Source organism: Trichosurus vulpecula, chromosome 7, assembly GCF_011100635.1.
Source record: "Trichosurus vulpecula isolate mTriVul1 chromosome 7, mTriVul1.pri, whole genome shotgun sequence".
NCBI lineage: Eukaryota > Metazoa > Chordata > Mammalia > Diprotodontia > Phalangeridae > Trichosurus > Trichosurus vulpecula.
In genome coordinates this window covers 275,193,504-275,470,625 of record NC_050579.1, presented here as the reverse complement: position 1 = coordinate 275,470,625, position 277,122 = coordinate 275,193,504, and the positions used below count along the sequence as shown (strand labels likewise).

The 277,122-nt window shown below is 44.4% G+C and overlaps 2 protein-coding genes across 3 annotated transcripts; one reads left to right on the top strand and one right to left on the bottom strand.

The window, feature by feature from the left end:
- Positions 1 to 34,380: 34,380 nt before the first annotated feature.
- CPNE5 (copine 5) lies at positions 34,381 to 245,619 on the top strand. Of its 2 annotated transcripts, XM_036769195.1 has the most exons (21): positions 34,381 to 35,329; positions 60,136 to 60,176; positions 64,102 to 64,148; positions 120,826 to 120,929; positions 124,860 to 124,899; positions 127,038 to 127,114; positions 133,713 to 133,772; positions 135,797 to 135,860; positions 156,385 to 156,488; positions 164,451 to 164,555; positions 185,989 to 186,030; positions 213,043 to 213,118; positions 219,371 to 219,424; positions 223,783 to 223,844; positions 230,566 to 230,612; positions 235,470 to 235,651; positions 237,878 to 238,005; positions 238,323 to 238,425; positions 239,226 to 239,283; positions 242,386 to 242,459; positions 243,456 to 245,619. In XM_036769195.1, exons 1-21 carry the CDS (start codon positions 35,235 to 35,237, stop codon positions 243,672 to 243,674), a joined length of 1,782 nt encoding a protein of 593 aa, XP_036625090.1. In that variant the 5' UTR covers positions 34,381 to 35,234; the 3' UTR covers positions 243,675 to 245,619. The 2 variants fall into 2 exon arrangements, with proteins under 2 accessions (XP_036625090.1, XP_036625091.1); XM_036769196.1 differs by lacking the exon at positions 239,226 to 239,283 and having other exon boundaries at positions 35,019 to 35,329; positions 243,456 to 243,533.
- An 8,092-nt stretch (positions 245,620 to 253,711) lies between these two features.
- Positions 253,712 to 254,755, bottom strand: LOC118858030 (allatostatin-A receptor-like). Its single transcript, XM_036768455.1, has one exon. It carries the CDS (start codon positions 254,753 to 254,755, stop codon positions 253,712 to 253,714), a length of 1,044 nt encoding a protein of 347 aa, XP_036624350.1.
- Positions 254,756 to 277,122: the final 22,367 nt, after the last annotated feature.

Below are 277,122 nucleotides of genomic sequence, written 5' to 3'. Positions count from 1 at the left end.
TGGAGTCAAGGGGACTCATCCTGGGGTCCGATCTGGCCTCAGACCCTTACTAGCTCGGTGACCCACGTCCAGTTTCTTAACTTTGTTGGCCTGAGTTTCGCTAGCCGCCGAATGGGCAGGAGAAAAAAGATACAACACACCAGTCCAGAATCTTGACCTAGAAAACCCCAAATAGGGTCATGGGAGAGGCGACTGAACATCACCCAGCAGCAACAAGGAAAAAGGCTTTGCCTGTTTCCCTCAGATTTTGGTCACTATCCAGGTCCAGATGGGGGGGGGGGGTGGCGGCGCCCGGGTTGGGGCGGGGAGGGGTGGAAGAGAGGCAGGGAACAACCCAACTCTTCCCCCTTGTTCCCTTCTTTCTGCTGAAAATCATTGCCCCCGCCCCCAGTCCTGGGGCAGTCAGTTCACCCTCAACAACCCCTGCTCTATCCCCGGGACCTCTCCTTTTCAAACGGGGTCATTGAACTTCAGCAATGTCCATGAGCACACACAATATCTTCCTTTACCAAATATCGAAAGCAGGAAATCCTTTCTTTGAGCCACAGCCACCACTTACAACAAAACAGAGAAGGTGGATGACGAACCTCAATATATCCCTTTTGTAAATATTCCTTCTGGTGGCTCCAGTTTGAGTGGCCAGGATAGAAATTTTGAAAGGAAGTTTCCCCCACCCCCACACCCCATTCGTTCAAATATCACATTAGGGTTCCTAATTCCTGGTCTATTTTCTGTCTCCAAGCTGGTTTGGGACAGGTAGGATCACTTCTTTATTTCTGCCAATATCCGTTTTCAGTCCTCCTTCAGGACTGAGGGAAACATTTCACCAGCCATTGAGGAACACCTGTTTGCCTAAGTGCCAAAGGTAAGAAAGTCAGGATGTATACAGGAGAAACCCTGTCAAAGAACACCACAGTCCAGGTTTGCATTCTCTCTGGTCTATCGGTCAGTGATTTGGGACCTAGAAATGTCTTGTCTTGAGTTGGCCCAAGTCACAAAGGAATCCATTTTCTCCCTCCCAACTGAGGGAGGTTCTTTAGCCTAAATGGTCTTACAAAACCATATGTTCTCAGACTGTCTTGCAGTTTCAGGAGGAGGGGCCTGTGCTTTGAGCCATCGGTTTGGCTGTCCTGCCACTGGATTGGGATGACTGTGGAAGAGAGAATGAGGCCAATGACTTCCTTCGACTCTGCCTCACTTAAATCCCTGCTCTCCTTCCTCCGGAACCTATTCCACAGCCCGCCAGCCCGCCCCCCCCCACCCACCCACCCACTTAAAACCAGACTCCTGGAATTGAGAGATAGAGAAATGTGGTTCAAACACCATGCTTTCAGGATCTTTAGGGTCCCTTCCCCAGGACTTCTCCTTTTCAAGTGGAGGGTAGGTGGGGGAAACAAAAAAGGCTCATTCCTGCCACAAGAAGGAGACCAGCTACTCGAAAACTGACCATGTACTAGGGCATTAAAAACCTCACAACCCAGTGCAGAAAGGCAGAAATGGTCAATGCATGCTTCTCAGATCATGACACAATAAAAATGATTTGTAATAAAGGACCATGGAAAGATAAACTAAAAATTAACTGGAAACTAAATAATCTAATCCTAAAGAAGGAGCGGGCCAAAGAACAAAGCATAGAAACGATTCATTCAAGAGAACGACAATAATGAAACAACATACTGTAATACAAGGAAAATTAGGAACCCCTGAGAAACCCCTAGCTACTGACAAGCACCCCCAGAAAGAATGGACTCAGATATCTTTGGCATTTAGCAAACCCCCTGGACTCCATGACTCCACCAAGGAATGTCAGTAGATATGACCATCCTACTGAAGGATAACCTGGCAGACCCTGTCTAGCAGATATCCCTGGGGCTCCGTGACTCCACCAGGGAATGTAAATGAGATTATCCCACTAGTACGATAACCTGACTGAATCTTCTGATCAGCCAGGACCTTTGTTCCTGTTTTCCCCCCCCACTCTGTACCCCCATATCCTATATAAGCCAAGCCATTACCCCAACACATTTGCCATTGATTTGTGGTGCCGTACCCCGATGGCCGCCGGCTAATAAATGCTCCACTTAAAACTTATACTCTGTGGTGTGTCTCGCTTGCTTCTGGTACAACAATACCAAAACTTATGGGATACAGCAAAAGCAGTTCTTAGGGGAAGTTTTATGTCTCTAAATGCTTACATGAATAAAATAGAGAAAAAGGAGATTGATGAAATGGGCAAGCAACTGAAAAAGCTAGAAAAAGAACAAACTGAAAATCCCCAATTAGATACCAAATTAGAAATACTGAAAATCAAAGGAGAGATTAAGAAAATTGAAATCAAGAAAACTATTGAACTAATAAATAAATAAAACTAAGAGTTGGTTTTGTGGGGGGAAAAAAAAACCAATAAAATTGATAAACCCCTGGTTTATAAAAAGAAAGAAAGAAGAAAACCAAATTACCAGTATCAAAAATGAAAAGGGGGAATTCACCTCCAATGAAGGGGAAATTAAAACAATGATTAGGAATTATTTTGCCCAATTGTATGCCTATCAATTTGATAACCTTAGGGAAATGGATGCATATTTACAAAAATACAAATTGCCCAGTCTAACAGAAGAAGAAGCAAATTTCTTAAATAGCCCCATCTCAGAAAAAGAAGTTCCATGCCCATCTGGGAGCTCAAGCCCCAAGTTCACTCCTCCAAGGGTGCAGGAGTAGCTAAAAAATAAATAAATAGCAAAGGAGACTGGCCCGGCACAAAAGGCTACCAGCTGGTGGGCCTGAAACCCTTCAGGATGCATACAATTGAGGTGGACCCAGGTGGAAAATGAATGACAACAACGCCCCATCCCAGAAACATAATCATAATCATTCCCTGGGGCTTCAATTTGCTCCCCAGCGGAGCCTTTTTTTTTTTCTTTTTAGATTGTCATTGAACCACTCTGGGAAAATGGAGTTTCCTCCGTGCCATAGGACACAGGGACTTGTCTCAGAGTGGTCCAATGCCGCAGTCACAAACTCTCTCATTCATCCCCGCAGTACACCGGTGTGTGTGGTCCTTCTGTCACCCGAGGAGCCTGGGAGTTCTGGTCATCAGTCTCAGTGTCCTTGACAGTGAGACCAGTAACAGGACGTTGGCCTGAAAGCCCAGCGTGCTTAGGCTCAGGGAGATCCAGTTCCAGAGGAAACACGGCCAGCAGAGCCCAAAGGGCAACCAAGCTGGTGGGACGGCAACAGGAGCAGAGGGGACACAGGGTTCCCCACCAGGGCCCTGCAAGCCCGATATCCCACCAGCCACCTCGGGAGATGTATGGAAGGGGGGCGCAGTGCTGGAGAGGGATGGGGGAAGGTGGGGAAGGGTGAGGAGACAAGTGGTCTACCTGATGAGGTGCTTGAGTGCTTGTGCTTGGACCCCACTTCCAAGATCGCATTTCTCCCTAGCCTTAAAACACTACGCCAGACAGTTCTCTCACCAGGCCAAGGAAGCTATGCCTAGCAATTACTCATGAGTGGGCCCCAGTAAGACAAACTACCTTTCCCTGTTACAAGAAGAAACTGATCTCTAAAGACATTCTCTTGTAAACAGGACTAAACTTGTAACCACAGAATTGTCGTGTGTGCATTCCCAGTTATCATATACAATCCAGATGTCAAGCTATAGATGTCAACTCTCAAAGCTATCTTGCTACAGACATATCAGACCCAAAATGCACCCCTGAGAAACCCCTTCCCCTGGTTTCCAGTAGTGAATGACACCTGTGACTAAGGCTGCAGGCTATCACCCAATTAGTATATTTGCCAGAAAATCCACTCCTTTTCCTAGAGAATTTTTACCATCCTTTCGGTTAACTTGCAAGTTCCTTAAGGAGCTCTGCCCACTATATTGGCCTTACAATAACCCTTTGCCAACTTGACTTAAAGAATGCTTGAGTCTGTGAATTCATTCCACACGACCCTCTGCTGCACTTCAGTCTTTGAGGGGTCCCTGAACCCCTGCAACCACATCATAGCCACAGTTGAGGTCTTGTTTTCCTTGACAACAAGCAGCTGTCAGCCCTTAAGCAACTTTCAGAAACCCTCCCCCTCCTTGGCCTTTTAGATCTAGAAGAAAAAGTCAGTGCCTCTTTCTATTTCAATTTGCAGTTCTAATTCCTGTCCTTACCTGTATTTCACACAGCCCCCCCACCCCCACACACACACCTATTGAGAAGGCAAGAAAGAAACAAGATACCCATTACACAGAGGAAGCCCTGCAAAAACATATTTCTACCTTATCCATGTTGTAATGGGCGGGGGGCGGGGCGCAGGGGCCGAGCCAGAATCAAGAAGACACAAGATTTCTTGCTTCTGCTTCTGTTCTCTTTTTGGCTACCTTACCTGCTCTGGCATGGAAAAACAAACAACCAAACAACCAACGAAAACAACAGAGAAACAACCACCACCACCCTCCCAAAAAACGAAATAAACAAACAAAAAAACTTTTGTTCAGAGATCTGACAGGTACGGTTTTTTCAAAATTCCCTTCATTGGCTTTATGGTATGACCCTTTAGGCCTAAAGCATGTACCCCTTTTGGACCTTGTCTTGATATGCACACAGGGAGAGATGTTGTTCTGGGCCTAGTTTCTGCCAGACTGCTCTCTGGTTTTCCCAGCAGTTTTTGTCCGGTAGTGAGTTCTTGCCCCCAAATCTTTATCAGACATTTACTCCTTCGGATTACCTACCAAATCCATTCCACTGATCAACCACTGTACTTCTTTCTTTTTTTTTTTAATTCTTTTTAAACCTCCCTCCTCTACTTTATTGACAAGTCAATTGTTCTAAAATGTTCTCACAGTTCAGTAATTACAAAGACTCAGACTTATATTAAAAAAGTAAAAACCAGATCCTCCCCACCCCCCCTCACCCCCACCCACGCCCCAAAGCAGTAGTGTCCAGCTCCAAAGGAGCCCCCTAATGGAGAACCAGAGGAGAGAGGCAGTACTATCTGTCACACACTTAATGTTACAGGACTAAATGTGGAGTACAGCACTCAGTTGCAACTAAAAAGCAAGTGCACATCATACCAGTGTGTGTGGGAGGCGGGGGTGAACGTCTGGTGTCACATTATTAGCCCATGAAAACCAAATCTTCAATAAGTGACATCCAACTGTCCTATTGGGGCAAAAGGCACACTAATGGGTCAGTGAAAACCTGGACAAGCCAGCCGTGGGATTAATTAGAAGCTTTTCATGAGATGAGATCACAAATATGGTCACTAAATGGAGAATATAAGGAAGTGTGAGATTAAATAGCCACACAAATCACCACCACTGCATGTGGGCCATAGGAAGTCTTTGGGAAGGTGCTATGTGTTTTTCTACAGGATCAATACTTCTTTGGTCTCCATGCAGGTGAAAGATGATGAATGAGAAGAGCTGCTCTCTCATTTGAAACTTCTAAGGAACCAAGAACACAGATGTTTCATCTGTGGGTGTTCATACACAACACATTCACAAACACACACACACACACACATATGGGAGAGAGTGCTACTCTGCCCCCCCCCCAAAAAACCAGGGAAATAAGAAATAAAGGATAAAATATGTCACCACAGTATTTCTGATGTCTTCAAAAGTCCTGATGGGTGCCATAATTGAGGATGAAATCTAAAGCAGTTAGTGGGGTAAAAAGGGGAAGGGGGAGATGTTACCGGTAACAGTCCTATATACATGACTAAAAAGTTGGTAGAACAATGTTTCTGCAGCTGAATACATAATGGCTAAGTGAGTCAAAAGGCCACCAATGAACCTCAACTTTCTCTTGACTTTAGGAGTCTAGTGATGCTGGGAACAATGTACAGTTTCCTATTATTTTCCTAAAAGTTTTGGGAAAGAGTTTCAGGGAAAAGGGAAAAATATATTGATCTGAGGATGTAACCGGTCCATGGTTTGTCTAAAACAATTTCTGGCTAATGAGGCATGACATCAATCGGCAGAAAAATCGTATTATCAGTCACACTACCAGTATGTTCCCCCCTGTTCCTTTCTTGGCAGACAAGCTTATAGGTAACAGATTTCTATCACAGCTGCGCAGAAATGAATACATCTTCACTCTCAAAACTGCCCAGCATTGCCCCCAAAAAGTGATTGTTATTGCCATAAGAGTTTGTTTTCATTTCCATTTTCTTATCTACAATCCGGATACGTATTTCCTTGTGCAACACTGACTACAAGTCTTGCCACTGATGTGACAAGGTTGCTCCATTCATTTCTGAATATGAGGTGCAGTGCTGGGAATGTGAAGGTGAAGCACCGGAGGCTGGAGTGTTATGCATCGCAGGTGGATTGATCTAGTCCACCTAGTGTAAGTTGATTTATCTGTGTGGATGATCAGGGTTGGGGGAGGGGGGGCCGGGGAACCACTTGGATTGGAGCTGTTCCATGGAGTACAGCATTTGGTGGAATCACAATCCAGTTCTTTGTCCCAATCCTGGTCAGGATCAGACATAGACATACTTTCTTAGGGGTATGGTCGCTCCCATTTTTTTTTGTTTTTGGTTTTGGGTTTTTTTTGTTGTTGTTGTTGTTGGTTGGTTGTTCAGTTTTTCAAATTCTGAAAACATGAATGTTTAATTAATTTTAATTAATCCACCCTCCCCCACATTAAATTGTCACTGTTTTATAATGAATCCCTAGTGAAGTCCAAACATCAAAAACAATAAACATCCAATCCAAAAGTAATGGCTGACACCTAACAAAATGCAATCACCAGTAAAGTAACAAACAAAAAGCTCTGAGTTCACAAATGTCATAACAGCAGGATAAGTGATTCAAGTAGAGTGCTATTTTTAAAGTTGTTTCAACAATAAGTATGGGTGCATGTTGTACTTTATAGTTGTTGGCTTTCAATCTTTACTTTGTAAAATCACTAACATTTGATCAGTAGATCAGACATTATGGGGTTGCTGATTAAATGGCACTTGAAATATTAAAACAGGAAAAATAAAAGCAATCATCCCGTGAACTACTTTGTTTTGTCAAAACAAGTCCTTTACCAAGTGATCTAAAACACTGAATTTAAGTGAGTCATGTACTCATCCTCCATTAGTTTTTGCATCTTTTAAAAAACAGTAGTTTTCCTCGAGGGATGCCACGGTTTATCCCCTGAACTTTTGTTTTTCTTGTAACATTCTTAGAATGTCTCCTCCTCAACATTTTGATCTTTAAGGCACTCAACAATGAAGTTCCCTTTAAAATAAAGTCACAGAAGTGATTTAGGGATGGCTAAGATCTCTTGTAAATTCTCTCTTTTCTATTTTGGTTTATAGAGTAGAGGCAAGCTGTTATTTAAGGGCCTAAAGCAAATTACTGGCAAGTACATGTGCCTCAAAATCCAATGTGTGTAGTAGCCTTTCCTAAAAGAAAGAAAAAAGAAAAACAAACAAACAACAAACAAACAAACAAAAAGTCAACAATCCAGAGGAAAAGTACATGAGATTAAAAGGGGAACATTTAAAGAATTTTTTTAATTAAGATTTTTTTATTTTTAGTTTACAACACTCAGTTCACATGATTTTGAGCTCCAGATTTTTTCCCCTCACTCCCTCCCTCCCCTGCCCCTTCCCCCAAGACAGCATGGAATCCGATATGTCTTCTACGTAGAACTTCGAATTATACTTATTTACACAATAGTCAAGCTGTAAAGAATTATGACCAATGGAATGAATCGTGAGAAAGAAGAAACAAAACCAAAATTAAAAAAAAAAACCCGAGGAGGAAAGAAAAAAGGAGAGCACATAGTTTGCCTCAATCTGCATTCAGACTCCACAGTTCTTTCTCTGGATGTAGCTAGCTCTTTCCAACATGAGTCTTTGGAGTTGCCTTTGAACCTCATATTGCCGAGAAGAACCTAGTCTATCAAAGTCAGTCATCACAGAATCAATGTGTCTGTGGTTGTGCACAATGTTCTCCTGGTTCCACTCCTCTCACTCAGCATCATATCACGTAGGTCTTTCCAGGTTATCATGAAGTCCGTATCTTCCCCATTTCTTATAGCACAATAGTATTCCATTACATTCATATGCCACAACTTGTTCAGCCACTGCCCAACTAAAGGGCATCCCCTTGATTTCCACTTCTTTGCCACCAGAAAAAGAGCCGCTATAAATATTTTCACACATACGGGTCCCTTTCCCACTTGTGTGATCCCTGTGGGATACAGCCCTAGGAGTGGTATTGCTGGGTCAGAGGGTATGCTCATTTTATCAGAGACACTGCTTGTAAAGATTTTCTCCCAATTTTCTGCTTCCCTCCTAATCTTTGGGGCATTGGCTTTGTTCATACAAAAACTTTTCAGTTTCACCTAACCAAAATTGTCCGTTTTGCATTTGGTAATGTTCTTTATCTCTTGCTGGGTCATGAGTTCTTCCCTTTCCCATAGGTCTGATGGGTAAACTATTCCCTGCTCTCCCCAACTGCTTTTAGTGTCAGCCTTGATTTCTAAATCATGAACCCGTTTTGACTTACTTTTGGTATATGGTGGAAGATAACGGTCTATGTCCAGTTTCTGCTCTAACGGTTTCCAATTTTTCCCAGCAGTTTTTGTGGAATAGTGAATTCTTAGCCCAGAAGCTGGATTCTTTGGGTTTGTTAAAGACAGGATCGCTGTAGTGGTGGGCTTCTGCGTCTTGCATCCCTAACCTGTTCCTCGGATCCACCACTCTGTTTCTTTGGCCAGTACCAGGGAGCTCGGATGACTGCTGCTTTAGAGAACAGTTTGATATCTGGTATGGCTAGGCCACCTTCCCTAGCATTTCTTTTCATTAATTCCCTTGATATTCTGGACCTTTTGTTCTTCCAGATGAATTTTGCTATTATTTTATCTAGCTCTGTAATGTAATTTTTTTGGTAGCTCAATTGGCATGATGCTGAATAAGTAAATCAATTTAGGTCCAGGTGTCATTTTTGTTAGATTAGCTCGGCCCCACCACGAGCAAATTATGTTTTTTTTCCATTTATTTAGATCTGACTTTATTTGTGTGAGAAGTGTTTTGTAATTGTGTTCATGCAGGCCCTGGGTTTGTCTTGCCTTGGCAGCTAGACTCCCAAATATTTTATGATGTCTACAGTCACTTTAAATGGAATTTCTCTTTCTATCTCTTGCCGTTAGGCTTTGTTAGTAATGGATAGGAATGCCAGAGATTTATGCAGGTTCCTTTTATATCCTGCCACTTTGCTTAAATTGTTTATTATTTCAAGTAGTTTTTTACTTGAATCTCTAGGATTCTGTAAGTAAATCATCATATCACCTGCAAAAAGTGACCATTTAATTTCTTCTTTGCCTATTCTATTTCCTTCAATTTCTTTTTCTTGTCTTATTGCTATAGGTAACATTTCTAGTGCCCAATTGAATAATAGGGGTGATAATGGACATCCTTGTTTCACCCCTGATCTTATTGGGAATGCATCTAGCTTATCCCAATAACAAATCATGCTTGTTGATGGTTTTAGGTAGATGCTACTTATAAGCTGAAGGAAGGCTCTGTTCATTCCTGTGCTTTCTCATGTTTTTAATAGGAATGGGTATTGTATTTTGTCAAAGGATTTTTCTGCATCTATGGAGATGGTCATATGATTTCCGCTAGTTTTGTTGTTGATGTGATCAATTAATTATGCTGATAGTTTTCCTAATATTGAACCAGCCTTGCATTCCTGGAATAAATCCTACATGGTAACAGTATTATTATTCTCATGATAAGTTACTGCAGTCTTTTGCTAATATTTTATTTAAAAATTTTGCATCAATATTCATTAGGGAAATTGATCTATAATTTTCTTTCTCTGTTTTGACTCTTCCCTGTTTGGGCATTAGTACCATATTTGTGTCCTGAAAGGAATTTGGTAGGACTCCTTCTCTGCCTATTTTCCCAAATAGTCTACAAAGTATAGGAATTAATTGTTCTTTAAATGTTTGATAGAGTTCACCTGTAAAACCATCTGGCCCTGGAGATTTTTTTCCCAGGGAGTGCATTGTAAAGAAAAATTTAACCTAGAAACCTTCTAAAACGTTTTTCAAGTTACAAGTATTAGTAAGGCTGGCATTAACATTGTAATCACACAATTACAAGCAGGGCTTCCACATGCTCAACATACGTCACTTACATTGTGGAAAATATTATACTATTTTATATCATTTTTAATTTCAGCTAGACCCAGAGCCTGAATTAATGAGTAACTGGATGAAGATCCAGGACCTGGGCTTCTTTGTTCTCTCTAAAAGTTTGCTCAGGCAATACCCTTACCTCTGTCAACAAGGCCAGATTAGACTGACCTAAGGACATTCTTACCCCTGTTAGCCATTAAAGGATGAGACCCTAACCCCAAGAGAGACTACCTCGCTTAATATTAACTGACCTTTGTCAACATTCTTTACAATCCTATTCCATTAAGGGAAATCCTCTTCTCATATCATGTTTAAAAATACATGGGGGCCATAAAAAAATGAGGTAACACAGGCTTACTGGGTCTGCTCAAATAACGTATATAAGTTTTCTCATTCCTTTGTTCAGACAGCCAGACCTTTTGCTCTGGCTCCTTGTACATACAAGTAAGCTAGCTTAGCTATGCTTTAAGGGAAAATAATAAACAATATGGATTTTTCTATCACCTAGCTCTGTTGTTTCCTTCAACCAAACTTTCAGGTTTAACAACATATAAAATAAGTTAAATAACTATTAAAAATATATCCTCCAATTTAATCGGCCCTTGAATGTTTTCCCTGTGGGAAACATTAGCTGAACTTTGGGCCTTTATCTATCCAACTGGCTAATTATGACTATCCCTCTTCCTCTCTGTTCTCCACTCCCCCCACCCCCCACCCCCCACTCCCCACCCCCCACCACCCCTTACTTTAATGAGTTACTTCAAAAACTGCGGTCATTACAATATTTAAAGTTTTGTTTTTCTGAAGTGGAATCCAATAACTTTGCATTGTTCAGAGTGAATGGTAGTGTAGGGAAAGGCTTAGATAAAAAGCTATGCAAGAGGTCATAAGTGGGAGAGATCAGGAACAGAAAGAAACCACAGTTTAAGGTTTTCCTTCCTGCTGGATTGTGGTTGCCCAGAGAGGTTGGTGGGGAAGGGCCAGCCTTTTCCTCTTGTGAGAAAGGCAATACTCTCAGAGAGAGATCCTTGAGCACTTTCATTCCATCTCCTGGCCCCACATGAGCCATGTGGTTGAAATTGGTTGGGTTTGATATCATCTTTGATGGAAGGTCTGGGTGTAATCTCTCTTCCTGAAGAACCTTAAAGACAAATCACTTTTGACTTCTGGTCCAAAGCATTTGTTTTTGGCTGTTTCTGGAACACTGAGTACAGCTCTTGAAAACTTGTCCTTGAAGTCTATTACCCATGGAAGTTCTCAGTTAAGGAGATTAAGTGTTCTTTGCATGTTAAGTGGTCTGATCTCCCTGAGGCCAAAGGTCTGAACCCATTCCACAGTATCAAGCTCAAAAACATCAACTCCACATTCACTGTGTACTGTGAGGTAAGAGGAGCTACAACTCCAGGCCACGGGTGTGGCACGCCACCTTAGCTCCTGCCTGCGTGACCTCTGACCTTGTGACTAGTCCTCGTTTCATGGTTGCCAGTTATGTACCTGTCATCTTTAGTAAAACCAGATTCATTTTTTCAATGCCTCTAGAGCCAACTTTGATCATTCCATTGCAACAATTTAACTAGTGTTCTTGCCTCTGATGTGACTCCTCCCTACCCCCTGATTTATCTTACATACCATTGTGAGATTAATCTTATTAAAGTAAGACTAATCTTACTTTCCTGCTCACACTTTCAGTGGTCTTCTGTTGTCTGCAGGAATAAGGTATAGGTTCTTTACATGGTATTTCAGCCTCTATAATCTGACTCCAATATACCTTTCCCACTCTCTCATTCCCCTTGATCTATGTATATTCCGACTAGTCTATACTACTGTCTTTCTTGAATGTGTTCTAGATTTTTCTGACTCTGCCTTTATTTTAAGCAAACTATTCTTTGTGTCATCTTATACTTGCCTCCCCTGCCCCCTTCCCATGTTCCTACTACTTCTTAGTCCTAGAATGCCCTCCTTATATAAAGAGAAATGAGATCTTTTCAGGAAGGGCAGTTAGTGAGTGAAAGGACTTAGCTCTGGACCAGGCCTGTGGACTAGCTGATAGAGAATTCCTATCATAACACACTGCTTACTTCATTTAATTAATACTTTTATGGGGTGGGTGGGAAGAATGAAGCCTTTTAGAAGATACTTCAGGAAAAAATCAAAGTTGGAGAAGAGACATGTGGGTAAAATCTGTAAAAGAAATGATAAAGCTGTAAGGAAGAGAATGGATTAAATGAATTTCCCATAGCAAGTTCCTACAAATGAATGTTTGAGTTAGAGCAGTTGGGTTGGGCAGGGAGGATTCCAAAATCTTACCTGGTGTTTGAACAATTCGGCTAGCAGCTGCTGTGGGGGTGTAAAACCAATAACAACCAGCTCACAGAATGCTGTAAGCCCAGGTTCTTTTGATCTGCTTTACTAAGGAAAGCAACATTAAGGGGTTAACAATCTTACTTTAATCCAGCATACAAATATCATTCACTTAGTTCAGGGGAAAAAGCCAGCACCCTGAACTTCAGAGCAAATACAAACAAATTACAAACAGACCAAACAATTCGTAGTTACCAAAAAGCATCAACATCTGAGTTCAGCTGAAGGGCTCTTAACTACAGCTGCCCAGAGTGAGAGCCCTAGGCAAATAGCTCTGTCTTCCCTTTTTATGCACTCTTTAGCCTTCATCCGAGTGACCAGAACTTAAGCTCTTCCTATTGGCTCTGGAGTTAGCACCTCCCTTCATTGGCCCCACCTTAGTTACCAATTCACACCCACATAGGCTTAGCACGAAATGGATAGGGGTTTGGGCCTGAGGCTTAGCACCTAATAAGACTCAATCAAAGACACTGTGTTAACCAAGGGAAACAAAGGCCAAACTCTTCAAGGGCACTTGGTTGAATTAAATGCTAAGAGCCCATTTTGATTGCCAACACACCTGGAAGAAGGGAATGTTTTTATTTTAAGTAATAAAAATAAAATTTAAAAATAAGGGACTGGGGAAGGGGTGGGGTCAAGGTTGCAAGAGATAGAGATCAGATGAGGGTAGGCAAAACAAAACAGGAAGAGCAGTGGGCTGGTTTCAAAGAAGAAAGAGAAGATGAATTTAATGGAAAGCAAAATTATAATCCTGAATGTGCCTGGATGAAGTCCTGTAGTGAAAAAGAATAGGAGAACTGATGAGCAGTTTGCTGCATCCAAGGAACACTAGAACATAGAGTAAAAAATAAGGAATTAGAACAAAATTGTTGAAAGTGTAATGTCTGACAAGGAGACAAAAGTTGGCTGATGGTGTCGTTGGATAAATGGTGAAACTGCATATTGCTGGGCTCCACAAATGACACAAACTGCAGTAACTGAGAAAAGTCAATATTCACAACTTGTAACCCCTCTTTCTGCTGAGAGAACAATGTTTTGCCTTCTGTTTTCTGGAACCAATGTTGATCATTGAAATTAAACTGAGTCCGTTTGACTTCTGGTGTTTTCATTTGTTACTATAATCATCATGGTTCTGCTTTGGGGGGGGGAGGGGAGCAGCTGGGTGGCAGAGTGGGTACAGTACCAGGCCTGGAGTCCAGAGTTCAAATCTGGCTTCAGACACTTAATAGCTGTAGGACCCTGAGCAAGTCACTTAACCCTATTTACCTCAGTTTCCTCATTTGTAAAATGAGCGGGAGAAGGAAATGGCAAACCACTGTAGAATCTTTGCCAAGAAAACCCCAAATGGGGTCACAAAGAGTTGAACATGACTGAAACAACAAAATCAATATCCCACTAGGATCCTTATGTATGGTTTAGGGGCTCCCATTTTTGTTTGAATTTGGCATCCTGGATTGAGGCAACCTGGAGGTCCACAGATTCCCAAGGGTTAGACTTGGATAGACTTGAAGGAATCTATGAATTTTGGGAGGGGGTAGGGGCACAGGCATATTTTCAGTCCCCTCTAATTGATATTTAGCATTTCCTTCAGTTATGAATGTGGGTAACGAGCCCAGGTAACCTTAGGCTTCACCAGCCTACCAAAGAAGTTCATGACGCAGAAGCCCCAATCCAGTCAAACCTAGTCTCTTCATAGACAGTGACACCGAGACTCAGAGAGGTTGACTTGCCAAAATAACTTGGGAAATACATTAGCAAATGTGTGTCTCAAACCTGCGTTCACTGACTTCAAATTCAGCGTTTGGATGTTTACTGATAGTGGACAGATAAAAACAACCCACTTCCTGCCTGATGCTAGATACACACTCACTTATAGATAGTACAGATTTTAGAAGGATAGACAGGTCAGTGGTTTGATCTGTGTGAGAAAGGATTTTAAAGAATTCCCAGAGCTCAAGTGTAGGAAACAAGGCCAGCTTGAATGCAAGACCGTCAAGGCCAAGGGACTCTTGTTTCTGTCTTTGTATCCTGGAACCTAGCCCACAGTGTGTTGTATATAGTAGGTGCTAAATAAATGCCTAATTAGCAGATTTCTGAAGTGTGCACAGTTCTGTGACAGCTGACATCTGAGTTCCTAAAGAGACCTAGGACATCCAGGTCTGCTACAGTTGTGAGTTGCCCTGGGCACACAGATTTCCTTGTGTCTCACTATTAGGTTTGTGCCTGCTCTTTCTGATGGGCACTATCTGCCATGGCGGGAGAGTGTGACAGAGGTTTATAGGCAGACTGCTATGTTATGGTTATTATAGTTTTTGCCTTTTTGTTTAGTAAATGTTTCATGATTAAGAGTTAGTGGTATATAGGAGTTGCTGGCCACCTGGCAACTGGCCATCAGCTGGTGCTAATGAGTAGTATATCTCTGGCTAATGTTTAAATGGGAATCACCCTAGTGGGGGCTTAGATGCTATAGTTGTAATAAACAGTTTCCCCGGCCTGCTGCACTCCCTTTCCCCTCCCCTTAAACCTAGGATCCAGAGAGAAGTGTAGCAGCCCAGCTGCCCTTCTGAGGCATGTGTTAGCTGAGGGGCAGATATGGTGAACAAGCCAGCCCCAGCCTATGAAAGGGCAGTCTGGAGAGAGCTGGGAGTCAATATCATGTCCAAGGTACTCCCCGAATGGGTGTCAGTTACAACCCATCCATGGCTCTGTATGATTCCTGTACATGTTTGATTCTTCTCTAGAAGGTCTTGCCAACACAATAGGGTTTGTTCTCTAGCACTTTTCAAATATTTTTGTGGGTTCCAAGATAGAAATTGGACTGTTCCCTTGGTCTTAGCATATGACCAGCCCACCTCATTTTTCCAAATTCCCAGGGACATCCCTTAAGCTGCTTCCTATACGCAGGTGATCACTGTACATAAGCAATGCAGAAAATAAGTTTGGACCAGCATCTTGCATCATGTATCATAAAAAGATATGCTGTTTGCTCTTTACTTGCTTGGTTTACTTGGATGGACTGCATTGCTCTATGGAGAGTATCAGGACCCTTCTGCATTGGGTGTGGATGTCCAAGTTTTCTCTTTTAGAGAATTTGCAAAGTTGATTTGTCTCTTGTCTCATTGCCTTGAATGGGAGAAAAGGTATATCTGAAAACAGATCCAAGAGAAAGCTCAGAAACACAAGCTAATGCATTTGCTGTAGAGATAGTGGGTAGATAATGCTCTATCCATGCAGCTTAAGGCTAGTCATGCTTACTGTGGAGTTTCACTGAATTAAACATTCCATGTTATCCTATGGTAAAAGGCATTCTGTTAGATATGGTGTTTGGTCTTTACTTGTTGGTTTACTTTGATGGACTTCATTGGTATGTGGAGATTATCGTGATCTTCCTGCATTTGTCGGAGAAGTTAAGAGTTTTCTCTTTCAGGGAATTTTCGAAGTTGGTTTGTTTCTTGCCCCACTGACTTGAATGGAAGACAAGGTATATCTGAAAATAAATCTGAGAGAAAACTCGGGGAACACAAGCTAATGTATAAGCTGCAGAGATATCAGGTAGATAAAGCTTTATGGATTCAGCTTTCAGCTAGTCATGATTACTGTGGAGTTTCACTGAATTAAACCTTCCATGTTATCCTATGGAAAAAGGCAGGCTTTTAGAAATGGTGTTTGCTCTTTACTTGCTTTGTTTTACTTGGATGGACTGCATTGCTAGGTGGAGAGTATTAGGAGCTATATGAAATTGGTGGGGAAGTTAAGAGTTTTCTCTTTCATTCAGAGAATTTGCATAATTGATTTGTTTCTTGTCCCATTGACTTGAATGGGAGAAAAGGTATATCTGAAAATAAATCGCAGAGAAAATTCAGGAAACACAAGATAATGCAGTAGCTGCACAGAGTGTTCATAGATAAAGCTGTCTGCAGAGCAGCTTCCAGCTAGTCATGGTTACTGTGGAGTTTCACTGAATTAAACCTTCCATGATGTCCTAAGGTAAAAGGCACTCTGTTAGATATGGTGTTTGCTCTTTGGTTGCTTGGTTTCCTTGGATGGACTGCACTGGTATGTGGAGAGTATCAGGACCTTTCTGCATTTGGTGGGGAAGTCAAGAGTTTTCTCTTTCAGGGAATTTGCAAAATTGATTTGTTACTTGCCCCATTGACTTGAATGGGAGAAAAGGTACATCTGAAAATAAATCCAAGGGACAACTCAGGAAACACAAGCTAATGCATTCGCTGCAGAGATAGTAGGGAGACAAAGCTGTATGCATGCAGCTTCCAGCTAGTCATGATTACTGTGGAGTTTCACTGAATTAAACCTTCCATGATGTCCTATGGGAAAATGCAGCTCCCAAAGGAGAGAAAGCACAGGGTTTTACTTTTGATTCTTTGCCAATGTTTATAAAAGAAAAGTCTGCCTTTTGGATTTTACCTTTGGAAAAATTTGTGCTGCTGTTTAAAAGGAAACAAAAAAAAAAATACTCTGATCCCAAAACTGACTGAGGAAGGATTTGAGTAAATTGCTGCTTTTCTTCCTTCCTCCCCTCCTTCTTTCCCTCCCTCCCTCCTTCCCTTTTTCCTCCCTGCTTTCTTTCCCTCCCTTCCTTCCTTGCTCCTTCCTTCCTTCCTCTCTTCTTCTCTCCCTCCCTTCCTTTCTCCTTCCCTTCCTTCTTTTCTTCTCTTCTTTCTTCCCTTCCCCTCCCCTCCCCTCTCCTCTCCTCTCTTCACCTCTGCTCACCTTTCCCTTCCCCTTGCCTAGAAAATGCTGCCCTGGGCATCAGTCGGATGTCTTCTAAGCCCTCATCTTTCCCTACTGGATGCCTGTTTTCCTTGAGCAGGTAATTTCACCTTTCTGTCCTTCAGTTTCCTCTATAGCAGAATGAGAGAATGGACTTGAAGATGTTTAAAGTGTCTGCTAGTTCTACTGTGTGAAATTTTCTCAACAATCTATCTCTGTGAGCAGGGACATATAGAGACCGCTAATTATCCCTGCATTAAATATGGGGAAAACAAGAGGGGAAAAATGGGATCATTTGCCCCACGGTATCACAGTGGGAAGAGCCCTAAAGCTGAAGTTCAGTGTTTTAGCTTGGGTTCAAGAACACTTGGCTTTGATTAATTGTGTGGCCTCTTTAGTTATCAGTTTCCCCATCTGTAAAGTGAAGGGATTAGAGGATCATAGTTCTAAATAGAAAGGCATATCCCAGGCCGTCCAATTCCACCTCCTCATTTTATAGATGTGGAGACTGAGGCCCAGAGAGGTTAAATAAATTTCCCTGGGTCACACAGGGAGTAAGTGAGAGAGTCAGGATTTGCACTCAGGCCTCTGGACACTTTCCACTATATGGCACTGCTGCTTCTCAGAGACCATCTCTAAGGTCCCTGCCTTCCAACCTCTGACATCCTGTGATTCAGAGCTAGAGATGAGCTGAAGCAACTCTTCCTCCTGCTTCCCAGGCCCGGAGGCTCAGGGAGATTTGGTGGTTACTGCTTCGAGAGCCCTACCTCTGCCCCTCCCTTCTTTCCCCAACTCTAAATCTGTCCCCCTCCCCACCAAGCAGCCCAGAGAGCATCCCTTAATGGAAAGAATTAGCAGATTACCAGGGAATAAATATGTTCTGTTAAGCCATGACCAACTTTCCCAAGGCAGAGTGTAGAAGACAGCATGGGAAGTGTATCTAATGAGCTTTTCACTGCATAGCAGTCGCAGAGTTAATGAAAACCCTGGGTAATCATGGCAGCAGGGAGAAATATAGATGTAAGGAGAAAAAAATACCACCAGGGGCAATGCGCTGGGGAGTTCAGTTTTCATTTAGAAACTGAGTCTCTTGGCATTTCACTCACATTTGAGTTTCAGGGTTGGAATGGGGGCGAGGTTTGGGAAGGGGAGGCTTGGGGGGAGGCACAGAGGGGAGCTGGCAAATGCAGCTTGGCATGAAAATGAATTTTGGTTTTTAAAAAAACCACTTCTTGGTGGAGTTGCAGGCCTCCCACAACGTTGACTGCAGGGAATGGGAGACATTGAGTAGCAGGAATGACAGAGAATCTGGGGGCTGCTGTGGGGAAGGTGTAAGAGGGAGTGACAAGACAGTTCAGAGAGATCCATGAGCCTCTAAGGGAGCACAAGCCACTGCCTGAGGGAAGGAACGGAGGGAGGAAGAAAAAGAGAGATCTAGGTACCAGGCAGCCCATCTAAGGAATGAAGCAGCAGATGAGAGGTGGAAGGGAAGGAGAGGGGATGGAAGCAGATGGTGAAATAGCCTCACATAGGAAAGACTCTCCCTCTTGCCCATTCCCCAGGCTTCTCACCTGCCAGCCTCCTTCTTGTCTGCCAAAGGTGGCACCAATGGCATCAAAGCTTATGGAACTTAAGACCGATCTGAGGGTTTGTTGGGGGAGGGAAGGAGGGTGTGATGGAGAGACTGAGATCGCCCACAAACCCATGGGAATCAGGACAGTACCATGGAGTCAGAGGACCTGGGATCAAATTTCCACCTTGGACACATTCTTTTTCCTTTTATGAATCTGTTTCCTCATCTACAGAATGAGGAGGCTGGAGCAGATGGCCTTTGAGGCTTATTCAAGATCTGATTCTATGATTTACCCTGGTCAAATTTCAAAATACACTACAAAATAAATGGTAAATATAAAAATGTCCAGCACTGTGTGTGTGTGTGTGTGTGTGTGTGTGTGTGTGTGTGTGTGTGCACGTGAGCACTCTTGGGATGATAGGGGGATGACATTGGCAATAAGGTATGGTGGAAAAAAGATTGGGTTTGGAGCTACAAATGTTCTGCCTTCAAAAGGGTTGCTTTTGTAGGATGGGGCCATAAAGTTGGAAAGGACCATGTAAACCAGGAGTGGGGATTCTGTGGCCTCGAGGCTACATGGGGCCACATGGATCGAATCAAAGGGCTGTCACACTTGAGGACCTAGAGGGGCACATGTGGCTTGTCCAAGGTCACACAGAGTGTTAAGTGACAGAGCTAAATTTTTGAACCAAATTCCTCTGACTCCAAACCCAGAGCTTCTGCCATTGTACCAGCAGCCAAAACAAGAAAGAATGGCCTTAAGTTGAAATAGATGGTTCCCTTGTAACTGAGCACAAGAACTACTGACAGAGGCAGCATCTTAATCAATCCATTGTCGCACATTTCCTTCATGTCAGAGCGGAGCCGAGCACATTGGATGGGCCTCCAAAGAAAGATTTATGACAGGACCTGGACAAGAGTCCCACCAGATAAAAATTCTAATGATGACCACCATTTACATAGCACTTCATGGGCGTGCCAAGGATAGAGAGAGCACTGGATGTGAGTTAGGAAGACCTGAGTTCACATGTGACCTCAAACACTTAATAGCTGTATGACCTTGGGAAAATAATTTAAAATGTCTGCCTCAGTTTCCTCAACTGTAAAATGGGGATAATACCACCTCTCTCCCAGAGTTTTGGTGATAATCAAATGAGATAACATACACAAAGTGCTTAGCACATAGGAGATGCTATATAAGTGCCAGCTGTTGTTATGATTGTATTATTACTTTAAGGTTTGCAAAATGCTTGACATATCACCTCATTTCATCTTCTCAGCAACCCATTGAGGTAGGGGCTGTTTTTAATTTTCATTTTATAAATGAAAAAACTGAGGCCCAGAGAGATTAAGTGATTTGCCCGGGATCACATGACTAGTAATCACCTGATGAGAGTTTCCAACCCAGGTCTTCCTGGTTCCAATTCCACAACCCTATTGGTCATGCCACAAGACCTCTCAGTGTGATGAGGACCTGTGTGTGGGTAGGTTGTGATCTGCAGCAGTGAAGGGACTATCCACATCAATGAAATCTATAGATCCATGGAAATATGGAAGTATCCCTACTATATGCTCAGCACTGTGGGGAGAAAGAGGAAGGCCCCTGGCCCTTAAGAAGTTCATTTGCAAGGCAGTGTGGTATAGCAAAAGGAGCATTGTACCTGCAGCCAAGAGACCTGCATTTTAATCCTGGATTGAGTCTAACTAGCAAGACCTTGTGACTTTAAGCAAATCTCTGGACCTTGGTTTCCTCACCTGCAAAATGTGAACATTGGACTAAATGATCTATCTCCCTCTTTCCCTCCAGCTCTGGCGCTCTGTGATTCTAATCTCGTCGGGGAGATAAGACTAACACAAGTGAAAACAACAGCAGACAATACAAGACAGGATATAATTAAGTGCTAAATTTTGTGGTACAGACTGTAATTTGCATCCCTGAGGATTTTTGAAAATAGATGGACAACCATCTGTCTTGAGTGGCAGAGGGCAGGCGCCTGACCTGACTAGAGCTGAATACTTCCTCCCAGATCCAGAATTCTGTGGTTCCGAGGTGGGCTCTTCCAGATGATGCAGCATGAACATTGTGTTCAGGGACCATGTCTTGGAGGGGGACGAGACCCTGCAGAGGGTGAGTGGGGATGGGATCAGGAGAGAGAAGGTTTCATGGGTTTGTAGAATAAACTAAACTCATCAGACACTTATTACCCAGTCATTATATGCAAAGTACGATGGATAGGGAGCTGACCCCTAGGTCAGGAAGATCTGAGTTCTACTCTAGACTCTGATGTGTACTGACCCTGTGATCCTAGTCACCTACCCTCTCAGGTATCTCTCTAAGACTATATATGTAACAGAATAGGTGTTGCTCTGCTGAGATAGAGGGGATTCTTCACTGGAGCTCCCTATGCTGATGAAATCATAGAGCTGGGGATACAGATGGGAAAAGGTGACACAGACCTTGGCCTCAAAAAGCTTGCAGTGGACTGGGAGTGGGATAATGAAAGGTAACACAGATAAGTAGAATACACATTAATCAATCAATAAAACACCTACTATGTGCTCTTCTTGTTGTTCAGTTGTTTCAGTCATGTCACACTCTTCATGACTCCATTTTTGAGGGGGTTTCATGGCAAAGATATTGGAGAGGTTTGCCATTTCCTTCTCCAGCTCATTTTACAGATGAGGAAACTGAGGCAAAGAGTGGAGTGGAGTGACTTGTCCAGGGTCACATAGCTAGTAGGTGTCTGAGGCCAGATTTGAACTCAGGAAGAGGAGTCTTCTTGACTTCAGGCCCAGAACTCTATCCGCTGTGCCTCCAGCTGCCCCTACATACCTAGAACTGTGCTAAGTGCTGGGGTTAGGAAAAGAGGCAAAAGACAGTCCCCGCCCTCAAGGAGATTGCAGTCTAATGGAGGAGACAACAAGTAAACAAATATGTACAAAGCAAGCTATTTACAGGACAGATAAGAAATAATTAAAAGAGAGAAGCCACTAGAATTAAGAGGGTTTGGGAAAGGGGTTGTAGAAGGTGGGGTTTTTATATGGGACTTAAAGGAAGCCAGAGAAGTTAGTAGGGACAGAAGAGGTGGGAGAACATTCCAGGCATGGGAGTGTAAGGGCAACCACTCTGGCATACCCAGGATGGCTGTTAGTGCAGATTCTTAGATCTGCTTTACTAAGGAAAGCAACTTAAAATGGGTCAAGGGTCTTCTTTAATTATATAAAAAATACAAAGAGAAATAAAGACCAACAGACAGGGCTCTACTGCCTGAATCAAAGCTTTACATCCACCACTGAATTGAGAGAGCCTTTACCTCCAAGGAGTCGGGGGGTTCTGAACACACAGCCACTCAGAGTCTCGACCAGGGAATCACAACATCTTTCTCATAAGCAAGCCCCCAAGCAAAAGTTCACATCTCAGAATATATACTCTTTAGGTTCAGTACCTAATTAGAAATTAACAAAAGGTGTGTAAGCTTTCCCACAAGCAAGCAAGCTTCCCTTAGTGGGCTCCACATGAGGCCTATTGGTGGGCAAGGAAGATCTTATTTCCCATTAACCACAGGGAGACAGCCAGAGAAAATGCCCCGGGGCTGAGAGATGGAGCATCTTGTTTGTGGAACAGTCAGAAGATCAGTGAATATAATCAAAGCCTGAAAGCAGTAATAGAAGAGGTCACCACTTTAGGTCCCATTTCCTTGGCATGGAAGAAATCAAGCAGAGGGGTGAGAGATTCAAGGAAGAAGGTGAGGCTTCATGGAGGAGAATCCTAGGAACATAAGTCTGTAAAGACCTAGAGGGGAGCTGAGAGACCACCTAGTCCTACTTCTTCATTTTATGGATGAGGAAATAGTGGTTAAACCACCTGCCTAGAGGCACATATGGAATAAGTGAAAGAACCCAGGTACTCTAGACTTAAAAATCCAGCATACTTTCCAGACACCCCATCAGAGGTGGCCCCTAAAGTGGTCCCTGAAGGAAAGGAATGATTTCAGCAGTCAGCAATCAGGAAGGTCCACTCTAGGCATGGGAGACACACCAGGTACAGACACACAGGGGAGGGAGAGGGTAAGCAGGTGCGGTAACAGTCTTCCATTCAAGATGACAGAGTGAGACATCTGAACAAAGTTGGTTTCTAAAAACCAAACAGAAACACTAAAGAAATAAATAATAAACTACATAAGAAAAGTAAAATCAACCAAAATAAAAATGAGTAAAGAGAAGAAAAGTGCCAATACAATAAAAGTGGTAAAAACAACCAAATAGCCTACTACAGATTTGGGGAAATAGCTATGGTTCCACTCTGACCGAAACATAGAGTGAGGATGAAGAGAAGGAAAATGAAATAAAACTGGAAAGGAAAGTTGGGGTTGCATTTTAGAAGGCTTCAAATATCCATCTGAAGGGTTAGTATTCTATTCAGTAGGGAAAGGGTAGCTTCTGAAGGTTTTAAAGTGACATGATCATAACCAAGGGCAGATGTAGGATGGATGTGAGATACTGGAGATGGGCTGACTAGGTCGAAAGTCATTGCAGTAAGATAGGTGATGAGGATCTGAACCATTGTTGTTTGTCCTTCATTTTCAAAAAGGATTGAGGACATCATGATGTGATGAACAATGTCTTAACCTGCATGTGAATTGGATTTCAGTGAGGCAGAGTTACACAGAGTCATCAGTTTCTCTCTTCCAGAATCATCAAAGTCCAGAGGCAGGGGCAGATAACTGCTGATGGCCTGGGATGCAGTGGGTGATCTTGGCATCTTTGATGTCCGACCAAGCTCTAAGTACTCCACAGCACCTCTTCTGTCACTGGAACAAATTGCTCTCATCTGACCATTCCACTGGGGGGAGTCTTCACATGCTTAGGGTACACACCTCCTTGAGGTGTCAAACCCTGACAGATTTTAGGCCCATCAGCTACCCTCAACCTGGTTTAGCCCATCTGCCGAGACTGTTTTACCAGGGTGTGGCTGCTGCTCATGCTTCAGCTTCTTGGAGCCACAGGTGAGAGTTGGGTGAGAGGCAGATCCCAAAGATAGATGAGCAGCCCTGGAAAGGGCTTGGCAAGCCCTCACACCAGAGGGCTAGTCTTCCCTCTAATAATATCAATGGTGATGAATGTAAAATTCTACACTCGGATTAAAAATCCAACTTCACAAATATAGGATAGGGAGGTATAGCTAGATAGCAGTTAAGGTAAAAGAGATTTGGGGTTTTAACATCAATGGAGTTCATAGGAGTCTGCAGTGTGATATGACAACTAAACCAATAGGATCTTGGGCTGCATTAGAAAGGCGTGGATGGCATCCAGAAAATGGCAGTCCCTTGTACCAGCGTACAGTAATGGATCTGGAGTCAGGAAGACTTGCATTCAAATCCTACCTCAGATAGTTAACTACCTTTGGGACCCTAAGCATCATCTCTCAGTCATAGCTCCCTTAGTGTATACATACACTAGGGCAGTGGCCGAAGGAGTAGTGAGGAAGGAGAGGGGTGGGATACAAGAAACCTTGTAGATAGAAGGGATAGGACCTGACGGGTGACCTACTTTTATCAACCATGCTGCTGGGGCTGGCTGAGGGGATACACAGCTTATCTAGAGAGGCAGCACAGGAATCGGAATCAAGATATCAGGGTCATAGAGTCATAGCTGAAAGGGATCTTAAAGGGTACATAGTCCAGTTCTCTCATTTTACAGATGAGAAAACAGACTCAGTAAAGCTGAAGTTTCTTGCTCACAGTCACAGAGCTGAGAAGCATCAGAGTCTGGGTTTGAACACAGGTCTGACTGACTTCAATACAACTCTCTATCCACTGTACCACAACGCTTCTCTGAAAACTAGAACCCAGTCCTCACTCAGTCTTTAACAAGCTGAAGGAACTTGGGTGAGCCCCTTTTCTTCCTCATCAACAAAGTAAGGGAATGAATTACATACTTTCTTTGGACATTTTCCATCCTTGTATCCCTAATGCCCAATATATGCTATGCCTCAATGGTGCCCTCCAACCAAACCCAATTAGGTCCTACCAGGCTCTGTCTTTTCCATTGAGTAAATTAATGCTCAATTTTTCCCTGCTTTTCATCCCAGAGCACTTAGCACAGTGCCTGGCACATAGTAGGTGCTTATTAAAGGTTTATTGGTTGATTGGTAGAAAAGAGAAGGAATAGACCCCTCCTAGAGCTACCACTAACATACAATATGGGACATAGAGCTTTATATAGAGTTCATTTATATAGAGTTCATTACAACATGAGTTCCTTGAGAAAGAGGGATGATTCATCTATTTATTAGTCTTCCTCACCTTCTCCACTCCTCAACCCAGTGCCTCAGACTTTTTGATAGATCAAGGATTTCACTGGTATCTGGAAATCCCCAATGAGGAAACTCTCTCTGGCACCTGCTCCACTCTTCAAAATCTTAGAAAATGGTCTACGTGTCTGAGAGGTGAAATGACTTGGAATGGACAGGAATTAGGTCTTCCTAACTTCCAGACTAAACTCTCTATCTATTATTCCACATTGACTCTCAACTGAGACATACATAGTAAGTCCCTAATAAGTTAATGGATTGACATCAGTTGAATTCATATCATCAGCTGCTGAGCCAGCTGTGGGGCTCCTCCTCTGCTCCAAATGCACTCTCCTGCCCCACCTACCATTCCTGGCCTCGCCCAGTCGAATCTTAATTGAATGCTTATCAGGGACCTTTAATGAATATCTCCAGAGGAAGGATATCAGACTTGTCTTCCACAACACCCAAGGAGGCTGCATTCTGGTGCCCCTTATTCTTTTTTCTCTTCTTGTCCGCAGGGCTGGAGGTCACCTTCTAAAATTGCAAGTCAGTCATTAGTATGGAGGATGAGGTCAGACGGGAGCATGCTTGAAGTCTTTGATAACACAAGAGAAGTGCCAATGCCAATTATTCAAGAACTTTTTGTGCATCAATGATTGCATGCTCATGGCTTTTAATCAGAACAGTGACTGCTAGCTGGGGCCTGGCCAGAGCCGCACGTCAGTGGGGTCTGACTGTCACCATCAGGGAGAGGGAGAGCTAACCGGATAGACAGCCTGCCTGGCAAGCACCGGCTATCCAACTTCAGTGGTTCACCCCTGAAAGCCGCTGATAACCCTGGCTATTTTGGGGACCACCACCTCTTGAGATGCTATCCTCCATGAAGCAACAACCTTTCGGTGGAAAAAAACCTAATGGCACTTCATAAAACTGTTGACGCACTCACGGTAGGAACATGGCATTAAGATCAGGACGAAAATAATCGAGTTCCAGTGCTCATTGTCTTCCTAAACCCAGGCATGGTCTGTGTCCCACGTTTTCCTGGGAAGCTTGCTCCTTCTCTGCACAGATAACATACATGAAGCAGCACGATAAGGTTTGAAATGTCACCTCAGTGGACTGTTGTCAGCCCAGCTCCATGGGGCACAAGGCTGGAGACATTTTTCCCAAATGGAGGTTAGACTCCTCCCACATAATTTTCTGTGACCGGTTCCCTTGATTATGTCATGATACCAGGTTTCCTAAAAGGCCAGTATGAGAGTGCATAACATCTACTACCTGCCCCATTTTTTAATTGTTTCATATATGTAGAGCCTGGCTTTCCAATTAGACTGCTCTTTGAAGACAGGCATTAAGCCATATGCTTCTTGTATAATTACCACATCATGCCTAGCACAATGTGAGGCACATGGAGAACATGGTATAGTAAAAAGGAGCCCTGGGCCTTGGATTCATAGAACCCAAGTGCAAATCCTGACTCTTCCACTTCCCACCTGTATGACTATTAGACAAGCCACTTCTCTGGGACTCAGTTTCCTCATCTGTAAAGTGGAGATGTCAGATTACATTGCCTCAAAACTTTCAATATATAATCCTATCATCCGGCATCATCTAGATTTTGTGAACACTTTTGGACGAATGTATGGAAGACTCAGTCCATGTTCTTGGGCAGAGTCTTGTCCTTCTAGCAGAGGAGAGTCACAGAACCATAACATTAGATGCATTCTAAGGCCTCTAACTACACAGCTATATATGTGTAATGCCATTTGAACCAACATGTGAAATAGCCAAAGGGAGCTTTAGACATCTGGTCTAATGCTTACCGTAGGTCCCCCATCCCATTGCAGCACTTAGGCTAATTAGAGAGATATGAAATAACCAAACAGTTGTTCTGTGTCATTCCCCTGCTCAACGCCCTTCAGTAGCTCCCTACTGCCTCCCAAATAATGGACAGACTCTTTAGTCTGGCATCAAAGGTCTTCTGAAGTCAGGTTCCAGCTTACTTTACCAGGATTTCCTCACACGACTCTCCCCTCACATACTTTGTGAACCTTCCAAGCCAGACTACTTTCAGTTAACCTGACAACCTCCCCTTGCCCACCTCTGTGGATTTGCTCATGCTGTTCTTTATTCTTAGAATACCTCCTCAGCCGCCCACCCACCCAGGCTCTGATTGGTAAAATCCTGGCTATCCTCCAATGTCCAAGGTCAATGTTACCTTCATAAAAGCTCACTGTGATCTTTACATCTTCAGCTCACCTCTGTCTTTTATTTGTGTTTCTCCTGTTTGTATCTTGGTTATTTCTGTATGCGTATTGTCACTTCTGGGGCAGCTAGGTGGCTGGGCTTGAAGTTGGGAAGACTCATCTTCCTGAGTTCAAAATCGGCTTCAGACCCTTACTAGCTGTGTGACCCTAGGCAAGTCACTTCACCCTGTTTGCCTCAGTTTCCTCTGCTGTCAAATGAGCTTGAGAAGGAAATGGCAAACCACTTTAGTATCTTTGCTAAGAAGACTCCAAAGGGGGTCACAAAGAGTCAGACTCAACCAAAAGGACTGAAAAACCACAAAATGGCCACTTCTACAGCAGCAGCTAAGTGCTGCAAGTGGATAGAGAGGTAGACTTGGAGTCATCAAGACCTGAGTTCAAATTCAGCTTCAGACACTGATTGGCTATGTGACCCTGGCCAAGTCACTCAACCTCTGCTTGCCTCAGTTTCCTCATCTGTAAAACTGAGATAATAATAGCACCTACCTCCAAGGGTTATTGTGTGAATCAAATGAGATAACATTTTAAAAGTACTTTGCAAACCTTTAGCACCATATAGCTTAGCTATTATTCTGATTACAGGTTACTGATCCCCCTATAGCAAGCTCTTCAACTGCAATGGACTGCAATCTTACCCATCTCTGTATCCTCCCCCTCTCCCCAGTGCCCTATACCTTGTTATGCTGTAAAGGTTTGTTAAATTGAATGGAATTGTTATAGAGGAATAAATTCAAACTATTGCATGTCAACTCCCAATTTTCTGCACTAATGAAGAGAAGCTGAGTTGTGGATAATCTCAAACAATGAAAAAATATTTCTATTTGGTTTGGAAATAACTTGTGCATTTACCTCTTGCTACGGGTATATCTATGTGAGGATGTTCTGGGAGGTGAGCTCTGAAGCTCCAACAGAAGAGTCAGTCAGAGGCAAAGCCATTCGGCCTTCTCTACTAGCCCCAGGCTTAACTGCCCCTGCCTGACTCCTCTCCAGAAGTCTTCTGGGAAAGGATGGGCTCCTTTTAAAGAATGGTACAAGGAGGGAGAGGTGGGCCACAAAGGGCCTCTCTGAGGAGCTGCAGGTTGCCTCACACAGTAAGAGCAGAGAGATCAGATATCGCCAAAGCAAATAATTAGGTGGGGTAGGAGCTTTCAAGTCAATTGAAAGGGAAGCAAGATTTTTCTGGAGATAGGCCAAAAGATACTGGAAGGGACTTCCTGAGAGGGGGGAGCTAGAAGGTGAGGTAGGGCAGTATTCTAGGCAGAGGAAAAGACAAGTGTCACATGCTTGGGGGAGGCGGGGTGGAGGGACCCTCCCTGCCCAGCTTCTTGCTCTCTTGGCTTGCTTAGACATGCCTTGCTTCCACCCTGTGTCACCTAGTTGTCTTTGTTGTCGCTGTTCAGTCATTTTCGGGCATGTCAGACTCTTCATGACCCCATTTGGGGTTTTCTTGGCAAAGATACCAGAGTGGTTTGCCATTCCTTCTCCAGTGCATTTTATACAGGGTGTTCCTAAAGTCTGGACACAGAAGCAAAAATGAGTATTTTCAAGAAATGAAATGAATGAAATTTTCGACAACATTTTATCTAATTGGAATATTAACAAATAACATCTTCGATATGATTTCCATCATTTCTGATGCAAAGGTTGATGTGATTTGCAAGATGCATGTGAACTCGATGCAATAACTCCACATTTCCTATGTTTCCAGACTTTAGGAACACCCTGTATATGAGGAAACTGAGGCAAACAAGGTGAAGTGACTTGCCCAGGGTCACACAGGTAGTTAATGTGAGGCCAGATTTGAACTCATGAAGATAAATCTTTCTCAGTCCAGGCCTGGCACTCTATCTACTGTGTGACCTAGCTGTCTAAGTGGCATCTATTGGATGTTTTTTTTTTTTTTTTATCCACTGAGCTAGGTAACACAGTGGATTCAGGAAAACCTAAGTTCAAATGCAGCTTCAGAAACTCATTAGCTGTTTGCTAATCAGTTGTTACTTGCATGATTGTTGGGTAAGTCACCTTCTTTCAACATATAATCCTATGATCCAGCATCATCAAGATTCTGTGAACAACTTTTGGATGAATGTATGGAAGACTCAGTCCATGTTCCTGGGCAGAGTCCTGTCCTTCTAGCAGAGGAGAGTCATGGAACTATAAGATTAGATGCACTCTAAGGACTCTTTCTCCTCCAGAGCCCACTGGGTCCAGGGGCAAGATATAGATCAGGACAACTGGAGATGGTCATACAGTCCATGGGGTCACGAAGAGTCAGATGTGACTGACCAACATGTTCCAGGCACCGTGTTAGGCCCTAGGCAAGTCACTTAAACCTCTGATTATCTCAGTTTCTTTGTCTATAAGATAGGAATAATCATAACAGCACCTCTCTCCCGAGGTTCAAATGATATAATATTTGTAAATCACTCAGCACAGTGCCTGGCACATAGTAGGCTCTATATAAAGGCTTATTCCTTTCCCCTAGATGAAGGAACAGAAACCAGAGATGCAGGTAGAGAAGGAAGATGGAACAGACAGGGCTAGAACAGGGAAAGGAGGCCACTGGGGGAGGGGGTCAGTCCATGTGTCTAGATGTGTGGCTGGTGCTCCCAGATCCTTAGACCATCCTCATAGATGACAAACAGCGGGGCTAGAGCTCGGAAAGGAGGGTGGGGTGAGAGTCAGTTTGCTCAGAGGTCATGACCATTGCTCAGCAACTCACTTGTAATTTATTGACTTTGAGAGATACTTAGATCATTGAGAGGCTAAGTGAGTTTCCTGTGGTCAAAGAGTATGTGTCAGGTAAAGGACTTGAATCTAGGTCTTCCTGACGCCAAGGGAGCTCTCTGTTTTCTAAGACAGGAGTCTTCAACCTGGAACAAGAGACCCTCAGGGGTACTTGTCAAGGGAGTATGGGGAATATTTTGCAAATAATGACTAAATTATCTTATTGAAATATTACAAAAGTAGCAGTCCTATCAGCGGAAATGATATTATATACCAAATAAAATTTTCCATATGAAAAATTAATCTCTTAATTTTGTTTCTGATGTGCCATTATGCATGGTAAACTCTAGAATTGATTCTTTTCCTATTGAATAGGTGGAGGAAGCTTTATGGCAAGCCAAGGTGCACAAGGTTGGGAACCCTAGCTCTAGGCCGAGTTGCCTCTCAAGGAGTCTAAATGACTTGTCAGAGTCAACCAATCAATCATCGAGCATTTATTAAGTCCCTATTATGTTCTAGGCCATTCTTGGATCACTGCCTTGTTGTGGTGGAGGGGCCTGTGTAGCTCAGTGAAACGATGAGCTATGCTGTGCAGGTTTACCCAAGACAGGTCATAGTGGAGAGTTCTAACAAAAGGTGATCCACTGGAGAAGGAAGTGGCAAACCACTTGTTTTAACAACCCAGCTAGCAGCTTCGGTGGGGGCATAAGATCCCTCCCCCACAGCCGGCACCCAGGGGGCTGCCGGGACCCAGGAGGCTGCCAGGACCCAGGAGGCTGCCAGGAAAGCACAGGTTCTTTTTATCTGCTTAAACAAGAAAAGCACGGTGAAGGGGTTGACCAGCTTACTTTAATCCAGCATTCAGTTAGCATACAGACAACATTCATTTAGTTCAGGGGAAAACACCAGCATTCAGTTAGCATTCATTTAGTTCAGGGGAGCATACAGACAAGCATCAAGAGACAGACCAAATACAGATTCATTGACTTACTTCAGGGGAAAAAACCAGCACCCTGAGGTTCAAAACATTCATTTAGTTTGGGGGAAAAAACAAACCAGCACCCTGAACCTCAAAACCAAAATACAAACAAATTACAAATATCAACAAACAGACCCAACACAATTCATAGTTACCAACATCTGGGCTCGGCCCGAGAGCAAGGGCTGGCCCAGAGTCACGCTTGCTTGCCGCTGCTCCCACACCAACCGGAAGAGGAAAGAGAGAGCTTCAAGCTGTCCTCTCCCCTCTTATAGAGTTTTTGATATCATCAAGCGCCGCCTGAATGACCAGGGCCGATTGGTTCTTGACTTGGCCCCTCCCCCTAGGGTAGACCAGGTTCTGGAGCTAACACCTCCCCTCAGCCAGCCCCATGACTCGTCACACAGGAAGTTCTGATTCCTGGTATGGTGGCTGGACTTCCTGCCCCAGAAGAGGAAACCATAGCGTCCAGAGGCTCAATGAGGTAAGCTGAGTCACTCAAAGGAAACAAAGGCCATTCTGGTTACACTCCACCCCTTGTGTTCTAGGATACACCACTCCAGTATCTTTGCCAAGAAAACCCCATGGACGGGGCCTGCTGTGCTATGGTCCATAGTTATTGTTGTTTGTCCTTCCTTCTCAAAGAGGACCATGACATCAGGAAGATGATGCCATGACATTCAAGTGAATTGGATTTAAGTGAGGGAGGGCTGTGCAAGGTCACCAGCCTCACCTTCTCCTCCAGAGCCATCTGGGTCCAGGGGCCAGATATAGATCAGGACGACTGGAGATGGCCATATGGTCCAAGGGGTGACAAAGAATCAGATGTGACTGACCAACATGTTCCAGGTACCATGTTAGGCCCTAGGCGTACAAAACAAAAAATGAGATAATCCCTACTCTCAGGGAGTTTACATTCTAATGGGCAAAACAACTTGTATACATCTAAGGATATACAGAATAAATGCAAAATGGATACACGGTAGTTAAAACAAGGTAGTTATGGAGGGAGGGCACCAGCCAGGTGGGAGTGGGGTGGGGGAAAGGATCGGGAAAATCTCTTCAGTGTTTGAGCAGTTTTTAAAGGAAGAGAAAGGTTAAATGAGGTAATGATGCTGAAGAACTGCACTGGGGGACATGGGGACAGTAGGAGATAGGAGTGCTCTGTGGGAGGGACAGAGAGAAGGCCAGATTGGTTGAACCATAGAGTGAAGAAGGGGAGCAATGTATAATGAGGCTGGAAAAATATTTTGTTTAGTTATTTTCAGTGGTATCCAACTCTTTGTGACCCCCTTTGGTGTTTTCTTGGCAAAAATACTAGAGTGGTTTGACATTTCCTTCTCCAGATCATTTTACAGATGAGGAAACTGAGGCAAACAAGTTTAAGTGACTTGCCCAGGGTCACACAGCTAAAAAAATATATTAGGTCAGATTTAAACTCAGGTCTTGACTCCAGGACCAGTACTCTATCCATTGGGCCACCTGGATGCCACCTAGCTGTCCCACTATGCCCCTACTATGCTAGATGGCATAGTAGACAGAACTCATCAGGAAGACCCAAATTCAAATCCTATACCAGACCCTTATTGTGTGACCCTGGACAAGTCACCTAACTTCTATCTACCTCAGTTTCCTTATCTATAAAATGGAGATTATAATAGTCCCTACCTCCCAAGGTTGTTGCCAGGATGAAATCAAATATTTCTTAAATGTTTTGAAAACCTTAAAGTGCCATATGATAACTAATAGCTAATAATAATAGTTGACATTTATATAGTGCCTACTATGTGCCAGCTTGTGCTGAACACACAATTATCATCTCATTTGATTATCTCAAAACAACCCTGGGAGGTAGGTGTTATCTCCATTTTGCAGACGAGAAAACTGAGGCAAACAGGATGAAGTGACTTGCCCAGGGTCACACAACTACTATCTGAAGCCAGATTTGAACTCAGGAAGATGAATCTTCCTGACTTCAGGCCCATTCAGTGTTCTATTCACGGTGCCACTTAGTGGCCATAAATATAAATATTAATATCTATGTATCTATCTATCCTAGTTGCTATTATTTTAGGGCAAAAGGGAGCCTCAAGAATTTATTGAGGTGTTGAGTGACACGGTCCAATCTGTGCTTAAGAAAAATTACTCTGGCAACTGTGTAGAGAGGATGGGCTGGAAAGGGGAAGGAAGGGTAGTAGAGAGAACAATTAATTAGGAGACCATAGCAATAGTCTATGTATCACCCAGCTTGTAAATGGCAGGCATGAGGGTTCTTGCTCACCTGAGTTTGATGCGTGGTTTCTGGGCTGCCTTACGGCTCTGATATTCTATGACTCTAAGCCAGGTCGTCTGACCCCGGATCAGTGATCTTTGCAGCATATCACCCCAAGACTGATGCCAGAGATTAGACAGGCAAAGGGAGCTAGCTAGCTGCCTCCAGGATGCTGGGATGCGCTGCCCTCCCCACCTCCCAACATACAGAGACACACACACACACACACACACACACACACACACACACACCCTACCTTAGAAGCCTCCCCCCTTCAGAGATAAATCCGTGTAAACCTTCCGTCATTGGGAATCCCCGTTCTACCTGACCGGCTCACCCACCACACACACACACACACACACACACACACACACACACACACACACACACACTCACAAATTGGCCGCCGTCTCCACTCGGCTTGCGATGCCCCTGGCTGCAAGCCAAAAGAATACCTCCATAGCACACACCCTGAACCCTCCCCCTAACTCCCCACTCCCTTCACACACAGATCTCGATCCCTGTCTAAAACACACGGAGACCTGGGACTCCCCCTCCCTTCCCACTAGTGACAAATACCTCCCCAGACCTCAGCCTCCTTCTCCAGCCACCTCATACCTCTTTCGGCGCCTCTTTTTCCCACGCATCATCCCTAGCCCTCAGTCCACCTCCTGCCCATCCGTCCCTTTTCACCTTAGTCCTGTTTCTCTTCTATTCTCCCCCAGACCTCGGCCCTACCAAACCCCTTCCCGGCCTCTTGATACCCCAGAAGCCGAGACCTTTGCCTGCCTCCTCCCAGTATAAGCAAACCTGCTGCCCCTTCCCACTTACCTCCCCTTCCACCGCGCCCCCCCACCCCGCCCGCAGCACAGGCTGGGACCCACCCCCAACGCGAGCCCCACGGTTATCCCCCGCCCCGCCAGGACCCCGCCCTTATGCTGCCACTTCTAGGAAGCGTCTCCGCCCCGCGTCTCCGCCCCGCGTCTCCGCCCCTCCTCTCCGGAGTCCCCCAGTCCATCCGCTTACACCCGGCTGGTTCGGTCTGCAAAGGGAAGGTGGCTGGAGCTGGGGAAATTTGATTTTCCCGCAGCCCGGCTGCCTTGGAGCAGAGGAGGCGGCGCTCTCAGCCAGTTTCCCAGCCCAGCTCGCCCGCTTGGAGACTAGAGGGAGGCGAGCCTTGGAGCCCGACCACGCAGCCACCTAGATCCCTGCGTCCCCCACTTATTCAGCTCGGTTCTCCCTTTCTTCCTCCTCCGTCCCGCCCTCTCCGCTCTCCTACTCTCCCTTTTAACCCCCCTCTTCCTGTCTTCCTCTCCAACACCCCTCTTCCCATCTCTCTCTCCAGCAGCCCTCTCCTCATCTCCTTTGCGCCCCTCTTTCCATCTCCCCTTTACCTCTTCTGCCTCCCCTTCTTGCTCCCCCTCCCCGTTCCCCTTTCGCATCCTATACTATCTCTTATCTCTCTCTGTCTCCTTCTCCCGGTCTCTCTCTTTCCACTCCCTATCCCTGCCTCCCTCTCCCCATCCCTACCTCCCTCTCCCCATCTCCTCCCCACCCATTTCCCCACATCTCTCTTTTTCTTCCTCTCCCTGCTGCTGCCCTCTCCTCCTTTCCATCTCCATATCCTCTGTTCTTCTCCCTTCTCTTCATTTCTCCACTTCCCCGCTTTCTCTCACTTCCCACGCCCCTTCTCTCCCTCCTTTTCTCTTCTCTCTCCTGCCCATCGTCCCCGAGTTGGGGGTGAACTCAGCTGCCCACCGCGTGCCGGTTCCGCCCTACTGGGATCCCCAGAAGAAGCCCCTAAAGGCTTCATTTTGCCCGCCCCCCGGAGGAAGGGGGCAGTAGGAGTGGGTGGGTGGGCAATCGTGCTGGGGGCTTAGCCGGGCAATGGAGCAGCCGGAGGATATGGCGTCAGTGAGTGAGTTCGACTCCCTGGCAGGCAGCATACCAGCCACCAAGGTGGAGATCACCGTGTCCTGCAGGTGAGTGGCCAGGGCTCCCCGAAATGAGTAATAACGGGGCTTCTCCGCTCAGGGTACTGAGAGACTCTTTCAGCTCTCTTGGGTCCTATCTCTCAGTCCTAGGCAGGACCTTTTCCCTCTGTCCCTCCACGGTTGTGTGAGTATCCCCACCACACCTACTCCCTAAAGCTGAGTCCCCTAGGAACTCATATGTCTTTCCTCTTGGATGTGCTAAACCTCTGCTTTTCCCAGTCCTAATCCCACCCCCACCCAGTTTTTCCATATCCCCTTCCCAGCCCTTAGTTGTGAGACCTGCTACGTGGGATGTGTTGTGGGATGAGGGGAACCCAGGTACAAAATAATGCTTTAGGAGTGAGGGTAGCCCAGATCAGATCAGGAAAGTTTGTACTCTGTTATGACTGTATAGGAAGCTAGAAAAAAAATGAGGAGGAGAGAGGGCAGGTACCTGAGGAAGGGAAATGTACCGTGAAGCCTGGGGAGATGAAACTCTTGATGCTCAGCCTGGTCTTCTCTTCATAAATCTAGGGTCTACTCAAGGTTTGTCTTTGAACTGTCCCCTCCCCCACCCCAATGTGAAGTTGATGGTTTCTTCCTAGCATCCTGAGCTTCTCCATTTTATGGCCCTTAGTGACTCTCCAGTCTCCCATGTCCCATTCATATTTGTTTTGGCATCCCTTCCTACATCAACAGCTGTTCTCTGAAAAAGAAGACTGATAAACTCCTTCCCACTGAGGTGCAAATGGCTGACAAAAGAAGACTGGCCATTAACTGGGATCACAGTCTTTAACTAGAAGGATGGAATTTCTGGTAGAAGCCAGAGGATGAAAAACATTTTTTTTGTCCTTCTTCCTAAATCACACTGTGACATTATGGAAGCATCACTTAAGATCAAGGCCAGCCTTGTTCTTGTGCCTACAAGGTTCTTGAGTCTATCAGAGAAGTGGCCTCACCTTAGGACAGCTTACGGTGAAGAAAGCTGCCTGGCAGAACAATGGCTTCCAATCCAGCTACTCCACCAGCATTTGGAAAATATGGTGGGAATTGTAGGGGTCCTGGTGTGTGTGTGTGTGTGTGTGTGTGTGTGTGTGTGTGTGTCCTGCATTCTGCCATGTATCCAGTAGAGTTATCCCTATGGCTTTGGTCCCCACTTCATATCAGTCATATTCTAATCTAACACCCTTATCCCTAGAATTCCCTCAGAACCCTCTCCCTAGTCATCTTCATGTCACTTCCTCCTGTCTCCTTCTACCTTCCAGAAGTATAGGCATTATGTAGATAGTAGGAAGAATGTTGTTTGAAGGAAGGGGCTAACCCTGTGAATGGGAGAACCTGGCTTATCCTAACCCTTTGGAGTCCTATAGCCTAGGAAGGGAGAAAGGGAAGGGCTAGTGGGAAGTCAGTCTGGTGTGAGGATTGTGGGTGCCATCAACCTTATCTAGGCCTTCATCACGTCCCAGATCCTGTAAAACAACCTTCACATACTCCTCTCCCCTTCCATTGCATCCTACACACGGCTGCTAGAATGGTCTTCCAACACCATTTCCTTCATATCATGATCCTGCTCCATGACTCTCTATTGCTAATTATGTGAAATCTCACCTGCTCAGCTGGATTCAAGGCCCTTCTCAAAATCTCCATATTGCATTATTCTTCTTTATCATTGTGCCCTCCACCATTCATTCACTCAATATGAACTGGAGTGCCTGTTCTGTGAAAATGGATGTGATAATACCTGCCTCCTTGTCTTGGTAGAGTATGTGCCATCTCTATAACCTCTCCCTAAAATGAACCCCTGATTCCTCCCTGCTCATTCTTGCCTTCTCCCCTTCTTAAAAACCAAGCCCAATAGTTCCTTCTATGAAGCTTTCCTTCATAAGTAGCACCCAAATTTATCCAATCTTCGTTCTGTACTCCCTTGGCCCTTAGAATCTTGGAATTCTAGATGGCTAGAGCTGGAGAAATAGGAGGGACTTTAGAAACTATAGAACCCAGAGTTCTTAATCTCTTTTGGATTATGGGCCACTTTGGCCAGCTAGGGAAACCTATGATTCCCAGAATAATGTTTTTAAAGGCATAAAAAATACATAAGATTTCCCAGAAAACAAATTATATTGAAATGCAATTATCAAAATATATTAAAAATATAAAAATTTCACAGACCCTAGATTAAGAACCTCTGATCTAACATAATCCCTATCATTTTATAGAAGAAACTGAGACCTAGGGAATGACAAATGGCTAGCTCATAGCTGGTCAGTTTGTAGGAGAGTATGCTTCAGGCAGCTAGGTGGTACAGAAGATAGAGCACTAGACCTGGAGTCCAGGAAGACCTGAGTTCAAATTTGACCTCAGACATTTACTAGCTGTGTGACCCTGGGTACCCTGTTTACCTCGGTTTCCTCTTCTGTAAAATAAATTGGAGAAAGAAATGGCCAACCACTCTAGTGTTTTTGTCAAGAAAACCCCAAATGGGGTCACCAAGAGTTAAATGACTGAACCGAAAAATCCTTTATGCACTTGGTAATGAATATTGCTTGTTAATTCCCTTCAGATATTCTTTCTGCGTATGTTTAATTTCCTCCAAATCGATTGTGGGTCTCTTGAGGACAGGGGCCACCTCCCCATTATGCTTATTCATTCTTATGAACTCACTCAGTTCATGCTGTTTGTTGTCAGTAGAATTAGGTCACATGATCACAGGTAACCTATTCAAACCCTCTAACGTCCCCTCTCCCTCCAGCCTTCCCCCAATCCTGCCATTTTACTAATGCAGACTCTTCAGCCCAGGGAGGCAAGATGACTTGCCCAAGATTATACAGGTAGTACATAGCAGAGCCATGATTCAAAATCATGTCCTCTAACCCCCAATCCAGTACTGTTTGCATTAAACACTACAGCTTCTACCCTGTCTCCAGAAATGCCTTCACCCTAGGAACTCGAGAGGCAGTGGAAAGACCACTAGTTCTTGAGATAGAGGGCTTGGATTCAAATCCTACTTCTGTCACCTACTGCTTGAGTGACCTTAGGCAAGTCACTTAACTACCTGAAGGCTTGGTTTCCTAATTTGCAAAATGGGGGCAGGGGTTTGGATTAGATAATCTCTAAGGTCCCTTCCAGTTTTAAATATGTGATCCTATGGTCAGTCTTTTTGAGCTAGAATGCCTTGGGGAGAGAACTTTCTCCCAGGTGCCAAGGTCCCCGGGGATGTGGTCAGAGGAGCACTAATAAAGGAGCAGCTAGGTGGTACAGTGGTTAGAACATCATTTTCCTGAGTTCAGATCTGGCCTCCAACACTTCCTAGCTGTGTGACCCTGGGCAAGTCACTTCACCCTGTTTGCCTCCATTTCCTCATCTGCAAAATGAGCTGGAGAAGGATGGCAAACCACTCCAGTATCTTTGCCAAGAAAACCCCAAACGAGGTCACAAGAGTCGGATGTGACTGACTGAACAACAACTAATAAAAGAACTGAGCAGAGACAGAGTGGGGATGGGACATGGGACCTTCTTATTTCTGCTTTTAAGAAATTGAGCCATAGCTTGGAGAAGGTGTTTAGGGGTGAGGATAGGAGCACAGAAGAGAGGAGAGAGTAGCACGATGCTAGGGGTGGGCTTGGAATTTAGAACCACATCTTCCTGCCTCATTCAGGTGTCTGGGTCTCTTTGTTGGTGGTTTTATGTGAGATAGGGAAGAAAGAGTGGGGAGTGGGATAGGAAATGCTGGGCAGCACTCAAAGGCGTCTCTTCCGCTTGGCCCACATGCCATCAGATGGTACTCCTGGAGGAGCAGTGCTTCCATGGTACTTGTAGAGAAGAAAACAATGTGTGTGTATGTGTATGTATGTGTGTATGGGTGTGTGATGTATATGTAGTGTGTATATGTCATGTGTATGTATGTGATGTGTATGTATGTGTATGAGATGTGTGTATGTGTGTGATATGCATGTATATGTGTGTGAGATGTATGTATGTGTGTGAAATGTGTGTGTGTGAGTGAGATGTGTGTGTGAGATATGTGTGTGTGTGTGATGTGGGCATGTTTTCTTCCCTAGAGCATCATCTATGACACCAGGCTGATAGGTTGGGAATGGGAGGAGAGGTAACGGTCTTGTTGGGGCGAAGTGAGGAGAGGAGAGAAGATCGGAAGGCTAGAGATTGGAGGTAGGGAGCATCTTGCCCTTGGTGCTGAGGTTTAGAGGTAGGGAGGGCTTTTCCAGAGTGGGAAGCTGGTCACATTTGGAACCAAATGTTCTAAAGAAAACAATTGTAGTCATGGATAACCTGGGCATGAGATTTAGCGCTGGAAGGAACCTTTGAGACCATCCAATCCAACCTGAGAGATGAGGAAACCAATGCCTAGGGAAGAGAAATGACTTATTCAAAGTCAGTTTCAGAGCCAGAATTTGAACCCTGGTCCTCTGACTTCAGATTCCTTGTCCTTTCTACCCATGATTTCCTATTCAATAGCTAACTCCACTTCACAGGTTCATGGCATCATAGATTGATAGGGGAAGGGACTTTAGAGGTTATTGAGTCTAACCCCTTCATTCTACTCTGAGACCCAGAGAGTGAAGTCACTTGCCTTAGGTGACAACAGGCAATGAGTTGCAGAGTCAGGATTTGAATCCAGGTCCTCTGACCCTTAATCCTCAACCCCTTCCCCTACACCGCACACTGTCTCTTACCATGTTTCACAGGCTCCGCCTGGATCTGCTTTTTACTAGTCATAACCAGCCATCATCTAAAGGCACATGAGGTTGTTTGCTCGCGTTGTTTGTTTTTCACATTTTTACTATTTAAAACTTTAAAAATTTTTATATCACATTTATTTCCAAATATATCCTTCTCCCTCGCCTACCTGGTGTAGCAACCTGTTTTTAACAAAGATTGAACTAGAAAGGGAGAAAAAAAGGTAGCTTAGTAAACTAGCCAACACATTGATTTTCTGACAGTGTATACGACGTTCCACACCCGTTGTCCTCCAACTGTGAAATGAAAAGTCTCTTTCTGGTGGGGGGCGGGGGGAAAGAATGATCCTTGACCCTGCCTAATTCTAGAGGTCTGTATGCTGGATGGGGAGAACCTGGTAGTGGAGGGAGAAGGTAGGGCCACTTCCGAGACCCAATTCAATTAACATACATGATCAGTGATGGGGCAGCTCGGTGGATAGAGTGCTGAGCCTGGAGTCAGGAAGACCTGAGTTCAAATGTAACCTTACTAACTGTGTGATCCTGGGCAAGTCATTTAACCTCTGTTTGCCTTGATCTACTGGAGAAGGAAATGGCAAAACACTTTAAAGAACACCCCACAGACAGTAGGGCCCACAGGGTCACGAACAAATGTGGATGGAATCCTTTCAGGCGCTGGGAAGGACACAAAGCCCCTCTTTTCCTAGAGCCTATGGATGGGCAGGAGAACAAGACACAAACCAAAGTAACCATAGTACCTGAAGCAATGAGGGCAAGGTCTCATGGAAGATCACTCGGCGTGGAATCCGGAGATGCAAAGCTGAATCTCAGTGTGGCCGCTTAGCCTAAATCTCAGGGCTGATAGTGCCTGCCCTGCCTAGCTCACAGGCTTGTGATGGGTCAACCTCAGAGCCCTACAGAAATGTGAATTGTTCTGATAAGAGGCAGTGTCGTAGAGAAGGGAGAACATCGGAATGATTTCAGATTTGGAAGGAACCACAGGTGCCATTTGGGTAGCCAGGTGGTGCAGTGGATGGAGCCTGGGGTCAGGAAGACTCATCTTCCTGAGTTCAAATCCAGCCTCAGACACTCTCAAGCTGTGTGACCCTGGACAAGTCACTTAACCTTGCCTGCCTCGGTTTCTTCATCTTCTCAAATGAGTGGAGAAGGAAATGGCAAACCATTCCCTCCTTCCCAGTAAAGCCAAGAAAACCCCAAATGAGGTCATGGAGAGTCAGACATGACTGAACAACAACAAACAAATACCAATTAACCCAAGAGGAACCCCCTCCACAATATCCCCATCAAATGGGCATATCCAGCCTCTACTTTTAGACCTCTAGGGACGGGGAATTGACTGTTTCTAAAGATGGCCTATTCCATTTCTGAGTTATTATTTGTAAAGCACTTATTTAGCACAGTGCCTGGCACTCAGTAGGTGCTTAGTACATGCTTGTTCCCTCCTCTCCCTCCTCCCTTTTATACATCTCTAATCTTAGAACTTTTTGTTGGTCTCCCATTTCTTCTAGCCTAAGTTCCCCTCTATGGAATTTCCACCTATTTTTCGTAGCTCTGCTCTGTAGGACTAAGCAAAACAAATCTTATCCTTCCTTCATTTGTTGTTGTTCAGTTGTTTTCAGTCATGTGACTCCATTTGGGGTTTTCTTGGCAAGGATACTGGAGTGATTTGCCATTTCCTTCTCTAACTCATTTTACAGATGAGGAAACTGAGGCAAGTAGGGTGAAGTGACTTTCCCAGGGTCACACAGCTAGTGAGTATCTGAGGCTGGACTTGAACTCAGGAAGAAGAGACTTCCTGATTCCAAGCCCAGTGTTCTATCCACTGTGCCACCTAACTGCTCCCCTTCACTCACTAGCCCTTTATAAACTTGAAGGCAAGTATACGATGTCTATTCCCCCCCACCCCTTTCTAACTTCAGGCTTAACATAATAATAACTGACATCCATAGAGAGAACTTTAAGGCTTACAAGATGCTTTACATACATTGACTCTTAAGATCCTTATAAAAAGCCTGGGGAGGAAGGCATATTGATATTATTGCCGTTTTATGAAGAAACCAGGACTTAGACGTAGAGGGACTCACCCAGGATGGTGTGTTCAGCAGATGTCAGCGGCATAGATGTGCCTCTCATCAAGACTTGCACCCAGTGAATTTTATTTATTTTTTATAAGATGAACATTCATCAAATACACAGTCATAAAAACATAGTTTTTATTAATCAAAACAATTTTGAAAAATTGGTAATAGTAAGATTCAAACCCAGATAGTTCCTCACTTGAGGTCCAGTGCCCTGTTGTCCCATGCTGCTTTCCTTGCTTTAGGCGATTCTTTTTTTTTAATTAAAAAATTTTTTAGGCAGTTCTTTAGACAAACAGTTCTTAAAAGCATGGTTCAAGGATTCCTGGGAATCCCTAAGATCCTTTCAGGGGGTCCAGGAGATCAAAACTATTTTCATACTAACACTAAGATGTATGTGCCTATTAAAATAATCCTCACTTTTCCAACCACATATCTGTGTGAGACCAGATTTTCTTCATATACTTCAACCAAAACAACACATCACAACAGATTGAATATGGAAACAGACAGAAAAAATTCAGTTGTCTTCTATTAGGTCAGGCATTAGAGATTTGTAAAAAAGATGTAAAACAATGCTGCTTTTCTCTTGAAATCTTTTTTATTTTGGAAAATATGTTTATTTTTCATAACCTCTATACGTAACTATGCAATAGATTTATTTTAAACAAATGAATACATATTTTTAAAATTGATCAGTTTAAATATAGTAAATATTGATACATAAAACCCACATAAATAAAAGCTCTTTGGGGTCTTCAATAATTTTTATGAGTATAAAGGGTCTTAAGACCAAAAAGTCCGAGAACCTCTGTCTTAGGGCATAGTTTCTAGCCCCCGCCTATTGTAATCACTCTCCTTTGGACATTTCCAAGCTGCCCAATGTTTTTCCTAAAATGAGTTACAAGACCTGACTCTGACACTAGCTGTGTGATCTTGTGAAAGCCATACCTGTCCTGGCCTCAGTTTCCTATCTGTAAGAGCTAATACTTGCACTGACAGTCATTGTGTGGAGAGTTAGTTGTCAGCTGCAAAGCTCCAGTAAGGTAAGCTATTGTTATAAATGGTTGTAATTTCTTAGCACTAGGGCTCAGGGAAGAGATTTTCAGGCAGGCTGGCCCTTAGGATTACACCAGGGAGATAGCTAGCCTCCTCCCCATTCATGTAGGCTCGTTGGCCTCTTTCTCCTGCCTTCACAGACAGTCTCGAGCTGTTTGGCCAAGCGTCCATCTTTGAGATGAGCAACCTGAGCAGGAGGGTGAGCAGCCCAAAGAACTCTGAGGCAAAGGAGAGGAAAATATCCAAACAGAAACCTGGCCTGGGAAGAATTCCTTGTCTGCTCCCATTCCCCAGGGTTAGGGTTAGGGTTAGGGTTAGGGTTAGATTTTCAAGGTGGCATTACATGGTTCTAATTCTTGTTCTTTTGGTGTGTGTGGAGAGCTGGGGGAATGGGTTGGGAGGCTAATCCTTTGGGGGCAAAGCACTGGGGAGGAGGGCAGTGTTACTTAAGGGGGTTCTAGGGAGGGTGGGAGAAGCGCTAACTGGAATCTCCCTGGCAAGGAGCCGGATCTGACAGGCAGTATGCTATCTTGGGTATGCAAGTTGTTAATTGCCAACCCCAACCAAAGAAGGCAGGGTTATCTTTTGAGTTGTGGGAGAACCAGTAAAGATTTGAGCATTCTCATGAACTCTTCCAGGTTACTGGTAAGATCTGTATTTTACAAAGGATGGGATAAGATGAGGGAAATTCAGAGGGTCACAAAAACCTGGTTTGTGGATATCCAGCAGTGATGGAGCATGGCTCCAATGTTGTTGTTGTTCAGTCACTTTTCAGTCATGTCTCACTCTTCCTGACCCCTTTTGGGGTTTTCTTGGCAAAGACACTGGAGTGGTTTGCCATTTCCTTCTCCAGCTCATTTTACAGATGAGAAAACTGAGGCAAACAGAGTTAAACGATTTGTCCAGGGTCACACAGCTACCAAATGTCTGAAATCAGATTTGAATTTAGGAAGATGAGTCTTCCTGACTCCAGGCCTGGCACTCTATCAACTGTGCTACCAGGCCTCCAATAAAATCCCAAATATGGAGTCAGTTTATGCTGACTCCTGCCTGCTGTGCTTAGAATCATAGAAACTTAGCACTGAAAGGACCATTAACTACTAGTCCAACTTGCTACTCAGTGCCAAAATTGTCTCTGTAGTATTCACCACAGGTAGTCATCCAGCCTATACTGGAACACTTGAAGTGACAGGGAACTCACCATCTTACAAGGCGGGTAACTAGTTAGTACAGCAGAAAGAATGCTAGGCTTTGAGTCAGGAAGACCCGAGTGCAAATCTGCCCTTAGACTCGCACTAGTTGTGTGATACTGGACTAGTCACTTAATTGCTGTCTGCCTCAGTTTCCTCACCTGTAAAGTGGGGATAATAATAGCACCTACCTTTCAGGATTGTTGTGAGGCAGATGAGATGACACTTGTCAAGCCTTAGCACAGTGTCTGGCACGTGTTGTTGTTGAGTCCTTTCAGTCACGTCCGACTCTTCGTGACCCTCTTTAGGGTTTTCTTGGCAAAGGTTCTGAAGTGGTTTGCTATTTCCTTCTCCAGCTCATTTTACAGGTGAGGAAACTGAGGCAAACAGGATGAAGTGACTTGTCCAGGGTCACACAGGTAGTAAGTGTCTGAGTCTGGATTTGAGCTCCAATTCCCCTGACTCCAGAGCTGGCTGGTACTATATCCACTATGCCACCTAGCTGCCCTGGTAGATATTAGGTGCTATATGCTAGTTGTGGTTGGCCATCTTTCATTATTAGAAATCTCCTTATATTGACCTGAAAACCTGTACCATCCACCCATTCGTCCTAGTTTGGTCTTCTGAGGCCAAGCTCATCCACATGATAGTTTTTCGTTTTTAAAGATCGGTGTTGTGCTTCCACCCTCCCCTCCCCATTTTCCTCCCAAGCTCTAAGTCTTTTCTTCTCCCAACTGAAAACCCCCAGTTCTTTAACTGTTCTTCATAGGACAGTTTCCAGGCCCTTCCCTAGTCTTGTCACCCTATTCTAGATGGATGGTCAACAGCCCTAAAAAGAATATTTTCCTTTCACTCATGCATTCAGCAAATATTTCCTGTACAATCTGACTAGCAAACAATTATCATTGTTTGAGGCACTGTCCTAGGTACTTACTCTCACAGTGACATCACTCTACTGATGTCAAACGTGATGTAAACATGATCATTTGAGGATGGAGAGTGAGCAAGCACTGACTGAGGGGATTCGGTGTAAAGGTTCACGAACTGAACTTTGAAGGAAGCTTGGGATTTCAAGAAGTGGCAGTGAGGAGCGAATGTAAGACAGAAATGGTGGAGCAGCCTATGCAAGGCTCTGAAGGTGGGAGATGGAATGCTAAGTTCTGGGAAGGTGGAGTAGGCTAGTTGGGTTGGAATGCAGATCAAGTGAAAGGGAATGATGTGTAATAAGCCTAGAAGAGGAGTCCAGAGTTTGATTGTGAAGGACTTTAAATGCTGAGCTGAGTGGTTTGCATTTAGCCTAGATGCCATGAGGAGCCATTAAAGTTTCTTGAGCAGAGGAGTAACAAAGTCCAACACATGTTTTAGGAAGATTGTTTTGGGAGCCTTGCAAAAGATAGACTGAAGATGAAAGAAAAATTCTTAAATATTTAAATATATTATATACTAAGTGCTGGAGGAGGTACAAAATTTAGATAAGAGATAAAATTCCCACCTAGAACTTATTGTCTATCACTGAGCCAGAACTTGTTTTCTTGGAATTTCTACAAATTGGAGCAATTTGAAATTCTTTCTCTTTAGGTATAGGAACATACTAGGGGTGTGGTACAGGATGAAGGTGGGGTAGAAACCAGACTGGCTCTTGGAGTTGTTGGGCACCTGAGGCTCAGATCTTTCTGGATGGACCTCCCTAAATACAAAAAGTCAGTTTGTTCCCAAATTGTACAGTTGCTACCTGGGCTCACAAATTCTCTTTGTTGCTCTCAGTGAAAAATCATTATCTGGAATGGGATCTGGGTGAGCTTGCTTTATCTTGGTGATGTAGGATATAGCAGAGAGAGCACCAACCTTGGAATCTGGTGACCTGGGTTTGAATCCTTGCTCTGCCACCTACTATCTCTGAGGTCAAGAGTGAATTCCTTAATTTCCCTGGGCCTTGGTTTCCCCATTTATAAAATGAGAACAACACTGACAACCACCTAATTCACAGGGCCACAGTGAAGAAAATGCTTTGTAAAGTGTAACTTTGTTAAAAATGAGCGTGACTCATTGTTATTCCTGGGAAGAGGCATTCTCTATTCTCTATATCATCAGAGCTGGCATGAAGGGTCATTGCGAGCAGATATTTCTGGTATTTCTGCCAGAATTTATTTCCTTATTTCCACTCTCACTGTGATCTTCTTTAACTAATTGAACAGCGAGCATTTATTAGGCATCTACTGTGTTCTAGGCCCTTCACTAGGTTCTGGGGACACAGAGACAAAGATGAAACAGTTTGTGCCCTTAAGGGGTTTACATTCTATGGGGATGTAGCCTTCCCCCATATATGTATATATATGTTTATATATTTATATTATATATATACACACATCTATATATGTGTGTGTGTGTATATACCTATATACATACATACATACATACATACATACATACATATATATATATATATATATATATATGTACATAATATACGCAAAGCAATGGGAAGGAAACCCTAACAAGTGGAAGATCGGGAAAGGCCTTGTGTAAAAGGCAGCACTTGAGCTGAATCCTGAATGAAACTAAGAGAGTCTAAGAGGCAGAGGTGAGGGAGGGACCACCTGGTGCAAAGGTAAGAAGGTGGGAAATGAACGTTGCATATGTAGGCAGTTTGCTTAGAACATAAAATGTGTGAAGGAGTAATGCATGTGTAACAAAGCTGGTCGCAGGTTATGCAAAGCTTTAGATGCCAAATAGAAGAGTTTGTATTTCGCCTAGACCTATGTTTTAGGAATAGCACTTTGGGATCTGTGGGAACAAAGGAGAGATCTAAGGCCAGGAGACCCACTACAGCAATAGTCCAGGAAAGAGGCGATGGGAGCTTGAATGGATAGAGGGAAATAGATGTGAGGAATTTTGTGTAGGTGGATTTGACAAAACTCGGCAGCTGATGGAATATGGAGGTGAGGGAGAGGGAAGAGTTGGGGATGACACTGAGGCTCTGAACCCAAGTGACTGGAAGAATTCAATGCCTTTGATAAAAATAGGGCAGGAAGAAAGTAATAGTGGCATTTTAGGTTGGCAAAGTGCCTTGCATATACTATGCCACTGATCCAAGTAACAGCCCTGTGATAGAGGTGCTATTACCACGCCCATTTTCCATGAAGAAACTGAGAATGTTAGAGGTGCAGGGACTTGCCTAGGGTCCTACAGCTAATAGGTGTCTGAGGCAGAATGTGAATACAGATCTTCTTGATTCCACATCCAGGGTTCTAGCCGCTCCTTCACCCAGGAGTGGCTTGAGGGCAAAGATAGTGATTTGTTTTTCAGGCATATCACATTAAAAATGTCTGTGGGACATCCAATCGGAAATATCCAGTAAGCATTTGGAGATGCTGGGGCTCGTCATCCCTTTCAAGGAGCGAGAGGCCCCCAGTGGCAGCCTTGTCAATCCCTAAGATGAGGAGAAAGAGCTGGCTCTGGAGTTTACTCTGGGAGTTTTCTAGATTTGCTTAGTGTGACCACACTTTTCAGTAAAAGGGAGCGTTTTACATTCATGTCTGACTCTATGTGACCCCATTTGGGGTTTTCTTGCAGAGATACTGGAGTGGTTTGCCATTTCCTTGTCCAGCTCATTTGACAGATGAGGAAACTGAGGCAAACAAGGTGAAGTGACTTGCCCAGGGTCACACAGCTAGTAAGTGCCTGAGGCCAGATTTGAACTCATAAAGATGCATCTTTCTGGTTCCAAGACCAGAGCTATATCTACTATGTCCCCTAGCTGCCTTTTCCATTCCTATAGGCTGAAGAAAATATTCAATCAGAATATTCTCTAGCCCTTTGTTAGACTCCACACATACCCCATCCTCCCATTCTGGACCTTGGGATGTTAAAGCTCGAAGGGGCCTTAGATCTCCAGGGGATTTATTCCGTTCTCCCCATTTTACAGATGACAAAACTGAGGCCTGGAGAGAGAAATGTCCTGTCCAGGCCACACACAGATTATTGGTGACAGAGTTGAGACTGGAAATCTGGTGTGTTAAAGGAGGAAATCCTTTCACAAATGGGATGGACTAGCTGGAGGCTGCAATTGCTTCTGACTCTCAAATTCTATCAGGCCTAGAGTCATGAAGTGCCTTGCCTAAGGTCATGAAGAGGTAGGATTTGAACTCAGGTCCTTGGACTCAAAAATCCAGGCTTCTTTCCACTGTACCACACTGAGTCCAAATAGATGCTTTCCCTCTACCTCAAACTTTCGTTCGCATAAGGCTGGACTTACAATCAAATATATTTAGCCTAGATTCAATTCCCAACTCAGACACTTATTGGCTGTTACCATGCGTAAGTCACTTAATTTCTCTCTGCCTCAGTTTTCTTGTCTGTAAAATGGGGATACTGAGACCACACAGCACTGTTACAAGGTTTGATGGGATAATGGCTGTATGTAAAACACTTTGCAGAACTTGTTTATGATGATAATTATAATTATTATTCCATTGAGGATTATTTGGCGTCCCTCAGGTGGCAGGGCATTCAGCTGTGCTAAGTATGCTCGACAGGAAGGGCAGGACACAGGAGAATCAGAACACAGAGAGACTTGCCTTAATTATAAATCTACCAACAAATGTTCACTGGGCACCTTGGATGGCAGCCAAGCACAGTGCTAAGTGCCCGACTTTGGCCAACCATGAAATACATCCTAAGGATATCTCCTTTGTGGCAGATAAGAGCATGTGGAGAAAGGCCCTCTGTCAAGTGGTATGGTGGGGGAGGGGAGGGCAAGGCTCCCTCTGCCAAAATTTGTTTTCCACTGAGCTGCCTAGTGAGACCAGAGAGGAAAGAGACCCTACAGGGGCATAGCTCTGGGTCGGTCTTTGGTTGTCGTAAGCCCAATTAAGTTGGGTGTGATGTGTGATGTGGTGATGACCTTTGCATGTCGAGTCTTCAGGGGCAAAGACTGAGTTTCCTTCTTAATAAAAATAAGAGTAAAGATCGATCGACTGATTAATCAAAAAACACTTCTTAATCTGTTTTTCTGTGTCAGGCACTGGAGATAATGAGCAAAATGTTGCTGAGTTGTTGTTTTCCAGTTGTGTTGGACTCTTTGTGGCCCCATTTTGGGGTATTCTTAGCAAAGATACTGGAGTCGCTCACCATTTCCTTCTCCAGCTCGTTTTACAGATGAAGAAACTGAACAGGGTGAAGTGACTTGCCCAGGGTCACACAGCTACTAAGTGTCTCAGGCTGGATTTGAACTCAGATCTTCCTGACTCCAAGCCCATTGTTCTATCCACTGTGTGTGGATCTATGTGTATGTATGTGTGCTCTATGTGTGTATATGTATGTTTGTATATGTACACATATATACACACATACATATATAGACACACATACATATACATATGTGGGCCAGCTAGATGGTGTAGTAGATAGAGCACTGTACTTGGAATCAGGAAGGTCAAACCCAGCCTCAGTTTCCTTATCTGTCAGATGAGCTGGAGAAGGAAATGGCAAACTGCTCCAGTATCTTTGCCAAGAAAACCCCAAAATGGGGTCATGAAGAATCGGACACAACTGAAACAACTGAACAATGATGACAACGCGTACACACATGTATGTGTGTGTGTGTGTGTGTGTATATATATATATTTATATATGCTTACGTTTATGTAGCGCTTATAGCTTTAGAGAACTCCAAGACATTAATTAGAACTTCTCTGCATAGACTCAGAGTTAGCACCAGAAGGGAACATAGAGGCCATCAAAGCCCATCCGTCTTATTATACGAATGAAGAAACTGAGGTCTGGAGAAGTTAAGTGATTTGCCCAGGGTCTCACAGCTAGTAAATGCCTGAAGTAGGATTTGAACCTAGGTCTTCCCCAACTCTCCAGTCCAGTGCCCTGTCCACTACTTTTTGCTCTCGGGATCTTTTTACACTCTTAAGAGTTATTGAGAACCTCAAGGAGCTTTTGTTTATGTGGGTTAGATCTAATAATATTTACTATATCAGAAGTTAAAATGTCCCAGTATTATGGTAAGTTGTTTTGACCTCGCGGCTCCCTTGAAAGGTTCCTGGGCACCTCCAGGGTTCCCTGGACCACACTTTAAGAACCACTGCACCGTACTATGGAGCATCCCCCAATCAGAGCTGGAGCTTTCAGGGTTGCTGTCCCTCTCCCCCATCTAACTGGGAGCTCTTTGAGGACAGGCACTCTGCCTGATTTGTAATGACAATAATATTTATTATTAGAAAACGCAGCATGGCATGATAGACAGCCAGACTCAGAGCCAGGAAGCCCCGGGTTCAAGTCCTACCTGTGACACATACTGGCTATGTGATCCTGGGCACTTTACCTCTCAGGGTTCCAGGCAGCTTTCTAAGACTATAAATGGCAGAGCTGGTGGCACTGGCAGAGTTTCCTTACCAGGAGCTCCTTACTTAAAGGAATCATCTGCCTGGACAAAAATCATGATTATAGTAATGACGACTCACCAAGGTTTGCAAAGCTTCCAGTCATCAGACTCATAGTTCCCCGAGGGCAGGGACTGTGTCCACCCTAGTAGACTGGTGGCTACCTGAGGGCAGGACCGAAGCAGTCTTGCCTAACACAACAGAGACTCTTCCCAACCTATGCTGTTCTAAATGCCAGTGCTCTTCTAGCCTCTGTCATAGGTTCCTCAATGGCATGCGGTAAGGTAACTGCCCAACTGTCTTTTTGAGTCTCTCTTTGTCTCTTTCTCTTCCCTGTCCTTGTCTCTCTGTCTCTATCTTTCTCTCTGTGTCTTTCTTCTTCTGTCTCCTTCTGTTTCTGTCCTGTCTCCTGTCCTGTGCTCTTTTCTTTTCTCCTCCTCCTCCTCCTTCTTCTTCCTCTCTCTCTGTCTCCCCCACCGCCCCGTCTCTCTCTCTCTGCCTCTCTCTCTCTGTCTCTGTCTCTCTCTCTCTCTGTCTCTGTCTCTGTCTCTCTGTCTCTGTCTCTGTCTCTTTCTCTGTCTCTGTCTCTCTGTCTCTCTCTGTCTCTGTCTCTCTGTCTCTCTCTGTCTCTGTCTCTTTCTCTCTCTCTCTCTCTCTCTCTCTCTCTCTGTCTCTCCCTCTCTCCCTCTCTCCCCACTTCTCTCTTTCTCTCTCCCTCCCTCCCCCTCCCCTCCTGCCCCACCTCCCCCCGAAGCCCTGTAACCCTTGCTGCTGTGCTAGAATGGTAATATTCTTGCTGCCACTGGATTGGCAGTGAATTCCTCATGAATTTGTCTCTTGGGCTCTCTAGGGAGAAGGGCCTCTGGCTGCCTGGCCTTGATTTATGGAACAAAAAAGACAAAGCTCTGGGCTTTTGTGTTGAGAGCTTAAGGGTTTTTCTTTCTTTTGGAGAAAATTTTTTTTTCCTGGGGGGAAAAAAATCCCCTTTGAGCTCCCCAGAGACAGATTCTGGAGAGGAAGCCCTTATAACTGTTACCTCACCTATCCCCACTCCCTGAGAGAGAGGGAGGGGGCAAGTGCCCAGCTCTCTGACCTCAGGGAGAGGAGAACTGAGGCACCAAGGAATCAAGTGACCTCTTCCAAGGTTACCTGATGAATGAGCGACGGAGCCAAGAGAGATCCCTAGGTCTCTTTAAGGGCTCTTATACCTAAGTTTATGAAAGTTCAGTCAACTTTCCCAGTTCATGGAAGGCAGCTCGAGTGAGCTATGTGTGGTTACACCATAGTCTCCCCATCCTCTGCCATCTACCGACTTTGTGCACTCTTCAATGGTATTAATAACTCATATTTATCTAGCTTTTTAAGGTTGACAAAGCCCTTTCCTTAAATTAACCCTGTGATGTGGGCAGTACAAATATTACAATCTCCATTTTACAGATGAAGAAACTGAGGCTTGGAAAAGTGAAAGCCACTAATAGTATATACTAGGTTTCCTGACACCAAGTCTGACCTTGCTCTGTCTGTCCTACTATGCCATGATACCCCTGTGACTTCACTACCTGGCTTCAGTCTTTCTGCTTTAACTCAGGAAATCGTTCCCTCGCCATCTTTCTCATTTTCATTATCTTCTTATCTACTGATTCCTTCCCCAGGCCTACGAACATGTTCAGAGCTACCCCATATTTACCCTCCATCCAATCCCGTCATTCTCAAGCTATCATCCTATGACTCACCTCCCATTCATTGCCAAATTAGGCAGCGAGGTGGGGAAGTGAATATAGCACTGGGCCTGGAGACAGGAAGACCCGAATTTAAACGTGGCCTCAGACACTAGCGAGTCATTTAAACTCTGTCAGCCTCAGTTTCCTCATCTGTAAAGTGAGGCTAATGCTAGTACCTACCACCTGGCGTTGTGAAGTTAAAATGAGATATTTGGAACGTGCTTCGCAAACCTTAAAACACCATATAAACTCTCGCTACTGTTTTCATTAATAAATTCCTGGAGCCGTCTACCTCCTGGATACCTCCATTTCCTTATCACCCACTCACTTCTGAATCCCTTGTGATCATCTTTCCAATCCCACCACTTGAATAAAATTGCTGTTTTGAAGGGAGCCAGCTATCTCTTCACTTTGAAATCAGATGACCTTTTCTTGGTTCTTGTCCTATTTGACTTTTGACCTGTTGACATTCCCTATCACATCCTGCACACCCCTAAAACAAACAATCTATTCCTTCTTCCTGTTGGACTATTCCTTCTCAGTCTCCTTTTCTGGGTCACCACCGATCTCCTGCTTTCTCCTCCTGGGTGCTTCCTAGAGTTTTCTTTTCCCCCTACGGATTCTCTGTTTCTTTCTCTCACACTACACCTCTTGCTTCCATGCATTTCCACAAACTGTCACCCACTCTGAGAATGGGCTGTCATACAGAAGAGAGAATAGACTTATTTTAAAAATAATTTATATGTATCTTTCTTTTACATATATAGCTTTCTTTTACATCACTTACATTTCCTAATGTATTCCCTCTCTCTTTCCCAAATTCTCTCTCTCCCTCTCTCTGTCTCCCTTTCCTTGCCCCCATCACCCTCTCTTTCTTCCCCCCTTCCTTCATTCCTTCCCTCTCCCTCCATTGTTCCCTCTCTTCCTCCCTCTCCCTCCCTCCTCTTCCCCCTCCCTCTCTTTTTCTCTCCTTCTTTCTCTCTCCCTTTCTCTTCTTCTCCCCTCTCTCCCTCCCTTTCTCTGTCTCTCTTTTTTCTCCCCTCCCCCCCCAGAGAGCAATTCCTTATGACAAAGAATAAGAAGGCAGAAAAAAGCACGTTCACTGCTAAATTTCTAGAAAAATATAATCTACACTAGCTGCCTTCATTTCCTCACCACCCACTCACTGCTCAATCGCTGCATTTGAGCTCTATCCTAATGGAAATTACTTTCTTTAAGGTCACCAATAGCCTTCTAATTATTAAACCACAGGATCATACAATTTAGAAATCATTTCCTCCAACTAACTCATTTTGCAAATGGTCAAACTGAGACCTAGAGGGGGTAAGTGACTTGTCTAAGATCACTCAGGTGATCAGGGACAGGATTTGAACCTGGATCCTCTGACTCAAACCCAGGGTTCTCTAGCAGTTTGCTTCTACCAGTGACCTCTTCTTGGTCCTTGTCCTACTCGACAAGCCTTTAATAGGATTGACCAAACCTTCCTCTTGATGTTCACTGTGCCCTTGGCCTCTGAGACATGGTCCTTTACCTGTCTGTATACGAGTCTTGCTGCTGGTTAATTTTTTCCTACTGTGCCTTGTGAGTGGATGCCTTGTAATGTTCTGTCCTGGGCCCTTTCTTCTTCTCTCTTGGCAAATTTCATCCACTCCCTTGGCTTCAATTATCACCTCTGTGTGGATGAGTCTATCTATATTTTAAAATAAAATCTACATTTTCAGCACCAACTTCTGCCCTGAATTTCAGTTCGACAGGTCCAGTGGCCTGTCCCATCAGCCTCTCAAATTTAACATGTCCAAAACGAAGCTTGTTTTCTTTCTGACTTCACTCTGTCAATGGTGCCATCATTCACTCTGTCTCTTGTGTTCTCACTGACTCTTCCTCTCTCCCTCCTCTCTGATATCCCAGCAGTTCCCAAATCCTATTGATTCTGACTCCAAAACATGTCTTCAATCTCTCTCTCTTTTCTACCTTAGCTCTTGAGTTCAGGCTCTCATCACCTCTCTTCTAGGCTATCATAGCCTCCTAATTGGCCTTCCTGACCACAGTCTTTTTCTTTTGAGAATATGTTTTACTGATGCTTTTAAAGAAAAATCACTTCTTTCTTTTACTTTTTTTCTATTTTTTTTCTTTTCTGTTTTATTCTTGTAGTTTTGGCTTTTCAATATACATCTCATGTTATGAACTTAACCGAACAGCAATAAAACAAACATTTCAATATATAAAAAATAGGAAAAGAGAATTACATGTGAATTTGGTAATACAGGTTTACCTGTATTAATTATATTATTCAAAATACAGTTTTAACTTTATTACCTGATAATAACTGTATTAATAGTAATATAGTTAATACGGTTTCAAGTGTATGTTATGATAACAATACTGGCATGCTTGTTGGTGTCTCTGAAATTCTATCTGCTTTATTCTGCATAATTATATTAATGTTTAATTGACAGTTTTTTTCCTTTCCTCTCTTTTTTTTGTATCATTACACTGTCTACCTCTCCCCCTCCCCCACAGTTTCCCTTCCTCCCAAATGGAAACCCTTTCTTGTAACAAAAAAGTCTAGTCAAGCAAAACAAATCCAATCATCGTCCATTTCCAAAAATATTAAGCCTCATTCTGCATCATTAGTCTTCTGAAGTCACGATTGGTCACTGCCTTGATTAGAATTCCTGAATCTTACAAAGGTGATTTCCTTTTCATGGTCGTTGTAGAGATGGTTCCTCTGGTTCTGCTCACTTCATTCTGCATCAGTTCATACGAGTCCTCCTAGATTTCTTGGAATCCATCATTTCTTAAGGCACAATGATAAAATGGATATAGAAATCTGTCTTCAAGCTAATGTTGTTCTTGAGAACAGATCCCAAAATCTGAAATAGTTTTAGGGATCATTTGGTAGAGGAGCACAAACCAGAAAGGAAGCGTGGCTCTCTTTTGTTCAGGTTCTGGGAAGGTTTATATTATTTGAATTTAGACAAAGATGCCTGCACATGAACCACATGTACACAATTAAGCACTTTGGCTAACAGGGCAACTTGAAAGCAAGGTCGATTGAGATAGATATGAGTAACTGTAAAATTTGTAAAATTTTTAATAAAATTTGGGTGAAACCAAAACAGAAACTTGGGTGGACCTATCACAAGTCCTGGATGTGGTAACCGACAATAATCATTGTGTTCAGGGACAACTAGCACCTCTGGCATGAGGTCTTGTCAAGCTCTTTTCAGGGCTACTCATTGGTTTTTGGTGTCCACTTGTCACCCAACTGTCTCCTAAGGCTCCAAGAACCTGTAGCATACATAGCAACCACATCCCAGTAAAACTGTCTCAGTAAATGGGCTAAACCAGGTTGGGGGTAACCAACAGGCCTCAAATCAGTCTGTGAGTTAGGGGGATGTCTACCCCAGTCATGTTAAGACTCTCCCCCAGTGAAGCGAGCAAAACCAGAGGAACAATTTCTACAATGACCGTGAAAAGGAAGTCACCTTTGAAAGATTTAGGAATTTTAACCAACGCAGTGACTAATCATGACTTCAGAAGACTAACGACGCAGAATGAGACTTACCGTTTTCAGAAATGGAAGGAATGGTCAGATGAGAACAATTTGTTCCAGTGGCCATGAAGGCGGCTGAAGCAGGAGCGGTGGCGCGCTTAGAGCTTAGTCAGACATCGAAGATGTCAAAATCGTCCGCTGCATCCCTGGCTGTCACCAGTCACCTTGATTTTTGTCTTGCCACTGGACTTTGATGACTCTGGAAGACAGGGTGAGGCTGATGACTTTGTGTAACTGCCTCACTTAAATCCAATTCGCTCTCAAGTCAAGACATCGCCCCATGATGTCATTGGTCCTCTGTGAAAATGAAGGATGAACCACAACCCAAAATAAGAATGCTTTGGCAGGGGTGAGGGTGGGCATGGAATCCAGGACCTAGAGGAACCTAAAATACCTTGTAGTCATCTCCCTCATTCCTGAATAGTTACTGGAGTAAGGTGACATTCTTAGTGCAGACAACCTTTAATCACAGAGGGTTGGATTTAAACAGCATAATGGTTTGTTCCCAAACAATATAATAAATAATTTTCCCTACAATTTCCTCTTTTGGAGCTTCCCCAAGCCTAACATTTTCGTACTAGCAAAAGCACAGTTATAGAAGCAAAAACCTTGATACCTACTGGCTGTGTGATCCTGGACTTAAATTTAACTATTCCTTAGTCTAGGCAACTCTAGTAAGACTCTAAACTACAAAGAAGATGCCAGCCTGCACTGATGAAGAGTGTTTCTTCATTTGGGTCATTCCCTCTAGCAGCACCTTGTGGGTCTGTTTCACTTTTATCTCTGTATCCCCAACACTCAGTACAGTGCCTGACGCTTAGAGATAGAGATAGGGACTACTCTTGTAATTTCATTGATCTAGGGAATTTCTGGCTAAGGAAGCTCTTTTCACTGACGCAGGTCTGAACCTTCTCTGCAATTTATTATCTTAGAGAGCTGCCTGTGGTACTGCCTGGTTCACACAGCCACTATATGTAGTAGGTGCTTAATAAATGCTTATAGATTGATGTGTGAGGCCAGAGGGAAAAATCCTCTATCTCTTCGACAATTTTGTCTTGTCCATTTCATTGGGGGAATCTTTTGTCTCCTCTCCTCCTTGGAGGAAGTCATTAGGGAACTGCTCAATGTTATTGGAGGTTGCAGCTGGGCTTCTCAGACAGCATGTTACCCCAGACTCCTGCCTCTAACCAGCACAGATCAGCTATCACCTAACAGAGCCCTAAGACAACGGGACACAGGACAACTCAGATTTGATTGGCTCCAACTTACCTTTTCAGTCTTATTTTGTCTCACTCTTCCCCATGCACATTTGCCCCAGACTGGGTGATATGTTTCTAGTTACCCCATCTTTGAACAACTAATAAATGCTCTGCATACACAAGGCCCTGTGCATTTCCTTCTTTTGTTTTGAGATTCTTTCTCTGCTCCAGTTGCTTTGTATTTACTCATCTTGTTATCCCGTCCCCAATAGAATAGAAGATGCTTGAAGGCAAGGATTGTTTTGTGTTATCTCTACCTACTCAGTGACTAACAGTGTCTGCCTCATACTAGTCACTTAAGAAATTATTATTATTATTATTATTATTATTATTATTATTATTATTATTATTATATTGACTCGACCTACCCATGAGCAACTGATGTCTTTCCAATTGTTTAAATCTGACTTTATTTGCGTGAAAAGTGTTTTGTAATTATGTTCATATAGTTCCTGGGTTTCTCTTGGCAGATAGACTCCCAAGTACTTTATATTGTCTGCAGTTATTTTATTTCTTTGGGGGGGTGGCAGTTAGGGTTAAATGACTCGCTCAGGGTCACACAGCTAGTAAATGTGTGAAGCTGGATTTGAACTCAGGTCCTCCTGACTCTAGGTTCAGTGCTCTATCTGCTGTGCCACTTGGCTACATCTACAGTTATTTTAAATGGAACAAATTCTTTTTTAAAATAATTAATTTATTTTTAGTTTTCAACATTCACTTCTATAAGATTTTGAGTTTTAAATTTCCTCTTCCTCCCTTTCTTTCCCCCTCCCTGATGGCATGCAATCTGATATAGGCTCTACATATACATTCATCTTAAACGTATTTTCACACGAGTCATGATGTAATGAAGAATTAGAACTAATGGGAGGAACCATGAGAAAGAAGAAACAAAACAAAGCAACAAAAGAAAAAGAGGGCACATAGTATATTTCTGTCTGCATTCAGCCTCTAAAGTTCTTTTTCTGGATGTGGATGGCATTTTCCACCATGAGTGTTTTGGTGTTGTCTTAGAGCCCTGCATTGCTGAGAAGAGCCAAGTCTATCAAGGTTAGTCATCGCACACTGTAGCTGTTACTGTGTACAATGTTCTCCTGGTTCTGCTCATTTCACTCAGCATCAGTTCACATAAGTCTTTCCAGGTTTTTCTGAAGTCTGCCTGCTCATTATTTCTTATAGCCCGATAGTATTCCATTACATTCATATACCACAACTTGTTTAGCCATTCCCCAATTGTTGGACATCCCCTCAATTTCCAATTCTTTGCCACCACACAAGAAATGTTATCAGTATTTTTGTACACATGGGTCCTTTGTGTGATCTCTTTGGGATACAGCCCTAGAGGCAGTATTGTTGGGTCAAAGGGTATGCACATTTTTATAGCCCTTTGGGCATAGTGCCAAATTGCCCTCCAGAACAGTTGAATCAGGGGGCAGCTAGGTGACACAGTAAGTAGAGCACTGGCCCTGGAGTCAGAAGGACCTGAGTTCGAATCCAGCCTCAGACACTTGACACACTTACTAGCTGTGTGATCTTGGGCAAGTCACTTAACCCCAATTGCTATGCCTTCCCCCCTCTAAAAAATGAAACAAAACAAAAAAAAACCAGAATGGTTGCATCAGTTCACAACTAAATGGAATAAATTCTTACTGAATGAATTGAGGGAGAGGAGTGGACAAGAGGCTGGAATGTCTAGAAAGGTCTGAGTCATGGAGCTGACCAGGGTTAGTCATCACATAGAAGAGGAAACAGGGTCAGCACAAAAGCACAAAATATCCAGTGTTCATGTGTTGTGTGTATATATGTGTTTGTGCTCAGCATGGAGTGTCCACCTCGGAGAAGGTGCTGTGCCCTATGAGCAAAGCAGAATTGCAACAGCTCAAAGGAAATGCAGGATGCACAAATTTAGAGAATCCACCTTAAAAGTTCCCACAGACTATTTATGCCCAACCTGTAGGAGAGGATTCTGAGCTTGTATTGGTCTGATCAGCCACAGTCAGGCACAGTGAAACTTGACTCTAGCAAGTGGTGTCATTTTGGTCCTCTTTGAGAAAGAAGGACAGCAACCAACCAAGCGACCAGCTTAAAGTATTTAAAAAGGAAGGGAAGGGTCATCGGAAATGGGGGCATGTAACAATTCAGCTAGCAGCTGCTATGGGGGGTGTAAGACCCAACTAGACCAGCAACAAGAGCTGCCAGCACAATTTCTTCGATCTGCTTTTCTAAGGAAAGCAACTTTAAGGGGTTTACAATCTCACTTTAATCAAACATACATATATCCTTCATTTAGCCCAAGGGGAAAAAGCCAGTACCCTGAACTTCAGAGCAAACACAAACAGAAATTACAAACATACATTATATAAACAGAGCAAATAACACAAACCGGCCTATCCATAGCAATACGTAATTACCAGAAAAGCACCAACATCTGGATTTTTTCAAAGCCGGGGGGCTCTTAATAACAGCTGCCCAGAGTCTCTTCTAGTCAAATCACACAACACTCAAACAAAATGCTAACCTCTGAGTTTATATACCCTTCTTAGGGCCTGAAGGCTTCATACCTAATCAGCAAAAGGGTGTGGACCTGGGGCTTTGCACCTACTAAGACTTACTCAAAGGCACTTGATTACTTTAGCATTCTCAAAGAGAAAACAGAAAAAAAATTAATATTGCAGGGCAGGGGCTTATTTTGAGGAGAACCCTTGGCTGGTTATGTAATCTTACCCAAGGCTCAGTCCCTCCAACTCTTGGTAAGCTGAGACTCTCCCTCTCTAACCTCCTCCCTTGTGCTGGGACCCCCAACGCTGTCTTGGCCTCTGGCAGTAATGGTCTTTTCTTTTTCTTTCAGGAATCTTTTGGATAAAGACATGTTCTCCAAGTCAGACCCATGTAAGTCCCTATTCTGGTCTGGGATGCTGTTCGCTATTTCACAGATGCTGCCCGGTGGATGGGTGGAGGCTCCTAGACTCTGCCTGGCTTTCCTTTTTTGTATAATATTCCTAGATATTGAAGAGGAGAATAGCTGGAGAATGTCTTCCCATTTTATCCTATCCCCATAGGAGTTTGAACCTCTCTACTCCTGTCTCCTGGGACAGGATCAAAAGATTTCTTTCCCTCTCTCCTCCCTAAAAGGGTAGTAGTCAGGGGAAGGATATAATAACCCTGATATCCTTGCCAACTTACTAAATGAAGAAGGCTGAGGGATGCTTCAAATACTCCAGACAGGGAGGTTGAGTCAACCTATTAGAACAAGACCAGTAGTAATGGCCCAAAGCCTCTTTTCCAGATGGTGGGAAGTTTGAATATCAATTAGCTTCCCACACTAGCGTGAATGAGCACTAGTCCCCTCGTCCAGGATCCTCACTGCCAATGCCTAGTTCCTGCTAGACCCCATATAGTTGGTGATGTTCAGTTGCGTCCAACTCTTGTGACCCCATTTGGAGTTTGCTTGGCAAAGATGCTGTGTAGTGGTTTGCCATTTCCTTCTCCAGCTCATCTGACAGATGAGGAAACTGAGGCAAACAGGGTGAAGTGACTTGCCCAGGGTCACCCAATTTATAAGTGTCTGAGGCCAGATTTGAACTCAGGAAGATGAGTCTTCCTGACTCCAGACCTGGCACTCTATCCACTATGCCACCTACTTTCCCCTTGAAAGAACCATGTAAAAACCCACAAGACTTTACTGACTTAGTAGAGGGTCCCCCATTCTCTTCAGGGCCCCAGTAGGGTACCTAACTCCTTATGTCCATCCTCCTTAACCACTCCTTCATTTTGTGAGTACTTCCCCTCAGTGAAGCTGGCTTTTAGCTGTCTTGTTGTAAACTCCATGTTTCCTTATACTAGGTTTTGGGGTCTCCTGAACCTTCATAAGTCTATATTAAGACAGGCAGGGATAGTGGTAGTGAACATAGGATGAATTTTCAGATTGTGTAGCTATTACAGTTTCATAGTTTTAGAACTGGCAGGGACCTCAAAGGCTGTTTCATTCAGCCCCCTTATTTTACAAGTGAGGAAACTGAGGCAGCTTTGGCCCAGAGAATTGAAGTGACTTGCCCAAGATCACATAGCTGGTAAGTATCTTAGGTGGAATTTGAACCCAGGTCTTAGAAGTCATGAGTTCAAATGTGGTCTCCCAGAACTTACTGGTTGTGTGACCCCGGGCTAACTCTGCCTCAGTTTCCTCATCTGTAATATTGGAATACTTGAAGGGTTGTTGCCAGGATGAAATGAGATATTTGTAAAGCACTTAGCACAGTGCCTGGCACGTAGTAGGCATTGAAGAAATGCCTGTTCCTTCTTTTCCTGTGCCAGACTCCAAATCCAGCACTCTCTCCACTCTGCCTTGCTACCTTTATCACTTATCACAGAACGTTAGACATTGCCCCAAGTTGATAGGGGTCCAAGGATATGCAGGCCAGCCCTCTCCTCTTTTAGAAGAGGAAACTGAAGCTAAAAGAAATTAAGCTATTGACCCAAGGTCACACAGGTAATAAGTGGCCCTTGTGGATCTCAGCTGTGAGGTCTATGAAGTCTGAAATGGGAACACTCCTGGATCAGGAATTAAGAGACCTGTTTTCTGGGTCTGGTTCTGTTGGTAACTCGCTGTGTGACCTTGAGCAATCCGAGTAACCTGTCTGGGACTCAGTTCCCTCATCTGTAAAAGAGAACCAATAATATGGCTCACTCTTTCACCCTCTGCCTTCCCCAATCCTATCTTACTTCCTCATGAGTTAATTTTGAGAATCAAATGAGATAATTACGTAACAGCACTTTGGTGATCACTCCCATCTTCAGAATATTCTGCCCTGCCTGTCATCACATTCTTCCTCTTATTGGACCTTCTGCCTCCAAAGTGCACCCGCTCCCACGCCCCTGCTAATGTTCTATGATTCCAGGATTCTCCAGTTAGATTTGTGCCAAATCCCTCCCCTCCCCCTCTTCCACAGTCATCTGAATCTGCTTCCCTCTTATCAGCTCCGCAGATCTAGCTTAAGCCCTGCACGTTGACAGAATTCAATTAAACCAAACCTTTATTAAAAATCGACTATATGCATGGCTCTGGGGATACAAAGCAAAAGAACGAACCTAGTTCCTGTTGTTGGGTAGTTTATGGTCTATTGGAGGGGAGGGAGGGAGGAGGAGAGAACATGTGTCTATTTGATTCATCACTGTAGACCTACCTTGGCCCAAGGCAGTGGAGGTGAGAACAGAATCCAAATCAGTAAGGTAAGAGACAATGTGGTGTAGGGAAGGAACATTACAGGGTGTCCCTAAAGTCAGGACACATAGGCAAAAATGCATATTTTCAAGAAATGAAATTAATGAAATTTTCAACAACATTTGATTTAATTGGAATATTATACACATTCGATATGGTTTCCATCATTTGTGATGCAAAGCTTGATGCGCTTTGCAAGATTCACGTGAACTCGATGCAATGACTCCACATTGCCGTCAATTTTAGCACATTCACTCTTTATGCATTCAATCAAGGGTTTCCATTGAGTACAGCTTCACCTTCAGCATACCCCAGAAAAAGAAGTCAAGGCGGCTAAGGTCTGTTAATATTCCAATTAAATAAATAAAATGTTGTTGAAAAATGTGTCCAGATTTTAGGGACACATCGTAGATTTGGAATAAAAAAGCTCAGGTTCATGTCGCAGCTCTGCCATTTGGTAGCCTTGTGGTTTTTTTTTTTTTTTGGCAAAACATTCTTTGGGACTCAGTTTCTCACCCTGTAAAATGAAGGGGTTGGGTTAAATAATCTCAAATGTCATTTCCACTTTGATATCAGGTGAGCCCTTTATTGGGGAGGGAAGCCCAGAAATATTCTAGACCTAGCCTTCCCATGCTCAACTCTAAGGGTTTTCATTGTCTTGTCCCCCGTAGCTGGGACTCTCTCCCTCCTCACCTTCACCTCCTAGCTTTCTTCAAATGTCACCTTCTGCAAGAAGTTTTTCTCAATCTCCCTTAATGCTAGTGCCCTCCCTCGGTTAATATCTCTAATTTATCCTGTCTATATCTTGTTCATACATAGTTATTTGCGTGTTCTGTCCTCCACTAAGGAGCTAGGGCAGCTAGGTGGTCCAGTACATAGAGCGCTGTCCCCGGAGTCAGGAAGACCTGAGTTCAAATCTGGCCTCAGATTCTTGCTTACTGAGTGACCCTGGGCAAGTCACTTAACCCTGTTTGCCTCAGTTTCTTCATCTGTAAAATGAGCTGGAGAAGGAAATGGCAAACCACTCCAGTATCTTTTCCAAGAAGACCCCAATTGGGTCACAAAGAGTTGAATATGACTAAAAATCAACATAATGACAATAAAAACTCTGTTAGATAGTGAGCTCTTAGATATCAGAGACTGTCTTTTGCCTTTCTTTGCATCCCCAGTGATTAGAACAGTGCCTGGCACATAGTAGGTGTTTAACAAATACTAGGTGACTGACTTTCCCAGAGCTGACTCAGAGAAGAGCTTTTCTACCCTAGGACAGCTAGGTGGTAACGGTGGATAGAGTACTCTCCCTAGAGTCAGGAAGATCTGAGTTCACATCCAGCTTTAGACTCTTACTAGCTGTGTGACCCTGGGCAAGTCATTTAATCCTGTTTGCCTCAGTTTCCTCATTTGTAAAATGAGCTGGAGAAGGAAATGGCAAACCACTCCTATATCTTTGCCAAGAAAACCCAAATGGGGTCATGAAGAGTCAGACACAAACCCTGTGGAGTTCTTCTCCTCTGCCACATACCTTCCTCTTTTCCTCAACTCTCCGTTCAACTTCTTGTCTAGGTCTCTAACCCCTGTGTTTTTCTTTTCCCCCAGTGTGTGTGATGTACACTCAAGGAATGGAGAACAAGCAATGGAGGGAGGTAGGTACCCCTCCTCTCGTTCCTCGATAAATGCATTCATTGGCCTGTCATCTTTCTTTCTCTGTCTCTATCTTCTAGCTGGGGTATTTCTTAGTGTAGTGCCTTAGTACCTTTTGTAAGTTCTGTTAGCATGGGGACAGTGAAGTCAAGGCAGGGGCTCGTTAAGACCCCCTTTCATGTCAACCTAGTCTTGGAATAAAGCTAATCAAGGGACAATTTCCACTCTTTGGTGAGATTCTTAAGTCCCACTTTGTGGAGGAGGCTTTTATTGGTCCCTTCCACTCTCTTTGCCTCTGAGGTTACTTCCCATCTACTTTCTGTATACTCTGTATGCACCTTGTTAATATATTTGTCTTCCCTACTGGATTGTGAGTTTCTTGCGGACAGGGAGTTCAAGAAGTGTTTTTTTACCTTTCTTTGTATCCTCGGTGCCTAGCACAATGCCTGGCGCACAGTAAGCATTTAATAAATGCTTATTGGCCAACTGGCTAACACAATCCTTACCCTCAGGGAGCTCTCAGTCTGATGGGAACAACAAGGTTAGTCAATTACTAAGTTAATAACCATTTATTAAGTGCCTCATGTATACCAGGCACTGTGCTGAGTGTTTGGGTACAGAGACAAAAATGAAAGTCTCTGCCTTCAAGGGGCTTATACTCTTTAAAAAATTTTTTTTATTCATTTTGAACTTAAATATAAAAAGACAACCCCCCCCCATTTCCATGTACACAGCACAGAACAAAAAGAGAATTCAATATAAAACCATGAACCTCTATTTCACACTGTTTGCTTTTCTTTTGAAAAAACAAAATAAAACAAAACAAGGTAATTAATACCATGCATTGCTTTCACAGCCGCCTGCTTTTCTGTGCTTCTGTCTAAGTTTCCTTTTGTTCTCTGCTGTGCATTTGGTCTTACATTCTAATAAAGGAGACAACACGGACACATTTAAGTGTATAAAAAATACATACCATATAGGGATAGGGATTGCATCTGTAATTTCATTGGCATAGGGGAACTCCCAGGTGAGGAAATTCCCTCTACTAATGCAGGCCAGCACACTTATAGTGTAAGAGAGTTGCCTAGAACACTCAGAGGTTGTGATATGTCCAGGGTCATGCAGAGATAGGTGTTGAGTCCAGGTTTTCCTGGTACCAAGGTCAGCTCTTTATCCACGACATCACGGTATGTGGAAAAAAGCCAAATATATAATGTACTAAATATACCGCAAATACAAAGTAATTTTTGGAGGGAAACACCAGTAGCTGGGGCAATCTAGAAAGACCTCATGTAGGAGGTGGCCCTTGAGCTAAACTTTGAAGGGATGCAGGGATTCTGAGGGTGGGGTGAAGGAGTGTGTCCCAGGCATGAAGGACAGACACTTCACTGACAGAAATGGGAGACAGAATGTGGTGTATAAGGAACAGCAAGAAGACCAGTCTTGCTGGAAGATGAAGTACATGAAGGGGAGAATATATAATGAGCCTGGAAAAGAAGGTAGACCAAGATTGTAAAGAGCTCGAAGTGCCAAACAGAGAAGTTTGCATTTGATCCTAGAGGTGATAGATAGCCTTTGGAGAATACTGAGTAATGGAGTGTTCAGTGGACATGTTCAGACTGTGCTTTAGGAATATCTCTTTAGCAGATTAGTGGAGGATGAATTGAAAAGGGAGGTGGGGGAGGCTAGGGGCAGGGAGACCAATTAAGAGATTACTGCAATAGTCCAAGAGAGAGATGATGAGGGACTCTGAAGTAGGGTGTTGGCCTTTTGGGTGGAAAGAAGGGGGTGGATAGGAGAGTGTAACAGCAAGCACCCTGGCACATCCAGGATGGCCTGCTAGCCCAGGCTGTTTGATCTGCTTTTGAAAGAAAGATAGCTTTTAAAGGAGTCAACAATCTTACTTTAATTACATTCACTAGTTTAGGGGAAAGATCAGCACCCTGAACATGGAGAAAATACAAGCAGAGAAATTAGCGCAAAGACCAACAGACAGGGTTCCACCTGTCTGAACAAGGTAATACAACCACCTACATATACCATCAGATGGGGGAACACAGATATATCTCAGTGGTCGGGGGGGTGCTCTGAACAAAACGGCTACTCAGAGTCCTGTCCAGGGAATCAAAAGGTCCTTCTCATAAGTGAACCCCCAAAGCAAAATCTCACCTCAGGGTATATATACACTTCTCTGAGTCAAAAGGCATCACAATCCTCATGACTCAATGCCTAATTAGTTTAGTACCAAAAAAGGCATGAAAGCCTTCCTACAAGCAAGCCTCCCAGGAAGCTAGCCTCCCCTAAGCAAGCTCCTTATTAGGCAAATTCCTCCCCCAAAGGGCTCTATGTGACTCAGGATGTATCAGAGCTGTGATCGAGCACATGTGGTCACATAGGCCTATTAATGGATGTGGAAGACCTTCCTATTGCATTACCATTACAGAGAGAAATGGAGGCAGAATCACTGAGACTTGGCTACTGATTTAGATTTGTGGGGTGAGGGACAGAGAAGAGTTGAGGATGACTCTGAAATTCCAAACCTAGGTAACTGGAAAAATGGTGGAGCTTTGACATCTTGCTTGTTATCAGGTGCTCAATAAATATCTGTTGAGGCCCCAGGTGATGAAATCTTTGGGGAATTTTGTCACTTACCTTCCTGTAAAAACTTCATGGGCTCCGCATTGTATATGAAACTAAGTTCAAATTCCTTGACCTGGCATTCAAAGCTCTCCACAGATTAGCCCTGTTCTGCCCTACCTTTTCAGTTTTATGTTCCACTACACCCCTCCAGTTATTACTCAGTTACTTTTGTTTAAAGGTTTGCAAGGTGCTTAACAAATATTATCTCCAGTTATTAGAGGATGGGTGGGTAAGTGGGATAGAGGTGGAATACGGGAATACTTGACCAACTTCAGGAATTACCCAGTGACACTGATGAAATTGCAGGATCTGGTCCATTGCGTAGAAGCCACTGAAGGGGTGCTGTAGGGGACCTCTTAATGACTGGTTGATTGAGCATCAGCTGCTCTTCCTCATGGCCTGTAAAGCAAGCTGGACAGTCGCCCGCTTTCTGCCTTTGATTTTTGGTAGGAAGCGATGTGGGGGAGGGAAGCAGAGACCCCCTCGTGCATCTTGTGGCTCAGAGTGCCCTGAATTGGGGCTCACCCTGAGTCTGATCCCCTGTCTGCCACCCCCTGCCCCTTGCAGTAACTTGATGTTTCTGTTAAACCAGGATGTTAACCACTCTTTGTACAGGCTTTGCAATAATAGTGGGAGCGACAAGTAGCGTTATTAGGGTTTTGAAGTTCGCAAAGCACTTTAGAAATATTATCTCATTTTATTGTCACGATAGTCCGGGAAGGTAGGTGCTGCTGCTTCCCTATTTTACCGATGAGGACACTGAGGCAGACAATGATTAAGTGACTTACCCCAGGTCACACACCTCGTTTCTGAGGCAGGATTTGAACTCAGATCCTTCTGACTGCAGGGCCAATGTTCTATCCACTGTATTACCTAGCTACCCCTTTGCCTTCTGGACACTTGTGCCTTCATTTATTTTGTTGTCCTTTCTCTAGAAGGCTCTCTTTCTCCAGTGCTGCCTCTTTAAGTGATATAAATTTTTCAAGGTCCAGGTCAAATGCTGTATCTATGGAGTAATAGAAGGAGCTCTGGATCCCTCCAAAGACTTCTCTCATTAACCTCTTTGAACCTTAGTTTCCTTGTCTCTGAAATGGGATAGTAATACTTGCCTTCCCTACCCCACATAGAACTCCTGGGAGAAAAAGCGTTGTATCCTTTAAGTGCTATAAAGATGTGACCTATTATCATGAAGAGAGGCAGTGTGGGTTGGTGGTTAGAATCAGGAAGACCAGGCTGGGTAACCCTAGACAAATCCCTTAACCTCTCAAAGCCACAGGCAACTGTTTAAGACTGTAAGTGGCTGAACAGCTGTTGAACTGAATTGGTGAAGGGAGTTTCCTCCCTGGGAGTTCCGTAGACCAATGAGTTATAGGTCTAGATTGAATGAATGAAAAAAAGCCTTTATTAAGCACTTGGCTGTGTGCACAGCACTGTGCTAAGTGCTGGGGGGTACAAACAGGACTCTAAGACAGCCTCAGCTTTCAAGGAAGCCACGTTCTAGTGGGGGACAACAAGCACGGGAGGTTAGGTTTCAGCCCAGAGCTAGAAGGGACCCTGGCTGTCAATTTGGTCTGAGCCCCTCCTTTCTACATTTAAAGGAAGCTAACCCAGGAAGGCAGAATTGAGATTCTAAGACACGTCCAGCGCCTCCAAATTAAACCCTTCAAGTTCATTGCTCTTTTTCCTGTCTCTCACAGGTCTCATGGACCGGTAGCCTCCATCCATCCATGACTTCTTACTCCTCTAAATTCCTTTGGGTTCATGCTTAAACCACTTACTTGTGTATGTCTACCATTTTCTGCTAGAGGCAGCTAGGTGGCTCAGTGGATAGCATGCTGGGCTTGGAGTCAGGAAGACCTGAGTTCAAATCCAGCCTTAGATACTTAGTCTGGGCAAATCACTTAACTGCTACCTGCCTCAGTTTCCCCACCTATGAATGGAGATAACAATAGCACCTATTCCCCAGGTAGGTTGTAAGAATCAAATGTTAAAAAAAATGCTTAGCATAGTGCCGTAGCACATAGTAGGCACTCCTACAGATACTTCTTTCCTTCCTAGGCAGTAGGCTCTATAAGGGCAAAGACTGTGTCTCATTTATTTCTTCATCCCTGTAGGGACTCATAATTAGTAGGCACTCAGTAAAAATGTTTGTGGAAGGCATGCATGAATGATTGAAGGACTGACAGGCCAGTCCCACAGGAACCTTTCAATTTAAATGGGGAGAAGACAGAGCATCACCGAAGAGTCACCACAGAACACTTCCGACAAACCAACCTATTGATAGGTGGGCGCATTAGTGAATTCAGATTTCACTGATGCAGAATTTCCCATCACTCTGCTAGGGCTGAAAAAATGACTTTACTAGGCACATTACAGTGGTGTAAACAAGGCTGTCTGGGTAGTATTTAAGCCTGCTTAAGAAAACAAACTGTTTTTGAGTACTTGGGGACATCCTGCATACAAACAAAGACTGTGCTCATTTTAAAATCATCCTTCCCTCTTCTTTAAAAGAGGCCTCAAAAGGCCTGGGAGGACACTAATTTGTCATCTGCTACTTTGTGGCACCGAGTGTACTTGAAAGTAATGACTATTTCTTTATGGAATGGTTTGTAATTCAGGTTTCCCTTCCCCTGTAGGTAGTCTGGTTTTACTCTTGTAATCATGCAGTCTTTTTTCAGTCATGTTCAACTCTCTGTGGCCCTATTTGGGGTTTTCTTGGCAAAGATGCTGGAGTGGCCTCCCATTGCTTTCTCCAGTTCATTTTACAGATGAGGAAACCGAGGCAGGCAGGTGAAGTGAATTGCCCAGGCTCACACAGCTAATAAGTGTCCAAAGCCAGACTAAGTCTTTCCGGCACTCTATATACTGTTAAAACAGTGTAGTTCAGGGAAAGAACACTGGATTTCACGTCAGAGGGCCTGGTCTCAAATACTGCCTTTGATATTATCTGCATGACCATAGGCAAGTCAAGTAACCCCTCTGGCCTCAGGTTATCTATTTGTTAAATGAGGGGGTCAAACTAGATCAGAAAGGTCAAACATGACTGGCCCACCATACTCCCAAGTGCGACCTGGAGCCAGAATAAAATGTAATTGGGAAATATTTAACAAAATAAATAAAAATACAGTAAACAGACAATATTACATTTTAAAATGGTCAAAACGTAGCTGGCAGGAATCCCAGCATATGGATTAGTGGTCCTATTTATATTTGAGTTTGACACTATTGGTAGACATGACCCCTAAGATTCTATTCTAAATCTATGATCTTTTTAAGTATATATTTTTGGTGGAGATTTATGACAGTGGAACTTTTGGTACAAAAACTACCTCTCCTGAGGTGGACGGCAGCTGGTCTGGTCTGTAAGTTACATTCTTGGAGAGTTGTCTGGGACACCAAGATGGAGTGTAGCAATCTAACATGATGGGAGCATCTGGGTGGTGCAGTGGATAGAGCACTGGCCCCGGAGTGAGGACGACCTGAGTTCCAAGTCTGGCCTTAGGCACTTACTAGCTGTGTGACTGCCTCCAGAAAACAAACACATAAATAACAAAACCATCTAACATGATGCAGGGTCCCAGATCTGGGGCTGGAGGGAACTTCCTTCAGGGTCATCTAGTCCAACGTCCATTTTACATTTGGAGACGATGAAGCTGAGTGAGCTAAGGTCACTTGTCCAGGGTCCCAGAGGCAGCAAATGGTAGAGATGGAGTTGGGCTTTGGCTGCATATCCAGGGCTCTGTCTGCTCCAGCCTCACAAAAGACTCAAGCTCTTGGCAATCATCCATTTATTTCAAGCAATATTCAAGGGAACAAAAGGCTATTAACAGCAAATAATTTTATTCGGTTGTTTTTCAGTCGTGTCTGACTCTTTGTGACCTCATTTGGGGTTAAGATCCTGGAACGATTTTACAGATGAGGAAACTGAGGCAAACAGAGTGGAGTGACTTGTCCAGGGTCATACAGCTAGGAAGTGTCTGAACTCCAAAGGCCCTGTGCTCCATCTGCTGAGCCACCTAGCGGCCCTTCTTGTTTTATAGCACAGTTAGTAACCCAAGATGCAAGAAAATAATGCTGTTTATCTACCATGCACAAGTCACTTTGTCATGGTCATCCCGTCAGTCAGTCAGTAAACCTTTATCAAGCTCTACTATATGCCAGGGACTATGCAAACTGCCAGGGTTACAAAGACATCAATGAAGCCAGTTCCTGCCCTCAAGGACCTTACCTTCCATTGATTAGCATTGCCCTCTGCTTGCCCAGGTAGAAAGTGAATCTCCCTCACTGGAAGTGTCAAGGAAAGGCCACTAATCACTCACTGGGAGACTGTAGAAGACATTCATATTTCAGGCAAGAATTGGAACTGAGGTGCAGCAAGGTGGCTCAGTGAGTAGAGCACTGGCCCTGGAGTCAGGAGAACCTGAGTTCAAATGTGGCCTCAGATATTTGACACACTTACCAGCTGTGTGACCTTGGGCAAGTCACTTAACCCCAATTCCCCCCTCCAGAAAAAAACAAACCAAAAAGAACCCCCAAGAATTGGAATTTAAAAGGCAAATTTTAAGATAGGCCACTTCAAAGCAGACCATTGGAATCTGTTAGAAATATAGGACAACTTTGTACCATTGGGGCTACACTTCAACCATTAGAGACAAAAGCAGAACACATTCTAAAATCTTTTCAGTGTGTGTAATGTTCACCAAAATACTAATTAATAAGGCCATAATTACTCAATCCAAAATCGTTCACCCAAATTGTTCCATGAATAGAATGGAATATAGACAGCAAGGCTCATTTAAATCCTATTTATTTATTTAAATTTTATTTTATTTAAATTATAAATTTTCATAATTAACCTTTACGAGGCATTGCTAGTTAATGTCAGTTTAGAAGTGGGGCTTTTGAGGTCCCTTCCAACTCTAGGCTTCTGTGAATGGGCCCCCCTTTTGATCAGCAGCTTACAAAGAGCCAAAAATAATGGAGTTGAAGAGGCAAAAGACTACGTACCCCCTGGGTTTCTGCAACATCACTGGGCCTCAGTTTCTTCATGTTTAAAATGAGGTGGGAGGTGGATTACAGCTAGGTGGTGAAGTGGATAGAGCCCCTGGCCTAGAGTCAGGAAGACCCAAGGTCAAATCTGGCCTCAGACATTTACTAGCTGTGTGACCCTGGGTAAGTCACTTAACCCTGTTTGCCTCAGTTTCCGCATCTGTAAAATGAGCTGGAGAAGGAAATGTCAAACCACTCCAGTATTTCTGCCAAGAAAACCCCAAAAAGGGGTGACAAAGAAGTGGACACAACTAAAATGACCAAACAGCAATAATAACAAAAGGTCCCTTCTGGAGCAGCTAGGTGGCACGGTGGATAGAACATGGGTCTTGGAACCAGAAAGACACACCTATGTGAGTTCAAATCTGGCCTCGGGTACTTACTAGCTGTGTCACCCTGGGTAAGTGACTTTAACCCTGTTTGCCTCAGTTTCCTCATCTGTAAAATGAGCTGGAAAAGGAAATGGCAGACCACTCCAATATCTGTCAAGAAAATCCCAAATGGGGTCATGAAGAGTCAAGCATAACAGAAAAAGACTGAACAGCAAGGTCCCTTCCAAGCGTTAAGTCCTATGATCCTGTGCTGCCTGCCGGAAACTGAAGTGGTAGAAAAATCCAGCCCCCTCGTGGCTGGGATGCAGAGGAGTCCTGGGGCCCACTTCTGAGGAACCCCTCCCAGGACCAGAGAACCAAAATCCAGCATAATCAGGCCCCATGACAGTGATCACAAGCATTGTCCTCCCAAACCAGGCAGAAGGAATGTCACATTAGTTTAAAGCTAATAAGAATGGGGTGGTAGAGACAAATGCGGCCACAGCAATTTCCCTAGGCAGAGTCTGGACCCTGCAGCCATTGTAGGAGGCTCAAGTTTAGTCCAGAGAGGATGGAAGCCCCCATTGTAACCTCTGACTGACTGGTTTCATCTGAGTTTGTCCATTCAGGTCATAGATGTGCCTTCTGAGAAAGCTCAGCTTTCCCAGAGCCCAAATCTGTCACCACATTTTGTGAAAATTGACTCAAGATGTAATTTTAGGCTGGGAAATGGAACATTACTTGCACGATAGGCCTCACAGGAGGTTTTAAGTCTTCTGGGTAAAAGAAGTGGGGTGTGATGGGAAGAGCCTTGGACTGGGGGAGTAGAAGGAATCAGGAATCATTAAGTCTCTCAGTTTGCCTGTTTGACCAATGGGGATAATACCCCCTTCCCCTCTCTCTTGAGCCAGCATAGGACATAAAAAGCCCTGCCTATCTGTCAGTGAAGGAACAGCTTTTCTTGGAAGAAAGGTAGGTAAATTCGGAGTCAAGGGATTGCTGGATTCAAGCCAGGAGACCTGGGTTCCAATCCTGACACTTAACCATGTGACCTCTCTGAGTCTCATTTTGCTTATTTGTAAAACAGGTCATCCCTTCCCTGAGAAACTCTGAGAGTCTTTCCTTCCCAGATTGATTCTTTTATAAAGGCAAACTAGGCCATCTTTTGCCTCAATTCTTAATCTAGCTTTAAATCACTGAATGGGTGTTGCCTCAGACAAACTTAGATTTGGAAAAGACCTTAGCTTAAAAAGGCCAAGGTCTCCAGCTACATCTGGGGCCATCACCAGTCTTCCTGACCTATATCTTGCCACTGGACTCCCATGACTCTGGAGGAGAGAGCGGGGCTGATGACTCTGAACAGCTCTGCCTCACTTAAATCCAGTTCACTTGCAAGTCAAGACACCCTTCTGATGCCATTGGCCCTTTCTGAGAACAACATCTCTCCCGACCACTTTGCAAGATTGCTGGGAGGTGGCATTTTGTATACCCTAAACACTGCAGAAATATGAACTAATATTATTATTTTGTGCTCAAAAAGAAGCAAAAGACAAGCAGTTCCTGCTCTCAAGGAGTTTATAATCTGCCAGGCGAAACAACATGCAAACAAATATATATATATATATATATATATATATATATATATATATATATATATATATATATATGTCTAGCTATATGCAAAATAAGGAGGAGATAGTTTACAGAGTGAAGGCTCTGGAATTAAGAGGTGTTGGGAAAGGCTTCCTGTAGAAGGTGGGGTTTTAGTTGAGACTTAAGAGAAGTAAAACTGCCTAGAAGGGGATGGGCAAAAGGTGATGGGTTTCCCATCATTGGTGGTCTTCAAGCAGAGGGTAGATGAGCACTTGTTGGGTGGGCGTGTTATGGTGGGGATTCCTTTCCCTTGTGAGTGGGACTAGATGACCCACTTCTTCCAACCCTCAAATTCTCTGACTCTGTGATTTCCTAGAAGCAGAACCTAAAACCCAGAAAAGTGACATGGCTTACCCAGAGTCACACAGGTAGGAATGAGTAGTGGAGATGACATTTGAGCTCAGCTCTCCTGACTCCACTGTCCCACTGACCTACTCTATACCTTCACCTCCATGAGGCTGAGCATGGTCTATGAAGAGGTGGCTCATGGTAGGCAGAAGTAGGTCCCGGTTTTATAATTGCTACAAGAGCTTTCTGTGGTAGGAAGAATGTTGGTTCTGTGTTGGAATCCTGTTCAAATGAAAGGAAATGTTGATTGCCTCTATTAATTGACCTGGAAGCTTGCTTTTTTGGGGGGCAGGGAGCCTGGAAGGACAACAGAGAACCCACCCACGAATAGTGTGAAGGAACCCAGTGTCATGGTGTGGAAGGAAATGGGAACCCAAGAGGAATATTAGAAAGGAGGGTGACGAGGACTGTGGGAACAGTTTATATAGCACTTTAAGGTTTGCAAAAATTTTGTCTCGTTTTATTGTCCTGACGACCCTGGGAGGCAGGTGCTATCATTACCTCCACTCTCCTGGTGAGGACACTGAGACCGAGGCATTAACAGCTAGCGTCTATGTATCGCTTTAAGATTGGCCAAGTACCTTATGTATGGGATCTCATTGGATCCTTGCAGCAACGCTGTGAGGTAGGCTTGCTTATGATGTCCATTTTATAGGTGAAGAAACTCAGGCTGAGCAGTGAAGTGATTTGTATGTGGTCACACAGCTGGTAGCTGTCAGAGGCTGGCCTTCCCAGGGCTTGTTGATGCCAAGGCTAGCATTCTATTCACTGTGTGATCCTGCTTCTTGTTTTGTAGACAGTAGGTGCACAATAAATGTCCAGTTGAATTGAACATGCATATATGAATGTCATTTTGAGTGGTTCGTCTTCTCGGTGTAAGGATTTATAGACGGGGTGACTCCTCTTTTAAACTTTCTTACCTCCTATTGTGCCAACAGGCCTCCCCACAGAAGCTCCTCCTGACCCCTCCCCATTTCTTAGCATCTTAAAGTTCCCTCTGCCCTTTCTGTCTCACTCTCTCCTTTTGACGTTGGTTGAACTTTCTGGCTCACTCCAGTCTCTTTTGGAAGATTTCCTCTGCTCAGCAAAGATAGCAGTGCATTGTTCCTCCTTTCCTATCTTTGAGGTACAATGGAAAGAACCTGGGTTTAAATCCTGCCTCTGCTGTTTAGTCACTTTGCAAAAGTCAGTTAACTTCCCTGGATCTCAGTTTCCTCACCTATAAAATGAGGGCTTTGGACTAGGCCACCTGAGAGGTCTCTTCCAGCTCTAGCTCTGTGATACTAAACATGAATTCCTTATACACCCTATTACAATAACTAAGTCATCATTTAACTTTCCTGAGCAAAAACCTTCCATGGCTCCCTATTGCTAAACAATCAAATCCAAATTCCCCATCCTGGCATTCAGCAACTTCCACAAGCTGATTCCAGCTTCCGGGTCTAGTTTTGTTTCCAGTGCCCCCTCAGCTCTAGCTAAACAAATTTCCTCTCAGTCTCTGATATAAATCACTCAGCACTGACAAACACTGAGTATCAACGATGCTGTGGGGAATTGTACTGGGCTACCGAGGATGCAGAGAGGTAAGGTCCTCCTCTCACAGGACCTTCGAGTTAATTTTGGAGATAGGGCATACAAAAGCAGTAATCAACCAGACAAGGACATGTAGAATAAATGCCAAGTGACTCAGTTCAGGACTTGAGGAATTCCAAGGAGGGAGAGATCCCTGTGGGCTGCGATGGTCCTAGAAGGCTGTTTATAGAAGGGGTGGGATTTGTACTGGGCCTTGAAGTATGGAGACGACTTAGATATTTGGAAGGGAGGAGAGAAGGGGCTCTTGGACAAGGTGGGTATGAAACAGAAGTGGATGCAAAGGTGTGGAGATCAGAATAGGTTTGGGTTTGTTTGGTGGGGGGAGGGTTCATGAGAGTCAATGATTTTAGCTTGAGTGGAGGGTTAGTGGAAGATAAATTTTGAATGTTAAATGGGACTGGATTATGTTTTCAAGCAACAATGAACCAGAAAGTACCTACTATGGGCTGAGAGTCATTAGGGTGTAGTGGTTAGAAATCTGCCTGGAACCCCATCTGGCCAAGAGGAAATTGATCAGAGAGGCATGGGAGACAGAGAAGCGGCATGTTAGGGTGAATGACTGTTGGATTTGGAATCAAGAGACTTGTGTTCAAGTCCTGCTGCTGCCGTTTGTTAGCTGAGTGGCCACTGGTATATTTTACCTCTCTGACCTCCCATTTCATGGGGTTGAGGAAGGTAGTACTTGGGCTACCTGCCTTGCAGGACTATTGTCAAGGAAGTGTCTATCAATTTGAAAATACTGTGGAGATGATGTGAACTAATATTATGAACTTGTTTGCAGTATGAAGTTAGTAGGTTAGTGGTTCCATGTTATCCTTTCCAAGAGTATTTGTATTTTCAAAGAATAGAGGGAAATGGTGATGCCTAATTCAAAGGAATGAAACTCTAAGGGACTTTCAGATATTATGGCACGTTGGTGGCCTGAGATATTTGGGGGAAGGGGAAAAGAGTGGAGGAGATCAGCTAGTGCCCCTGAATTGATACTTTAGGGAGTGTGAGCTCTTCAAGTGGGCCCTGCTTTCAATCCAAACTGGGGCCTGAGGCTCTGAGAGAGAAGCTCTGGGAAGCAGCAACGGAATCTTCTTTACAGGGCTCGAGGCAGAGACTGGTGGAAAGCATTTTTTGTCAGCTCTCTGGCAGGGATGGTGGGGAAAAGGCCATTCTCAGAGTAGCTGAGGGCGATTTGGTAGATTATCTAAAACAGCAGCTAATTAGGAAATAAGCTTTTTGGCAGGAAGTCTTTCATTACAAGCTCATGGCATTTTGTGAGGCCGGCTGGGGCAGCGACATCTCTGCCAGGTCATCTAAATGGAGCTTTCTTTCCTGAAAACAGCAAAACACCAGGCTTGTGATTGGATGGGGGCGAGGGGTACTTTGTACCAGTTTTAGAAGGGGACTTCAAGACCCTTGTGCTCCATACTTAGTCTGGGGCTGAAGACTGAGGTCCTGTATCTGTTGAGCCTCCATCAGCACGTGTTCAGCCTTGTTCTCCCTGGACTTCCATTTCCCTATCTCTAAAGTAGGGATTGTTAACCTCTTTCGTGTCATGGACCCCTTTAGCAGACTGGGAAAGGCTAGGGACCTCTTCTCAGAATAATTTTTTAAAATGCATATAATAAACTACACAGGATTGGGGGAAAATCAAATATATTGAAATATAGATAAAATGAAATATATATTAAAAATGTTCATGGAGCCCAGGTTAAAAAAACCCTCATCTATAGGAGCTGTCTCATTGTTTTATCAGTCATATCATCCATAAGCTAGGAGACTCCTCAATGTAGCAGAGACAGAACCTGCCTTGGAGTCAGGAAGTGCTGGGATCCGGTCCCACCTCTCACATTTACTGGCTGTGTGATCTGGGCAAGTTACTTGACCTCTGAGGGTCCCAGGCTACTCTCTAAGATTATAAATGGCACGACAGGTACATTTTTACACTGGTAGAGGAGGTTTCCTCACTAGGAGTTCCTTCCATTGAAGAAATCACAGGTCCAGACACTCATAACATGTAGGAGTGGAAAAGGAGATGGGCCTATCACAAGGGGTAGGAGATAGAAATCCACTATACTGGTACCCACATGATGATAAAAGACCCAGAGGATGGTCTCCAACATGGTAGATTCGTGGGAGGGCATGGAAGGGAATCACAAAGGTTGAGAAGACATGGAAGTGCTGCAGTCTGCAATGGTAGAAAGAGTATCCACATTGAGGAGATCCTGTATCATACAAATAGAGGATATCGTTCTCTCTCTGCAAAGAAGGACAGCACCATTCATATCTCAGTGTAACCATTTGGAGAAAGTATGGTGTAGTCAATACTGTGCTGGACTTGGTCTCTGCACCTACTAGCTGTGTGACCGTAGGCCAGCTAGTTAAGTTCACTGAGCCTCAGTGTTATCATCCCCAAAATGGGGATGATAATATTTGTGGTGCCTATTTCGCAGGGTTGTGGGGATCAGCTGAGACATCATCATTCAAGCTTCAACAAATGCTCATTTGCTCCATGGTGTGTGTAAAACGCTGTACTGTGAGTGACTCATTGTTAATTTGTATTTATACAAAATACAAAATTGACATTTATAAAACGTCTTGAGATCCTTGGTGCCTTTTCGTTGCCCATTCTCTTTCCTGGAATGCACTCCCTCCTTATTTCTGCTTCATACAGTCCTTCTCTTCCTTTCAGATGTAGCACAAGTCTCACCTTCTACCCGAAGCCTTTCCTAGGAAGCTAGGTGCTGAAGTGGATAGAAGCCTGGGTCTAGCATCAGGAAGACCTGAGTTCAAATGTAGCCACCTATATTTGCTAGTCTCAACTATAAAATGGGAATCATTATCTCCCTATCTCCCTAGGGATGTTGTGAGGTTCAAATGAGATAAAATTTATAAAGCGCTTAGCGTTGTAGGTACATAATAGGTACTTAACAAATGCTGGTTACATTCCTTCCTCCCAATGCTCCTACTTGCTAGTGCTCTCCCACCCAAACTATTTTGTAACTCTGTATTTGTGCTGTACATGTTTATGCCCTCCCCCCAAATGATTGTGTAACTTTGTATTTGTGCTGTACATGTTTGTGCCCTCCCCCCAAATGATTGTGTAACTTTGTATGTGTGCTGTATATATTTTTGTATGTGCTTGTTATCCTCCCACCCCCCCATTAGAATGGAAAGCTCATCGTGCATAGGGTTGTTGTCATTTGTCCTGTGTTCTCGAAGAGGACCATGACATCAGGGAGGCGATGCCATGACATGCAAGTGAATTTGATTTAAGTGAGGGAGGTCACTTATGTGCAAAGTCACCAGCCTCACTCTCTCCTCCGGAGCCATCTGGGTCCAGTGGCCAGATATAGGTCAGGACGACTGGAGATGGCCCCAGATGCAGTGGGAGACCTTGGCCTTTCTAAGCTAAGGCCTTTTATTGAGACCTATGAGTAGTGACTTTGCTCTTGTATCCCCAGCACAGGTCCAGGTAAATAGTAGGCACTTAATAAATACTTAATTTCACAAAATACAGACCTTATGGTACAATCAGCTACATGTCCTTGGGTAAGGGGGGAAATCAAAGAGCGTCTGTGGCCAGAAGTGTTCTTACTTTGCTCTGGACTTCAATATTCTCCTCTGTCAAATGAAAGGAGTGGGACCAGAAGGTCTCCAAGGTCCTCTTCCAGCTCATCTGCTCCTATGGTTCTAAAATGCTAAGATGATTCTCCAGCACCTCCCTGGGGATGTGAGATTGGCCAGTACTTGCTGTGCGGTTTCAGGGCAGACCTCTGAAAGCACATTTGCATTTTCTATTTTTATTTGAGGCAGATTGCTTTCTGGCCTCTAATTTTAATCCCGGTTAATATGATTCACTAGGGCCTCGGGTTTGTATCTGCCACACAGCTTTCAGAATCCCCAATTAGGAAGCCATCAATAATACACGGAGATTACAGGGGGAACAACAATCGGGGAAGGGTGGACAGCTTGGAAATCAGAGCAAACAATCTGTTAGCTTTGGGCTCATTCCCATTGCTCGGACCCAGCCACAGTGGGACCTTTCAGCTGGGGAGGAGGCTCAGAAGCTTCTTCCAGCTGTGATTTGAGAGAAGCAGGAGCTGTTTTAATTCGGCGTCCATTAAGACCATTCAGCCTCGCAGAGAGCCACCCTTCCATTGTGGGTTGGGGAGCTCGGAGAGCTCTTGCTGAGCCCGTAGGGCCTAATCCACTGCCTGGCGGAGTTAGCTGACAGCGTTTAGATGGATGGGCTTTGTCTCCAAGGTCCCTTCCAGCTCTAAAATCTTGGGATCATCTGTTAGCAAAAGGAAGAGATGATAGCTGACATTTATGTTTATAACACTCTGAACTTTGCAAAGTCCTCTCCACACATCATTTCATTTAAGGTGCGGCTGCCCACGTTTCCTCTTCTATAAGAGGAGGGTTTCGGCCTAAGGTCCCTTACGGCTCCGGTATTTTCTTTCGTTATTTCTCCCCCTCCCCAAAACTGAACACCTCAAAGTTCTGATGCCCAATGCCCCAGCCTGGCCCCACAGTAGAGAGGGGAAGGGAAGGAACAAAAGCATTTATTAAACTCCTACTATGTGCCAGGGACTGTGATAAGTGCTTTGCAAATATTATCTTATTTGATCTCCTTTCCCCATGCCTCCCTGCAGAGGAGGGGGACCAGAGGTGTAGAATGCTGAATCCAATGTCAGATTTGTTCAATATGTTGGTTGGTTTGATTAATTGTCTTTCTTATTTTAAAAGTATTTATGATAAGGAATGGCTCCCTGGGGTGGGGCAGAGGGAATGATACAGTGGGAAATGTAGATAATGTGAAAACAAAGGATAGCCACAAAAACATTTTTAAAAAGCCCAGTCCCCTTCATTCCAGCCCCCTTGATTTCCCTTGACTATTTATTGTCCAGGTCCAGGCCATCTTAGGGGAAGTGAGGTAGTTCAATGAGTAGATAGAGTGTTGGGCCTAGAATCAGGAAGACCTAAATTCAAATGCTGCCTCAGATGCTTACTAGCTTTGGGACGGTGAGCAGGTGACTTAACCTCTGTATGCCTCAGTAAAATGGGCTTAATAATAGTGCTTGTCTCCCAGGGTTGTTGTGAGGATCACATGAGATAATATATGTAAAGTGCTTAGCTCATTTTGTTCAATCATTGAAGCCTACTCTCCATGACCCCATTTGGGGTTTCCCTGCAAAGATACTGGAGTGGTTTGCCATTTCCTTCTCCAGCTCATTTTACAGACGAGGAAACTGAGGCAAACAGGGTGAGATGACTTGCCCAGGGTCACACAGCTAGTAAGTATCTGAGGCCAGATTGGAACTCAGGAAGATGAGAGTTCTTGACTCGAGGCCTGGAACTCTATCCACTGTTCCACTTAGCCGCCCTTGCTTGGCTCATGATAGGCCCTTAATAAATGCTTATTTTCTTCCTTCCATCCAATCTAAAATAATCCAACAGGTATTACTTAAATATCTGCTATGTGCCAATCACCATGCTAGGCACTGGGGAATACAGGTACAAAAAGAAAACCAGTTTTTGCTTCAAGGAGCTGATTTTCTGTTGGAGGAGATGATAAGATAAATAGATTAAGCCAAGGAAACGTAAAGGGGAGTGATAGGAACAAGGTACGAAAGGTAGACAGGAGGCAGATTTCAAAGAGATTCTGAAAGGCTTCCTCTGACCCAGGAAGAAATCCCGAAGCAGAGGGAGTAGGGTGTTATTGGAAAGAACCCCTGGACTGAAGAATCAGAAGAGCTAGGGTGAAGCATCGGCTCTGATGGTTAGCAGCTGTGTGACTTGGGCAAATAACTCCATGCCCCCCAGCCTTTGTTTCCTCGGCTGTAAAACGGGGAATACAACGCTGGCACTACATCAGGGCTTTGCAAACCTTAATGTTCTACATAAATGCGAGCTACAATTCTAGGTCAACTAACAGACATTTACTGAGCTCCACAATATAGGCATAGCATGGAGCTGAATGCCCAGAAGGAAAAGACTTACCAACAGACCAAAGCAGCCCTTTAACAACTTAGTAGATAAATTTGAGAGAATTGTCTGACTGTTAGAGAGGTTAAATGACTTGCTTAGGATCCCATGGCTATTAAAAGCAGGATTTATGGGCAGCTGGGTGGTGCAAGCTGGGCCTGGAATCAGGAAGACCAGAGTTCAAATTCAGCCTCAGAGACTTACTAGCTTTGTGACCTTGGACATGTATCTTTGCCTCAGTTTCTTCATCTGTAAGAATGGAGATAATTACAGCATCTGCTTCCCAGGGCTGTCGTGAGGATCAAATGAGAATATCTGTAAAGCGCTTAGTGAAGTGCTTGGTGTATAGTAGGCCATTATTTGGCTACACTAGGTTTTCCTACCTTTAAAGCCCGGCACTCTGCCCACCATGACTCACTGCTTCTCTATACATGACAAAATATATACCCAACAGTGCGTGATAATTCATTTACATTTGAGTGCCCCATTATCTTTACTGATCTGTGTCAAGCAGGCTATAATCTCCTTGATGGCAGGTAATGTTTCATTTTGCACAGTGCCTAGCACACAGAGGGCCGATTTAATAAATGCTTCCTGGCTGATGAATAAACATGGCCGGCAACATCGTATAGTGGAGAAGTGCTGGGTTTGGAGTCGGGTGACCCGATTTAGAATCCTAGCTCAGTCTCTTATTATCTTTGTGAGGTCGGGCAAATTACTTAACTTCTTTGGGCCTCAGTTTCCTCGTCTGTAAAATCAGGGGTTGGACTAGGTGGTCTCTAAAATCTGTGCCATTGCTAAGTCCTATGATCTGCAATGTTTGTTGAATTGAATAGAAGCTGAAGCAGGTGCTGGGAATTTATCCCAAGCTCCATTCACTGTCCCTCTCAGTTTCCCCTGGTTATTTGAGTGTGCTATTTATGAGAGAAGGAAGGCTGACCTCTCACTCTAGCATAATTGAAACCAAGTTGAACTCTTCACAGGGTCAACCTCGTTTAGTGCAATTTGTGCATCAAGATTTCAGGGCCGGAGTGAGCCTGATACATGACTCACTGGCACATCAGGGGATTCATTATGCACACTTCAAACAGCTTTTGCACTGTTTTGCTGTTGCCTAAATAGTCTCCCTTTCTGGGCTGTTTTGACAAAATGAATTTTCTTTCCTGGTTATTGCCTCTCAAATCGTGGTTTCTTCCTTTTGCTTTGGTCCTGCCTTCTCCCTTCATTTGATTATTGGGCTTTTTATTTCTTTTTCTTTTTTCTCCTGTTCCTTTTTCCTATGGGGTGATCATCCCAGAACCAGGCTGGTCTAGATTCTTAAAGGAACAATCTAGTTTTACTATGCCCAGCACTGCAGCCTCATTGAGACTTCTGGGCTTGTACAAAAGGTATCTAGAAAGAGGTCAGCAGATATCAAGTTTAAATGAAGGGAAATGTTGATTGTCTCTATCCAGAGAGGCAATTGAATTGGAAGCTTGCTTTTCTGGGGGGTGGGGGACTGGAAAAACAACGGAGAACCCACCCATAAGGCAAGAAGCTGTCCACATATATTCCGCCATTCACATTAACATAATGCTTTGAAAGTTTTTAACTCATATCTATCAAAATATTCCTAGCAGCACTTTTCAAGGTAGCAAAGAACTGGAAATAAAGTGGACATCCACTGATTAGGGAATGACTTTTGGTTCATGGATGCAAAGGAATATTACTGTGTAGTAAGGAAGGATGAACTTGAATTCAGAGCAGCATGGAAGATTTACATCAACTGATGCAGGGTGAAGTAAGTAGAGCCAGGAAAGCATTAGACACAATGTCTGCGACAATGTGAACAGAAGTAACAATGAAACAGAACTGAAGGCTTTGGGAGTTTGAGGACCATCCCTGGCCCTGCCACAGAGAGAGGAGAAAATGGACCTTTCACTGAAGATACTGAAGACGTCAGGGATCATAGTTGTGGGGCGTTACATATACTGGCAAAAGAGGCTATCGTGTGAGGTAGTTTGATTGAATTGGTGATGTTTGTTTTTGTCATGGGGTAGAAGGAAATGAAGAACCAAGAGGAATATTAGAAAGGGAAGATGATGAGCTTTATTAGAATGGTTTTTGGACAGGACTTGTGATTTCACTGGTAAAAGGCACTGCAGTGCATATGAGCAGCCAGCATCTGCTGTACAACTCACAGTCTTAGAGCATTGTTTGGGGCCACTGAGAAACTGGGTGACTTACCCAGAGTCACTCAACCAGTATTTGTCAGAGGTGGGGCTTGAGCCCAGGTCTTACTAATTCCAAGGTTGCTGCACATGAGAAAATAGGCTTTAAAAAAAGGCTTTCAGGATGGCTTTTGTTTTTCATACTGTAGTTATTTCCTGCTATCACCCACCTCCCTTCACATTTCATGCTCCCGTTTAACAGAGAAAACAGTTGGGCAAAATCAGCCAGCACAGTGACTGTGTCTGATAGCACATGCAGCATTCTTTCTCCATAGGCTCCTGTTCTTGAGAGGCAGGAATTTAAAGCGGTTAGCTGACCATCCTAGAACTTTGGGAGACTTCAGTTCAAACTTCTGTCTGATATATATCAGCATGGGACTCTGCTCAAGTCACTTAACCTTTCTTTCAGTGTTCTGGTCAAATCCCCAAGATCTTTGAGTTGCCCATCCATAGTAGAAGTTTCTTTATTCCAATGGAAGTCATAAGTCCAGGCCAACAAAACAACAACAACAACAAAAAAAAAGACTTGAGGTGGTTTTGCCTTTTTAGTAGCTTTCATTCACATTTTTACAGCAATTGTGGATATTGTTCTCCTGCTTCTGCTTACTTTGATCTGCATCAGTTCATACAAGTTTTCCTATAGATTTCTAAATTTCCGATTCTATAATCTCGTAAGTCATAATATTCCCTGATATTCACATGCCACATTTTTCTTCAGCCATTCCTTAACTGATGGGAACATACCCACTTTGCTTCCAGTTCTTGGCTACCACAAGGAGAGGTGCTATGAGCATTTTTTTGTACACTGAAGACACTTATTTCTTTCTGACTTAGACCATCGGGTCCATACTCAGTGGTAGAAAATGACCTTCCTGGTGAGGTGGGTAAGTGGGTGGCCTTGACAAGGGGAGGGAGAATAGAGCCTTGACTTCTCAGACACTTGAAAAACTAGACTTCATAGGGAGCTGGGCCAGAATTCTGGACTGAGAAAAGAACAAACAGAACTGGAGAGGACATGTAGACCCTGTGAAGGTGCCAAAAAAGAGCTGCTCTTAGTGACTCTGAACTTAGATCTATGTGCTTGAAAGAGCCCTCGGCAAGGAGTCCAAAGGCCTCAGTTTCTTTACCTATAAAATACATAGATGGGAAAAGTAGATCATCTCTAAGGTCCTTTTCCAAATCTAAATCAGTCCAATGATAGATGGAGTTGATGTTGTCTACAGAAGGGCTCTAGTATGATTTCCTGGAATTATGTGGAGTCCTGGAGGTGGGTTATTTAACAAATGAGTGGACACACACCTCAAAAGTATTGTGGAGATTTAATTTAATTTATCCAGACAAACCAAGTGTCATGGCAAATCCCTGGAATCCCTACTACCAGCCAGTAGGGAGGCTGAGACTTGAGGATTGATTGATCTCCAGAGTTCTGACCTGAAATGGGCCAAGTCACTCAGGTGTCTTCATTAAGTCTGGCACCAGTATGGTGAGCCCCTGGAGTTGGGAGGTCATCAGGCTGTCTAATGGGGGTCTGTCTCAGGTCTGAAATGGGGCTGGTCAAAACTGTAGTGAGAGGCTGCTGCACTTCTAGCATGGGTGAGACAGAGAGAGCTAGTTGCAAAAAACCCAAACCAAAAACAGATAAATGAACCCAATTTTCCCATTGATTTATGTGAAAATCACTACTCCTGCTTTCCCTTATTCCAGTCCTGGAGTTAATGAGTCATTTGATGAACCTTCTAATGTGTCAGGGAAACTGTCTTAAAGCACCTCTGGGAAGATTCCTGAGTGAGTCTAACACTTTTTATTTAATTTTAGAAAACTTTTGCTAATGCATTTTCTTTTTATATCACATTTATTTCTGAATATATCCCTTTCTGTCTCTGCTACACAGTGATTCTTCCCTTGTACCAAAGGTTTTAAAAACAAAAACAAATAGCGTCAATTCGGTCAAACTACCTTGTATAATAAGCCCATTTGGCAGTATACGTAATGCCCCGCACCCGCAATCCCCCATATCTTCAGTATCTTCAGTGAAAGGTCCATTTTCTCCTCTCTCTGTGGCAGGGCCAGGCAGGTCCTTATACTTCCAAAGCCTCCAGTTCTGTTTCATTGTTACTTCTGTTCACATTGTTGCAGACACTGTGTCTAATGCTTTCCTGGCTCTATTCACTTTACTCTGTATCAGTTCATGTAAATCTTCCCATGCTGCTCTGAATTCATCAAGTTCATCCTTTCTTACCACACAGTAGTATTCGTTTGCATCCATGCACCAAAAGGCATTCCCCAATCAGTGGATGTCCACTTTATTTCCAGTTCTTTGCTACGTTGAAAAGTGGCGTTAGGAATATTTTGATAGGTATGAATTAAAAGCTTTCAAAGCATTATGTTAATGTGAATTATGAAATATGGACAGCTCCTTGACTTAATTTTCTAAGTTTAGAGGGGTGTGTGTGTGTGTGTGTGTGTGTGTGTGTGTGTGTGATGAATGAGATACAGTGCACTTTGGCATTTGATCTCATCTTGTGGAGTTGGTACCACAAGTTTGAAATGCTGGCCCTGATGCTAAGCTGTGTGACTTTGAACAAGTCCCTTTCTCTTTCTGGGCCTAGGTTTCCTTATTCATCAAATGAGGATTAGACTGAGTTCTAAGCTCTGAATCCCATGAACTAGAGCAGAACTCCTGGGAGCGACCCAATCGAGTTCCCTAAAGACACTGATTGGGATTGGTTCAAAGAAGTTACAAGTTTCCCTCTCCGTAGGGAGTCTGGGGGGAACTCATCACATGTAATTAACAGCTGTTTAATTGATGTTCTTAGGGACTTAATCATAGCAGTTTTATGAACCTTCTGTCACATCTTTTGTGTAAGGTTAGAAGCATTTACTGCTAGATTTTGCTTTCAGAGATGAGAGATTAGCTTTTCAGAGGAAAATGTTGCTACTTCTGGTCTCCTTTCTCATTTTCCTCTTCCCGTTTTTAGATTCACTTTCTTTAAAAACACCCATCTTTCTGTTTCTCTCCCTGTCTTTCATGAACTGTTAACTTCCAATATGGTTTTTCTGTCCTCCCTTCACATAGAAATCACCTAATTTTGAGGTATATGTTTTTTAAAGCTGTATTAGGGAAAAGAGGCAAATCAAAGAAGGGATTGGCCATCCCAGCTTCACACCTAAAGCCCTTCACTATTTGTATATTATTCTCCCCTCCTCTCATTCAACCTTCCAACCAAATGACAGTTTGCTTGGCACTCTCTGAGCTGCCACTCCAACTTCCATCTTTTTGTATGAGCTGACCCCCATGGCTAGACTACATTTTTCACCTCCACCCACTGGAATCTTTACCTTCCTCCAAGGCTCAGGTCATATGCCATTTCCTAAAGGAAGCCTTTGCCCCATTTATTCTCTCCCTCCTCAAATTATCATATATCACTCAACCAATAGACATTTATTAAGCACCTACTATGTACCAGGTACTTTGCTAAGCACTGGGAATACAAAAAGAGGCACAAGACAGTCCTTGTCCCCCAGGAGCTTACAATCTAATAGAGAAGACAACATGCAAACAAATAGATACAAAGCAAGCTATATATAGGATGAATAGGAAATAATTAACTGAGGGGAGACACTGTAATCAGGAGGAATTGGGGAGGGTTTCCTGGAGAAGGTGAAATTTTAGTTGGGACTTAAAGGAAGCCAGGGAAGTTACTAGTCAGAATTTGTTGTTGTGTTTGTCCTTCATTTTTGAAGAAGACCAGGACATCAGGGAAATGATGACATGGCTTGCAGTTGACTTGGATTTGATTGAGGGAAGGCTGTGCAAGGTCACCAGCCTCACTTTCTTCTCCAGAGCCATCTGGGTCCAATAACCAGATATTCACCAGGATGACTGGAGATAACTCAGGATGCAATGGGAGACCCAGGCCCTTTTAGCTCTGGCCTTTTCATGTACTCACTTAAAGTGAGATAATACCCACTCAGTGAATAGGCCTCCCTGCCCAAGCTCCACATAATGGCTGTATTTTGGGCCCTCCTGGCTTAGAGTGAATGTCAATGGTAACTTGGAACAGCAACCCTGAGGGTCTTTCCCTCCCACCTTGATTTTTTTTTTATCTTTTTTTTTCCTAATTAAAGGGGCCATCCCTTGAGTAGTCAGAATGGAGGGGTACAGGAAAGAGAACATTCCAGGAACGTTGGGACAGCTAGAGAGAATGCTGGGAATGCAGAGATGACTTTGTTATATATGTTGTATTTATTCCTCCCTCACTTCTAGCTACTTGAAGGCATTGTTTTGGTCTTTTTATCCCCGGTGCCTAGCACAGTGCCTTTCACACAGTAGGTGTTTAATAAGATTAAATTGTGACCTTCCAATGAATGGCAGCTCCTTGATGACCTTTCTTTGCATCCCCAGCAGCTTAAGGAAGCATCTGGCACAAAGTAAGTGCTTCTTGACTTGACTTAATTGTTTGGTGGATTGGATTGCTTGAACTGCTGCTTGGTGCTAACAGATATAGAGAGAAGCTTCAGTGCTTATTTTACTTGGTTTTTTTTCTTTCCTTCTTTTCTGCTAAGGAGAATTATCTTTGGACTAAAAAGAAGGGGGGAGGGGAATGGCAAATAGAAAATTTATACCCAAGAGAAGCAGGAAAATAGCATAAGAGCACCAAGCTGTCCTGGGTGATTTCTGATCACCTAGTCCAGATGAGCTCTGTCCTGGGGTCCTGAAAGATCTGGCAGCTGTGATTTCTAAGTCATTCTCAGCCTTGCAAAGGTCATTCAGGATGGCAAACATCCTGATTTTTGTTTTTTTTTTTTTTGTCTTTTTTTAAAAATTATTTAATATATTTAGTTTTCAGCATTGATTTTCACAAAAGTTTTCTACCCTCCCCCCACTCCAAGATGGTGTATATTCTGGTTACCCCATTCCTCAGTCAGCCCTCCCATCTGACACCCCACTCCCCTCCCATCCCCCTTTCCCTTCTTCTCTTGTAGGGCAAGATAAATTTCTATGCCCCATTGCCTGTGTGTCTTATTTCCTAGTTGCATGAAAAAAACTTTTTGTTGTTGTTGTTGTTTTTGAACATCTGTTTTTAAAACTTTGAGTTCCAAATTCTCTCCCCTCTTCCCTCCCCACCCACCCTCACTAAGAAGGCAAGCAATTAAACATAGGCCACATGTGTATCATTATGTAAAACCCTTCCACAATACTCATGTTGTGAAAGATTAACTATGTTTTGCTCCTTCCTAACCTATCCCCCTTTATTGAATTTTCTCCCTTGACCCTGTCCTTTTTCAAAAGTGTTTGTTTTTGATTACCTCCTCCCCCTGTCTGCCCTCCCTTCTATCATCCCCCATTTTTTATCTTCTTCCTCCTTCTTTCCTGTGGGGTAAGATACCCAATTGAGTGTGTATGTTATTCCCTCCTCAGGTCAAATCCAATGAGAGCAAGATTTACTCATTCCCCCTCGCCTGCCCCCCTTCCCTTCCTACAGAACCACTTTTTCTTGCCACTTTTATGTGAGATAATTTACCCCATTCTATCTCTCCCTTTCTCCCTCTCTCAATATATTCCTCTCTTATCCCTTAAATTGATTTTATTTTTTTAGATATCATCCCTTCATATTCAACTCACCCTGTGCTCTTTGTGTATATACACATATATATATACCTACATGTATACATACATAGACACACACATATGTATATATATGTATACACACACACACATATATATATATATGCATATTCCTTTCAGCTACTATGATATTGAGGTCTCATGAATCATACACATCATCTTTCTATGTAGGCATGTAAACAAAACACTTCAACTTTAGTAAGTCCCTTATGATTTCTCTTTCTTGCTTACCTTTTCATGCTTCTCTTGATTCTTGTGTTTGAAAGTCAAATTTTCTATTCAGCTCTGGTCTTTTCACTGAGAAATCTTGAAAGTCCTCTATTTTATTGAAAATTTATATTTTGCCTTGGAGCATGATACTCAGTTTTGCTGGGCAGGTGATTCTTGGTTTTAATCCTACCTCAGTTGAACTCCGGAATATCATATTCCAAGCCCTTTGGTCCCTTAATGTGGAAGCTGCCAGATCCTGTGTTATCCTGATTGTTTTTCCACAATATTCAAGTTGTTTCTTTCTGGCTACTTACAGTATTTTCTCCTTGATCTGGGAGCTCTGGAATTTGGCAACAATATTCCTAGGAGATTTCTTTTTGGGATCTTTTTGAGGAGGCGATCTGTGGATTCTTTCAATTTCTATTTTACCCTCTGGCTCTAGAATATCAGGGCAATTCTCCTTGATAATTTCTTGAAAGATGATATCTAGGCTCTTTTTTTGATCATGGCTTTCAGGTAGTCCAATAATTTTTAAATTATCTCTCCTGGATCTATTTTCTAGGTCAGTGGTTTTTCCAATGAGATATTTGATGTTGTCTTCCACTTTTTCGTTCCTTTGGTTCTGTTTTATAATATCTTGATTTCTCATCAAGTCACTAGCTTCCACTTGCTCCAATCTCATTTTTAAGGTAGTATTTTCTTCAGTGGTCTTTTGGACCTCCTTTTCCATTTGGCTAATTCTGCCTTTCAAGGCATTCTTCTCCTCACTGGCTTTTTGGAGCTCTTTTGCCATTTGAGTTAGTCTATTTTTTAAAGTGTTGTTTTCTTCAGTATTTTTTTCAGTATTTTTTTGGGTTTCCTTTAGCAAGTCATTGATTTGTTTTTCATGGTTTTCTTGCATCATTCTCATTTCTCGTCCCAATGTTTCCTCTACTTCTCTAACTTGCTTTTCCAACTCCTTTTTGAGCTCTTCCATGGCCTGAGACCAGTTCATGTTTTTCTTGGAGGCTTTTGGTGTAGGCTCTTGGACTTTGTTGACTTCTTCAGGCCATATGTTTTGGTCTTCTTTGTCACCAAAGAAAGATTCCAAAGTCTGAGACTGAATCTGGGTGTGTTTTCGCTGCCTGGCCATGTTCCCAGCCAACTTACTTGACCCTTGAGATTTTTGTTGGGGTATGACTGCTTGTAGAGCAAAGAGTACTTTGTTCCAAGCTTGAGGGGATGCGCCATTGATTTCAGAGCTATTTCTATACAGCCAGCTCTGTCACCCCAGCACTCCTCCTTCCTCAAGAACCACCAACCTGGACCTGACGCAAATCTTTAGCAGGCTCTTCACTCCTGCTCTGATCCACCACTTAATTCCTCCCACTAGGTGGACCTGGGGCCAGAAATAACTGCAGCTGTAGTTCTGTAGCTGCACCTCCCCCGCTGCCCCTGGGGCAGTGGCCAAACCGACAACTCTGTGCCCTGCAGCTTTTCCCACTAACCTTCTCTGTTGTCTTTGGTGTTTATGGGTTGAGAAGTCTGGTAACTGCCACATCGCACTGATTCAGGGTGCTAGGGCCTGTCCTGCCCGGCTCCTGGTCTGGTTGGTCCTGCTGCCTCCCACACTGAGCTCTGCTCCTCTCCACTGCGTGTGCCATAAACCTCATCCAGCGACCATCCAGGCTGTCCTGGGCTGGATCCCTGCTTCCCTCTGCTATTTTGTGGGTTCTGCAGTTCTAGAATTTGTTCAGAGCCACTTTTTATAGGTTTTTGGAGGGACCTGGCGGGGAGCTCATGCAAGTCCCTGCTTTCTAGCTGCCATCTTGGCTCCACCCACATCCTGATTTTTAAAGGACAGAAAGAATGCAGTCTGCAAACTAAATCAGTAAACTAGGTTTTGATTACTGCCTAGAACACAGCTAGAAACTCTAGAACATTGTATTAGATAGATAGAAAGTGAACATAATTTCAATTCAACATTTAGTAAGTACCTACTGTGTTCCACAAGTAGGGGACACCAAAACAAAAGATAAACCTTCCCTGCCTTCAAGGAGCTTATATTCTGGGGGGGGGGTGTAGCAGGGTGATACAAGATGTATGTAAGAATGTAAATATAAAGTATATGCAAAATACTACAAACTGATTTCTAGAGGTAGAGGGTACTGTTAATGGGTGTGTGTGTGTCAGGAAAGGTTAAGGAAGGTAGGGATTCTAAGAGACAGAGAGGATAACAGACTATATCCTAAATATAAGGGATCACTTGTGCAAAATTCCAGAAATGGAATGGTATGGATGGGAAACAGCTAACAGGTGAATTTGACGGGAATAGAGAGTTCATGAAAAGCAGTAATATTAAATAAGACTGAAAGGTAGGTGGGATCCAGATTGTGGAAGGCTTTAAATACCAAGCTGAGGATTTCATATTTTATTCTGGAGAGAATTGGGAGCCACTGAAGGTTTTTGAGCAGGGAGCATTGTCTGATCTATGTTTTATTAGAAATTTCAATTTGGCAGCTGTGTGGAGAACGAATTCAAGAGGTGATAGAGCAGAGCCAGGGAGACCAATTAGGAGATTATTGCTACAGTATAGACGGAAGATGGTATTGTTCTGCCCTTTGTTTTCCAAGAGGACCAATGACAACACGAGGTGATGTATTCACTTAGGTGTGAATCGAATTTAAGAGAGGCAGGGTTGGGCAAAGTTGTCAGCCTCACTCTTTCTTCCTAAGGCATCTAAGTCCATTGGCAAGGCAAAAGTCAGGATGATTGGTGATGACCTGGGATGCACTGGATTGTCTTGGCGTCTTCAAAGCCTACTGAAGCTCTAAGTGCTCCATAGCACCTGCTTCATAGCCACTGGAGCAAATTGTTCTCATCTGCCCATGGTTCGGGGAGGGGAGTCTTCACGTGCTTAGGGTCGACATCCCCCTAACTCACTGCTAGGTCTGGGGCCTGTCAGTTACCCTCAACCTGGTTTAGCTCATCTACAGGGATAGTTTACCTGGCTGCGGCCACTGAGCATACTACAGTTTCTTGAAGTCAGAAGTGAGAGTTGGGTGAGAGGTAAATACCAAAGGTGGTCAAGCAACCTTGGAAAGGGCTCAGCAAGTCCTCATACCAGAGGTGCTGATTGGTTGGTTGTTGTCTTTCATTCTCCAAAAGGAACAAAATGACCTCACTATTCTAGAGTCAAGTTTTTAGTGTGTCCCACTGTGGCTGATCAGACCAATATGAGCTCCAAATGCTCTACCACAGGTCGGCACAAATAGTCTGTGTGAACATTTGGGGTGGATACTCTAAATTTGCACATCCTCCATTTCCCGTGAGCTGTTTCAATTCTGCTTTGCTTATAGAGCACAGCACCTTCTCTGATGTGGGAATGCCATGCTGAGTGGTCCTGTGCCAGTGTCTCCCACATCTCACAATCAGTTCCAAAGTTCTTCAGAGAGACCTGGAGAGTGTCCTTGTATCGCTTCTTCTGACCACTGTGTGAACGCTTGTCCTGTGTGAATTCTTCATAAAATAGTCTTTTTGGCAAGCAGATGCTTGCATTTGAACCACGTGGCCAGCCCACTGAAGCTGTGCTCTCGGAAGCAGAGTTTGAATGCTAGGCCTTCCCGAACACCCTGTCCACCCCAGGAGGAGGTGACTAGTACTGCACTAGGGTAGAGGTTGTGTGAGTAGAGATACCGGGACAGATGAGAGAGGTATGGACAGCTGAAAAGCCTTGGCAATTGAATTGGTATATGGGATTAGGGAGAAGGAAGAGTCAGGGATGACTCTATGATTTTTAACCTTAGTGACTTGAAGGATGGTGGAGCTGTCAATAAAAACAGAAATGTTTGAAGAAGTGGGTTTGGGGAAAAATGTAATAAATTCTGTATTAGAAATGTTGAATTTGATCTATCTGTGGGATAACCACGTAGAGATGTACTGTGGGCAGCTGGCAAGAGAGGGAGCCAGTTGTCCTAGTAGATAGAGTGAAGAAGATGAGCCTTCCTGATTCCATGCCAGTGCTCTACCCACTGTGCCACCCAGCTTGCCCTGGAGACAGGAAAACCTGAGTTCAGATTCCTTCTCAGCAGTGTGACCCAGGGCAAGTTGCTTCATCTTTCCTAGCCTCAGTTTCGTTTTCTGTGAAATGGGAATAATAATATTACCAACCTCACAGGGTGGTCGTGAGGAACACACAAGACGACATATGTAAAGTGCTTTGCAAAACTTAAAGGGATATATGTGTATGTGTGTGTGTGTGTGTGTGTACATATACTCACACATACACACATATATGTATATATGCTACCTGTTATTATTATCAATATTGAAATGGAATTCAGGAAACTGATTAGGGCTAGATATATACCATCTGCAGAGAAATGATGCCTGAATCCTTGTTAGCCGATGAGATCACTAAGGGAAAGATTGTAGGAAAAGAAAAAAGGAGCTAGGACCAAGCCTAGAAAAGGAAGCAGTGAGAGCAAAGAGCCGGCATTGCTTGCTTCGTCAAGAATAAGTCATGCCAGATGTTGCACTGATGACACACAGGAGGCACTGGAGTTTTGGGTTCACTCTTGGTCTGGTCAGACGGGAAGGATAGGAAGACAGCCTTGGAGGGGTTAAGAGTCAGCTTTATTCTACTCTGGTCTTCTCCTTTAGCATAGGTAATAAAGCACAAACTCCTACAACATGCCCTCATCACCCTTCTCACAGAGGCTGGTGAGAAGGGCGGGGCAGCTACCCCTACATCTCAACGGGGTCAATCGAGACAGGCACAGTTTGTGCACTCCCCTAAACCCCCTCAAGCCCTGATGGGGGCCGCTCAAGGCACACACAGATTTTGCTATGGATTCCCTGTGGATTCCCCACTCACTGACCAGTGCCCACTTGCTTTATAGGGCAACAGCCAAAGAAAGTATCTTGCCAACATTAAGCTCACAGGTTAACTTTAGCAATATTATCATTCTTTGCAAGCATAGTAAATATCAGTTATGTCACCCCTGTATCTCACTGCGCAGCCTCAGTAGGACTGCCTGTCACTGTGATTCTAGGAATTACTATCTAGGATCCTTAGGGCTGTTCTGGGAGTTATTATCTACCACCTGGAAACTAGACATTGTCATGGCCGTGGATCCTGAGAAACCAAACTCTTAAAAGGATAACAAACTCCTCCTTGCATAGACCAGACCAGCCTCATTTCATTTTTTTTAATAGAGTCACAAGATTGGACAGGGTCACAAGATGAGGGAACTATTCTAGATAAAATTTACTTGTTAAGTTGTTTCAGTTGTGTTTGACTCTTTGTAACCCCCTTTGGGGTTTTCTTGACGAAGATACTGGAATGGTTTGCCATTTCCTTCTTCTGCTCATTTTACAGGTGGAGAAACTAAGGCAAAGACTTGCCCAGGATCACACAGCTAAGTAAGTGCCTGAGGCCAGATTTGAACTCATAGAGATGAGTCTTCCTCATTCCAAGCCCAGTGTTCTATCCGTTATGCCAATACTTAGATTTTAGCAAAGCACTTGGTGACATAGCTCTGCTGCTACGTTTGTGGACAAGATGGAGAGGTGTGGGCTGGGCTGTCTATGGTTAGTGAGATTCAGAGCCGGGCTCAGAAATTAGTGGCTAGTGGTTCAGTTTCACTTTGTGAGGATGTCTCGGATGGCATACGCTGGGTCTTTACTGGAGTGCTGGGATCTGTGATGGTGTTTAATGTTGCTATCAATGTGAAACATGATGCCCACCTCCTGACATAGAGGTCATGGATTCATAGGGCAGAGTAAGACTTTTTTAAAAATACATATAGCTGATGGGAGAATTTGTTTTGCTTGACTCTATATGTTTATACCATACTCTATATGTTTACTGTGATTGGAGGGAGGTAGGAGAGAGAAAGTGAATTTTCATTTAAAAATTTTTGTTTGGTTGGTTTTTTGTTTGGTTCGTTTTAATCAATGACTTATAGACAAGGGTGTCCTGAAGCCAACTGGTACCGTCCAGGGCTGATCGGTGAATTTCCAATGTAAGTATTTACACTTTTGGAAATCAGCAAATGCGATAAATCAGGACTTGATTTATGTTGTTTTGCTGATTGTCACACTAGACTCACTCTAGACTTAAGAAAGCCAGGGAGAAGATGTTAATGATGTAGATTACACTTAACTGTTTCATATGTATACCCAGCCTTCCCCTGCCCCAGCTGGTTGTTAAATATTTACCAGCACACCCCTTTAGAAGCGTATCACATTTGCAGATCACACAGTGTTGGAAGGATAGCTAGCTAACATGCTGGATAACAGAGTCAAGTTCTAAAGTGATCTTGACATATTTGAACACAGCGCTGCATCTAATTAGATGAAATTCATTAGGGATAACAATACAAACTTGCACAAGTTTAGAAAATCATGCCTAGAGAGCAGTTTCTGTGAAAGAGATCTAGGGATTCTGGTGGATGGCAGGTTCCACAAGAGCCAACCATGTGATAATAGGATGTCCCCCCAAAGCTAATGCCATCCCTAGGTTGCTCAATGGATAGACTGCTGGGCTTGGACTCAGGAAGACCTGAGTTCAAATGTGACCCAAGACATTCACTAGCTGTGTGACCTTGGACGAGTCTCTTCATTTCTGCCTCAGTTTTCCAGACTATAAATTACAGATAATAAAAGCACTTACATCCTAGGGTTATTATGAGGATCGAATGAGATAACATTTGTAAAAGCACTCAGTACAATGCTTGGTACATATTGGGTGCTTAATAAATGCTTGTTTCCTTCCTAGGAGGCATAAAAAGAGGTATTGTGTTCAGGCCTCGGTAAATGATAGTTCCTCTATTCTTTGTTCTGGTCAGACCATATCTAGATTACTGTGTTCAATTCTAAATGCCCACTTTTAGGAAGGCTATTGGATAGAATACTGGACCTGGAGTCAGGAAGACATACATTTGAGTTTCGTCACGTACATTTCCTAGCTGTGTGACCGTGGGCAACTCACTTTTAATTCTGTATCTCATTTTCCACATCTGTAAAATGAGGGGTAACCTCTGATAATGTCTAAGGTTTTTTCCAAAGGTCTTTTCCCTAAATCTATGATTCTGTGATAAGCTAGGGAACAAGGAGATGATGATGAAGGTTCCTGAGATTATGCCACATGAAGATCAGTTGAAAGAACCGGAGATGTGTATCTTGAAGAAGATAAGACTTAGGAGGAACATGGTAGTTGTCTTCAAGTATTTTAAGAGACAACCTATGAAAAACAGATTATATTTGTTCTGCTTGGCTTCTAAGCATCAGAGCTGTAACTAAGGCAGGGCACTCAGGTATTTGCCCCTGGGGAACCAAAATTTAGAGGTTACAGATATTAAATACCTGTACTCCTTCAGCCGCTGTCATAAGTAATCCTTCATCTTGTTTAACTGAAATTGTCCTGGTGTGGAGGCAAACCTTAGGCCTGTCTAATTTTGTTGCACTTGTGCTTATAGACAAATTGACATCCCTGCAAAAGCCTGTGGGTAGAGGAGACGTTGTTGCCATGAAGAAACTATGGGGTAATGTGTTCCCGTGGGAGAAAATGCTGTCCCTTGGAAGGATGGTTGAAAGTACCTGTACAGACTTACATTACTTTTTCCTAGAATGTTCCAGTCACAACTCAGTCACTGCCACTAACTATACCTTCATCAGTCTCCTAATTTTGTGATTCTCTCTCCCAGCACTGGAGTATTGCCCTCCATTTGTCTCTTAACTCTATACCACCCCCGTGTTTTTTTTGTCTTCTCAACTCAGTTGTAAGATTATAAATTGGCCACCTCTACTCTACATGGAGGGAGGACATGTCTGTGTGTCCATGGTCCAATTCTCCTCTTGTGTGCACAACAAAGTAATAAAATTGCCTTGGCTAAACCATGAAAATGTGGAGTATTGAATTAACTCTTTGACATTAGTTACTTCTTTGAAAAAAGAAATCAGTTACTTTTTCATTTTTTTTCTTCTATCGTGAGTTACGAAGTTGATTCCAGAGTACATTTTGTGCTCTATGCCCCAGGCATACTTCCTCCTGCTTGCCCTGGGCACTAAATGTGCTAGTTACAGCTCTTCTAGACACTTTTGATCTCCAAATGGTGACAATCAAAAACAATATCTTTAATTTTATCCATTTCCCATTTTTCAGAATCTACAGCTCACATAAATAGGGCAGGCTGGAGCTCTTTTAATCGTAACATTTTTTTCACCATTATTTCATCTTCTTCTTTGGTTTTGATTTAACTGGTCAATTGTCTGGTAACAGGCAGACTGCTGGTTCTAAAATGTTTCCCTATTAGTAACTGGTCATTTTTTGAAGGTATAGCCAATTTTATTTTTTGTGGGATCAGGGTTCAAATCTTGCCTGTCCTTATAATTTTATGGGCTTGTCATTTAATTTCTTATGACTTCAGTTTCCTCACCTGTAAAATAGGGGATAGTGGACTAGACACCTTGTAAAGTCAATTCCAGTTGTAGATCTATGAACCTATGGTAGGGGAAAAAAACAGTCAAGTTAATCAGCAAACTAAGTGTTTACTTCATGTCAGGAATTGGGCTAAGCATCGAGGATACAAAGAAAGGCAAAAACAGGTACTTGCCCTCAAGAAGCCTACATGGAAGCAGCCATTTTATGAAGAGCTTTCAGTGTCAAACAGAGGAGTTTTTTTTTGAGGGGGGAAGAAGGCAATTGGGGTTAAGTGACTTGCCCAAGGTCACACAGGAGTAAGGGTGTCAAGTATCTGAGGCTGTATTTGAACTCAGGTCCTCCTGACTATAAGGCTGGTGCCCTACTCACTTCACCACCTAGCTGCCCCCTAACTGAGGGGTTTAAATTTGACCCTGGAGGTAATAGGGAACCACTGCAACTCATTAAGGAAAAGAGGTGGTGATATGGTTAGACTTCCAAAAAATAGCTTTGGAATCTGAGTAGAGAATGGATTAGAGTGGGTCCAAGACAGGTCCTTGACAAAATGTTCACAAGCTCCATAACCTGTGCCATTTAACTTCTTGAATACTCCACAAAGACCTTCCCCAATGCTCCATCATGGCATGAAGGTGACTCGGCTCTCAAAGACCATGCAGCAGAGTTTTACCAAGTTCTACTATAGGCATGGGCCTGTAGTGACTTCTCTCTGAGGTCCAGCCTGGCTAAATGCATAAAGGCTCATCAGCAACATATTGGCCATTAGGAGATTAATTATTGGATGGCAGCCCATAAAATAGACATCCAATATTCTAGTAACAATAGCTGACATTTATATGACACTTGAAGGTTTGCAAAACAGCTTATGTAAGCACTAAATAAATGTATTAAAATTCATTTATTCATCAAGGTTATTAATTTCCAGATTGGGGCTATTGCTGTAGGAGTGCCTATCAGGGAAGGATCAATATTAATGCAGCATGGTATAGTAGACAGAACGCTGAAGTAGGGAAGACCCCTACTGACACTTGCTAACTATGTAATCGTAAGTCACAACTCTGAGTCTTAGAATCCTATCTATAAAAAGAGAGAGTTGAAAGCCATATTCAGGTTTCGAAAGTTTCTTCCACCTCTGGATCTGTCATCCTACTACGTACCCACTGTTGTCAAGTGCTTTAGAAGATACAAAGATATAGGTGGATTGTCCTTTGCTCCAGAAACTCATAGCACAGCTGGGGAGGACCATACATGAAAAAGGATTGTTTGTATTGACAAGAGGTAACTTAGTCAGGTAAGGACTGACAGGCGGAAGTGGATAATTGTTTGAAATGGGTGTTCTGTCCTCTACCCTAAGTGCTCTGAGTCGGTGGGAGTGAATGGTCTCAGGATCCTCCAGAGATAGATTCCTGTCTCCATACTAACTTTATTTAGGGCACCACAGGCTCCCCAAAGCTCCATCTGCCTAATGAATGAAAGAGGATGTAATTCTCATAGAATTTAAAGCTGGAAAGGATGTTAGAGAAAGAGACTGGCAACCTAATTTTGTGGATGAGGAAAATGAAGCCCAGAGAGGAGGAAGTGACTTGTCCAACATCACACAATGTCTTCCCTCTGTTGATTATTTCCAATTTATCCCTAATCTATAGCTTGTTTGTACCTAGCTGTTCGCGTTTTTTCTCCCCCATTAGACCATGAGCTCCTTGAGAGCCTTACTTCCTATTAGAAGTGCTTAGCACAATGCGCACAATAGGAATTTAATAAATGTTTATTGATTGACTGGAAGAGCTGGGATTGGAGCCCAGGTCTTCGGATCTCATTGTATCCCTAGCACTAAGCAGCGTCTGACACATAGTAGGCACTTTATAAATACTTGTCGACTGACTCCCAGTCCAAAGCTATTTCAACTACACCCTTCCTCAAACAGCATTGACCCTGTGCTCTATTATTCCCTGACAGTGGGGAGGAAAGGGTTAACATAGCCTTTACTTCACAAGGGAACATTTATGTAGCTGAGCATATTATACGGTATACTGTTTCATGTGCTGTTCCCTGCAGTGAAGCTGGCTAACATATTATCTCTATACTCACTTCCAGCTCTAATGTTCCAGGACTGTCTGGAACCTTGAGGGGCCCGAGGCAGTCCCCCATTGGCAGACTATTCCATATAATAGAGAAGGCAGCCAAATTGGATTTTTTTTCTTTTCTTTTCTTTCTTTTTTTTTTAATCCAACTTGCTCTTCTTCCTTCCACCTTTAATAGGGGTATAAATTGGGTCTCACAGACACTTGATCTTTCTCAATTTCTTCAGACGTCATTCAATCTCTCTCAGTTTCTCTCTTTGCTCAAGTCTCCTGCCTTTCTCTTGTCTCTTTCTTCTCTCTCTTCTCCTTCTTTCCCCTCCCTTCTTTATTCTCTTTTCCCCTTTCTCTCATATCTCTTTTCTCTTGATCTCTCTCCTTTTCTCTCTCTTCTTTGGAGGAAATCAGGGTTAAGTGATTTGCCCAGGGTCACACAACTAGTAAGTGTCTGAGGCTGGATTTGAACTCAGGTCCTCCTGATTCCAGGGCACAGAGCTCTATCCATTGTTCCGTTTAGCTGCCCTCCCCTTCTCTTGATCTCTCTATCTTTCTATCTTCCTTTGCCATTTTTCTTTTTTTCTCTCTCTCTTGTCTCTCTTTTCTCATTCCACATCTTCTCTTTCTGCTTTCCCTTCTCTCTTCTGAGTCCCTTCATTCTACTTTCTTTCTCTTGCTCTCATCTCTTTCTTGATCTCTCCTCCCCATTCTTGATTCTTTCTCTTATCTCTCTCCATCTCTCTTTTCTCTCCTCTCATTTCTCTCCCCTCTTTCATTTCTTTCTTATTTTCCCTCTCTCTTTGTCTTTTCTCTTTCCCCACTTCTCATCTCTTGCTTTCTGCTTTTCCTTCCCTTCTTTCTTTTATGGTTTTCTTTCTGTTTTCTTTCTCCTCTCTCCAGTTACCTCTTTTCTCTCTTCTTCTCTCCATTTTCTCCTCTTTCCTCTCATTTCCCTCTTTCTTCTTTCCCTCTCTATTGTTTCTCTCTCTCTTTTCTCTCTCCTGTCCTTTCCCCCTTTCTTTTCCTTCTTCCTCTTTCCTTCTCCTCTCTTTCCCTTCCTCTGCTTCTCTTTCCCTCTTTCTACTCTTTTCTGTCTCATCTTTTTTCATCTCTTGTTCTCTCTTCTCCCTCCTCTTTTATTTGCCTATTTCTTCTCCCTCTCTGCTTTGTCTCTTCTCCCTCCTCTCTTTTCTTCTCTCTCATGTCTCATATTTTTTCATTCACCAGTAATGAATACTGTAACCATCATCAGCAAATGTACTCAGTGTTTGTGCATTACCATCTCTCACTTCATGTACATATGTATATATTAATTACTACCTCTGGGTAATGATTTCTCCAAAGTCTCCAAGGTAATTCATCACCTCTGGAGTTCTGTGGGGGCTCCTGCTCCCCCTTCCTACCCAGTGAAACATTCAAGTGCCTTCCACCCCCTCCAGCTTCCATGGGGACTCCATTTTCTCCTCCGGCAGAATACATTCTCTAGGGGAATTCCCTTCTGTTGAATCTTCCAGGGCCATTTTAAGGAAGCCTGATCTTCACTTATGTGTTTTTTTTTACCCTGGGAAAATTTATTAGAGGAATTTGGGTTGAGGCTGAACAAAGCCCCTGCTGAATCTCTACGTAGAAATGAAGCCTGGCTCTTCTTGAGGCTGGTATTTATGTCTAATCCTGCCAGGCAGATTCTTTGAGGCGTTAAGTTTTTATTTTGTTATCTTTTCTGCAGTGGGGGAATGGGGGAAGGGAGAGAAAAGGAGAAAGAAAGCGGAGATTAGATGGCGTAGAAGAAAATAACTTAGTAAACTCCATCTAGAAAAAGAAATCTCTGGGAGCTGTACTTACCTGCAATCTCCTGGAAAAAAAAGCCATGGGAAAAATCCTTCCAGAGCCTAGGGACAAAGAGGTGTTATGTGTTCTGCTGAGCTCCTGAGGAAAAAGCTTTGGGTTGTGGAAAATCTTGTGAATGTAAATTAAGATGGCAGGCAGAGCAGGCTGGGGACTGGGGTGTGGGCATTTTTCACAGTCAGAGACTTTCTGCTGGATGGGATCTAGGACATCACTTAGTCCAATTCCCACATTCTGTAGTTGAGGAAAATGGGGCCCAGAGAGGGGAAATACTTTGTCCAAGATCAGAACTAAAGCCCAGACCCCCCTTGTTGTGGCATAGCTTTCGTGAGATCTAAAGTTGGGAAAGGACCTTAAGGATCATCCAGTCTAACTCCCTCGTTTTAAGATGGGGAAATCAAGGCCCAGGGAAGGGAAGGGAATTACCCACAAATCAAATGTTGCTGTTCCATCATTTTCAATCATATCTGACCCTTCGTGACCCCATTTGGGTTTTTCTTAGCAGATACTGGAGTGCTTTGCCATTTCCTTTTCCAGCTCATTTTACAAATGAGGAAACCAAGGCAAACAGGGTGAATTGACTTACCCAGGATCACACTTGCCCAGGGTAAGTGACTGAGGCCAGATTTGAACTCCAGGCCCAGTGCTCTATCCACTGCACCCCCTAGCTGCCAATATAAGGGCACATTTACACATATTCCTGTTGAGGTTTAGGGGTGCTAGAACCCCAAAATAGCAGGTCCTGCCTCAAATGAGTTCAACCCAAGCCTTCTTTCAGCCAAAGACAAGATTTATTAGAACACTGAGCAGGGTGGGCATGATTCTGAAAATCCGCGCCTTGGTAGACAAGACTAACTTTTTTTTATAGGAAAAAGATCTGGATGGGAGTGGCCAGTAGGCTGGGGTGATTATGAGGTAACAGAGAAGGGTTGGGTGCCCTAGGTTAACACCACGGACCTGGACCATATGGCCAAGGGAGAATGGGGTGTAGATGGAATCAAGGGTGGCAATTGGGTGGGGGGGCAGAGGTAACAGACGGTAAGGGGCTGGGCTAGGTTAGAAGTAACAGAATTGGGAGATTGGGCATAGGTCACAATGAAAGGCCAGTTGAGGGGATGACTGGAATGGATCAATGCATCAGGGGAACACCAGAGACTTGACTGTGTGGGAAAATTCAAGGAGAGTTCAGGGGAAAGTTCAAGGTGGGGTTTCCAGGGCCCCTACCCTGTCATTCCACAGCCTGTGATCTTCTTCCATCCCCTTATATATAACAGGATATACTGGACCATTCTTAGTATGAAGAAGTTCCAACTACTTAGTATTTTACTGGACCGCCATGTCTTATGGTGGCTTCATAACCTCCAAACTGACTAAAATAAAAACAGAATTCAATTTTAATTTTTAGAATTATCAAGTCAGGGGAATATTTGAATCATAATTGTTTTTAGAGCCAAAAGGGGACCTTAGAGAGATTGCTGTCCAACCTCCTTACGTTGATCCAACAAATGCTTATTAAGTGACTATTAGCTGCAGTGCACTGTGCTCCTCAGGAGGATATGAAATTTAGAGAATATAAGGTCTTTGATCTACTGGAAATTACAGTCTATTATGGGGATGGGTGACATTTTGGTGGACAATATATTTCATGACTCAGTGGAACTATAGTCTCATCCAGGTGGGCAAGGATGGCAACCCGGGCACCCAGGACTTCTCATCCAGTGGGAGTCTCATTCGGGTAATTCCATGGGTCCCCCTTAGAGGACCAAGCTAAGGCTGGACGTCTTTACATTCTTTGGGTGCCAATGGAGTGTCAAGAGCATCCGTTTGTTACCCCTTTATTACTTATTCCCTGCATGTTAGGGGTCAGCACTTAGACAGCAGGGGTTGTTTCACTTCTGACACTGTCTTCTCACTACTTGTCAATCAGTAAACATTTCTTTATCACCTACGATGTCTTCTAGGCCCTGGGGAAACAAGAATAAAGAGAGAAATAGTTCTTACTGGTAAAGGGCCGACAGTCTACTGACTGAGACAATAAGCATGTATATGTGTATGTCTATCTATCTATCTATCTGTGTGTATGTATATATGTATGTATATATATATATATATATATGCAGACATATACACACACAATACATATATATATGCACCTATATGCATATATATGTCACAAATATAAAGGAGATAACTGTAAGATAATATGAAGTATATTTATGAGGTGAGTAGCTAGATGGTGCAGTGGACAGAATGCTGTGGCCTGGAGTCAGGAAGACCTGAATTCAAATGTGACCTCAGACATTTACTAGCTATGTGACCCTGGGCAAGTCATTTAACCCTGCTTGCCTCAGTTTCCTCATCTGTAAAATGAGCTGGAGAAGGAAATGGCAAACCGCTCCAGTATCTTTGCCAAGAACACCCCAAATGGAGTCACAAAAGTGACTGAAATGATTGAAAAACAACAAAAATATTTATGAGGTAGTTCTGGAGGAGAGAACTAACAGTTGGTGGGGACGGGGGAGGAGGGAATCAGGAAGCCTTCTTGCTCACGCCAGCCTGAGCTGTGTCTTAAAGAAAGACAGGGACTCTATGTGGCAGAGGTAAGGAGGGAGTTCATTGCAAATGTAGAGGACGGTCAGTGCAAAGAGACTTAGGAGATGGGGTATTTCTGTGAGAAGTTGAGAGTAATATTAACCAGCATTTATGTAGCACTGTACAAATAATATCCTATTTTTATCCTGACAAGAACCTCAGGGGGTAGAGGCTATAATTATCCCCATCTTACAGATAAGGAAACTGAGGCAGGCAGAGTTTAAGTGACTGCCCAGAGTCAAAGAGCCAGCAAATATCTGAAGCTGGATTTGAACTCGAGCTTTAGTGATGCCAAGTCCAAGGTTCTATCCTCTGTGCCACCTAGCTTCCTGTAGGCAACTTGGTTGTATTTAAAAGTTCCGTAGGGATCTACTGAGGCTGGGAAGGTTGAGTCCAGGTTGTGGAGAAGTTTAAAAACAGAGTTTATGTTTTATCCTAAAAAAAAGAGGAAGCCACTGGAGTTGACTGAATATAGGAATCACATGGTCAGATTTGCCCTTAAGGAAAGTTTCTTTGACAGTTGTGTGTAGGCTAGATTGGAGAGGTGAGAGCCTCAGACAGGGAGACCAATTAGGAAGCAGCTTCAGTAGTCTAGGGGAAAGGCAATGAGGGTTGAGCTAAGGTGATGGTAAGTTTAGCTTTTGGACATCTTAAATTTGAGAGGTCTCTGAACATCCATTTTGAAATATCCAATACGTAACTGAAGATGTGAGACTGAAGCTCAGTGTTTATACCTGTTGTTCATTATTTAGTTGTTTTCAGTTGTGCCCGACTCTTTGTGACCCTATTTGGGGGTTTTCCTGGCAAAGATACTGAAGTGGTTTGCCATTTCCTTCTCCAGTTCATTTTACAGGTGAGGAAACTGAGGCAAACAGGGTTAAGTGACTTGCCCAGGGTCACACAGCTAGTAATTGTCTGAGGCTGGATTTGAACTCAGGAAGACTGATCCTGACTTCAGGCCCAGTGCTCTTATCCAGTGTGCCACCTAGCTGCCCCACTTACACTTAGTAACTAATGAAAGTTTCTTGGTTGGTTGGTCACTGGCTTTTGCCACATGACTGTTAATCCCCACCTCAACCATATCCCTCCCTTTGCCGGTAGCATGCTTTCTCCATGAGAATGCTCTATGCCATTTGTTATTCATAGGCAAAGCTGCGCTAAAAATGTTTAACAATCATTTCTCCAAAAACTCCATGTGCAATATATTTTTGGCTTGCATTATAAACATTTTCTCGATTGCTTTCTTAAGTTTAGGCAATCAACAAAGCAATAATCAAATCCAGATTTGTAGCATTGGCCAATTTCCAAGGTCTAAGTGTTGATCCTGAAAATTTAACAATTGGCTCCCCTAAGCCTGTATAGACTGGCCCCAGCATGCCCCCACAATAGGTCACTACGGAATTTATGTTGCTGCCACCCGGCGCCTATCATGTCTCTAGAATGCCCCTTGGGTTGTCTGCAGCTTTGATTCTTGGTATATTGTGCTGTCATATGAATCGATCAACAAACATTTATTAAGCTCCTTGGATGGGCCAGGCACTGTGCTAACCTCTGAGGGTACACAAAGAGGCAAAAAAACAGTCCCGGCGCTCCAGGAGCTTGTGGTCTATGGGAGAGACGATGAGCAAACAAATATAGACAGCACATAAATAAGAAATAGTTATCAGAAGGAAGGCACTGGAATTAAGAGGGGGTGAGAAAGGCTTCCTATGGAAGGGAGGATTTTAGTTCAGACTTATGAGAAGCCAGGGAGGTCAGGAGTCAGAGCGGATGAGGGAGAGCTTTCCAGGCACTGGAAAGAGCCAGAGAAAATGCCCAGAGCTGAGAGATGGAGTGTCTTGTTTGGGAACAGCCAGGAGGCCAGTGTCACTGGATCAGAGAGTACATGTCAGGGAGTAAGGCGTCAGAAGACTGGAAAGGTAGGAGGGGGCTAGGCTGTGAAGGGCATTTTGTATTTGCTCCTGGAGGCCGCTGGAGTTTACTGAGTGGGGGCTGGGGGAGGGGACATAGTTGGATCTGCATTTTAGGAAAATTACGTTAGCAGCTTAATGGAGGCTGAATTGGAGTGGGAAGAGATGGAAGCAGGCCGAGCCATCAGCAGGCTATTGCAATCATCAAGGCACGAGCTGATAAGAGCCCGCACCAGAGGGGTGGCAGTGTCAGAGGAGAGAAGAGTGCGCTTTACAGAGATGCTGCTTAGGTGAACTCGACAGGCCTTGGCAACAGCTTGGGTATGGGAGGGGCAGGGAGATAATGAGGAATCCGGGATGACTCCTAGGTTGTGAGCCTGAAGGTTTGGGGGGACGACATTGCCCTCCACAGTAATAGGAAAGGGGGGCCGGAGGAGGGTTTGGGGCAGAGATAATGCGTTCCATTTCAGACATACTGAGTTTAAGATGTCCACTGGACAGGTCTGAGATGTCGGAAAGGCATCGTAACTGTTCTTCACTATTGAGAATTGGTTGTTTTTTCTAAAAAAAAAGGCTCAATCTTTGAAGAGGAAGCAGCTTGGGATCGTTCAAAGTGCCACTCAGCACCACGAACCTGCCCCTCGGCTTGGTCCAGGGCGATGTCTGATTTCCAGCTGGCCTGAATACAGGAGCCCACTTTATGTAACCAGAGGATGAAGAGCAGGAAGGAAGGAAACAAGCATTTAGTAAGCGCCTAGTGTGTGCCAAGTGTTTTTACAGATTTTATCTCATTTGATTTTCACAATTTGCCCCCATTTTATAGGTGAGAAAACTGAGGCAAAGAGAAGTTAATTGACTTTCCTAGTTAGTAAGTGTCTGAGGCTGGATTTGAACTCAGGTCTTCCTAGGTATTCTATCCGTTTTGCCATCTAGTTGCCCCCTAGAAAGGACCGTGGACATCAGCCTGTCCAACCTGCTCCTATAACGACAGAGGAAACTGAGTGCCATGGAAGGGAAGTGACTTTTCCAAGGTCACACAGGTGGTGAATGACAGAGCGAGGATTTGAACTCAAGACATCGTGGTGTTTCCTTTTATACCTGTTCAATTCTGGGCCCAGATTGTTGTCTTTCTTCAACACAGCTAACAGCCCAGTGTGTGGTGGAAAGAGTGCGAGATTTAGAGTCAGGGGACCTGGGTTCTAATCCTACTCTGTTCCTTACTATCTGCATGGCTTCAAGCATATCACTTTGGGCCTCAGTTTCTTCATCTGTAAAATGAGGTGGTAGGACTAGGTATCCTCTAAGACTACCCTTCAGCTTTAAATGTATGATCTTATGAACAGTACGCCTCTGGAGTCAGGAGACCTGGGTTCAAATCCTGCTTCCTGTATGACCATGTACAAGTTCCCAGAGTCTCAGTTTCCTCGTCTGCAAAATAAGGGGGCTGGACCTCTGAGGTCCCTTCCGTCTCTAGATCTGAGATCCAGTGGTCCTGTGATTAGTTCACAAGAGACTGGATAGTGCGATGCCTAAGGGGGGAAAGGCCATTATGGTTAAGCACTGGGGATCTGGGAAGGCTTCATGAAAGGGGCGACATTTGACCTGGGCTTTAAAGAATTCAGAGCAAACTGGGGGGATTGGGTGGGTGGAAGGATATGTTCCAGGTATTATTGCCGTTTCAATCGTGTCTGAATCTTTGTGACTCCATTTGGGGTTTTCTTGGCAAAGATGCTGGAGTGGTTTGCCATTTCCTTCTCTGGCTCCTTTGGCACATGAGGAAACTGAGGCATACAGGGTTAAGTGACTTGCTCAGGGTCACACGGCTAGTAAGTGTCTGAGGCCAGATTTGAACTCAGGAGGATGAGTCTTCCTGGCTCCAGGCCTATCGGGAACGGCAATAGCTCTCAGGTGGAAAAAGAAAGGGCAACATAGAGTCCAGTTTGACTAGAGCTCTGGGAGAGAGAAGAAAGTAGTATGAGATAAGGCTGTAAGCCTAGGACTTTGGAAGGTAAGCAGAGGAGATTAAACTTTATTAGACAGACAATGGGGAACTGCTGAACCTTTTTGTGACTAGGTCTATGCTTAAGGGAGCTTAATGTGACAGAAGATCAAGAAATGAGTTGGAGGGAGCAAAGGGTCACCAAACCATAGAATGTCAGAATTGGAAGGATCTGTAGTTCAACCCGAAAGAATCTCCACTGTAATACACCTGGTAATGGTCGTCCAGTCTTCGCCTAGAGACCTCCAATGAGGGGGAGCCCATGACTTCCCCAGGCAGCCTATTCCACTTGTGGGTGGATAGCTCTCATGATTAATCTATTTTTTCCCTGATGATCTGCATTTCCCTCTTTAAACGTGCCCATATTGCTCTTAATTCTACTCTCTGTGGCCAAGTCCCTCTACCGTAGGACTGTCTTACAGGTACTTAAAGATATCAGTCTCCTCTTCTCAAGTCAAGTCAAACATCCCCAGTTCCTTCAACCAATCCTCAGATAACAGATTCGAGTTCTTTCACTGATCTGGATACTCTGGCTTATCAAAGCCCTTCTCAAAATGTAGTGTCCAGAACTGAATGCAGTACTCACGATGGGGTCTAACCAGAGCACTGTACAGCAGGACCGTCATCTTTTTATTCCTGAAAGTGTAAGATCTCAATATGCTTCTTGGGCTTCCCTGTGATATTGCTGATTTGATGAGCTTGTGGTCCACTAGGACCCTCAGATTTTCCTTTTCAGAGAGAGTCCTGTCTAACCAGCCACATCTTCTCCATTTTGTGAATTTGATTTCTTGAACTCACTTGTGAGACTTTACATTTATCTCTACCACATTTCATCTTATGAGATGCCACCCAATTTTCTATCTTATCAAGGACTTTTGGATCCTGACTTCGGTCATCTAGTATGTTAGCTCATCCTCCTAGCTTTGTATCATCTAAAGATGTGATAATGATAGCATCTGTGCTTTTATCCAAGTCATTAATAAGAATGTGAAGCCACACAGGACCAGGGACAGATCCTGGGGAATCTGAGTTGACATGGAACTGTTAAAGAGTACCCGTTGAGTCCCCAAATTCACTCAGTTCTGAATCTAATTGTACTGTTGTTTGGTTCATATCCAGGGGTATGGTGCAATTTGCTCATACCAGCTTGCAAATGCCAATTATTAAATTTTCAGGGTGAGCATTTACACCCTGGACGTTAACCAATGCTACAAATCAGGGCTTGATGTATTGTGCTATAGACTTCAAAAAGTAGTAGAAAAAATGTTAATAATGCAAATTAAACTTAAAAGTGTGTCACACATATTTCTTTTTGGAGAGCCAGTTATTAAACATTTACCATCACATCACTACCCATATCTCCTCACCTTGTCAACAAGAGTAGCATGAGATACTTAATAAAAGTTTTATTAAAATTTAGGTAAATTCTCTCTCCAGAATTCTCTTACCCATAGCAGCTTAGGAACCCAGTCCCTCCAAAAAGAAATAAGATAAATTTGGCATGATCTACTTTTGATGAAGTCACGAGGACTTTTTGTGATCATTGCCTCTCCTAGACAGTTTGTATTTTATTGCCTTAATAATGCATTATAAAATTTCCCCAGAAATTTAAGTCCAAGCTCACTGGCCTGTAGTTTGGAAATTCCATTCTCTTCTCACTTTTGGAAACTGGGCTAATAGTTGTCCTTCTCCAATCTTTTCATCCCTCTCATGTTCTCCATGATCTTTTAAACACCCCTGGCAGTGGGTCCAATATATCTATCTTTTTTTTTCTCCAGTTGCTGAGAATGTAGCTCAGCTGGGCTGGGAGACTTGATTTCAGCAAAGGCAGCTAAGTACTCTCTTTCTATCTCCTGACTTATCTTGGGTATCAGCTCTCAAGAAGCCATTTTTGTACTGTCCTTTCCAGTCTAAAGGGCAGATAAAGAAGAAAAGTGAGCAGCTCTGTCTTCTCTGTGTTGTCAATCAGCATCGTCCCATCTACCTCCAGCAGTGGTCCTATCCTTTCTTTGGGCATATGATTGTCTACATTTTAGGCACCTTCAATCAATCAATCAATCAAACAGCATTTATTAAGTGCCTGTGATATGCCAGATATGGTGCTCAGCATTCCCTTCTCTCCCCCAATCCCCACAAAAAAACCCCAAAAGGTTTGTGTTATTCCTACCTTTTCTTCAGCTCACCTTCTTTTTTTCATTTTTAAAAATTTAATATTTTATTTTTCCAAATTACATGTAGAAACAAGTTTAACATTCTTTTTTCAAATTTTTTCATTCCAAATTCTCTCCCTCCTTCCCTCCCTGCTGCCACTGAGAAGGCAAAGCAATTTGACATAAGTTATACATGTGTAGTCATGCAAAACACATTTCCATGGAAGTCATGCTGTGAAAGAAAACACAGGGAAAAAATCCAAGAAAAATAAAGTAAAGAAAAAGCATCTTTGGTCTGCATTCAAACTCCACCAGTTCTTTCTCTGGAGATGGGCAGCACCTTTTGTCATCCGTCCTACAGAATTGTCTTCAATCATTTTATCATTCGGCTCACCTTCCTGAGGCACCCTACTATGCCTTTGTATTAATCCTGCTAATTAACTTCACTTCCATCTAATGGTCGTATCTTTGAAAAATCGAAGTTGGTTGATCAGTCTTCCTCACAACCCTATCACCCTTCTCAGGCAAATTTTTCCTCTTCATTGGAATTGCTTCCCTTTGAATCTTAGGAATTTTATTCTTAAGTTTCCCATCATTCAGGCTGGCTTCCCCTGGAGAATTTTGCTCTGTGGGATCTAAAGTAGGGCTTTGGGATCCTTTCTCTAGTAATCAAATGTCCACAAATCCAGGATTCCCATCAGATCATGCTGGACTTGCCTCTTCTTCTATCACACACTCTGGAAGGGAGTGATTACTTCCCCAAAAGTTCCTATTATTCCTTACTCAGAAGCCAGTGCTTCTCTGTTGATGAGAAAATCATATCCAGAAGAGAATCCCCCATTGTTGGGTGACATTATCATTAAGGCAAGTGAAAAGGTTGTTGGCTGAATATGGGGATTTGTTTTGCTTGACTGCTCAGAATTGTTGTAAGGGCTTTGTTTTCCTTTGCTTTTCAATGAGGGGGAGAGAAAATAGATTTTCTTTGAAAAGAACTAGGAAAAAAAGGCTTTTGGATGCTCTGCTTTTGGCACAGAACTCTTAACAGATCGGTTCTGACTGGATGAAGTACCCTATCACTACTACATTCTGATTCCTCAGCTTATCTATTTTCCTTTTCTGTCTAGGTGGTCTGTAGTTTAGTCCTATCACAGAAATAGCTTTTCTTTGTCCCTCTAATGATCTTTACTCCCACCATGCTTTCTTTACTCTGGTTCCCAGATTTCAGATAGGGGTTTATTTTCTTAATCTGCTCCCACCACTCTCCTTTCTTAAAAATAAGATATTTTTGTCTGAGCCATAATTCTGTCATGGGGCTTATCCCACCAAGGCTCAGCAATACCAATGGGGTCAAGTCTGCTTCCCTGTGTTAACTTTTCTAGTTCAATTTTGTTAGGCAGGACATCACATTAGAAGCTACTGCAATGGAACTGGCAGATTGTGATGTGGTCCTGTGCTATCCAGAGGACTAGAGATAAGAGGATTGTTTGGAGAAATAGCTCACAGTTGATATCAATAGGATTTAATAACTAATTGGATATGAAGGGCGAGAGAGAGGGAGGGGTCAAAAGATAATAGCAAAGTTGCAAATATGAGAGACTGAATGAATGGTGGTCTCACTGACAGGGATCAAAATCAGAATTAGAAGGAGCAAATTTGGTGGGGGAAAGAAAATATACTTGGTTTTGGGGTACCAGTGAGGCACCCCAGTGATGTTCTGCTGACAGTTGGAAATGTGGCTCCATGTACTTCAAGGAAAGATCCAGATTAGAGATAATGAGTTAGAAGTCTGTTTTCATCAAGGTGACAATTGAAGCCATGACACCGAGTGATGCTGAACAGGGAGAAAGTGTGAAGAGAGATGAGAAGACAGCCAAGGACAGAACCTTGGGGTACACTCACGCTACAGTGATAGAGGGGAGATAAGACGCAAATGATGGAAATGGAAAAGCAGGAATTTAAGAGGTAGAACCTGGGAGAGTGTGGTATCTCTTAAGCCAAGGGAGGAAAGACTATTTAGAAGGAGGGGATGATCAGCAGAGATCAGGGAGGATAACCACTGATGAAATTTATTATAATAAAGAGGTGATTCCAAAGTCAATTGTGGCTCTTGAGAGAGTGGTTTCAGTAGAGTGGGAAGGTAGGAAGTCAAGAAACAGCCTGGAGATATGATGTGATTCATATAAGGTGGGTCCTCTATTCTTTCTTTTTTTCTGTAATATAAATGTTTAATTGGTGATATTTTTATATTATAGGCAGCTAGGTGGCACGGTGGATAGCACACTGGGCTTGGAGTCGAGAAGACCTGAGTTCAAATTTGCCAAGTTTTCATCCTGTTTGCCTCAGTTTCCCCATCTGTAAAATGGGGCTAGCAGTAGCACCTACCTTACAGGATTGCTGTGAGACTCAAATGAGATAATATTTGCAAAGCGCTTAGCACAGAGTAGGTGCTTAATAAATGTTTGTTCCATCTATCCATCCATGAGACTTTGCTATTTCAACTATTCCACATTCCCTACCTAAGGCATTAGGACACAGAAGAAGACCTATGCATAGGACCACTTCCTTTTTTAAAATTCAATTTGATTTTATTTTCAGTTCCAAATTCTCCCCCTCCTCTAATAACATCCATCAAGAAGGCAAAAAAAATTACAAGTATATATAATAATGCAAAACAAATTTTTTGCATTAGCCATGTTCCGATTTTTTTTAAATGAAGAAAAAGAAAGAAACAGTGAAAATAGATTTCAATTTGCACTTGGATCCAGCTGTTCTCTGTCAGGAGATGGATAGCATGTTTTATCCTGAGTCCTCTGGAATTGCGGCTGGTCATTCTGTTGGTCAGTTACTTAGTCTTTCAAAGTTGATTATCTTCATAATATTGCTGTTATTGTAGAAATAGTTCTCCTGGTTCCACTTACTTCACTTTGCATCAGTTCATAAGAGTCTTCCAAGGTTTCCCTGAAACCATTCCCTTCATCATTTCTTACAGCACAATAATATTCTGTCACATTCACATACTATAACTGGTTCAACCATTCCTCGTTTATCAGGCATCCTCTCAATTTCCAGTTCTTTGTTACCACAAAAAGAGCTACTATCAATATTATTGAACACATATTCAGGAACACTTCCACTATTTTTTTTAATTTTTAGTTTACAACATTCGGTTCTACATAATTTTGAGTTCCAGATTTTCTTCCCTCTCTCCCCCACTCCCTCCCCAAGACGGCATGGAATCCCATATAGCTTCCACGTATAACTTCGCATTGAATTAATTTACACACTAGTCAAGTTATGGAGAAGAACTGTGATCAGTGAAATGAATCATGCGAAAGAAGAAACAGGACCAAAAAAAAAACAACCCAAAAACAAAAACAAAAGAGAGAAAAAGAAAAAAAAAGGGGGGGGAAGGCTAGCATGAAGTGTGGCTCAATCTGCATTCATACTTCATAGTTCTTTCTCTGGATGTAGATAGCATTCTCCATCATGAGTCCTTTGGAGTTGTCTTTGCACCTTGTGTTGCTGAGAAGAGCGAAGTCTGTCAGGGTTGGTCCTCACAGAATCCATATATCTGTGGTTGTGTATAATGTTCTCCTGGCTCTGCCCTGCTCACTCAGCATTATGTCGTGTAGGTTTTTCCAGGTTATTATGAAGTCCGTATCATCCCCATTTCTTATAGCACAATAGTATTCCATTACCTTCATATACCACAGCTTGTTCAGCCATTCCCCAATTGATGGGCATCCCTTTGATTTCCAGTTCTTAGCTACCACAAAAAGAGCTGCTATAAATATTTTTGTACATATGGGTCCTTTTCCCACTTGTGTGATTTCTCTGGGATACAGCCCTAGAAGTGGTATTGCTGGGTCAAAGGGTATGAACATTTTTATAGCCCTTTGGGCATAGTTCCAAATTGCTCTCCAAAATGGCTGGATCAGCTCACAACTCCACCAGCAATGTAACAACGTTCCGATTTTCCCACATCCTCTCCAGCATTTATCATTTTCCTGTTTTATTATTTTAGCCAATCTGACAGGAGAGATGTGGTATCTAAGAGTTGTTTTGATTTGCATTTCTCTAATCAGAAGTGATTTCAAGCATTTTTTCATGTGCCTATAGATATCTTTAATTTCTTCCTCTGAAAACTGCCTGTTCATGTCCTTTGACCATTTCTCAATTGGGGAATGATTTGTATTCCTATATATTTGGCTCAGTTCCCTGTATATTTTAAAAATGAGGCCTTTATCGGAGACACTAGTTGTAAAGATTTTCTCCCAATTTTCTTCTTCCCTCCTAATTTTTGTTGCATTGGCTTTTTTTGTACAAAAACATTTGAACTTAACATAATCAAAATTATCCATTTTGCATTTTGTAATGCTCTCTATCTCTTGTTGGGTCATGAATTCTTTTCTTTTCCGTAAGTCTGATAAGTAAACTATTCCTTGCTCTCTCAAATTACTTATAGTATCAGCCTTTACTCCTATATCATGAACCCATTTTGACTTTATTTTGGTATATGGTGTAAGATAATGGTCTGTGCCCAGTTTCTGCCCTACCATTTTCCAATTTTCCCAACAGTTTTTGTGAAATAGTGAATTCTTAGCCCAGAAGCTGGCCTCTTTGGGTTTATCAAAGAGTAGATTGCTATAGTTGTTGACTTCTCCATCTTCTGTTCCTATCCTATTCCACTGATCCACAACTCTGTTTCTTAGCCAGTACCAGGTAGTTTTGATGACTGCTGCTCTATAGCACAGTTTAATATCTGGTATGGCTAGGCCACCTTCTCTAGCATTTCTTTTCATCAATACCTTAGATATTCTAGACCTCTTGTTCTTCCAGATGAATTTTGTTATTATTTTGTCCAGCTCTGCAAAATAATTTTTTGGTAGTTAAATTGGTATGGCACTGAATAAATAGATTAATTTAGGTAAAATTGTCATTTTTATTATATTAGCTTTGCCTAACCATGAGCAACTGATATTTTTCCATTTATTTAGATCTGACTTTATTCGCGTGAAAAGTGTTTCATAATTATGTTCATATAGGCCCTGGGTTTGTCTTGGCAGATAGACTTCTAAATATTTTATAGTGTCGACAGTAACTGAATGGAATTTCTCTTTCTATCTCTTGCTGTTGGGCTTTGTTAGTAATGTATAGGAATGCTGAGGATTTATGTGGGTTTATTTTATATCCTGCAACTTTGCTAAAGTTGTTTATTATTTCAAGTAGTTTTTTACTTGATTCTCTAAGATTCTTTAAGTAAATCATCATACGATCTGAAAAAAGTGATAATTTAGGTTCTTCTTTGCCTATTCTAATTCCTTCAATTTCTTTTTCTTCTCTTATTGCTACAACTAACATTTCTAGTACCAAATTGAATAGTAGGGGTGATAATGGACATCCTTATTTTACCGCTGATCTTATTGGGAATGCATCTAGCTTATCTCCATTACAAATAATGCTTGTTGATGGTATTAGGTAGATGCTATTTATAATTTTAAGGAAGGCTCCATTTATTCCTATGCTTTCTAGTGTTTTTTTGTAGGAATGGGTGTTGTATTTTGTCAAAGGCTTTTTCTGCATCTATTGAGATAATCATATGGTTTCTGCTAGTTTTGTTGTTGACATGGTCAATTATGCTAATAGTTTTCCTAATATTGAACCAGCCTTGCATTCCTGGAATGAATCCTACCTGGTCATAGTGTATTGTTCTCATGATAAGTTGCTGCAATCTTTTTGCTAATATTTTATTTAAAATTTTTGCATCAATTTTTATTAGGGAAATTGGTCTATAATTTTCTTTCTCTGTTTTGTCTCTACCTGGTTTGGGTATTAGTACCATATTTGTGTCATAAAAAGAATTTGGTAGGACTCCTTCTTCACCTGTTTTCCCAAATAGTCTACAAAGTATAGGAATTAGTTGTTCTTTAAATGTTTGCTAGAATACACATGTAAAACCATCTGGCCCTGGAAATTTTTTCCTAGGGAGTTCATTAATGGCTTGCTCAATTTCTTTTTCTGAGATGGGGTTATTTAGAAATTTTACTTCCTTTTCTGTTAACCTGGGCAATTTATGTTTTTGTAGATATTCATCTATATCTCTAAGGTTGTCAAATTTATGAGCATACAATTGGGCAAAATAATTCCTAATTATTGTTTTGATTTCCTCTTCATTAGAGGTGAACTCACCCTTTTCATTTATGATACTGGTAATTTGATTTTCTTCTTTCTTGTTTTTAATCAAATTGACCAAAGGTTTATCAATTTTATTGGTTTTTTTCGTAAAACCAGCTCTTTGTTTTATTTATTAATTCAATAGCTTTCTTGGTTTCAATTTTATTAATCTCTCCTTTGATTTTTAGTATTTCTAATTTGGTATTTAATTGGGGATTTTCAATTTGCTCTTTTTCTAGCTTTTTCAGCTGTATGCCCAGATCATTGATCTCCTTTTTCCCTATTTTATTCATGTAAGCATTTAGTGATATAAAACTTCCCCTAAGAACTGCTTTTGCTGCATCACATAAGTTTTGGTATGTTGTTTCATTATTGTCATTCTCTTGAATGAAGTTATTAATTGTTTCTCTGATTTGTTCTTTGGCCCACTCATTCTTTAGAATTAGATTATTTAGTTTCCAATTAATTTTTAGCTTATTTTTCCATGGTTCTTTGTTACAAATAATTCTTATTGCATCATGATCTGAAAAGTATGCTTTGACTACTTCTGCCTTTCTGCACTGGATTGTGAGATTTTTATGCCCTAGAACACGGTCAGTTTTTGAGTATGTGCCATGTACTGCTGAGAAGAAAGTATATTCCTTTTTATGCCCATTCAGTTTTCTCCAGAGGTCTATCATATCTGCCTTTTCTAAAATTCTGTTTACCTCCTTAACTTCTTTCTTATTTATTTTGAGGTTAGATTTATCAAGTTCAGAAAGGGGGAGGTTGAGGTCTCCCAATATTATAGTTTTGCTGTCTATTTCTTCCTGTAACTCCCTTAACCTCTCCTCTAAGAATCTGCATGCCATACCACTTGGTGCATAAATGTTAAACAATGATATTGCTTCATTGTTTATGGTGCCTTTTAGCAGGATGTAGTGTCCTTCCTTATCCCTTTTAATTAAATCTATCTTTACTTTTGCTTTGTCTCAGATTAGGATTGCTACACCTGCTTTTTTTACTTTAGCTGAGGCGCAATATATTTTACTCCAGCCTTTTACCTTTACCCTGTGTGTATCCCCCTGTTTCAAATGTGTTTCTTGTAAACAGCATATTGTAGGAATTTGGTTTTTAATCCATCCTGCTATCTGCTTCCGTTTTATGGGAGAGTTCATCCCATTCACATTCACAGTTATAATTTCTATCTGTGTCTTTTTCTCCAACCTATTCACTTCCACTATTTTTGTTGTTGTTCAGTTGTATCCAACTCTTCATGACCCCATTTGGGGTTTTCTTGGTAAAGGTACTGGAGTGGTTTGCTGTTTTCTTCCCCAGCTTATTCTACACCTAAGGAAACTGAGGCAAATAGAGTGAAGTGACTTGGCCAGGGTCACACAGCTAGTCAGTATCTGAAGCCAGATTTGAACTCATGAAGATGAGTCTTCCTGATTTCAGGCCTCTATTCACTGCGCCACCTAGCTGTCCATCTTCTACCATTTATCAAGGGGGAGAGGATTCACTTTTCTGGACCTCAGTCTCTAAAATGTGGGGATAGATTCACAGAATGCTCAAGCTAGGAGGATCCTAAGAAATAATCTAATCTCCTTCCACCATTTTTCAGAGGAGGAAACTGAGGTTTAGAGAAGGATATGCTCAGGATCATACAGGTAGTGAGTGGCAGAACAGGAATTCGCACCTAGGTCTCTAAATTCCAAATCCAGTGTATTTCCCCCCATGCCATACTGACTTCCATAATACCGTAGTCCCTTAATTTATAGGGATGATGGTGCTTTGTCAACTGTAAAGTCCTTATATACATCTGATCTATTATTATTAACAGTAGTAGTGATCTCATTCTCCTCGTTTTAAAAATATGAGGTTCAGATATAGGTAGTTCTAGGCTAAGTCACTATCCTGCTATTATTCTTTTATAGTTTGTGTTCTTTGAACTATTGAGAGTGCAAAGGGGTAAGATAACCGCTGTCTGTAAGTGAACACAAGTATTAGAATGTAAGATGCCCCTCCTCACTAAAAGCGTCCTCAGGACAACTCCCGTAGCAGAGAGGATGATGGTGATGATATGTCCCTCATCCCATTCCCACAAGATTTTGATTTCTTCTGCTACATCTCTACATTTTGAAAGCTTTTTGTCCTATGTAACTTGGATATTATGAGCACTTGGTATGGCTTACATCTGTTAAAAACATAGTTCTTAAGTTTTTATGCATCAGTGCTATCCGGGCAGTTTTGGGATAGTGTTCAGTCTATGATAATGGCCCAGTTCCAGTATCATTGGTTGAATTTTCCAGGAAATTTTAAGATCTATAGCATTTTTTGGTTTGTTTTTGGGAGGCAGTTGGGGTCAAGTGAGTTGCCCAGGGTCACACAGCTAGCAAACGGCCGAGGCTAGATTAGAATTCAGGTCCTCCTGACTCCAGGGCTGGTGCTCTATCCACTGGGCCACCTAGCTGCCCGTGTAGCATTTTTAATGTGGTGACTTGTCATCTGTCAGTCCAGGGCAGCTAGGTGGTGCAATCAATAGAATGCCAGACCTGGAGTTAGGAAGACCTGAGTTCAAATCTGGTCTCAGATTCTTAGCTGTGTGACCCTGGTCAAGTCACTTAACCCTGTTTCCCTCAGGTTCCTCATCTGTAAAATGAGCTGGAGAAGGAAATGGCAAACCATTTCAGTATCTTTGCCAAGAAAACTTCAAATGGGGTCAGGGAGAGTTGGACATGGCTGAAAAATTACTGAAAACAACAACAACCGCAAACCAGGGGCAGCTAGGCAGTGCAGTGAGTAGAGCACCAACCCTGGAGTCAGAAGGACCTGAGTTCAAATCCAACTTCATACATCTTACACCCTTGCTAGCTGTGTGACCTTGGGCAAGTCGCTTAACCCCAATTGCCCTGCCTTCCCCTCTCCAAAAATTAAAATTAAAAAAAAAAACAATAACAGCAAGTCCACGAAGACAGTGAGCTTTTGATGATAATGCTAGCCACCAGGTCATGTTATGTCAGGTATTCAGTAGGAGCTAAATCTTTGCAGCCTATAGAGATGTGTTACCCAGTTTCCTCCATTCCCTTGGTGCATCTTTTTCTACGACAAAGCCTTTTGAATTTCTGGTGGCAATGACTCGGTCCTGAATTGCCATCAGAAACCCTTCCATTTTCCCAAACAAATTTGCATGACTGGTCCATTTATTTGATGCTTCTTTGTCCACATATTGTTGGTTGAGTTCATGCCGATGTCACCCACGGAGAGCCCTTTGATTCTGCTTTTGGATCCAGGCCATTTCAGAGGCTCCATCTGGAGGCAAACAACTTTCACTTCTGTGACAAATCCAACTACATGTGTCTGCTGTCAGCCTTTACTAGTGGTCAGTGAAGTGATGTCTTCTTGTTCCCAAGTATTTCTGTAGAGTTTTACTTGTTTATCGTGTGTTCTTAAAATGTCGGCTAGTTCTCTTCCTCCTTTTCAGGGAGAATTTGTTAATCTTGTTAGAACCACTTTGAGGGGGAGGGGATCTGTGTTATGGGGTTTTTTCAGGATACTTTCCAAATCTCTTATGGTACATTTTATTATCATCATCAATCATCCGTTATCCTCCTTCAGCTCCTCCTCCTTTTTTAATAATCGAAAGAGCGACACAGTGGAACAGTTGATACAGGGCCATCTTCAGAGCCAGGAAGATGTAGGTTCAAGCTTGTCCTCTGACCTTGGGCAAATCACTTCACCTCAGGGCCCCAGACAGCTCTAAGATAACAAAGTGTGGTACAAAGAAGGTGCCCATCTGCCACTGTAGACGAAATTCCTCCCTGGAAGCCCCCTATGCTGATGAAATCCCAGGCATAGTTTAAAAAATACATACTTTCCAGAAGTTGACACTCTGACTTTTCTTGCAGTTTGGAAGAACAGAGGTGATTGACAACACACTGAATCCGGACTTTGTGCGCAAATTTATACTGGATTATTTCTTTGAGGAGAAGCAGAACATCAGATTCGATCTGTAAGTGTCAGAAACAGTTAGGTCTACCCTGACTGCTGCTCCAGTCTCAGGATCAGCCTTCTGGTGTCTGTATGTGGCTGTGTGTTGGTGTGAAACGTATGTGTGTGTGAGTGTGTGTGTTAAGGGGAGAGATTGTGTGGGTGGGAAGGAAGAAAGCAAGGGATAGGGTAGCTAGTGGTCTTATTTGTGGGTAAGCTGGAGATCTCTCTCCACTTCTCATCTCTTGGGGATATAACAAATGAAAAACTCAAGAGATAGTGTTTCTGGGTAATTAATAATTAGGCTAGCTAATGAACAATAAATTGATGGTCAGTGGTTTCTCTTGGTAACCAAAGGTCCCTAATGGAGACACTGAATGACTTAAATATTTTTTGAAGGGGATTGTCCCTGACAAAAGACGTCAACTCTGACTGGTGGACATTTAATGAGGAGGTGGGCTAGGAGTCTTCAGCTTCTCTTGCTGAGAATGTGGCTCTTTGGTGGGACTCAGCCACCTCCAGCAGTCTGCTCAGGGGAATCCATCTACATCTAGACCACTCTGGTTGATTTTTTCTTTCATGAGCTGGGCCATCCTAAATTCTAATGGAGGGTTACAAGGGCAAGAACTGTTTATATTCTCCCCCTATCCTGGTTGGGTGGGGTCTGGCCCAAGATTGAGGAGCGTGTTCTCTGAGAGTTAGGAGTAATCTCATAGATTAACCATGTCCTTCAGAGACTGACTGACTGACCTACAAGGTCTGGGCCTTAAAATGAGGTAATAGAGGAGAAATAAACCTGGATCCTGGTTTGGTATCTGGTCATTAATATAGTACAAAATAATTTCTCTCGGAGTAGTATTGGAAGGGAGGTAGATTTTGGTGGAGGAGGCATTTTGCTCGAGGACATCTGAGGTATCTTGGGGGAAAAGGCATATAGTCCAAGTGTGGTTGCACAGACCTGTAGCCCTTTCTACAGGCAAGGCTGAGTCTGGTGGATCTAAGCTTTATTTAGGGCCTAGTCAGTGGGGTTCTCACACTAAGACAAGCACCAGTATGATGACCTGCCCTCCAAGAAGCAAGGGGGCTACCAGGCTGCCTAAGGCAGGTCGCATAGAGCCAGCACAAACCAGAAATGAAGCAGGTCAAAATTTCTCTGCCAGTTAGGAATGGAATTAACCCATGAGTGGTGATTATACTTCCAGGTTGGGTGAAATATGGAGATCCAGTAAGAGAGAGGCAGAGAAACTAGGGCAGGCCATGAGGACTGAGTCCAGGGCTGGCACTAAACAAGATAATGGAAGAGCTGAAGAGGAGCTTTTTGTCCTCCAAGACACACACACACACACACACACAAACAGCCTATAGGATCCCTTTGCAGAATAAGATTTTTAAATGTACAAAATGAAACACATAGGATTATGAAGGAAACCAATTATATTGAAATACAATTATCAAAAAATATTTTTAAAAAAGTTTTTGGTCCCCAGGTTAGGAATGCTCATCCTAGAAGAGCTGGAGAAGGGGAGAGGAAGAGGGAGGGAATGACTCTTAAGCTCTCTCTACTCCTCTCTCCAACATTTTTATGTGAGTGAAATCAGATTATAATGAATAGGCCAGGCAGCTAGAGAAGAGGGTTAGAGCAACCCAAGCAAACAGGCTTTGGTGACAATGGGAAATGTTAGAAGCTGATTGTATTATGCATGAAGCTTATGAGACTCTCATCTTTTAAAGACCAACTGTCACTTCTCAGAGTCAGTGTTTTGAACTAGATGCCTGGCTATTTGGTCTGGAAGGAGGTGGTAGAGGGAATGGGGGAGTAGGGAGGGCCACCTCTCTGGAAAGTGAAGGATATGGCTGTGTGACTCTGAGTAAAGCACTTGACCTTTCTGTTTCTCTCAGGCAACTCTCTAAGATCTTAGGTTTCAGAGCAGATGCCAGTCTGCTCTGGTAGAAGAATGCCTCTCTAAGGAAGTCACGGTTCTGGTAAAAAAATTTTTAAAAAGGCCATTCTCAGGCCAAAGAGATATGACTCTCTTATGAGGCTAGAAATGCATTAAGCTCTCTCAGGCATTGATATCATTCTCCATGGAAATCAGGAAGACCTGAGTTCAGATCTGGCCTCCAAAACTTACTAGCTATGTGACCTTGGGCAAGTCACTTAACTACTGTTTGCCTCAATTTCCCCGTCCGTAAAATGAGAATAATAATAGAACCTGCTTTCTAGAGTTGTTGTGAAGATCAGATGACATAATAGTTGTTAGGTGCTTAGCACAGTGCCTGGCATATAATAGGGACTACATAAATGTTAGTTATCGTAGGAATATGTAGTGAAACCGCTCCAGCATCTCTGCCAAGAGAACCCTGAACAGCAACAGTGAATACGTATGTGTGTATACACATCCTTGTGTGTGTGTGTGTGTGCATGCACGTACAGCATGTCCAGGGGGCTCCAAAAGGCTCAGGGCAGTTTTAAAGTATTTTAAGCTATCATAGCTTAAATCTGCATTAAGACTTTTGAGATTTCCTGTTTATAGGGATTTTATATATAGAGAGAGATGTATGTATGTACATATAGATATACACATATGTAAGGAATATACAGATAGGGAATATATTGGGAATATATGTAGGAGATATATATGACATATATTTGGAATACGTAGGGGATATATCTATATATAGGGAATATATAGAAAATATATTAGGGAATATATAGGTTATGTGGAGAACATAAAGATGCAAGGAAATACGCATGCATATGCACACACATACACAAATTTGTATATACGCATAATAAATATATATATATATATATAAATACATACAAATGCATACATGCATACATACGTACATGCATCCTCCTGCCTCCTAGATTCTCTTTTCCCTTCCTGTAACTTTTCCGTGCCCTGGGCATTTATTCTCTCCCTGCTCCCCAGCATTAAAGCAGGCTATCATAGGGTAATGATATCAATGCCTGAGAAAACTTAATGCATTTCCAGCCTCATAAGAGATTCACATCCCTTTGGCCTGAGGCTAACTGGGGTCTGTCAAGTAAGTGTCCTGATGAGGTAGGAAGGTATGCTTGTGAGCGGGGCCTTCTCAGAACCTCTGAAAGCACCCCACTTGGGTAGTGGGAGTCGTCGGGTATGGTGGAAAGGACACTACTTCTGGGGCCAAAGGACTTACTTTTGAATTCTATCCCTGATATTATTTACTGCGTGATCTTGGGCAAGTCACCTAAATTTCTGAGATCTCAATTTCCTCATTTGTAAAATGAGAGTAGATGGCTTCCAAATGTATGATCCGATGTTTTGGGGGGATAGAGAGAGAACAAAGATTAGAAGGGCAGAGAGAGGGCTTTGGAGCCAAGAGGAAATCATTTAGAGGCTGATGAAGGGGGAGGTGGGAAACCGCCTGCATGTAGAAATTTAAGGCAAGAAGACTCATATCAGCCCATTGTCGATGTTTAACGTTAAATCAGAAAAAAAAACCCCACAACATTTTAACAGTGACATTTTGGAAAGGAAAAATGCCTGTGCCTGGTGAGAAGCTGATGACTGTTTCTTGATGGGTGCTCTCCAGGGCCAGGATCCAGAATTTGGTTAGAGACAGAGAGTGAAAGAGATGGGTTTCCTGGGGTGTGACAGAGGGAGGGGATGCTCTCAAGGATGTGAAGGAGGGAGTGCAGACTCCTAGAAAAAGGTGGGGGCATCCAGTTTGCTCTCCATTATTCCGGGGCTGGAAGCAAGCATTGGGACTTTGAGGGGCCAACAGGAAAGATTGTATCCCAGAGGCCAAAATACCAACTTCGCAGCAGGAGAGTTCCAAGTGTAATCTTTGGTTAGGGTTAGGGTTAGGTGGCTGCTTCCTTGAGTGATCTGCCAAGGACAGGGCATGGCAAGGTTGACCTGGGCCTGCCATCATTGCTCATTTTTGTCTGTGTCCCCCACAGGTATGACGTTGATTCCAAGAGCCCCGATCTCTCCAAACATGTGAGTATCAGGCTGTTGCTTTGCTGATTTCTGAAATGTTTATTGATTGCCAGGTCCAAACCCTTTATCTTGGCATTCAAAGCCTTCTGCAGTCTATGAGAAGGGAAGGGGGAAGGGAACATTTATTAAATGTCTACCCTGTGCCAAGCACTGTACTAAGTTCGTTGTTCACTTGTTTCAGTCATATCGGACTCTCCGTGATCCCACTGGGGTTTTCTTGGCAGTGATACTGGAGTGGTTTGCCATTTCCTTCTCCAGCTCATTTTACAGATGAGGAAACTGAGGCAAACAGGGTTAAGAGACTTTCCCGGAGCCACCCAGCTACCTGAGGCCAGATTTGAACTGTACTAAGTTCTTTAACAAATATTACCTCATTTGATCAGCACAACAACCATGGGAGGTGGGTTTTATTGTGATCTCCGTTTTACAGTTAGTTGTGGAAACTGAGGCAGACAGAATTTAAGTGGCGTAACTCAGAGTCATACAGCTAGGAAGTGTCTGAGGCTGGATTTGAATTCCAGTCTTCCTGACTTTAGGCCCACTGCTCTATCCACTAGGCCACCAAGTTTCCTAGGTCCAGCTCACACTACTCCCTCTTCATGTGATGGACACACGGCAGCCAGGGCAGACTACTTAGCTTTCCTGGAACATTTCAAGAGCTTTCCTGCCCCTGTTTAGCTCAAACCATTATCCATAGCTGGGATTCCTCCCTCTTTCATCTCATCCATAGACTCCCAGCCCCCAAAACATCTCTGATAGTTGAAATTCTGCCCACCACTCAAGGCTCAGCTGTAATGCTCCCTCCTCCATGAAACCTTCATTGGTGTGGCAAGGAGTGTCTTTTGTCTCTTTTTATGTCCCAGTGCCTGACATGTAATGGGTGCTTGACCAGCTTGATTACTGATGGCTTGGTGTGTGTCTTCAGTCACAGCGTCCAGTCCAGAGTGACTTCTCCCAGCTCTCTGTGCACTTCCACTCTTGTGTGGCTCTCTCGTGCACCAATCTCATTCCTCTTTGTGGGAGGCAACATACGTAAAGCATTCAGCAAATCTTTTTTTTTTAATAATATTTTATTTCTTCCACACTCAGCAAATCTGAAAGCCAGAAATATGTCAGAGCCAGTTTGTGCTGGTTTGTGAGAGCCAAGTGTCAAATTGTGAGTGCAAGCATCGGAAATAGGCAAATGCTGCCAAACGGGGCTAGATCTATTGTTTTGTTGGTCTAGACTCAGGAGAGCGATGGAGAAAGTGTTAGCAATGCAAATTTAATGTAAAAGTCTGTCATGCATATATATATTTTTTGCAATCAGCTATTAAACATTTACCAGCACATGCTACTTAAAGCGCTGTATAAATGTTAGCAATTGGTACTGTATCACAGCTATGTATTTATGTCTTATCTACCCTACTTGACCAGACTAAACTCACTGAGGCAGGGACCGTGTCTTACCCGGTAGCCAAGTGTGCTTATATAAAGAGTCATCAACACCTTATCAGACACAAACATTTTTCCTCTCCAAACTATTATTGTTAAAATGTTGGGGGTTAGGGGCAGCTAGGTGGCACAGTGGATACTGGCCACAGTGGAGACAGGAGGACCTGAATTCAAATCCAGCCTCAGATATGTAGTAGTGGTGTGACCTTGGGCAAGTCACTTAACTCTGATTGCCTCCAAAAAAAATAAAGCGTATTAAAATGTTGTGGGTTTTTTCCTTCTGATTTAATGTTAAATATATATAATGGGGGCAGCTAGGTGGTACAGTGGATAGAGTACAGTGGATAAAGACTCATCTACCTGAGTGCAAATCCGGCCTCAGACACTTACTAGCTGTGTGACCCTGGGCAGGTCGCTTAATCCCTATTCACCTCAGTTTCCTCATCTATAAGATAAGGTGGAGAAGGAAATGGCAAACCACTCCGGCATCTTTGCCAAGAAAACCCCAAATAGGGTCATGAAGAGTTGGGAGTGACTGAAACGACTGAACAACAACACAGCACAATCGATGTTTATGAAATCACCGAATTATAGAGCTAAAAGACACCTTGACCATGAATCAACATCTCAGAAGGGGCTGGAGCTGAGGTCTGGGGATAGAATTGGCACATAGATGACAACAGACTCTTTCTGTGCTCTTATAGGATTTCCTGGGCCAGGCCTTCTGCACTCTGGGAGAGATTGTGGGGTCCCCTGGAAGTCGCCTGGAGAAGCCCCTCACGTAAGTGTGTGGGGAGGGAATGCTGAGCACAAATGGGTGGCATGTCTGGATTAACACAGTGGCAATGACTCTTTCTGCCCAGCATGGTGCCTTGCACAAAGTAGGCATTTAATAAATGTTAGAGTTTTATCTTGACTTGTTAGTAAGTTAAGTTGGGGTGATCATGAGCTTACTGGGTACTTAGGTAAAGTTTAATCTCTACAGGTGTTCTGACCATCAACACTTCTTATGGTCCTCTATAGAGCCTTGAAGATAACCAGATACCCAGACACTCCTCAGATAACCAGACTCACCAAGGGGTAGTACTAAAAGCTATTTATGTTGAGGGTCAGGGTGGGGAAAGTGTCATTAGCTGTAGACTCCCTCTTCAATTGTGCCTCCTAGAATGAGTGAATGAATGGAAAAGCATTTACTTACTATGTGCCAAGTACTTTACTAAGGATAAAGGATACAAATAGAAAAAAAGGGACAGTCTCAGCTCTCAGGGAGCTCATACTCTAATCTAAGGAGACTGTACATAAGAGAAAGTTCAGCCGCAGGGCAGATGGAAAGGCTTGGGTATCCTTAGAGTACAATGATTGACAAGACCCAGAGGTCCTTAGGTTACTTAAGTAGTTAAGTGACCTGAGTTACTTAACAGTGCTGGGATATTGTAGGGCATAGATGGTAAGAACTGGAGGACCTTAGGAGTCATTGGCAGGGCAAATGGAGAAGCCTTGTAGCCCTCCTTCTTATCAGAAAAAAATGGAGTTCTTGATTTGCACCTCACCCAAGACCTGTGAGAGTGAAGACACTCCTTCTGTGTCCTTATAGGATTTCTTAGGCCAGCCTTCTGCACTCAGGGGGAGATCCTAAGAAGAGGAGGGGGAAGGCAAAGGATTAGAGCCAATATGGGTCCTGGGACTGTCTAAGGCTGGGGACAGGGTTGAGGGGAGTGGGCAAATGGGGTAGGGTACCTCCAGTGGTGGTGGCTCTTCTTACTACCTGGCTATCCCAGATTGGTTCTGGGATGGCCTGGGCCAGGAGAGAGGTTGAAGGGAGCGGAGTTTTCCCCATGAGTGAAAGCCCAGAGCTGGAGGGGTCAGGCCTCCTTCTTCTTTCCCTCAGCAATTCTCTGGGATATATACATTAGTCACTCCATCAATTAGCAAGCATTTATTAAGTGCCTACTATGTGCCAGGCACTATGTACCCTAAATAAGTCAAACACAAAGACAAGTGAAAAAATGCTTGCCCTCCAGGATCTTACATTCTAATGGAGAGGTAAAATGTGTACATATACAGAATACAGTTATCCCTCCCACATTGCAGGGATTAGGGGGATGGTGCCCTTGAGATCTGGAAAATCCACGAAAAAAAAACTTTTGGAGGGGGATGGCAGGGCAATTGGGGTTAAGTGACTTGCCCAAGGTCACACAGCTAGTAATTGTGTCAAGTGTCTGAGGCTAGATTTGAACTCAGGTCCTCCTGACTCTAGGGCCAGTGCTCTACTCACTGCACCACCTAGCTGCCCCAATGTAAATTTTTTTGGCCCTCTCTTTGTATCAGAGAAGAAATCTGAGTTATTATGGTATTAAATGGTAAAATGTTAATATTATACCACACTATAAAATATATTTCTGGGTTTCTAAATTTTTTCTGAGTCCTCTGTGGCTTCCACAAAATTCCTCGCGAATTCCCATATAACTTCTTATGCTGATCCTTGATGTGTTGAAACCACAATGGGGAAAGTTGAGATGTAGAAGGGATAATTGCAGGGATATTCCAAATGAATACAGGGTAGTTTGGGGAGGGGGCACACCAGCAAGGGCTGGGGATTCTTTCCAACTCATTAGCATACTCCATCTTTGGATATCCTTCAGCATCACTGGGCTGAAGCTTGAGAGCAGAATTGAGGTCCACTTTAGCCCATTCCTCCACCTTCCTCTAGGTTCCAGCTTCCCTCTAATTTTTCCTTGTTATTCCCCTTTCCCAAGGACCTTTCCTCTGCTGGTTTAGCAGCCATAGCCCTAGATAGCCAGTAAGCCCTCGAATGCTGCCACATTCCCTATTAAGCAAGAGTTGGGGAAAAACCAGGGGAGACTTTATAGCTTCCAAAAGTTTCCAGGTGAATTGTCACACCTTATATCTGTGACTCTGAGCTGGTATTTACCCAGAACTAGGACTCCAACGCCCTGACCACTGTGATGTGGGGGAACATAAAAGAAATAGAAAACACAAATCATTTTCTAAGAATGTTTTAGTTTAATGAGAAAGGCAAAACTAAAGCAGAGGAGAAGAAAAGAGAAATATACATGATAATTTTGTTGCATATTGGAAAGGAATAGCAAATTGTGCATAGTAGATTTGCAGTTATGTGTACAAGCATCTTTTTATTGTACTGTATTATAGAAATGCTTGTTTTATTCCATAAATATGTATTAATGTAATAAAAAGGGGAAAAAACTAAAGCAGAGGTACATGAAAAAGGAACGCATACCACACAGCAAGGTCCTAGTCGTAAAAGCAACAGGAAAGAGAGGGGAGAGAAAAGCATGGGAGGGAGTAGCCAGGGAAGGCTTCATGGAGGATCTGGGATTTCCCCTGGCTTCTGCATGATCGTAGATCATATATCCAGCACTGAAGGACACCTTAGAAATCACCTAGTCAGAAAGTATATGTTCATATATGTATCTATGTACATACATATGTGTGTGTATATATGTGTATGTGTATGTATATATCTATGTATAAATATAGCCATGCTTAATTGTAGCCTTCTTGCGGCAGGGGGAGGAAGCGGGGAAAAAAGAACAAGTTAAAAAGTGCACAGCAGAGGACAAAAGAAAACCTACAAGGAAGCACAGAAAAGATGGATAGCTTTTAACACAACACACAATATTTATTACACAGGCTTTCTTGAAATGGAAATGTATTGCCATACATTTTGAATCCTCTCTTTTGTTCTGCTGTGCACATGACATGGTTTTTCTTTTCATTTCCTATTTTGTATTTAAGTTTTAATATTTAAGTTTATAATATGTTTCTTTTGCTTTTCTTATTGTGTATTTGTTTTAAAAAATAAAATAAAATAAAGAAAAACATAAGAAATCGCCTAGTTTAACCCTCTGATTTTATAAACAAGGAAATTGAAGTCCAGGAAAGGGCAGTCCTTTACCAAAGGTCACACAGCAAATGGCCTAACCTGGACTTGGGGCCTGTTCTCTAAGCCAAACTCCATGGTCTTTATAATAGACCAGGCTGCCTTATACCCTGGAAGGTAAATGTAGTTTTAGTCTTTTCTCATCTGCCAGCCTCTTCCTCCCTATCCCAGAGGCATTAAAGAGGGGGAGAAAAATAGGGAAGGAAGATAATACCCAGGATGACTGACAGCTCCTTAGTCAGAGAATAATAGGCTGCCTTCCCAACCATGTCAGGAGTCGGGAGCTGTAGGTGGTAGGGGTGGGGAGTAGGTGATAGGCCTGGAAAAAGTTGTGTTTCTCTAGGGGAGTGGAAGGGCAAGGGAGTTGGGGGTGGGCTCCTGGGAGTGAGTCTGGTCACCTACTGGGAAATTTCAGCTTCCTCTGTACCACCCAGCTGGTGGTAAAAACGTGGGTGGCATCTGCGCTTTTGTCTGAGTGTGGGGGCGGCAGTTTCTAGGTCACTTGTCTGCCTAGAGAAACAGGCCTGATGGACAGAAAGACCCAGGAAGGTCAGAAAGGGCTTCCACCCTCTGATTTCCTCTGAGACAGGCGAAGTTGCTCCCTTGAGGGATAGAGGCCTCTCTGATCCACATCTCCAGCTGCTCCTCTCCAGAGGGGCCTGGTGGGAGTGGAGAATAGTGTTTATTCCATTTGCCATTGAGGGTTTGGGGGATCTTTGAGAAGCTGGATGCCTGCGGACCCATAGCAAGAAAGGCGGGGCGGGGGCCGGGTGGTTCAGGGAGATCGGGAAGAAGCTGGATGGCCTAGTGTCAATATAATGCCACGAGGAGGGCCCTAGATTCGGGAATCAAGAGACCTGGGTTCTAGTCCTGGGTCCGCTCATAGCTAGCTGATAAGTGTTTTTAGACAAGCAATTTCCTCTTTCTTGGTCTCATTTTCCTCAACTGTAAAATGAAAGGTCTGAATTAGGTACATCCTTCCATTCCTAGTGAGGTGCCCAGGCCTGCGCTACAAGAGAAAGATGATGTGTAATGTATTTCAGAGCTGGAAAAGACTCTGTGTCTTTACTTTATGTCTATCTAGTCACATGATCTCAAAGATCAGAGAAGGGAAATGATCTTCTCAAGGTCCATGGGCTGATCGTTGGACAGATATACATGATGCTGCATGCTCGAGTGGGGAACCAAATCCCTTTGCTTTTCTTGGTTATCCCAGCCAGCTGACATCTCTCTTTCCCTGCTGGTCTTGGTGCCTTTCTTATAGGGAGATAAACCATTTATTAAGCACTTATGAAGTTCCAGGAGCTATGCTAAGGCGCTGCAGATACGAGTACAAGGAAATAATACAGTTCCTGCTTTCAAGGAGTGCAGGGGAAGACAACACAAAGGGGTGCTGGAAAATTGGGGGTGGGGTGCGTAAATGGGGCCAGCGTGTGGGGTGGAGGCCTGAGCCCTGCCAAGAAAAGGCAAAAAGCTCATTTAAACTGAAATGTATTTGGGAAATATTTAACAAAAGAAATAAAAATACAATAGAACATAGATAATGGTAATGTGTGGTTTTCTAAGTCAATATGAGACCTGAAGGGATCCTTATGTATGATTCAGAACTGTGGAAATCAGAGGGAGAACCATCCAGTTTCTTATGCAAGGAATACTTTCTGCATTTTGATGATTACATTTCTTACCTCCTTTTTTAGACTGTGAGATTCTTAAGAGTGGGTTCTGTATATTTCTTTTATCTCCTCCCAGTGCTTTAAACATAATGGGTAAGGGACAGCTAGATGGCACAGTGAGTAGAGCACCAGCCCTGGGGTCAGGAGGACCTGGGTTCAAATCTAGCCTCAAACATTTGACATACTTACTAGCTGTGTGACTTGAGCAAGTCACTTAACCCCAATTGTCCTGCCATTCCCCCTCCAAAAAAAAAATAAACGTAGTGGGTAATCAATCAATGTTGGATGAATGACTATAAACAGCACCAAAATATATGGTGTAAACCAATGGCGTCAAAGTCAAATAGAAACAGGGCCACTAAATCATACAGAAGGATCCCTTCAGGCCTCATATTGACTTAGAAAACCACATATTACCATTATCTGTGTTCTATTGTATTTTTATTTATTTTGTTAAATATTTCCCAATTACATTTTAATTTAAATTACATTCATGGGGGGACTAAGCTAATTTGAACTTGAATTCAAATCAGGCCTCAGACGCTTAATAGCTGTGTGAACCTGGGCAAGTCACTTAACCTCGGTTTGCCTCAGTTTCCTCATTTGTAAAATGAGAATTAACAATATAAATATATTTTTTAAAATGTGATTCTGTTGTGAGTCTGAGGAGGACAGTGGTGCCATTAGTCGAAATGAGGAAATTGAGGGTGGGGGTGGTTTTAGGGGAAAGATCAATTGAGTCCAGTGGGGATAATGACAGCCCTGGTTTGACCAGGTTGTGAAGAAACAAGGACATAACACATGGAAAGTGCTTTACAAACCTTAAGGTGCTATAGAAATGCTTTTGCTGTTGTCCAGTTGTGTCCAACTCTTTGTGACACCATTTGGGGTTTTCTCAGCAAAAATACTGCAGTGGTTTGCCATTTTTTTCTCCAGCTCATTTTACAGATGAGGAAACAGGCAAGCAGGATTAAGTGACTTGCCCCGGGTCACCCAGCTAGTAAGTGTCTAAGACTGGGTTGGAACTCCAGAAGATTAGTCTTCCTGACTCCAGGTCTGGTGCACTACCCACTGCACCACCCAGCTGCCCCTATAAATGCTACTAGAATAATAATAATCATTAATTTTATCCTCCAAGGGTTGTTGTGAGGCCCAAATGAGATGGTAATTATAAAGCGCTTAGCACAGTGCCTGGCACAGAGTAAGCAGGCTATAAATGTTAGCCACTGTTTATCATCTGGTTCACTTGGGACCGTTCAGCCTCTCTGTAGGAGTGAAGCAGCCCTGGCCCCAGATACCCAGCGAGGCCTTGAATGTCACCACATTCCCTATGAAGCAAGGGCTGGTGAGAGAAGGGAGAGGTGACCTTATAGCATCCGAGATATGCGTTGGCGGACTTAAATCCATGGACCAAAGCTGTTCTTAGCCAGGACTACGTTTCTGACCCCACGACCACTGTAACATGAGGGGGTGGAGAGAGGGGGACATAAAAGAAATACAAGAAGAACACTTGTTCTCAAGCTCTCAGTTTAATGAGGAAGGCAGAACTAAAGCAAGTGGTACATGAAACGAAGGTAAGAGACTGGTTTGAGGAGCGATAGGACGGAGAAGGAAGAGCATGGCACAGAGAGGCGTGGGAAGGGGCTGCGTGCTGGGTGCCTCTGGCATGGACAATGAATGCCAAGCTCGGGCAGGGGACAGGCCTCCTTGCTTCTCACTCTCTGCCTTTCTGTCTCTTTCTCTGTTTGTCTCTGTGTCTCTGTCCATCTGTCTTTCTCCACCAGGATAGGAACATTCAGCTTGAATGCCAGGACTGGCAAACACATTCCATCGGTGTCAAATGGGTAAGGTCAAAGGCTCCTTCTTCTCCTGGGATTGATGTCTGCCTTACAGAATCCTGAAGAGGGCCGAGATGGCTTAGTAGGTCAGATGTGAATCCACAACGTGACTGCATGCAGATCCAGGCTTGGCCAGGGGTGTAGAGGTGGTCCCTGCCCCAAGACACCCACTGAGGAAGGGCTCAAGAGCTCTGTATAAATTATAGGTGGAAATTTTCCTAGAGCACCTGTTCTCAAGTAGGTACCCCTGGAGGGTGGTGTATAAGGCTATATTCATAATCATGCTAAGATCTTTTAATTTCTCGTATAGTAAGTACCAATAGATATAACCCATACAAGCAAAAGCTCTTTGAGGGGTTCTTCAATAATTTTGAGGGGAGGTATTGGGGTTAAGTGATTTGCCCAGGGTGACACAGCTAGTAAGTATCTGAGGTCAGATTTGAATTCAGGTCCTCCTGCCTCTATCCGTGGCACCACTTAGCTGCCCCAGGTCTTCAATAATTTTTAAGGGGGTCTAAAATCAAAAAGTTTGAGAACTGCTGACCTAAAGTAAACTCTGGATTGGGAAGACTGAGCTTTAGGCTCAGGCCAAAAGGATGAGATCCTGCCCATGAGCACTCAAAGTCAGAGAGCCCTGGGCCACGGGGGTTTATATAACTTGGGTTATAGTTTATAACTGTAACTTGGGTTATGGTTTACTTTTTCCTCACTCTTCACTATCCCAAGATGAGAACCAATAGCTTCATTCTTACCCACCTCAGGTCCATGACTTGCTCCTTAACTCCTCTCCCTCTCCGGTGGGAAATAGTACCAGTGGCTCTGAGTGGAGTAAGTCAAAGGAGGTTTAATGTTTGGTTTTTAAGGGGGAAGGGAAGGTAATGAGGCAATGCCAACTGGAGGCCTCCACTCAACTCCTCCAGTACCTTACTGTGACGTGGAGGCAGCGCTTGGTTCTTCAAAGTTCTATGGGGGTGAGCTGTAGTAGGTCTTAAGAACCCCCAAAGACTTTGAATAGGGAGCTATTGATGGTCTGTCTGGTGGTCCTTTGAAGGCCAGCCTAGCTATTATGGTAGGGGTTCATCACCAGAGGGTTGGCCTTCACCAGGTGAAGGAAGACCTGACAAGGAGTTGTAGTCTGCATCGGTGTATGCAGGACGATGAAACTACAGAAGTTATACATGTGTGGAAGGGCTAATTGGCCTTCAGGGAATTTTTCCCTTCAGATATGATCTTTGGATGAAAAGTATGAGAACCACAAGATCCTTGCGCTGGCAGCCCTCCCTGGTTTGACTCTTAAGGAAGAGGGGGAGGTTAGGTAGGGAAATACAGTTCTGAAGGAGGAAAGGAAGTCACCTCTAGGCTTGGGGGAAACATGTCTGTGAGTAGTCACTTCTAGGCAAAGTGTATGGAACACTGGCCCTGGAATCAGGAAGACCTGAGTTCAAATGTAACCTCAGATATTTACTAGCTGTGTGACTCTGGTCAAGTCACTTCACCCTGTTTGCCTCAGTTTCCTTATATGTAAAATGAATCAGAAAAAGAAATGGCAAACCACTCCAGTATCTTTGAAAAGAAAATCCCAAACTGGGTCATGAAGAGTTGGATACAACTGAAATAATTCTTTTTATCATGACTGAACAACAGCAAAAGTCACTTCTAAAAGGCAAGGTAGCACAGTGGGGAGAGGATGTTGGATTTAGAGTCAGGAAGACCTGAGTTGAAATTCCACCTGTCACTTAAATCATTTAACCTCTGTGCTTCAGACAATCCTCCGGGTTACTCAGTGCTAGGTGGGCTTTTCTGTTGCTGCTGGCAGGGGAAATTTCTGAGCTAAGAAAATCCCAGACCTGGGATGAATCGAGTCTCCTCTGGCTTACATACATCCTGAACGTTCCAGGATGTTCCTTTCTGTGGGGCTGAGGCTGGTCTGCAGATGGTGCTGGGGCTGAGGAAGGGGAGTGGTGGGAAAGGAAGGGGCTGCCTTGGCTGTGGGTGTCTGCTGTCTAATGTTGGCTCTTTCCCTTTCTCAGCGGGGTCCCTGGGAAGAAGTGCGGCACCATTATCTTGTCAGTGGAGGAACTGAGCAATTGTAGGGTGAGTGATGTGGGGGGAGGGGAAGGAAGATCCCTCTGGGCCAGCTGACTCCAGAGAAGGCTGAATGAGGCCAGGTGGGCCTTCCATGGAGCAGCAGGTCCACAGGGGTTCTTGGGGGCAGAGATGGGGCAGCAAACCCCTTCATTCCCACATGGTCTGCCTTTCACATTTTCTGAAACAGAGTTTGTCCATGCTGTCAACAACACAGGCCTTTTCTGTCTTAGCATCTGGCCAAGAGTTTCTTGGGGGGGCGGGCAGTAGGGGTACAGCCTCCTAGAGGACAGGGGACAATGCCTTAATTAACATTTTTCCCTACCTCTCAATGCCTGACGTAGGGTTCAGCAATCAGTCAATCAATGAACCAGCAATTATTAAACACCTATGATTGTGATAGAGTCTGGGATATAAAGACAAAAAAGAAAGAACAAAATTGTAAATTATGTATATATATATACATTATTATAAAAATAACAGAAATAAAGAAATAAAAAAGAAATCTGTCCTTTAGGAACTTATATTCTATCTTCCTACTACATATAGTAGGTGCTTAATAAATGCTTGTTATTTTTTTTTAATCTCACATATAACTTCCAGGGTAGGAGACTGGTGTTGGATTTGGAGAAACACAAGTGTTTTTTACTCACGCATGTGCGCGTGTGTGTGTGTGTGTAGAAACATTCTCTCATTCTATCCAGTCTTTTGATCTAACATAATCCATAGACACAGAAAGAGATAGTAACAAAGGGTGGGAAGCCTGTGGCCTTGAGGCCACAAGTGGCCCTCTAGGTCCTCAAGTGCTGCCCTTTAGCCAACTTGAAGTTTGGATTCTGTCAAAGGGCTGTACTTGAGGACCTAGAGGGCCACACGTGGCCTCGAGGCTGCAGCTTCCCCACCCCTGGAATAGACAAAGGTTTCATGTGAGATTGGCCAGAAAAAGTCTCTGCAGGATGATCCTGATTTTGTCTTATGGAACTGGGACCCCATGCTTGAGTTGATATGAGCGGGAGGAGAGACAGGAGGGGCAAGATGGATGGGGTTAGTAGGAGAAGTAGATGGAACTTGGAAACAGGGATTTCCAGGGAATGGTCTCAACTCAGAATGAATGAAGGAGGAATGGGGGAGGGAAGGGGAAGTGACCAGACAGTTTAGACTTGCTAGCTTTGCTTTGGAGAAGTAAATGGAGTCAGGATATTTGCACGCAGATCCCAGCTCTGGCACTGAGGAGCCGTGTGACCATGCCCTTCTATAACATGGGTTCAATTAACACTTGCACTGCTGATCTCATGGGGTTGTTGTGAGTTTGTAAATTGCTCTGTAAACCTTATAGTGTTGTATGAATGCCATCTATTGATAATAATAATGACAATAAATCTTAAAGCACCATAAACATGCTAGCAATTACTTATGGTCAGTACCATTTATAAAGCGCCATGCTAGGTGTTGTGGGGGAATTTTAAAAGGGAGAAGTGTAGTCAGGAGAATGTGTGCTGGATTTGTTGGTAGAGGACCTGGGTTCAGATCCTGGCTCTGCCACTTACTAGCTGTCTGACCCTTGGGAAATCCGCTTCACTTTTCTGGACCTCAGTCCCTCTGTAAAGGACAAGACAAAGTGAGGGAAGGGAATACGCTTTTATTAAGGGCTGACCGTGTGTCCGGCACCAAGCTAAATGCTTTACAAATATTGTGTCATTTGATCTGCACGTTTTACAGTTGAGGAAACTGAGGCAAACAGAGGTCAAGTGACTTACCCAGAGTCACACAACTAGTAAGTGTCTGAGGTCATATATGAACTCAGGTCTTCCTGACTTCAGGCCCGGTGCTCTATCCACTGGGCCTCCTAGCTGACCACCTGGCATATAGTAGGTGCTTAATAAATGGTTATTGATTGATTATAAAGAGAGAAGAAATGGTTTCCCCACAGACACACAGGCACTAAGTGGGAGAACTGGGTTTTGAATCCCAGGTCTTCTGACTTCAAATAAAATGCCGTTTCCACTATCACATGCCACCACTCCTTATTCTGAACTTTAAGGGGACCTCTCCACCTCCAGGTCTAGTATTCTAAACCTGAATGGCAGGCAAACAGCTCATCACTGGACCAGTTCTGACAGATTCAGGCTCTAGTTCTTATTCATGTGAGAAATAAATCCTTCTCCAGTATCTCATCCTGGCATGGAGGTCACCCTTGGTTCTTGGAGGCTACAATAATCACGTATGACAACAATCACGTATGAGTATCTAGTAGATCTTGTCAAAAAAATTGTAAAAATATATATGAGCACCATTAAACAACTTTTTTGGCCTTTCCCTATCCCTATCCATTATAATTTTACAGATTTCAATCACATCTCTGGGACTTTTCCCTGAAGCTGTCAATTTTCTAGACTGCAAAGACCTAATTTGTTTTTTCTTCCCAACTAACAGCCCGCTTTCCCTTCCGCCCCACTTATCAACACCCCCCCCCCAATCTCTTTGCTTATTTTAGCTCTCTGTCTATAGTTCCATTAGGTTTTTCTTATCCTAAAACACTTTTAAGGAAAGGAGATTGAATCTTGGCACCTGACTAAATTAAAGTAATTGTATTTGAATGGTTTCTCTTGTGCCATATTGGTGGAATATAAAGGAGCAGACTTCCAAAGATGCATGAGAGATCTGCCAAAAGGAGCATTTCCTGATCACATGAATAAATTCTGCCCCCACTGGAGAAAACTACACCTGATATAAGAGGAGGGGGGAGGGTGGGGAGGGAGACAAAAACAGGCAGAAAGTTAAAGAGATAGATAAAGTCAGAGACACAGGAAGAAAGAGACAGACAAAAGCAGAGACACAGGCAGACAGAAACAGGCCAAAAGAGAGACACAGAGATATAGAGACAGAGAAACAGATAGAGAGAGAGAGAAACAGAGACAGAGAGACAGACACAAAAACAGAAACACTGAGAAAAAGAAATAGGGTAGAGAGAGACAAAAACTGAAAGTTTTTTAAATGGTGCTCATATATGTTATTACAATTTTTGACAGGATCTACCAAACACTCATAAGTTTGTCACATATGATTATTGTAGCCTCCAAGAACCAAGGGTGACCTCCATGCCAGGATGAGATATTGGAGAAGGATTGATCTCTCACGTGAATAAAAACTACAACCTGAATTGGTCAGAAATGGCCCAGTGGTGAACTGTTTATGTGCCAGCCCTTGGTAGGTGGAGAGAGCTCATCAACAGAGGGCCAGGTACCAGGTGCTAAGCAAGTCTCCGGGACTCTCCATCTGTGATCTGTACTGATGGAGTCAGGAACACTGACCCTGATGAAATCATGCTCCTTGAATTAGTGAGTGTACATACATGCATACGTGTATAATATATGTAACAAGACTACAATTCTCCATAGTAAACAAGATAAGTCAAAAAGCAACTATTAAGAGAGAGACAGATAGATGGCACAGTGGATGGAGTACTGGTCTAAGAGTCAGGAAAACAAGTTCAAATTTGGCCTTAGACACTTACCAGTTGTGTGACCCTGGGCAAGTCACTTAACCCTGCTTACCTCAGTTTCCTCATCTGTAAAATGCAAACCCTCCAGTATCTCTGCCAAGAAAACCCCAAATAGGGCCATGAAGAGTCGGACATGACTGAAATGACTGAACAACCACAACAAAGAGAGACGTATAGAAGTACGATGATGGGGAGCCCTCCAGACAATCAACAAGAAATAAAGAAAAGCCTTCTCAGGGCCCGCCTATTGAATGTCATATAGTACGTAATCCAGCCTCTGCTGGAAACCATTCTATGGAAAGCATCAGCGCTGGAAACATTACTATGAGTGATAAGAGGCAGTGACAGAGCCCAACCATCCCATCACCCACTAGATGTACGTAAAGAGACTACCCAGAGTTACCAATGGTTTCATTGCGTCTGTAATTACAAACCAGTTTTTTAAAGACCCAAATCCCAAGGATTAGTGAACGATCCAGAGTGTTTATGCTAAGATGCAATGATAAATCAGAGATCTGAGTCACGCATGTGACACAAATGTTAACCAGTAATTATTTAAGTAGCCTGAATAGCATTTTTGGTTGATGTCTTATGAATAAATTCTAAACTGGAACTTGAAAAACAAACAAGCCAACCCTCCCCGCCAAAACAAACTTTTATTAAGGACCTCCTTTGTGCCAGGCACTGAGCTAAGTGCTGGGGATACAAAGAAAGGCAAAAAACATCCTTTACTCTCAAGGAGCTCACAGTCCAACGGGGGTGACGACATACAAACAAGATGTAGACAGGACAAATTGGGGGTGGTCTTAGAAAGAAGATGCTAGCATTAAGGGTGCTAGGAAAGGGCACAGTGGATAGAGCACTGGCCCTGGAGTGAGGAGGACCTGCGTTCAAATCCGGCCTCAGACACTAGCTCTGTGACTCTGGGCAAGTCACTTAACTCTGTTTGCCTCAGTTTCCTCATCTGTCAAATTAGCTGGAGAAGGAAATGGCAAACCACTCCGGTATCTTTGCCAAGAAAACCCCAAATGAGGTCATGAAGAGTCAGACGTGACTGAACAAATACGGGTATCCATGTGGTATAATGATCTCTTGATGGAGCAGGGGATGGTTAGCCTGGAGCAGAGAAGATTCAGAGGGAACACGGGCTGTCCTGTGGAAGACGTTCAATTCGTCCCGCTCACCTTGAGCAGGCAGAGTTATGAACGAGGGGTCAAAGCTGCAGAGGGGCAGACTTCGGCTTGTTTTAAAGAAAAACTTCCTTCCAGTTAGAGATGTCCACAGGTAGAGAGCTGGCTCAAGGAGTAGTGGTTTACACTTTAACAGAGGTCTTCTTTTTAAAAAGTTCCCCCCAATTACCCTGCATTTATTTTACTCTGCTTGTCACTTTCCCCTCTTCCCAGTAAAAAGAAAAGGAAAAACAAAACTCTTGTAACAAGTGTGCATAGTCGAGCAAAACCAATTCCCTCATTGACCCTGTCTGTAAATTAGCAGAGGCTTCCAAGCAAAGTGTGGAGCGCTCCTTGTGTCACAATTCACGAAAGGCTGTGCTGAACTGTTTTTCTAAAATGTTCACTTTGCTCAAGCTTGTGCAGGAAGTAGATCTGGGTCCCGGCTCTGTCATTGATCTGTTGCTAGGTGAGCCCTGCACCTGGAGGCAGTCACTTAACCTCTATTTGCCTCAGTTTACTCATCTGTAAAATGGGTACCATAATAGCACCTCCCTCCCAGGCTTGTTATGAGGATCAGATGAGATAATATTTGTAAAAACACTTAGCACAGTGCCTGGCACATAGCAGGTACTTTATAAATACTTATTCCCTTTCCTTGTCTCTCCCATCCCCATCCATGTGACTTTGGCTAAGTTACTTCCCTGGTCTGATCTGGTTTCTCTGGGTCTTTAAGGCCAATCCTTTCTAGAGATAACATTCTTATAGATAGAGATAATATTATTATATACTTATAGATAGAGATAACATTATTATATGCTGGACAGAATGGACAAACGTGTCCGTTATTTATTCATTTGAGTGCAAAATCTGGTGATTTGGATAAATATTATTTCTATTTCATTGTAAAAAAAATATTTGGGCTTCATTGACTTTTTAATTTTTTTTTATTTTAAAGATGGTTCAGGTGGGTCTGTGGAGACACATAGGCCCTTAGGGGCTGAGGGTTGACTACCTCTGGTTTACGGGCTAAGGGACTGAAGGTAGGAGTTGGGTGTAAGAGGTCAGGACTTGGGGTAAGGGACTGTGGGATAGACCTGGGGGTGGGGAGGGCAGGAAAAACCTGGCTCAGATGGAAATGAGTACCGAGGAGTGGGCATGGATGGTGAAATTCGGTGGCCTCCTTCTCAGCCCCTTCATCAAGTGTCGGGTTGCCCACAGGTTCTCAGAACAGGCCCTGAAGTCTTGTTTGTGATGGGAAGCCAAATGGATGAGGAAAGAAATTTGGCTTCTGGCTCATCTAAGAGTCATGAGATGTTTAGAACAGGAAGAGAGCTTAGACACCATCTCATCCAACCCACTGGCCAAGACACTTCAGCATTTCTACTGATGAGAATCACTGAGATGAATCCACAGCATCCAATTCCTTCTTGACTCTTCACTCTTCCCTCCAGGCCTTCCAGCCCTTGCCCCTACATATATTCAATCAATTGATCAAATATGGTCTTGTCAACCTGACCTTCATGACATTTCTCACACCTGTACTCTTCCCTCTACTTTTGAATGGCTCTGCTCTAGTCTGGCCCTTATAACCTCTCGTTCGAATAACTGCATCTTCCCTTAAATGGTTTCCCAGCCTCCATTCTTTTCCCTGTCCAAACCTTCCTCCAGATGCCAAATGTATATTCCTAAAAACACACATCTAGTGAAGCCCTCTTCACTTCAGAAATCTTCAATGGCTCCCAATTACCTCTAGGATAAATCTGTCTAAAATCTATAGAAATCTATAGCTCGACTTGTAAGTCCTCCACAGTCTGGCTCTTTCTTAATTTTCCAGGCTTCTTTATATCATGTTCCTTCATGCACTGTCCCTTTCAGTCAAATAAATTGCCCTGCTAGCTGTTCCGTACACACACACACCCCACATACGTACATACATGTATATATGTATACACACACCCACATGTTATAGGCATATGTGTGCATGTGTATAATATGCATACACATACATGTACACCTAGATATACAAGCATACATACATGCAAACACATAGAGAACTCTGGACTTGGAGGTTAAGAAGACCTGAGTTCAGATCCTGCCTCAGACACTTAACAGCTATGTGACCCCTGGACAAGTCCCTTAATCTCTCTCAGCCTCAGTTTCCCCAATCTGTGAAATGGGGATAAGGATAGCACATACCTCCCCTGGTTGTTGTGAGGATAAAATGACATAAGAAATGTGAAGTGCGCTTTGCAAAAGTTAAAGCTATGTAAGTGCTAGCTATGACTCTGTATAGGTGATCTCCCATGCCTGGAATGCACCTTCCCCCCTTTCCACTTCGCTCTATAGAATCCCTGTCTCCCATCAGAGCTCAGCTTTGCCGTCTCTCACACAAGGCAGATCCAGCCTCCAGTGCTGCTCTCCTCTTGAAATTACTTTGTATTTTCCTGATTGAATTCATGCTGTATCCTTCCACTGGAATGCAAGTTTGTTTCACTTTTGTCTTTCGATCCCCAGTGGCTGGCATACAGTACATGCCTAATAAATGTTTGATGATTGCCTAATTAATTGATATTGTGGAGGACATTTCCATCCAGGAATAAGTCAGAGCGGAGGGTCTCCAGTCAGTCAATCGATAAGCATCTTTGTTGTTGTTTAATCTATTAGTCGTATCTGAATCTTTGTGACCCCACAGTCACAAAGCAGAGTGGTTTGACATTTCCTTCTCCAGCCTATTTGACAGATGGGGCAAATAAGATTAAGTGGCTTGCCCAGGGTCACATAGCTAATGTCTAAGGTCAGTTTTGAACTCGGGGCTTCCTGACTCCAGGGCTAGCACCCTACCCACTGTGCCACCTAGTTGCCTCATCTGTCAAATAAGCTGGAGAAGGAAATGCCAAATCATTCCAGTATCTTTGCCAAGTGTAACAACGATGCTAGCAGCTGCTGTGGAGGTGAAAGCCCAGCAACAAGAGTGCGCAGGAGGGCTGCTAGCACAGGTTCTTTGATCTGCTTTGTTAAGAAGAGCACTTACTTTAATGAAGCATACATATACCATTTATTTAGTTCAGGGGAAAAAGCCAGCACCCTGAACTTCAGAGCAAATACAGAGAAAATATAAACAGAGCAAATAACACAAATCAACAGACAGCCTTCTAGCTGTCTGACCAAAGCTCAGAGTTGCCAGAAAGAGAAGCACCAACATCTGGGTTTTCAAAGCTGGGGGCTCCTTAACAGCTACCCAGAGTCTCCACACCAACACTCTTCCAATGAGTGAGCCCCAAACAAAATGCTAACCTCAGAGTATATATACACTTCTTCAGGGTCAGAGCACTTTACCCCTCTCCAGGTTTTCACACCTCTCAAGGGCTTCACACCTCTTGTGACTTGATTAGCAAAAGGGTGTGGGCCTTTCTACAAACAAAGGTGCTAGGAAGCACTCCAAAACAAAAAGTCTCACTTTGCTTGCCCTTATACCAAGAAAAACCCATATGAAGTCACAAAGAACTGGACATGCCTGAGCAACAAGGGTTTAAGTACCTACTATATGCCAGTCATTGTGTAAGTACTGAGGATCCAAAGAAAGGGGGGGGGGAAGGAGTGGGATAACTTTGAGATTTTGTGAATCTTGGTGCTGCCATTTTCTACACGTGTGATCGTGGGCAATTCTCTTTGGGCCTCATCTGCAAAACAAAAGGATAGGACTGGATTGCTCAGACATTTCCTGGTCCACTATACACGCATTGCTGAGATATAAGGGACAGACAGGGCCTGGCCTCTGGATTCTGAGACAATCTTGCTGACTGCAGTCTGGTGACTTCCATGCCTACTGGTTTCCTTGACCCTGGCTGTGTACCAGTTCCTGGTACTGTGATATTGCTATTCCTGGAAGAGGGGCCTGGGGTGGGGGGGCGGGGCAGAGAAGAGCAGCCAAGGGTGGCTTGACAGCCTTGAGTCTTTATGAAAATCAAAGGCCATATTATGCTTACAGAGTTTGGGAAACCGTCCAACTTCTTCATGTATCAGTGTTCAGGGAATTCTCTGTTCTCTGTTAGGGAAGGAGAGAAGCACAGTAATCCTTCTTTCTTTAGGACTCTTGGACTTAGAAAGGTCTTTCTTCCCAACATCTCTCTAAAGTCAGGAGTACAAGCATTATTATAGTATATAATATTGTATATATTATATACAATAGAGGAGGAAATCTGGGCTAAAAGGTTGGCCTGGCCATCATCACACAGCCAATAGGAAGGAAATAAGCATTTATTAAGCTCCTACTATGTGCCAGGCGCTTTATAAATATTACCTCCTTTGATCTGCACTGCAGCCCTGAGAGTTGTGTTTTTAGTGTTTCAACTTTGCAGGTGAACAGACCGAGTCAAACAGAGGTTAAGTGACTCATGCAGGGTCACATTGCTAGTGAGATCTGAGGCCAGATTTGAGCTAGCCTCTTCCCGACTCTGGGCCCAGAGATCTATCCACTGAGATGCATAGCTGCCTCTGAACAATAGGAATCATAGTATAATAGAATGAGACCTGGGATCTGAGTCAGAGCCTGGCCCTGCCATTTACTAGCTGTGTGACCTTGGGTAAGTCCTACAACCTTGGGACCACAGTTTCTTCTTCTGTAAAATAAGGGAATTGGATTACAGGGACTCTGAAATCCCTTCCAGTTCTTAATCTATGTAAGAGCCAAGATTCGAACCCAGTTCTACTCCCTCCAGGTCCCGTGCTCTCTCCTGGACAGTATGCTGACCATGGATGATGGCGATTATTTTGAGACTCCACATTGTGCTGCCCGGGTGCCATTGAAAGCTGACCATGACCTGCTCATAGACAGGACACTGAGAACTGATGCCATCATGCAAATGCCCGTTGTTTTAAGCCTGGATTCTGTTTTCCTTTCAAGTCTGATTAATGTGGCATTGTTCTTGGGAGACTCTTGGCTGGGACCTAGAAGACCTGAGCCCCCTTTCTGTTCTGTGGCTGCCCTGATGTGGGACTTGGGGTTATTCAACAAATTTTGTTCCATTCAGTCAATATCTAGTAAACACCTACTACCTACAAAACGGTTTATTTAGGTGGATTGCAGGAAAGTTAGTCATTTAGATGATTAACAGACAATTTGGTTTTAAAATGTCTATTTCAGTGGCTAATTAGAAACATAATGGGAACTCTGGTAAGAAAAGCCAGATTGATTCCTCTCTCCCTCCCATCCACTCTTTCTATAAATTCTAGCTCCTTGGAGCTACTTTGACATCTGTTTGAGGCCAGGTATGATTCAGGTTGGTCCAATGGCTCATACTTAGGATTATAACAAAATAACACTTATGCACCATCTAATGTTTAACAAAAAGAAGCTTTCTTAAGGTAGCAGTATAAGGGGATGCAGTGATCAGGATTGTCCAGCCACTGCTATTTGCCTCTCATCCTATGACCACCTCATTTACCGAAGGGTCTTCCCACTATAAATTTCTTTCTAAACTTAGGAAAATAGTATCAAAAGATTGACAATTCTCATTATCATTTTATTAGCTCTGAGCCCCTAGTCAGAAACATTGCTTCTGGCAAAACACCTCAGTGTTAGATCGGACTCTATTTCTTGTCTAATTAACCCCTCAGTTGTCTCCACCCACTCTTTTCCCTCAAAGCGCATCCCGAATAACACGTTCATAACGACAAATGAAACATTAAAACAAACAACCAAAGGTAAATGGATGTTCTCTGTGCTCAGAGAAAAATGCTTCAGGCCTTTGTGGAGGAACTTGGGAAAAAAGAGATAAAGGATTACTGGCCTTAGGAAGTCTGTAGTCCAGTGTGGTTTCAACAGTAGGGCTTCTATCCTGACTTTCTCTTCAGAGTCCTGTCCCCTTTCTTTGTGGCTTTTGCCTCTGCCTGCTCTTCTACTCTCAATTCCTTCCTCCCTCTCTCCCTCCTTTCCTTCCTTCCTTCCTTCCGTCACAAAGAGTTGGACATGACTGAAATAACTGAACAAGAACAACAAGGCCTCCAAAATTAAATATAAAATCCTTTGTTAGGCATGTATAACTTTCAGAACCTGCCTCCCCTTTCCTTTCCAGTCTTCTCACACCTTCTGTGCACTCGAAAGTACCCTATGTAGCCTTCAATACAGTAACACTGGCCTCCTAGCTGTTTCTATCTCCTGCCTCCAGATATTTTCACATGCTGTCCCCCATGCCTGGAATTCTCTCTCTGTCTGCCTCTGCCTCCTGGTTTCTTTCAAGTCCCATTTAAATTCCACCTTCTACAGGAAGCCTTTACTACTCCTGCTTAATTCTAATGCTTTCCTTCTGAGATTACTATTAATTTATCCTATTTATATCTTGTTTGTTAATAATTTTTGCATACTGTCTCTCCCATTAGACTGTGAGGTCCTTGAGAGTAGGGCCCAGTTTTTGTTTTTCTTTGTATCTCCAGCGCTTATTACAGTGCCTAACACATAGTAGGTGCTTAATAAAAGTTTATTGACTATTACCTTTAGGATCACAAACAAACCTGTTTGGCCAACCTGGCTCCAACCTCCCTTTCCAGGCATTTGTCATTGTTCTTCAGTCGCTTCGGTTGTGTCCATCTCTGACCTCTTTGGGAGTTTTCTTGACAAAAATACCGGAGTAGTTTGCCATTTCCTCCTCCAGCTCATTTTACACACAAGAAAACCGAGGCAAACAGGGTTAAGTGACTTGCCCAGGGTCACAGAACTAGTAAGTGTCTGAGGCCAGATTTGAACTCAGGAAGATTTATGTTCCTGACTCCGGGCCTGACACCCTATCCATTGCACCGCATGAGAGCTCAAGTCCTAGCTCCTCCAAGTAGCCTTTCCTGGTGTCCCCACCTGCTAGAACCATCACTTCTATGGTTACCTTCTCTCTGTTCCCCAACGCTCGACTGAGCAGGAGAAAGACATTGCCCTGTGATTTAGGAACATCACAACCTCTGTGAGTTTTACTTTCATCATCTCTAAAATGGGAATGATCGTAGCCCTACAGTTCCTCGTAATGTTGTTGCAGGCTCGAATGAGATAACATATAAATTCATGGCAAACCTTAAAGTGCTTTATGCAGGTGAGCTTTTGTTATCATTCTTAGCTCCTTTTTACAGGTAAGGAAACTGAGGCTTAGCAAGAGTAAACTGTTTTCTAATAGTCACATGGTGGCAGAGACCAAACTGAAATCCTCTTCTGCCTCCATGGCTGATGCCTCTTCCACCATAGTATACCAACGGGGCTAGTCCTCCATCTAGGGGCTGACAAGTAACAATGGAGGGCAAACTGCCAATGGATGTACGATCTCAGCCACATTTTTACACCTGGTGTTAGTCATGTCCATCAGAGTTGGACACCAAGAGCAGATAACCATCATCTAGCCTGTTGTCTTATTAACCTCTGGATTTCAAATGTATCCATTATAGAGAAAGTCTGTCTTTGTTCGTCTTGGCAGTCATCCTGGATGTCTGCTTATGACTAACAGACTCTTTGGTTGGAGTTTCAACAATGCAGATTATCCTATTGTGTTTGTGGCTAGTGTCAGCATTGCTATACTGTATTAGGAAAACAAAGTCATCTCCAGCAACAAAATATGACAGTGCCTCGTGTCTGCAGTGCTCCTGGGGGGATGAGGTGTTGTATGTAGCAGCTTTCTCCCTCTCGCCTCACACTTTGTTTTGTGCCATGATAAATGCGTTGATCACTTGTTGCTGTGAAAAGGTGTGTGATGTAGTGGAGAGAAACCTGGGAATCCAAAGGCTTGGGACTATTCTACAAGATAATGTTTGGAAAGCACTAGATAATCATGAATTCTTATGCTCAGCGATTAATCATAGGATCAGGGGTCCAGAGCTAGTTGTTCAATTGTGTCCAACGCTTCACGAACCCATTTGGGGTTTTCTTAGTAACGATACTGTAGTGGTTTGCTTTTTCCTTCTCCAGCTCATTTTGCAGGTGAAGAAACAGTGGCAAACAGGGGTGAAGTGACTTGCCCAGCGTCACACAGCTAATAAGTTTGTGAGGCCGGATTTGAATTTGTTGGCAAATTCAAATAAAATGTAGCATTTACTGACTCCAAGCCTGGTGCTCAATCCACTGCACCACCTAGGTGCCCCTACAGCCCATATAGACAGGGATATGCTGGAGACAGCTCCACCCAGCTCTCGGAGTGACCATTTACACCTGGAAATTGGCAAATACTACAAATCCAGTCTTGATTTTTTGTTTGGTTGATTGCCTCGACTGAAGAGGGTGGCAAGAGAAAATGTTGATGCAGATTCAGTTTAAAAGTGTGTCATGCATATATTTTTGAAGGGAATCTTTTAGCCAAACATTTACCAGCACACCTTAGCACAGGGGTGGGGAACCTGCAGCCTCAAGGACACATGTGGCCCTCTAGGTCCTCAATTGTGGCCCTTTAAATACAAATTTCACATAACAATTCCCCTTAATAAAAAGATTTGTTCTGTAAAACCTAGACTCAGTCAAAGGGCCACACCCAAGGGCCTAGAAGGCCACATGTGGCCTTGAGGCCTAAGGTTCTCCACCCCTGCCCTAGCATGCAGTCCAACCCTTTCAATTTATAGATAAGAAAACTGAGGAGGTTAAATGACCTGCCCAAGGTCGCACAGAGAGGGAGGCAGTTTGGTGCTGCAAGATGTGCAACTAACTAGATGATGTAGGTTTGAACCCTGGCTATAGCTCATTACCTGAGAGACTTTTGGCAAATCACTTATCCTCTGTGGGATCAGGGGTCCCACACAGCCTCACACTTTGAGCACGAGAGACCGGAACAATGCTGGTGCCACAGACAGAAATAGTGATGCTGGCTGGAGCAACAGGCTTGGGGAGAAAGCGCATGAGCTTGAATCTGGACATTTTGAACTTGAAGTGGGACTAAGCTGGAGGTATAGGTCTGGACCTCAGAAGAGAGGTAAGGGCTGGATGAATCAGTGAGTGAGTGAATGAAAGTGTCTTGTAAAAGGAGCCTTGATTTCTTAGCTTCCTGGGCTCCTGAGAGCAGTGGTGGGATCCAAATAAATTAACAACTGGTTCTCCACGGAAATGAGCCGAAGTGCTGCTGCCGTGGCTGATGTGGTGGGTGCAGGCCCCATCCCTGCTAACAACTGGTTCACCGAAGTCAACCTAAAATTAGGTACTAGTTCTACCAAACTGGGGCGAACCAGCTGAATTCCACCACTGCCTGAGAGACTAAAGGACCCACCTGGGATCATACAGCTCGTAGGTGTCAAAGTCAGAGCTTGAACTCAGAATTTCCTGACTCCGAGTGGATCAATCCACTAGGCCATACTGCCTCTCTAGTCAGAAGATACTGAATTTAATCTAGCCTTTTCTCAATGAGTAAGGTCATTATTAGGGAGATTAATTAATGCACTGGCATGCCCTTAGTCTCAATTGAGTTGCCAATGTCTGTTGGCCCCCACCCCACTTAAATGGCCCCAGCTTGCAGATTTTGTGTATAACTGTGGCTGCTTGTCCCCTCCCTTCCTGGAAGGCTGTCAGCTGTCGCTCCTTACTGCTGTTGGGGTTTCTGTCCATAGCAACCCCTCCTCCAATACGAATGCTAAAATACAGTTCTGTATTTTGCTTCCCACTCGAGGGGCATGAACTTGAGTGCACGTGCTCTGAGCCTTTTCATCCCTGTGTTCCTTGGTTTCCAGCTGTGCTCCAGATGGCTGAGCTGGCCAGGTAACAAGAATAATAATGCGCATTTACAAACCACAGAACCTGGAGCTGGAAGAAACCTCTGAGATCAATGTATGGAACTTCCCAGCTGATAAAGCACTTTTCTGCATTGGGCTCACAGCATTCATTCAATGTTGGGCAAACATTTATCAGGCCCTTACAGTGTGCAAAGAATTCTGGGAGGCATGGGGGGAGACATAGTCCCTGATCTCAGTAGCTTCCATTCGGGATCATAGGGGTGATGGTGTGCAACATGTTACCAGATAATTACATATAGGATTCAGACAAAAAATACATGGTGAGGGAATCTTAAACCTTACCCTGGAGGAATCAGAGAAGACCTCATGGAGGTGGTGTCACTTACTAATTAGTAAGTCATGAATTACATAGTCATGAAATCCTACAACTTTAGATATCACTTAACACCACCCCTTCCTTTTACAGACCAAGAAGGTGGGGAGGGAACCACCCAAAGTGAGTAGCAAAGCTAGAGCCTGGGCCTCCCGTCCCCCAGCCTAGAGTTCTGTGTATTATACCAAGCTATCTCTCAAGTCGGTGTCAGTGATGTCAGAACCATGGTGGGATTCCATAAAAGGAATCCAGCCATGGGTATGTTAGAGTCAGCTCTAACAGGCTCTTGAGCTGGTTGTTAAAATTCTCTCGTGTGCATTCTAGTGTTTTTAACACTAGAAATCAGGGCATAATTTATTGTTTTGTTGATTGGTTAGACTTAGGAAAGCAATGAAAAATATGTTAATAATAGAGATTAAATTTGTGTGTCTAGTCTACTTTTTTTGAGAGCTAGTTAACCACTAACCAGCATACCACTGGACCGAGTTACTGTTTTCCACCTGGCAACTCGGAGGGATATAACCCAGGTATGTCTTAGAGTGGAGAGACCATGTTGGCGGGATGCGTGGAATGCTGAACTTGTAGTTCTCAAGAAGGTATGGGACATGGGAAAATTTGGGATACTAATACATTGTTGGTGGAACTGTGAAGTGATCCAACCATTTTGTGACAATCTGGAATTATGCCCAAAGAGTTAAAAAACTACACGCGTCCTTTGACCCAGCCAATACCACCACTAGGTCTGTTTCCCAAGGTGGCTGGGGAAAAGGAAAAGAACCTATATGTTCTAAAATCTTTATAGCAGCTCACTTTGTGGTGGCAAAGAACCGGAAAGTGAGGGGATGCCCATCTGCTGGGGAATGGCTGAACAAGTTGCAGTCTATGGCTGTGATGGAATACTCCTGTGCTGTAAGAAGTGATGTGTTCAATGATCTTAGAAAAAGATTAAAAAACTTGCATGAAATAATGAAGAGTGAAATGAGCGGAGCTAAAAGAATGTTGTATGGTAACGGCGATATTTTTGAAAAGTAACTGTGAATGACTACGCTATTCCGAGTATTGTAAACGCTCAAATCGACTATGAAGGACCCATGAAGGAAGATGCTATCCACCGTAAGAGAAATAATCGTGATAAATAAAAACTAATGGAGAAACAGATAATAAAATAAATAATCATGATAGATAGATGCTGATAAATAGAACTACACAGAGTATGGTTTTCTATATATTTATAAATCTGTGTCCAATGGTGGCCTTCTCTAGCGTGGGGTGGGGAGGGAGGGAAGAGAGAAAGTTTGGAATTCAAAATGTAACAATAAATAAAATTAAATTTAAAAAAATTTAAGTTCAAAATGAATTTTTAAAAAAGATATGGGTTCAAATTTCACCTCAACAGCTTTCTTACTTACCTCCGTGATCCTCAGTTTCCTCATCCTTAAAACATGGGGGGAAATGCCTGTAGTTCCTGCGTCAAGGGGTTGTTGTGAGCAACCAATGAGGCCATGTATGGGAAGAATCACTGTATAAATGTTAGCTTTTATTATCCTCATCAGGAAATGTCTCGCAGGCAGGGTAGCTCCCCCCTACCAGGAGATGTCTTCTCCATTAATCATGGGATGATAACAACTCGAGCTTCCCATTGAGAGAAGAGACTCTAGGTCTAGGGCGGGGATAGATGGATGTGGACATCTTGCCCAGTGGAATTCTGGGTCTATAGGATTCAGTTCAGTTCAATCCCAGTAGAATATAAGCTCTTTGGGGTCAAGGACAGGTTTTCTTTTTGTCTGTGTGTCTCCAACACCGAGCCTTGGACATAGTAAATACTTAGTAAGTGCTTATTGGATGGCGTTGGAGTTCAACAACAATTAAGTATGAATTGTGTCCACAGCACTGTATTAGGCCCTCGGGGCAGATATAAAATTTAGAGCGCATGGCCCTTGCCTTTGTGATAATAGCTCCCACTTAGATTGCTTTTTAGGGCTTTTCTCAAGTGAATCCTGTGAGGTAGGTGGTACAAGAATCATTGTCCTCACTGGATCGTTGAGGTGAGAAAGCAGCTGGGTGGTACAGCAGACAGAGCAGGGAGCCCGGAGTCAGGAAGATCTGAGCTCAAATCTGGCCTCAGACACTCACTAGCTGTGTGACCCTGGGCAAGTCACTTAATCTCTATTTGCCTCAGTTTCTCATCTGCAAACTGGGGACACACTGGAGAAAGAAATGTCAAACAACTCGGCTATCTTTGCCGAGAAAACTCCATGGACAAAATGTTCATGGGGTCATGAAGAGTCAGACGTGACTGGATGACAATAACAGAGGTTAAGTCAATCATTGGTGGCCTTGTGGCTGTTAAGTGGAAGAAATGGGACTTGAACCCAAGTCTTCTGACCTGAGATCCGGTAGTCTTTCCATGACCCTGCATTGCTTCTCATTGGATTTGTGGCCTACTTGGGAGGCATGCAAAACACACGCAGCATACCTCTGCTGTAGGAGCAGGAAGGGACCTTAGAGACGATCTTGTCCAATTTCTGTTGATGGTGCCACCATTTTCGCAGTCTCGTGGGCTCACAATTTGGAGTCATCCTTTATTCTTGCTTCTCCCTCACCCTCCGTAGCCGATCAGTTGCCAAGTCTTGACATCTCGACAACATCTCTGGCAAACATCACCTTCTCTTTACTCACAGGGCCAGCAATCATCCTTCAGGACCTGAGAAAGTATAGGAGGGCAGTGCAAAGAAAGTGTTGTGTGAGATCCAAGGGAGACAGCCTGGGCAAAGGAGTGGAGGTGGGAAAATGTAATGAATTCTGAGAAGCAGTATGGTGCTGTGGATTCTGGATTTGAGTTCTGGCTCTATTACTTCCTGCCTGTGTGTGACCTTTCCCCAGTCTGGACTTCAGATTTCTCCTCTAAAAAATAAGGAAGTTGTACTAGGTTGGCCACTGAGGTCTCTTACATTAGTGCTATGCTCCTATAATCTGGTTCTATGGGGCTAGAATGGAAGCTCTTCCAATGAAAAGGAAGCTTAGGGAAGATCACGGACTGTTTCTTTTTGTCTTTGTATCTCCAGTACCTGGCACACACTGGAGGTGGGTTTGGGGGTTTTTGGGTGTGTGTAAGGGATATGGATGAGACCAAGACCAACCCAATGAGAAAATTCCCTATACCAACGCAAACCGTGAGGATCAGTTCTGTCTCTGAAATCGATCCCCATTTTACAGATGAGGGAATTGAGGTTAAATTGTTTGCCCGGGGTCACACAGCTCATAAGTGTCTGAGTCTGGATTTGAACTCAGGTCTTCCTCTCTCCAGATCCAGTGCTCTGTCCACTGCATCACCTAGGTGCCTGTTAACCTCATAAAATCTCTTCCTTCAAGAAGCAGCTCAGGCGGTGTCTTCTTATCCCCACCCTCCCACCCCAAACTGCCAGTGTTCTCCCTCCCTAAGCACCTTCTATTTACTATGAATTAATTTAGACACATAAGCAACGACTGTATCATTTTTGTCTTTATATCCTCATGTCTAGCTCAGTGCCTGACACATAGTAGGTGCCCAATAAATGTTTGCTGATTGATAACGACAGCAAGAGTTTCCAATTAAGGGAAGAGCCATCTGCCCCAGGATGGGAGAGAGAGCCCTATGCCAGGAGACAGATACTCAAGGGCTAGCCCACCTTTGGAGTTCTTACATTCTATGGAGGTTCCATTTCCTTCAGTTCATTTTACCAAACAGTACTGTTCCAAGTGACGTAGTGAAGAAACCTTTGGGCAGATTGGTGAGAGATCTGGGTTCTTAACTCAGCCACTAACTTAAGTGTGGCCTTAGGTTGTTTCTCTATCTATTAACTTCAACTCAGCAAACATTTATTAAGCATCCACCATGGACCAGGCACCAGGCACAAAGACAAGAACAAAAGGGTCCTGCCCTCATGCAGCTTCTATACCATCAAGGGAAACATCACGTACAATAAATACAGAGTATATACATATACATATATACATATATAGAAATCTCATTTTCTTTTTTCTTTTTCTTTTTTAATTTTAAACTTAAATACAAAATGAGAAAAGAAAAAAAAAAGATTATGCAGCAGAACATAAGAGAGGATTCAATACAAAACAATAAGGTTCCATTTCAAGAAAGCCTATACAAATAACCTACACATTATTTTCAAAGCTGCCCAGCTTTCTTTGCTTCCTTGTAGGTTTTCTTTTGCTCTCTGCTGTGCATGGTTTACTTTATTTTTTTCTCCTTCTTCCCCCCCACGCCCAAAGAAGGGCACAACTAAGCCCGAATACAGAAAGAAAGATAGATGCACATACAAATATATAGATATCTATAAACACACACACATATATACATTCACACGCACACATGTGTATATGTGTGTATATACATATATGTATGTGTATATATACATGCATGTATGTGTGTGTAAGTGTATATATACCTACATGTATGTATATACCAAACTATGCTTATTTCTACTTGTCATTTGTTTCTCTGTAGGTAGATAGCATCTTTCTCCATAAATCCAAGTCATTCCATGCTTTTCTAAACCAACCAGCTTGTCATTTTCTGCACCATAGCAATATTCCAGCCCAGTCACATCCTGTCTGAGAGATTGTCTTTTCTGTGTATCTTTTTGTATTTAAGCTCAAATTGAATTTTAAAAAAAGAGTCCATTGTATTAATTCAGGTGAGAATTAGTGACAGTCTGAACTAAAGTGGTGGCCCTATGAGTAGAGAGAAGGGGATATTTGCCAGAGATGATGTGAAGACTTTAAGACTTGGCAACTGATTGGCTATGTTGGGTGAGGGAAAACCAAGAGTAAAGGGTGGCTCCAAGATTGTGAACCTACAAGACTGGAAAAATGGTGGTACCATCAACAAAAATTGGATAAGATGGGTCACCAAGGTCCCTTCTTGCTCTAAACGTTCTATAAATCCTGGATCACCCAAAAGCCGGAATTCTCCTCTCATTCATCTGACTTCTGCCACAGATTAAGACCTCAGGGCTACTGTGAGCACATATGGGCAACTGGCTGTTGGGGAGGTGTTTGTTGAAACGCGAGAGGCAGAAAAAAGCCCAAGTTGGATGCCAACTCATTTGAACACTCCTGTCCACTCCCTGGCACTCATCTCCATTAGGCCCAGGCTCTTCTTGCCCTCTTTGCCCCCACTTCTGTTCCACAGTCTCTTTCTCCCGCTACCTCACTGGGGGGCCATCCCTGAATCCTGGTATACTATGTGACTACCCGGACTAGCCTGTAACATACTTAAATTTGACATTAAGCAAACAAACCCCACCCCCCATCCCCATCAATAAAGCCCAAACACTTATTGGGCAACAAAATAGAAATAATATTTACCAAAGAAACAAATGAATTTCACACTCAGATAAAAAAAGTTCTTTTCAGTTAATTAAATATTAAAATCAGAGAATATAAAAATGGAAAGGGACCTTAAAGTTCTTAAAAACCAATCCTGTTTTATAGATGAGGAAACAGAGGCCCAGAGATCTAAAAGCGACTGGCCTAACATTATATAGCAAGGTATTGACAGAGCTAGGATTCCAACCCAGGTCTGCTCTTCAATTCCTGTGTAACCTTAAGCAAAGTTAATGCTTTAGTTAAAAAAAGAACGTATCAGTGAACCAGTGTCGGTGACACTGGTGAATCTCGGGCTCGGTTGCAGTCTCTAGAGGGTCCGCTTTCTCCAGGGCCTGGCAATTTTTTTTTCTCCAGAGAATGGGCCAGATCCTTGTTCCTCTCCCTCTTAATCTCTGATATCTTCCTCTTTTCCTACAGGATGTTGCCACAATGCAGTTCTGTGCCAACAAGTTGGACAAGAAAGATTTCTTTGGTAAATCGGACCCCTTCCTGGTGTTCTACAGGAGCAACGAGGATGGAACGTGAGTTTCTTCCCAGCTTTCTTACCCATTTATACCCCCCTCCTTTGCCCCTGGAGTGGGCCTGGTGCTGGTGACATCACAAACCCGGGACATGCCTATTCCTGAGGCCCCTGCCTGGTGCTCCCTCTCAATAAGTGGGCAGGAGGGTTTTGTTTGAAGGTAGTAGAGACCTTGTTGTTGAGTCATTTTCGGTTGTGTCCAACCCTTCATGACCCCATCTGGGGCTGTCTTGGCAAAGATCCTGGAGTGGTTTGCCATGTCCTTCTCCAGCTCATTTTACAGATGAGGAAACTGAGGCAAACAGGGTGAAATGACTTACCCAGGGTCACGCAGCTAGTAAGTGTCTGAGGTTGGTTTGAACTCAGGAAGAGGAGTCTTTCTGAGTCCAGGCCCTGCTCTCTATCCACTGCACTACAAGATGGATTAAACCGGGGGAGAGAAAATAAAAGCTGGGCCTGGAGTCCTGTCTCAGATACTTAGTACGCAGGAGACCTTGGGTAAGTCACTTAACCTCTCCCAGCCTCAGTTTCCCCATCTGTAAAATGGGGTGATACCTCCAGAGGGTTGTTGGTGAGGATCAAATAAGTTGGTCTTTCAAACCTTAAAATGAAATATAAATTCCAGCTATTGTTATTATTAAAAGGGGGCCCATGTCTAATGTCCTTCTCAACTGAAAATTCTATGATTCTGTATAAAGGGAGCCTAGGTATGTTTCACTTTAAAAGATAAAAAAGCCAATTTTAAAATCTGAACTTCCAAAAACAGTGAAACTAGTGGGTGATTATTTGCATTACAAAGGGATTCTTTGGTTCACCAAAGGAATTCACTGTAGGATTCCTTTAAATAATTCTTGTTGGCTTGAATTTGGAGAGAAAAAAATACCAAAGTGGTTTTAAAATATTGTTCCATATGCAAAAATTCTGTTTGCACCCACAATGAAAATGATGTAAAAGCCAGGTAGAACCGTGTTTAGGCGTAGGTCTGCTGGGTTCTGGGGAGGCGGTACGTCAATGCCCAGAAGGCCAGGCCAGCCTAGTGGGACATACTGCCTAGCCAAGTGTGGAGAACCACTGTGGGATCTTAGGCATAGGAGTGACAGGATGAAAACAGCATTTGAGGAAGATTATTCTGACAGTGTGTGTAGGATGGATCAGAGCGGGGAGGGACTCGTGACAGGGAGAGAGCAGGTAGGAGGCTGTTGCAGTAATCCAGGCGTGATGTGTTGAAGGCCTGGATAAGGGTGGTAGAGAGTGGTGGGAAGGGAGGGAGGGAGGGAGGGAGAGTAAGAGACAGAGAGACAGAGACAGAGAGAGACAGAGAGAGAGAGACACACAGAGAGAGAGAGAGACAGAGACAGAGACAGAGACAGAGAGAGATAGAGACAGAGAGAGACAGAGACAGAGATAGACAGACACAGAGACAAACAGAGACAGAGAGAGAGCAGGAGAGGGGGGTGGAGAGAGGAAGAGAAGAGACAGAGTGACAGAGAGACAGACAGAGAGACAGACAGACACAGAGACAAACAGAGACAGACAGTCAGAGCAGAGAGAAACAGGAGAGACAGAGACAGAGAGAAAGAGAGAGTGGGGGGGAGAGGAAGAGAGAGGAGAATGAGAGAGAGGAAAGAAAAGAGAGAGAGGAGAGAAAGAGAGGAGGAAGAGAGAAAGGCAAGAAAAGAGAGAGGAAGCAGAGAGAGGAGAGAAGTGAAAAAGAGAGAGCAGGAGAGAGGGGGGGAGAGAGGAGAAGGAGAGGAGAGAAAAGAGAGAGGAAGCAGAGAGAGGAGGGGTGAGGGGGAGGGAGCAAGCCACTCAGGAAGGACTTGGTGATGGAATGAATGGAGAAGCTAAAGGAGGGAGGGCAGTTAAAGAGGCTTTCCAAGTGTTTGTGGTGGAGGGACCTAACATGTAGTGTTGTTGATAGTAATGGAAAATTTGTGGCTGAAGAGAGCAATTTACTTTACAAATTTTTATTAAGACCTTTTTTTTTACATCACCTTCATGTTGGGATGTATCCCATCTTCCTCCCCAACCTACTCACCAAATCATTCTTTATGACAAAATAAATAAAATAAAAACAAAGGGGGGAGAAGCAGTTCTGTTAAACTAACCAAGCCATCTCCTGTGTCTGACAGTATATGCAGTGCTCCACACCCATGGTCCCCCACTTCTTCAAAGAACGGAGGGAGGAATGCTTTTTCATTGCTCCTCTGGGCAGAACTCGGGATTTAGAACTTGCAGCGTTCTATTTCTTTTGTTGCTGTTCTTTCCATTTGCATGGCTGTAGTCATCGTGCATGCTGTTTTCCTAGTTGCCCTTCTTTTTCTTTTGCATCAGTTCGTATGCCTTCCTGGGCTTTTCTGAATTCTTCATCAGATTATCCATCAATTCCAGGCTATTCATGTTTGTTTAACCATTCCTGAACAGTTTGTTTGCACCCAAAGTTCAAAGCAGTCAAAGTTTAGGAGATCCCAGCAAAGGTAATTATGCAGGCTGCTGGAAATCACAAAATCACGGTAGTCCGGAGCTGGAGAGAACCTTCAAGAGATTTAGGCCGGAGGAGAACATTGAGGACTAAAGATGTAAGGTGGTAGCTGTCCCTCTACAGGTGGCAGGTGGAACTACAAGAGCCAAAGAGCTCATGGTAGAGGGAGAGAAGGTAGAAAGAGGACAGAAAGCCTCGGGCTTGTGATGACCCATAGTTATCAGATGGGGGCAGAGCAGAGGATAAAGGAGAAGGAGAGACGAGCAGCTAGGGAGACAGAATGGAAAGACAGAACAAATCTTTGGGCCAGAGAGATTTTTCAGAAGGAACAAATGATTTTATAGCATTGAAGACTATTGTGATAGATAAGAACTGAGGAGATACATGAAGCTTCCATCAGGCAGAGAGGCAGGGGCAAATGACCAGAGAATCAGGAAGGCTTGGGTTCGAATTCTGCCTCTGAAGCATACTGGCTGTGTGGCCCTGGGCAAGTCAACCTCTCCTTGCTCTTGAGAAGTTTCTAAAGCTATGAGTTGCAGAACGGGTGAGATCAGCAGTGGGGGAAGGATTTTTCCCTATACCAATGAAATCACAAATATAGCCTAAAAAAATATCATAGATTGAGAGTTGGAAAGAACCTCAGAGATCACTGAGTGGTTCCCACTGTTTTTATTCTGAGAATCCCGTTCAAAAGCTATAAAATGTGTTGTGAACTCCCAGCATAATTTAATATGCCGGTCATAATATTCTTTACATTTATTTACTGCTTAAGGGGCTATTAATTTTTTTTTAGCACAGAACAGGTATCAGAGAGCCACATATGGGAACTACTCATCTAGTCTGCCCCATATACAAAGGGGATCTTCATTAGAACATATCTGATAAGAGCTTATTTGTCTAGCCTCTTCTTAAAGACCTCCAATGAGACAGTTTGTATAGGATCTAGAGTGGGAAGGAGCCCGAGAGGCCATTTAGGCACAATGGATAAAATACCTGGCCTAGAACCAGGAAGACTTCCTCTTCCTGAGTTCAAATCTAGCCTCAGGCACTTAGTAGCTGTGTGACCCTGGGCAAGTCACTTGATCTTGTTTGCCTCAGCTTTCTCATCTATACGATGATCTGGAGAAGGAAATGGCAAATCACTCCAGTATTTTTGCCAAGAAAACCCCAAATAGGGTCACAAAGAGTCAAACACAACTGACAGGGCTCAACAACAAAAACGTCTACCCATGTCTTTCTAACCGTCTCGGCAGCTGTGTGGTATCATAGATAGAGCATGTTTATGAATTTAGGAAGACCTGAGCTTGAATCCATCTTCAGATGCTGGCTGGGTGATCCTGGGATAAGTCACTTGACCTCTGTCTGCACAAGTTTCTTCAGTTTTAAAATGTAGATAATAATAGCACCTACTTCCCAGGGTTGATGTTCATAAAGTGCTTAGCACAGTGCCTGGCACATACTATGCATTTAATAAACATTTGTACCCTTTGCCTGAGGGGAGGGGGCAGCTAGGTGAGGCAGTGGATAGAGTGCTGGGTCTGAAGTCACTTACTAGCTATGTGACCCTGAGCAAGTCACTTGATCTTGTTTGCCTCAGCTTCCTCATCTATACAATGATCTGGAGAAGGAAATGGCAAACCCTCTAGAATCTTTGCCAAGAAAATCCCAAATGGGGTCCCAAAGAGTCAGACATGACTGAAATGACTCAGCAACAATATCATTTCCCTCTCATTCTACAGATAAATAAACTGGGAACAAGAGAGTTTAAGCAGCTTGCCCCAGTCACGTGAGCTGTGACAGAAATGGGATTTGAACTCAGGTCCTGTAGATTCCAAATCCAGGTCTTTCTCCACTAAACCGCAGTGGTTTTCAAATAAAGATGACATGGTCCAGAAGCTTGACCCTAACGAGCATGAGAGAAGTAGAATGATTATAGGAAGATGCTTGGGGAAATGCTTCTTAAGTCAGGAGAAACCTGGGCATAGTTACCAATGATAATAATGGTGATGAAGATGATTTTGATGGTGATGATAACCATTAGCATTTTCTAGTTTTAAAATTGCTTTGTATGTATTATTTCATTTTAGCCTCATAAACCCTTTGAGGTAGGTAGTATGATTATTATTGTCCTATTTTTAAAAACACAAGGGGGAAAAGAGAGAGACAGACAGACAGACAGATAGAGACAGAGACAGAGAGACAGAGACAGAGAGGGAGAGAGAGACAGAGAGAGAGACAGAGACAGAAACAGAGACAGAGAGACAGAGAGAGAGACAGAGAGAGAGACTCTGAACTCTGATTTGCCCAAGGTCAAATAACTAGTTAAATGGCAAAGCCAGGATTTGAACCCACATCTTCTGGCTCAGAATCTTCCAATCAGAAGGTCCCCTGGGGCCATCTACATCTAGTCTCCCTGAACAACAAAATATGTATGTATGTATGTATGTATGTATGTATATTCCCTTCAGCTACCTAATACTGAGGTCTCATGAATTATACACATCATCTTTCCATGTAGGAATGTAAACATAACAGTTCAACTTTAGTAAGTCCACATTACTCATTAGGCACAGGGTGAGTTGAATATGGAGGGATGATATCTAAAAAAATACAATCAAATTAAGGGATGAGAGAGGAAAAAGTGAGAGAGGGAGAAAGGGAGAGATAGAATGGGGTAAATTATCTCACATAAAAGTGGCAAGAAAAAGCAGTTTTGTAGGAAGGGAAGGGGGGCAAGTGAGGGAGAATGAGTGAATCTTGCTCTCATTGGATTTGACCTGAGGAGGTAATAATATACACACTCAATTGGGTATCGTACCCCACAGGAAAGAAGAAGGAAGGAGATAAAAAAAGGGGGACATTAGAAGAGAGGGCAGGTAGAGGAAGGAGGTAATCAAAAGCAAACACTTTCGAAAAGGGGCAGGGTCAAGGGAGAATATTGAATCAAGGGGGGTAGGATAGGAAGGAGCAAAATATAGTTAGTCTTTCACAACAAGAATATTGTGGAAGAGTTTTGAATAATGATACACATGTGGCCTATGTTGAATTGCTTGCCTTCTTAGGGAGGGTGGGTGGGGAGGGAAGAGGGGAGAGAATGTGGAACTCAAAGTTTTAAAAACAGATGTTCAAAAACAACAAAAAAAAGTTTTTTCATGCAACTAGGAAATAAGATATACAAGCAATGGGGCACAGAAATCTATCTTGCCCTACAAGAAAGTAAGGAAAAAGGGGATGGGGGAGAGTGGGGTGACAGATGGGAGGGCTGACTGGGGAACGGGGCAATCAGAATAAAAGCTGTCTTGGAGTGGGAGGGAGGGTGGAAATGGGGAGAAAATATGTAATTCAAACTCTTGTGGAAATCAATGCTGAAAACTAAAAATATTAAATAAAAATGGAAAAAAGATAAAAATTATGTAAGTACAATAAAAACCATATAAATAAAGTACAAATGTATAAATAAATAAAAAATAAATAATTAATACATCCTGATAAAAAAAGAAAATGTTTCTTCGTATCGAGTCTAAATTAGCCTCACAGCAACTTGTACCCATTGTGTCTAGCTCTTCCCTTGGGGGAATAATAATAACTGACTTACAGACCACTTTTAAGATTTACAGAGCTGTTTTACATAACGGTTGTTCAGTCATATGCAACTCTGCGTGACCCCATTTGGGGCTTTCTTGGCAAAGATACTGGAGTGGTTTGCCATTTCCTTCTCCAGCTCATTTTACAGATGAGGAAACTGAGGCAAGTGGTTAAATCACTTGCCCAGGACCACACAGCTAGCAAGTGTCTGATGCCATTTTTGAACTCAGATCTTCCGGATTCCAGGCTTGGCATTCTATCCACTGCACCACCCAGCTGCCCTTCTTTTAGGGACATTATCTCATTTAATTTTCGCCACTACGGGTATTGTACAGATGAAGAAACAGAGGCTGAGAGAGATACAGTGGTTTGACCAGAGTCATTCAACTAGTAAATGACAGGGGCAGAATTTGAACCCAGGCCTTCCTGACTCTGCCTGGCACTCTGTGTGCTATAACATTCGGCCAGTCAGTGAAAGTCTCCTGGGCCAATGCCTTTCCCACTAGAGCGTGCTGTCTTTGGGATGGGAAGGAAGGAAATTCTTTTGGGAATCAAGTGAGATGGATGGAAAGACAGGGAGGATGGAGAGAAAGGTCTGTAAGGTGTGTACCATCATCTTCTAAGCTAGGACCGACCCTAGGACCACAGATCAGAGTCCATTTAGTCCAACCCCCTCATTTTACAGACGAGGAAACTGACGCTAGATAACTTGCCCAAGGTTGCCAAGAGTCAGAGGCAGAATTTGAACCCAAGTTCTTTGACCACACAGGGATATTGGTCTTCTGGTGAGATAATGTCTTCCTGTTCCACAAGAGCACAGTCTTCCTTATGCTCCTTGCCTCTGGCAAGCCCTTCATTCTTCTTATTATCACCATGTAGTTACAAAAAGGCGGGGGGAGTGCTGGGCCCGGCATCAAGAAGACCTGAGTTCAAATACGACCTCAATTACCAGCTGCGTGACCCTGGGCAAGTCACTTCACCCTGTTTGCCTCAGTTTCCTTGTCTGTAAAAAAAAAGCTGGAAAAAGAGATGGCAAACCACTCCAGTGTCTTTGCCAGGAAAACCTCAAATAGGATCATGAAGAATCCAACATGACTGAAAATGACTCCACAACAGCTTTAAAAAGGAGCACTGTATTTGGAGTCAGAAGACCTGGATTCAAATCCTGATTATAGTTAACTACCTGCATGACCACAGACAAACCAGTTTTTTCCTCAGGGCCTCAGTTTCCATCTGTAACAAGTGTGTGTGTGTGTGTGTGTGTGTGTGTGTGTGTATTACATGGTGTCCAAGTTCTCTTTCACCTCCAAATCCTATGATTTCCCTTACCCTGGACCTCCTCTAATAGAACCGGGAATTTCCATTTTCAGTCTTGACACTGACCCTGGGGGTCAGCTTCCCCTCCACCCCTCCCTTTCAGCTGCACACTTAAGTGGGTGGGTGATAGACACAGAGAAAAGTAATGGTGAGATGTGATGACAGTCATGACATTTTGACTGGGAAATTTCCTAAGAATAAATGGCAGTCTGTGTGGGCCCGGGCAGATCACATGGAAATACACGTGTGACCTTTCCAACTGTGACATACACAGGGATGTGGCCTCCATTGGCTCAGGGAGGAAACAGTCTGCTCCCTCTTTCTCCTCTTGACTCCACACCCCTGCCCCCTTCCCCGATCCTGACTTTATACCCCTGTGCCTTGTTCCTTTTCCTGGTCCACCCATATGGAGGATCACTTTCCACTTCATGGATGGGCTGGAGACAGGGGTGGATGGAGCAGGGCCCTTGGGGATGGCTCTGGGAAGGGTAGAGGGCAGATGGAGGGGGGTGCTGGACTGGGACTACTTGGGGGAGGTAAGTCTTGATGTTCTGGACCTTGTCCTCTCCATTTCATTAGGTTCACCATCTGTCACAAGACCGAAGTCATGAAGAACACTCTGAATCCTGTGTGGCAAACCTTCTCCATCCCTGTGAGGGCCCTCTGCAATGGGGACTACGATCGGTGAGATTAGAAATGCTCCTCTTCTTCCTCCATCCCCCTCCCCACCAGGTGATATGACTTGAAATGGCGAGCCATAGATCTCTCTCCCAAACCCAGATTCTTCCATGTTCTTTCTGACTCTTCCTTTTCTTCTTATTTCTATTACTCAACCAACTCCATTCCATCTTCCCCAATTGTAATCACTCTATCCCTAACCACCCTTCCATATTGATACAGTTGGGTTAAACTACCTCTCCAAGATAGGAGTCATCTGGAAAAGCCAGGGCCCACATTGGAGGCCTGCTATACTCCTCGGACTAACTTAGCTCCAAATAAGGAGCCCCATCCTCTCCTAAACCACAAGGACCCTTCAGAATATGAGCTCCTTGAGGACAGGGTCTAGGTTTTTGCCTTTCTTTGTACCTTCAGTACTTTGCACAGTGCCTGGCACATAGTAAGCACTTTGTAAATGCTTGTTGACTGACTAACCAAGACCTTGGCATGGAGGCCTCTCCAAGTTACCTCTCTGACAGGCAGTTCCTTGCCACCAAGAGGTGCCAGAGAGGAAGAGGAGCAGAGGGGAAGGGGAGGGAAGAACAGAGAGGGAATCAACCAGTCATGAATTATCAAGTATTCATTAAGTGCCTACTAGTTGCCAGACCTGGGGATGGGCAGTATTTTTCGATAGTTTCATTAGTATATCAAACTCCCAAGAGAGGAATCACTACCAATGCAGGTTGTTAGAGCCTTCTAATCTTACAGAGTTACCTAAAGCATGGAGTATTTAGGTGACTGGACTTGTCCAATTTATGTCTGGGACTTGAACGAAGTCTTCCTTTCTTTGAGGCCAGCTATCTGTCTGCTTTTTTGTTCTTCACTGGTTTCAGTCATGTCCTACTCCTTGTGTCCCCATTTGAGGTTTTCTTGGCAAAGATCCTGGAGTGGTTTGCCATTTCCTTCTCCAGTTCATTTTACAAATGAGGAAACTGAGGCAAACAGGATTACGTGACTTGCCCAAGGTCACACAGGTAGTAAGCATCTGAGCCCAGAATTGAACTCAGGAAGATGAGTCTTCCTGACTCCTGGCCCAGCATTCTGTGCGCTGTGGCCCCACCTACATCTGCTACACTGCCTACAAAGACAAAAATGAATTAGTCTCTGCCCTCAAGACTCTTACGTTCTACCTGGGGAAATGATATTTACACATACGAATAGATATGACATATATAAGAATTATAGAATCTTAGAGTTCAAAGAGACCTCAAAACCCAACCCATACTTAAACAGGAATTCCTTTTACCAGATTCCCTGCTTCCATTTTGGAATGGCTGAAATCTGGCCCTATTGCATTGGGTCATAGAAGTCTCCTAGTCCAATCTGCTTACATTACAGGTTGGTAAACTGAGGCCCAGAGATGTTAAGTAATTTTCCCAAGAATAGTAAGTGACAGAACCAGGACTTTAAATTAAGTCCTCAGACTCTAAACTCAGAAATCTTTCCACTATATTATGCCAATGCCTCAAGTCTGAGCTCAATGATCTGGCCTTGGTCCTATGGGCTCGACTGCACAGAACCATAGACTGACTATTCAGGCTGGAAAAGACCTTCACCTAGACCTCATTTTGCACCTCCTCATCTTACAAGGAAGGACTGAGTCCCAGGGAGGGGAAAAGGCCTACAAAACATCACACAGTGAATCGTGTTTGAGTTATACTTCTAACTCTTTGGTCTGGGTTCTGGGGCCCCAGGTCTGCGGCAGAGGAAAAGGGGGCTTGCATGGGCATGAGCAAAGGATCTCAGGACCTGTGAGCTGAAAGCGAATTTGATTCTTAACTGCAGAGAAATTACCTCTATAAAGTCCCAGAGACATCTAGATGATGTTGTGGATAGAGCCCTGGGCCTCAGGAAGACCTGAGTTCAAATCTGTCCTCAGACACTGGTTGTATGACGCTAGGAAAGTCACTTAACTTATCTGCCTCAGTTTCCTCAACTGAAAAATGGGGATCATAACAGCCCCTGCCTCCCAAGGGATCAAATGAGATAATATTGCAAAATGCTTATTTTCTAAAAAAAATTTAAAAAGACAAAAAAAGTCATTTCCACGTGCACAGCACAACATAGAGAGAGGATTCAATATAAAACCATGAATTACCATTTCAGATTGTTCACTTTAAAAATGACCACATAATAAATACCACACATCATTTTTAAAGCTACCCTGCTTTTCTGCGCTCCCTTCTAAGTTTGCTTTCGTTCTTTGCTGGGTCATTTTTATTTCTGCTTTTATTTGTGCTTGTTTAGTGCGTGCTGTTCTCTTGGGCTAAAGGAGGGGCTTAATAAATGCTTGTTCTCCCATCTCTTTACAATTTAAAAGTATTTTCTGTAGCAGAAGGAGGAGACAACATGTTATAGTGGGAGGAGGACAGTTCAAATCCCACCTCTGTCGCTGCCTGTATAGACTCTAACAAAATTGTTTAACTTCTTCAGGACTCAGTTCCCCCCTCTGTAAAATGAGGGGATTGGACTAGATGACTTCTGAAAGTCCCTATAAACATTGTGCCCACTTTGCAGATGGGAAAAGAGTCTCAGAAAGATTAAGGCCCTCCTTTTTCCCTGCCCCCCTCCCCAAAGCCTAATAAGTGGTGGAGGTCCTGCTTGAGCTCTGGTCACCTAATTCCAATCCTTTTTGCGCAATGCCACATTACCCATGATTCTTGGGGTCCTGAGGTTGCTGTCTACCTCACCCTTCCTGTCTTCCAGCCAGTGGAAAAGATGCTTACCAGTTTGCATGTACCCAATTTATTTTACTAAACTCAGCGGTACTTATGTGGTCTAGTATTCGGGTCAGAGTTAAAGTCAGGGTCCAAGGAATCAAGAACGCCTGAGTTCTAATTCTAGCATTAATGATTCAGCTCGATTTGATTAAAGTGCCTGTCATGTGCCAGGCACTGGGGATACAGAGGCAAAATAAAGCTGTCCCCGCCCTCAAGGAGTTCTCCGTCTAGTCTAACAACCCTTGCCCAAATCTTAGGATTGTAGATCTGTAGCTGGAAGGAACCTTAGGGGGGAGAATGGAGCTCTGAAGAAGTGAAACTATTTTGCTCAAGTCTATACGCGCAGCAATGGAGGTGGGATTTGAACGGTCCTCCTCGCACTGTATCACGTTGCCTTCCCCTTCTGCTAACTCCGTCACCGGGCTGGTGGACATAAAGTGCTCTTAAACTGTAAAGGAATAGGAGGAACAAGCATTTATTAAGCTCCTACTTTAGCACAAGAGACCAGTGCTGTGCTAAACAAGCATTTATTAAGCTCCTACTTTAGCACAAGAGACCAGTACTGTGCTAAACAAGCATTTATTAAGCTCCTACGTTAGCACAAGAGACCAGTGCTGTGCTAAACAAGCATTTTGCGATATTATCTCATATGATCCCTTGGGAGTCAGATCCTATTATGATCCCCATTTCTCAGCTGGGATAACTGAGGCAGATAGAGGTTAAATAGTTTGCCCAGGGTCACAAACGAATCCAGCTCCCTCATTTTACAAATGAAGAAACTGAGGCCTATGGATGTAAAGTGGGGGGATGTGAAGCCTGGAGTCACATAGCTAGTAAACAGCAGAGTTTGTTCTCGTGAGGAATCATAGGAAACAATGAGTGCGAGTGCGCTTTGGGAGCCATAAACTACTTGGTGGTGTTCTTGCTTGTTATTCAGCCATCTGACCAGAATCCATTCTCAGATCCAGATTTTTTGGCATCTTAGAAAATGTAGAAGTTTAGTGATGGAAGAGGCATTATGGGTCAAATCCCCCACCTCAAACCCGAGTAGCCTCCAAAAAAGGCAGAACCGTAGCATTCAAAGGACAGCCCTTTACTTGTAAAATCAGGGGGTGGGTCTAGTTGGCCTCTAATTTCCTTCCATACCTAGATTTATGATCCTATGGAATTTCCTATAGACCATTGTGCGACCTTGTTTGTTTACCCATCAGGAAGGATGGGATGATCCCGCCCAGACCACAGAAACTGCTCTGAGCTTCCCGCCAAGACCCAGAGCCTCCCTTCCAGGCAAGTGGCCCGTTCTGTTGGTCAGATGGTCCATTATTCACAGAAAACTAGTCCCATATTCTTTCTGGGTCTCCCTTTCCTTAGCTCTAAAAGGATGTGCTGGATTCTCTCTAAATCTTATGGCTGATGAATTTCCTTGGGCCTCAGTTTTCTCATCTGTGAAACGAGGGAACTGGACAAGGTGGTGGCTGAGGGCCCTCTTAGCTCTAATCACCTATAAACACTGCATCTTTCAAGACTGGCAATCAATCAATAAACATTTATTAAGTGCCTACTGTGTGCCTGGCACTATGCTAAGTGCTGGAGCAAAAGACAGTCCTTGGCCTCAAGGAGTTTACAAGCTAATGCCTTCAGTCCTGGACCTAGTCACCTCTGAAGTTGCTCCTCAGGGTCCATTTCTGTCAGGAGTGTGGAACAGCAGTCCCTGATGGAGTTTGACATTAAGAGGAGCAGACTCCATTCTGCTTACAGCAAGAATTGCCCCAAATGAGGGGCAGCTAGGTGGCGCAGTGAGTGGAGCACTGGCCCTGGAGTCAGGAGGACCTGAGTTCAAATTCAGCCCCAGACACTTGACACACTTACTAGCTGTGAGATCTTGGGCAAGTCACTTAACCCCGATTGCCTGCCTTCCCCCCTCAAAAAAAAAACAAAAAAAAAGAATTGTCCCAAATGGCTTCCAATCCAGATTTAAAAAAAAGTTTTAGAACAAGTTTATTTACAGAGCTATTACTTAATGTCTTCATTGGATCTCAGGATACTTGGCCATTTGCTTATTAAATTTATTGGAAAACTTTCAGAGCGCCAAATATCACCGGTGCTTTGGATTGTATATTTTTAAAAATATCCCTGAGCTGTTGCCCTTGTATGCATTTTTAGGGTTTGTCCTTCAAAAGATTTGAGATAGGGTTTTTAAGCTGGTAGCTCTTATCTACCAATTCTTTCTACTCTCATTCCTGTTTCATCCTGAGAAGGTTTTCCAGAAGTACAACCTTCACCGTGCCTTACTGTCCATTAGCTTTCCCAACTTGAACTTGGGCTCCCCTCCTCTTTCCTCCCCTCCCCTCCCCTCCTCTCACCTTCCCTCCCCTCCTCTCCCCTTCCTTCCCTCCCCTCCTCTCCCCTTTCCTCCCCTTCCTTCCCCTTCCCTCCCCTCCCCTCCCCTTCCCTCCCCTTCCCTCCCCTCCTCTCCCCTTCCATCCCCTCCCCTCCCCTCCCCTCCCCTTCCCTCCCCTCCCCTCTCCTTTCTCCTCTCCTCTCCTTTCCTTTCCCTTCCTCTCCCTTCTCCTCCCCTCCCCTCCCCTCCCCTCCCCTCCCCTCCCCTTCCCTCCCCTCCCCTCCCCTCCCCTTCCCTCCCCTTCCCTCCCCTCCCCTCCCCTCCCCTTCCCTCCCCTCCTCTCCCCTCCCCTCCCCTTCCCTCCCCTCCCCTCCCCTCCTCTCCCCTTCCCTCCCCTCCTCTCCCCTTTCCTCCCCTTCCCTCCCCTTCCCTCCCCTCCCCTGCCCTGTCCTCCCCTCCTCTCCCCTTTCCTCCCCCGCCCTCCCCTCCCCTCCTCTCCCCTTCCCTCCCCTCCTCTCCCCTTCTCTATCCACCTCTCCCCTCTTGATCACAGTCCTGTTCACAATACTAATCAGCATGGAAACTCAAAGCTGAACTTGGATGGTGGCTGTGTGAGTGGAGAGAATGGGATGTATACAAGAGCCAAGAGGTAGAAACACACTAGATTTGGAAGCTAATTGGATATGTGCCAATGAGGGGGTTGGGGCACTGTAGCTATATAGCACTTTTTAAAAAATGTGGCCCATCACTTTATTTTTTAATTAATTTTTTTATTTTTAGTTTACAACCAGTTTGTGAGTTCCAGTTTGTGAGTTCCAGATCTTCTCCCCCTCCCTCTCCCCGCCCCCCGCAAGACGGCACAGAATCCAATATAGGTCCTACATATACCTTCGCATTAAACTTAGTTACACAATAGTCAAATCGTAAAGAAGAATTGTAACCAACGGAATGGATCATGAGAAAGAAGAAACAAAACCAGAAATAAAATAAAATAATTTTTAGAAAGAGAGCAAATAGTTTGCCTCAATGTGCATTCAGACTCCGTAATTCTTTCTCTGGATGCGCATAGCCTTTTCCATCATGAGTCTTTGGAGCTGTCCTAGAGCCTTGCATTGTTGAGAAGAGCCCAGACTCTCAGTCAGCCATCACAGATACAGCGTGTCTAATCTTTATATAGTGCTTTATGATTTGTAAAGGGCTTCATAAATATTATCTAATTTTATCCCCACAACTGTAGGAAGTACGTGCTATAATTATTCCATTTTACAAATGAGGAAACTGAGTCACACAGCAAGTGTCTGAGATTGGATTTGACCTCAGGTCTTCTTGGCATCAGGGAAATTGGGAAGCCTTGGTGATAATGAGGAATTTCAGAGGAGGAAAGGGTTTAAGGGGAAGTATAGTGAACATGTTGAGTTTGAGATGCCTGTGGAATGTCCAGGTCAGCATTAAAGGACTGAGCAATGGCTCTAAAGTCAATGATGGCAGCATCTTTTGGCCAAACCTTCTGGATCCTTCCCTGCTCTTTTGTGTGTGTCCATCAGAGGTTATGGGACTCCGCATTAGAAGAGCTGGCTTTAAATATGGCCGTGGACAACTGAGATCAATCCACAATCGGTCTTTGTGCACTTACCAGATGTTGTGCTAAGCATCGGGGGATACAGCTACAAAGCAGAAACAGTCCCTCCTCTCAAGGGGCTTACATTCTAGCAAGGGAGACAACAGTTCTCCCCTCTGTCACATGGGAAACGCCATCATCCCCATCATCACCACCATCGTTATGTGCCAGCGCTGCGCTGAGTGCTTTATAAATATTATCTAATTTGATCCTCACCTTGGCAGATAGGTATTTTGCAGCTAAAGAAACTGAGGCAGGCAGAAGTTAAGTGACTTGCCTATGGCACACAGCTAGACAGTATGTGAGCCTAGATTCCAGCTCAGGTCTTCCTTATTGCAGATTCTCACAACAACCCTGAGAGCTGGGTGCTATTACCATCCTCATTTTATGGATAAGGGGACTGAGACAAGCAGAGATTAAATGACTTGCCCGGGTCACACAGCTAGTAAAAGTGCCTGAGGCTGGATTTGAACTGAGGTCTCCCTGACTCCAGGTCCTGCACTCTAGTCATGGTGTCACCTAGTACCTGAGTCTCTGAAGCTGGACATCCAGCATAACATAAGGTCTCAGAAGCTACGGGAGGAGAAATTTTAAGGGGGAAGAGCATATACTATCCAATCCAACAGGCAGGCTAAGGATGCAGACTAAGGAACTTGGCACAGTGTTTACCCAAGATCTTGGGTTCAAACTTTAAATCCTGGTTCTGTCCCTTACTACCTTTTGTAGAGGGGGGAAGGCAGGGTAATTGAGGTTAAGTGACTTGCCCAAGGTCACACAGCTAGTAAGTGTGTCAAGTGTCTGAGGTCAAATTTGAACTCAGGTCCTCCTGACTCCAGGGCGGGTGCTCTACTCACTGCGCCACCTAGCTGCCCTTGCCCCTTACTACTTATATAACCTTGGACAAGTCACTTAACCTCTTAATTAAACCTCAGTTTCCTTACCTATAAAACAAGGGGGGCTTAGACTGGGTGGCCTCACTAAGATCCCACCCAGCCCCAGATCTATGCTTCTATGACCCACAAGAGACCAATCTAAGATTTACATGAGAGGATATCACTAAGGACCTTGGAGAGAAATATTTCAGAGACAGGGCAGGAAATGAGGGCACTGTGGCTATTTAGCAGTTCCTCAGAAAAGATCTGGGGGTTTTTATTAATGCCAGTCCAACTATGAGGCAATAGAGGAATGTGGTGGCCAAGAAAGTTAACTTGAACTTTGGCTTCCTTAAGAGACATGGAACTTCCAGAAATAAAGAGGTGATAGTCATAACATTTATTAAGCATTTACTATGTGCCAGACACTAACTTCACAAAGAAAGACAAAAGACAGTCCATGCCCTCAGTGATCTAACAGGATGAAGATAACCCATCAGAAGGAACTGAGAAGCCGGGACGGGAGGGGAGAAGTAGAAGCCACCTGACTGAGGTGGGGCATAAAGGGGCTGGGGATAATAGGTAGGAAATGATGCCATAGCTGCCCTGGGTGCCCTTCTTAAATGGAGGATCTGGGTGGAACTCTCCACTGTCCATCCTCCACCCTGTCTGATCAGAGGGAGAAGGGGGCGGTAGGCACTAGGGAAGTGGGATGGGATCTTGCAAGAAGGGGCCATGGTGAAGTCCAGGAGAGCAGCCAGGTGGAGATGATGAAATGAGTCCCAATGTCCTCCGCGCTGGCTGGATCACGAGGAGTACTGTGTTCAGTCTCGAGTGTCACATTTTAGAAAGGAATATTAATAAACTGGAGAGCAATCAGAGGAAGGCAACCAGTGTAGTGAAGGGTCCAGAGATGATAATAATAGTTAGCGTTTATATAGTGCTTTCAGGTTTGCATTATTCCATTTTATCCTCACAACAACCTTGAGAGGTAGGTACTATTTTATCCCCATTTTCAAGGCGAAGAAATGGAGGCAGATGGCGGTTAAGTGATTTACCTAGGGGTACACAGCTAATAAGTCTCTGATGTTGGATTCGATCTCAGGTCCTCCTGACCTCAGGTCCAGCTCTTTGTCCATGTAGTTGTTATACATCCTATGAGGATTACTGGAAGGAACTGGGCGTGTTTACCCTGGAGAAGACCAACACAATGACTGAGTTCAAGTATTTGAAGGGCAGAATTAGCCTGTAAAAAAACTTCCTAGTAATTGAAGCTGAGCAGAAAGTGGAGTGGGCTGCCTTGGGAGGCAGTGGGTTGCCATTCATTGGAGGTCTTCACACAGAGCCTGGATGACCACCTGTTGGGTACAGGGGAAGGAGAGTTCTTTTTCAGGTGTGGGTTTGACTTGGCTGCTTAAATGCCTTTAACTCTGAAAATTCTGGGGAGCGAAATAGACTTTAGAATGCTAAGACCGGAGCAGGTGGGAAGAAAACAGAAGCAGGAGGTGTAGACCACTCCTGAGAGCTACTTAGCAATGCAAGAAAGAAGAGAAGAGAACTGGGAAGGGGAAAAGGAGAACAGGGTGGAGGGAAAGTATTTTTCAAGACTGGGGAGACCTGAGCATGTTTGGAGGCAGGCAGGATCCAGTGGAGAAAGAGGGATCGAAGAGCTGGAGAGAAAGAGAGAGAGAGGGTCCTTGTGGAAGCAGAGAGATGCTGGAGGGAGGGAGGAATGTTGTGGATGCAGATCTCTCAAGAGATGGGATGGGGCTGGGTGAATGGGAGTCAATGCCACTGAAAAACAATTAAAAAGTTTTATTGGTACCTTTTATTTTTATGTTATCTTCTTTTCCGAATATATGCTTCCCTTGATCCCAGCCCAAAAGAATCGTCCCTTAAATGAAGGCTCTGGAGTCAGAGAACCTGAGTTTGAATCCTTCCCTTCCATTTCCCAGTTGTATGTGACTGTAGGCAGGTAATTTGACATCAGTGAGCTCTCAGTTCCCTCATCTAAAAGGTGTCAATGGCTTTTGAGGTCTCCTCCAGCATTAAATCTATGATTATGATCTTTCTTTCAAAGAATTACAAAATAAATCAGCCAACTAACGTTTATTAAGCACCTACTATGTGCCAGGTACTGTGCTGTGTGCTGGGATTACAAAGAAAGGCAAAGGACAGTTCCTGCCCTCAAGAAGCTTACACTCCAGTGGAGGAGACAACATTCAAACAGCTATGTACAAACAGGATATCTCTCATCTCTCTCTCTATCTCTCCATCTGATAGGTTGGAGACTGTGTTGTTTTGTTTGTCCTTCGTTCTTGAAGAGGACCGTGACATCAGGAAAATGATGACATGACTTGCAAGTGAATTGGATTTAAGGGAGGGAGGGCAGGCTGTGCAAAATCACCAGCCTCACTTTCTCCTCCTGAGTCCAGTGGCCAGATATTCATCAAGGCGACAGTGGTTTTTTTTACAGCAATCAGGGTTGAGTGACTTGCCCAAGGTCGTACAGCTGATGTGTCTGATTTGAACTCAGGTCCTCCTGGCTCCTGCTCTATGCACTGTGCCACCTAGCTACCCCTAAATTGGAGATAATCTCAGAGGGAAGGCACTAGGATTAAGGGGGAGAAAGAAGAAGAAAGAGGAAAAACGAGTTAGCAGAACTTCTATCATGCCAACTGAGGCATAGTGGCAGGCATTTTCTTAGACCTTATTGTGTGAAGAACACTTGGATGGGTACTTGGGGGAGCTATAGATAAGGAAACTAAGGAAGAAAGAAAATAAGCAATTATTAAGTACCTACTATGTTCCACTGCGCTAAGCGCTTTACAGTATTATGTCATTTGATCCCTCCCAGCCACCCTGGGAGGTAAGTACTGTTACTACTCCCATGTTACAGTTGGGTAAACTGAGGCAAGTAGAGGTTAAGGGACTCATCTAAGGTAACACAGCTAGTATAAGTGTCTGTGGCCAAATTTAAACTTAGATCTCCCTCACTCCAGGCCCATCAATCTATCCACTGAGATTACTAGCCATCCCTAAAAGTGCTAAAGAGGTTAAGTAACTTGTCTGAAATTGTACGAGGTGGTAAGAGACAGAAGTGGGGTTTAATAATAATAACAGCTGTTATGATGATTGTTGGCATTTATGTAGCACTTACTTTGTGTCAGACTACGCTATTCCACCATGCATGCCCCATAGCTTCTCTGACATCCTATAGTGCCATTCAAGTTCATAAGCATTTATTATGTGCCAGGCACTGTCCTTAAGGAGATTACATTCTACAGTGTGGGTTGGAGGTGGGGACAACAGGTGACTACAAAGTGAATACAAAATGTGTATAAAGTGAGTATAGAATCATCTGAGGGCAGGGGAGAGAGAACATTAACCAGGGGTCAGGAGTGGTAATGAGGAGGCCAGCGGGTGGGGCTCTTTGAGCACCTGCCCAGTCTTTGTCTAAATTTCCTGCCTTCCCACAGTCTCCATTCTCCCTCCCCTCCTTACCCCACAGTTGACTGAGTGGTAGACAAACAAGAACTGTTTCCTTCTTGGGTTTGATCTGACTTCTTGGTCATTGGTACAGATTTCTAGGAATTTCTCTGTGGAGACCTATGAGAAATCCTACTTTTCGGCTTTGCCTTCAGTCTTCGTCTTGGCCCAGTGATGGACTAAGTGGCTGCCACCTGAGGACCAGCCTAGCTAAGTTCAGATAGTCTCATCACCAAGGGGGTTGATCAACGGGGAGATTACCTTTTTTTGGCTGAAGCAGTTCCTAGAACCTATCCACTAAGTCAGGGAGGGGCTGCAATCTGTGCTAGCAGAGGTACCATCCACACTGATGACATCATGGATCGTTTGGAATAACGAAGTAATAAGATCCAAAATGTTCTCTGGAAGAAATGGAGCTCTAAGCTGGCATCAGTTAGAAATACCTTAGACTTTTGGAAAAGGGCATTACCAAGGTAGAACTGAGAGGCTAGAGGTTCTTAAGTCTTCAAGAATTGCGGAGTTGGAAGGCCACCTGCCATAACTAGTATTAACAGGAATCCCCTAGTAGAAAGAACACTGACTTTGGAGTCGGAGGACCTAGGTTCAAATCCTGACTTTGCTCTTTATTACCAATGTGGTCTTGAACACTGGCCATGCCCTTAAATGTATGGTCAACTTTATACCTGTATCCCACCACCTCAAAACCAGGAGGTGAAGGAATCGCATCACCCCAAGTCTTCTGAAGTCATGATTGTTCACTACATTCATCATTCGTTGAATCTCTCTGGGCCTCAGTTTCCTTACCTGTAAAATGGAGGGGTTGAATTAAATGACCTGGTGGGTCCCTTTCAGCTCGAAATCTATGATTCCAAAGTCCCTGACAAGTCATCATCCAACTTCTAAAAGACCTGCAGTGAGGGGGAACTCACTACCTCTTGAGACAGCTTACTCCATTTTTGGCTAACTCTAATTGTTAGGAAGTTTTTCCTCCCATTCAGTTAAAATCTGCCTCCTCAGCAAAACTTCTCCCCTTCGTTCCTGGCTCTGTCCTCTTAGCGTCTCTTCCACACGACAGCCCTTCATATACTCTAAGACATCTATTATATCCCGTTCCCTAGAGCCCCCCTCAAATTAGTGTGGTGCATGGGAAGGTGGGTGGAGTTAGAGTCAGATGAATCCTCGTTATACCACTTAGTCCCTGTGTGCTCTCACATAAGTTACTTAGCCTCTCTGGTTCAGTTTCTCATCTGTGAAATGGATTAGGGAGAGGGATTTGTACTGGATGACCCCAAAGGTCCCTTCCAGCTTTTCTTTCCCAGACTAAAGACCCTCAGTTCCTTCCACAGATCCTCCTGAGGCATTGCTTCATATGCCCTTCCCACCCTTCTGGGTGTGCTCAGGCTTGTCCACATGTGCCCTTCCTAACATGTGATGCCCAGGACAGCACACAGCGTTCCAAGCCTGGTCTGACCCCATTTCCTTACAGTAAGGTGGGAGGATGAGTGAACCAGGGAAGCTTCCTCCCTGCTTCTGACCTCACCTGGCCAGGCACTCTTGCTCTAAGGAGAATGCATTCGGGCCACCGAATAAGAAGCAAAAGCCTTAAAGGACTTGTAAACTCCCCCAGAGAATGTCCAGTCCGTTTGGAAATGTGCCAACAGCTAAGGAAGGAAGAGCTTATTAGAATGAAGAGATCGTCACTCCTGGACTGGAGTCGTGGGATGGAGAATGCTATAGACAGGTGTGTTTAGCATGCATTGTGATCATAGTCATGATGAACTTCCCATTGTCCCTGTCTGTCTCTGTCTTTCTCCGTCTCTGTCTCTCTCTCCCTCTCTCTCTCTCTCTCTCTCCATCTCTCTTTCTCTCACTGTCTCTATGTCTCTGTCTCTGTCTCTCTCTGTCTCTGTCTCTCTGTCTTTCTGTCTCTCTCTGACTCTTTCTCTGTCTCTGCCTCTCTCCATCTCTCTTTCTCTGTGTCTGTGTCTCTCTCTGTCTCTGTCACTCTGTCTCTGTCTGTCTGTCTGTCTCTCTCTGTCTCTCTCCATCTCTCTTTCTCTCACTGTCTCTATGTCTCTGTCTCTCTCTGTCTCTGTCTATCTCTCTCTGTCTCTTCCTCTGTCTCTCTCCATCTCTCTCTGTGTCTCTGTCTCTCTCTGTCTCTGTCTGTCTGTCTGTCTCTCTCTCTCTGTCTCTTCCTCTGTCTCTCTCCATCTCTCTTTCTCTGTGTCTCTGTCTCTCTCTCTGTCTCTGTCTGTCTGTCTCTGTCTCTTCCTCTGTCTCTCTTCATCTCTTTCTCTCACTGTCTCTCTGTCTCTGTCTCTGTCCCTCTCTGTCTCTGTCTCTCTGTCTGTCTCTGTCTCTTTCTCTATCTGTCTCTCTCCATCTCTCTTTCTCTGTGTCTCTGTCTCTCTCCGTCTCTGTCACTCTGTCTCTGTCTCTCTGTCTGTCTATCTCTCTCTGTCTCTTTCTCTGTCTCTCTCTCTCTCTCCATCTCTCTTTCCCTCACTGTCTCTATGTCTCTGTCTCTCTCTCTGTCTCTGTCTTTCTCTGTCTCTGTCTCTTTCCATCTCTCTTTCTCTGTCTCTCTCTGTCTCTGTCTCTCTCTCTCTCTGTCTCTCTCTCTCTCTCTCTCTCTCTCTCTCTCTCTCTCTGTCTCTGTCTCTCTCTCTCTCTCTCTCACACACACACACACACACTTACAGATGTGGGTCTGTAACAAGGTTCCCAGGGAGTTATTTTTCCTTTTGTAAACGAATGTTTTCTTCATTCTCTTTTCCTTCTTCATGTCATTGTCACTTCCCAATGACATCCTCACCTCCCATCACTCTCAGGACAAATAAGAACATCCAGGCAAAACAGATCAGCACCCTGGGTATGCCCTAAATGTATGGCCCATTCTGTACCTGTAACTCGCCACCTCAATGCCAAGAGGCAAGGGACCTGCTTGAAGAAGACCGTTTCTTTTGAAGTCATGACTGCATTAGAGTCCTGAAATCCTCCAGTGTTTCCCCCGGCTCACTTTGGTCATCTTGCTAATTGTTCTCCTGATGCTTCTTTCTTTGCTCTGCATCTGTTCATATAAGTCTTCCAGGGTGTTATTCTGAAGGAGGGTCTCAGATTGGCTAATCAGGGTGAGGAAGGCACCTTGGAAGCTCAGACAGGACAAGGGTAGCTGACTGCATCGGAGTGAAGAGGGAAAAGGAAGGGAGAAGGCAGAGAAGGGGGAAGGACAGACTAAAGGTCCTGAGACTACTTTGCTCTAAAGAAGAATTAAATTTTATGAAGAAGCCCCTTTCACGGACTGAGTCTCTAGAATTCCCTTGCTCTCAGCTCCCATCCGGAAGCTAGGTGGCTCGGTGGATAGAGCACTGGGCTTGGAATCAGGGACTCCTCCACATGAAGTCAAATCTGACCTCAGATACTTAGTAGCTGCGTGACTCTGGGCAACCCTATTTGCCTCAGTTTCCTCACCTGTAAAAATGAGCTGGAGAAGGAAATGGTAAACCAATCTTTGCCAAGAAAGCCCAAATGGGGTCACAAAGAGTGGGACAAGACAGAAACAACTCCCAAGAACAAAAGCTCCCATTGTTTTGTAATTATAATAACTTTGTCAGTTTTGTTAAGCATTTTATAAGCATTATCTTGTGACCTCTCTGAGCCTCACTTTTCTCATCTATAAAATGAGGAGGTTGGACGACATGGCTTCCATCTCTAAATCTACAACCTAGGATCATTTATTCCTTATATAATATATGTAATATATTAAAATATACATACATTCAGATAGACCTTATGTATGATATATAATAACACCCCAATTTTATTCTAAGCCTCTTTTATAGATAAGGGAGCTGAGGCTCAGAGGTCATGAAGCTAGTAAGTATCTGAGACAGAAGGTGAATCCAGGTGATCTGTCCGCTTCACTACGGCACTTCTCCGGGTGCGCTTGTTGTCCTAACACGCATACAAACGAAAGGTGGCCCAGGACATGGTTCTGCCTGGCACCATCGACTTGGGTCTGGGGAAAACTAGAGAGCTGGCAGCTTATCTTTGGCACCCTCCCACCTCCCTGACTTCCCATCCTGGATTTGTCATCTCCCAGCGTGCTCCTCCAAAATTTGATGTGCCACAGCTGAAAAGTCTGCCTGCTTCTGACCCAGTCTGGCCCTTGGCAAACGTTTCGCTCTCTGTGAGCCAAGGATGAAGCCAGTCCCGGACAGATCCAAAAAGCAGAGAGCTGGACACTGTCCAAGCCAGTCAGGATGTGTCAGTCTCAGAGGGTTCCCCACGTCCCTGGCCTGGGTTTAGAGCACAACCTAACAGGCTTGTGACCATTCAGTCGCCTCCCTCATGGCCTGTGTTTATACTTTGTGATTCCTGGTGCCAAATACACTTTGTGGGATGAAGACTGATGGTGGAAGGGTTACTTTTAGGACTCACTGGACTGAGCTGAGGAGGACATGGGCCAATTAGGAAACGTGGTAGATAGCCAAGTGAGTAGGGAAGATTGGTGCCATACAGTAGTGGAAAGGAAGGAAACAAGCATTTATTAAGTACCCACTATGTGCAGGGGCCGCTAGGTGGTACAGTGGATAGGGTGGAGCCAGACTCATCTTCCCAAGTTCAAATCCAGCCTCTGACACTTATTAGCCGTGTGACCCTGGACAAGTCACTTAGCCCTGTTTGCCTCGGTTTCCTCATCTGTAAAAATGAGAAGGAAATGGCAAACCATTCCAGAATCTTTGCCAAGAAAACCCCAAATGGGGTCAGAAAGAGTCAGACATGACTGAAAAATGTCTCTACAGCATGACAACCACACGCCAGTCGCTACGCTCTGTGCTAAGCGCTGTACAAATATTAGCTCTCATTTCATCCTCACAACAACTCTGGGAGGTAGGTGCTGTTATGATTCACATCTTACAGTCGAGGAAGCTGGGGCAGACAAAAGTGAAGTGACTCACCTAGGGTCCCACAACGAGTCAGGATCTGAGGCTGGATTTGAATTCAGGTCTTCCTGACTCCAGGCGACAACATTCTATCTATTGGACCACTGACCTTTGAATACTGGATTGGGAGTGAGGGGGCCTGGGTTTCATCTCCAGCACTGCTAACTGACTGAATGAATGACTTTGGACAAGTCATTTCCCTTTGGGGGCCATCAGGGTTAGCCTCTGTCAAAGGAGGGATTTGGACTATATGATAGCTCTGACCTAAGCCTTGAAGGTTAGAGAGTCTGAGGGTTTCTAGAAAGTTGCTCTAGGTCAGGGGTGGGGAACCTATGGCCTCGAGGCCACATGTGGCCCTCTAGGTCCTCAAGTGTGGCCCTTTTGGCCCAGGTTTGGATTCAGGCAAGGGGCTACACTTAAGGACCTATAGGGCCATGTGTGGCCTTGAAGCCACAGGTTCCCCACCCCTCGTGTAGGTGTACTTTGCAAATCTCACCACTGACTGACAAGTGTCTTATCTTCTCTCAGTTTTTTTTTAAATTTAATTTATTTTATTTTTCTTTTACTATATGAGACGCAATATTACATAATAGATGTAATACGAGTTTTGGATTAGGAGTCAGGAAGATCTGGATTCAAATCCCCTCTTTGATCCTTACTAGCTGTGTGACCTTAGGCAAGTCTCTTAACCGTTCTGAGCCCCATTTCCCTCATCTCTAAACAAGGGGGGTTGCATTGCATGGCCTCTGAAGTCCCTTCTAGAACCAGATTTATGATACGTGAAAATAACATATGTGCCCCACAGAGAAATTGGGGGGAGGTATAATTTACAGAATTATTTAAATGCCCTTCCTGTCTCCACCTGGAACATTTAAAATAGGAGTCAATTTTTGGAAAATTTGATTTACATGCCACTTCCCACAAACATTGTTATTAACCCAGATGTGTGATTTCGCTGGCATAAGGGACTCCTGGTGAGGAAACTCCCTCTATGAATTCAGAGAAGCACCTGCCTTGTAACTCAAGAGAGCTTCCTGGGGGACTGGAGGGAGTTAAGTGACTTCCTGGCTCAGGGCAAAGAGCCCACCTGTGTTAGAAGCCGGTCTTGAACGCTCTTCTTCCTGGTTCCAGTAGTCCCCGTCCCTCTGCTCTCCTCCCCACAATACATCGATTTCCCAAAGAGGATGGTCTCTGATAGTGGCTATTGCCTTTTATACACCCCATCTCCTTTCTTTCTCCCAGCCCTACCCCAGTTGGCCAAAGGGCAAATATGTCCCAAGAGAAGAGTCAGGTCCCCGTGTGAGCTCTGATGTCAGCCCAGGCCAGTTCCCGCATCTGGCTAAACAGGCCAGGGAAAACGAGCCCATGGACAAGTTCTCCTCCCAAAGATGAGATAATCTGTTCTTCCCGGCCCAGGCCACTTTCAGACAGGGCCACTCTTTAGCCCACCGGCCACTAACATGCACTTGAGTGCCCAGGGGTCGGGACACCGAATCCTAGAGCCAATAAGGTCCTCATGGGAGAAGAGCTGAGTTTAGTGGGGGTGGTGCAGAACCTTCGGGTCAGGGGTCACATAAACAATGCTGCTGTCCTGGGACTGCAGCCTGTTTTGGGGGCCTCCTAAGAGAAGAGGCCTGGCCCTGCCCAGCCACAAGCCTTCTGTGCTCCAGTCTTCCTTCCCTCGATCCCTGCCCCTCGGTGTCTCTCACCCTTATCCTTCCCCCTTCCCGGGTCCTTCCCTGAGTGGCATGGTAAAGAGAGTCCTGGAGCAGGAAGACCTGGGTTCAAATCCTCCCTCTGTGCCATGCTTGGCCAGGTCACTAAGCCCCCAGTTCTGCATCTGTAACATGAGGCCTAGGCTTGTAAGGTCCCTTTTAGCTCTAAATCTGTGATCCTAACCTCCCATTTCCAGACATCTACCCCTTTTCTTCCTTTTGCAGCACCCCCTCCCCTTCCTGGGCCTCTTCTGCCCTCCTCTCCCCTGGTTTCTCCCTTCTCCTTTCCCCCTCCCTCTTCTGACCTCTGTTTCCCTCCCCTGTCTTTTCTCCTCTCCTCCCCAGACCTCATCTCCTTTCCCCTCCCCCTCCCTGACCTCTCCTTTCTGCCCCCCTTCTCTTCTCTTACTCCCTCTCCTTTCTCTCCCCTCCCCCCACCAGCTTCTCCCTCCTGGGACCTCTCCCCCCTCCCAGGCCTCTTCCTTCCATGCCCTCCTCCCCCACCCATCTTTCTCTGGCCGCTGTCCAAATGGGCCTCTCCTTTCCCTCTCTCATTAATCCCGATGGCCCCTGGCGCCAGACAAGAAACGTAAAGGGTTAAAATGAAAACCCAAACTGTCCCGAGGGAGGGGGTGGGCTGGGTCTGCCTCTCAATCTGCCTGGCTCTCCCTAGCTCTGCCCGTTGCCATGGAAACGCCAGCTAAAAATAAAATGGTCTCCAAATGCAGAGCCCCATGCATGGAGTCAAAACAGACTAATTAAAGCAGCCAAGGCTAAAACGTAAAGATAATTACAAACTCACTCCTGGAGCCAGCCTGGCAAGGTGTGTGTGTGTGTGTGTGTGTGTGTGTGTGTGTGTGTGTGTGTGTTTGTAGCTGAAAAGTGGGGGATCCTGTCTGTGGGGTCCCTATCCCTGGGAACCCCACCTCTAAGAAACCAGGGCTCCCCTTCCTCTCATATTTCTAAGATGCCCCTTCAGATCCCCACTTCATCCTACCCCAGCCCCATGGTATTGGAGTCACCCCAAGACAAGTCTAGCGCCCAGCCCTGACAGTTTCAAGCTATGTGGCTTTGGGCAAGCATCTTCACCTCTTCTGGTCCTCTTTTTCTTTCTAGATCGAATAATAGTAACACTTGATCTCTGATATTTCTATACCCAAGAAACCCAGGATCCCCATTCCTGAAACTCCCCCTCTTCCTGTACATTTCTCAGGCATCTAGTTCTCTACGCCCTGAGAAACCATAAGATCTCTGCCCTTGGGAAACATGTGCTACTGATCTCTGAGAGCCCTGTTTCCCTTGGAATCCGTACCCCATCGATGGGCTGTGAACACTGTGTTCTCCCCCACCCTATCTTCCTTCCTCATTGCGCATTTCAGGAACGGATTCCAGCTTCCTTCTTAAAGGTCTTGTCAACGACTGTCCCTTGGGCGATTACAAAAAAAGCCTCAACATGGGCTGTTTGGTGTTTGGGGTTTTTTTTTAGGCAGATGTGCTCATTTCCCTTCCAAGGCTGCTACTGGTCTTGCCGATGGTCCCACCCTTCCCTCTAGGGACCAAGGATGTGAGCTACATGGCAGAGACCATGTTCCCCTCTGTACAAAAGGCTCACTCTTTAATTTTTGGACAAAACGCTTTCCTCTCCATAAGCCTTGGGTGATGTGTAGTGTTAAGTCCATTTTGACATGTGAGAAAACTGAAGGTCAGAGAAGTCAGGCAATGAGCATTTATTAAACCAGGTGCCATGATAAGCATAGAGAATACACAGAGAGGTAAAAACACAGAAACAGTCTCTGGCCTCACAGAATTTACATAGTAATGAGAGAGACTTCATGTACATACATTACACAGCACAGAAGGAAAATACACCAGAGGGGAAAGTTCAGGTCCTGGGGGACCCAGACAGCCTCTTGTAGAAGGTGGCATTACAGCTGAATCTTGAAAGAAGTCACGGATATCAAGAGGTGAGGAATGAGGGCATTCCAGGAATGGGGAGCAGCCAGTGCAAAGAGGGGAGGCAAAATGGAATATTCTGGGCAAATGTTCTGAGTGTGGTAGATAGAGTGTCTCGTTGGAAGAATAGCAAGAAAGTTAGTAGCATTGAATCATAGAGTGCTTGGGGGAGAGTATTATGTGAGAAGACTGGAAAGTTGGGTGGTTCCAGATTGTAAAGAGCCTTAAATGGCAAACATAGAACTTTCTATCTGATACTGAAGGTGAAAAGCAGCTATAGAGTTTATTGAGGAGGGATGGGGCAAAGTCCTATGCTTTCAGAGAATTAGTTGGTGGAAGGATGTATGGAAGATGGATTCGAGTGGGAAGAGACTAGATGCTGGGAAACTAGTTAAAAGGCTATTGATGGGGGGTGATGGCTGTGTGAGTGGGGAGAAGAGGACACACGTGAAAAATACTGTGAAGGTGGAAATGACAAGGATTGGCAACTGATTGTTTCTGTGGGATGAATGAGAGTGAGAAGTTGGAAATTACATTTCAGTTGAAAACCTGGGAGACTGGGAAATTGGTGGTCCCCTCAACAGTAATAGAGAAGTTTGAAAGGAGGGGAAAGACAGTGGGTTCTGTTTTGAACATATTGAGTTTGAGAAGTCTAAGGGTATCAAGTTCTAAATGTCTCATAGTTGCAGATCTGGAAATGAAGGTCAGAAGAGAGACTGGATATTGAGATCTGGGAGTCAGCTGCATATATACATGTACATATAAATTTATATGTGTGTGTCTCATATACATATCTTGTGTGTTTATAGGTTGGTAGATATAGCTATAGATATGATAAATGAAACTCATGGAGACTGGAGATCACCAAGTTAGAGTATAGAGAGAAAAAGAGAAGAGGACCCAGGACTGAGCTTTGAGAGACACTAACAGGTAGAGTTGTGGCAAGAATACAGAGCTAGTGAAAGAGACTGAGAAGGAGTAATCACACAGGAAGGAGGAGAACCAGGAGAGCAGTATGCCAAAAGACCAGAGTGGAGAGAATATCTAGTAGGAGAAAATGATCAGTGGTGCCAAATACTATGGAGCAGTGGATAGAGCACCAGGTCTGAAGTCAGGAAGACCTGAGTTCAAATGTGGTCTCAGACACTTATTCCTGTGTGACCCTGGGAAAGTCACTTCACCCTTTTTGCCTCAGTTTCCTCATCTGTCAGATGAGCTGGAGAAGGAAATGGCAAACCATTCCAGTATCTTTGCCAAGAAAACCCCTAATGGGGTCACAAAGAGTCAGACACGACTGAACAACAACAACTAGGCCTCGACCCCCTGATCCTATGACTAATTACTGATCACTAGAGCTTATGATCCTCTGGGGCTTTGCAAACATCATCTGTTGAATAATTCCAAGTCTTTGGGTTCCCAGGCCAGATCTTTGCCCACTACATTACACATCTTTTCACAGTAATAAGTAATCAATACATTTATCATGGCACAAAACCAAGTGTGAGGTGAGAGGGACAAAGCAGATATATGAAACACCTCTGTGAGTGGGTTAGGGTTAGGGTTACCACAACAACATCAAATACTGCAAAATGTCACCCAGCTATCACATGTCAGAACCAAGATTTGAACCCAATTCTTCTGACCCCAGGATCGGTGTATCTCCTTGAGAGGAGGCAGAGAGGAAAATGGCACCAGGGCTTGGGTCTTGAGAACATGCAGTAATTGGGCATTTTTGCCTTACAGGACCATCAAGGTGGAGGTGTATGACTGGGATCGGGATGGCAGGTAAGTGGATTCCCTGAGCTCAAGAAAGAAGAACAGCCCGGAAAGCTGGAGGGTACAACCTGCCAGCCTGGGTGGGAGGGAAGAGGGGACAAGAAGGGCCAGGTTTCCTGGTCAGTGTGTTGGCTGTGTGTCACAGTCATTAGTCAGACCTGCTTATGAGTATAGCAGGCCAGACCATAAAGGAATGTGATGTTAGGGTCATTAAAAGTCTTCCCCGTCTCCATGAATCTATCAGCATCTTTGACCGTAGTGCTAGAAATTTTGTATTTTTTTAGACTGGGAGGGATCTTTGTTAAATGCAGATATTTTGCAAGGAAAATTAATACCTTAGGACATTGTCTCCTATGTGGTACAGCAGCTAGATGGCTCAGGGGACAGAGCGCCGGTGTGCCTGGAGTCAGAAAACCCTGAGTTTGAATCCAGCCTCAGACACCTACTAGCTTTGTAACCCTGGGCAAGTCACTTAACCTCCATCTGCCTCAGTTTCTTTAACTGTAAAATGAATATAATGATAATCCCCACCTTGAAAAGTTGTTGTGAGAATCAAATGAGACCATATCTATAAAAGCACTTAGCACATAGTAGGTGCTTAATAAATGCTTGTTCCTTCTTTCTTTTCCCTTACTTAGTGGTGGTGGTTGGGGGAATGATGTGCAATATACTATAAGCTTCTTGGGAGCAAAGAATGGTTTCATTTTTGTCTTTGCGTTCCCACTGCTTAAGCACCACGCCCAGCACATAGTAGGTACCTAATAAAATACTTGTTGAACTGAATCGAAGGAAAGGCATTTCACAGTTTTGCCAAGGGTGAAGACTGCTTGGTTTATTTAGGTAGCTGGTATGGAGCGCAGTGGGCTGGTTCATTTAATCGATTTGTTTGTTTCATTGATCAGACCCTGCGGCTCCGCCTAATGTTTGACTTAACTTGAATCAGGCTGGTTAGTTAGAGCTGCTGTGAGGGAATGGGGTTTACTGGTCTGGAGCTTCGCTAGTGGCTGGAGGCAGGGAAGGGAAGGGCCTCTGGCACCCTTGGGTAATGTCATCCCAGGTATTCAGCCATCCCTAAGAATTACATTTGGATAGACTGGGGAAGAAAAGACTAATAATGGCTTTTGTATCAGGCCTACTATGTGCCAGGCACTGTGCTAAGCCCTTCCTTCGCTCCTCACCACAACCCTGGGAGATAAGTGCTACTATATCCCCATTTTTACAGTTGAGGACACTGAGACACACAGATGTTAAGTGGCACAGCCAAGATCTCAGAGCTAATAAGTGTCTGAGGAGGCTAGATTTGAACTCAGGTCTTCCTGATTCCAGCCCCAGAGCTCTATCCACTGCCTCACCTAGCCTCCCCCTTCCTGGAGCAAGCCATGCTCTGTCTCTGCCTATTTAATGTTCCATCCCAGCATCTCTTTCTTATTCCCCCTCTAGCTTCATGCCCACGAGCCTCTCATTCCCAAATGCAGAGAAGACAGGAAGATCTTGAAGAGTATTCACTAACTGACCTTAAAATCTTACTGCTTAATAAAAGAAAGACAAAATCCAAACACCAGGCAGCCCAGATGTATAAATTCAAATTCGGCACAGCTTTATGAAGTGCCAAGGGCTGATTCTTGGGATAAAATACAAACTCCTCTGATTGGCATCTAAAGGCATCTGTTTCCAGCCTATCTTTCCAGGCTTCACACACTCTACACTCAGCCAAACTAGCTAAATTGCTATCCCACCTCCGGGTCTTTGCCCAGGCTGTGCCCCATGCCTGGAACATTTGTCTTCCTCACCTCCAACTCTTGGGATCCCAAGTTTCCTTCTGAGCTCATGGTCTAGCTCCTACCTGAGGTCATTCCAGACCCTTCAAAAAATTGCCTTGTATTGATAGAAACACGCATTCACTAAGTGCAATGCCCTGTGCTAAGTACGTTACAAATATCATCTAATTTGATCCTCATAATAACCCTGGGAGGTGGGTGGTATTATTACCCGCACTTTGCAGGTGACAAAACTGAGGCAGACAGAGGTTAAGTGATGCTCCCAGAGTCAGACAGCTAGTAAGTATCCGAGGCTGGATTTGAACTGAGGTCCTCCTGATTCCAGGCAGCTAAGGGGTACAGTGGATAGAGTGCCAGGCCTGGAGTCAGAAAGACCTGAGTTCAAATTTGACCTCAGATACTTACTAGCTGTATGACCGTAGGCAAGTCACATCACCCTGTTTGCCTCAGTTTCCTCATCTGTCAAATGAGCTGGAGAAGGAAATGGTGAACCACTCCAGTATCTCTGCCAAGAAAACCCCCAATGGGCTAACAAAGATTCAGGCGTGACTGAACAACAATTTCTGAATTCCAAGCCAAGAACTCTATCTATTGCCCTATTTAATTGCCTGTATTGATTTTGTATATAGTGTGCATTTATTTTGCTTAATCAGTAAACGTTTATTAAATGCCCACTATGTGCCAGGCACCACGCTAAGTTCTGGGGATATAAAAAGAGGCAAAAGACAGTCCCTGCCCTCAAAAAAGCTTACAATCTGATAGAGGAAACAGTCTGCAAACAAATATATATATATATATATATATATATGCAAGTGATATACAGGATAAATAGGGAATCATTTTAAAGGGGAAGGCACTGGAATTAAGAGGGTTTGGGGAAGGCTTCCAGTAAAAGAAAGGCTTTTAGGTGGCACTTAAAGGAAGCTCAGGAGGTCTGCAGCTGGTTTGGAGGAGGGAGAACCTTCCAGGTACAGAGAACAGCAAGAGAAGATGGCAGGAGTCAAGAGATGGAGTGTCTTGTTCATGGAGCAGCCAGGAGGCCAGGGTCATGTTGGGAGCTAAGGTGTAATGTGAGAAGACTGGAAAAGTGTGGGGGTGGGGGGGCAGGCGTTATGAGAGGATTCAGGCTAAGAGTTTTGTGTTTGATCCTGGAAGCAATAGGGAGCCACTGGAGGCTATTGAGGAGGAGAGTGACACAGTTGAAAATGTACTTTAGGAAAACCACTTTGGTGCCTGGAAGGAAGATGGATTGGAATGGGGAGAAGCCCAAGGCGAGCAGACCCACCAACGAGCTATTGTAATAATCAAGGCTCGAGGTGGTGAGAGCCTGCACCTGAGTGTTGGCAATGTCGGAGGAGAGAAGGGGGAGCATTGGAGAGATGCGGCAAAGGTGAAAATGTCAGGCTTTCCCAACAGTTTGGATCAGGGGAGGGGGGCGGTGCGGGGGGGTGGAGGGCAGAGATAGTGAGGAATCCAGGATGACTCCTAGGTTGAGAGCCTGAGGGACTGGGAGGGTGCTTGTTGTCCTTGTGTCCGTCCTTTGTTCTCAAAGAGGACCGTGACATCAGGCAGATGGTGACATGACTTGCAGTTGACTTTGATCTGAGTGAGGGAGGGCTGTGCAAGGTCAGCCTCACTTTCTCCTCCAGAGCCATCTGGGTCCAGTGGCCTGATGTTCACCAGGACGACTGGATGTGGCCCAGGATGCAATGGGAGACCCTGGCCTTTTCAGGCTAAGGCCTTTTCAGGTTCTCACTTTGAGTGAAGTTCTCACATTCAGTGAATAGGCCTCTTTAAGAGGTTAATCAAGGGATGGCCCCTTTAATTAGAAAAAAAGAAAAAAACATCAAACTGGGAGGAGAAGACTCTCAGGGTTGCTAGTCAAAAGAGAAACAGTTAGGATTGACATTAGCTCTGAGCCAGGAGGGCCCAAAATATAGCCTTTAAGTGGAGCTTGGGCAGGGACCTATTATGGTCCAGTCTCATAGACTGGGAGGATGGCATTGCCCTCTAGAATAATAGGGAAGGTAGGAGCAGGGGAGGGTTTAGGGGGAAAGATAATGAGGTCCATTTTAGATATACCGAAGGTAAGATGTCCGCTGGATATCTGGTTAGAAATGTAAGAAATGCAGTTGGAAGTTCAAGATTGGAGGTCAGCAGGGAGGTTTTGGTGGGAAAGGTAGGTTTGAGAATCAGCATAGAGATGGTAATTAAATCCATGGGAGCTGTGAGATTCCCAAGTGAAGTAGTGTATGTATGTGTACAGATATATATATATATATATATTCAGAGAAAGAGAGAGAGAGAATGATAATGGCCCCGGCTGGAACCCTGAGGGAATACCTACCGTTAGAGGGCACGATCTGAAAGAGGATCCAGCAAAGGAGACTGAGAAGGAGTGGTCAGATAGGTAGGAGGAGAACCAGGAGAGTGTGATCTCCTGAAAACTTAGAACACAGTATCAAGGAGGAGAGGGTGGTGTTTCCTTCCATAGAATGCATACTCCCTCAGCGCAGGAACTTTGATTTTTGTTTTCAAATCTCCTTCGCCTAGCACAGTGCCTGGCCTGTAGTACTTGCTTAATTATGTTTAATTAACGATCCACTAATTGATTCGTGTTGCCCCATTAAGAGTAATGTAATTGGGAGGGCACATGATGTCACCTTTGCCCAAACATTTTCAGAATTCTCTTTGGAACTTACCTTCAGGGCCATCTCGGGGTCCCCATAAGACAATTTGTCTTGTTACCTTATGGCGAGTGATACGTTGGTTTTTTTCTGACCTGAAATGGCATTCAGCTACCTCAGGCACCAGACTTGGCTCCAATTCTCACCTTACGGGATGAAGTTACGGCAGCATTGGCAGAATGCGCCTCACACAGAGCCTGGAATGTAGAATGTGTTTTAAAAGGCTTTATTGAACTACATTATCTGTACTGTTTATCTGATAGAATATAAGCCCCTGGATGGCAGAGACTAGTTCATTTATTATTATTTGTTTTTGGCTCTTGTCTAGCTGCTGTTGCTATGGAGACAAGAGACTTCAGCAGACATCCTCCCAGGGTTCTCTAGGTGACATGTTTTGAACTTAGACTCCTGGGACTGTGTTTTGGGCGATTTCCAGAGGAAAGGAGCCAGGCCTGCCACTCTCAGTTCTACGGCCCCTCTTCTGTCTGTCTAGTGAAAACAAGATCGGCCGCAGCAGTAGCCTGTCAAAGACAGGCAGGCAGGCAGGCAGCGACCATTTATTAAGCACTTACTGTTTGCCAGGCATGGTCCTAAGAGATGGAAGGAAAGGAGGAGAGAGCTTATGCTCAGATGCTGCACTACCAAAATGCTAGTAGATTCATTAATATCCCCACAATATAATTAATATCACCATGGCCGTTGTGAATTAGTGTCAACACAATTAATTTTAACACTATTTTTAATAATATAATTAATATTGGTGCTGTTGTTGTTAATATTAACGTAACACAATGTTATACCATAAATAACATTGTAATTATCTGTATAATACCAGAACAAGGAGGCCCTTCTCTGCCCTATTCAGCACCTCAGGGTAAGAAAGATATTGGCAAACTCGGACACATAGAGAGGGACCACTGGGTGACTTGAGGCCTGGAAACTATGCCTCATGAATGACTGGGAATGTTTAGTCTGGAGAAGGGAAGACTTAGGGGAGGAACTGAATAAAAAGCCTTTTCAATCCTGTGGGTCCCCTTCCACTTCCACGATGACAAGGATAAAGTAGAAAAAGAGACAGAGAGGGCTAAAAATAGCACAAGTTCTAGAATCAAAGCATTTAGAAATATTAGCTTTATAGTTCTTATGATAAATGTGAAATCTTTGTCTATTGTCCATTGACCGATGAATCGACACACTGTTGGAAGAAGTGAACCATGTCGATGTGAATATTCTCCCTATCCATAAAAGAAGAAGAGAAAAAAGAAATCAACAAGCATTTATTCACTGCCTACTATATGCCAGTAACTGTATGCCAGGTGCTGAAAATAAATTTAAAAAAAATTTTACAAGCCTTTTTAAAAGCACCTACTATGCACTAAGCACTTTACAAATATTATCTCTTTTGAGACCCTATGAGATAGATATTATTATCCTCATTAGGGGGCAATAGTAAAAAAATGAGGTATTATTATCCCCATTATACATATGAAGAAACTGAGGCAGATAGAATTTAAGTTACTTGCCCAGTTGATACCACTAGTAAGTGGATTTGAACTCAGATCTTCTTGACCCCAAGTCCAGGGCTCAATTCATTGTGTTACCTAGTTGCCTAGAAGCAAAAGAGACATGCTCCATGCAGGGATATCATTAGTACAGTTCAGGGGCTTAGTGGGAGTTTCCTGCCTCAGCCTCAGTTTCTTCATCTGTTAAATTGGGATAATAGCACCTCACAGGGTTATTTCAAGTATCAAATGAGATGACATCTGTACATAGTTTTACAAACCTTAAAGCGCTATATAAACCCTAATTATCATTATTCAACAAGAGAATCCGAAAGTACTGGACATGGTGAGCCCGGAGCCAAATCATACACACAAAAAATGGCCGACCACATCTTAATCAAACCAAGAAGCATTTATTAATCACTGACCAAGTGCCAGGCACTATGCCTACTGGGAATTAGAAATCCCTGCCCTCAAGGAGCCTATATTCTAATGGGAGGAGATAACACATAGAGAAGCTGAAAAGGAGTGTGTGTATAAGGGAGGAAGAGATGAAAGCACATTTCAGGGAGCAGGGGGTGCACTGAAGTATTGTAGAGAAAACCCTTGAGAGTCCAGATTGTAACTCGGAAAGGAATGAAGGCTATTGGCCTGGATGTTCTCCTAAAATGGAGGTTATGGGAGGCACCAGCCAATCACAGGGAGAAGCCGTAGGGACAGAGGTTACTTCCAGTGTGTCAGGTCCAGGGTAGAGCGAACTTTCTGGGCAAAGAGCTTTCTAGGGTCATTTCTTAGGGAAAGAACTGATTCACCTGTCTACTGAGTTATACCAGCATCAGCTATATGCGTACACCTGTTTGTGAGATCAAAGGTCAAAGTTAATTTCAAATGAGAATAAGGGTTTTTAACCCAGCACTTAGAAAAAAGACATTTTGATAACTGTATTGCAACATGATCGATGTCCTTTGCAATTCTATGTGTCTTTTATATATTTAAAAATTGTTCTGCCAATAGGTCCGTAGGTTTCACCAGGCTGCCAGGCAAGATCAAAAGAAGTCCTTGAATACAAGCATACTTACCTGTTAGGGTAATGCCTCCCAAAAATGGAATACGGAAAAAGTAAAGGTACTGTTTTTGGTGATAATCACTGTCTGGCAAAGTTCAGGAGCTGTGAAGCAGTCACCACAATGAGGAGGCCAAGAGGGATTAGGAACTGCCTTCATCAGCAAACGTTGGATTTTTCTTCCTAAACAGAGACACTGCAACCAAGGATAGCACCAGTTAAAAATGTTTTTGTTGTCCAGTCATGTCCGACTCTTTGTGACCCCATTTGAGGTTTTCTTGGCAAAGATACTTGAGAAGTTTGCCATTTTCTTCTCCAGCTCATTTTACAGGTAAGGAAACCGAGGCAAATGGGGTGAAGTGACTTGTGCAGGGTCACACAGCTAGTCAGTGTCTAAGGCGAGATTTAAACTCAAGAAGAGGAGACTTCCTGACTCCAGGTCTGGGGCTCTATTTGCTGCACCACCCAGCTGCCCCAAGTTAAAAATATATTTATTGGTTAAACACCACATAAAAAAGATTCTTGTGGAAGATCACAAGACATGTTGCTTTGGAAAATAGTCATAGGGGCAGCAAAGTGGTGCAGTGGATACAGCATTGAGTCAGGAGGACCTGAGTTCAAATCCAGCCTCAGATGCTTGACATTTACTAGCTTTGCGAACCTGGGCAAGTCACTTAACCCCAATTGCTTCACCAAAAAAAAAAAAATAGCTGTAAAGGTGAAAACAAGTCTGCAGAATGCAGGTAGATATGAGATCCATACATGTTGTATTGTTCCAAGAGCATCAATAGATGAGACCGTCAGGATAACAAATAGACAGAATAGGGAACAGAATTGCCAACATCCCTATAACTATCTTTTATTTTAATAATTTGTGACTATAAAACCACTATATTTGAACCCCAATATTTCAACCTCCAATGTGCTATCCCCAGAAGTAGAAAAGACACATAAAGAAATTGGGAAGGATGTCTGGATCAGACCAAGTACATACAGAGGAAATCCATGCTGAAAGAGGCCATCACGTGTCACCGGGGGGGTGTACCTAACATAGCCCCTTGAAAGATATTCCAAGGATTATAACACTGCTGGGGTAACCACCGCTCAGAACCTCTACCCATGTATCTCCATGTACTAGTGTGATATACAAAAAAGTCCAAGAGACATAATTTCGGGGTAATTAATCAAATTAATAATTAATTAATGAAAGGATGATCATTCGGCTTTCTCTTGTAAACCACAGGCCCTTCATGGAGGCCTCTTGAAGCGTATATACCATTAGAAGAGTGGGTATTCTTGACAGATGGGAATCGACTCTGATCGGTTAACAATGAATGAGAATGAATTCTAATGAGGGGCTAGGTATGTGACTCTGATCATGTCACCCATGGTCAAAGAGAGACTCATTCAAGCCAGACTACTCCCGCCTCTGCGGCAATCTATGCAAAAGGATTTCTCCAACAGCGAACGATGATGGTGCGTTAAGAATTCCACCTAGAAGAACAAATATTAACTTATCTGGGAAGAGAGGGTACAGGTCACCAGCTCTACCTCCTACCTGTTAAAATAATAATAATAATGAATATTTATGTGACACCTACTCTATGTCGGTCACTGTGCTAAGAACTTTACAAATATTTGGTCCTCACAACAACCCCCGTTTCACAGATGGGAAGACTGAGGCCAAAAGAAATTAACTGGCTTCCCTCCCTTCCCCCTCCTCACTCCTGCCTTCTGGCTTCCTTGGCTTCCTTCCAGTCTCAGCTCGAATAGCACTTTTGGCGGGAAGTGGTGGGTGATGGTGGGTTAAGAATTCCGCCTAGATGAGATTCTCCTTGTAAGGTTTTCTAGTTGGGCCAGGCAAGAAACAGGAACCCAGAGGATCTGGACAATCTTGTCTATCGGCAATGTCCTTCACAAGGACTGGCTGAATAACCTACAGGGATTTATTTCTGAATGAGGAAATAGTGAGGAAAAAACCCCAGATTCCCTCCACCCCCAATATTAATTAGTTATTAACATAAGAGAGAAATGATCATTTATCTCACCATGCTAAACCAGTTGATCTGTTATTTAAAGAAAAGGGCATTTAATTAAACAGAACAGCACATTAATTAAAAAGGAAACATTTCTCCTAGACAAAGGAACACACTATCTCAGATTTCCACGCGCCAGTAGGCGAGGAGATGCTCCCAAATAACGGAAGCTCCTGGGGCTCCATCTCCCAGCTGAAACACCTCCCATGGCCTCCTTGGGTCAGTTTCTCAGAAGTTCATTACGCCTCACTGATGCACACTGGGCATCGCTATTGGTCCATAGAGCTGCCGTAAGAAACTGCTTCTCCGGGGAGGAGATGCTGCTGTCTTCTGCGGGTCTCCTTCAATAAGTGGCTGCCGGCTTCTTTTGGAGGGTTGCTTCCTTCACTTCTGGAACATGTGTTTTTGTTTTTGTTTTCTGGGAAGCAGTATTATCTTTTTTAAGAGACTGCCCATGCCTACAGTAAGGCTAAGTGGATAGAATCTCGGACTTGGTGTTAGGAAAGGCTGGATTTGGGTCTCATCTCAGATACTTATTAGCTATGCAGCTCCAGGCAAATCACTTAGCTTCTCTGAGACTCAGTTTCCTTATCAGTAAAATGAGGATAGTGTTGGTATTTGCCTCACAGGGTCGTTGTGAGATTAAATGAGGTAAGGTACGGAAAAGATTTTACAAACCTCAGAATGCTGGGTCCATAGTCAACCAAGAAGAGTTTATCAAGCCCTAGCTGGGTGCCAGTCACTGGGCTAAGCGCTGGGAGTGTGAATAAACACAAGGATGTGCCTGTCCTCAAAGAGCCTACTTTCTTTTTCTTTTTCTTTTTTTTTGAGGAGCCTACTTTCTAATGAAGGAGACAGTGCATAAACAGCCATGTACAAACAATAGAGAGAGAGAGAGAGTAAAGAAAGGGTGGTCTGAGCGGGAGGGACTAGGGGATGGGAGTGGGCCAGGACATTGGGGAAAATAAGAAAGGCTTCCTGCTGAAAGGGATATTTGAGCTGAGCCTTGCAAGAAGCTAAAGGCAGAAGTGAGGAGGGGGAAGGGAGGGAAGTCAGTTAATTTCTTTTGGTCTCAGTTTCCACGTCTGTGAAATGGGGATGATAGTAATAGAATCCACCTCTAATGGTTGTTGTGAAGATAATATTTCTTAACACAGTGATTGACACATAGTAGGTGCTGTATAAATATTAATTATTATCATTATTATTGTTTTAACAGGTAGGAGGTACCCTCTCCTCCCAGATAACTGCCCTTCTAGTGTGAGGCAGTGGGGAAGATGCTGAATTTGGACACAGAGAATCTGAATTCAAATCCAGACTCTGCCCCTTAATGCCGCTGTCTCTTTGGAAAGGTCGCTCAACCTCTGGGTGTCTCAGTTTTGTCATGTGGTGGCATACTGGATAGAGTCCTGGACCTAGAGTCAGGAAGAGCTGAGTTCAAATCCAGCCACCATCGCTTACTAGCTTAAGTCACTTAACTTCCCAGCTTCAGTTACCTCAATTATAAAAAGGGAATAGTCACAGCAGCTGCCTCTCAGGGTTGTTACGAGGGTACAAATATTTTTGTAAAAGTCCTTAGCACAGTGGCTGGCACGTAGTAGGAGCTTAATAGATGCTTGTTTCCTTCTCTTCCCTTCCTCATCCCCCTTTCAGCTTGAGATCTGTGAAACTGTGATTACTGAAAAGAAATCAGCCTTTCAGTGCCTACAGAAAAACCCAAATGGCTCTAAAATGCTTATTGTCCAGACTAGGACATGCAGCTGGATGCCTGTCGCGTGAAGGAATCCATAATGCCGCCTATGTAGGCCAGGCCCTGCAGGTGGATGAACGATGAGCTGGGCCCCAGAACTGAATAGAAGGAAGAGAGCGGGCTGAATTTCATTTGGAAAATTGTGAAGTGCTTTTAATGATCCCAAGGGGCCGCCCAGCGCAAAAACCCATCTTTATAAAACCAGGGTTTTAGGACTCCATGTGGTGATGAATATTAGAACACCACAGCCCCGCCCTCTGTAAAAAGCCTTTGCTAATCCCCCTTAATGCTCCAGCCTTGCCCCTGAGATGGTCCCTAATTTACCTTGTCTTGTTCACGTATAATTGTTTGCATGTTGTCTCCCCCATTAAATTGGAAAATGGGGGGCGGGGAACAAATGGTTTTTCGGCTTTCCTACACCTAGCGCTGAGCATAGTACATAGTAGGCACTTAATAAGTTCTTGTTGACTTGACCCTGAAGACCCTTAAGTAGAAAGCAGCCCAAAGGCCAACGAAGAGAACACACAGGCATAAGTAACCTGTGGCATGTTTCCAATGGTGAGCTGGCCATCTAGAATCTTTGCTGAGTGTTTATACTGTGGACCAGGCACTGCACTAAGCGCATGCAAATGTAAGCAAGCCATATGGCCCCTCCCTCAAGGAGCCTACATTCTAATGGAGGGAGACATTTCTTGGAGCCAAGATGGCAGAGTTAGCAGTAAACCAGCGCAAGGCTTCCATAGTCACCTCCAAACGACCCTAAAATAGAGCCCCCAAACAGATACTGGAATAGCACAAAGATGGAGTGAAACAATCTTTTAGCCCAAGAAACTTGGAGGATCATCAGGAAAGGCCCATCTCACTCCGGTGAAAGAGGAATGCAGTCCAGGACAGGAAGCATCCCAGCAAGCCAGCGGGAGATCCTGAGCCCCGATGTGGTGGAGCAGGTAAACGCCAGCACCAGGACCCCTCATATGCCTTGGCATAGCCAGGGGAACTGGCAGACTCCAGCTCTGAGAACCACCATATGCTTCAGACAAACAGGGAGACACCTACCCTACTGGTGCCTAAATAAACTAGCCAGCACTGACCTGCCCTCTCTCCCCTTACCCCACCTTCCCACCCCCATCCCATGCTACAGTGTGGTCCTGGGCAAACAGGCAGCCTCCTGAGCCTGACCACCAGGTGCTTCAGCGTAGCCACTGGCAAATGCAGAAACACCCCACCAGGCCTCAGCACACACCAGGCACCCCCCACTAGGACCCCAGCTCAGCACCAGGCAAGCTGCCAGATCCCCATGGCCTCCAGCGGCGCCAGCCAACCCTCACCCCATGCACCAGACACGAGGGTCCCCAGCGAGCCTCAGGGCAACATCAGTGCAGCAGCAGGGAAACAGCCACTAGCTACCCTGGGAGCAGAGTCAAATTTAAAAGAAAGGAAAAAAAGAAAAAAAAAAGGATGAGCAGAAAACAACAACAAAAAAGGAACCTGGCCATAAAAAGTTATAATGGTGACGGGGGAGACAAAGACGGAGACTCAAAAGAGAACAATGATGTCAAAACACTTATGAGCACCTATAGGTCTCAAGCCCAGAAAGATCCCATGAAAGAGCTCAAAAAGGAGCTTAAAATCATATAAGACAGACAGAAGAAAAATTGGGAAGAGAAATGAGAGTGATGCAAGAGAATTATGAAAAAAAAGTCAATGGCTTAGAAAACATTCTAAGGAAGGAAGCTAAACATGATCGTTGAGAGAAGTTCTACATCCACCATCTTGGCCAACAACTACATCCAATGCCCTGAATGGGTGTATAAATCCAATACCCCCAAGAATAGCACTGCCCCTCAGACCATAGGCTCTTCTTCTAGCCCAGTCACCATAACCATCATCCAGGAGAATAATCCCTGTGGAAAAAGGGTATGCCATCACTGCCATTACCTATACCAACTGGGATGCTCAACGTCCTGCAGGGCTATTGAGATCAAAAGCTAGGGGTGACAACAACTCCCATGTGCTGCCCCCCCTAACTCTTAACATCAGCCCTGCTTTTAGCCTGCCCCTACAGTCATCCTCTGGGGAAGCAACCTTTGTGGATATGATGCAGCCCCAGCCTGCTTTCTTGGCAGCCGCTGCCACCAAATACCTTAAAGAAAGTCTTAATGCCAGAGTTTCTGGCACCATCGAATAGCTCGACATCAGAAATGATATGGCTTTATGAACAGAAATGACACTAGAGAAGATACATTGCCATCTGTTTGGTCATTTCATCCTAAAGACCCACAGGGCCTTTTCCCCTGACTTCGAGCTGAGCCTGCCCTATATACGTTGTCTCCCCCTTAGGGGTTCTTCGCCATTTTTGTGTCCTGGATCCCTACGACAGTCTGTTAAGCCCACAGACCCCTTTCTCAGAATAATTTGTTTAAATGCAGAAAATAAAATAGAGTTATAAGGAAAACCAATTACATTGAAATAGAATTACATTTTTTTTAAATTAAGTTCACAGACCCCATGTTTTGTTTTGTTTTGAGACTGAATCTCCCTATCTTGCCCAGGTTAGATATGCATCAGCCACTGACTGGCCTGATCCCAATTCTGATTGGTACAGAAGCTTCAGCCTACTCAGATTTTATGACCTGGGCCAATTTTCCCCTCCTTAGGGAACCTGGTGCCTCGCTATTCCCTGTGGGAGGGAGGGCTCCTCATATCGGTGCCAGACTTAGTGGAGACATCCAGTCAGTTTTATCTTTTCAGAGCTCCCAGGCTCAAGTGATCTACTAGTCCTGGCTTCCCTGGCAGCAGGGACCAAAGGCAAGCTTCGTCATTCCCAGCCTTGATTCCAGCTTGAGGATCTCTGCTCTCGGTTGGATCCGTAGGGGGAGCATGGATCAAATTGCCCAGTATGAAAAGCCGTAAACTAGTTTTAATCTGTAGTGGAGTGAATTCCTCCACTCATAATAATAGTACCTACTTCTTGGGGTTATTGTGACAATAAAACGAGATATTTGTAAAACTCTTTACAAATCAGAAAGTGCTTTATGATAAGAACGCTAGTGATAATAGCTAATATTTACATAAGGCAGATAGGTAGTGCAGTGGATAGAGCGTAAGGCTCAGACGCTGACCAGCTGTGTGACCCTGGGCAAGTCACTTCACCCTGTCTGCCTCAGTTTCCTCATCTGTAAAATGAACTGGAGAAGGAAATGGCATACCACTCTAGTATCGTTGCCAAGAAGTGCTGGCATTGTGGATAGACAGCTGGGGAAGTACCTCACCACAAGTTCCCTACACTGGAGAGCTGGTTGTTAAATATTTACCAGAATACCTTTGCCCACATCACTAGCCGTCTTATAACAGAAGATGACTGATCATTTGTTGGGGCATTTTTAAGAAGGAATTCCCACCCAGATATGGGCTAAAAAGTGGAAAGCGTGTTTTCACTGGAGTGTGAGGACCTAGGTTCTAATTTCCCTTCTGATGCTGTGTCATTTTGGCAAGTCACTTGACCTCCTGAGTTTCTCTAAAATGGGATATTGAACTAGATGGCCTCTGAAGCCTGGCTCTAAATCTCAAAGGCCTGGGAGGTGGGTGGTACCATTCCCTTCCAACTCTGAGATTCCAGAATTACCTGATCCGTTTGTTAAAAGAAGTCATGGGACTACATCATTTCACCTCAGATGACAACAACCCCCTAACCAGCCTCTCTGCTGGTAGTCTCTCCTCTTTTTTTTTTTGGAGGGGGGAAGGCAGGGCAATTGGGGTTAAGTGACTCGCCCAAGGTCACACAGCTAGTGTGTGTGTCAAGTGTCGGAGGTCGCATTTGAACTCAGGTCCTCCTGACTCCAGGGCCGGTGCTCTACTCACTGCGCCACCTAGCTGCCCCAGGTACTCTCTCCTCTTGGCAATAGTCTTCCTGACTTTTCCTAGTTTTTCTTATATTTGTTATTAGTATGAAGCTCTCAAAGGCAGAAACCATATCCTATCTGCCTAGGCCCGTTTCTGGGCGACGTAGTCACTGCTGAGAAGCTGATAGGACTTCCGTGACCTGTTGCATCAGATCCATATTCCCCGGCCCGACTCCATTTTCCTCCCTTTTCACCTCACCAACCAACACTGACTCTCGGCTCTGAGGGGCCCTTCGCGTAATTTGCTTGTTCCCCCCTTATCTTTCCACATTCCGTGGAATGCCCCTCTCCTCTTCTCTTTTTTTTAACCAGACCTAAGATTTCAATAGTGTAGGAAACTCCCAAGAAATACCCTCTACCAGTGCAACTTTGCAGTCTTTTTTATAGAGAGTTGCCTGGACTACAGAGAAGTCACTTGATAGAATTTCACATACAGTGTGTGTGTCAGGGATGGGACTGGTGGTACCCTGACTCCAAGACTGGCCTTCCGTCCACTATTCCAGGCGGCCTCTCATCACCTGATCTTTCTCTTCATCCCCTAGAGATGCCTAAGTGTGTATGTAGGGGTGGGCAACCTGCAGCCTTGAGGCCACATGTGGCCCTCTAGGTCCTCAAGTGCGGCCCTCTGACGGAATCCATACTTCACAGAACAAATTGGATTTGGTCAAAGGGCCACACTTGAGGACCTAAAGGGATATTCAGAGAGAAGGCTGAGGAAACAAAGAGAGAGGAGGGTGGGAGTGGGGGATGGGGGGGTAGGGAAGAGAGAAAGAGAGAGACAGATTAAAAAGAGGATGGCGGGGGAGAGAGACAAACACACAGAGATGGAGAGAGAGGAAGGGAGAGAGAGACAGAGAGGGTGAGAGAGACACGGGGTAGGGGAAAGCGGGGGAGAGAACGAGAGAAAGAGAAAGAGAGAGAGAGGGAGAGAGAGAGAGAGAATGCTAAATACTTACTATATCCCTGGGTATACAGATACAAAAACCCAAGCTGGTCCCAATTCTCAAAAAGTTTATATTATAATAGGGGAAGACAGAACATAAGGGGGAGCTGGAAAGTGGGAGAGGGGAAGCAAAGTTCTGAGGAGATGGAGCAGTTCTAAGAGTAAGATGAGCTGCGAGTAGGTGGAGACTATGGCTCAGGCCTCTCAAGAAATGGCTCTGTCAGCCAGACTCGGCAATCAGGAGAGCAGGCCCCAGGGCCAGAGTCATGGCAAGGTGGGCAGAACCACTGAGAAGGTGGAGCAGACAGGAGATTGAGTTGAGTTGAGATTGAGTTTAGACTGTAAGCTTCATGAGGGCAAGGGGCTTTTCTTATCTAAGCTTTGTACCTTAACCCAATGTCTAGTATAGTGCTTTGCACCAAGGACAAACTTAATAAATGCTTGTGTAATTGAATTTTTATATTGCTTTGTAATTGCTTTTAACTTAACCTTGTTTGCCTCAGTTTCCACATCTGTAAACATGATTTGGCAAAGGAAACCGCAAACCACTACAGTATCTTTGTGAAGAAAACCCCAAAATGAGGTCATGAAGGGTCACACATGGCTGAAATGAGCCTTTCAAAATGAATCATTTTTAACTAGAGCTTTAGGGCAGTAGATGGCACCATAGAAAGAGTTCTGGGCCTGAAGTCAAGAAGACTCATCTTCCTGAGTTCAAATCTTGCCTCAAACACTGACTAGCTGCGTGACCCTGGGCAAGTCACTTCACTGTGTTTGCCTCAGTTTCCTCATCTGTTAAAATGAGCTGGAGAAGGAAAGGGAAGAGTCCTCCAGCATCTTTGTCAAGAAAACCCTAAATGGGATTATGAAGAGCCAGATACAACAGAAATAACTGAACGACAACCTCTAGTGCCTCACGGTCGGCAAAGAGCTAAGACTACAAAAAGTAGGGAGGCCCCACGGTGCAACGGCTGGAGCGCTGGATTTGGAGTCAGAGAAGAGAACTGGGTTTGAACTTAGGCAAAATCTCGTTGTCTTTGGGCCTCAATTCCCTCGTCTTAAAAAAATGAGGGAGCGGGACTAGATGACCACCAGGGCCCCCAGCTCTAAATCTCAATGGCCTGGGAGGTAGGTGGGGCCAGTCTTTTGTGTCCATAGTACAGATGAGGAGACAGAGGGCCATAGAGCTGAAGAGTCTCGTCCAGTGTCAGTCAGATAGTATTGAAGGGAGTTAATGGGACAAGAGGTCCGATGGTCTTTCCTCAACACCATTCTCTTCTCACCCGAGGGTAGTGCACTATGGCCGCCGTTAAGTGAAAAGCTCTCAGAGACAGAAACCATATCACGTCTGTCCGGTCACGGTGCTGGGCATGTAGTCAGTGTTGATGGGCTGATAGATAATTGAGAGCTGCGGTCCTTGCTCAGCTGTTTTTCAATCGTGACTGACTCTTCGTGACCCCGTTTGGGGTTTTCTTGGCAAAGATACTGTAGCAGTTTGCCATTTCCTTCTCCAGCTCAATTTACAGATGAGGAAACTGAGTTAAACAGGGTGAAGTGACTTGCCCAGGGTCACACAGCTAGTCAGTGTTTGAGCCCAGATCTGAACTCAGGAAAATGAGTCTTCCTGACTTTATGGCCAGCCCTCTTTCCATGGTGCCACCTAGCTGCCCTAAAGCTCTAGTTAAAAATGATTCATTTTGAAAGGCTCATTTCAGCCATGTGTGACCCTTCATGACCTCATTTTGGGGTTTTCACTGGAGTGGTTTGCCATTTCTTTCTCTAGTTCATTTTACAGGTGAGGAAACTGAAGCAAACAGGGTTAAGTGATTTGCTCTGGGTCACCCAGCTAGTAAGTGCCTGAGGCCGGACTTGAACTCGTGAAGATAAATCTTCCTAACTCTAGTCCTGGCACCCCATCCGTGCACCACCTAGCGGCTCTAACTAAGGAGGCAGACCGAAGCTGAGGATCTTTGATTACCCACCTAGATTGTTGGCCATTGAAGACAGCATTGGATTTGGGGTTAGAGAACCTGGCTGTGAGTCATAGCTTTGTGGCTCTCTCCCTGTCTGATCTGGGCCTTCCCTCACTTGTGAAATAAGGGAGTTGGGTTAGATGGTCTCTGCCCTCCCTTCCAACTCTAAATCGACAATCCCAAGTATGAACCCCCAATTGGGTTCAACATTTAGCAAGGTTTCAGTGTCTGAGTGTGAGTCCTGGATGGCACTCGAGGCCTTGGGACTTTGGCTGCAGGAAGGTGGTTTTCCTGACTCTACCCCACACCAACTTACTTATCAGCTGTGCACATTCAGGTCAGCTCTCTGGAGCCGTCATGATTCCAACCACGGCCAAGGAGAGCCGCAGAGCAGCAAACTCTTGCTACAGAGGCAATCAAAGGTACAGGATCGTACGGTTATTACAGTCCTAGGTTTAGAGCTGGGAGGGGCCTTACAAATGATTACTAAGCAGCAGCTCGTATTTATAGAGACCTTTGAGGTTTATAGCCTCCTTTCCTCGTAACAACCCAAGGAGTTGGTTAGAGTGAGTGCTTGTGCACCCATGTCCCCAAATGAGAGGCAGGTGTGGTGTAGTGCACAGAGGACAGTCCTGGGAGTTGAGATAATAGTCATAATATTAACAATAACAAACCAACTATGGTTGCCAAGATTTGTATAGAGATTTAAGGTTTGCAGAACACTTGACAAGGATCTCATTTTATCCTTAGAACAGGGCAGCTAGGTGTGCGGTAGACAGAATGCTGGATCTGGAGTCAGGAAGATTTGACTTCAAATCCAGCCTCAGACACGGACTGGTTGTGTGACCTTGGGCAAGTCACTTCACCCTGTTTGCCTCAGTTTCCTCATCTGTTAAGTGAGCTGGAGAAGGAAATGGCAAACCACTCCAGTATCTCTGCCAAGAAAAACCTAAGAAGCGGGGCAGCTAGGTGGCCCAGTGAGTTAAGCAGCGGCCCTGGAGTCAGGAGGACCTGAATTCAATCCAGCTTCAGACACTTGACACTTACTAGCTGAGTGACCTTAGGCAAGTCACTTAACCCTGATTGCCCTGCCCCCCCAAAAAAAACCCTAAAAGGGGTCATGAAGAACCCGTAACAGCTGAAAAATGGCTAAACAACAACCACTTTTAGGCTAACTCTGGGAGATAGGGGCTATTATTATCCCCGTTTTATAGACAAAGAAACTGAGGCAGAGAGCATTTAAGTGACTTGCCTGGGATCCCATAGCTAGTAAGTGTCTGAGGTCAGATTTGCACTTGGGTCTTCTTGACTCCAGGTTCAACTCTATTCATTGTGCCATCCAGTTGCCTCAAATGACAAAGAGGCAATGACCCGGGTTCAAGTCCTGCCTCAAGCCCTATATATTGGCTCTTCAACCCTGGACAAGTTTCTTAACCTCTTAGGGCCCCAGCTCCTCTGCGTTGATAGATCCCTAACAAAATCATGGGTCTCCACTCTGTCTCTGTCTCTGTGTCTCTGTCTATCTCTCTCTCGTGGACGCACACATGTTTATCTGTGTACATGTAACCCCCCTGAGGCCAAAGATCAGAGCCTGGAACAATATGTTGAAATGTTTGTAGAATGGAATATTTATTGGTCTTTTCCTTTTCTTTTTTTTTCCTCTTCCTTTTTTTTGCACATAATAGTATTTCATTTTTTCCAATTACATAGAAAGATAGTTTTCAACATTCATTTTTGTAAGATTTTGAATTCCAAAATTTTCTCTGTCCCTCCCTTCCTTCCCTCCTCCCCAAGACAGCAAGCAACCTGCTATAGGTTCTACATGCCCAATCGTGTCAAACATATTTCCACCTTAGTCGTGTTGTGAAAGAAGAATCAGAACCAAAGGGAAAAACCACAAGAAAGATAAAACAAAAAACAGGTGAAAATAGAATGCTTCGATCTGCATTCAGACTCCATAGCACTTTCTCTGGATGTGGATGCATTTTCCATCACGAGTTTTTGGGAATTGTGTTGGATCATTGTATTCCTGAGAAGAGCTAAGTCTATCATAGTGGGTCATCGCACAGTAAGGCCGTTACTATGTACAGTGTTCTCCTGGTTCTGCTCACTTCGCTCAGCATCAGTTCACGTTAGGTCTTTCCAGGTTTTTCTGAAGTCCACCTGCTCATCGTGTCTTACAGCCCAATAGTATTCCATTACATTCATGTACCGCAACTTGTTCTGCTATTCCCCAATTGATGGCCATCCCCTCAATGTCCATTCTTGGCGACTACAAAAAGAGCTGCTATAAATATTTTTGTACACATGGGTCCTTTTCCCTTTTTTATGGCCTCTTTGGGATACAGACCTAGAAACAGTTCTGCTGAGTCAAAGGTTATGCACAGTTTTATAGCCTATAGTTCCAAATTGCTCTCTAGAATGGTTGGATCAGTTCACAACTCCACCAACGATGCATTAGTGTTCCAGCTTTCCTATATCTTCTCCAACATTTATCATTTTCCTTCTCTGTCATATTAGCTAATCTGATAGGTGTGAGGTGGTACCTCAGAGTCGTTTTGATTTGCATTTCTCTAATCAATAGTGATTTAGAGCATTTTTTCATATGACTATAGGAAGCTTTAATTTCTTCATCTGAAAACTGCCTGTGCACATCCTTTGACCATTTCTCAATTGGGGAATGACGTGTGAAATGTTTTTTGTTGAATCCCTGTTTTGGAGATGAAGAAATTGAAGTTCATAAAAGAGCATGGCAAGAACTGACACATAGTTAACTCTTCAACAAAAATGTGTTGACTGGTTGACCAATTGACTGATACAGAACTCTGCTTTGTAGGTAATTCTCACTGGCCCTCTTAGCCACTCTGGATCACTCTTGCCAGCATCCTGAATTCAGTCTTTTCTTGGTCCTGGGTCTTTTTGTTTGATGCCCAAGAAATCTCGAGTCTCAGTGCAAAGTGTGCCAGATGGAGAATCAGGAGATCTGGGTTTAATTCAATCCAATTACATTCATTAAGCATTTATTTATTACAGTAGAATTTATTAAGTGTTTGCTCTGTGCCAGACAGTATGGTAGTCCTGGCAAGGCAAAGAAAAAAAACATGACAAAATAGTCCCTGCCCTCTAGGTCTTCAAGCGTGGCCCTTTGACTGAATCCGAACTTCGCAGAACAAATTTGAGAAATGGAAGCTGAAGGAGGGGGAAGGTATACTGAGTATAGTATGACATTTGTTCTGTGAAGTTTGGATTCAGTCAAAGGGCCACACTTGAGGACCTAGAGGGCCACATGTAGCCTCCAGGCTGCAGGTTCTCCACCCATGCTCTAGGCCTCCTTCCACAGTTGCCTGAAAAGTCTATAAGCATTTATTAAACCCTTACTGTGGGACAAGCGCTGTGATAAATGTTAGGGATACAAAGAAAGGCCAAATCAATTCTGGGGTGCCCTGAGGTGTTCTGCGTCTACTGGGGGAGACACTGAGGAGATATTGCCCTTCTGCCTCACCCCAATTTCTTCATCTCAAATCTCCTTTTGGTCCTCTGGGGCCTCTCCTCCCTCTAACCTTTTCTACAGCTCTGGACATTTGGCCTAGCTGGAGCTTTGCTGTGCTGAACCCCAAGGAACACTCTCTGGTCTCTCTGGCCTCCCTCCCTCTCTCTTTTTCCCCTTTCCTCTCTCCTCTCTCTTATTCTCTTCCTTTATTTCCCCTGACTCCTCTCTCTGTCTCTGTCTCTCCCTCTTTCTCCCTCTTCTGTTGCTCCTCTTTCTCTCCCTCTCTTTCTCTTTTTCTTTCTCCCTCTCCTTCCTTCTCCCTCTTTTTCTTCTCACTCTCCCTCCTTTTATCTCCCCCTCCTCTTGCTCTCTCTCTCCTTCCCTCCCTCTTTCTGTCCTTCTGTCCTTTCTCTTTCTCTCCCTCCCTTTCTTTCCCTTTCTTTCTGTCCTTTTCCTTCTCTTCTTCTTCTTCTTCTTTTTCTTCTTCTTCTTCTTCTTCTTCTTCTTCTTCTTCTTCTTCTTCTTCTTCTTCTTCTTCTTCTTCCCTCTCCCCCTCCCTCCCTTCCTCCCTTTCTCCCTTGCTCCTTTTTCCCTCTCTTTTCCTCCATCCTCTCTCTCCCTCTCCCCTCTCTCTCCTTTCCCCCCTCTCCTCCTCCTCCTGCTGCTCTCTCTCTCTCTCTCTCTCTCTCTCTCTCTCTCTCTCTCTCTCTCTCTCTCTCTCTCTCTCTCTCTTTCACACACACACACACACACACACATTTACATAATATATGGGAACCATAAATATGTAAGCATAGCCAGCCCAGGGCCTGCTCTTATGGACCTTACTGTGCTCTATGGGGATATGACATCTGCACAAATAGCTTCTAAGATAATGTATGTGGAGTGCATCAGTAGAGATTGAGTTGGCCCCAGAGCCAGGGAGATCTGGTTTCAAGTCTCTCCTCTGACACAGCCAGGCTGCATGACCCTGGGCAAATTTATTAATCTCTCAGTGCTTTAGGCAAGTCTTTAGGATTCTAAGTCCCAGAGAACGTGCTAGAGGGAGTTCATTTACCTGGGAATTACAGTATAAGAGTGCATTTAGGTCTAACCCTATAAGAGTGAGCCCAGTGAAAGAGGTCCTTGCCTCTCTCCCCATCCTTAAGTGCATTAAGAGGTATTAGGAAAGTGTTTTCTAAAGTCTTTACTGACTTGGGGGAGGAAGGATGGTCATATCTTCTTGAAAAAGATATATAAGCTGGACTTGGGAGGATGGTTAGAAATTCATCAGGTGTTCTAGGTATAAGGAACAGTGACAAAGGTATGTATGTGGGCAAGTGTGGTATGTGTGCAAGAAGCATCACAAATAGCCCAAAGAAAGGACATGAAAGATCCTCTTGAATACCACCCCCCCCATTTTACAGATGGAGAAATTGAGGCCCTGGGAGAGGAGGTGACTTGTCCCAGATCACACACATCATAAATGGCAGAGCTGGGGTCTGGCTGCAGGCCCTTTGGACTCCAAAGTCAGTGCTTTTCCAGATACTCCATGGTTTTTCAGAGATGTAAAGTGATTTATTTGGCAGGAGCACAAATTATGTGGAGGGAAGTAATATGATATGAAGCTGCAAATAGAGAGTGAATGAGTGTGGAGGCCCTTGAGTGCTTTGCAGAGGGGTCTGTACTTTATTCACCAAGTAGGAAAGAGGAGCTGGAGGGTTAGGGTTTTTTTTGTTTTTTGTTTTTGTTTTTTGGAAGGCAATTCTGGCAGAGGTAAAAAGGATGGATTGGAGGGGGTGTGAGTGACAGAGATACTCTTTTTGCAAAGCCTATTAAAAGCATATTCTCAAGAGTCAGATCAAGGCAAATGCTACTGGCTGTTCTGTTTTTGACTCTGTGTGTGTGTGTGTGTATCTTAGGGGTGGTTGTGTGGGGGATAAAAGGAGAGGAGAATTGGGGACAGGAGATAGGGAATCAAATGTGGGGGATAGAAGACAGTGAATGAAAGGTGAAGAGTGAGGGATGGGAAATGGAGAGATGGGGGATGGGAACTGGATAACAGGGGACTGAGGATGGGGAACTGGAAATGGATGATGAAAATGGAGACGGTGAAAGAGGGATGATCATGGGGGATGTGGGTGGGGAAAGGAGAAGGAAGACAGGATGGAAATGGGGATGAGAATGAGAAATATGAAGGAGGAATAGATAATGGGGATGGGAATGGAGGATGGAGAATGAAGAATGGGGAATGTGAAAGAGGGATGAATCATGGGGAATGGGGGATAGGAAAGGAGAAGGACAGGGTGGGAATGGGGGGTGGGGGACTGGGAAAGGATAAGGAGGACAGGATGGGAATGGGGGTTGGGAGATGGGGTGTAATGGCAACCACACTGGCACTCCCAGGATGGCTGCTAGCACAGATTCTTAGATCTGTTTTACTAGAAAAGACAGCTATTTCAGGGGTCCACAACCTTCTTTAATTACATAAAATACAAACAGAGAAAATACAGAGCAGAGATAAAAGACCAACAGACAGGGCTTTACCACCCGAATCAAAACAATGCTCCTATATACTTTACATGCACCACTGAATCAAGAGAGCCTTTACCTCTGAGCAGTTGGGGAGCTCTGAACAGTTGGCCACTCAGAGTCTTGACCAGGGAATGCTAGCCGACTGACTAGTCAGGATCTCTGGGCTTTGGCTGCTTCAGTTCATTACAGGGGTTGATCCGGTGGCAGTTAGCACTAGAGGTTCTCTTTTTCATGGAGCCTGTGGGATTCAGCGCCAGGAGTCAGAGGTCAGATTTCTCCAAGTTGTACTGAAGGCTGTGGTTGGCAACTCTGCTCATTAAAAAGAGTCTGTGAGGATACCAGGGACTACAGTTGGTGGGGTGAACTCAGGGCAAAACTGTGAAGTCAGTGACCCCCTCAATTCTCACCCCCTTCCTTGGGCATTCAGGGCCAAAGAGCTTCCTGGGAACATAGCTTTAGAGCTGAAAATCATCCAGTTCTACCTCCCCATTTTACAGACGAGGAAACTGAGAAACTTACAAGATCCTTCTTGTAAGCGAGCCCCCAAAGCAAAAGCTCACCTCTCATAATATATACTCTTTCAGCTAATAGGCTCAGAGCTACAAGGCATCACAACCCTCCTGACTTGGTGCCTAATTAACAAAAGGTGTGTAAGCCTTCTTACAAGCAAGCAAGCTTCCCTTAATGGGAAGCCTATTGATGGGTGGGGAAGATCTTATTCCCTATTAACCTTATACAGGAAAAGGATAAGGAGGACAGAATGGAAATGGGGGATGGGAATGGGGAATATGAAAGAGGGATGATAATGGGAAATGGAAGATGAAGGATAAAGAAAGGATGAGGAGGACAGTATGAAGAATAAGAAAGGGCTAATGGGCAATGGAAATGGTAAAGTGGTAATGTGGAACTAAGGATGAGGAATAGGAAATGTGTGTTGGAGATAGGACTTGAATATAATATGACATGACATAATATAATATAATGCAATACAATATAATGTAAATGGGGAGTAGGGGACAGAGAAAAGATAATAGGAGACTAACGATGGGGAGTATGAAATGGGTGAGGAGGATAGGGAGTGAGGGTGTCAGAAAGTGATGGATAATGCAGAATAGGGGAAATGCAGGATAAAGAAAAGACAAGGAAGGGACTGAGGTTGGGGAATAGGAAATGGGGGTGGGGAGTAAGACTAGTAAAAGAGGGATGATAATGGGGATGCAGATGAGAAGTAGGAAATGGGGGATGGGAGTGGGGTCTGTGAAAGAGAGATAGTGGGGCATGGGGTAGAGAATGGGGAATAGGGGTTAGAGGATGAAAGATGAGGGTACTTTCCTATGTGACTCTGTGAAAGTCATATCAAACCCGACTTGATGCGGTTTATTTTATTTTCTACCCTGCCATCATTTTCCCAGACACCCAGGCTTGCAACCTAGATGTCATCCTAGACTCCTCACTCTCTCTCTCTCTCCATATCCAATCAGTGGTCAAGTCCTCTCCTTTCCATCTCCATAACACATTTTCTATGTGCCCCTTCTGGCACTGTCATCACCCTGGTGCAGGCTTTCATCACCCCCATGCCTCAACTCTTGCAATGACCCGATGACTGGTCTCCCTGCCTCAAGTCTCTTGCCACTCCAGTCCAGTTGGCTACCAACGTGATCTTTCTTACAATATCATCCCCTTATAAATTCCAGAGGCTCCCTATTGCCTCCAGGATCAAATAGAAAATCCTTAGTTTGGCATTCAAAGCCCTTCCTAACCTGGCCCCCTCCTCCCTTTCTAGGCTTCTTACATTTTACTCCCCTCCAAGTACTCTGCAGTCTGGTGACACTGGCCTCATGGCTCTGCCTTGCACAAGACACCCATCTCATCTTCTATATAACTTGTTTGGGAGCAGTGAAGTGGCAGAGAGAATAGAGCACTGGACCTGGAGTCAGGAAGACCTGAGTTCAAATGTGACCTCAGACACTCGCTAGCCATGTGACCCTGGGCAAGTGACTTCACCCTATTTGCCTCGGTTTCCTCATCTGTAGAATAAGCTGGAGAAGGAAATGGCAAACCACTCCATTATCTTTGGCCAGAAAACCCCAAATGGGGCTGAGAAGAGTTGGAAAGGACTGAGCAACAACAAACAATAGCCTGTTTATACACAGCTGTTTGCACATTGTCTCCCCCATCAGACTATGAACTCCAGAGCGAGGACTGCTTTTTCTTTTTGTTTTGTTTTGTTGCTTCCATTCTTTGTATCCCTAACCCTAAATGCGCACAGTGCCTGGCACATAGTAGGTGCTTACTAAATGCTAGCCGACTGACTAGTCAGGATCTCTGGGCTTTGGCTGCTTCAGTTCATTACAGGGGTTGATCCGGTGGCAGTTAGCACTAGAGGTTCTCTTTTTCATGGAGCCTGTGGGATTCAGCGCCAGGAGTCAGAGGTCAGATTTCTCCAAGTTGTACTGAAGGCTGTGGTTGGCAACTCTGCTCATTAAAAAGAGTCTGTGAGGATACCAGGGACTACAGTTGGTGGGGTGAACTCAGGGCAAAACTGTGAAGTCAGTGACCCCCTCAATTCTCACCCCCTTCCTTGGGCATTCAGGGCCAAAGAGCTTCCTGGGAACATAGCTTTAGAGCTGAAAATCATCCAGTTCTACCTCCCCATTTTACAGACGAGGAAACTGAGGCTCGGAAAGGTTAGCTGGCTTGCCCAAGGTCACCAGGTAGTAACCATAAGAGATGGGATTGGAATCCTGTCCTTCTGACATCAGAGTTACCTTCCTTCTACCCTATCATGCCTCCCCTTAATTCACATAAGGAATATGCATTTCACACCAGAGATGCCTTCCTCAGGGTTTCTGGCCTTCTCCAGAAAAGCCATAGGGCAAAGGCAGAACTCTGGAGCTGAGAACCAAAGAAGGGACAAGTGAGCGAGGAAGGTCAAAATCTAATCCAAAGGAATAAAGCTCTAATGGTGGAACTTTGGATATCTTTTGAGGGAGATCTTTTGGAGTCGAGAGAGAGAGACAGAGAGAGAGAGACAGACAGAGACAGAGACAGAGAGACAGAGAGAGAGACAGAGACAGAGAGAGACAGAGAGGAGAGAGAGAAAGAGATAGAGAGAGAGAGACAGACAGAGACAGAGAGAGAGACAGAGGCAGAGAGAGAGAGACAGAGACAGAGAGAGAGACAGAGACAGAGAGAGAGACAGAGACAGAGAGACAGAGACAGAGAGAGAGAGAGACAGAGAGACAGAGACAGAGACACACAGAGAGACACAGAGAGAGAGAGACACAGAGAGAGACAGACACAGAGAGAGACAGAGAGAGAGGAAAAGGGCAGAGGGAGGAGAGTAGAGACTGGGCCTCAGGCTGTTTTGCTTTCCCTTGCAGTCACGACTTCATCGGGGAGTTCACCACTAGCTACCGGGAGCTGGCTCGTGGGCAGAGTCAGTTCAACGTCTACGAGGTGAGTCTGTTCCCTGCTTCCAGAGCCTGCTGTTAGGAGCTTTATGCTTTAGGTAAGGCCTGAGTCTGGGGAGCTGCAGCCTGGGGCTGAGAAAGCCCATGCCGTGATTTCAGATGTCCCCTCAGGGGACTTCCTTGACTTGCCTCGCCCAGGCTTCAAAGGATCTCTTTTCATTTATCTATCTTATTTTGGGGGGCAGCTAGGTGACCCTGGGCAAGTCACTTAGCCCTGTTTGCCTCAGTTCCTCATTTGTAAAATGAGCTGGAGAGTGAAATCACAAACTCCAACATCTGTGCCAAGAAAACTCCCAAAGGGGTCAAGAAGAGTCGGACATGACTGAAAATGACTGAACAACAACAAAAAATTTATCTTCTAAAGATGGGGGTGGGGTGGGTAGGGGGAAGCACAGGTGGGAGAGCAAGAAGACCTGGGTTCTATTTCCAGTACAGTCACTTACTAGCTGGGTGGCTTTGCTCAAATGATTTTTCCTCTCTGGGACTTGATTTCTTAAAATATAGATAAATATATAGATATATTTGGAATATAAATGTAACAATAGATATAATTCTGACCACTCCTGCCTCACCAGCTTAATTCCTACCTCCGAACCTTTGCCCATGTCCTTCCCTGCCACCTTTAATGGGCTGCCCCTTCTATGTAGAGCTAAATCCTACGCATTGTTTGAGGCTCAGCTCAAGTTCTGTTTCCTCCATTGAGCTCTCTGCCCCCTCCTCCAATTCCACTGATATCCCCTACCCTTTTCTGAACTCCTTCTGTACTTAACATTTACAATCCCCTCACTTTATCGTTTGTTAGGAATAAGGACTCGATCTGTGATTTTATTGGTATAGGGAACTCCTAGGTTAAGAAACTCCCTTAGAATTTGTAGCCCTAGGGACTTGTCTGGGGCTAACCTAAGAGGTTAGCTCCCTCATGGTCACTCAACTAGTGTATTTCTCCGAGTCACTCAGTCAACAGACACAATTTGTAAAGCACTGTGCTAAGTGATACCGAGTCAGGATTTGAACTCAGCTCTCCCTGACCCTAAGCCTAGGTCTAGCTGCCTTTCCAGTGCCTTTTAGAAACGTAAATTTTTTAAAATGCAGATTTAAAAAAAATAAATGCCGAGATTTAGTTTCCCCAGGTCGCTTAGCTAGCAGGTGTCAGAGCCGAGATTTGTATGAAGGACTTCTGCCTTTAAGTGACAGGTTTTGCAGGGTCTTTTGCCCTAGACCTCTGATTCCATTGGGATAAATTATTCCCAATTAATAAACTCCACTTAATTAGGCAGGTCAGCAACTTTTCTACAACCTGTAGCCTTTGAGAATTGATTAAATGACTGAGAAGTTAAGTGATTACACAGCCAACATGTGTCGGATGTGAGACTCAAACCCAGGGTTTCTTGGGTGTTTATTGCCCTCTAGTTGTTTTGGGTGTCTCCTCTCCTCCAGAAGACTGTTAGCCCCTTGAGGACAGGGACCACACTTTCTTTTTGCCCATGTTTCCCACTGGACCTAGCACAGGTCTGGGCACTTAGTAGGTGGTCAATAAATACATTTATTGCACTGAATAGGGATCAAAGTAGATCAATAGCCTAATATTTTTACACTTACTAAATGAGGCTCACTCTTCTTGTTCTCTGCCTCTGAAGGGAGTGGGCGATGAGACCAGACTCTCTTTGGGCTCATATCTAATCTTTTCAGAAACCAGATGATGAGGGAAGATCAGAATACCTAGAATTCTTCACACATGGGAGGCCTTGATCCCTCAGGGGAAAAGAACAATCCTCTTGATTGTGGGTTTTTAATAAAGCCACTTTAGGACCTGAAGCTTGGAGAATTTAATTTCCCTCCCCAACCCACCTCTCAGGAAGCTATACTCCACGCAGGGTCCAGTAGAGCTAGCAGGGACCCAAGGGAAGCCACCCTGCTCCTGGGAAGGGTAGGAGGGCAGCGATCCCCTGCTGAGAACAACGCTGTATATAGTGTTGTAGGATTACCAAGTTTGGATTTAAGTCCTGGCCCTGTCACTCACTAGTCGCCTGACTTTGGGCAGTTCTCCATGCCACCGCAAGAGCGGAGGTGAGGTGTAGAGAATGTTTGGGAGCCAGAGGCCAGCTCTGTGTTACAGCGCCAAGGCCCCTAGAGGGAGCTGGTCCTCTGTATGTATCCCAGTCCTTTAGAACTGGCCTCCCCGGGGGAGGGGGGGGGAAGTGGGAAGGGGATATGACCAAGCTAGTCGGCTCCCTAATTTTAGAGAGGAGAAAACTGGGGTGCATAGAGGTGAAGAAGCTTGACAGAAGTTACCCAGCTAGTTAGCCATGCATCATATTAACCATCTTCTCTGTAACTCGCTCAAGTAATTGCCTTTCAGTGAATGAGTCTGTCACCTGTTTGTGTCTCTCCGTGCACGGGAATTTGATAGCTTACATGTTATGTAACGTATCGACTTTGCGTGTGTGTGGATCTGTTTGTGTGTGTGCGTGTATGAATGTATCTTCCAACCTTCTCATCACAGATTTTCCCAAAAGCATCCGCTTGCTTGCCCCTCTTCTCGTCTTTTTTCTCTACACGGTGATCAACACCTATCCCTCTGCAGATGGATCCCTTTGCAAACACAGAGCCCTCTATTGGGTCCTTGATCCTGTCCCCTTCCTTATCCTGTATGACCCCGTATGACCCTGCTTGCCCCTCCAGTCCTCCATTCATAGATTTAGGGAACTCAGAGACCCTCTTGTTCAGCCCTAAAGTCTAATTGGCAGCCTTGCCTTATCCATCGACTCCTTCCCCACTGCTTACAAACACGCCCAGACCACGCCATCCTTAAAAAACACCGACTCTTCCCTGGACCCTGCCATCCCCTCGAGCTATCCTAGCTGCCTCCTCTTTGTCCCCTCCCGCTCTTTTCTCAGCCCTCTGCAGTCTGGCTTGAGCCTTGTCATTCCAATGAAATTTCTCTCTCCAAGGTTACTGAGTGACTTTTTTCTCAGGTGTCACGCTTAACTTCTCTGAAGCGTATGATAATGATACATAGCCTTCACATAGCACTTAAAGGTTTGCAAAGTGCCTTATAGAGATTATCTTGTTGGGTCCTCGAAATAACCCTGATGAAGAAACTGAGGGTCACACAGATAGTAGGTATCTGAGGCAGGATTTGAACTCGGGTCTTCCTGACTTCAGGTCCAATACTAGTCTGTCCACCGCATTGACACAGTTCGCCACCCCCTTTACCTAGACACATTTCCCTAGGCTTTCAAGACACCGTCCTCTCCTGGCTCTCCTCCAGCAACCCCTCCGTTTCTTTGGTAATCATCCATACCCTGCCCACTATCGATGGTGTCCCTAGGCTTCTATCTGAGCCCTCTTCTGTCTCTTCTTCTTTTTCCTCTTTCAATCTAGCTCGTCTGTCTCAGTTTTTTCTGTCTCTTTCTCTTTCTGTTCCTGTCTCCCTCTGACTTCCTGCCTTCTTTATCTGTTTGTCTGCATCTCTGCTTCTGTCTGTCTCTGTGCTTATATGTGTGATCTCATCGGCTCCTAGGGATTCATCTAACAGAGGTGTGGAACCTGTGGCCTTGAGGCCACGTGTGACCCTCTGGGTCTTCAAGTCCAGCCTACTACAAACTACTGTGAAGTTTGGATTCGGTCAAAGGGCTGCGCTTGAGGACCTAGAGGGCCACACATGGCCTTGAGGCCCAGGTTCCCCACCTCTGATTCTATGATTGCTACACAGAGGTAGCTGCATGTGAATAGAGTGCTAGGGCTTGAGACAGAACACCTGAGCTCAGACCCTGCCTCTGGCACTTACTAACTGTGTGACCCTGGACCAGTCATTAAACCTTTCTCTGTCTTCGTTTACTCCTCTGAAAAATGACTGTAGTAATGATAGCACCCAGGGGCAGCTAGGTGACACAGTGAGTAGAGTACCGGTCGTGGAGTCAGGAGGACCTGCGTTCAAATTTGGCCTCAGACACTTGACACACTTACTAGTTGTGTGACCTTGGGCAAGTCACTTAACCCCAATTGCCCTGCCTTCACCGCCTCCTCCAGAAAAAAAAAAGAATGATAGCACCCATCTCTCAGGGATCAAATGAGCTGTTTGTACAGTGCTTAGTGCAATGCCTACTACATAGTAGGGACTTCATGAATGCTGGCGACCTTCCTTCTAAAAGAAAACTCATCTTAACCTTCTTCTCTTCTTTACTTCCCTGTTTCTACCACCATTCTTCCAGTTATTCAGGTCTGTACCCTGGAGATATCCTCCACTCTTCATTCTTCAAGGGTATCCAATCAGTTACCAATTCTTACTGCGTCTACGTGTTCTCTCTCACATCTATCTCCTGTCTCTACTCCCATAGGTGACTACATCAACTCCCCATCTCTGCAGATGATGCCTTACAAATGCCAGCCCCTCTACTGTTGCCTTTAACACGGTCCCCTCCCATGTCCTCCACTCTCTTACCCCAGATTTGGAAGGCACCTCCGAGACCCTCTTGTCCGATGCTAGCTCAGAGCCTCATGTCCTCTCACCTGGATTAATGAAGTGGCTTCCTAATTGGTCTCCTCCATTTAGGGGAGCCTCACCCCTCCCTAAATCCCCCTTCTGCACAGCTGCCAAAATGCTGTTCCTCAAGTGTATGGTTGGTTCATTTGAGCACAGCATCCCTCATCCTCTCCAGGATGGAGAGACAAATCGGAAGGATGCGTCAACTCATGGGTCAGTGGGAGATCCATCAAGCCTGAGGAGCCCTTTCTGGATGGGGCTGTTATGCCTTAGGTGACTGGGGAACTTCACCAGTGGTTCAAGCCTTAGTCCCCTGGATCAATTAAATTTTGATGATGGTTTCATTGCCTTTTCAGGGAGAAACTAGCCTGTGAGGCAATGACCTTCCGTTCCTCTTTGGCCCAAGTGTGACAAATTTCTAGCTGTAAAACAGACCCTATTGCCACAGTTCTTAACCAGACTAGGTGATGAAACTCGCATCACCACTTGCTGTTCCCCATAGATGACAGTCCACCTTTAGTCTCTGTGCCTTCCATGACCCCGTTTGGAGTTTTCTTGGCAAAGTTACTGGAGTGGTTTGCCATTTCCTTCTCCAGCTCATTTTACAGATGAGGAAACTGAGGCAAACAAGGTAATGTGACTTGCCCAGGGTCACACAGCTAGGAAGTGCCTGAGGCTGGATTTGAACTCAGGTCTTTCTGACTCCAGGCCTGGAGCTCTATCCACTGTGCCCCCTAGCTGCCAGCTACTCCACCTAGCCCTATTCCAGACCTGAGCTAAAACAGAAGGGAGAAAAAACATAGCCCCTGCCCCCAGAGGTGCAGGGGTGACAATATTGCCCAGAGCCGAAAATAAAATACTGTATGGTGTGACTTTTAAAAACTGGACACCTTCTGTCTTTACTGCAGGGAACTGTTGGTGAGGGACGGATCAGGCTGTGCTTTGCAATTTATAGTCTTAGAGAACTTCCTGGGGCACAGAGATGAAGCGGCTAGATTTGAACCCAGATCTTCTTGACTCTGTAGCCACCTCACTGGGCTGTCTTCAGAGTGTGATATTAACAGTAAATGCAGCAGGAGTTCCAAAGAGGTCTGGGGAAATCAGGGAAGGCTTCATGAGCTGGCCTTGAAGGATGAGGAGCATGCGGTGGCAAGGGGTTGGGAAAAGCAAGGGTATTCTTTGTGGAAGAAACAGCCCAAAACATGGAGGGAGAAATGAACATGCCTCCAATAACAAGGCACAGTGGAAGAGGAACAAATTTGGAATTAGAAGATGTAGGTTTGAATTCCAGTTGTCACTTACTACATGTGTGGCCTTGGGCAAGTCATTTGACCTCTGTGGGCCTCAGTTTCCCCAACTGTAAAAGGAAGAAGTTAGCTCAGATGGCCCCTAAAATCTCTCCTACTTTTAGATTTCGGATCCAATGATCCCATCTCTCTGGGCCTCAGTCTCCCCATCTGCAAAATGCTGGGACTGGTCCTTTCCAACTTTAAGTCTATGATCCAATGATCCTTCAAACATGGCGTGTTGTGATAGTTAGAAGAGAAAGGCCTGACGATATGTGTTGAGGAAGTGATCGATGGGGTTCTTCCCTGTGTGTTTGGAGCTCTCTTGCCCTCAAGGGGCTCCCTACAAGCCCTTGTCGTGGGTGGGGAGCAGAGGGAGTGGATAATCTCCATGCACTGTAGGAAACGGCACCAAAGTCTATCTGGAGACCCTCCCCTCTGACCCTCCAACTCTTCCCTCCTTCAGGTGGTCAACCCGAAAAAGAAAATGAAGAAAAAGAAATACCTGAACTCTGGCACAGTGAGTCCTTCTTTGCCCACCCCACTCTGTCCCTCTCCTTTCTCCCCCAGGGGCTGAATGAAGATATTCTGAATCCTAAAGTGTGTCGGGCACCAAGTAGTCCTCCAGTGCCAAACGTGGGAGCTAGAGCCCGCGAGGGTGGGGAGAAAGGCGGGGGCGGAAGGGGTGGGGAGAAGAGGAGGTACGGATGGAGCAACCTTCCAGGAGGTGACGAGACAACAGGCAGCCTGTTTCAGGATGAAATTTGGACAGGAAAGACTCCCACAGGGGCTTCTCAGCAATCCGGGATCCAGCTAGACTGTCTCTACATCTGTTGGACACAGAGCAGGCCAGAAGGAGACCTGCTGGGCACATGGGGGAGCATCAAAGGGACTGGGGGAGGATCTCAGAGAAACCCAGAGCCCCGGGGGATCCCAACAGGGGGGGAAGGGGGGCAGCTCTTGAAAGTCTCACAAAACGAGCGGGGAACTACATCCCCTCCCCATGGGTGGTCTCACATGAAGCCATGCAGCGGGTCCCCGCCCGGAAATGCGCTGGAAACTCAGTAATCTTGGCTAATTAGCTATGAGCCTGACTTACCATTTTTTTTAAGTAAGGCGACGTTATTGCTCGTTGCCTCCTGAAGTAGTGAGTTCACAGGAAGGGCTCACCAAATCACAGAATGTGACAGTTCACAGGACCCTCTGAGGCCATCTAGGCCAATCCGTGGCAGAATAAGAATTCCCTCTACTATATACTCAAGACATAATCATCTAGCCCCCTCTTGAAGACCTCCAGTAAAGGACCACCCACTGCTGCCCCAAGGCAGCCCATTCCTTGTTTTTAAAAAAATTAAATTAAAATTTTTTTCAATTAGCTAAAACTAATTTTCTCTCCCTCCTCTCCCTACTCCATTAGGGGAAAAAAGGGGGGAAAAAGAGAGAAAAGCACAACTCTTGTAACAAATGTACACAGATATCACTTGTGAATCTTAAACTGTAGAAATGCTAGCTAAAGATAATAATAATAAGTGCCCAGACCTCAGTTTCTTCATCCATACAACGAGGAGTTGGCTCAGGTGGCCTTTGAGGCGCCGTCCAGCTCTGGGGACCCTTCTCGGGCCAAGTCTATTTCTTCTTCTGGGTCACAGACCTTCAGATGCTTAAATATTTCTATTATGTTCCCCCGAGTCTTCTCTTTTCTGGATTAAACATTCCCAGATCCTTTAGGCAGTGCCTACATGGCCACTTGAGAGGGTGATGTAAAGTCTAAGGGATGGGAGTTTCAGTATAAGAAAAAAGTTCCTTTTAGAGCTATCTTAATTTGGAATAGGCTGCCCTGGGGGAGCTGTGACATCAGTTTACATTTATATAGCACTTCAAAGGTTTGCAAAGTGTTTAAAAAATATTATCTCATTTGAGCCTCACAATGACATCCTAATTTTAGAGATGGGGAAATCGAGGCAGCCAGCAGTTAAACGACTTGCCCAGAGTCACATTGTAAGTGATTGAAGCAGGATTATGAACTCAAGTCTTTCTGATTCCAGGCCATCCCACATAACTCCCAGTAGGTTGTTTCTGACTGAATAGCTCCAAAGGGCCCCTGACAGGCATGGGCTCTTATTAGAGATTGTAGAAGAAATTCTTGCTCAGATAGAGATTACACTACATGTCTTCTCAGCTCCCTTCTCAGCCTCATATTCCACGCATGGGGTGGGGGTGGGGGGCAGTTTGATTACACCTCTGAGATCTCGGTGGTTCTGGGCTTCTTTGATATGTCCAGGTGTGTCTATAGAGAAGTAACCTTCACCAGTGACTTGCAAATGGAGCTTCTGCCAGACCTACCCTCTGAGCAGAGTGCCTTGAAAAGAGCTGCTTCCTTTAAATAGGTCGAAGGTCTCTCCAAACCATCCCTTACATTCATTTAGCTACTTGGCCGGCCCTTCCTTGCTATGTAGGGCAAAGATAAACTGCTGACTGGTACCTGCCCTTGGTGTCATAAATCCTGAGCTAGTGGACTCTGAGCCTTACATTGAGTAGATAGATGCCTGCTGAGTGAGAATGCATATAGATGTCCTGGGTTCTGAGGCAAGGGCTTCCTTAGACAGAGACCTTGGAGGGAAGTGTCTGGCTTCGTTACCTACTCTGCACCCTCCCACTGGCTGGTATGAAGACATACGAACAGACTAGGACTCTTCAGTTTGGGAGAACAGAGATTGCAAAGGAGAGGAGCCTGAAAAATGAAGTCTGAAAGATGAAGGGTTCAGATGGAGGAGAGGAACAGGCCCTCGGTCACCAGATTCTGGGATGAGGTGCCGGTGGGGCTACCCCCAGAAACTGGAGAGAGGCAAATTTAGGATGTGGTCAAAAGGCAGTGGGAGATGGAGAGAATCCCTTACTCAGATGCGGAGTGGGCTGAGAATATCAGTGGGTGGAAGAGACAAGAGGCACTGTGGTAAATGCCCTGAGAGCCAGGAAGACCTGGGTTCAAATCCTGCTTTTGACACAAACTGGTTCTGAGAAAGTCATTTAACAGTGATTTTTTCAGATTAAAATGTGCTGGCCTGCCTTAGTAGAAGGAAGCTCCTCATGTCACTGAAATCTCAGGTCCAATCCCCATCCCTTAAGGTCTAAATTCCTGCTTGGACATTCACAGTGGGTTTATAATGAGAAGCCATGGAGGGGCCCATCCTTAGTCAGTGAGGGTAAAATCAGGGAGATTACCCACATCCTCCTCTACTACCCCAGTGGGCTCATGCCAGATACAGAAGCCCAGGTTTAGGGACCTATTGGCTGATGCAGGGTGGTACTTTCTCTTTAAAAAATTTCTTTAATTACTTTTTTTCTCTCCTTCCCACACTCCTCCCTTCCTTCTTCTCTCTGCAAAACAAAACAAACCTCCTTTTACAAACCTATATAGTCAAGCAAAACAAATCCCACGTTGGCCACACCCAAAAAAATGATTTCCCAATGGAGGTGGGTAGTCTATTTCATCATGAGGGCTCTGGAATCACGATCGTTCACTGTGATAATCAAAGGTGATCAGAGTTCCCAAGTTTTTCAAACTTGTTTATCTTACAATATTATTGTTATGCTATAAATTATTCTCCTGGTTCTGCTCAGTTCACTCTGTATCAGTTCATACAGGTCTTTCCAGGTATCTCTGAAAACATCCCTTTCCTATAGTCACCATTTCTTACAGCATGATAATTAGCATTCCATCACATTTCTATACCATAACTTGTTCAGCTGTTCTCCAAGTGGCAGGCATCCCTTCGCTTTCCAATTCTATAGGGCAGTACTTCCCAAGGACTCCTGGAATATTACTGACACCAATATATTTTGGACAGGGACAATTTATACTCACTAACAATTAGCAAAGGCAGCTAGTTGGTGGTGTGTATAGTGCTCCAGGCCTGGAGTGAGAAAGACTCATTTCCCTGGGTTCAAATCTGGCCTCTGGCACTTACTAGCCGTATCACCCTGGGCAAGTCACTTAACCTTGTTTGCCTAAGTTTCCTTATCTGTAAAATGAGCTGGAAAAGGAAATGGCAAACCACTCCAGTATCTTTGCCAAGAAAACCCCAAAGGGAGTCATGAGTCGTCAGACATGAACAACAATACAAGTGGCAAAAATGGAAATGAAGGTTACTTGCAAGAGGGGACAGAGAGGGGTATTTAAGATAGAGGGTGATGGTGGTGGTAGGGGTGATAGTTATAAAAGCAAAACAAACTTCCTGCGCTTGAGGTGGGGATTTAAATGGCCAACCCCCCCACACACACACACACACACACCAAAAGGAGTGGAATTTGGTGAAATCTTGACCTATGCAGCCTGGGAGTTACCCTCCCCACGCCCCACAGCTTATAAGAATGTTCTTCCTCTCCCTCTTTGCCTGTTGAATTCTTGTGCCTCCCTAAGGAGCCCAACTCAAATGCTGCCTTTGTCCTATTCCCCCTTCTGTCTGTAATGACCTCCCCTTCCCATCTCATTCATCACCCAATTGTGCATTATCATGCATTGTATTTTATCTGCAATATGTTTCATCCACTTTCTAAGCTGTCAGCTTCCAATTTGGAACCTCTCCATGCGTTTTGCCCTCAGGAGGGCCTAATAAATGTGTTTTCGACTAAGTTGAATTAAACAGAAAAGTAAGAGGAGACCTGGATGTGTTGTCTCCCCTCATTAAAAAGTAAGTTTCTTAGGGCAGGCCTGTTTCATTTATATATGTGTGTCCCAAGCTCCTAGCGCAATGTCTGGCATATAGTAGGCACTGAATAAGAGTTTTTTGATTGAGGGAAAACCCAACCATCCAGTCCCCAAATCTAGTCCTGCCCCATCAAGGCTAACAGATGCTCTGTCTTTTTTTTTTCCCCAAGGTAACACTACTGTCCTTCGCAGTGGAGTCGGAATGCACATTCTTGGATTACATCAAAGGAGGGTGAGAGAAGGGCTCTTCACATGCTGGACTTCAAAGTTGTGTGGGTTTCCAAATGCAGAGTTCCCGGTATCACCCATGTGCATTTGGGCCTGCGTCAGTCTGGGCCAAGCTGTCCCCTTGCATCACTGGCCTGACTGATTCTGAAGGACCTTCTCAAATGTTTGGGATTTTGAGGATCACCTGGACTTAAATAAGTGTCAGGATGGTCTAGTGGTCTAAGGCATCAGACTCAAGGCTCAGAGAGGAAGCTCTCTAGGTGTTCTGGTCTCTGTACACAAGGAAGTGTGGATTCAGATCCCGCTTCTGACATATGAACTCCTGGGCAGCTAGATGGCATGGTGGGTAGTGTGCCAAGCTGTTTCTGAGTTCAAATCTTCCCTTAGACACTTACCAGCTGTGTGACCTTGGGCAAGTCACATGTCACTTAACCCTGTTGGCTTCAATTTCCTTGTCTTTTGGCTCATTTCTAAAATGAGCTGGAGGAGGAAATGGCAAACCACTCCAGTATCTTCGCCAAGGAAACCCCAAAGGGGGTCATAGACAAAGAGTCTAACACAAGTCAGGCATGACCAATGGTATAGGGTGCTGGGCCTGGAGTTAGGAACTCATCTTCCTGAGTTCAAATCTGCCCTCAGACACTTACTAGCTGTGTGACCCAGTGGTAAACACCATTTACCTCTGTTTCCTCATCTTTAAAATGAGCTGGAGAAGGAAGTGGCAAACCTCTCCAGTGTCTTTGCCAAGAAAACTCCAAATGGCATCATGGAAAGTTGGACATGACTGGAAAATGACTTAACAACAACCATAACAACAAATACGTAACCCTCTTAGCCCACTCAAGGGAAGGTTCCACTAACTACTGCGTCCCTGAGTCACTGACCCATGGAGCAGCAGGGTTGGCCTCTCAGCTTGGAGCCACAAAGAGATGCAGAGCAAGGCAACAGGGCAGACACTAAGGTTGGGATGGTTACCAGGCAGGAGGCAATGGTCACAGGGCACTTAGATACCAGAGGCCAAGGCAAATGAGGTTCTTGGGAAGTGGGGGGGTGGGGGTGGGAAGGATCTGAGAATACCAGGGCTGAAGGAAAGAGCAGAGGATTATCCATAGGTCAAGCAGGTCATCAGAGGTTTGGGTGGGCTATCAGGAGTTAGGGCACATGAAGTTGCCAGAGGTCGGGGAAAAGCCAGAGATCAGGAATCTAAGCAGATAAGCTAGAAATTAAGGAAGACACAGTTAGCAGGGGTCAAGGAGAAGAAAGGGGTCAGGAAACAAGACAGATAAGATAGGAATGAAGGAGTCTGTGTTTACTAGAGAGCAGAGAGAAACAGGGGACCATGAACACAGACAGACAGGACAGGAATTAAGGAGGCCTAGGCAGAGGCATCATGAGGTACTGGATAGAAGGCCACCCTTGGACGTAGGTAGCCTTGGGGTTCAAGTCCAACTTTTGAAACTCTGCTTAGGTGACCCTAGGTAAGTCACTTGACTTTTTATTGGGCCAAGCAACAATCCAAGAGAGGGGTTATTAACCCAGGTGGGGGTCCATGGAGAGATTTCAGAGGTGTCTGTGTGCTTGGATGGTAGAAAAAAATTATATCTTCATTTTCACTAACCTCTAACTGAAATTTAGCATTTCCTTCAATTATCTAAAGGCATTTAAGTGACACCAGGAAATAAAGTCAGGAAGACCTGGCCTCAGGCGCTTACTGGCTGTGTGACCCTGGGCAAGTCATTTAATCCCCTTTGCCTCAGTTTTCTCATCTGTAAAATGAACTGGAGAGAGAAATGACAAACCACACCAGTATCTCTGCCAAGAAAACCCCAAATGGGTCATGAAGAGTCAGACACCACTGAATAACAACAACTCAGTTATCTAAAAACATTATTCTGGAAAAGGGTTCATAGACTTCACTAGAGGTCAAAGGAAGAATGAGGGCATTGAGTGCCCAGATAAAGGGATCATAGAAACACAGATCTAGAGAGAAACTCAGAAGCTATCGAAAACTGTAGCCTCAGAGCCTGCCCAGCCCAGCTTCCTAATTTTATAGATAAGGAAACTTAGCCTTTTGGCTCTCTGGTGATGATAGCCAAAAGGGGCCATGATACAAAAAAGGTTAAGAACCCCCACTCTAAGGTGATGTTACAGATGAGTTGCTGACCTGCATCAGTGAAGGGTGTTTCCACAACATTTGGGGAAATCACAGGTCCAGATGAAAACAAAAAGAAAAACGAAACAAAAAAACAGCCCCAGAAGAGCAGATATTCAGGCGTGAAGGAAAAGAAAGTCAAGAAAAGGCACCAACAACCAGAAACCTGTGAGGTGGAGGCAAAATTGCCTAGGGAGAAGCTTCCTCTATGCCCCAGGGCAGGACAAGGGAGATTCCCAAAGGCGAAAGGACAGCAAGGCAGCTGGAGGCAGCTCCCAGCCTGCCTGATGCTCTTGGGTTGTCGCAGTGGCACGGCGGCCCGTATGCTTTGGAGCACAGGGAAAGGATAAAATCTGGGCTCATAGTCCACATGCCCTGGACCCCTCATCCTCCTAGCTTGAGTGCCTGCCCGGTCACATCGAAGGTGGGAGGCAGCTGGGTCAAATTCATCACTACAGTCAGAGCTGGCCCTTGTCAGTGACCATCAATTCATTCAAGAAAAGAACATTGAACTCACATTGAAGTCACAATTGCCTTTGGCCTCAGTTTCCTCATTTGTAAAATGAGAGAGTAGAACTGGATGGCCTCTCATAGCTTCCACGTTCTAGATAGCTTCCAAGCTTCCCTCTAGATCTCGGTTCCTCTGGTCCCTTTAGATGGGCACTCGATGCCCTCATTCTGCCTAAGATGCCCCTTTCCAGTCCCTTATCTGAAATTGCCCTTCCAGGGTAGCAAACATCCATCGCTCTAGACCTCTTACTTCCATTCTGCCCATATCAAAATATGCCTTTTAATAACAGTCCCATCACCAAAATGCTTTCATAATCACATCCGTCACCCACTGCCCCATGAGACTGTCCTGAGGGAAAAGTTAAAAGTTAGAGGGCTTAAGATCCCAGATTTGGTGCTAGAAGGGATGTCAGGGGGTCCCCTAGTCCAACCCTCTAATTTTACAGGTGAGGAACTGAGCCTCTGGGAGGTTACCTGACTTCCCTGAAGTCAGACAGCTAGTAAACGGCAGACTCAGGGTTCTAACCCAGGTCTTCTGGCTACAAATCCAGCCTTCTCTCCATTATTCCCAGGCAGCTTCAAGCCAAGTTTCTTAGGAGCGTAGAACGTTAGAGCTGGAAGAACCTTTGAGGTCATCTGGTCCAAAGCCCCCTCATTTTGCTGATGGAAGCCAAGGCCCAGAGGGGTGTACGTGTCTGATGCCACACAGCTGGTAAACAGACTCAGGATTCAAACCCAAGCCTTTTGTCTCCAAACCAGCTGTTCTTACCAGAGTTCAACAGGCAAAGCCTCTGGTAGAACAAGGCCCAGCTTGCCAAAGCTGCTGCCCCTGGCGCTGTGGGAGGGCACAGGTGTCAGTGTTTTCCACTGTAGAATGAAAGAGTTGGGCCAGATGGTCTCTAATGTCCTCTCCAACTCTGAGAGCCTGTTTGCACGTCCCTAGCGAAGGGCCTGCCTAGGCAGGGGGTAATATGGGAGCATCGCCTTGGGCTTTCCTTCCCTGATTCTCTATCTTCAGCATTTCCCCTGGGTCTCATCATCCTCCTATCGCATCAGCTGGCCATTCTGATGGGCTGCACCCTTGGGAGCCAGGGTGTTGGCAGGCTGTATTCTTTAGGTAAAGAGGAGATGCCAGCCCAGTAGCCGGGCTTTGCTACTCACCCACAGGAGGGATTATAGATCATTGAAATATAGGGGTAAATGGACCCTTGGAGTCATGAAATCCAATCCCCTAATTTTTACAGATGAGGTGCAGAGAGGGTAAGTGACTTGAGGGTCAGAAAGTAGAATTCGAACCCAAGTCATGTTGACTCTAAGTGCAAACCTCTTTCCACTACCATGCTGCCTCTGACATTGTAGATAAGCTTCCATAGCTAGGCATCTATGTCCCCTCAGGATTCCCAACTGTACTTCATAGAATCATAAAATTTAGAGGTAGTGCGAACCTAAGAGGTCACCTGGTCCAGCCATCTCATTTTACAGATGAGGAAACAGAGTCCCAGAAAATGAACTGACTACCTAATGTGGCGAGCTAGATAGAGGGCTTGTTTTGAAGTCAGAGCACCTGGGTTTAAATCCTAGCTCAGTTATTTTGTTACCTGTTTGACCTTGGGGAAATCAATTAATTTCTGTGGGCATCCACTTCCTCACCTGTAAAATGGGAGTGTTGGACTAGATGACCTTTGGCCAAGGTCCTTTTCGTCTCTAAATTTGTTACCCACCATATCATCCTATGTACACAGCTAGGAAGCAGCAGGGATTGGAACCAGACCTTAGGAAGGGACCTTGGTCTTGGTTCCAAATGATACCCTGATGCCTTTATCAGAGAGAGATTACATGACTTGCTCCCAGTTACTCAGGTGAGGTTAGCTGGGTGGCACAATGGATAGAGCACCTGGCCTGGAGTCAGAAAGACCTAAGTTCAAATTTGGTGTGCAGGTAAATATTTAACAACCGACTCTCCAAAAAAGATGCATGACACACTCTTAAGTTTAATCTGCATCATGAATATTTTCCTCATTGCTCAACAAAGCAATAACTCAAGCCCTAATTTGTAGGGTTTACTAATTTCCCAGGTGTAAATGCTCTCAGTGAAAATTTAACCATCAGTTCTCAAGAGAGCTCGTGTGAGCTGGCTCCAGCATACCCCTGGCTGTAGGGGACCTTTGTGGGCCTACAGTGCAGTCTAACCCCTTCATTTTACAGGTGAAGAAACTGAGGCTCAGAGAGGTTAAAACCACAGGTCCTTTTCTCATCATTATTGTGCCTCTCACGTTGAGAGCCTCAACAGGCACTTGCTGTACTCAGATCACTTTACAAAGACTTTATGTTGAATTGGGGAGGGCAGAGGAGGAAGAGGAAGAGATGAAGGGCTCCCCCACCATTCCAATATACTCTATCACTAGTTGGCTTGGCAATCAATGCAGGTGCACCAGAGTGATTGACTCAGCCATCCAGCAACATGGGTAGAAAGAGAGAGGATGTGGTCTCCTTCACCTTTGTTTTTAATTCATCTTGGAATATTATCTGGGTGAGGCTCCACTGGAACATAATTTTTATGTTGTTTTTTTTAATTAATTTATTTTCAGTTTTCAACATTCACTTCCATATGTTTTAAATTTTCTCCCCCTCCCTCCCCAAGACGGTGTGTAATCTGATATAGGCTCTACACTTACATTCCTATTAAATACATTTTCACATTAGTTATGTTGCATAGAAGAGTTAAAACGAATGGGAGAAACCATGAGAAAGAAACAAACAAAAAAAAACACAAAACAAAAGAGAAAAGAATCTGCTTCATTCTGCATTCAGACCCCACAGATCTTTCTCTGGATGTGGATGGCATTTTCCATCATGAGTCCTTTGGAAAAGTTTCAGGTCCTCGCATTACTGAGAAGGGCTAAGTCTATCAAAATCAGTTCTCGCACCCTGTGGCTGTTACTGTGGACAACGTCCTCCTGGTTCTGCTCCCCTCACTCAGCATCAATTCATATAAGTCTTTCCAGGTTTTTCTGAAGTCTGCCTGCTCCTCATTTCTTATAGCACAATAATATTCCATTACCTTCATATACCACAACTTGTTCAGCCATTCCCCAACTGATGGGCATCTCCTCAATTTCCAGTTCTTGGCCACCACAAAAAGAGCTGCTATAAATAATTTTGTACATGTGGGTCCTTTTCCCATTTTTATGATCTCTTTTGGTTGGAGCCCTAGAAGCAGTATTACTGGGTCAAAGGGTAGGCATATTTTGGGGCAGTTTTTTGGGCATAGTGGAGCTTAATTTCTGACCTGTTTCTGGGGGATAGAAAAGAGTTTTCCTGCCTCAAAAATGTCCTCATGCCTAAGGGCAGAGACTTTAATTTCAAAATGAGAGAGTAGGTCCAAAATATCTTGGGGCTGCCCTGATACATAGGCAAAGATTTGAATTCACCCTGTGGTGTAAATGACTGATATCAAACTGACTGTGATTCAGACAGACTCTTCAACTTCCTCTAGCTTGTCCTCCCCCACAATTGTCACCTGAGGTTAGAGGTGGCTGTGAGATCAGTGCCCAGACTTGTAGCTGAGGGCATCTGTACAGCTTCCTGTTTCTCTCTGGAGGCCCTGGGAAAAGATGACAACAAACATGTTTTGTTTTTTTTGTTTTTGTTGTACAGTCTTCATAACCTCATTTGGGGTTGTCTTGGAAAAGATACTGGAGCGCTTTGCCATTTCCTTCTCTAGCTCATTTTACAGATGAGGAAACTGAGGCAAACAGGATGAAGTGACTTGCCCAGGGTCACACAGCTAGCAAGTGTCTGAGGCCAGATTTGAACTCAGGAAAAGGAGTCTATCCACTGTGCCACCTAGCTGCCCAACTCTGTTTTACAAAAATATTCCACACCCAGTTATCACAAAACACCTTTTGAGACAGACAGGGCAGGGGCTATTGTCCCCCCTGTTTTCAGATGAGGAAAAAACCAGCTATGTTTGCCCCAGACATCACAGCTAGTATGTGGAAGTACCAGTTGGTCCACTGTCCATCTTCTCAGGTAATAACTGTTCTTGCTCTTCCACTCCTAGGACCCAGATCAATTTCACGGTGGCCATTGACTTCACCGCCTCCAATGGTGAGTGACCGATTATTTGGGAAGTGATTTCCTTGATGCATAAAGGAAGCAGGGGAGGGGAGGGATGTGATTTAAAAGGCTAAAGAATTGATTGTTGAACATAATCTGATGGATAATCCTAGACAAGTACTACCCCCTATCCTTGGCACATCCTTTGCCTCAGTTTCCCCTCTTTGTGAGCCAGAATAATAACTTGTGGGTGTGCCCTCCCAAGGTTGACACAGTCTAGAAGGCCCCAGGGATGAAGGCTTCAGCCAGGGATGTTACTTCCATCTGTATTTGTTTATTTAGGAAACTCTCAAGGCATAGGAAGGGTTTCTCTGTATTGAGTGAGATCACCAAGGTCCCTTCTGGTGCTCCATCCTACTGTGCTCTTAGCTGTGCTAATCTCAGCTGCTGCCATGTTGCAACCACCTGCTAGGTGTATAGGGACCTGTGGGGTTAGGAGTCGGTGGGGACAAAGAGGACTAAACAACGAATGAATGCTACCTCCCAGGGGCCTCCATTCCAGCTACCAGGTAGGACAGACCTAGGGAAAGTAATCAAGCACGCAATCCTTAGAGACCTGTGTTACAAGAAATCCTTTTTTTTTTTAAGAAAATGTTTTTTTCCTTCTCACTCATTTTTCTGGCCTTCTCTGAACCTGAACTGCTCAGCAGCTAGCTATAGAAAAAAAAAGACAAATTCAGGACTTGGTGCTGTGGTCCTCACTCCCAGCAACCAAGAGATCTAGCAGAACATGATGGCGAAAGCATGAGATTTGGAGTCAGGAAGGCCTGGATTCGAATCCCACCTTAGACCCAAATCACTGTGCACTTAGGTTTATATAGCTTCTGTGTGCTTAACCATGAACATGTTGTATCCTGTTAGTAAAATGTAAACTCTCTGAGGGCAGGGATTGCCTCACTTTTGTATCCCTAGTTCCTAGCACCATGCCTGGTACTCAGTAGGCAGTTAATTAGTGCTTATTGGTTGATCTTATGAGACACCTATTAGCCATGTGCCCCTGGACAGGCAATTTAACCTCTCAGCCTGTTTCCTCCTCTGTAAAAGGTAAATACTGATAATACCCATTGGCTCAGGTTGATGGGACATTCTTGTAATCCCTGCTTCTGGAGAGGCTGAGGCAGGTGAATTGCTTGAGCTCAGGAATTCCAAGTTGCAGGAACACTAAGTCAGTTAGACGTCCTCCCTAAGTCTGGCAACAATATGGTGAGCTCCCGAGAGTGAAGGGCCACCTGGCTGCCGATGGAGCGGCAACCGCCCCGGGTCAGAAATGGAGCAGGTCAAAATTCCTGCTCAGTCGTCAGTAGGATAAACTCCTGTGAGGGGCCGGTGTCCTTCCAGGCTGGAGGAGAAGGGGAGATTCAGTCTCAAATAGAAATTTTACTAATAATAGCAGCTATCTCAGAGGGCTAGTGTGAAAATAATATACATACATATATGTATATACACCCACATGCACATGCACACACACAGACATAGACCTGTATATGTTTACATACGTGTGTGTACATATGTACAAACATATATGCATACACACATGTTTATGCATGTGGATATATTATCTCACTAGCCCTTTGAGATAGCTGCCATTATTATCAAAATTTCTATTTGAGACTGAGTCTCCTTATCTTGTCCAGGATGGAAGGGCCGCGGCCACTCACAGGAATTGATCCCCCTGCTGGCTGGCATATGTACATATACATGCATCCATATACACATAAATACACACATATTAATATATCAAAGTGGAAAAAGTACTGGGCCTGGAGTCAGGCAAACTCATCTTCCTGAGTTCAAATCCAGCCTCAGACACTTACTAGCAGTGTGACTCTGGGCAAGTCACTTAATCCTGTTTGCCTCAGTTTCCTCATCTGTCAAATGAGCTGGAGAAGGAAATGGCAAACCGCTCCAGTATCTTTGTCAAGAAAACCCCAAATGGGGTCATGGAGAGTCAGACATGACTGAAAAATGACTTAACAACAACATTGTATATTTAAATATTATACTTGTGATCTATGCACATATTTTTGTAAACCTTCGAGTGATAGAAAGATGTTAGCCGTTATTGGCATGCCTTACTTTTCCTAGGCTCTCTTAGACCCTTTTCCTCCTTTTGGGTTCCTATACAGCCCTGAGCTGGGCCTGTGTTTGTTTATGCCTATGCCACTGGGATATCAGGTTTCATTAGTTACCAGGCATCACCTCACTAAACAATCCATTCATTATTAGCCTCACAGACTGCCCCTTGTTTCATTTCTCTGGACCTTCTCAATTGTACCCATCCTGCATGGCTCCAGTTTTCCCAGACCTCACTCAAAGCTACCAGGGCCCTCTCTTCCTCCAGAACAAAGGGCTTCGGAGCTGAAAGGGACCTGTAGAAGTCATTTAGTTCAGCCCTTTTGGCCAGAAGGCCCCTATTTATTGTAAATATGTTACAGGGGAGGAGTAACCCATTAAGTCATTATTACCAACTGAGCATGTTGGTGTGACCTTGGGTAGGGCATAGAATGACTCTCAGACTTGGAAAGAGTCTCAGAGGCCATCCAGTGCAACCTGAGCCTGAATAGACATTCTGTCTACAACAGCCTTAATAGGTGGTCATCTAGCCTCGGCCTGAAGATCACCAGTAATGGGGGGGGGGGGGCAGCTAGGTGGCGCAGTGAATAGAGCACCAGTCCTGGAGTCAAGAGGACCTGAGTTCAAATCCAGCCTCCGACACTTGACACACTTACTAGCTGTGTGACCTTGGGCAAGTCACTTAACCCCAATTTCCCTGCCTTCCCCCCTCCAAAAAAAAATCAAAAACAAAGATCACCAGTAATGAGGCAGCCTATCCCTCTTTGTTGTTATACTATTCAGTCATTTCAGTTGTATCCAACACTTTGTGGCCCCATTTGGGGCTTTCTTAGCAAAGATACTGGAGTGATTTGCCATTTCCTTCTCCAGCTCATTTGACAGATGAGGGAACTGAGGCAAGCAGGGTCAAGTGACTTGCCCAGGGTCTCCCAGCTAGTAAGTGCCTGAGGCTGGATTTGAACTCACAAAGATGGCCCAGCGCTCTATCGACTGTGGCACCTAGCTGGGCTCTCTTCTTCTTTAGTATACCTCTAATTGTTAGCACTTTTTTCCTTGTATTGAATCACTAATCTCCAGTGACTCCCTATTACATTTAGGATCAAATTTAAAACCCTCTTTGGCACTTAAAGCCCTTCCTTACCTGGCCCTGTCCTACCTTTCTAGTCCTCTTATGCTTCACTTCCCCCTTGCCCCATTTAGCTCATGATCCAGCTACATGGCCCCCTGACTGTTTCTCCCATACAACATTCCATCCCCTGACTGTGCATTCGCACTGACCTTCCTGCCCCCACCCCAACCAGAATGCTTTCACCCCTCACCTCTGGCTCCTAGATTCCCTGACTGCCTTTAAGACTTTCTGCAAAAGGCCTTTCTTGTCCTTTCTCTTCACCTCCCAGCCCCTTCCCTTCCCTGGGATTACCTTCCATTGGCACTGGCTATATCTTCTCTATACATAGTTATCTTTTTGCACGTTGTCTCCTCCATTAGGACCTAATTTCCTTGAGGACAGGGACTGTTTGCGACCCTCCTTGTACCCCCAGCACTTAATACTGGGTCTCAGTCACCTCCATAAAACTGTCGTGTAAAATGAGGGTGTTTTAAAATGAGGTCCTTTCAAATAAGATATACAATGGGTTATAGAAATCTATTCTGCCCTACAGGAAAGTAGAAGGGAAGGGGATGGGAGAAGGGGGTGGTGATAGAAGGGAAGGCACATTGGGGGAAGGGGTAATCAGAATGCACACTATCTTGGGGAGGGAGGAGGGGAGAGATGGGGAGAAAGTTTGAAACTCAAAACCTTGTGGAAGTAAATGTTGAAAACTAAAAATAAATTAATAAAAAAATGAGGGGCCTTCTAACTCCAGCAGTCTTTGGTTTCACATGTGGGGGGAACAAGGACCATTCAGCAAGTCAGTATCAGAGGCAGGACTAGGAGCCATGTTTTCTGACATGTGGTCCAGAGCACCACCCACTCTACCGTCCTGCCTCTCACCTGACTGGGCTGCTTCACTGGTGTAGCATCTCTCTCCATTCCTGGTGAAGAGGCATCCTCACTCATAGCCTTCTCAAGGCTGAAATTAGCTTGTAGCAGGGTCAGTGGAATCAACAGATCCTTATTGTGAGCCTACGAAGTGCCCAGACCTGCACTGTTGGTGAGATGAAGGAACTATTCCCTGCCCTCAGACAGCTTATAATCCAGTTGACATAATGACAGGCACCCACACAGGAAACAACTAGCGAATAATACAATTATCAGTGATCATTGGTACCTTGATCAATACACGTGCAATGCACAGATTCATTCCTATTCAGAGAAGCGAGGCTTGTGGGCTAGTGGTCCAGTGGGGCTGCAAGCTGGAGGTAGGACCTGATCAGGAGCAGGAGGGTTAGAATAGATGGGAGAGGGGAAAATGAGCATGGTATGTGCGGGGAGACGTACACACTTTTTTTAATGTGTTTGAGGACAGAGCCAAAGGGCATAATAAATCATTCAAATTAAAATATAACCTCCTGGAGGGCAGGGTTTCTTTGTTTTTTGTCTTGAAATCCTCATCATTCACCATAGTGCCTGGTACTAAAAATAGGTGTTTAATAAATGCTTGTCCAATAGAATTGAATTACATTGCGTTGAATCTGGGTTATTGCGGGGAAAGGACTTCGCGCCGAGCCCCTTGGTTGTCTTGGAGGCCTCTGGTGGACCTCAGGAGAAGATGTGGCAGTGGGGATCTGCTGTCCGATCAGCCCGGGCCAGCCTGACACCCCGTGTCTCTGTAGGCAACCCTTCCCAGTCCACTTCTCTGCATTATATGAGCCCGTACCAGCTGAACGCCTATGCCCTGGCGCTAACAGCCGTGGGGGAGATCATCCAGGACTATGACAGTGATAAGATGTTCCCAGCCCTGGGCTTTGGAGCCAAGCTTCCTCCTGATGGCAGAGTTTCCCATGAGTTCCCACTGGTACGTGTCTCCTCTGAGGTCAGCCTGGAAATGGGGAGAAAAGGGAGAGGGAGAGGGGAGAGAGAGAGAGAGAGAGAGAGAGAGAGAGAGAGAGAGAGAGAGAGAGAGAGAGAATAGAAACGGGGTGGGGGAGGAGTTGGGGTGCTGATAGCCCAGGGGGAGGGTTGAAATGGGAGAGAGGGAGGAAGGCATTTTTAACAGAGGATGGCTGCCCCAGCCTAGAGGTCCCTAGGACTTCTGAGTGACCCCAAGATCTACCAGATGAGCTTGTTCTCAGACCCACCCCCTTACCCCCAGTCCCCTCCTCACATACTCATACTTCTGAGTCTCTCTGAAGTTGGCTCTGGGACCCATCCTAGCTCAGAGCTCAGTGGAAGGAGTAGAAACTTGGTTGAATTACCCCCTCACACACACATTCACATACTCATACAACCCAGAAAAGAGGATGTGAAAACTTAAGAGATGTCTAAAAAGCCCCTTAGCTGATCCTGAAGTGGGGATGGGGAGCAAGGGTATTTCCCAGGTGAAGAAAGAAGGTAAGATTGCTGGAGAAGGGAGAAGGGAATAGGGTGTGAAAAACCATCTGGGCCCATGAGCCAGCTTGCCCAGAATGGCAGAGTAGTAGAATCCCATTCAAAGACATGCGTCTCTCTGTCCCACACACCCCCCCAACCCAGTGGAATATAAGCTCCTTGAGGGCAGGAGCAATTTTTCATTTCTGGACCCCAGTGCTTGGCACATAGGGGGCATTTAGTAAACACTTGTTGGATTGGGTTGGATTAAACTGAGCCCATGAAGATGACCCCATCGTGGTGCCTCCTTCCTCATCAATTGAGGAACTCTAGCCATTTTAAAGGGGATGGGGACAGGGAAATGAGTTCAACTTCATGGAAGTCCCTCAGAACTGGGGAAGTATCCAGAACAGTGGGACACAGAGAACCCTCATGCCTTCACCTTTTGAACTATCTGGAATATTCCTTTTCTACCTTCCTTCAACATGTGACAAGAATCAAACCCTATCCCAAAGATTGCCGAGCCAGGATGAGCAGGGTCCTCTGAAACTTCTACAGGACCACCATGCCCAGCTGGTGTTGGTGTTTTTATATACTGCCCTCTTCCACCCATCACCTTCCTTCCCACCACAGCCTAAGGAGAGCCTATCCCACCAAGGAATCATGGTGGCCCTTGCACTAGGGAATTAGGCACCCCTTCTGCATTGTCCCACACCATGTGATCTCCCTGAGACATTTCTCTGTGCCCTCCCCTTAGCATCCCACTTCCCCAGCCCCTGCCTTGGGTCCTTTCCTTCTGGTTTTGAGTTCAGGTGTGGCCAGTTAGTTGTAAATTCCAGTTTTTTTTTAAATCGTTTTTTCCATCACTTTCATTTTCGAAGGCATCTCTTCCCCCTTCTCTCTTCAATGAGCCATCCCTTGTAATAAAAAAGCAAACAATTCAGCACTGAAGTCTTTTGGGCATATAGTATTTCACACCCATATTTCTCCAGTTCTGCAAATAAGGGGGGTGCATTTTCTCATCTTTAGGACCAGCCTCTGTCATTACACAGGATTAAGCTTCTAAGGTTTTGGGGTTTTTTTATTTGTTTTGGGGTTTTTTGGTTGAGTTTTTTGTTTTTGCTTATTTGCTTTGCATTTATATCACTGTAGCGATTGTGTATATGGTTTTCCTGGTTCTGCTCATTTCGCTTTTCATCATCTCATAAGTCTTCCCATGCATCTCTGAATTCATCCTACTTCTTATTAATTCTTCCTAAGACATGATAATATTCCATTATATTCATTTTCCACAACTTGTTTTGCCAATCCTTAATCGATTTGTTTTCAGTTCTTTACTACCCCCAAAAATGATGTTATGAATATTTGGGCCAAATGGGACCTTTCTTTCTGACTGACCTCCTTGAGATACATGCCTGGCAGCAGCATCTTTGCATCAATAAGTACAGATGTTTAGGCACTTTTTAAAAAGCATAATCACAAACTACTTTAGAGTCATTCTGGAACATCTTCATTTCATCATCCGGACCAGGTTACAGACTGCTCTTCCCATCCACCTTCCCTCTGAAATAGAACTGTTCTTGTCCCCTTTTTGGCCGCCTCAAGCTTTGCCCCTCCCTCCCTGCCCCTGGGTGTCTTGCCCTTTTGCCTCCAATCCCCTTCCCCATCTCTCCCTTTGCTCCCCTCTGGGAGCTCGCTGGTCCTCTGCTCCTAGAATGGCAATCCAGATAACCCCTCTTGCTGTGGTATCGATGGTATCCTCGAGGCCTATCACCGAAGCCTTCGCACCGTGCAGCTCTATGGCCCCACCAACTTTGCGCCAGTGGTCACTCATGTGGCCAGGTGAGTCCCTTTTCACACCCTTCCAGGAGAGACCTTCCCCCTCACCCCCTTTTCAAAGGGACCAACTCATGTCTGAAGAGACATTCCTTCCCAGTGCCTTTAGGAGAACTCCAGAAACAATGGCACTGATGTCTTGTGCCAACCTCCTTCAGGGCCTTCTCAGTCAGTTTCATGCACAGAGTTCCTCTTCCTGGGTGTGGGAGAAAGTGAAGGTTATTATATCTAGAGGCCACCCCATCCCCTCCTCAGACCCTGCCTAGGCACGGGGTTAGACCTCTGCCACCTAACCCTATACCCCACAAAAAAACCTCCAAAAGGCATGCAGCGACTATACAAGATGGTTCCCAGTATTCCGTGCTGCTGATCATCACAGATGGGGTCATCTCAGACATGGCGCAGACCAAGGAAGCCATCGTCAATGTGAGTCTGGGAGGATGGAATGGGCAGATTCTTGGGTGGGGATCTGCAGGAAGTGTCATGGAAGTAGCTTTGGATCTTCTTTTGCTCCCCCCCCCCTTCTTTTGTGGCCTTGCTGCTAGAAATCCAGTGTTTGTCCTGAAGCTTTGTCCTGCATGTGGGTATGGAGTTGTAGGGGGGAGGTGGCACTGAGGGTCTTTGCCTTTTTAGCTTTGGACCAAGTGAATTCAGACCATTAAGGGGCCTGAATCAATGGAGAAAAGGAAAATGTGGCAAGAGCAGTCCTAGAGTATATGACTGGGTCCTCTGCATGTGGGGAGGTGGTAGCAGCCCCAGTTTCTCTCCCTGTCCCAAATAAAACATAGAAGGATCTCATATCACTAACTCAGCAGTGTCAGGTTCTTACTGATTAAGGTCGTTTGGAGAAAAAGGAAGAGGGGAAGAACCTATCCTGGGTGGGTTCCTGCCACCCCTGGGTATCAGACTTTAGACCAATCCCCGCTCTCTCTGTCTCTCTCCCTGTTTCCGATCCTCTGTCTGTCTTTTTATCATCCCTTCTTTTCTGACTTTTCTTTGGTCTTACTCTTTTTCTCTTACCTTGCCTCTCCCTTTTTCCTTCTCTTCTCTCTATTCCTTCCTCCCTCTTCATCTTATTATCCCTTTCACTCTACCTCTTTCTCTCTGTCTGTATCCTTTCTGCCATTCCCTCTGGTCCCACCCCCCACCATCTCTTTGCCTCTTCTCCCTCTTGGTGTGTTCTGTTTCCTCTCTGGCTTCCTATGCTGGTGCTCTTTGCCCAACAGGCTGCCAAACTCCCCATGTCCATTATCATCGTGGGCGTTGGCCAAGCTGAGTTTGATGGTAAGACCCAGTTGCTTTCCTTTTCCTTCTTCTTTCCTATCATTCTATGCTTCCCTAGGGGCACCATGGTACCCATGGGGTGGGCTCCTCAGAGAGAGAGAGAGAGAGAGAGAGAGAGAGAGAGAGAGAGAGAGAAAGGAGAGAGAGAAAGAAGAGAGAGAAAGAAGAGAGGAGAGATTAAAAGAGATTGAGAGAGAAAGGAGAGAGAGAAAGGGAAGAGAAAAAAGGTGGAGAGAGAGAAGATGGTGAAAAGGAGAAAAAGAGGAGAGTGCATGTGTGCATGAGAGAGATGGAGAGAAAGAGAGGAGAGAAGAGAAGAGAAAGAAGAGAGAGGGAGGGAGGAAGAGAAGAGAGTGAAAAGGAGGGAGGAGGGGAGAGGGAGTGTGTTGTGTGTGTGTGTGTGTGTGTGTGTGTGTGTGTGTGTGTGTGTGAAGGACAGTCAAAGAGAGGAGAAAAGAATGCGTGTATGAGGGATGTAGAAGAGTGAGTATGTGGGAGAGGAAAGAGAGAAAGCTTACAAAAGAGAGAGCTTATGTGAGAGAGATAGAAGAGAGAAAGAAAAGCCTGTGAGAGAAACAGAGTGGAGAAAGAATATGTATGAGAAGAGAGCAAGTGAGGGAGACCAGAAAGAATGAAGAAAGTGTGTATGAGAGGAAAGAGAAGGGAGTATGTGAGAGAAAAATGGTGCGTGTGTGTGTGTGTGTGTGCGTGCGTGTGTGTGTGCGTGTGTGTGTGTGTGTGTGTGCGTGTGTGTGTGAGTGTGTGTGTGTGTGTGTGTGTGTGTGTGTGTGTGTGTGTGTGTGTAGAGATCACCACTGGTTGTGTGGATGTGTCATCTTGTGCCCTGCACCACCAATGATGGGCGATGTGGTCCTTGGACAAATCATGTCACCTTTTTCTGACTCAGTTTCCTTATCTACAAAATGGGGATTAAAACCCCCTGCTCCATCTCCTAGGGTAGTTGGGAGGACCAATTGATCTGTGTAACAGCAAAGTGCTATACAGATGGCAGCTGTTGTTTTCATCATTTTCATGAGCGCCATCATCGGCCTGAGGGAGGACAGAATTTAAACACTTAAAGGAGATGTGGGGACATCTCCTCCCTCCCCTTCTCCCCAAACACTCTAAAATCAACCTCTCCAGATGGCCTAGATAACCCTAAGGTCCCTTCTGGCTCTGAATTTATGTTCCTCTGAATCCAAGTAAATTTTGCAAACTGTGGCTACATTTACTTGCTTCAAACACTGTGTGTAGGTCTTAAGGGGACAGGTGCTGGTGGCATGAAGGTGTCTGGTTTGCCCAGACAGGCTTCTGGGAGGAAAGATGTTTCAATCGGGCTGGGGGGCTGCAGAGGGAGGACAAAATTGGGGTTCTAAGAATGACACACAGAGGCAGGAAATTCACATTCAGGGGACAAGAGACAAGTAATTTACAGGATTTGGATCTAGAGCTAAAAGAGAGATCAGAGGTCAAGTCATCTAGAACTTTCCCCTCATTTTACAGATGAGGAAACAGCGGTTGAGGAAAGTTAAGTGATTGCCCAAAGTCACATGTGGGACTAAGCATCAGAGGGAGAATTTGAACCTGTACCCTCTGATTCAGGAGCTGGCCCCCTCTTCTCTGTAAATGCTTGCTGTCACTCTGATAGATTACTATTACCTGCTGCCTCCCGTGTGCATGGCTAGAGTGGAAAATCTACACTGGGAAGTAATTAAGGAATGAAATGAGATGTGTGTGAGTCGGTGAGTGAATGTGTGGGTATATTGAATACCTGGCCACTGGACCTGGATGGCTCTGGAGGAGAAAATGAGGCTGGTGACCTTGCACAGCCCTCCCTCACTCAAATCCAAGTCATGTCACCATTCCCTGATGTCACGGCACTCTTTGAGAAGGAAGGACAAACACAACAATATATATATATATATACACATGTATGTGTGTCTGTGTGTAGCTGGTTGGCTGCTGGCTGTCCCTAGTGGCGGGTGAGTGCAGTCTCAATGTCCCTGAACACACACGGCTCTTATGCATTGGCCTTGGGCATGCAAAGCTCTCAGAGTCATCCTTCAGCTGCTTTGCCTCACTACCCTGCCCAGCAACTCCCCAAACACCACTCCCCTCACTCAACTTTGAGAATCTGGGGGAGGAAGAGAGTGTGGGCAGTATGCTATCAAGGAAAGACCTCTGAGGGGGAAATCTAGAAACTCTGGTCCTCATTCCAGTTCTGCCCTTTACCATGAGACTTTGGGTTAGTCAGTTCCCTTCACTGGGCCTCAGTTTCATCCCTGGTAAAATGAGGGACTAAATTCCTCCTCTGATTCTTGGTCCTGGCATAAGAGGTGACCTTGGGTTCTCAAAGGCTCTATCAGCAGAGAACAAGCCCTGGCAGGCTGGCTTTAGGTAGTGGCCCTGGGAGAAGCTACATGTCTGTTGTCTAGAGACCAGCCTGATTAAGGACAGAGAGGCTGGCTCATCACCTGTTTGGCTTCCAGGTGACCAATTTCTCAGTTATGACAACCCTCAAGATTCTCAACTAAGCTATAGGGAGATAGTGATTTGTGTCGGTGGTGAGAGCACCCACCCCAGCCAAACCACAGCTTCTTGTGACTACAGTTCTAGGTGAAAGAAAAATGAAGACTTGGACTGGGTCAGAGGCTCCCAACACGTTCCCTCTCTGTATCCCTTGACTTCCAGTAGAATTTCCTTCAATATAAAAGGAAATAAAGTCCAGCATTTACTATGCATATACACAAAAGAAATAACTGAAATAAACTGCTTATTTTTCATAAAGAAAACTTTACTTGGTACATAGGAACATTTGTCCCTAGCACTAGTATTTTGAAATATTTTCACAGGATAATAGAGCTATTTGCCAGATACCCCCTAGACCCTTCTACAAGATTCTCTACAGCCTCAGCTTGATGGCCCCAGACTAGATGGTCTCTAAGGTTATATCCAACACTGACAGTCTATGAATCTGTGATTGGGAGTAGAGATGTGGGAATGCATGGATTCAGAGGAAGCCCCTCCAGGTAGAAGCCCTACTATGGTCAGGTCAGATCTATACCTAAATTAAACCTTCATGATCTTTCCTTCTTGGTACAGCCATGGTTGAGCTGGACGGTGACGACATCCGGATCTCCTCTCGGGGGAAGTTAGCAGAGCGTGACATTGTCCAGGTAACGGCCCAAAGGCCCCATGTCCCTGAGTTACCCAGCCTGCCTGTCTCTAGTCTCCCAGGTGAATATGGTACCCTCCCCTCTCCCATGGGGACGTCACTAGGGAGGGCAAAGGAAGAAAAGTACTTGGAACCCTGGGCTGATCTGGAAGAAGGTAGGCATACAATTCAGGATGGTCTCTCAATTGTCTCCAAACATTCCACACTTGTTACCACCTCCCTGTCTTCATTGACTTCCTTCACTTCTCTTCCCACCACCCCCACTCCATTCTCCACCTTTTCCAATCCTACCCATTTTAAGGACCGCCTACATAAACACACACACACAGAGGTCAGGGCTGGAGATTTAAATGGTAGGGAATTATCCATGTTGAGGTGGTAATTGGAACCACAAGAGTTGATTGGCGTCAGCCTAGAGGAAGAGGAGCACCAGGCCTGGGTTGGAGTCTTGGGGAACAATGGTGATAATGAACAGCAGCCAGTAAGAGAGACAGAAGGAACAGCTGGAAAGGTGAGGGGAGACCTGATAAAGTGGTGTCCTGGAAGCCAAATAAGAGAAGAGAGTTTCAAGAGGGATACGTTTCAGTAATCTGTTAGTGGTATCAGAGGCAGTGAAGAAGATGAGACAGACAAGAACCAAATCCCTAGAGGAGGGGTCCTTGCCAAAAGCTTAGGCCAGGGCCCTTCAGAACTGTAACTCTGTTGCAAAGGTCTCCAATGTTCTTTTAGAAATTATGATGGTACTTTGAACAGGATAGCACCATAAACTTCATTCAGAAGAGCTGTAATAGCCACATGAACTTGAAAGAATTTTTAAGTAGTTGCAGTCATACTAAATTCTGACCATATGAGAGGTCCCCACACCCTTAGGAGGTGGGTGTTCTTAAGACCAGTCTGTGCCTGTTTCCCTTGGCTGAGGGGGTAGGGTCAGGGGGTGATCTGACTGGATGGAGGTTGCTGTGATCAGCCTGATCTGACAGTGTTTCTCTTTCTCCAGTTTGTGCCATTCCGGGACTATGTGGACCGAACGGGGAATCATGTGCTAAGCATGGCTCGCCTGGCCAGAGATGTACTGGCTGAGATCCCCGACCAGCTGGTCTCCTACATGAAAGCACAAGGCATCCGTCCCCGCCCACCCCCAGGACCTCCTGCCCACACCCCATCTCAGTCCCCTTCGAACACTCCACCTGCCTCCCCTATGCACACAAACATCTAAGGATGGGGCATAGGCAGGGTGGAAAGAGGTGGGTTCCCTGGGACATGCACCTGCACACACACACAAACACACACACACACACACACACACACACACACACACACACACACCCCACTGAGGTCCAAATTCCAGCTCTGTCATTTACTACTGGTGTGACCTTTGGCAAGTCACTCATCCCTGGTGGGGAGGGGGTGGAGGGGCAGTTCAGTTTTCTCATTTGTAAAATGAGAGTTTGGGCTTGATCATCTCCAAGGCCCTTTCCTACTATGTCCAGTGATCCACAATGGCCGGAGGGGGTAAAGTCTAAAGGATGAGCCTGGGACCACCTAGGCAAGACCTTTCATCACGCCTCTGACTCCCTGCCAGAGTCCCTGGCCTCCCATCTTGCAGGGGCCCAGCACCAGCCCAGCTGTTCTCCCCACCCAGAGCCCTGACTCTGCCCTCTGTTTCTCTTCACCCGCCCCCTAGCCAGTGTCACAAACATCTGGACCTCCTGAGGAGTGAGGCAAGGACTGACCAGGGGGGCAGGGCTACATGGAATAATGGGGAGACCCAGTGGCTTAGCATAGAAGAGAATCAGAGTGCGTCCAATCAGGACCCAGGCACCAAAGCAGCCCCCAGGAAGCTGTGTCCCTCCAGAGTCCCTGAGCTCTCTGCCTCCTGCCTCCCTTGCCAAATGAGGTGTCGCAATTTGAGGGCAGCCCTCTCCTCTCAAGGACAGAGGGCATCAAGCCTTGCCCTTCCCCCACAAAGGATTTCCCAGGAGCTCCAGAGCCCAGGGCTCCTTCTGCTGGAGCTGAGCCAATCAGATGGGGAGCTTCTGCCAACCCTCCCCCCCACCCCCGCCTGCCAGTTTACCTCCTGACCCAGCCCCTGAGGGGGGACAGGAGGAGGGAGGGGCTCGGAAACCTTTCCACTCCCTTCTCAATCTGGCTTCTTTCCCGGCCAGTCTGAGCTTCAGGAGGGTGTTAAAGATTCTGCCATCCAGGGCACAATGGAAGGGAGGGAGGGGGCTGTGGGGCAGTCCACACTCAGACCTGTGCAAGGCCAACCCTCTGACAAAAGTGTGCAGCAAGCGAAGGGGCGGGGGAGGGGTTGTCAGGCACACCCTTGCACCTCCCCTAGTAACCTGACCCCTCTACCTGCCACCCACAGACCTGTGCTCCCTCTTATTTCCATGATATTGCCCGACAATAACTTAGGTAATGGGATATTAGCATGATATGGAGGGGGTCGCTGAAGACCCCCCAAACCAGACCCAAAGAAATGAATCTCTAATAGTGGAATTTCAGATCCTGGAAAGAAGAGAGAGTTGGATTATAGATGCAGCAAAATTTGTGTCTCCCTCCTCCATACCCCTGAAAACCTATATCCCCAGTACCTAGGCCAAGCAAATTTACCCTCACTAGAGTAATGTCTTGTCAATAGTCCATGCCAGATGTCGACCCCTTTGAGTATGAAGTACCCCAGCTGTATCCAGTCCTAATTCCCATCATAGAAGAAGTGAGCCCCACAACCCCAGATGCAGCTCTCCAGTGTGAGGGCTATCTCTGCCCCAACCTGGGAAGGTGTTCTCTCTGGGTGACAGGTGACATGAAGAGGCTGGCTCTCCGTACGCCCACCCTTGACCCCCAAGTAGGTAGTCGGTGATGCATGCCAGTCCATCCTGCTGCATGGGGCTGCCTGTGCCCACTGAACACTCAGCTTCCCTCGAATCCCCTTTTGAGACACACCCCTGTCTGCCCAGCTCCCAAGTAATACATCTGTGCCCAAAGCCTGGGGCTCCCTGCCCAGGGCTGCCCGCTGGGCCCCGTCCAGCTCTGTTCCTCTTTGTTCTGTGCATGAAGATCGTATTTCTAACCCATGTCGTCCTCGCTGGAGTCTTTGGTGGGAGCTGCTATGTATTGACACTGCCTTAAACTGAAATAAATTGGATCCTTTTACTAAAAGCAGTGGCTCTTGCTTTTCTTCTATTCTGTGGGAATCTCTCTGGGGCCTGTGGCCAACATGCATTAAGTCCTAGCCAGGTGGTAGAACTGAAGGGGAGGAGTAAGCCCATCACAGCAACTGGGGCAGAGCTGAGGGGTCAGAGCTATGGAACGTCAGAGGTCACCTAGACCAGTGATATCAAACCCAAATAGAAAAAGGGCCACTAAACCAGACCCAAGGATCCCGCAGACCACCATGCTTTTACTGACTTAGAAAAACCACATAGTAACATCATCTCTGCTCTTCCAGTGTATTTTTACTCATCTTGTTAAATATTTCCCAGTGTCATTTCAAACTGGTTCAGGCAACACTCAGGAATGCTGCAGGCCCCACTGGGATCTCTGCTCTAGACCAACCCTTACAGAGGTGGACACTGTGACCATGTCACCCCTCCTGCTTTAAAAACCTCCAGTGGCTCCCTATTACTTCTGAGGCAAAATACCAGCTTCTCTATGTGGCATTTAAAGTCCTTCCCCATCTGGTTCTGGCCTTAATTTTGAGACATTATACATTCCTCTCCTTCATGAGCTCTGTATTTCAGCCAGACTAACCTATTTGTTGTTCTTCACACAGGATATTCATTTTCCCAACTCTGGGCCTTTGCCTCATGCCTTCCTCCTCATGTGGGTCTCTTGGTCACATACAGGTTGGACTAGACGGCCTTTGAGATCCCTTCCAACACTGACATTCTGTGGTAATCGGGTCTCTTTTTGTTGTTCAGTCTTTTCAGTCAGTTCTGACTCTTCATGATCCCCTTTTGGGGTTTTCTTGGCAAAGACACTGGAGTGGTTTGCCATTTCCTTCTCCGGCCCATTTTATAGATGAGGAAACTGAGGCAAACAGGGTAACGTGACTTGCCCAGGGTCACACAGATAGTAGGTGCCTGAGCCTGGATTTGAACTCGGGAAGATGAGGCTTCCTGACTCCAGGCCTGGCACTCTGTATTCTATGGCACCACCGAGCTGCTCCCTTAGAACCCCTAGCTTCCTTCAAAACTCAACTTAAATGCTACCTTCTCCCTCCCATAGGAGGCCTTCCCTCCTGTAGGAGGCCTTCCCAGCTGCTGGCGCCTCCTTCCCACCAAACTACCTTATATTTACTTAATATATATTTAGATTCATGTCTATGTGAACCTGCTGTTTCTCCCTACAGAAAGGAAGTTCCTTGAGCATAAGAATTATTTCGTTTCGTCTTTGTATCCCCACAACCTAGCAGAGTGCCTGGTATATAGCAGGCACTTAATAATGGCTTGGGGTTTTTTTATTGAATTAAATTTTTTGATGAACAAAATTTATTTTCTCTCCTCACTTACTCTCCTCTTAAAAGAAAAAGAAAGCCCTTGTAACAATCATAATCGAGCAAAACAAATTTCTATGTTGGCCATCTCAGAAATGTATCTCTCATTCTGTGAGTCCATCAATTGCTTCTGGCAGGAGGTGGGTGGCATGCTTCATCATCAGCCTTCTAAAGTAATTCAGATCCAGCCTCAGACACTAGTTGTGTGACCTTGGGTAAGTCACTAAAAACAACCCTCCCAAACCCCTCTGTTTGCCTCAGTTTGCCCAACTGTAAAATAGGGATAAAAATAGCAACTGCCTTTCAAGTGTTGTTATGGGGATCAAAGGAAATAATATTTGTATGGCACTTAGCATGGTGCCTGGCACGTAACTGGCACTACACAAAGACTAGCTCTCATTATCATCACTGTTACTGTGGTTGTGATTGGCTATGTTTGGTTCAGATGACTTCGAAAGCCACTTCCCGATTTTGTGAGCTTAATTTCGAATTAATTTATAATTAAAGGATTTGTTGCAGTGAAAATTTATGTTATATTATATTATTACAATTTATAATGAAAAGATCTGGTGCAGTGAAAAAAAGCAACCGATTTGGAGTCAGAAGCCCTGGGTTCTAATCCTGACTCTGTTACTAACTATCAGTGTGACCTCTGGAAATTCTCTTCCCTCTCCACCCACTCCTATGGGCCTCAGTTTCTTCATCTATAAAAGGAGGAACTTGGTTCCTATGGGTTGATCATTAACACGCCATCCAGCTGTAAATCCTATAACCTGTGTGAGCGCTCACAGTCCAGGCAGCCACAAAGCAGGGACTGGCACCTGGCTCTCCTGTCTCCCCATCTTGTCCTCTTTTGCGTGTCCAAAGCTCTCTCGCCGCATGGTCCTTCTCATTATCCTCATTTTAAAGATTAAATGAGATTTGTACAAAATCCCCATTTTACAGACAAAATTAGGTCACACAGTATCTGAACCATGACAGACATCAAGGAAAAGGAGGAGGGAAGTACTGCATGCTAGCAGGTTCAGTGGTGGGTTCAGTGGTTAGAGCACAGTGCTAATGAAGGCAGGGCTCCACCTCCTGTGGGGGGCCGGTTAGGTTGGCTCGGTTCCCTGGCCACTGGCAGCAAACAGCCCTACCCCCCAGCCAGCTGTCTCACAAATGTGTCCGACAGGTCACAGGGGGCCCTACTTGGGAAGGTGACTGGTTTAGGGCAGACTCATCCATCCGCAAAGCCAGAGAAACGGCTCTGAGCATATGCCCTGATGATAGGAGACAGGGAGGCTTTCTTGGACCAAGGACAGCAGTTCTATCCCCTTCTTTCTCTGAAATGAGGAGAGCTTCTTGAAAAATTGGGGTTCCTTGAAGAAAGGAGGGAGAACTTTAGGGTGATGGGTAGTGGGTTAAAGCAGGGGGAAAAATTAGCTTGAGAGCCTCAGTTCAAACCCCAGGTCTTCTATTCATCTACTATGAATGTGACCTTGGGCTGACCCTTTTCAGTCCTCCATGCTGAGGACTCGGTTTCTTCATCTGTAAGATGAAATGATTGGATTAGATGATCTCTCTAAGGCCCTTTCCTGTTCTGGATCCTGTAAGGGCAGGCAGAGAGGCCAGAAAGGAGACCCAAGGGGGAAGGAAGAAGAGGAAGAGAAAGGGGAAGAGGGTGAGAGCCAGGCTGGGGATTGGGGGAAGAAGAGCCAGAGCCTGCACTCCTCCCCCAGGGTCCCCCATGACATGGAAGGGACACTTGGGGACTAGTCACTGGTTCACCAAGCAGAAAGAGCCTGGTACTGGACCGTGTGTGTGTGTGCGTGTGTGTGATTCAAACACCATCCTAGTGAGCAGAGCACTGGCCCTGGGGTAAGGAGAACCTGAGCTCAAATGCAGCCTCAGACACTTGACACATGTACTAGCTGTGTGACCTTGGGCAAGTCACTTAACCCCAATTGCCCTGCCAAAAAAAAACAAATAAAGTGAATTGTAAAAAAAAAAAAAAAAACCACCATCCTAGCTAATCAATCAATGAATATTTACTAAGTGCCCCCTAGTGCATCTAGCTAGGGATTCAAATTCAAAAGCGACAGACCCTGCCCTCAAGAAACTCACATTCTCCTGTCCACAGGTAAGTAAACACGGAATATAAATAAATACATGGATGGATGTATGGATGGATGGATGGATGGATGGATGGATGGATGGATGGAAGGAAGGAAGGATGGATGGATGGATGGATAGATGGATGGATGGATGGATGGATAGATGGATGGATGGAAGGATGAATGGATGGATGGATGGATGGATGGATGGATGGAAGGATGGAAGGAAGGATGGATGGATGGACGGATGGATGGATGGATGGATGGATGGATGGAAGGATGGATGAATGGATGGATGGATGGATGGAAGGATAGATGGATGGATAGATGGATGGATGGATGGATGTGGAAGGATGGATGGATGGATGGATGGATGGATGGATGGATGGATGGAAGGATAGATGGATGGATGGAAGGATGGATGGATGCTGAGTGATTGACAGAGGGCCCTAACAACTGGGGGAAACAGGAACAGCTTTTTGGAGAAGGTGACACTTGAACAGAGTCTTGAAGTTAGAATTGGAAGCAGTTGGTGACCCAGTGAACAGCACTCCAGACCTGGAATCAGGGAAACCTGAGTTCAAATCCAGCCTTGACTCAGCCAATCTAAATAGCTTGGTTGAGGCAGGAGCGAACAGACTCTTGCAGGGTGTAAACAATTGTCTCAGGGGAGAATCTCTGCTTTCTAGAACCAATCCAAGGGAACCTAACCTTGAACTCAGGGCTTTCTTTCATCAGGTGTGTGTGTGTGTGTGTGTGTGTGTGTGTGTGTGTGTGTGTGTGTCTTTGATTTTATTTGTGTATTGATTTTATTTGATTTATATGGTGAAGAAGCTCCCTCTACTAAAGCAGATCTGCAAGTGATAGTCTGAGAGAGCTGCCCAGGGTCACACATCCAGGATGTGTCAAAGGCAAGACTTGAACCCAGGTCTTCCTGACTCTAAGGCCAGCTTTCTGTCCTCTATATTATCCTTTTCTCATGGATGGTAGATTCAACTGGAAAGACTATAAGAGGCTTTGTCATCCAATCCTTCATTTTACAGATGAGGAAACTGAGACCCAAGAGGGTAAGTGGCTTGCCCAAAGTCACACAGGTGTTGTTTAGTCATTTCCATCTCATTGTGGGGTTTTCTTGGCAAAGATACTGGAGTGGTTTGCCATTTCCTTCTCTGGCTCATTTTACAAATGAGGAAACTGAGGCAAACAGAGTTAAGTGACTTGCCCAGGGTCACACAGCTAGCAAGTTTCTGAGGCCATATTTGAACTCTGGTCTTCCTTGACTCCAGGCCCGGCACTCTCTCCCCTGGGCCATCTAGCTATCCCCAGTCACATAGGCAGTAACTGTCAAATGTCAGATCTGTAGTAGGTGCTTAATAAATTCATATCAATTGTCCAATGTCACCTATACAGGAAGTGGTTGAGTGAAAATTTGAATCCTTCATCCCTCAATTCTTTGTATATCCCTAAAATGGGGGGGGGGGGTCAGAGGTGGGAGGAGAATCACCTTAGGTGAGACTTCTAGGGAGACCCTACCAATCAGACAGGAATCGGAAATAGAGACCTCATAACACAGGAGAATGGGAATCCCGTGTGTGAACAGTTGGCTCCCCTGTGCTGCTTTCTCCTCTCCACTTCTGCTGCTGCTCCATCCTGACCCCCATTCCTTTTTGCCTGATTATTACAACAGCCCACCTGCCTTCAGCATCTCTCTGGGACGCCGTGGCATAGCTAGATTAATCTCCACAATGCACCCGTCTGCTCATGCCTCAAAATCCTTCCGTGGTTTTCTGTTATCCGCAGCTAAAGTCTAGAATCCATAGCCCAGCCTTCAAGGCCCCCTTTAAGAGAATGCAAACAGATTAGGAGAGAATAGGAAGGAATGGACTGGAGGGCAGCGTCATAGTTTGGAACTGAGAGTCACCTATAGTTATTTCTTTTTGTCTGCTTATATGAACTGATACAAAGTGAAGTGAGCAGAACCAAGAGAACATTGTACACAGTAGCAGCAACATGGTAATGGTGATCACCCGGAAAAGACTTGGCTACTCTGATCGATACAACGATCCAAGACAACTTCAAAGGACTCGTGATGAAAATGCTCTCCACTCCCAGAGACAGAGCTGATGAATTCTGAGTGCAGATTGAAGCATACTTTTGAACTTTATTTTTCTTGGCAGCGTGTGTGTGTTTTGTTTTGCAATACGGCTAATACGGAAATATGTGTTGCATGGCTTCACATGTATATTCAATATCATATTGCTTGCCATCTCAAAGGTGGGGACAGGAGGGAGAAAATTTGGAACTCAAAATTTTTGAAAATGAATGTTAAAACTTTTATATGCAATTGGGAAATATTTAACAAGGTAAATAAAAATATGTATTTTAAAAAGAATCTCACCTTGAAACCTCAGAAACCTGGACCCATTGATAAAGCCCAAACTCCTTAGCTGGGTTTTACAGGTTGTCCATATTGGAATGGGATGGCATCCTGTGGTCCCGGGCATCATTTACAGATCTCTCCTTCATTCTAGCACTCCTTGCCTACTCCCATTCCACCCCACTACCCCCAAGCTAAGAGAAGGGAGAGCAGAGAAGGGGAAGAGAGAATATCTGAAATTAATTGGTCAAGAGAAGCCGTTCAATGGTTGACTTTATTTTTGTTCCTTTATTGGGGAGAGGGGATAGAGAGCTGGCAAAAAGAGTTACGACCTGGGTCGAGTCCTGCCTCTGACATATACTGGTGATGTGACCCTGAGCAAGTCACGTGGTGACATTTTTATGTTATTATTATATTATTAATATTACATTTAATTATATATTATTATATTATTTATATAAATTGCAGAGTAGGTGCTATCTGTATTGATGGAGGGAGTTTTCACACTGGGAGTCCTTTACAGTGATGCGATCAGAGGTCCACTTAACTACTACTAAAGAAATGGAAGGGAGGAGAAAATGTCAGGAGCCCTATGAGACTAGGCCATGGAGGGAGAAGAAACAACGGGCTTCATGCAACCTTTTTTTCTGCTTCTGAGTGCCATCAGCCCCTGCTCTGTTCCTTCTATCAGACAATTCTTAGTCTTTCAGTCTTCCTTCCCTTCATCTCCTTAGATATCCTACTTCCTCCCATAGCCTATGACTCTCTCCCTGGACCCAGTTTCCCCTCCTGGCTCCCTCTTCTCAGACATCCTCAGACACCTTCAACCTTACCTTCACCCTTCGGTTATCTCTCCCTCAGATCTCTCATATTCTACTCATTTCCTCCATATCTACTGTATAAGAAAAAGCAAAATAGAAAAGAAAGATCCCTGGCCTTCGGGGAGTCAGGATACCTAGGTTCTGTGTTGTCTCTGCTACTAATTTGCTGTGTGCCATTAGGCAGCTCATTTCCCCTTTCCCTGGCCTTAGCTGCCTGAGCTGTCAATTAAAGAGTTTGGATTACAGAAGAGGGAACTGAAGCAAACAGGGGTAAATGATTTGCCCAGGGTCGTATGGCTAGGAAGTTTCTGAGGCCCTATTTGAACTCTGGTCTTCCTTGACTCCAGGCCCAGCACTCTCTCCCCTGAGCCATCTAGCTGTCTTCGGTCACATAGACAGTAACTGTCAAAAGTCAGATCTGTGTCCTGACTCCAAGTCCAGTGCCATATTTATGATACCATGACCCCAAAGATCCCATGTCCTGTGGCTCCCATGAGTATATTTTTAAATTTTATTTTTTAATTTATGGGATAAAAGAAACATTTGCATAACATAACACAACAAAAAGATGACTGTACATGAGACCGCAAATCCACTACTTGCTATTCCTTTGAAACACACAGCAGAGTTATCATGTAAGTTTCCTTTTTATTCTCTGCCCCACTTCCCGCCCCAGAGACGACTACCTCTAGACACAAATAGAAGCATGTATACAGTCGTTCTTCAGGCAACGTTGCTGTTACCACGTACAATGTTCTCCCGGTTCTGCTCATTTCACTCTTCAGTATTTTGTCAAAGTCTTTCTATGTTTTTGTGAGCTCTTTGAGTGCATCATTTCTTGTATTCCATCACAATCACACACCACAACTTGTTCAGCCATTCCCCAGTTGATGGGCATCCCTGCATTTTCCAATTCTTTGACACCCCAAAGAGAGCTACTATAAACATTTTAGAACACAGAGGTTCTTCTCCTTTTTCCCTAATCATCTTTGAAAGTAGACCTAGTGGTGGTATTGCTAGGTCAAAGGGCATAGGCAGTTTAATAACTTTTTGAGCATAATTCTAGATTGTTCTCCAGAATGGTTGGATCAGTTTGCAATTGCACCAACAATGAATCAGTGTCCTAATTTTTCTACATCCCACCCCCAACATTTGTCACTTTCCCCTTCAATCATTTTAGACAATTTGAGAGGCGTAAGATGATATCTCAAAGCTATTTTAGTTTGCATGTCTCTAATTAATAGTGATTTAGAGCATTTTTATATGACTACAAATGGTTTTGATTTTTTCACTGGAAAACTGCCTGTTCATATCCTTTGACCATTTATCAATTGGGGAATGACTGATATTCTTAGGTTTTATGAGTTTATGATTCTAAACATCTCAGCTCTCCACCTTGCCCCCTCCCCTCAGGCAGGAGTCCCGCGTAGACTCCCTGGGGCTCCCATCCTCCCGCTTTCACCCCTCCTGGACACCCTGCACCACTCCACCGTGTCTTTGGACTACCCTTTCCAGGACAGAGCAGCAGAAGAGGTCCTTGAGCCCTGCCTGAAACTGCCTCGAGAGGCAGAAACAGAGAATTGGGCTGACGGCGCAGTTGGAGTAGGCCAGGATGGTACAGAGGCTGGTAGCCACAAAGACCATGAAGGTATCGGGTAGGTCTCCTGAGGCAGCCACATAGCCCAGCACAGAACAGGGCCCCCACATGACCACAAAGACAACTAACACCACCAGGATGAGGCCCGTGGCTTCTCGGTGCTGTCGGACATCCAGTGGGACCTGGGGCCACTCCCTGCTCCACAAGAGCCAGCCCAGGTGAGTGAAACTAAGCACTAACATCAGGGCGAAGGGCAGGAAGGCCAGGGCCCCGAGGAGGGTGAAATAGCGGGCGGTCTGGGCGGGGCCCAGGAGCATCAGGCACGAGTGGATAAGCTCAGATCCTGGTCCCACAGCCACCTCCTCCCCATCTTCCCTGCCCTCTTCCACCACCTTCTGGTACAGCCAGTTGGGTAGAGACACAGAGAAACCTAGGATCCACATGGTCAAGCAGAGTAACAGCTGAGCCCTTCTGCCAGCTGGGAAGACCACGGTGGGGAAGGCCACGGCGGTATGGCGGAGGAGGGCAGTGGCGACCATGCTGTAGAAGGTGCAGAACATGGTGCCCATGTTGAAGCTCTGGCTGGTGGTGCACACAGAGGAGCCCAGCCACCAGTCCTCCTGGAGGAAGGTCAGCAGCAAAACAGGGACCACGTAAACCAGGAAGACCAGATCTGAGAGGGTGATGTTCACCATGAGGCTATTGGTCAGAGCCAAGAGTGGGCCTGGGGCCTGGCCCCTCAAACCCGTGCCCCTGCCCAAGATAATCAGCATTAGCCCATTGGCCAGCAACCCAACCAGCAGGATGAGGCCGCAGAAGGTGGCAAAGAAAGGGCGAAGTCGAGACTCAGACAGGCTGTAGTGGTTGTCCTTCGTGGTGGCATTGAGTCTTGGAGTGAACTCCATCCTTCTCTTTCTGGTTCAGTTCCAAGATGATAGGTTAGGAGATTGTCCTAAAGCCCATGAGCAGAAATTCAGAGGATCATAAAATTTAGAGCTTGAAGGAGATTGAAAGACCTCCTAGTCTAATCTCCCCATTTTACAGATGAGGAAATGGAGAGAAGTGACTTATCTAAGGACACGGAACCCAGGTCTCCTGGCTTCCTGGTCCTTCCATGCCTCCATACTATCCCTTGGGGCCCATACCTAATCTGAAGGGTCTCCTCCAAACTGGACAGCCCCCTCTTGAAATCTCATACTGCCACTCAGTTCCCTGCAGTTGGACTAGAATTCAGGGGTGGGGAAGCTGCGGCCTCAAGGCCACAAACTTGTTTGGATTCAGTCAAAGGGCTGCACTTGAGGACCTAGAGGGTCCCATGTGGCCTTGAGAACACAGGTTCCCCACCCCGGACTAGATTAACTCTATTAATAGTTCCAGGCACATTAAAGGCAGCCAGGAAGTGCAGTGAATAGAATGCTAGACTTAGGATAGGAAGACCTGACTTAGAATTTTGTCTCAGCCACTTACTATGTGACTCTGGGCAAGCCACTTAACCACTTCTTGCCTCAGTTTCCTCATCTATAAAATACAGATAATAACAGCACCTACCTCTTAGGGAGCTGGGTGGCACAGTGGATAGAGCGCCAGGCCTGGAGTCAGGAAGACTCATCCTCCTGAGTTCAAATCTGGCCTCAGACACTTACTAGCTGTGTGACCCTGGGCAAGTCACTTCACCCCGTTGGCCTCAGTTTCCTCATCTGTAAAAATGAACTGGAGAAGGAAATGGGGAATCACTTTGGTATCTTTGCCAAGAAAACCCCAAATAAGGTCACGAAGAGTTTAACATGACCGAAAAAACTGACCAACAATAACAACCTCTCAGGGTTGTAGTGAGGTTCAAATGAGATAGTATTTAGCACAGCACCTGGCCCACAGTAAGCAATTAATAAATGCTCACTATTAGTAGCAGGTGCTTAATAAATGTTGGCTGATAAATTGGTTAATCTGTGTTCCATAAGTGGATTTTTCTGGGTAACCTGAAGCAAGTCGCTTAGCCTCTCCCAGACTCCCCAAATCAACAATCAATCTTATTAGATTCGATTTTTAACTTAGATTTAACTCTTGTTAATTAATAATTAACAATAATTAATTCTACTATGGAACAGCACCAGACTCAGAGGTTTGATTGTGGCCAGGAGTCAGGAAGACTGGTTCTGACCCCAGCTTTTTGGATGAATTCTCCGTGTGACATTGAATAAGTCACTTGACCTCTCTAGGCTTTAGTTCCCTCCTCTGAGAAATGGGGATAATAGTTCCTGCTCTGCCTATTCCATTATGAGACAACTAAGTGTCTCACAATAGATAGAGTGCAGAACCTGGAGTCAGGAAGACCTGAGTTCAAATCCAGCCTCAGGAACTTACTAGTTCCCTAGGTAAGAGGCTAGTTAATTAGTAGCTCTTCATAGCCTGGGCCTATCCTGCCTTTCTAGCCTTATTATATGTGCCTCTCTTCACATAATTTATGTTCCAGCCGCACTTGACCTTCCTGCTATCGCTCTCACACATCCCCAGTTTCTGTACCTTTGCACTGGACATCACCCCTATTGGAGAATGCCCTGTCTCTACAGCTGGGCCTCTCAGAATTCTACGCTTCCTTCCAGAGGGAATTCAAGGGCTGCCTTTTGCCTGAGAGCCTTTGCTGAGCTCCCCTTCCTCTCCCCAGCTCCTAGGGCTCCCCCCTCCCATCAAGGTGCTCTGTGGCCGGTTGGTATGTGTTTTATAAAGACTTTTACAGGGTGTCCCAAAAGTCTTTGTGCAGTTTTAAGCTTTAATAGCTACTAAAGTTTAAGCTTTAACAGCTAAAAACTGCCCTAAGGCTCTTGGGACACACTGTATATTGCATCTTGTCTCCGTGATTAGAACGTCAGCATCCTAAGAGCAGGGACTGCCTCGCTTGCTTGTATTTTTATCCCAGGGGGTTGGATCTGCCACTCACTTCCTTTATTTCTCCTCCCTGGGCCTCAGTTTCTCTGTCTGTAAAGTGAAAGTGGAATGAAATGATATGGCGGAGGGGTGGGCAGGAATGATCTGTCTTTCATGTCTCTCAAATCATTCCTGGCCACCCCTCCCCCATATCATTTCATTCCACTTTCACTTTACAGACAGAGAAACTGAGGCCCAGGGAGGAGAAATAACTTTGAGGCTCAAAGAGCAAGTGAGTGGCAGAGTGGGGCAGAACCTTATTCTTCTGACTCCTGGTCCAGTGTTCCTTCTACCCCAAAGGGCGGCCTCCTAGAGCTGGAAGATACTTGGAAAGGTCAGCAGATCCACTGGGTGGTCAATTAGCAACAAAATGGAACACATCTAAAGGCGGATAACCAAAGTATTGAGCAGCCTAGGGCGGAAACATGCCATATACGGATCAGTCGTAGGAACCAGGCAATTTAGACTAGACAAAAAACGTCCCAGGCAAGACACAACAGAACAGAGGATTCCCGAACTTTTTGTCCCGGACTGTCTTGGCTTTCAGCAAAGCTTCCCATACCCCGTATTCAATATAAAAAGTAATGTATTCTAGAGTTTGTCACATATGTGAACATAAGAATAAAATAATTAAATCATTTCAACAGTATAATATAATTATTTACCAAATATTTTCTGACAATTTTCTCATACTCCTGAGAGTATATGTAGCCCCCAGGTCGGGAGCCCCTGTAATAGAGCCTTCTTTGAAGACCAAAGCATTGTCATGTGAAAGATTTATTTTCTTTCTATGGGTCTGGCCTGCTTATTTGCAACTGATCACCGTCAGAGGGCCTGGTAGACCCTAGCAGGCAACATGGGATTGCAAGACCTCAGTTCAAATACCAACCCTAATACTTATCAGATATCACATACGAATGGGACCCTGGGCAAGTCAAGCCTTGGGCATACAGACTTAACGTTAGTCATCAGATCCAACCCTCTCCTGAGGAAACTGAGTCCCAGAGAGGTCTTGCCTATAGTCACACAAGTAGTATGTGGTAGAGCCAATACTCCGACTCAGGGCCTGCGGCTCCAAGTTCAAGGTGCTTTCTGTTGTACCATGTTGCTTCCTTCTGGGTTCCAGTTTCTTCATTTGTACGATGAAGAAGTTGGCTAAGGAGCCCAGGTCCCTTTTTGCTCTAAATGTATGATTTTTTAAAAGCTCTGTCTCTATTCACCTTGGGTAAAGAGCTTTATAAGGTCACAAGGGCAGGCAGTGCTCCCTCCTCACCTTCACAGATAAAACTCGGAACAGCAGGGAAAAGAAAGAGAATAAGACTTGATTAATCACCTATTGCGTGCCAGTCTTTGTGCCAAGCACTTTGCAAATACGATCTCATTTGAGGACTTTATTTGCTCTTCATCACGACCTTGTGAGGTATTATCCCCATTTCACAGGTGAGGAAACTGAAGCTGACAGTGGTTAAGTGACTTGCACAGGATCACATGACCAGTAAGTGCCTGAGGAGGGATTTGAACTCAGGTCTTTCTGACTTCAGGACTGGCGCTCTATGCACTGTGCCACCTAGCTGCCCCTGCAACACTATCACTAACTAGCCAGGTGACCTTGCACAATTCAATTTCCTCCTTCTTCACTCCTTTCTCATCCTAACTTGAGTCTCTGTCCTTCTTTGCTCTCTACTTTTTCTCTGGAGCCTGTTTCCATCTCCCTTCCTGGTCTTTCCAACCACCATCCCTTCCCTCAAACTCCCCAAACTGGGTGCTGACTTTCTATTCTCTAAATAGCCTATAGGGAAGTGCCCCCCAAAATCTTAGGGTCTCCTGAAAGTAGGAATCTCATCCCGTGTCTTCACTTACTTCTCTCCTGCTGCTACATACCCCAGTTTTGGCTCCTGCCCCTGTTGGCTGACCTTTGAGGGGTCCTGGATCATTCCATCCACTCCTTGAAGACTGGAGACGAAGACTGGCCAACTCCAGGCTGAGAGGAAGCAAGAATATAAACTAAGCTGGAAAGGGGGTGGTCCCAGGGGCCATCCCTTTCCAGGACCTGCCAAAGACAGATGAGAGGACTGTCATACCCTGTGTGTGCCTCCTCTAACTCACACCTTGCCAACTCTGCCTCATTAACACATGCATCCGTAGATCCCAGAGGGCCGAGATGTCCACACTAGCCCCAGCCCATGGGCCCTGAGAGATATGGGGAAGGTGGTTGGCGAAACTATAGGCAACCAGCACCAACTATTCCAGTTGACATCCCCCACCTCCTCTCTCCTCTTTCTCACTTTGTGTGTGTGTGTGTGTGTGTGTGTGTGTCTCTCTCTGTCTCTGCCTCCCTCCCCCTTTATCTTTCTTTGGCTCTCCCTCCCTCCTCCCCTGTGTCTCTCTTTCTCTGTCTCTGTCTCTCCTCTCCCTCCTCTCCCCTCTTTCTTTCTCTGTCTCCTTTCCAGTCACTGCCTTTGTCTCTCCCTCCCTTCCTCCCTGTCTCTCTTTATGTCTCAGCTTTCTCATCTGCAAAATGAGGGACTGGAATCAATGCTCTTCAAGACTTCTTCCGGCCCTCTATGAGGTGGGCATGAGTACAGAGGCTTAGACTCTCTTAGACTGAAAGCTAGAAGAGATCTAGGCCAAACCTCTCATTTCAGAGATGGGAAAACTGAAGACCAGAGAAGCCCAAGGTCACCCAGATAGTAAATAGGAGAGGTAGGATTTGAACCCAGATCATCTAACCATTGCAGGGCAGCTAGGTGGCTCAGTGGGTAGAGCACCAGGCCTGCAGTCAGGCACCTCTGCGTTCAAAGCCAGCCTCAGACACTTATTAGCTATTTGACCCCGGGCAAGTCACTTCACCCTGTTTGCCTCAGTTTCCTCATCTGTAAAATATGCTGGAGAAAGAAGTGGCAAACTACTCCAGTATCTTTGCCAAGAAAACTCCAAATGGAGTCATAAAGAGTCACTGGAAATGACTGAACAACATCTAACCACAAAAGCAGCACTCTTTCCACTGTGTCACAGTTTAGGGTGGGGACCTGGAGGAGCTGGCTAAGGGAGGAAGTGAGTGGGCCAGGGACAGGACCCCGGGGTCAGGAGCCCCAGCTCGGGGAGGAGGCGTTTTTTAGTGAAAGGCAGTTTGGCATCATGGAAAGTGAAATGAGGATCCCAATGTGAATCTAGGCTCTGTCACTTCCTGTGGGACCTGAGGCAAGTGACTATGTCTCTCCGGGCCTTATTTACCTCCTTTGTAAAATGCTTCCTCCTCCAGATTTCCCTACTTTGCCAACTGAGAGTCAGCCCTGCCTCTTCCCTCTCCTGCATCCTCTTCTATTCAGTCAGTTGCCAGGCCTTGTCGATTCTTCATTCACAACGCCTCTCACCTCCAACTTTCATTTCCCTCTTTCAGTCCTTTATCACTCTTTGCCTCAGCTGTCACAATAACCTCCTAACTGATCTCCCTACTTCCTGTCTCCTCCCTCTTTAATCCACCTTCCCACATAGTTGCCTACTTGATATTAATAAAACATAGATATGAGGGTGTCAGTCACTTAACTAAAAAATTTTCCATGGCTCCCTATTGCCTTTAGGACAAAATATAAGATGGCTCTCCACAATATGGGTTTCACTTACTTTTCCAGTCTTCTTTCATACTGCCCTTTACCCATTCTCCATTCCAGTCAACTGTCCTGCTAGCTGGCCAGTCTATGACATTTCATCTCTCCAACTTCATGTGGGTCCCCCATGCCTAGAAGGCACTCTTTGCTTACACACCTTGTGTGACCCCAGGCTGCCTTCAAAGTACAGCTTCATCAGGTGCCCCCTCTTACATGAGGCCTTTCCTGACCCCAAAGCTGTGATTGTCTTCTCCCTCTTGAGACTACTTTGACAATTTCTCCAATTTATTTACTAGTATGTCCATTGTACTCCAATAATAGAATGTAGTAAGTTCCTATGCCCAAAAGGCTATAAAACTGTGCATACCCTTTGACCCAGCAATACCTCTTCTAGGTCTGTGTCCCAAAGAGGTCATAAAAAAGGGAAAAGGAACCAAATGTACAAAAATATTTATAGCAGCTCTTTTTGTAGTGGCCAAGAATTGGAAACTGAGGGGATACCCATCCATTGGGGAGTGGCTGAACAAGTTGTGGTGTATGAATGTAATGGAATACTATTGTGCTATAAGAAATGATAGACAGGAAGACTTCAGAAAAACCTCAAAAGACCTATATGAATTGATGGTGAGTGAAATGAGCAGAACCAAGAGAACACTGTATACAGTAACAGTAACATTGCATGATGACTGACTTTGATATCCTTAGCTCTTCTTAGCAATGCAAGCACAGACGACAACTCCAAAAGACTCATGATGGAAAATATTATTCACATCCAGAAAAAGAACTGTGGAGTCTAAATGCAGATCAAAGCATACTATTTGCTTGTTTTGGTTTTGTTTTGTTTCTTCTTTATTGTGCTTTCTCTCATTGGTTCTAATTCTTTTTTACAACATGACAAATGTGAAAATATGTTTAATATGAATGTATATATAGAGCCTATATCAGATTGCATGCTGTCTTGGGGTGGAGGGACAGAAGGGGGGACAAAATTTAGAACTCAAAATCTTATGGAAGTAAATGTTGAAAACTAAAAATAAATAAATTAAAAGAAAAAGAAAAAAGAATGCAGTAAATTCCTTGAGGACAGAGACTGTCCTATTTTTGTATTTCTTTCTCCAGCACCTAGCTGAATGTTTTACACACAGTAGACCCTTTATAAGTCTTTGGTGAATTACACTGAATTGGTTGGACTGTTGTTGATTGGTTTCAATCCTGTATGATTCTTCGTGACCCCATTTGGGGTTTTCTTGGCAAAGATACTGGAATGGTTTGCCATTTCCTTCTGTAGCTCATTTCACAGTCGAGGAAACTGAGGCAAACAGGATGAAGTGACTTGCCCAGGGTCACACAGCTAGCAAGTGTCTGAGGCCAGATTTGAACTCATGACAATGAGTCTTCTTGACTCCAGACCAAGCACTCTGTCCACTATGTCACCTAGCTGTTTGGACTAAATGATCTCTAACATGCCTTTTAGCTCTGCATTTTATGAATCTATGATAAGGCCCCAGATTCAACACTGACATTTCCTGGCTATGTGACTATGGTAAGGCATTTAGTCTTTGAGTTTCACTTTTCTTATATGTAAAACTAACTGAGGCAGCTAGGTGATAGAGTGGATGGAGTGCTAGACCTGGAATTAGGAAGCCCTGAATTCAAACGTAGCTTCAGACACTTATTAGCTTGGACAAGTCACTTGAACTCTGCTTCACTTTCTTCATTTATAACATGGGCATAATCATAGCACCCACCTCCTTGGGTTGTAAAGATGAGGAAATATTTGTGAGTTCTTTGCAAACCTTCAAGCACTATTATTAAAATCAATTAAAAAATAACCTCCAGTATCTCCCTATTATCTCCAGGATCAAATATAAATAAAGGATTTTATATTAACATAAAGTTTATATAAGTATATTTATATCGATTAAATATCTTGTTGTTGCTGCTGCTTGGTCATTTCAGTTGTGCCCAACTTGTTATGACCCCATTTTGGAGTTTTCTTGGCAAAGATACTGGAATGCTTTGCCATTTTCTTCTCTAGCTCATTTTTATAGATGCAATACAAGGACACTGTCAAGGTCTCTCTTAAGAACTTTGGAACTGATTGTGTGACTTGGGAGACACTGGCACAGGACCACTCGGCATGGCGTGCCCACATCAGAGAAGGTGCTGTGCTCTATGAGCGAAGCAGAATTGAAACAGCTCAAAAGCAACATGTGAGATGCACAAACTTAGAGAATTCACACCAAATGTTCACACGGACTATTTGTGCCTGACCTGTGGTAGAGCATTCCGAGCTCATATTGGTCTGATCAGCCACAGTTGGACACACTGGACTTTGACCCTAGCAGAGTGATGTCACTTTGGTGCTCTTTGAGAACAAAGGACAACAACCAACCAACCAACCAATGAGGAACTGAAGCAAACATGGTTAAGTGACTTGCCCAGGGTCACAAAGCCAGTAAGTGTCTGAGGCCGGATATGAATTCATGAAGATGAGTCTTCCTGATTTCCAAGCCCAGTGTTCTATCCGCTAGGCCACCTCCCTGTCCCATATTAAATAGATATTTACATAAATATATTAGCTATAACGTATATAATATATAATATAATTAGATATAATATAAATACAATAAATGATATATTATATATAATATGTATATTATAGAATACATAATAAGAGATATTTATACAAATCTATTTACATAAATACAAAGTCCTTTATTTATGTTCGATCCCAGAGATACTAGGGAGACATTAGAAGGGGGAGGGAGAGTCAGTCAGTCAAAAAGCATGTATTAAGCCCTTCCTGTGTGCCAGGCACTGGGCTAAGCACTGGGGACACAAAGAAAGGCAGAAAACATGGTTCCTGCCCTCGAGGAGCTCGCACCATAATGGGTGACATGATCAAAGCTTCAGTTTGGAACAAATCACTTGGGCAACTGCGTGGAAGATGCATTAGAGAGGGGAGAGACTTGTAGCCATTGAAATATAGTCCACATGGCTGCCTGGGTGTCCTATGACTACAGGAGAGGCTGGAGGCAGCCCTGAAGGCATGTGGACTGGACTCTGGGCTCCCATCTCCCTCTGTGACACTTTGTTCCTAAGGCCCCCAGCACCCCCACATCCTCCGCTACAAGTGACTGATTTAGACTGACAAACCGAGTCAGTGAACGTAAATCGCACATGACGGTCTTCCAACCATGCCCTGTCATCACTAGGATTTGAGGTACTGAGCAAAGCCATTCGCTTTCCTTGGTCTCACTAAGTCAGGGACCTCCAGCCGCTTGGTCAGTGCCTCCTAGCCTGCAGAAGCCTGAAGGTTAGATGACAGAAGTGAGGGAACGTAACTAATCAAGGATGACTCTGTGTTTTTTAATCTGGGAGGACGGCAGTGAGGGGAAGCGTCGAAACGAATTCCATTTTGGATGTGTTGAGTGTGAGGTCCCTGTGGGCCATCTTGTCAGGTGTCCAACATGAAGTTAACGATGTGGGACTAGAGCTCAGGAGAGGGATGAGGGCAAGATATGTGTGTGTGTGTGTGTGTGTGTGTGTAGATGTATGGATATGTGTGTGTATGTATATATGTAAATGTATATATATATATATATATATATATGTCTCAGTCATCTGCATAGAATGATCATTGAAACCGTGAGAGCTGATGAGCTCACTAAGAGTGTAAAGATGAGAAGAGGGTCCAGGAAAAAGCTTCGAGGGACACCCAGGGTTGGGGGAGAGCACATGAGTGTGGAACTAAAAAACATCCTACCATTTTGTATTATTTCTGTTGTTTTTGTTCAGTCTTTTTTTAGTCATTTCCAACTCTTCCCGACCCATGTGGGATTTTCTTGGCAAAGATATGGGAGTGGTTTGCCATTTCCTTCTCCAGCAAATTTTACAGATGAGGAAACTGAGGCAAACAGGGTGACGTGACTTGTCCAGGGTCACATGGCTAGTAAGCATCTGCGGCCGGATTTGAACTCAGGAAGGTGAGTCTTCCTGATTCCAGGCCTCATGCTCTAACCACATCACCACCTAGCTGCCTCATTCTTTTATTAGGGCTTAATCGATTTACTATGTGTTAATCATCAAGTTGCTACGTATTAGTTACTTTCCCCTAATATGTGAATTTGAACTCCCTCTGAACCGCCCTCTAAGCCTGCAGTTGCAAGTTCTCCTCCTCAGGAGTTTCTAGCCACAAAATTCTAGTCTATATTATAATCTTTTAAAAGTCGCTATCACGTAAACCAGAAGTGCCCTATTCTCCCTCAGAAATTGCCAACCACAGGACTTTCCAGAGGATGTTAATCCATCTGGTGATAAACTGATGTAATTTGGGGTTAATGACTTTAGCACTGGCCAATCAGAAATGAGATATACCTTTGTCATTCCAGATTTTTTTTTCCTCTGTATGACTACAAAAGAACTTCCGTGACTGTCAGCTGCATCCTTGGCTACTGAGGAACCTCGGATCCTTTTTATTGGTTGTTGCTAGCCTTGCTAATAAGTTGAACATGCTCGGAACTTTATTGCCTCAGTTTCTCTTTAGCACAGATTTTTTTAATCATGACAGGACTAGGATCTAGCAAAGGAAATTGAGAGTCATCAGAAAAGTAGAAGGAGAACTGGAAGAGAGCAGTCACAAAAAACCAGGGAAGAAAGATCTAGTAGGAGAAAGTGATCAGTAGTATATACAGAGATTCAGAAAGGCCATCACATTTATCAATTAAAATATGATTAGATAGCACTCCATTGACACTTGGACACCCAGAATACTACCTTAGGTTTGAGGCTTTTTGAGGGTATGAGGCAGCATCTACTTAAATCCTCATGAGCCCCAGCCAATGCAATCATTTTTAACCAGAAAAGATATATTGATTCAATGAAAAAGACATTTAATCAAATGACAGAGTAAGAGAAGTGAGCAAAAAAAAAATCCTTCAGGCAAACGGGGTATAATGTTGATGGAATAGGAAGATCTTCCTCAACCATTAATAGGCCTATGTGATCACATGTGTTATACATCCTGATTCACATAGAGCCCATTGGAGGAGGAACTTGCCTAAGGAGGAGCTTGCTTAGGGGAGGCTTGCTTGTAGGAAGGCTTTCACACCTTTTGGCACTGAGTTAATTAGACACTGAGTCATGAGGGTTGTGGTGCCTTCTGGCTCTGAGACTATTGGGCCAAAGTGTATATATATTCTGAGGTGAGATTTTGCTTTGGGGGGTTCGCTCTTGAGAAGGACCTTTTGATTCCGTGGACAGGACTCTGAGTAGCCATTTGTTAAGAGCCAACCCCCTGCCCCTGATTACTCAGATGTCTGTGCTCTCCCAATCTGGTTGTGTATGTAGGTGGTTATATTACTTTGTTCAGACAGTTGGAGCCCTGTCTGCTGAATCTCTGTGCTAATTTCTCTGTTTGTATTTTCTCCCCATTCAGGTGTTGACCTTTCCCCCGAGCTAGTGAATGTAATTAAAGTAAGATTGATGACCCCTTTAAAGTTGCCTTCCTTTAGAAAAGCAGATCAAAGAACCTATGCTAATAGGCCATCCTGGGTGTGCAAGGGTGCTTGCTATTACACAAGGGTACATTCTTCCACTGGGTGCCATACCATCAATGGTGAAATGGACATGTGCAGAGAATGTATGACCAAGAAAGAGGCATAGAGACAAGCCTTCACAATACAAATGTGTATTGTGACCAGGGCAGCTCACACTACAGAAGTTCTAATGTCCTCTGGTGATGCCATCATAATGCTTTTTGTTATATGTTGAGTCATCTTTGCTGGGTGAGTTCTCTGCTAAGCATGGTGTCTTCACTTTGTTCTAGGCAGCTCTTTGGGTATCATGGTCCTTGAGCTGTTCACTGCGACATCTACCATTCTTTAGCCTCTTAAGGACCATCTGCTGCTCTCTGCTACCATTTGCTAGGGTAGTAAGCCTCTTGCTGGTAAGGGACGACTAAATTTCTGACCAGGTAACCAACAAAAGACTACAAAATGTCCCAGGCTAGGATTAATATTAAATGGTACCAATTTGAGAACCAAGTAAACTATCTGATTTATGACAAGTTCTTTATAACTCCTTCCAAATCCCTTAGTTTTGATTGGGTACCCACCTACCCACCCATGCCCAAAGCATTTCAGGGACTCCATTCAAGAGAACCCCCACTATGGTAATGTGGCAGATGAAAGATGAAATGACTGAGGAAGCCAAAGTTCCAGCTTCCAAGCATTTCAATTTATTAAACAATGCCTGCCAATTACATAACAAACTAGGACCAAACCTCCTCAGAGTACAGGGGGAGATAACTTTTTTACATATTAAAAACAATTAAATAAAGCCAATTAATTAAAAGGAAATACTTAACCAGGATACAACATTAGGTAATCTGATTTCTAATTGGAAGAAAGATTCGGAACTTTCCAAGTTGGGAGGGGGAGAGTGAACAGGAGCAATTTCCTGAAATCAGAGAGAAAAGGTGTCCAATCGAAGGTGAACAATCAAAGGAACATGGAAACAATGCTGATTGATGTATGGAGCCAGTTTTCAGATAAGACATAAGCATTGTTTGAGATATACAATTGTGAGAAAAGTCCTTGCATCTATCTTTGGGTCTGAGTGGGTCTGATCCTGGACGTGATGGAAAAGCAGCCACTGGAGTTTACCAAGGAGGAGGTTAAAATAACGAATCTGTTCTTTAGGAAGATCCCTTTGACAGCTGAGAGGCAGACGGTCTGGAGTAAGAAAAGACTATGGCAGGGAGACCAGCCATTGCAATAGTCTAGATAGGAGATGATGAGGACCTGCACCAAGGTAGTAATAAGATCAGAGGAGAAAAAAGGCGCTAGTTTGACTGTTAACGGCAATAGGATGATAACTGAGGGTACGGTTGAGTCAAGTTGAAGGGTTCTTTTTGTTGTTTTTGAGAATGAGGAAGATTTGGATTACTTGTAGACAGTGGGGAAGTGGTCCGTAGATAGAAGAGACATGATTGGGGAAGGCGGGGGGGGGGGGGGGGGGCTTGAGTAGTGATTGAAGAGGGTGTGATCAAGGGCTCAAGAATGGAAGCCATTCTTGATGGGGAAAGTCTTGCTGTCAGAGATTGGCACAAAGGAGGAGAGAATGCTGGATGGTATTAAGGGATATGGAGGTGTAAAATAGGGGAGGTAAAGGAACATCTCCTGTATTTCTTACTTTTCAGATGTCACGTCAACAAGCATTTATCAAATGCTTACTGTGTGCCAGTCACTGTGCTAAGCAGGTCAAGTCCTATCCTGGGAGGGCATGGGACAATGTAGGAGAGTCTAAGTGGAGAAAAACAGACAGGGACAAGATATGTGAAGATGTGGAATCACCGATACTTGGCCACTCATTGACTAAGACAGAGGGACGTTCAGTCTCTCCCTTCTCCCATTAGGAGAGAAGGTTTGAAACATTTGCTGGGGGGAAGGCAATGAAAAGTCCATTAGGAAAGGATAAAAGGTCTGACTCCCAAACCAGTGCTCTGGTCAGTAAACAGCACTGTCTCTTCTTTCCCTTCACCCAAGAATGGTCTGTCTCTGCTCTGAATTCTCACAGTTCCATACCCTGAGGCTAAGGCTTGTGCTCAACATGTCATACAGACTTAATAAATACTGATTGGCGGTCTGTCGGCTGGGACAAAGAACCACTTCAGGAGGGCATCCAGAGGGCACTGGATGTCCCCTAAAAGCCTCCCATTAAAGCTGGATGCTGTGGTTGGAGAACCAGGAGAAGGAATTTTGTCATGGGCTGCCATGACTGCTTGGGCCTAGATACACGGATTTGGATGAATTGGAGGGAGAGGGCCCCTTCTCACCAATTAGAATGAACACCAAGTCTGAACTGCAGAATATTTTCAAGGAAATGCAGCTTGATTATTTTTAAGTGCGTAGTAATAAGACTAACCCTGTGTTGCCAAGTAGAGATCCTTGGGGAACTTGCTTTAATGAACGGATGTAATTAACTAGCTCAAGGAGGATAGGGACCGTCCTTACCCAAACTCTGTACATCCCAGCTTAGGAAAGTGTTCTTCAGGGTAGATGCTTAACATTTGTTGAATAAATTAACCTAGTAGGTTAATGAACATCCAAGTTTCAGTTCTTTTAAAACATTTGACAGGGTCTAAAAATGGTTCATTCCCTTAAGTGGTTTAAAACCATTTAAGCCCGCAATTTCTTTTATGATATTAATTTGCTCGAGCAAATTTCCTCCCAAGTACAAGACTGAACTTTAATCCAGACTCAGTCTTGATAATTAGGGCTAGGGATTAGACCTGGGATTTCATCCGCATAAGGAACTCCTATGTGAGGACACTCCCTCAACCCATGCAGGTGGGTACCTTCTCAGCAATTAATGGTTTTAGAGAGTCTCCCAGAACACTGAAAAGTTAAGTGACTTGCCCAGGATCACACAGCCAGTATGTGTCAGAGTTAAGACTTGAACTCAAGTCTTCTTGGCCTCTCTTTCTATTATTTTGTCATTGTTGTGCAGTCCTGTCCAAGTCTTTGTCACCCCATTTGGGGTTTTCTTGGCAAAGATACTGGCATGGTTTGCCACTTCTTTTTCCAGCTCAGTTTACAAATGAGGAAACTGAGGCATATAAGGTGAAGTGACTTGCCCAGGGTCACACAGCTAGTCTGAGGCTAAATTTGAACTCAGGAAGATGAGTCTATTCTTCCAATATTATAACTTCTGAATCCCCAAGAGTCCAATTCAGTAAAGTTTGGGATGTAGGGGTGTGTATATATGTATATATGCGTATGTGTGTACATCTATATACATAGATATAAACATATACATACATACACACATATACACACACATATATACATATATACACATACATATACATATATATCTAATTTTTATGATGAATTCAAAATTAGCAAAGATTTCAATATACAAAGAAGACTAGTAAGAGAAGATTACATATGAAACTGTGAGATTGTTCCATACAATTCTTTTATTAAATTTAGCACAAAAGCATGTACATTGTCCTGTTCATCTGTTCTCCTCCTCCAAACATCCTTCTGCTTTCTTCTGTGCATTATTTTTTTTAAGTGCTTCATGGATACTCTTTTCTTTTATCTCAAGATCCATGGATTTTCTTGGTTTTCCTTGCTGCTGTTGATTGTCAAAGTCTGATGGGAAGGAGAAGGAACTGAAGGGATCAAGTCCTGCCATCTTTGTGCACCTTGGCCCCTCCAAGCCTGCCAGGCCCATGGGGCTCAGGAGCAACAGCTGACCTTCTTCTTCTCCTCCTTCTTCTCCAGCTCCACCGCATCATGTTTCAATTTGGCATCCTGTTCTCGCATTGCCCTGTGAGGTGACCCAGGTAGTATGAGTGAGGGAGGGAGACCTTTGAATCTACAGGCCTGGAGCTTAGGATCCTAGATTCCTGGAGCTAGAAGGAACATCAGCTGGACCAGCCCCCTACTTAAAGCTTGATTCTCTCTGAAACATTCCAAAGTAGCCATCCCCACTGGAGCTACTGTACTGCCCTGCTTCACACACATGACCATGCAATACCATATATTATACATGAAGACAGGGACTGTCTTAACTATTACCTATGTTGTTGTTCAGTCTTTTCAGCTGTGTCCAACTCTCTGTGACCCCATTTGGGGTTTTCTTGGTAAAGATACTAGAATGGTTTGCCATTTCCTTATCCAGTTCATTTTACAGATGAGAAACTAAGGCAAACAAGGTTAAGTGACTCGTCCAGGGTCACACAGCTAGTAAGTGTCCAAAGCCAGACTTGAACTCAGGCCCTGCTGAGTTCCTCCACTGTGACATGGAGCTGCCCCACCTACTACCTACAGGATGAAATATAAATTCCTTGGAGGACAGAGTAGGTAAGCCCAAAAAAGTATTGGCTTTGGAGACAGAGAACCTTAATTCAAACCCTTGTCTCTATCCCTCATTCCCTGTGTGACCTTCAACAAGTCCCTTATCTGAGACTCTCTGGGCTTTAGTTTCCTCATTGGTAAAATGAGGGAGTTGTACCAGATGACCTCTGAGATCTGGGCCCTATTCTAGCTTTCCATGGTGATTATTCCCCTTTGTGGACTCTCTGCCATCTCACTCCCCATTTCACTCCATCTCCTGCCCAGGAACCTCTGCCTGGACTGTCTCCCATGTCTGCTCCACACTCCCTCCTTACTCTCACCTCTTAGCTTTCCTGCTTCCTTTCACAATGCCGTTCAAACACTACATTCTACATGAAGCGTTTCCCAATGCCCCCCTCCCAGACATTGGTGGTCCTCCTTCTCCCACATTTACTTTGGATTTATTCTGCACATAATTATTTACATGCATGCTCTTTCTCCCCATAGAATGTAACCCTCTTAAGGACAGGGACTATTTCACTTTTGTCTCTGTATTATCAGCACCTAGCACAGGGACTTACACACAGCAAGTGCTTAATAAATGCTTGTTGATTATCTAGGCTTTGTATCTTCCCCAGCACCCGACACAGTGCTCTGCACATAGTAGGCATTTCCTAGAATTCAACATTCTTGAATGAATGAATGAATCCTTAGAGTTGTTGCTGTAATGATGGAGCCCATTCCACTTTGGAACAGCTCAAATTAGCAATGCATTCTTCCTTTTAGTGAGCCAAAATCTCCCTCCCTGAAACTTCTACCTGTAGTTTCTACCTCTGCTCATAGGGGCCACATAAAAGGACGACTATCTAGGGCTGTGCTGAGGCAAGCTCAAACCTGAGCAGGTTGTTAAATTTTCAGTGTGAGGATTTACATCTCAGAAATCAGTAAATGTTACAAATCAGGGGATGATTTATTGTTTTGTTGACTGTCTAGACCTAAGAAAATGATGGAGAAACTGTTAGTGATGCAGAATAAACTTAAAAGTACATCATAGATCCTTTCTTCCCTCCCAGAACTGGTTGTAAAACATTTACCATCATCCCCCCACTTTGTCCCTCTTCAGATAAATGAAGCCATCATTCATCTTTCCCCACAACTTTCTCTTTTCTAAGCTAAATATCTCTGGTTCCTTCCATCCATCTTTGTATAGTACGATTTGTACTTCTCCATTGAGATGCCCAAAAAACTTTCTTGTTTTTTAGCCCCTAGGGCATTCACTTTGCAGCAGCCCACCTCTGTTCTGACACTCCTATCCTGCCTTTTTCTGGAAACTTCCATGCCCCATGCCTGTGTGGCTAGATGACTCTCCTGCCCAAATCCTAGCATCTCCCCCTGACCTGAGACATCAGAGATGGAAGATCAACCAGAAGTCCAGAACCAAACCCATAGCCTTCAGCAGCCTTGCTAAACTGCTCTGGTATAGGATCGAAATGCCCCACATATCTATCAGGAAGAGAGGCAGAGAGCTGGTGAAACTTGTGGGGGTCAAGGTCAAGTGTGGTCTCTGAAGGATCTCTGTCTCTCTTCCTTTTCTTGGCCTCAAGACCCATCACACCCAAGGGTTGCTGATCCTCCCTGGGCAACTGGGATCTGGTGTTATCTTTGGCCTTGAACCCCTCATCCCTTGCCCCTGCTCCCCCATGACCCTGTCCCTGGGCATCTCATTTTAGGCCTTGGTCCTTCCTTTGGGCAAATTAAAATAGGCTTCAAGAAAGACCTGTAGCTTTATGCTTCGTTGCCCTATCTTATTTTTGGTGAGGACCTCCTTTCAGTCCCAAAATTGATGTATAGACTTGTACACCTACTATCTTCTTCACCCTCCTCCAATTGCTCTCCTGGTTGTCTCTTAAAATGAGAGCTGATCTTTTTTTTGAAGGTGAGATGGACAAAGCCTTTTCTAGGCTTCTCAGAAGCTTAACTAGGGCAGGACAGATGGAGCAGCTGCCAAAAATCAGGAAAATCTGGTTTCAAATCTCCTCTAATGTCACTAACTGGGTGACACTGGGAAACCTTCTCTGAACCTTCCTTTCCTCATCCAGAAAATAAAGCAGGAGTGGGGAGCTGAACTCAATAACCTCTAAGGTCTTCTTCCAGCTCTAAATCTCTAATCCTAAGAATAGGATGAGCTGTGTGACAGCAGGTAGGTCACTTCTCCCCTCTGAACCTCAGGATCTCCGTTTCCTTATCTGTAATATGAGGACTTGTTATGGTGTGTTGTACAGAACAATGAAAATTCGGTTTATAGTTTTTTTAAAGGAATGAGGAGAAATAGTTCTTGGAAGAGTGTATGGGTAGTCAGAACTAATGAGATAAAGCAGGAAATGTGAGGAAAAAGTAAAGTTATGATTTCATAGGATGTGAGAAAGGAAGCCGATAGAGAAGCGCCCCAGGGATCTGTCCTTGGTCCTGTACAGTTCAACATTTTCCCATTGGCTCTGAGGAAGACATACAGAGCATGCTTATCAACTGTGTGGATGGTACAGAGCTGGGAGGGACAGCTATCACATTGGATGACAGACTTAAAATTTGAAAAGGTCTCAGAAGGCTAAAACGATGGCCTGAATCTAAGGAGATGACATTTAAGAACGATGGGTATAAAGTCTTACACTTGGGTTTTATAAAAACAAATCATATCACGAATATAAAATAGATCGTATGTAAAAGACCTGGGGGTTTCAGTGGACTTCAGGCTCAATATGAGTAAGTGGTGTAACGAAGCAGTCCAAAAAAGCCAATATGATCTCAGCATTAAAAAATGGATAGGGTCAAGAAAGAGACATGTTATATCTCCTACCTTCCCCACCCCCACCCCTGTCCCTGCTCCTGCTGCTGTATTCTACGCTACCGGACCACACTTGAAATATTCCATTCAGTTCGGGTCACCACATCTTCAAACGGCATTAAGAAACTGGAGCAAAGAAACAGGATGTTGAAGGAACAGGAGAGAATGCTGGATGTAAAGTCAGAAGACCCGGGTTCAAATCCTAGCTCTGCCACTTTCTATCTGTATGACCTTGGGAAAGTCATTTAATTTCTCTAGTCCTCAGTTTCTGCATCTGCAAAGTGAGGAGAATAGACTAAATGGCCTCTAAGGTTCCCTCCAGCTCTGAAATATATGATTTCATGATCCTGTGATTTTTTTTTGAACTGGAAATGTTTACCATGGAGAAGAGAAAACTTTAGAGAGGAACAGAATAGTTGTTTTCAAGTTCTTGAAGAGCTTTCATGTTGCGGGAGGGTTAAGGATTGTTCCTGAACTAGGAGCAATGGGCGGAAGTGACAGGAAGGAAGATTTTCAGCTTCATGTTAAGAAAACTTCCTAAGAATTCGTTGTTGTTCAGTCATTTCAGTTATGTCTGACTCTTTGTGACCCCACTTGGGGTTTTCTTGGCCAGGATACCAGAGTGGTTTGCCCTTTCCTTCTCCAGCTCATTTTACAGGTGAGAAAACGGAGGTAAACAGGGTGAAGTGACTTGCCCAGGGTCATATAGCTAGTATAAGTGTCTGAGGCAGGATTTGAACTCAGGTCTCTCTGATTCCAAGGCCAGCATCCTTACCCATTGTACCCATTGTTATCTCTGTTGAGCCTCAAAATAACCTTGAGAGGAATAGGGGAAGAGAAGAAGTATTTACACATTGCCTATTATATACCAGGCACTTAAAAATATTATGGTATTTAGTCTGTATGTTATACAGAAATAGTCTCTTGCCTTCAAGAAGCTTGCATGCTACTAGAGACACATATATTATGTATGTACAATATAACATATGTGAGAACACATACACACAAATGCAGGGCAGGCATTGGGGGCTCAAGGGGCACTAACTAGAGGAATAAGGAAAAGCATCTTAAAGGGCATGGCCTTTGAACTGAGATGGAAAGGGAACTGAGGGTTTCATGAAGCAGAGGGGAAGAAAGAGATCACCCCAGCTATGAGGGACAGCCCATGTAAAGGTAAGAAGCTAGCAGTCATACAGGAAAAACAAGTGAGACAGCTGAGCTGGAATAGATGGCGAGTATGGAAAAATCATGTTTAATCAAGCAAGGAAAGATAGGCCAGAAACAGCTTATAAAGGGTTTTTAATGCCCCAAAACAGAAGTTTGTATTTTTATCCTAGAGGCAATAGGGAGCCATAGAAATTCAAGCAGGAGAGTGGGGGCAGTATGGAGTGGTGGATAGAGGACTGGACTTGGGGGTCAGGAAGACCTGAGTTCCAATCCTACTTCAGATACTTTACTAGATTGTGATCCTGAATAAGTCATTTAACCTTTCCAAGGATGGTCTCTAGATAGCCTCTATGGTCCCTTCCAGCCTTTCAGGGATATCAATTTGCCAGAAGCTGATAAACGTCATAAGAATTTGCACCTAGGTCTTCCCGACTCCAACTATCATACTGTGTTCATTATGCTACCCTTTATTCCAGAGTCTCTCTTTTTATTTTTTTTATTACAGAGCCTCACCTAGGTCTTTGCCCTGGACAAAGATCAAGCCACCCTGCCCTGCCCCCACCTCCTCCTTGTATCCCGTGCCTTGCTCAGAAGATGAGACTAAATATTGTCTGCTCTCAAAGATGTTGCATGCCATTGGGGGTTACAAGAAAATTAGGACTCTAAAACACTCTATAAATATAAAGTGCTACATTATAATCCTAATGACTTGATGGATCACCTTTTTATCCCCTTTAAATTCCCTCCAATTCACTGGAACCCCCAAGCCCACCCACACACACACACACATACACACACCTATGCACACAAGCAGAATATTAGTGCCAGGATGGGATGCTGGGGTATGGGAATTTGGGGACAGGTTACACTCACCTTGCCAAGGTCACAATGGGTTCCAAGATGTTATGTCCCAAGATAGCACTGCATTCCCCAAAGATGACCCCAATTTCCTGCAAAGCCAAACAGAAACACAGGATATGTGGAACAAAGGCAGGCAATATCTGCTCTCAAATGGTGAGTCTGGAGTCTGTCCAACAGTTCTTAGAGCAGGGGACCAGCTCTAAAAGGAGGGGGTGTGGGAGGCTGCAACTGTCATGTGACTTAGGCATGAAGAAGACCCTGAACGTCTCTCCTTTTTACCTGAAATTCCATCATTATAGTCATCTCTTTGGGTTTAGACACTGACTCCAAAAGGTCCCTATTAAATGCACATGTTACCTGGGAGGAGGAATAACACCATAGTCAGAAAAGGGTTTGCCAAACTTCAGGGTATGGGATAGGGACAGCAGTTTGCATGTAGGCAGTGGATGTCAGGCAAAATCTGAAGCATGGGAGCAGAGGAAATCCTGGGTGGAGATAGAGAGCTATCACTGTGAAAAATTCACTGCATAAATGTAAGATATCATAGGAGCCTCAGCATTGGCTCAATCTCATTTGGCTTTGGACTTAAATCTGATGATAGTTGCTTCCATTTTGGGGGGGGTTTCTATACTAGTCTCCATACAGATAATTTTCTTCATTAAAATTTTTAAATTTAATTTTTAGTAATTCTCATTTTTGCTTGTTTTTTAAATTCTCCCTTTAATTTTGTATGTGAGAGTTTTTACTTTCTCCAACTTTTAAAAAATGACCTTGTGGTTTTCTTAGCTTTCCCAGTTTATGTTTCATTTTTTTTAATAGAGTGCTTCTTATTAACTTTAGAACCAAATGTAATCTCCTCTGTTTGGCATGAAAAGCCCTTCCCAGCCTGGCTCCAGCCTACTTTCCCAAACCTATGATACGTTACTTCCCTTTACACATTCCCTGATCCGATCAAACTGGACTTCTCACAAATAATACTTCCTCTCTTTCTTGGCATGAGCTGTCCTCTCCCATGCCTGGAATGCACTCCTCTGGCCCCTCTCCCCTCCCCCTCTCCCTCTTAGAGTCTTCATTTTCCTTCAAAGTTCAGCTCCAGAGCCACCTTCTATGTGAAGCTTTTCCTGACTCCCCCCTCCCCAGCCCCTTCCCCAAACTGCTTTGTGTTTCCTTGGTATATATTTTGTTTATATGCTCATATATACACATTATCATGTTAAAACGCGAACTCCCTGAGTGCAGGGGCTGTTCCATTTTTATCTTTATCCTTGGCCAACTAGCATGGTGCCTGGCACATAGCATGTGCTTACTAACACATACAAGGTTCTTAGTTGATTGGTTCTCGATTGGTTGGAATATCTTGATAACTGGGCACAATGGATAGAACACCGGGCCTGGAGTCAGGAAGGTCTGAGTTAAAATCCAGCCTCAGACACTGACTAGCTGTGTGACCCTGGGCAAGTCACTTCACCCTGTTTGCCTCAGTTTCCTCATCTGTAAAATGAGCTGGAAAAGGAAATGCCAAACCACTCTGGTGTCTTTGCCAAGCAAACCCGAAATGGGATTACAAAGTCAAATGCTACTGAAACAACCAAACAAGAAAATTGTTTGGAACGTTGGCTGATTGGAATATCTATGTCTGGTTTCTTTTTCCACCCCTGGTATATTTCTGATATATTAGCTGATTCAGCTAGTCTATGGTATTTAAAAAAAAATAGCACTGCCTTCAACTTTGCTCCTTTAAAATTTTATTGGTTTTCATTTTCTCGCATTTGCTCTTTTAGCCATTTTTCTTCTCTTTGGTGTTTTCCACGGGGTGTGTGAGGATCTGGGCTTCCTCCTCTCTTTCTGACGTCCTGGATCCACTCCTACATAGGTTTTTTTTAATATTAATCATCCAAATAAATCTAATGGTTCTAGAACTGGAGGGCATTTCAGAGATCGCTTAGTCTAACACCCTTACCTTGTGTGTTAACAGAGGACTGGCCAGTGAGAGCCCAGTTCTCAGCTACATGGGCAGTTTG

Coding starts and splice junctions, on each gene's coding strand:
- CPNE5 (XM_036769195.1), top strand. CDS start 35,235: ATGGAGCAGCCGGAGGATATGGCGTCAGTGAGTGAGTTCGACTCCCTG. Junction 223,845..230,565: donor TTGGATTACATCAAAGGAGG/GTGAGAGAAGGG, acceptor TTCCACTCCTAG/GACCCAGATCAATTTCACGG. Junction 238,426..239,225: donor CCAAGGAAGCCATCGTCAAT/GTGAGTCTGGGA, acceptor TTTGCCCAACAG/GCTGCCAAACTCCCCATGTC.
- LOC118858030 (XM_036768455.1), bottom strand. CDS start 254,755: ATGGAGTTCACTCCAAGACTCAATGCCACCACGAAGGACAACCACTAC.